Genomic DNA, 288,358 nt, shown 5'->3' with positions numbered 1-288,358 from the left:
GGGGTTTGAAAAATTTCCAGTATGGAGCCCTGAAATTTCTGATGGCAGACGATATCATGGTGAAAAGGCTGTGCTGCGGTAAATGAGTAGCCCTTTGTGTTTGAAAATGTTTTTTTATTGTCCCAACGCCTTTATCAAGGTAAAGAAAAAATATGCACAATACAGTAACAGCAGGATTTAAAAAGGTTGAAGACTAATGACGAACGTCCATAAAGAGGAAGGGAATGAAGACAGGAAAATATTTTTCCTGTTTTCATTCCCCTCCTATTTGTCACGGCAATAACTTGCACTCCTCCTCAGCGCTGCTGTACTCACCGTGGTCACCAAGCGGCTTCTGTTTGTGTCAGGCTGTCTACCTGAGTTTACAAAAAGCAAGAAACACACATATCCTGAACTAAAAAGTAAAAAATAAACTGCAAATAATGCATAAAGGTAATAATAAGGGTATTTAGTAAACATAATTTTGATCAAAATAATGTACAAGCCATCCCGCCACTTCACGGCAACCCTTGTGGGACAGTCCCTACTCTAGTATTTAAAACCTTTTCACTTGCCAAGTGACGTGAATGTGAACAAGGATCGAGCAGCTGAACCACTAGTAAAAGCTTAGGCAAGACAGGATGGATTTCCCAGCTCAGAATGAGGGCGGTCACACCCATATATGCACTGAATGCACAAAGAAATGAATAAAAAAACGAATCTGAACTGAGAAAGTAAGTTAATGTGTATGCACAATGTAAGTGCATATTAACACATGACCATTAATCAGAGAAAACAAAAAACACAAATATCCTGAACTAAAAAGTAAAAAATAAACTGCAAATAATGCATAAAGGCAATAATAATAATAATAAGGGTATTTAGTAAACATAATTTTGATCAAAATAATGTACTTTTTAGTTCAGGATATTTGTGTTTTTTGCTTTTTGTTTTCTCTGGTTAATGGTCATGTGTGAATATGCACTTACATTGTGCATACACATTAACTTACTTTTCTCAGTTCAGATTCGCTTTTTATTCATTTCATTGTGCATTCAGTGCATATATGGGTGTGACCGCCCTCTTTCTGAGCTGGGAAAACCATCCTGTCTGGCCTAAGCTTTTACTAGTGGTTCAGCTGCTCGATCCTTGTTCACATTCACATTCACGTCACTTGGCAAGTGAAAAGGTTTTAAATACTAGAGTAGGGACTGTCCCATAAGGGTTGCCGTGACGTGGCGGGATGGCTTGTACATTATTTTGATCAAAATTATGTTTACTAAATACCCTTATTATTATTATTATTACCTGTATGCATTATTTGCAGTTTATTTTTTACTTTTTAGTTCAGGATATTTGTGTTTTTTGCTTTTTGTTTTCTCTGATTAATGGTCATGTGTTAATATGCACTTACATTGTGCATACACATTAACTTACTTTCTCAGTTCAGATTCGTTTTTTATTTGTCTCCCTGAGTTTACCTATTGCACCATTCCTCAGCACTGCTGCATCTGCATGTCATCTCCATTTGGCTTTAGGTGGCACGATCGGTCTCTGCAGGAATTTAACCCTTTTGTGTCATGCAGAGATTAGATTCCCTGACCTATCCCATAGAAGCAGGGTCTATATTAGGCAGCTCCTCCCACAACTCATTGCCATATGTTGGTTTCCAGCCTACTAGCATCTGTCTATGAATATCTAGCCGAAGAATTAATCTTTTATAAGGTGATGCTTAAAACATACAACTCTACCATTCATATCTCCAAATAAACCTACTTCAACACCCTTATCACAGCACTATCAAACAATCCTAAACAACTCTTTGACACTTTTCATTGTTTCCTCAATCGTACAGTACAGGTCCCTACCACCGACCTCAGTGCTTTCCAAGAAAAAGTTGACCATATCAGACAGGAAATTTCCAAATCCCCTACTACCTTGCATTGTCCTATTTCCCGAACTGCATCTAGCTCGCTTTCTGTTTTTGAACCAGGTCACGGAAGAAAAAGTGATCGGGCTCCTTGCATCTTCTCGTCTTACTACCTGCACCAGTGACTCTATTCCCTCACATCTCCTCCAGTCCCTTTTCCTGGCTGTCACCACTCACCTAAATTAAATATTTAATCTCTCTCTCTCATCTGGTATATTTCCCTCCTCATTTAAACATGCCATCATACATCCATTACTTAAAAAAATCGATCAGAACTGTGCTGAGAACTACAGACCTGTCTCTAAACTTCCCTTCATTGGTAACCTGAACACTTTGTCCACTCCTGTCTAGTCTGCTATCTCTCAGTTCACACAATTCTTGACCCTTTACAATCTGGTTTCCGTTACTTATACTATACTGAAACTGCCCTTACTAAAGTCTCTAATGATCAACTAACAGCTAAATCTAATGGTCACTTCACCCTGCTAATTCTCCTGCACTCTCTGCAGCATTCAACACTGTTGATTACCAGCTCCTCCTCACTATGATCCTTACTATTGGCTTCAAACATAACGCTCCCTTTGTCCTCCTCAGGGCCGGACTAGGACCAAAAAGCAGTCCTGGCACAAAAAAAATTCACCAGCCCACATACAATGAATAACCTCACTGCACACACATTACACACTCACACACTACAGATACCGCACACACATTACACACACACACACACACACACACTCACTATAGATACCGCACACACATTACACACACACTATAGATACCGCACACACATTACACACACACTATAGATACCGCACACACATTACACACACACTATAGATACCGCACACACATTACACACTCACACACTACAGATACCGCACACACATTACACACTCACACACTACAGATACCGCACACACTCACACACACACTACAGATACCGCACACACATTACACACTCACACACACACTATAGATACCGCACACACATACTATAGATACCGCACACACATTACACACACACACACTATAGATACCGCACACACAATACACACTCACACACTACAGATACTGCACACATTACACACACAAACACACACACTATAGATACCGCACACACATTACACACACACTATAGATACCGCACACACATTACACACACACTATAGATACCGCACACACATTACACACACACTATAGATACCGCACACACATTACACACACACTATAGATACCGCACACACAATACACACTCACACACTACAGATACTGCACACATTATACACACACACACACTATAGATACCACACACACTATAGATACCGCACACAAGATATACACTCACACACTACAGATACTGCACACATTACACACACACACTACAAATACTGCACACACACACTATAGATACCGCACACACATTACACACACACATTGCACACTACAGATACCGTACACACATTACACACACACAAACTATAGATACCGCACACACATGTATTACACACTGACTACAGATAACACACACACTACAGATACCGCACACACATTACACATTCACACACTATAGATACCGCACACACACACTATAGATACCGCACACACATTACACACACACTATAGATACCGCACACACAATACACACTCACACACAACAGATACTGCACACATTACACACACACACACTACAGATACTGCACACACACACACACTATAGATACCGCACACACATTACACACACATTGCACACTACAGATACCGTACACACATTACACACACACACAAACTACAGATACTGCACACACATGTATTACACACTGACTACAGATCACACACACACTACAGATACCGCACACACATTACACATTCACACACTATAGATACCGCACACACACACTATAGATACACACTACAGATACTGCACACACTTTACACACTACAGATACTGCACACACATTACACACTACAGATACCATACACACATTACACACTCACACACTACAGATACCGCACACACATTACACACTCACACACTACAGATACCGCACATACATTACACACACACACACACACACACACTATAGATACCGCACACACATACTATAGATACCGAACACACATACACTATAGATACCGTACACACAATACACACTCACACACTACAGATACTGCACACATTACACACACACACTATAGATACCGTACACACAATACACACTCACACACTACAGATACTGCACACATTACACACACAAACACACACTATAGATACCGCACACACATTACACACACACACTATAGATACCGCACACACAATACACACTCACACACTACAGATACTGCACACATTACACACACAAACACACACACTATAGATACCGCACACACATTACACACACACTATAGATACCGCACACACTTTACACACACACACTATAGATACCGCACACACAATACACACTCACACACTACAGATACTGCACACATTATACACACACACTATAGATACCGCACACACATTACACACACACTATAGATACCGCACACAAGATATACACTCACACACTACAGATACTGCACACATTACACACACACTACAGATACTGCACACACACACACACACTATAGATACCGCACACACTATAGATACCGCACACACATTACACACACACATTGCACACTACAGATACCGTACACACATTACACACACAAACTACAGATACTGCACACACATGTATTACACACTGACTACAGATAACACACACACACTACAGATACCGCACACACATTACACATTCACACACTATAGATACCGCACACACACAATATAGATACCGCACACACATTACACACATTACACACTCACACACTACAGATACCGCACACACATATATTACACACTCAGACTACAGATAACACACACACACTACAGATACCACACACATTACACATTCACACACCACAGATACCGCACACACCAGTTATCAGGATCCTGACAGCGCCGGCATACAGCCTGCGCTGAGCAGGGACTCACCCGCACTGTAGGGAGCCCTGGGGACCAGGACAGCCAGAAAGTATAGGTGCACAGGACCTGAGTGATGAAGTTTAGCAAGCCGGCACGGGACCTATGGTCATGTGACTGCAAGGGGGCGGAGCTTAGCGTCCTGCTTTCAGAGAAGACAGAAAACTCAGTGTCGGGCAAAACGGAGGTCATTCACAGTACGGACAGCGAGGTACAGGAGGCATAAACAGACGGGAGGTCAGACAAAGCCAAAGGTTATACACAAGAGGGCGACACGGTACCGAGGGCGACGCGGTACCAAGGGGACGAGCAGAGAGAAGTCGGGTCACAAGCAGAGAGTCATACACGAGAGGTAGCGCAGTACAAGAGGGACAGGCAGAACTCGTAACAGGGACAGAACCGGATCAAAACCAAACAAGCAAGATATCAGGCACAAGGCACACGTACGCACAAGGTCAACTAACTCAGCCGAGGGCAGGAATATAACTGACACCGGACCTAGGTCCAGTGAGCATTAAATAGCCGCCCTCTGCCAGGGAGAGGCGGAACAATTAACCCCCAGTGTATACTATGAGTTATTTTTATATGGTTTCAATCAGTTTAATATAATATACACTGAGATGAGGTAAGCAAAAGGTCACTGAAACTTACTTAAGATAAAGGAATGTAAATTACTGGTCATTTGTTTATCTATCAACAAAGGACCATTGATATTTCAAGGCAACTACCCTAATTGGATTGGGTGTTTAAACATTCCCAAGGATGTTATCTTGTGCTTCGAAGCCCCTCCTCCAGCTTGCTGTATTTCTGCCATGTGGCACACATGAGGCCCCCTCCTCTAGTTTCCTGTATTATATACTGGTTAAAACAGGTATTGAGGGGATGTATTTATAGCCAATGGACAATAGACTTGTGACATCATTCCCCACATGGTGGGGCTGGACACACCTTTTAGCTGGACATTTAAAAAATTAGGACACTTGTGCTCACTCTCTTTTTTGGCTCCTGGAGGATGACTGGTCGATGTCTACCTGAATAATGTAAGGTATGACTAATGCTTGTTTCTGATTAATGCATATGTATTTGTAGTTTTATACTGTTTATTATTTGATCTTATCACGTATTAAGTAAATCAATTTAGTAAATTCAATTCTTGTGTGAGCATTTTTCTTATTCATCACAATCCATTATAACCCTTACAATACAAATTGGTGTCAGAAGAGGGATTGTTTTGAATAAAAATGTTTGCAAGATTGAATAAGTTTGTTAAGAGTAGGAAAGCAGTTGAGAGTAGTGTCAGATCTTTGCCAGAATGGGTGTTACCAGGAAAGTGGACCCCAATGGCACAGGAATGTAACATATATATGGAGGGACAGCGGTTATCAAATCCCTAGGATGTGGCTGGCAAATTTGATCTCTCAAAGTTTGATGCAAAAGAGCAGAAAGCTGCAGCAGCCGTTGGATGGATTTGTGTGCAAGTGTCTCAAATCTTACAGGAGGAGATAGATAATTTGTGTTTAGAGCTGCATACAGATATAGAGCAAAGGATTAGCTTGCAATCAGCCTTGAGAGACCAAATGAAACAGCATGACAATATGCAAAGGAATTTTGAAGCTTATGTAATGAAAAATGTGAATAAGAATAGGCGCAGGAGGAGTCAGTGGCCAGTGTCAGATATTCATACGGCACAGATTAGAACCATGATTGCACGTGAGAAATGGTCAGATTTGATAGAATGGGATGGCTGTGACAGTGAGACAGATGAGGAAGAAAAGCAAGCCAGACCAACTGTGACTACTAAAACTAGGAGAGAAGTCACACAGTGTAGTGGAGATAGGATGGATGCAGGAAACGCAGCTACAGGAGCAGAAGCTTCAATGACCGAGGAAACTAGGAATTATACAGCCGGAGAATTAACAGAATTAGCTACCAGGTACAGGCAGCAAGCAGGAGAACCTTTGTTAGCATGGATTCTCAGATTATGGGATCAGGGAGCCGATACTGTAATCTTGAACCATCTTGAGGCAATAGGACTTTGCAGTATTTGTATTGATCCTATGGTGCGTCTAAAAATGAGACGTGCAAGGGACACTACAGAGACTTTCTCTTTGTTGCATTTGGTGAGGGATTCTGTGGCACAAGTGTATGACTCTCCTATGGAAGTAATACCACAGACACGATGGGAGTCTCTTGCAGATGGAGTTCAGAGATTGAGAGAAATCGCAGGTATAGGTGGCATAACTCGCAATCCTTTGCCAGATCTGAATGATCACTTTGCTGTTGTAGAGGATTGGAAGGGACCAGATGCTGCAATATTGACAGTATTGATGAAGAATAAGCTCATAGAAGGTGCCCCAGCATCATACAAAGCCCCATTGTTCACTATGTTCAGTGCACTTATGGGAAATTCCACTACTGTATACACAGCATGCAATTTAATCTCCCAGCTATCTGCTCTAGAGAGCAAAAGTATCAAAAAATAGTACAGTAAAGAGAGTAGATCAAGAAAAGAGGATGATACCCAAATTAGAAAGAGCAGGACGGAGTTGTTTTGTGACCTGATAGCTAGTGGGGTTCCATTAAAGGAGATAGATGGGATCTCTACAAGTGACCTGTTGAGAAGATGGCAAGATCTGAGGAGAAAAGGTAAATTGCAACTCGCCAGACCCAAGAGGGTGGCGACAAATGAGATAGGGGGTTGGAAAGATAGAGGTGGGACACCTGATGGAGGCATGCAAAGCCCCCACTGTAACCACCCCTTGCACTCTTCCAATACCATGGCATACTACACCCCCTGCCAAGATTCCCTCATGGACTAATTATAAAAGTTGTGGAACATCCCTGAAAATTGTTGTTTGAACAGTTTTACCATTTTTTTTATGTCTAATGATGTTTGTTTTCGTTCTAGAGTTTCTTAGAGAAATATTCCTGTGAGCATACTATGAAGTATGCGCTGGCTGATATATGATGAATTGGGTTTGGTCTTGGTGATGCATAAATGTGCATTCCTCACCTGAGGGTTTGTAATAGACCTTGATGTTTTAAAAGGCAAAAGACCACAGCAGATGATTCTGTATGTGGGAGCCATGAGAGAAACATACAAGGAAAAGAGGGAGTGACAGTACAGACAATGAATTTAAGACTGACCTATAGTTAGATGACTGATAATATATTGGGGGGTTGACAAGATAAATAGATGACTTATTTGTACTAAGTGTTTGTCTTTGTCACTGTATGTGCTTTGTGTATTTGTCATGGATATCCCTTGATAAAATTGGTTCACAGCCAAAGAAAAAATCCATGTGGTATTATTTTTATTTTTACTTTTTATTTGGTATATTTTTATTTTTTATGAGCTCATTTTCTGAATTTTAATTGTACTGTGTTTAGCATTCTTGGCTTTTAAAGGAAATGTTTTTTTTTTCTCTTTTCAGTCCACTACATGTTGGATTGGGGGGTGGGGGGTGTAATTAACCTTTTGTTTGCAGGAGTAAAAGAAGAAACCTTGGCCATTTAATTAGCATGTAAATACAGTGCACAGTAAATGGTTCATTTCTACAGTAGTGAAAAAGGAGTCCATCTGCCTAATATTTTATGACTTATTTTTGAGTTTTAACATTTTTTATTTTTTGGGAGCTCCCATGCAAATTGGGTTTTGAAGAACATATATGTTAAATGATTTCAATGAATGCTAGTTTATTAATGTCAGTCTTTTGTTCTCGATATAGCTTTGTTCACCTACACCTGAGTCATGCAATGCAAATGTGTGGGTACCCAAAGTGTGTGTTTGTCTATATGTAAATGAGAATCTCTCCTGCTTACTGAATGAATGCATTGCTTAGGTGAAGCCAGAGTGTGTGTGTTGATGTAATGTGTATATTATTATGTAAAAATAATAATTTGCTAGAATTGGGTTAATAGCAAATTGGTTTGGGTTTTGTTATTCCTTAAAAATATAGAAACACGTAATTGCACTGATTCTAATTACAGTCATGGCCAAAAGTATTGACACCCCTGCAATTCTGTCAGATAATACTCAGTTTCTTCCTGAAAATGATTGCAAACACAAATTCTTTGGTATTATTATCTTCATTTAATTTGTCTTAAATGAAAAAACACAAAAAGAATTGTCCTAAAGCCAAATTGGATATAATTCCACACCAAACATAACAAAGAGGGTGGACAAAAGTATTGGCACTGTTCGAAAAATCATGTGATGCTTCTCTAATTTGTGCAATTAACAGCACCTGTAACTTACCTGTGGCACCTAACAGGTGTTGGCAATAACTAAATCACACTTGCAGCCAGGTGACATGGATTAAAGTTGACTCAACCTCTGTCCTGTGCCCTTGTGTGTACCACATTGAGCATGGAGAAAAGAAAGAAGACCAAAGAACTGTCTGAGGACTTGAGAAACCAAATTGTGAGGAAGCATGAGCAATCTCAAGGCTACAAGTCCATCTCCAAAGACCTGAATGTTCCTGTGTCTACCGTGCGCAGTGTCATCAAGAAGTTTAAAGCCCATGGCACTGTGGCTAACCTCACTAGATGTGGACGGAAAAGAAAAATTGACAAGAGATTTCAACGCAAGATTGTGCGGATGTTGCATAAAGAACCTCGACTAACATCCAAACAAGTTCAAGCTGCCCTGCAGTCCGAGGGTACAACGGTGTCAACCAGTACTATCCGTCGGCATCTGAATGAAAAAGGACTGTATGGTAGGAGATCCAGGAAGACTCCACTTCTTACCCCGAGACATAAAAAAGCCGGGCTGGAGTTTGCCAAAACTTACCTGAAAAAGCCTAAAACATTTTGGAAGAATGTTCTCTGGTCAGATGAGACAAAAGTAGAGCTTTTAGGGCAAAAGCATCAACATAGAGTTTACAGGAGAAAAAAGAGGCATTCAAAGAAAAGTACACGGTCCCTACAGTCAAACATGGCGGAGGTTCCCTGATGTTTTGGGGTTGCTTTGCTGCCTCTGGCACTGGACTGCTTGACCGTGTGCATGGCATTATGAAGTCAGAAGACTACCAACAAATTTTGCAGCATAATTTAGAGCCCAGTGTGAGAAAGCTGGGTCTACCTCAGAGGTCATGGGTCTTCCAGCAGGACAATAACCCAAAACACACTTCAAAAAGCACTAGAAAATGGTTTGAGAGAAAGCACTGGAGACTTCTAAGGTGGCCAGCAATGAGTCCAGACCTGAATCCCATAGAACACCTGTGGAGAGATCTAAAAATGGCAGTTTGGAGAAGGCACCCTTCAAATATCAGTGACCTGGAGCAGTTTGCCAAAGAAGAATGGTCTAAAATTCCAGCAGAGCTTGTAAGAAACTCATTGATGGTTACCGGAAGCGGTTGGTCGCAGTTATTTTGGCTAAAGGTTGTGCAATCAAGTATTAGGCTGAGGGTGCCAATACTTTTGTCTGGCCCATTTTTGGAGTTTTGTGTGAAATGATCCAAGTTTTTTCCTTTTTGCTTCATTCTCTTTTGTGTTTTTTCATTTAAGACAAATTAAATGAAGATAATAATACCAAAGAATTTGTGTTTGCAATCATTTTCAGGAAGAAACTGAATATTATCTGACAGAATTGCAGGGGTGTTAATACTTTTGGCCATGACTGTAGTAGTAACATTATTTTGTGATATCCATGAACATGATTGTACTGATAATTATGTTCATCGTTATTATGCAAATGTGATTGACATGAATTTGATGTGTTTTATAACTGGTATCTGATATTTTGATATTATGATTTATTTCAGTGTTTAAGTCCATACACATATGATATATTTTATGTAGTAGTTATTATCTAGAGTAGAAGTATTTGCTACAGTAGAAAATTTCAAAGGTCATTTTGGGCACAATTAATGTGGACCAACAAACCTACGGTAATTTTGTTTGATTCATTTGATCAAGGGGTGGAAAACAAGCCAACAGGACTGAGTTATATTGAACAAGTTATTCTATCTTGGACTGTGAATATATCATGGACTGAGTTATTTTGGACTGTTGCTTTGGACTGAGTTAGCTCTGCCAAGACTTTGGAACTTTCAAGTATGATTGTGAATTTCACTTTCCCACAGTGCAGGCTGTGTCTTGTGTGTAGACTGAAGATGTCCAATTGAGCGATGAGACTGAGCCCAGATGCTGCTAAAGCTTCACCAGGGTGAATAAGGCCCTGAACAGAGGCAGCAATAGAAGATAAAGGTACTCTTATGCTCAGCCATTGGATACCTGCACCGAGGGTTAATGTCATGAAGGGCAGGGACAGATTGCTCTTTAGAGTCTGTTCTTTTGCTAACCAGGGAGCGTAGTGAAGTCACTAAGGCCAAGTGATGAGGGCATAATACTCCCCGTGCTTCCCTGCAACAGACCCATTTAAAAATTGCGGTCAAGAAGATCCGAAGAAAGAAGATTTCTACAGACATTTGATATTTCAGCACCTGCTGGTCCAATGTTGTTTTTGTTTTGATTTTTTCCATTTTAAGCCCAGGATTTTGTTTTTTACCAAAGCGGTTTTCTATTGGTAGCAAATAAATAAATATTTATAGGAGCAATTCAAATAATGATAAATGGTATAGCTTAGTGGCAGGTTAATTAAAGTGATTGAAACCAGGGGTGGAATGTATACTATGAGTTATTTTTATATGGTTTCAATCAGTTTAATATAATATACACTGAGATAAGTAAGTTTCAGTGACCTTTTGCTTACCTCAAGATAAAGGAATGTAAATTACTGGTCATTTGTTTATCCATCAACAAAGGACCATTGATATTTCAAGGCAACTACCCTAATTAGATTAGGTGTTTAAACATTCCCAAGGATGTTATCTTGTGCTCCGAAGCCCCTCCTCCAGCTTGCTGTATTTCTGCCATGTGGCACACATGAAGCCCCTTCCTCTAGTTTCCTGTATTATATACTGGTTAAAACAGGTATTGAGGGGATGTGTTTATAGCCAATGGACAATAGACTTGTGACATCATTCCCCACATGGTGGGGCTGGACACACCTTTTAGCTGGACATTTAAAAGAACTAGGACACATGTGCTCACTCTCTTTTTTGGCTCCTGGAGGATGACTGGTTGACGTCTATCTGAATAATGTAACTTATGAATAATGCTTGTTTCTGATTAATGCATATGTATTTATAGTTTTATACTGTTTATTATTTGATCTTATCACTTATTAAGTAAATCAATTTAGTAAATTCAATTCTTGTGTGAGCATTTTTCTTATTCATCACAATCCATTGGAACCCTTACAATACACCCAGTCAGACCAGGACGGGCCAAAGCGAAACCCCGTCCTGGATCATGACAGTACCCTCCTCTCAATGGGGGACCACTGGACTCCCAGGTCTCTCAGGGTACTTGGCAAACGAGACACAGGAGGGACAAACAGATGGGTAGTCAGACAAAGCCAAAGGTCATACACAAGAGGGCGACGCGGTACCAAGGGGATGCGCAGACAGAAGTCGGGTCACAAGCAGAGAGTCATACACAAGAGGTAGCGCAGTACAAGAGGGGCAGGCAGAACTCATAACAGGGACAGAACCGGATCAAAACCAAACAAGCAAGCAAGATATCATGCACAAGGCACACATATGCACAAGGTCAACTAACTCAGCCGAGGGTAGGAATATAACTGACACTGGACCTAGGTCCAGTGAGCATTAAATAGCCGCCCTCTGCCAGAGAGAGGCGGAACAATTAACCCCCAGTCTGACCAGGACGAGCCAAAGTGAAACCCCGTCCTGGATCATGACAGTACCCTCCTCTCAATGGGGGGCCACCGGACCCCCAGGTCTCTCAGGGTACTTGGCGTGAAAGGCCCGGACCAACCGATCCGCATGAACCGATCGAGCAAGAACCCACGAGCATTCTTCAGGACTGTAGCCTTTCCAATGTACCAGATATTGAAGGGGACGACGGACCAACCTGGAGTCGACAATTCGTTCCACCTCGTACTCCGACTGCCCGTCTACCAAAACCGGTGTTGGGGAAGCTGATGATCCTTCCCGAGCGGACCTCACAGGTTTCAAAAGGGCCTTATGAAAAACATTTGGGATCCGCAGAGATGGCGGGAGCCGCAACCGAAAAGCCACCGGGTTAACTGCCTCGGTATTTTCATAAGGACCGATAAACTTGGGTCCAAGCTTCGCAGAGGGGACCTTGAGTCTTATATTCTTGGTGGACAACCATACCTAATCCGCAATCTGAAACACCGGTCCCGCAGATCGTTTTTTGTCCGCAAAAAAATGGGCCTTCGTAATGTTACTCTGGACCTCTCGCCATACCTCCCCCAACCGCTGGATCTTCTCATCCGCCCCAGGACACCCAGAATTCAAACGGGAAAATTCTCCAAAATGAGGATGAAACCCATAATTGCAGAAAAAGGGAGATGTACCCGTAGACTGGTTAACGCGGTTGATAAATGCAAACTCAGCCACCGGTAACACAGAACACCAATCATCTTGTCGGTCTGAGGTCAAGCAACGCAGAATTTACTCCAGCGACTGATTGGTCCACTCGGTCTGCCCATTAGTCTCTGGATGATAAGCGGATGAAAAGGACAGACCAATACCCAACCTTTTACAAAAAGCCCTCGAAAATCTGGAAACAAATTGCACTCCTCTATCAGACACCACATTCAAGGGTACCCTATGCAACCGCACCACATGCTCAACAAACAATCTGGACAATGTTTCCGCATTAGGTAGAGCTGCCAAAGGTACAAAATGTGCCTGCTTACTAAACCTGTCCACCACAACTCAGATGACGGTATTACCCTTGGAGGGGGGAAGGTTGGTGATGAAATCCATGGACAAATGCGTCCATGGTCTCTCAGGAATTGGCAGTGGTACCAATTCCCCGGCCGGCCGGTTATGGGGGGTTTTTGCACGGGCACAAACATCACATGCAGACACATATTCCCCAACATCAGAGGCTAAAGCAGACCACCAGAATACTCTAGAAATGGCCTTCCGGGTAGCTGAGATCCCTGGATGTCCACCCAGAACTGAGTCATGGAACTCCCGGAGGACCTTAAGGCGAAGCTGAGCTGGCACAAAAAGTTTGTCCACCGGCTTAGCCAGCGGTGCAAGAGACTGGGCTTCCCGAATCTCCCGTTCCAACATATTCGAAATACCTGCCACCACCACCCCAGGCTGAAGAATGGAGGATGGAGGTTCCGGGGGGACACCTGATCTAAACAGCCTTTTCCCATGCGCCGTTGTCTCCTTTCATTTTCTTTGAGGTCGATGGTTCCCATCTCCATGATCTCCAATATAGGACTGGCTCCCCTTCCTTGGGAGAATAACGGTCTTTCACTTTGCATCACTCCCTTCGCCGTAGCCGGCGATCCATTCGGACGGCCTGTGTCATAGCCTCCTCCAGGGAGTCAGGCGGAGGGTGGAGAGCCAAGGCATCTTTCAGATATTCAGACAGGCCTCTACGGAACAAACCCCAGAGAGCGGCATCATTCCAACAGACCTCAGCAGCCCAGCGTCTGAATTCTGAACAAAACCACTCGGCTGAGTGCTTCCCCTGGCACACACTCATCACCATGTCCTCAGCCATACGCATACGATCAGGCTCATCATTAATATGCCCCAGGGCCTCAAAAAACGCATCTACCGTCATACGCTCAGGGGCCGTGGTCGTAAGGGAGAAAGCCCAAGCTTGGGGGGCTCCCCTTAACAGAGACATAATGACCTCCACTCTCTGACTTTCATCCCCGCAAGAGAGTGGTCTTAAGGAAAAAAAAAAGCTTACAGCCCTCCTTGAAAACTCTGAACTCTTCTTTATCTCCAGAAAAGGTATCTGGTAACTTCACTGGAGACTCAGGAGAAACTAATGTAATATCCCGAGCCCTCGATGAAAAAAGCGATCAGCTGCTGAGACTGAGCCAGGACTCGTTGTTCTCCAAGGAGTTTCTGAGACATGTGGGTCAGGTGTTTAACCTGTATCAGAAAGAGCGTGCATAGGATCCATCACACACACAGGAGAAGGGGGCAGAGAAAAAAAAAATGGTATCGGTCAGTTATAATATCAGGATCCTGACAGCGCTGGCGTACAGCCTCCGCTGAGCAGGGACTCACCCACACTGTAGGGACCCCTGGGGACCAGGACAGCCAGAAAGTATAGGTGCACAGGACCTGAGTGATGAAGTTTAGCAAGCCGGCACGGGACTTACGGTCATGTGACTGCAAGGGGGCGGGGCCTAGCGTCCTGCTTTCAGAGAAGACAGAAAACTCAGAGTCGAGCAAAACGGAGGTCATTCACAGTACGGACAGCGAGGTACAGGAGGGATAAACAGACGGGAGGTCAGACAAAGCCAAAGGTCATACACAAGAGGGCAACGCGGTACCACGGGGACGAGCAGAGAGACGTCGGGTCACAAGCAGAGAGTCATACACGAGAGGTAGCGCAAAACAAGAGGGACAGGCAGAACTTGTAACAGGGACAGAACCGGATCAAAACCAAACAAGCAAGCAAGATATCAGGCACACGTACGCACAAGGTCAACTAACTCAGTCGAGGGCAGGAGTATAACTGACACCGGACCTAGGTACAGTGAGCATTAAAAAGCCGCCCTCTGCCAGGGAGAGGCGGAACAATTAACCCCCAGTCAGACCAGGACGGGCCAAAGCGAAACCCCGTCCTGGATCATGACACCAGTATTACATTCACAGACTACAGATACCGCACACACAAGCATTACACACACACACACTACAGATACCATACACACATGTATTACACTCACACACTACAGATACCGCACACACAAGTATTACATTCACAGACTACAGATACCGCACACACAAGTATTACATTCACAGACTACAGATACCGCACACACAAGCATTACACACACACACACACACACACACTACAGATACCATACACACAGGTATTACACTCACACACTAGATACCACACACACAAGTATTACACACACACACACACAAGTATTACTTACACATACACACACACGCTCTTCTGTGGTGCAGGGGAGGCTGATGTCCATGCGCAGCTCTTCAGGTTTTAGTGCTCACAGCAGCTCTGTCCCGGCACCTCCCCCGGTCTCTCACCTGCAGGGGAAGCAGATCAGAGCAGGAGACAATGCTTTCCTAGCTCACCCTGGAAGCACAGCACACACAGGCAGGTATTACCTTTCATGTTGCGTGCTCTCTCTACTTTTCTCTGATACTGGTACTTTCCAGCATCAGACAGAGAGGCAGGAGTCCCGTGCGTGCTGCGCGGTGGGGGCGGCGGCCGTTTCAAACTTCTGACAAGGTCCTGTGTGAGCGCTCTCCTGCTTGCCTGCACTGAGGAGGGCAGCAGCCACGTGCACACAATCATGGACGGGGAACGCACTGACGCCGGCCGACGCGGCCCTTGTCAGCGTGTGCAACGAGAGGGAGCGCGCACACAGGGCCTAGTAAAAGGTTTTAAAGGGCCGCCGGCCCATTTTGTAGTTCAGAGCCGCCGGCCCGGCTTGGCAGATTAGCAGTCCGGGCCTGGTCCTCCTCCTACCTCTCTGACCACTCCTTCACTGTATCTTTTGCTGGCTCCTCTGTAAAGTGCCCAAGAGAGGTAGTCGTGGGCGAGTTGCTTATTCCACTCACTTTGGCACTCTACAGATAATACGTGTCCCCGTCTTGGTGTGCTGTTGTGTGTGGAGTGCATCACACTTACTTCTGGTCTGCAGGCCTCCATTGGCTCAAAGCTTTCCTTTTCTGGAACCTTGACAGCAATCAATTCAGGGGACACAGGTTTGTATAAGCAATCAAACTTTTACTGGACAGTTGTCAGTCTTTACAATCAGGCATAAAGGATAAGGTCCAACATTTGTCGTCTTTCCCACAGGAACCGGACACAACTTCACCCCTGGTTCTCGGTATGGGTAGAGTGTCTCTCTTGCTATCCTCTATAGCACTCAGAGTTCTTCTCCACCACTAGCAGGGCACCCAGATTGCAATACTTTCTGGCCCATGTACTCCATACCTCCCAACTTTTGAAGAAGGGAAAGAGGGACAAAGGCTGCGGCGCGCTGAGCGGCCGTGGCAAACTTTAGGCCGAGCCCCAACCACACCCATTTCATAACTAGCCACACCCATGTCCATGCCCAAAACACACCCATTTAGCACTGCTGATTACACTGGTACTGAGGGCACATTGGCTGGCACTGTGGGCACAGTGACTGGTGCTGAGGAAAAGAAAGAACAGAGAGAGAAAAAAGAAAATGGAGAGAGAGAGGAAAGAAATAAAGAACAGAGAGAAAGAAAGAGGGGAATGAAATAAAGAACAGAGAGAGAGATGGGAAAGAAAGATGGTACAGAAAGAACAGAGAGAGAGAGAAATAAAAAGAAAGAGAACAGAGAGAGAGAAAGAACAGAGAGAAAGAAAGAAAGAACAGAAAGAGAAAGATAGGAAAGAACAGAGAGAGAGAAAGGAAGAACAGAGAGTGAAAGAAAGATTAGAGAGAGAAAGAAAGAGGGGAAAGAAAGAACACAGAAAGAAAGAACATAGCAAAAGAAAGAACAGAGAGAGAGATAAAGGAAGAGGGGAAAGAAAGAAAGAACAGAGAGAAAGAAAGAGAGGAAAGAAAGAACAGAGAGAAAAATTAGAGAGAAAAAGAGAGGGGAAAGAAAGAACAGAGAGAGAGAAAGGAAGAGGGGAAAGAAAGAACAGAGAGAAAGAAAGATACAGATGAAAGAAAGAAAGATTAGAGAGAAAGAAAGAAACAGTGAGAAAGAAAGATTATATAAAGATACTATAGCAGCCCGGCTCCCATTGTAATGCCCCCCTGAGCCTCCCAGTGCAGGACATATCATGATCCACTCACATGGCCGGCATCCCTGAGTCCAAGGTGATCCTGCTGTCCATGCTATCGGAGGAGGACATGGTGATGGATCTGAAGCATTCCCTAAAGTGCCTCCATGGTTCCGTCACAATCTCCTACCGAAATTACCTAATTTCCGGTCAGCTTCTAGCACGTCGCTTCCGGTGGAATGTCACGTGTGAATTTTAAAGTTCTCTTTGGGGCTCCGCCGTGTACTCCTGTGTCCATGGGAAAAGTAAGCTCCCAGCCGGGGCAGACTATCAAAATCAGGACTGTCCCGCTGGATCCGGGACACCTCATACACACACGGTTCCGCTTTGTATGCCTCATACACACACGGTTCCGCTGCATACACCTCGCACACACATGGCTTCACTCGGTAAACCTCATACGCATGCGGCTCTGCTCCGTAAACCTTGTACACACGCGGCCACGCTCTGTAAACCTTGTACACACATGGCTTCACTCCGTAAACCTTGTACACATGCAGCTTTGCTCCATACACTTCGTACACACGCGGTTCTGCTCCATACACCTCGTACACACGTGGCTCTGCTCCATAAACACGCGGCTCAGCTCTGTACACTTTGTACACACAGGGCTCCGTTCGGTACACCTCGTACAAACACGGCTCCGCTCCATACACCTCCTACACACGCGGTTGCCCTCCGTACACCTCGAATACACGCGGCTCCACTCCTTTTACATATGGCTCCACTCCGCACACCTCGTACATGTGCGGCTCTGCTCCGTACACCTCATACACACATGGCTCCACTCCGTACACCTCGTACATATGCGACTCTGCTCCGTCCACTTCATACAGACGTGGCTCTGCTCCGTACACCTCGTACTCGTGCGACTCTGCTCCGTACACCCCGTACACGTGCGACTCTGTGCCGTACACCCCGTACACATGTGGCTCTGCTCCGTCCACCTCATACACACGGCTCAGCTCTGTACACCTTGTACACGTGCGACTCTGCTCCGTACACATCGTACATGTGCGACTCTGCTCCGTACACCTCGTATACATGGCTCCGCTCCGTACACCTCGGACACGTGCGGCTCTGCTCCATACACCTCGTACACGTGCGGCTCTGCTCCGTACACCTTGTACACATGCGGCTCTGCTCCGTACTCCTCTTACACGTGCGACTCTGCTCCGTACACCTCGTACACGTGCGGCTCTGCTCCGCACACCTTGTACACGTGCGGCTCCGCTTCGTACAACTCGTACACACGTGGCTCTGCTATGTACACCTCGTACACACGGCTCCTCTCCGTACACCTTGTACACACACGGCTCTGCTCCGTACACCTCGTTCACGTGCGACTCTGCTCCATACACCTCGTACACGTGCGGCTCTGCTCCGTACAACTCGTACACACGTGGCTCTGCTCCGTACACCTCGTACACACTGCTCCGCTCCGTACACCTTGTACACACACAGCTCTGCTCCGTACACCTTGTTCACGTGCGACTCTGCTTCGTACACCTCGTACACGTGCGACTCTGCTTCGTACACCTCGTACACGTGCGGCTCCGCTCCGTACAACTCGTACACACGTGGCTCTGCTACGTACACCTTGTACACACGGCTCCGCTCCGTACACCTTGTACACACACGGCTCTGCTCCGTACACCTCGTACACGTGCGACTCTGCTCTGTACACCTCGTACACGTCCGACTCTGCTCCGTACACCTTGTACACGCGCAGCTCTGCTACATCCACACTGAAAACCCCTCCTGACCCCACACATAAACGTCATCTCATCCAGCACCATGACAACCAGGACAACAGAGTCCTGCAGGCACTCAGGGGTCAGGGCTGTGCTCACAGGACCTGTGATGAGGTCACAGGAGGGAAGTCCCTGATCATGTGACCCCTGACTCCTCCCCTCCTGTGACCTCATCACAGGTCCTGTGCGCACTGAAGAACCCAGCGATCGGCGCTGGGATACATCACTGTGGGGCTGCGGTGGCCGGTGGGTCTGTCTGGGGGGGGCGTGGCGGCTCAGTGAAATGTGGGAAAAATAAGCTACCGCCCGGGACAGTGGGACATGCAATCAAAAACGGGACTGTCCCGCCAAATCCGAGACACTTGGGCGCTATGATGTACTCTGAGTCCAACTGTACCTGTAGCTTCACAAGCTGAGTGCACCCAAAGACCCCAACGTCCCTCTCGAGGTTCCCCAGCCTGGAAGACGGAATCACATGGAAGGGTATTTTGGGCAATCCACTGCCCTGAGTATTAGGCCCACGTTGTCCCTACCAGCCGGCCCTATTACATGACTACTGCTGAAACTTTATGCTACTGTCCTTCACTAAACTGTCACTTCCTAAACTTGGCACTAACGCTCAGTTTCCTCTCCCCAAACTGGCCATTACAGTTAACCTTGCCTTGGATAGAGACTGCAGCCCCTGTGGTTGTTACCCTTAACAAGATGCTTGAATATAAAATACTTTTAACCCCTTAGAGTGTCAGGGAGCAGACCATAAGCTCCACCACTCCTACACCTCTTTTCCCCTTTCTGTTGGGGTTCCTCAAGGATCAGTCCTAGGCCTCCTCCTCTTCTCCTCATACACTGCCCCTATTAGACAAACAATCTGTAGATTCGGTTTTCAGTACCATCTCTATGCTGATGACACCCAATTATACACATCTTCTTCTGACATCACACCTGCATTATTACAAAATACCAGTGATAGTTTTTCCACTATCTCGAACATTATGTCCGCCCTCTATCTAAAACTGAATCTGTCATAAACTGAACTCCTTGTGTTTCCTCCCTCCACTTGTTCTGTCTCTGACATTTGACATTTAATTCATAATCCCTGATTATCTGATTGTTAATGTTTACAGTGTTTTCAGGTTCAATCTAGTGACCAGAGTCATAACCACAGTGTTGTTGTGTGTTTTACAGTGCATTCTAGTAAGGTTGCAATGCACCCTGGTAGCCTTTTGCAAAGGATTATGGTTAGTTCAGCCCCATTTTCCCTCCAGTCCACCATTTTCCTTCTGCCTGCATTCAGGAAACATCTCATTTCTCTTCTTCCTGATAAGAACGGCGGAACACACTAAATAAATAATAATAAGTGCGTTCGCCGCCCGGGGTCCACCGTGCAGTAGGTGTTACACCACTGCTAGATAATGGCAGACGTGCTATATGGCGGATAACGCACGCGGGTTGAATGTCACCCGTTGTGCGCGGAGCATACTCTGTTGAATCACAGAGATGCTTTAAACAGACATGAATACCGAACGTGTTGACCTCACAGGACTCGGCGGTGTGCACACATGGTAATCGGTCACATGACTAGGCCCTAGACTCTGGGTCAAAGTCCGTCTTGACCTACCGTGCGTGCGGCGTCGCTACCGCGAACGCCCCAACTGCTGCTAGCTGCAGTGCAGCAACTAAACTAGCCGCAATACGACAATGCCCGGACAGGCCCACTGTTGGACGCTAGCACTGTGAAGATGGAGACCGTGGCCTTTAACGTGCCACTGACTGGCGCTGACTCTAACACTAGTTCCCTGTCCACATACGTAATATCAGAGGGAGGGGAATCATAACACAGGTCAACGAAAAAAAATTTTTTTTCTGGTGTCCAAAATATTTTAATGAATTTGGGGTATTTTTGGGGTGCTGATTCTGAATATGTCATCAGTTTTGCCAGATTGGCTCAAGTTTTTGAGATTTTTGGTATCTTATTTATAGCACTTGTTGGTAAATGCGACGCATCATCTCATTAATTTCTTTGGATTAGTACTTGAACTGAGCAGTTCTCAATATAGTTTTGTGTTAATTAGTGTTCTAAAAGTTTGTTCATAGCTTGATTTTTGCACTAACTTTATGTTGTTGTCTGTTTTCCAGTGAAAAGCATGAACTCATCATGAAGAAGTTGTCTTAACGATCCAGACTCATTCTGTTACATTTGTGGTGAATATACACTGCCAAAACATAGAAGAAACATAACACACTTCGTAAAAAAAGTGTATTTTGCCTATTTTGGGGTTATGCTTGGGGACCAAGACAAGTTTTGGGCACCACACATAGTGTGCAAAGCATGTATCGAATTATTACGAAAATGGAGCAAAGGACAAAGAAAAAGCTTCAAATTTGGTGTTCCAATGGTGTGGAGAGAGCCAAAAAATCATCATGATGACTGTTATTTATGGTAAACACAGGTACAGGCACATCTTCACAATGAGGGACAGGCCTTCTTGCAGATTCCATGTTACTCCCATTTTCGTTTCTTATGCTTATTGAATCCTTGCACTTGCACTGCACAGAAATAACAGTCATCATGATGATTTTTTGGCTCTCTCCACACCATTGGAACACCAAATTTGAAGCTTTTTCTTTGTCCTTTGCTCCATTTTCGTAATAATTCGATACATGCTTTGCACACTATGTGTGGTGCCCAAAACTTGTCTTGGTCCCCAAGCATAACCCCAAAATAGGCAAAATACACTTTTTTTACGAAGTGTGTTATGTTTCTTCTATGTTTTGGCAGTGTATATTCACCACAAATGTAACAGAATGAGTCTGGATCGTTAAGACAACTTCTTCATGATGAGTTCATGCTTTTCACTGGAAAACAGACAACAACATAAAGTTAGTGCAAAAATCAAGCTATGAACAAACTTTTAGAACACTAATTAACACAAAACTATATTGAGAACTGCTCAGTTCAAGTACTAATCCAAAGAAATTAATGAGATGATGCGTCGCATTTACCAACAAGTGCTATAAATAAGATACCAAAAATCTCAAAAACTTGAGCCAATCTGGCAAAACTGATGACATATTCAGAATCAGCACCCCAAAAATACCCTAAATTCGATGAAATATCTTTGGCACCAAAAATGCTGTTGACCAGTGTAATGAGTCATTTGCAAGTCCATATGTAGGGAAGGTGACCTGACGGACGGACAGACTTGTCAGAATAGCGAAAGGAAGGTTTGCACAGTTTAGACAGGTGTCAGTTACTACAGTGGGGAAACAGCTGAGAAAGTGTAGTGGACGTGCAGTACCTTGGGTTGACCATTAGAGGGCAGGGAGGAGTGTGAGCAAAGGACTTTACATCAGCTTAGGGCTTCGGAAACCGTTGGTCATGGGGGGCGGAGTTGCAGGGAACCGGCAATGATATAAATTTGACAGGAGGGTTCCAGAAAGTTCCAGTCCCCAGGGGGAGCTCCAGTGACAGGAGGACTACGACAGTTTGTGCACTGTGAGGAAAACTAAACCAGGGGGACTGAGGAGAGAGAAAGTCAGGGGGGTGGTCCTGACACAAAAGTACTGCAGCATAGACGAGGTACTGAGGTAAAGCATACCGTACTGGGAGAGACGACTGATCAGTAAAAGTACTGTTGGTTTACGGGCCTAAGGCGGCCACAGTGACGGATCTGACAGGAGCGTCGAAGAGTGAAGAGGGGACGGTGCGTATATGTACGTCCCCGGTGTAAAGTACGGTGTGCGTGAAGCGGACCTGGAAACGGAGGGCCGATAAGTGAAGTAAAGTGAAGTGAATTGAAGTGTGGTGTACTTCGGAGGCCGTCAGGCGGACGGCAAGAGAATAAACTTGGACCTGTTGTACCCGACACTTGCCTCCATCGTGTCTCAGTTACATCTCTGCGCGGTAAGAGAGGCACCACCCCCCAGTCCGGCCCACCGACCCTACACATACATCCATCATAGCACACAGTTGGCCATGCGGGCCTTTTATAGCCGTGCGCTTCCGGGACCTTCCAGATCTCTGAGATGGACCAATCAGATCAGGAGCAGGACCTGAGCACGTGACTCCCGATCTCCACTGGGAGATCGTCTCGTGAGCATGCCCAGTAGTGTGGGGAGTGGCTTGCTGCAGAGCAGGCTGCGCTACTATTGCTGGTCCAGAGGTGGCAGCAACAACTAGACCCAGAGAACTGATCTGAGCAGGGCGTCTGGATCACCGAGATTGCTGGGCAGGTCCATGAGAGGTCGGAGGGGAATGGGAGACCGCTGGCTGCATGGCTCTGGATTCCTGCTGTGCAGCTGCAGGAACCCGACGCCTAACATTACCCCCCTTCCTAGGGCCCCCCCTCTGAGCCTCGCTACGCTCAAAGGGCACGATCAGGAGCGGAGCGTGGATGTTCTCCACTGGCTCCCAGGTCCGGGCCTCTGGACCATGACTGTGACGGACTCAGCTCCTGCTGAGCCCATTTTTTGAGTGGACCCTCTGGGTCATGGCACCCACCCACCGAGGGCGAGCTTACCTTGTGAGAATCCACCCCCTATACAGGGAGTGTCAGGGGCAAGACCAAGGGGGTGAGCCACCACGACTGCTGGGACCAGACGGCCGGCTCAGGGAACACTAGACGAGTGTCTGACAACAAGAACAAGCAGGAAGCAAGACGAGACAAGACGTAGGTGCAAGGTAACTTCATTAGGATAACTCAGGATCACATACAGTGTAAACAAGCAAAACGTGCAAGGTGCGCGCGTGGGCACGCCAAGGTCCATAGCATGGTACGTGCCAGGTGGCACGCCTAGGTACAGGTAACGGCACGATGGCATCGGACTCCGGACTGCTGGCAACGATCGACATAATAAAGGCATCAGGCTGCGGACATCAGCTCCGGACGTCAGGCCGCAGTCATCCAGCTTATGATCTCTGGCAGCGATCGGCAGGTTCCGGGCATCCGGCAGGCAAACCAGGTTCCAGGCAAGGAGGCACGACAGATATCCGGGCATGGTGCGTGATAGCGAACACGCCGAGGTCCAAGGCTAGGTGCAAGGCAAGGTGCGTGTGTAGGGGACACGCCAGGGTTCAAGGCTAGGTGCAAGGCAAGGTGCGTGTGTAGGGGACACGCCAGCGTTCAAGACTAGGTGCGTGTGTAGGGGACACGCTAGAGTTCACAGACGAGACAGGGTGCATGTGTGGAGACACGCCAAGGCATGAGACAGAGTGCGAGTGTAGACACACGCCAAGGCACAAGGTACGAGACAGAGTGCGTGTGTAGAGACACGCCAAGGCACAAGGTACGAGACAGAGTGCGTGTGTAGAGACACGCCAAGGCACAAGGTACGAGACAGAGTCCTGAGCGTGCAAAGGGCATGCCAGGGTCAGGCGAGGCAGAGTCCTGCGCGTGCAGAGAGGCACGCCAGGAACAGGGTTCAAGGACCAGGCAAGACAGGAATCAGAGCAAAGTTAACAAAGAGTTGTGCAAGAGTAGCATGAAAAGGCACAGTGCGAGAACCAGCGTGAGTGCAAGGGAGCACGGAGACCACGGCTAGGAGCGTCGGCAGGTGGTACTGACGATGGCAGTTGCAGGCGGGCACGACTAGAGGCGGCACCGCCGCGGGGCCACGCAGCCAGACCACTATAGCACTGGACGGGGTACGGCTGAGGCACACAGGCGAGCACGGCTAGAGGCGGCACGGCTGAGGCACAACAGGCAGGCACAGACGACCAGGCACGTGCAAGGAGGCACGGAGCCACAAGGCAGGGCTAGGCAAAGACAGAGGACAGAGACACGTACAGACAGTACGGCAAAGCCTAGTGCGAAAAGTGCAAGGGCGCACGAAACATCAGGGACAATACAAAGAACAAGGCAGAGACCTGCGCATGCAAAGAGCATGCCAGGGACAGGGACAGTCTAGCAGCGGAGCGTAGGCCGAAGCCCAGAGCCGGGCCAAGGCAGGACCTTGGGACTAGACAAGCACAGGCGAGGCAGAGTCCTGCGCGTGCAGAGAGGCACGCCAGGAACAGGCGAGGCAGAGTCCTGCGCGTGCAGAGAGGCACGCCAGGGACAGGCGAGGCAGAGTCCTGCGCGTGCAGAGAGGCACGCCAGGGGCAGACGAGGCAGAGTCCTGCGCGTGCAGAGAGGCACGCCAGGGACAGGCAAGGCAGAGTCCTGCACGTGCAGAGAGGCACGCCAGGGACAGGCGAGGCAGAGTCTTGCGCGTGCAGAGAGGCACGCCAGGCAGGCACAGACGACCAGGCATGTGCAAGGAGGCACGGAGCCACAAGGCAGGGCTAGGCAAAGACACAGGACAGAGACATGGAACAGAAGCAGACAAGGACTACAAGGCAAAGCAGAGCAGGGACAGAACATGGCACGAAGGACAACACAAGACATGGCACAAGACAAGAGACGGAATACGAGCACAGAGCGTGTGCAGAGATGCACGACAGAGCAGAGTGCAAGGGCACAGAATAGAGGGAGCGCCCTACAGACCAAGCAGCCATGCAGGGACACCACACAATACTCAGGCCCAGAGCATAGGTAGGGGCGGCCTGATATAGGGCATAGCACCTCCTCTTCCAGGTCAGGATCAGGGGAGCACTTCCGGGTTCAGATCCACAGGATAACAGGGCGTAGTCACATGATCGGAGATCCAGACATGACGAGACGACTGCAGAATCAGTGCTGAAACCTAGACAGGTCACAAGATCATAATTCTAGACATGACTGCAGAATCAGTGCTGAAACCTAGACAGGTCACATGATCAGAGTTCCAGACATGACGAGATGATTACTGAACCAGACAGTGCAGGATCTTTAGGAAACGTCACATGATCAGCGTTCCAGACATAACGAGGTGATTGCAGAACCAGACAGTGCAGGATCCAGGCAGGGACACATGATCAGGGACTCCAGACAAGACGAGAAGATCACAGAAGGCAGAGCAGAAACGCAGGCATCCCGCAGCTCAGACATGAGGTGAGTGTGCACACTGCTCTAGCAAACATGCAGGACAGCAGACAAGATATGCACATCGCTCCAGGAGTTCTTGAGACAAAACAGACATGGCAGACATGACAAACATGGCAGACATGACAATGACCCTTCCAGTCCATCAAATAAAATTTTTTGCCACGCACAATCCTGCGTCCCACAATGGCGTTAACCGCAAACTCATCCGAAGACAAGTCTGATGAGCCGGCAGATGACTCGGAGAACCGGGCCATGTGAACAGGTTTGAGAAGGGACACGTGGAAGACATCAGAGATGGCCAAATGTGGTGGAAGTGCCAGGCAGTAGACCACCGAGCTGATTCGCTCGAGAACCTTAAAAGGTCCGATGTATCGTGGCGCGAACTTGGTAGACTCAGCCCGCAGCTTGATATTTCGAGCAGAGAGCCACACCAAGTCGCCGGGGGAAAAGGTTGGAGCGGGACGCCGATGTGTGTCAGTGGACACCCTCATTCTTTCTTTAGAGGCTCGAATAGCATCCTGGGTGCGATCCCAAATGTCGCGAGCCTCCACTGCCCAGTCTGCCACCCTGGAATCAGTGGAGGACACTGGTATCGGGACAGGGACGCGTGGATGCTGGCTGTAATTAAGAAGGAACGACGTCTGACCAGTGGAATCAGCCACTGCATTATTCAGGGCAAATTCAGCCCATGGTAGCAAGGATGCCCAGTCATCCTGCCTGGCAGAGACAAAATGCTGCATGTACGTGACCAAGGTTTGGTTGGCTCTCTCAACCAACATGTTAGTCTCGGGGTGATAAGTGGAGGACAGGTTTAGCTCAATGCTGAGTAGACTGCAGAGCTCCCTCCAAAACCGGGACGCGAATTGGGGACCTCGATTACTGACAGTTTTGTCCGGCATGCCATGCAAATGGAATACATGTTTTATGAACAGTGTGGCAAGACCACGAGCGCAAGGCAACAGCGCGAGTGGCACCAGATGCACCATTTTAGAAAAATGGTCAGTGACTACCCAGATGACCATACTGCCACCAGACTTGGGCAGGCCAATCGCAAAATCCATGCCAACCATCTCCCAAGGTCTGTCTGCCACCGGCAGAGGATACAATAACCCAGCCGGCCTCTGTCTAGAGGACCTGTTCCGCGCACACGAGACGCATGCCTGTATGTATTCCTTCGTGTCTTGAGCCATGTGCGGCCACCAATAAGACCTTACCTGGAGTTCTGTGGTCCGCTTATTGCCGAAGTGACCACCCACCCTGGACGCGTGTGCCCACGCGAGAACCTCCGGCCGTAGCTGAGGAGGGACAAAGGTCTTGCCCGGCGGCACTGACTCGAGAGCAACTGGAGCCACGGTCCTAAAACTCTCAGTAGGGAGAATTAGCCGAGGCTCAGCCTCCTCTTCCTCCGCTGAAACCTCCGAGCGCGAAAGAGCATCCGCACGGACGTTCTTCTCTCCAGAGAGATAGTGCAAGGTGAAGCGGAAGCGGGAGAAGAAGAGCGACCACCTAGCTTCAAGAGAGTTCAAGCGCTGGTCCATTTGTAAGCAGACCAGATTTTTATGGTCCGTATACACCGGGAAGGGAAACCGGGCTCCCTTCAGGAGATGTCTCCACTCGGAAAAGGCCAACTTCATTGCCAGCAGCTCCCTGTCGCCGATGGAGTAGTTCTTCTCCGCCGGTGAGAAGGTTTTAGAGAAGAAGAAGCAGGGATGCTTCCAACCTTGAGCATCCTTCTGGAAAAGGACTGCTCCTGCACAGACGGAAGAAGCATCTACCTCTAGGATAAAAGGTTTATCCACATCGGGATGATGTAAGATGGGAGCGCCAGCAAAATGGGATTTTAGAGATGAGAAGGCCTTGGAGACTTGTTCAGACCAAGCCTTAGGATTAGCTCCTTTCTTTGTGAGAGCAACCAGAGGAGCTACCAGTGTGGAGAAGTGGGGGATGAACTGTCGATAATAGTTGACGAACCCCAAAAAGCGCTGCACCGCTTTGAGTGAATGTGGTTCCTGCCAGTCCATTACCGCTTGCAGTTTGGCCGGATCCATAGCAAACCCCTGGGCTGAGATGATGTAGCCCAAGAACAGCAAGGACTCCTGCTCAAACTGGCACTTCTCCAGCTTGGCGAAAAGCGAGTTCGCCCGCAGACGGTCGAAGACCCTGCAGACGTCTCTCCGGTGGGAGGTCAAATCTGGCAAAAAGATGTCATCCAGATAGACCACCACCGAGGTAGTGAGCATATCGCGGAAGACGTCATTAACAAAATCCTGGAAGACAGCAGGCGCATTACAAAGGCTGAAGGGCATGACCAGATATTCATAATGGCTGTCCCTGGTGTTAAATGCTGTCTTCCACTTGTCTCCTTCTCGAATGCGGATCAGGTTGTGCGCCCCCGTAGATCTAATTTTGTAAAGATCCGGGCCCCTCGCAACCTGTCAAATAACTCAGAGATCAACGGAAGAGGGTACTTATTTTTAACCGTTATGGCGTTGAGACCTCTGTAGTCAATGCAGGGACGTAACTCTCCGCTCTTCTGCACGAAGAAGAACCCTGCACCAGCCGGCGACACCGACTTTCTGATAAAACCTCTTGCCAGGTTTTCCAGGATTATTGAGACATAGCCTCTGTCTCGGGGAGTGATAACGGGTACACGAAGCCTCTAGGAGGTTCCGTGCCTGGCAATAGATCTATCGGACAATCATAAGGACGGTGCGGCGGAAGCGTCTCCGCAGATTTTTTAGAGAAGACGTCCGCGTACTGATGGTATGGTTTTGGAAGCGCGGAGAGATCCGCGGGTACTTTAGTGGAAGCTACCTGAACACTGCCCCTCAGGCACCTTCCCTCACAGTCCTTGCTCCAACCCAGTATATTCCCCAAAGCCCAATCAATATGAGGGGAATGGCAACGGAGCCAGGGAACTCCGAGAAGCACCTAGTCGATGCCATCAGGCAAAATGAACAAGGACAAAATCTCACGGTGGGACGGTGAGATTGAGAGACCGAGTGGTGCTGTCTGGTGGGTCACCTGAGATGGTAAAGGTGCACCAGTAACCACCCTGATGGTCAGGGGTTGAGGCAGTAACAACAGAGGACTAGCGTGCTTTAGGGCGAAGGTCGAGGACATAAAGTTCCCTTCTGCCCCAGAATCCACCGTGACCTCTACCTGCCAGGTGGAAGCCCCGCTATCTAAGGTCCCTTGGAATACTGGTTTGGGAAAAAAGGGTTTCATATTAATTAGCCCACCACCTACGACCACTGGACGTGATCGTTTTTTCAACCACAGAGGACACGTGTGTCATGATCCAGGTTTGATCTGACAGTTTTAAATGCACAAGTGAACTTTTTTTCCTTTGGCTGTGTGCCAAAGTGTGGTGTGATTACCCCCGGTGGCCATTAGGATTATTGCACTGTGGTGTCGTTTGTTCTAAGTTGCCCCGGTGGTGGTGAGCGGTAGTGCACTTTAGTTTCTTTGGTTAAGTGCACATAATTATAATGCAGGTGTGAATGCTCTATAAAAGAGTGTCAGGTGTATCAATCACTGTTGGTGCTAGGTCTTCAGTTACAAGTAAGCCTGGATGAAAGATGGAGCTGAACAAGAGTCCTGGGCAGCCCAGCCAGAGGGGACGAGTGGCAGCTATGGAGTCTGCAAGGAGTGCTGGCATGGATTGGTGGAGTCCAACGATGTGGTCTGCAAGAAGGGCTGGCATGGCGTGGTGGAGTCGCAGTTTATAGTGTCAGCAGGAAGTGCTTGCATGGCTTGGTGGAGTGGCGACTATGGTGAGAGTTGCACTCAGCATGCTGGACTTAGTTGCTGAAAGCTGGACTCAAGCATGCTGGACTTATTGGCAGAAAAGTTGGACTCAAGCATGCTGGACTTTTTGGCAGAAGCTGGACTCATCTTTGGGACTCTGTCTACTGGGCAGCTGCAACTGGTGGTGGACTCTGCTCCAAGGCTGCACTATGGTGATGGATCCGGTTATGGTGATGGATCTGGTTGAAGGAGAAGATGCACGCAGGTGGTGGGCTCTGTTGCGGGGAGCATAAGCAACAGAGCAAAGCCAAGTGGTGTCTGTTATGAATGGGTCACCGAGGAGGAAAAAAGCAACAAACGCTAAGTCTCAGAAAACCAATGAGGTTGGTAACTATGCAGACTGCAGAGCCCTGATCTTAACACACAACTAGAAAAAGTCGTGCAGCGTGCCTACGGTGGTCCTGGACGCCTCGTCACAACCGGAGAGCTAAATAAGCCTAAAGTAAGAAAAGAGGAAAACTAACTCCCCAGAGCAGACCCCAAAGGAAGACAGCCCCCCACATGTATTGACGGTGAAACAAGATGAAAACACAAACAAAGGCAGAAAAATAGGCTGAGCAAACGATGGGGCCAAACTAACTTGAAAGAACAGGAAAGGAAAGATACTGTCTGCAATCTGCCAAAAAACCCTACCAAAAATTATGTCCAACGCTTCTGATAACAAAATTAACCCTGAAGTCACTAGACTTCTCCCACTATATCAGCTCTCTGGAATATTCTGAGACAGCGCAAAAAGAGGCCAATCTAATAAAGGACCAAAAGGCAAATTGGCAAATACAGATAAATAAGAGTGGAAATTCAGCACAGCCCAGCCGGGCTGGCTGACCACAAAAAAACTGAGTTGACCAACAAGAGCAAGTGTGAACATTAGCAAAAAACAAACTTAACTAGAGATGACTGGAGCAGAGCTGAAGTCCAAGACCTGAGAATCAGACTGAATCACCAGCAACAGGATAGGGCGTTGGCTGTCTTATATCCAGTCTGATACTCCAGAGATCCAATCACTATCCTCCTTGTCAGGTGGCAGACCATTACCAATTAAACTAACCTCACTACCTCCTGTCACTACCAGAGGGAGAACGGAAGAACTCCCAGTTGGTGGAGCAGAAAATGAGTTCATAACAGGTGTCCCCCTGTATTGTCATTTTTCCTTGTGTGTGTTTAGTGCAGTGGTGGGATTAGTTTCTGCACCGACCAATTCCCTAGTGAGGGTTTAGGTGCAGGGTGAGTCAGGGTTTTGAGGTTCCTGTGCGTCGCCCGGTGCGGAATCGGCATAGGGAATGTTAGGAGTGTAGAGACACTGACTCAGGGGAGTGCAGGAGGTCTCCACGTCCCCATTCCCTATCGCAGGGACACCATTGTTATTGTTACACAGGTTTCCCCTTTATTGTTTAAATTCGCCTTACTGGAGGCGGGGTTTCCAGACTTACGTGTATTACCTAAATTCGCCTGTTGGAGGCGGCGTATCCAGCTGCACGTGTTATTATTTAAATTCGCCCAACTGGAGGTGGTGTATCCAGGGTCACGTGTGCCATATGGGTTCGCCTTGCGGTACTCGCTGCGTCCAGACACACGTGACCGTGACAACGTGCTAGCCGAGTGACCAAACTGCCGGCACTGGTAACAACGTGCGGAGCTTCGCACCGGACGTGGCTTGGGGCCAGCGCGAGACACCTCCATAGGTTCAGAAGGTGTAAGCTAACCCTCTCCAAAACACAGGGTCGAGTGCTTTATCAGGCCACTCCAGTTCGGAAGCCAATGTCCGGAATCGGACGGCATAATGGCTGACCGAGAGAGACCCCTGTGTTAGGGCCAATAATTGGAGAGAGGTGTCATTCGTGATCCGTGGTCCCAAAAAGACCTGCTTCAGGGCCGTGAGGAACTGAGCAGTGCCCTGAACCACGGGGTCATCACACTCCCACAATGGCGTAGCCCACTCTAACGCTCTGCCTGATAGGAGAGAAACAATAAACCCCACCTTAGCCCGCTCTGTAGGAAATCGCGTGGCCAGTAACTCAAGCTGGATTGAGCACTGACTCACGAAACCCCTGCAGGCGGTGCTGTCACCGGAAAACTTATCGGGCAATGGGAGGCGGGTTATTGTCGGCATAGGCGTGGGTGTGGACATGCGTGAGACAGCCTCTGGGACTGCCTGAGCAGCGGCCACTGTAGCATTCGCAGCTGAGGTGGAGCTCTCAATAGCCGCCAACCTGCTCTCCAGCTGCCGAATGTACCGCTGTAGCTGCTGCAGGTCCGCCATTACTAGCCAGACCCTGGCGCTATTATAATGATAAGGACGGCGGAACGCACTAAATAAATAAATAAATAATAATAAGTGCGTTCGCCGCCAGGGGTCCACCGTGCAGTAAGTGTTACACCGCTGCTAGCTCATGGCAGACGCGCTATATGGCGGTATAACGCACGCACGTTAATCGTCACCCGTTGTGCGCGGAGCGTACTTTGTTGAATCACAGAGGCGCTTTAAACATAGACATGAATACCGAGCCTGTTGACCTCACAGGACTCGGCGGTGTGCACACACGGTAATCGGTCACAGGACTAGGCCCTAGACTCTGGGTCAAAGTCGGTCTTGACCTACCGTGCGTGCGGCGTCGCTACCGCGAACGCCCCAACTGCTGCTGACTGCATCGCAGTGACTAAACTAGCCAATACGACAATGCCCGGACAGGCGCACCGTCAGACACTAGCACTGTGAAGATGGAGACCGTGGCCTTTAACGTGCCACTGACTGGCGCTGACTCTAACACTAGTTCCCTGTCCACATACATAATATCAGAGGAAGGGGAATCATAATGAGTCATTTATACATGCATCCATCAACATACACACAGTTAGCATCTAGTGTCTATACTAGCGCATGGCTGAGCGGCCATGCGGGCCTTTTATAGCCGTGCGCTTCCGGGACCTTCCAGATCTCTGAGATGGACCAATCAGATCAGGAGAAGGACCTGAGCACGTGACTCCCGATCTCCACTGGGAGATCGTCTCGTGAGCATGCCCAGTAGCGCGGCGAGAGGACTTAGCCTCTGGAGTGGCTTGCTGCAGAGCAGGCTGCGCTACTATTGCTGGTCCAGAGGAGGCAGCAACAACCAGACCCAGAGAACAGGTCTGAGCAGGGTGTCTGTATCGCCAAGATTGCTGTGCAGGTCCCTGAGAGGTCGGAGTGGAATGGGAGACCACTGGCTGCATGGCTCTGGATTCCTGCTGTGCAGCTGCAGGAACCCGATGCCTAACACTCCCCTTGTGACAGCATCGCTGGTATGTATTTATGTTTCCTGTATCCAATTCCTGTCTCATATTAGCCTGCTTATTTAGTTCCTCATGGTTAGCTATTAGTGCAGATGATGTATTATGTGTATTTGAATCCCTGATGAACCCAGTACTGATTGTATGCATATATGTTTTTGTTTGTAGTTTCACCGCATCAATATACCATCACGTTCAATAAAAGCACAGATTCAACCACAGTCTCCTTATTGGATCCCGGTATAGCGGTTTAGCTGCCTGTATAGCTACATGAATTCGGCTTCATTTAGTGAGAACAGAACAGTAATATTTAACCCCTTCACAACCTTGGACGTATCTGTACATCCAGGTTGGCAAGTACTTATCAACCTTGGGCATTTGGATATGATGAGTTGATTTTGCGCACACAGGAGCCGTGCAAGCACGATTGCCACCGGGTGTTGAGCTGACACTCTGCACCACTCCATGTTGTTTAACCCTCTAAATGCTGTGATCGATATCGATTGCAGCATTTAGAAGGCAGAGCCTCCCTCTTCTCTCCTATCAGCGCCCCCGTGACTGCATTGCGAGGGCCGATCCTTCCCATGGTGACCCGCTGTCGTAAAAACGACAACCGTGTCACGAGGCTCTAGCAAGTTAGCTGTCACGCTCGCGCCTTGGCTGAATGGCACGAGCCGGGGGTTGTGGCCCCACTGTGCCACAGACCAGACTACCCTGGAAGGGGCGTGACTGCGACAGATACCTTGGTCTTCACTGGAGCCTCTGATGGTGAGGTCAGGCTTGTGCGGCAGATAGCTGTCGGGTGCCACTCCAGGGTGGTGTCTGGCTGTGGCTGCTGATCCCACTTGGAGACAAGTCACTTGGACAGATGTGACTAACAGGCAGACTGAGACACAGGGCAAGAAGGTACGACAGATACAGGGCAAGCAGGCGTGGCTTGGCGACACTGGGCAGGCGGGCGCGGCTTGAGACACAGGACAGGCGGGCACGGCTTGAGACACAGGACAGGCGGGCACGGCTTGAGACACAGGCGGGCACGGCTTGAGACACAGGACAGGCGGGCACGGCTTGAGAAGGAACAGGTAGGGACCTGTTCACACAGCAGGTGCAGGTATGGAGGCAGGCAGGCAGGAGTGGAATATGAAGGAACGGGTTTGGACCTGTTCACACAGGAGGTGCAGGTATGGATGCAGGCAGGTGTGGAATATGAAGGAACAGGTCTGGACCTGTTCACACTGGAGGTGCAGGTATGGATGCAGGCAGGCAGGAGTGGAATATGAAGGAACAGGTTTGGACCTGTTCACACAGGAGGTGCAGGTATGGATGCAGGCAGGCAAGAGTTAAATAAGAAGGAACAGGTTTGGACCTGTTCACACAGGAGGTGCAGGTGAAGGCAGGAGTGGAGAGAGAAGCTGCAGAAAGAGGTTCTGCAGCAGGAGTGGAGCAAAGCTGAACCACAAGGTCTGTGGAGAGAAGCTGCATCAAGAGGTTCCGCAGCGGCAGCAGGAATGGAGCAAAGCAGAACCACAAGGTCTGTGGAGAGAAGCTGCAGCAAGAGGTTCTGCAGCGGCAGCAGGACTGGAGCAAAACAGAACCACAAGGTCTGTGGAGAGAAGTTGCAGCAAGGGGTTCTGCAGCAGCAGCAGGAATGGACCAAAGCTGAACCACAAGGTCTGTGGAGAGAAGCTGCAGCAAGAGGTTCTGCAGTGGCAGCAGGAATGGAGCAAGGCTGAACCACAAGGTCTGTGGAGAGAAGCTGCAGCAAGAGGTTCTGCAGCGGCAGCAGGAGCCGTGCAGACAGAGCGGCTAGAGTGCAGATGCACAGATAAAGCTGCGAGAGTGCAGATGTACAGACAGGGAGGACACAAGGAAAGACACAGCAAGGAAGGGAGCCACGGACAAGGAGAAAGGGAGACTGATAGACAAAGGTAAGACTGAGCTCAGACAGAGACACAGACAAAGACACAAGGACCAGGATATTCAGCCTCCTGGCAGGCGGACAGAGAACAGACAAGGCACTGGGAACAAGACTCAAGGGCCAGGATATTCTGCCTCCTGGCAGGCGGACAGAGAAATGCTAGGCAAGGTACCAAGACACAAGAGTACGCAGTAAGAGCCTTCAGAGAAGGCAAGACACAGAACAGGGCCTGGCTGGCTCAGCAGCAAGGAGCTAACTGAGTTTAGACATTGCACAGGCAATGTTTCAGTGGGAGTGGCGAAACTAAATAGTCAAGGGCTCCAGGTGATTGGTCAGGGACAGATTACACAGGTGCACCCAGACTGCATAAGAACCAGAGAGTTCAGGCGCCGCCCCACTATACACACAGTCTGGAAACATGGAGAGCAGAGGCACAGAGCTGGCAACAGACAGAATTCACAGCATGGCTTGAAGCCGAAAGTAAGTTGGTGTGCGGGGGATGGGAGACCATGCAGTGATGCCAGCAGGGTTGTGACATTAGCTAGACCATGCACAGTGTAACTAACTTGTGTCCGTGCAGCACTGACAGTTATAAAGCATAGCAATGCTCCAGCATTGATATGTGTTATAACTGCGATCAGCAATGTGAAGTCAGAGTCTCATAGTGGGATAAAGTAAAAAAAAAACAAAAAACACCAAAATAATATATTTATAATATATATTTGACCCCTTAGTGACCGGACCAAATTTTTCAAATCTGACCAGTGTCACTTTATGTGGTAATAACTTTAGAATGCTTCAACAGATCTCATTGATATTAAGATTGTTTCTTCATGACACATTGTACTTTACGATAATAGTAAATTTATGACGATATTTTCTGCACTTATTTATAGAAATATCAGAAATTTGTTAAAAAAATTTCTAAAAATTAGCAATTTTTAAACTTTGAATGATTATCTCTTTAATCCAGTCATACCACTGTCAGAGACACCGCACTACACTCGCTCACAGAGCCAGTGCGTGTGTCCTGAGTACAGAAACAGTACTAAAAGATACCTGTGGAGCGGGGTAGCAGTGGTGACAATGTGTGCTTCAAACTATTAGTGTCAGGGTCCAGTCAGCGCCGGAAAGTAAAGATGCACAGGACCTGCGCACACAGAAGTTAGCAAGCTGGCACAGGACCTATGGTCATGTGACTGCAAGGGGGCGGGGCTTAGCGTCCTGCTTTCAGATATGACAGGACACCATACAACAACTCAGAGTCAGGCAAAAAGGACATCACAACAGTATGGGCAAACGAGACACAGGAGGGACAAACAGATGGGTAGTCAGACAAAGCCAAAGGTCATACACAAGAGGGCGACGCGGTACCAAGGGGACGCGCAGAGAGAAGTCGGGTCACAAGCAGAGTGTCATACACGAGAGGTAGCGCAGTACAAGAGCGGCAGGCAGAACTCATAACAGGGACAGAACCGAATCAAAACCAAACAAGCAAGCAAGATATCAGGCACAAGGCACACATACGCACAAGGTCAACTAACTCAGCCGAGGGCAGGAATATAACTGACACCGGACCTAGGTCCAGTAAGCATTAAATAGTCGCCCTCTGCCAGAGAGAGGCGGAACAATTAACCCCCAGTCTGATCAGGACGGGCCAAAGTGAAACCCCGTCCTGGATCATGACAGTACCCTCCTCTCAATGGGGGGCCACCGGACCCCCAGGTCTCTCAGGGTACTTGACGTGAAAGGCCCGGACCAACCGATCCGCATGGACCGATCGAGCAGGAACCCACGACCGTTCTTCAGGACCGTAGCCTTTCCAATGTATCAGATATTGACGGGCACGCCGGACTAACCTAGAGTCTACGATTCGTTCCACCTCGTACTCCGACTGCCCGTCTACCAAAACCGGTGGTGGGGAAGCTGATGATCTATCCCAACCGGACCTCACAGGTTTCAAAAGGGCCTTATGGAAAACATTTGGGATCCGCAGAGATGGCGGGAGCCGCAACCGAAAAGCCACCGGGTTAACTGCTTCGGTAATTACATAGGGACCTATAAACTTGGGTCCAAGCTTCGCTGAGGGGACCTTGAGCCTTATATTCTGGGTGGACAACCATACCTTATCCCCAATCTGAAACACCGGTCCCATGGATCGTTTTTTGTCCGCAAAAAAATTAAATTTGTCCTGGGCCTTCGTAATGTTACTCTGGACCTCCCGCCATACCTCCCCCAACCGCTGGATCGTCTCATCTGCCCCAGGACACCCAGAATTCAAACGGGAAAATTCTCCAAAATGAGGATGAAACCCATAATTACAGAAAAAGGGAGATGTACCCGTAGACTGGTTAATGCGGTTGTTAAATGCAAACTCGGCCAACGGTAACACAGAACACCAATCATCCTGTCGGGCTGAGGTCAAGCAACGCAAAATTTGCTCCAGAGATTGATTGGTCTGCTCGGTCTGCCCATTAGTCTCAGGATGATAAGCGGATGAAAAGGACAGACCAATACCCAACCTCTTGCAAAAAGCCCTCGAAAGTCTGGAAACAAATTGCACTCCTCCATCAGACACCACATTCAAGGGTACCCCATGCAACCGCACCACATGCTCAACGAATAATCTGGACAATGTTTCTGCATTAGGTAGAGCTGCCAAAGGTACAAAATGTGCCTGATTACTAAACCTGCCCACCATAACCCAGACAACGGTATTACCCTTGGAGGGGGGGAAGGTTGGTGATGAAATCCATGGACAAATGGGTCCATGGTCTCTCAGGAATTGGCAGTGGTACAAAATTCCCAGGCCGGCCGGTTATGTGGGGTTTTTGCACGTGCACAAACATCACAAGCAGACACATATTCCCCAAAATCAGAGGCTAAAGCAGACCACCAGAATACTCTAGCAATGGCCTTCCGGGTAGCTGAGATCCCTGGATGTCCACCCAGAACTGAGTCATGGAACTCCTGGAGGACCTTGAGGCGAAACTGAGCTGGCACGAAAAGTTTATCCACCGGCTTAGTCGGAGGTGCCAGAGACTGAGCCTCCCGAATCTCCCGTTCCAACATATTAGAAATATCTGCCACCACCACCCCAGGCTGAAGAATGGAGGACGGAGGTTCCGGATCTAGACTGCGTGACAAGGCATCCGCTCTGACATTTTTAGATCCTGGCCGAAAAGTGATCGAGAAATTGAATCGGGAAAAAAAAAAGTGACCATCTAGCCTGTCTGGGAGTCAGCCTTTTAGCTGACTCAATGTAAGCTAGGTTTTTGTGGCCCGTAATTACTGTTATAGGATGGACAGCCCCTCCAAAAAATGCCTCCATTCTTCAAAGGCCAACTTTACGGCCAGAAGTTCTCGATTCCCCACATCATAGTTTCTTTCCGCAGGGGAGAACTTCTTTGAGAAAAAGGTGCAAGGTCTCAAATTGGTCAAAGTGGCGGGTCCCTGGGACAATACCGCCCCCACCCCCACCCCTGAGGCGTCTACCTCAACAATAAATGGTTCCGACGGGCCCGGTTGAATAAGAACCGGGGCAGACATGAAACATTTTTTTTAAAAACTGAAACGCTGCTATCGCTGCGGTTGACCAATTCTTGATATCGGCCCCCTTTTGAGTCATGTCTGTGAGGGGTTTAACCACCTGTGAGAACCCCCTTATAAATTTACGGTAATAATTGGCGAATCCTAGGAAACGCTGCAGAGCCTTCAAATCACAAGGCTGAACCCACTCGACAATGGCCTGCACCTTATTAGGATCCATGCGATACCCCTCAGCAGACACAATGAACCCCAGAAAAGACAGTTCCTGGACAAAAAATAAGCATTTTTCTAATTTAGCAAAGAGACAGTTCTCCCGGAGCCTTTGGAGAACTGCCCAAACATGACCAATGTGAGACTGTTTATCAGGAGAGTAGATCAATATGTCATCCAAATATACCACCATAAAACATCCAATGAAATCAGAGAACACATAATTAATGAAATTTAAGAAAACCGCTGGAGCATTGGTCAGACCGAAAGGCATGACCAAGTTTTCAAACAACCCTTCAGTAGTGAGAAAAGCAGTTTTCCACTCATCTCCGTCCCGGACTCGGATAAGGTTATACGCTCCCCGTAGATCTAACTTTGAAAACCACTTAGCTCCGGACAACTGATTGTATAAATCAGGAATAAGTGGAAGGGGATACGTATTCCTCACAGTTATCTTATTTAACTCACGAAAATCGAGGCATGGGCGTAAACCACGGTCTTTTTTCTTTACAAAAAAAAAGAACCCCGCCGCTACGGGAGAAACAGAAGGACGAATGTGTCCCTTACAGAGACTCTCGCAAATATATTCTTTCCTCGCGGCCCGTTCTGGACCCGAAAGGTTATACAAGCGGGCTTTGGGCAATTTAGCACCTGGAACCAGGTCAACGGCACAATCAAATGGGTGGTGTGGTGGTAAAACCTCAGCCTCTTTTTCGGAGAAAACGTCCGTATAGTCTTTCAGGCACTCCGGAATACCTTCCAGACCCACGGACGACACAGACACCGTAACAAGACATTTTTCAGAACAATAGGGACCCCATTTAACAATGTCCCGATATTCCCAATTAATTACAGGATTATGCAATTGTAACCAGGGGAACCCTAACACCAGTCCTGCAGGCAGGTTGTCCATAACAAAACATGAAATATGTTCCTGGTGTAAGGAACTCACTTTAAGGAGAAACTCTTCAGTGCGAAACATAACGTTATTCTTAACCAGTGGTGTTTTGTGAATGGCAACAATGTGAATAGGAGTCTCCAACCTAACTGTCCCTAACTTACACCTGGCCACCAAGTCAGAGTCAATAAAGTTCAATGATGAACCGCAATCCACGAAGGCAGAAGTGGATGTAGAGACACTCCCACAACAAAGTTCCACTTGTAACAACATTTTAGAGAAGGCAGAAAAGGGTACCTGAGAGCCTGGGTGACCTCCATGACAATCACCCGGGCTCAGTCGCTTGTTGGTCAGTGGACCGGAGGGGCAATCATTTTTCCAATGTCCAAAATCGCCACAGTGAAAACAGCATTTTCCCATGCGCCGTTGTCTCCTTTCATTTTCTTTGAGGTCGATGGTTCCCATCTCCGTGACTTCCAATGTATGACTGGCTCCCCTTCCTTGGGAGAATAACGGTCTCTCAATTTGCACCACTCCACTCGCCCGTAGCCTGCGATCCATTCGGATGGCCTGTGTCATAGCCTCTTCCAGGGAATCAGGCGGAGGGTGGAGAGCCAAGGCATCTTTCAGATGTTCAGACAGGCCTCTACGGAACAAACCCCAGAGGGCGGCGTCATTCCAGCAGACCTCAGCAGCCCAGCGTCTGAACTCTGAGCAAAACCACTCGGCTGAGTGCTTTCCCTGGCACATACTCATCACCATGTCCTCAGCCATACGCATCTGATCAGGCTCATCATAAATATGCCCCAGTTCTTCAAAAAATGCATCCACATTCATACGCTCAGGGGCCGTGATCGGAAGGGAGAAAGCCCAAGCTTGGGGGGCTCCCCTTAACAGAGACATAATGACCCCCACTCTCTGACCTTCATCCCCAGAAGAGTGTGGTCTCAATGAAAAAAAAAAGCTTACAGCCCTCCTTGAAAACTCTGAGTTTCCTTTTATCTTCAGAAAAGGTATCCAGTAACTTAACCGGAGACTCAGGGGAAACTAATGTAACATCCCGAACCCCCGATGAGAATACCCCCTGCACAGTGTCAGCGATCAGCTGCTGAGACTGAGCCAGGACTCGTTGTTCTCCAAGGAGTTTCTGAGACATCTGAGTCAGGTGCCTCACCTGCTCAGAAACAGCGTGCATAGGATCCATCACATACACAGGAGAATGGGAGCAGAGAAAAAAAAATGGTATGGGTCAGTTATAATGTCAGAGACACCGCACTACACTCGCTCACAGAGCCAGTGCGCGTGTCCTGAGTACAGAAACAGTGCTAAAAGATACCTGTGGAGCAGGGTAGCAGTGGTGACAATGCGTGCTTCAAACTATTAGTGTCAGGGTCCAGTCAGCGCCGGAAAGTAAAGATGCACATGACCTGCGGACACAGAAGTTAGCAAGCTGGCACAGGACCTATGGTCATGTGACTGCAAGGGGGCGGGGCTTAGCGTCCTGCTTTCAGATTTGACAGGACACCATACAACAGAGTCAGGCAAAACGGAGGTCACAACAGTATGGGCAAACGAGGCACAGGAGGGACAAACAGATGGGTAGTCAGACAAAGCCAAAGGTCATACACAAGAGGGCGACGCGGTACCAAGGGGACGCGCAGAGAGAAGTCGGGTCACAAGCAGAGAGTCATACACGAGAGGTAGCGCAGTACAAGAGGGGCAGGCAGAACTCATAACAGGGACAGAACCGGATCAAAACCAAACAAGCAAGCAAGATATCAGGCACAAGGCACACATACGCACAAGGTCAACTAACTCAGCCGAGGGCAGGAATATAACTGACCCCGGACCTAGGTCCAGTGAGCATTAATAGCCGCCCTCTGCCAGAGAGAGGCGGAACAATTAACCCCCAGTCTGATCAGGACGGGCCAAAGCGAAACCCCCTCCTGGATCATGACAACCACATAAAATAGTCATTAAATACCATTTCCTTCATGTCTGCTTTACATCAGCACCATTTTTAAAATATAATTTTATTTTGTTCATATTTTCAAATTTACAAAACTTACTTTTTCAGTCACTTATAGTGACCTATTCTGTTTTGAAGTGACTTTGGTGGACCTATATGTCGTAAAATCCCCCAAAAGTGTGACTGTTTTAAAAACAGCACCCCCTCAACGTTTTCAAAACTGTTGTTAGGTAGTTTATTAACCATTCTGGTTCTTTTCCGGAATTAATACAAAGTACTGTAACATAACAGGAAGGAAAAATGTTATTTTTACCACCTAAATGTCACTGGCTTTTGAACAGGTCACTATACCAGTCAGACTCTAAGGCAATTATTTGTCTGGGAATTACCATGGCAGGACTACACAGTCATGATCTCAGGGTGGCGATGGGGTTAAAGAGGGAGCCCCCACACTCTGTTAACCATTTAGATGCCGTAGTCACTATTGACAGCCGCATCTAAAGGGTTAAAAAGCCATGGTTGGTGCCATCACCAATTAAGGCTGATACAGCAAGGTGTCAGCTATAGTATACAGTCTCATTTTCACCAGTACGGGGATGCTATTGTCTGATATATGAGGTCTGTGAAAAGAAATATTGATGGTCACTAAGGGGATATTTCATACCAATAAATATTTTTATGAAAAAAATTAAAAAGTACACATATTTGGTATCACCGAGGCTGAAATGACCCAACCTATAAAACTGTCACCCTAATAATAATAATTTTTATTTATATAGCGCCAACATATTCCGCAGCACTTTACAATTAAGCGGGGACATGTACAGACAATAAATTCAATACCAGTTAAGACAATTTAAACAGTGACATTAGGAGTGAGGTCCCTGCTCGCAAGCTTACAATCTACAAGGAAATGGGGGGGGAACTCAGTAGGTGAAAAGTGCTTGTTATTTCAGGTCTGGCAATTATAATAAATAGGGATTTTCATATAAAGCTGCATGATCCGGTCATCAGCCCGTGTGTTTAAGTGCAATAGTCAAGTATCAAGTGCAGTTATCGTGTGCATGGAGGGTGTGGAGACAGATGAATAGTAGGGTGCAGATTCAGAATAATATTTGGAAGGAGGGAACAGGGCAGAGTTAGTTTACTGAGTAGTTGATGTGGTAGGCTTGTTTGAAAAGATGGGTTTTCAAAGCGCGCTTGAATAGGTCGGGACTAGGTATCAGTCTGATCGTCTGGAGAAGTGCATTCCAGAGAGCTGGCGCAGCACGAGAGAAGTCTTGGAGACGGAGGTGCGAGGTTCGGATTATGGGGGATGTTAGTCTTAGGTCATTTGTAGAACGGAGGGCACGTGTAGGGCGATAGACAGAGATGAGAGAGGAGATATAAGGCAGTGCAGAACTGTGAAGAGCTTTGTGGATGAGACAGATGAGTTTATACTGGACCCTGTAGCGAATAGGTAGCCAGTGTAATGACTGGCACAAGATGGAGGCATTGGTGAAGCGGATGGACAGAAATATGACCCTGGCTGCCGCATTCAAGATGGATTAGAGAGGAGAAAGTTTGGCAAGAGGGAGACCGATCAGAAGAGAGTTGCAGTAGTCCAGACGAGAATGAATAAGAGCAACAGTAAGAGCCTTAGCAGTTTCAAAGGTGAGAAAAGGCCGGATTCTGGAGATGTTTTTAAGATGCAGGTGACAAGAGTGAGTGAGTGATCGGATATAGGGAGTAAAGGAAAGTTTGGTGTCGAATATGACCCCAAGACAGCGGGCATGCTGCTTGGGAGTTATGGTTGAACCCACCAGGGTTATTTCGATGTTAGGTAGAGTGAGGTTAGTAGAGGGGAGAAACACAAGAAGTTCAGTTTTGGAGAGATTTAGTTTCAGATAGGAGGACATGATGTTAGAGACAGCAGACCGACAATCCTTGGTATTTTGAATTAGGGTAGGGGTGATGTCAGGGGAAGAAGTGTATAATTGGGTGTCATCAGCATAGAGATGATACTGGAACCCAGATCTGCTGATTGTTTGTCCAATAGGGGCAGTGTATAGAGAGAAGAGGAGGGGGTCTAGGACTGAGCCCTGCTGGACCCCGATAGCAAGGGGACGAGAAGAGGAAGAGGATCCGGCAAAAGATACAGTGAAGGAGCGGTCAGAGGAGAACCAGGAGAGGGCTGTGTCCTTGAGGCCTATAGAGCGGAGCATAGTGAGGAGGAGCTGGTGGTCCACAGTGTCAAATGCGGCAGAGATCTAGGAGAATCAGCAGGGAGCAATGACCTTTCGATTTAGCTGTTATTAGATCATTAGAGACTTTAGTGAGGGCAGTTTCAGTGGAGTGTAAATATCGGAAACCAGATTGTAAGGGGTCGAGAAGAGAGTTATCCGTGAGATAGCAGATTAGACGGGAGTGGACCAAGCATTCCAGGAGTTTAGAGATGAAGGAAAGGTTAGAGACAGGTCTGTAGTTAGCAGTGTAGTTCTGGTCCAGGGATGGCTTTTTATGTAAATGGATTATGATGGCATGCTTAAATGAGGAGGGAAATATACCTGAAGAGAGAGGTTAAATATTTTAGTCAGGTGAGTGGTGACCACTGGTGAGAGACTCCAGGAGATGTGAAGGAATGGGATCACTGTTGCAGGTTGTAGGCCGAGCAGAAGCGAGGAGCTTGGAAACTTCTTCTGAAACAGGCTCAAGATGTCTAGTGATCTTGAGGTGCGGCAGGGAAGGGGATCTAGGCACTGAGGAGATTGGGCTGAGATATCCTGATGGATGTGGTTGATTTTAATCAACCCCTTCAGTGAACACCATAAAAAGTAAATAAAAACAAGGCAAAAAGCTATACTTTTTCATCATACCGCCGAACAAAAAGTAGAATAAAATACGATAAAAAAGCAAATGTAAACAAAAATGGTATCACTGGAAACTTCATCTTCTCTAGTAAAAAACAACCTGACTATACAGCTCCATCAGCGGAAAAATGAAAACGTTATGGCTCTCAGAATAAAGCAATGAAAAAATAATTCTTTTTTTCTATAAAAAAGTTTTATTGTGTAAAAGCGCCAAAACATAAAAAAAAATAAATGTGGTATCGCTGTAATCAAACTGACCCGAAGAATAAAACTGCCTAATCAATTTTACCACACTCGGAACGACATAAAAAAAGCAAGAAAACAATTCCTGAATTGCTGTTTTTGTTGATTCTGCCTCCCAAAAATCAGAATAGAAAGTGATCAAAAAATTTTCATGTTTAGTGTGTGACAGCAGCCAAACATAAAAAACCTGATATAAATCTGGTATCGCTGTAATCGCACCGACCTGAAGAATAAAGTTGGGTAATCTTTATACCTCACGGCGTAAAAAATAAATAAAATAAATTTTTCACCTGCTGTTAATTTGTTCATTGTTTCTCCCAAAGATCACAGTAAGACTCGGCGCACATTTATCCTGTGCTCTGCGCTGTAAACAGTACTGTACAGCCACATGTGGGGTATTTCCACGTTCAGCAGAAATTGTAGGTCAAATTATTTTGGTGTCATTTTTACACATTTCTTCTTGTGAAAATGTAAAATCTGAGGCTTTAACAAAATGTTTGCGGTAAAAATGTAATTATTTTTTATTTACTGCCCAATTTTATTCATTCCCCCACCCCTTGGTGTCAATATGATCACTGCACCCTTTAATTGAGAGGTGTAGTTTGTAAAATGGAGTTGCTTATGGGGGGTTCTGCTGTTCTGGCACCTCATGGGCTCTCCCAGTAGGTCATGACACCCGCAAACCATAACAGTAAAATCTGCACTAAATTATGGTGCTACTTCCCTTCTAAGTTTTGCGCTGTGCCTCAAAAGTAGTTCCCGATTACATGTAGGGCATTGGCATACTCAGGTGAAATTGCACAACAAACTGTGAGGACCATTTTTTCCTTTTAGCCCTTATAAAAATGTAGGGCTAAAACAACATTTTAGCGGCAAAAATGTAAATTTCTGTGAGGGACATGTGGTGTCAGCATGCTCACTGTACCACTAGATGAATTCAATGAGAGGTGTAGCTTGCAAAATTACATCACTTATCGAGATGGGGAGGGAGTTCTGCTGTTGTGGCACCTCAGGGCTCCGACAATCTGACATGGCATCCTCAAATCATTCTAGCAAAATCTGAATCCAATATGGCGCTTCTACCCTTCTGAGCTTTACACTGTGCCTTAAAAATATTTTTCAACCACATATGGGGTATCGGTGTACTCAGGAAATTGCACAACAAATTGTGTGGTGCAATTTCTCCTTTTACCCTTGTGAGAATAAAAAATTAGGGATAAAAGAACATTTTTGTGGGAAAAATTGGATGTTTTTTTTTTTTATCTTCATGGCTCTACATTATAAACTTCTGTGAAACACCCAGGGGTTCAAGGTGCTCACAACACATCCAGATACATTCCTTGAGATGTCTAGTTTCCAAAATGGCATCACTTGTGGAGAGTTTCCATTGTTTAATCACATCACGGTCTCTCCAAATGTGATATGGCATCCCCTAATGATTCCAGCCAATTTTGCGTTCAAAAAGTCAAAAGGTGCTTCTGAACCCGGAAATGCAACCAAACAGTAGGCTTCCACCACATATGGGGTATTGTACTCAAAAGAAATTGCACAACAATTTTTGGGTTCCATTTTCTCCTGTTACCCTTGTGAGTGTAACCAATCTTGGGCTAAAAGAACATTTTTGTGGAAAAAAATTAATTTTTAATTTTCACGGCTCAACGTTATAAATTTCTCAGAAGCATCTTGGGGTTCAAGGTGCTCACCAGACATCTAGAAAAGTTCAAAGTTCCTTTAGGGGTTTAGTTTCCAAAAGGGGGTCACTTGTTTTTTCCATTGTTTAGGCACATCAGGGGCTCTCCAAATGCGACATGGCATCCGCTTTACATTCCATCCAATTTTGCGTTTAAAAAGTCAAGCAGTGCACCTTCTCTTCAGAGCACTGCGGTGTACAAAAACAGTAGTTTTCTCCCACACATGGGGTATCAGTGTACTCAGGGGAAATTGCACAATTTTTGGGGTCTATTTTCTTCTCCTACCCATTGCGAAAATAAAAAAAGGTAGCTATAAAGTAAATGTTCATTTGTGCCTTTCACATTGCATAAATTCCTGTGAAGCACCTGAAGGGTAAATAAACTTGTTGAATGTTGTTTTGAGGGGTGCAGCTTTTAGAATGGTGTCACTTTTGGGTATTCTCTGTCATATAAACCCCTCAAAGTCCCTTTACATGTGATGTGGTCATGTTTCAAAAATTGTGCTGATGTAAAGTAGACATGTGGGAAATGTTATCTATTACCGTAACTATTTTATGTGACATATCTCTCTGGTTTAAGGGCATAAAAATTTTAAGCGTGAAAATTGCAATATTTCTCTAATTTTTGCCTAATTTCCAATTTTTTCACAAATAAATATACCGTATATAGAACAAATTTTACTACTATCATGAATTACAGTGTCAAGAAAAAACAGAATAGGAATAAGTGGGATCTGTTCAAGCATTATAGAGTTATTACGACATAAAGTGACACTGGTCAGAATTGTCAAATTTTGCCTGGTCATGAAGGGGAAATCAGGCTTGGAGGGTGAAGGGGTTAAAAATGTAAAAGCAAGTTTTTTTGTCTTTCTCAGGAGAATATCTGCAGAATTACTATGCAACTAAATGAAAAACGTAAATTTTCCCATCTCAATTGTTTATTTTCACTTGTTAAAGTGTGAATCATAACCAAACAGCTCAAAAATGAAAAAAAATATATATATACTTGTACATTTTGTTACCTTACTTTCCAATAACAGACACCAGCAAATGGTGGTGGTATTGCTATTGGCTGGAATTATTAAACATGAGCGAATTGGCCATTTTGGGTTGAAGATGGACTCAAAATCATCTCCAAAACCTACTTCCAGTTTTTAGAATCCAGTTTTTTTAAGTTGTCAAAGTGTCTGCATCTTTCAAGAAAACCATGATTTTTACTGAAGATAATGCTACATCTCATACATCAAAGTCTACATTGCTTGGCTGCCAGTAAGGGCTTAAGATGATAGAATAACATGGCCTCTTCCTCAGCTTACCTGAAACCTATTGAGAACTTGTGGATCCTCCTTAACCCCTTCACCCCAAAGCCTGTTTTCCATCTACCTGACCAGGACAAATTTTACAATTCTGACAGGTGTCACTTTAGGTGATTATAACTCTGGAATGCTTCAACAGATCCCCACTGATTCTGAGACTGTTTCATCGTGACATTTTATTTCATGATAGTGAAAAAATTTGTTCGATAGGATTTGCATTTATATGTGAAAATATCAGAAATATGGCGAAAATTTTCCAATTTTCAACTTTTAATTTTCATGCCCTTAAATCAGAGATATGTCACACAAAATAGTTAATAAATAACAAGAAGTCCATTGCAGCCTGTAGATGTCTTCCTGCTGGAATCTCCAGTGATCAGTGGAATACGTGGAAACACATGGCCGTTAAAGTGCACGTCTGCAAGAGATAATACACTTTGGAATTTCCAAAGTGGTAAATTGTAGAAGAGAAGCGCACATAGGGTGAAACAGTATAGGGTAGAGGAAGTTAGTGGGAGGCGAGGGGGGTGCTCACCTGAGCAGGTTGTGCATGTCACAATCCCATTTTATGGCGTATACGGCTGCTGATAGAAAAGTAGTTGTTCCACGATCTAATACTAGTTTTATTATGCGTTACAGGTTTGTGAATAGACTTCATTCATACCGCATGTCGTGTATTATTGAAAGCGTTCGGTAAGAACTTGAAACGCGTAATAAAGCTGTTTAGTACTACCATAGCGTGGAACTACTTTTCCAGCAGCTGCTGGGTCAACCAGAAACGTCCATCTCCTTTTATGCCACAGTGGAAAATTGGCAGTGACAAAATCTGCACAAAATAGATTTAGATTAAGATAGATGTAGATTTTGCTGCAGAAATAAATGACGTAATGACCATTTGTATTAAACGCCTGTCTAATATAGTGCGCAACAGGTCAGGTCCGGTACCAGCACTATACAATATTCAGAATTTCCCAAGAAGGTAGATGAACATAGTTTTTCTAAACTTAGTAACACTTTTATTACCAGAATTAAAACACGGTAATTTTCTTTCCAAAACATAGCCTCACCCATGTACAGGTTGTGTAAGGTGCTGCAGCTCAGCCTTATTCAGTTCAATGGAGATATGCTGCAATACCACACACAATTTATAGACAGGTTTCTTTAGAAATCAGCCAATTCTTCAAATCCTGGACCACCCCCTTAAATTTTCCTAGTACTATAGGTTGTAAAAAAGGTGGCCTTTACTGCTCATTTAATGTTTGGCTGGTGAGATCGGAGCTGCCGCAGTGACTATACTGACACTAACACTATTTTAATTCTCTTACATATTAGGATTCAAATTATTTTCTTATTTTAGTAGATAGAAATGCAGCCTGCCAGCTGTGTATGTGAACATTGGTGTAGAAGGCGATTTGAAAATAATCAATTGTGAAGAATTACTAAGATTGGTATACCTGAAAGTTAGAATCCATGTTGGTATAATATAAAGGTGTGCATTGCCCAGCAGGGGATGTTGGTGATGCGTCTTAAAGCACTGAGGAATTCTGCTTGCTGAGCTGCACTCTTTGGTACTGTTCTTTTAAGCAGTCAGTGGAGGTCTCTGAACCCAGACCCCCCACGGATTTAATGCTGAAGGGTGTGTCATGCTTTATTTTTTATGTAATAAGTACACTTTAAGAAGAAACAATTAGGAAAATATATGTAAAAAATAAAAAAAATTGCAGACAAAAACAGGTACCGCTATTGCAGCCTTATTTTGTGGGTACAATAACGGTGTTGTGTTCTTATGCGCTAACTTCTTGTTGTTCTGAATGTGTACAATGCTTGTAACTTTGGGAAAACTTTGAGGCAAATCTATCAATCTGAACTCATTAAATCAAATCACTAAATAATATAGATGAGAATTTGGTGCAGCAGGGAGTGATCCACGTGTCAATGATAGGTGTGATAAATTGCTATGTAAAAACAACCCTCTCCAGAGCGCACTACTTGAGAGTAGCTGCACCCCTGCTGATCCAGAAAAAATGACAAATGCCCTATTTTCAAAAGCCTCTTAAAGGAGTTGTACAGGTATACTCACACCCAACCTGACAAAGGGCGTGGAGTCACCTCTGCTCATTGGGAAGTACATTTGCCAAAGCAACCATACGCTGCCAAGCAAGTTATTGGTGTGATCATATGCTAATACTAGCTACTAATTGGGGTTATCACATGAACAAAGTACAGAATTTGGAATAATAATAAGTTCCACAATTAGATGTGTTAAAAAAAAGTTCCTATGCTGAAATATTCGTATGAATGTGGCCTTGCAGATGTGGCAGAAACACTCACTCATGTGATAAAACAGGCTGGGAAAAGTTTTGTAGCTGCAAGCCACTATTATATAATCTGTATAAACTTATTCTTTCTCCCCTGTCTAGGAGATGTGGTATGATCAGACCATGTCCCTGTACGGACAGACACAGCCATTACACAGTACACAAGAGGGGCACATTTATAAGATTATCTCAGCACAGGAACATTTTATTTAAACACATGCGATTGTGGAACTTATTATTCTAAAATTTTTGATAGAGGGAAAACCCCTTTAAAAAGGTGCAATGCTAACTGGAATACCCAGAATGCTGTGTCATGTCTTCCTGGCCGTTACAAGATCCAGCAATATAGAATTCCTTCATGACCTTTTTCATTCTTTCAACTTTAGTTGTAGCAAACTCATAAATCTTTATTATGGCTCAACGCTAATGGTTCTCATGTACTGAGTAAGACCACCAAAATGCACTAGGATCATATAAGCCTTAATTTGCACCAGTGTTATTAATACCGAATAATGTTATTTTTGTCAACAACAGCACCTAGTTATTAAATTGTGGCCTGTTACACTGAAACTGTGTTAGCTAATACTACATTGGAAATATAGGATTAATGCAGCGAAAATGAGTATTTGCCAAGAGCTTTTCCTAGAAGTAACCCTTGATTAATGGGGGTTCGTCAGCTGGACAGCAATTCAATGAGCTGATGAAGGTGGAGTAACTTACATTTTATATATATAGAAGGGATCTCAAATGTGGCCACAAACAGCTTATTAAAATTTTCAGGAGGCTGCGAGGACAAGTCAGCAGAATAGGGTGTTATCCAGACAACAATGTGGTGAGTAAAGCAGTACTGTTCACCTGATGCGGTTGCGAGACAAAACACTAATAGGATGGTTGGAGGATACAACGTAATATTGAGGTAATAGGGGATGAGGGTATCCTGTGCTTCTGGTTGTAGAATCAAGAAAATCCACTCCACGACATGTGAGGTACAGTGCAGTTTAATCCCTTTGTTTTGCGAAGTACTCTGACTTCTTCAGAAGAACCACAAAGATTTTTGGTGGTTCTCCAGATGAAGGCGTCAGAGTACGGTACTTTGAAACACGCAGGGATTTTCTTGATTCTACAACCAGCAGCACAGGATAGCCGTATCTACTATTACCTCAGTTATTGGAGTTTGCTATTTGGGAAATGAAAAATTGCACCTAATATTGAACAAATACAACAAGAGTGTTTAGGTCCAGTGCTGGGGGAGGGGGGGGTAAGGCAAGTATGATCTGTCACTATTTTCAAAGGGCGACTCCCATAGCTACAAATAATATTTTCTTCTAATATATTACACCATAACAGTTTCCATCTTTTATTTTCATGTAAACGACTGCTTCACCCATCCTCATCACTACTACTCCAGGCATCTTGAAACGCAGGATGCAGATGTGCCTGTGACCTTAACTTTTCACTCTCATCACTGGGCAGCGGTTCTCTTACTCCTGGAACCCATGCTAAAATATTACAGTCTTTGCTGCCACTGTAAAGATCCTGGAAGTGAGGCTGAAACACACAACAGTTCACATCATTATAATGCCCCCTCAATACACTTATTTTTTCCCCAGAGAAGATGGTATACACACCAATTGTACTGTCATACGGTACAAACACAAATTCTGGGCTACAACCTAAAGAAACTGTAAACTTGACACCTTTTCTACTGTTATTTGAAACTTTGCCATAATTGACCAAAGTGTTTTCCCCAGTAGCGCTGTTCCAGAGGCGCATCCTGTCATCTGTACCAACAGTCAGGAGATGGAGACCATTACTTGTGAAGCATAACCCATTCACTCTTCCATTATGGGCAGTATTAGTAGCTTCTGATGAAGATTTAGACTTTTCACCATTGTGTTGGTCCAAGGTTATGAGGCAGCCAGTCGCCTTGCGGATATCCCATAGTTTAACTTTGCTGTCAGCACTTGCGGTGGCTAAGATATCATCATGTCGTGGGGACCAGCAGACAGACAGGACTTCCCCCCTATGACCCTGTAATATGTGTGTACTGGAGCCAGATTTCAAGTCACATAGCTGAACTTTGGGATTTTTGGTCCCAACTGCTATTAGACTATGCTTTGTTGCCAACGGGGACATGTGGTGGCTATAAACATTTCCGTCAAACTGAAAGACTTCTGCTAGTTGTAGAGAGTTTGTGTCCCATATTTTCAGCGTCTTGTCAAATGAACTAGATGTAAACATGCCAGTGTCATGTGGGTACCACTGAACTGTCTCCACACTGAACTTGTGAACATCAGGGTGGCCTTTGCCCACTTTACACAGCGCTTTACATGTATAGGAGCTCGTCTGACTCAAAGATTCCAGATCATAAAGGACAATGATGCCATCTGCTCCACCGGACAGCATATATCGTCCTTCCACCGGCTCAATGTCCAGACTGTTAACTCCATTTTCGTGCATTAGTTCCACATTTCGGTCTTTGTTTAACTCCAGGCTAAGTACCCTTCGTGTGGATTCTGCCCGTCTGAGACGAACCGGGCTGTCTAATCCACAAAGCCTAGACCAAAGGAAACCTATCATTGTCCAGAAAGATGCAATTAAATGATGTACGAATCAATGGAGGGCAGAAGACGGACACAAGACGATGGAGGATACGGTGCTCAGACAGGAGGGTCCCTGCAAGACAAGAAAACCATCAGTATAAGATGATATAGCGACAACACTACAAGACGAAGAAGACAGCAACGTCTCGTCAGTGACCCAGAGATGTGTACGGATTCGGGTTATTGTGGACCCCCGGCAACGAGGTCAGCGATCTGTGACCACTGGATAGGACCCCTGAGAACTACCTCTTACCTGACGGCATTCACGGCAGCTCTTTGACTTAGCTGGCCTGGTGTGAGGAACATATGATGTCACACCAGGCCACAGTCAGAGGAACAGCGCTCAGGGCTCCCCTCCAACAGTCACACACGAATGCCCTGGCTGCTCAGCCGCCTCCTGAGAATCAATTCGCACCAACTCCAGCACGGACTTCAAAACATCCGTTTAGCTGGCAGTAATAAGAGCAGCGGCTGCAGGAGACAGGGCGGGCCTACAGCTGCTCCGCACACCGCCTGCAGCGCCTGACAACAGAACTAGCCAAAAACTGCAGCACAACACACCGTCTCTCTCTAACCTCCGTTTCCGGCTCTCGCAGATGACGTCACTTTACCCTGCGACGAGACAGCACTAGTTGTTGCCGAGCGACTGACGTCATCCCGGCGCGCCCTCTCCTCTCAGCGCTTGTGTCTCTCCGCGAGCACCTTCCGCCAAGTGTGCGTGTGCCAGTCTATACTGCAGCCCCTACCGGAGCCGTGCAGACACGTGACCCATATCAGGTGACCCTTCACCCCAAGCTCCCCGGTAACGGCCACATTCACAGGGTGTAAGTATGTGTGCGCTGCCCATGATGTGTGTACATATGTCTCCCCGCACGGTGCATGGAGGTACCGGACCCGAGTGTGTGAGCCCCAGCCTGCGCCCGCCGGTGTGTTCTGTGTATCCCACGTATCTCTGCTGTGCTCCTCTGGATTCCCGGTTACATGTCTGAATTGTTTCTGTGTACATGGCACCAACATATTGTTCTTCCTGGCATTGCCCCCCCACACCGGCACATCGTTCTTCGTGGCATGGCCCCCCACGCTGGCACATTGTTCTTCCTGGCGGTGTCACCCCCACGCCGGCACATTGTTCTTCCTGGCAGCGTCACCCCCCACGCCGGCACATTGTTCTTCCTGGCAGCGTCACCCCCCACGCCGGCACATTGTTCTTCATGGCATGGCCCCCCACACCGGCACATTGTTCTTCCTGGCGGTGTCACCCCCCCCCCCCCACGCCGGCACATTGTTCTTCATGGCATGGCCCCCCACACCGGCACATTGTTCTTCATGGCATGGCCCCCCACACCGGCAGATTGTTCTTCATGGCATGGCCCCCCACACCGGCACATTGTTCTTCATGGCATGGCCCCCCACACCGGCACATTGTTCTTCCTGGCGGTGTCACCCCCCCCCCCCCCACGCCGGCACATTGTTCTTCATGGCATGGCCCCCCACACCGGCACATTGTTCTTCCTGGCGGTGTCACCCCCCACACGGCACATTGTTCTTCCTGGCGGCGTCACGTCCCACACCGGCACATTGTACTTCCTGGCGGCGTCACCCCCCCCCCCCCCACGCCGGCACATTGTTCTTCATGGCATGGCCCCCCACACCGGCACATTGTTCTTCCTGGCGGTGTCACCCCCCCCCCCCACGCCGGCACATTGTTCTTCATGGCATGGCCCCCCACACCGGCACATTGTTCTTCCTGGCGGTGTCACCCCCCACACGGCACATTGTTCTTCCTGGCGGCGTCACGTCCCACACGGCACATTGTTCTTCCTGGCGGTGTCACCCCCCCCCCCCACGCCGGCACATTGTTCTTCATGGCATGGCCCCCCACACCGGCACATTGTTCTTCCTGGCGGTGTCACCCCCCACACGGCACATTGTTCTTCCTGGCGGCGTCACGTCCCACACCGGCACATTGTACTTCCTGGCGGCGTCACCCCCCCCACACCTGCACATTGTTCTTCCTGACGGCGTCACGTCCCACACCGGCACATTGTAATTCCTGGCGGCATCGCCCCCACACCAGCACATTGTAATTCCTGGCGGCATCGCCCCCACACCGGCACATTGTAATTCCTGGCGGCGTCGCCCCCCACAGCGGCACATTGTTCTTCAAGGCAATGTCGCCCCCCACACCGGCACGTTGTTCTTCCTGGCATCGCCCTCTAGAAGACATTGTAATTTCTGTCATCTCCCCCCATATCGGCACATTGTTCTTCCTGCCGTTGCCCCCCATATCGGCACATTGTTCTTCCTGCCGTTGCCCCCCATATCGGCACATTGTTCTTCCTGGCGTCGCCCCCCCCATATTGGCACATTGTTCTTCCTGGCGTCGCCCCCCCATATTGGCACATTGTTCTTCCTGGCGTCGCCCCCCCCCCCCCCCCTACATCAGCACATTGTAATTCTTGGGATCGCCTCCTGCACCGGCACATTGTAGTTCTTGGGATCGCCTCCACACCGGCACATTGTAAATTCTGGCATCTTCTTCACACTGCCAATAGGGACATTTTGTAGAAATTGGACCACCAATGTGTCCATCGTTAGCCAATCGGGTGTAGAGCTGGCATTACACAGAAGTTTGGAGCTGTCCTGGTGACAGATGAAGAAGTTATGACTTCTCTATGTAGGTACTGAGTGTTCACTCCCTCATATGTCTGATCTTGTGAAACAGTGATCTGCAACCAGTGCCTCTCAACTGTCTGAAAACTACAAGTCCCAGAATGCTTGGGCTACATTGGACTATCAGTGCATTCTGGGAGTTGTGGTTTCCCTAACACCGCCTGTAGTGTCAATGCTGCAGTTCATTACTGTCTGATATGCTTACATGGTGGACACATTACGTGGCTTCGATTACACAATTCTGCAGTGGTTCATCTCCATAGCTAATAATCAGATCTCACCTTATGTTATTTCCAGTTGCTACTTTGATATTATATGTAACTAGAATTGTCACATTAAATATTATAGATGACTGATGACTGTGGAGAGCTGTTCTGCACTAAATGTACTACTGGCACTCATTCTCTGCTAGAATATGATCAGAGGCTTCCTATGGTGCAGGCTTGTAGACATCCATACACATACTGCAGACATTTCTGGAAAAAAAATATTGTATGGTGGCTTTTCTCTCACTAAAGTTGTCTTAGGCTTAGCTCTAGGGAGGGTTATTGTCAGGCACGGCTCAGTATATGAGTGTCAGTCTGTAAACGAAGCTGTTAAGTTACATAATTTATGATGACCATGAAAGGGTGGAACAGTGGATATTCTTGATGATGTCCATTTTGGTGCTTAACTGATCACAATAATAGTTATAAAAAATAATTTTGTGTCTTAAAGTATTTGTGGAGTTTGGTCTTTAATAGGTTTTTTTTTATTTTTTACATTTTTAGTAGATATCAGTATGGTTTATATACATGTATACGTTGTGCAGCATATGACCAAAAGGGTCTATTGTCTTCCAAAAGTCTTTAGCTCTGATTAATGAGGACTGTTTTTTGCACGCCAGCCTTAATAAAAGGGTTTCTGGCTTAAGGCCTCTTCCACACATCTGTGTCTCCGGTATGTGTGGTGACAGTGTTCACACGTACCGGAGACACTGACACACGTAGACCCATTCAAATGAATGGGTCTGTGCACATATCAGTGTGTTGCTACACGTGTGCCGGAAGTATTACACACACGGCCACGGATATCTCCGGTACCGTTTTTTCCCGTACCGGATCTAAACGGATGTGTGAAAGAGGCCTTAAGATGCACCAAATTAAAAAAAAAAAAGGAAGTGATAACACTGCTGGAATATGGTTCCGTGTCACTACTTTACGCTGTCCTCTGAAAGGACAGCATCAACATAGAAAAAGATCCCTTTACGATACACGGCATTTAAAAGATCTACAATGTTTAAATAAATTCATATTGTGCAGAAAATGATTGATTAGGCTAGTTTGTTTCTGACATTTTTACATTTGTACTATTTATCTGAATGGGGCTTGCGGTAATCCATACACTCACCTGCAATCCCATTAAGATCTTTTGAAAACACAGACTGTTCTTCATCAGTGGTTTGCATCCAGTTTTCATCAGTGTTTATTCAGTGTGTCTGTCTTTATCATTAGTGTTTAATTAGTGATTTTTCATTGATGTAAAAAAACACAAAAAACCTGCAGTTTCGAGTACCCGTTAAATTGTTAATAACAGACAGCATATAAATTGCACACAAATGGCATCCATGTTCTGTCCATGAATTTCATGGACCCATAGACTTGTACAGGAAATTTTGATTCATGACTTGGATTAAAAACTAACATGTCACCTGGATTTGTTTGCAAGTACACCTTCCACAAAAACAGCACAGAAATGTGAACAGCCCCATACCCTATATTGCGTACATGTTCTGTCTGTGAAAAACACACTGACAGAGCACATACATGATTCACTGGTGTATGAAAGAGGCCTAAGATTAATGTATTTTTAGCTACAGAAATTTTGGCAACATATTTTTCCCAATTTGTTCTGCTAACTAATTCCAATATGACATTTTTAGTTTACTCTGCAATATTAAAATTTTCACAATGGTGTTGGGACTTTGGGCGCTAACCAGCTCTCTAGAACTTTCCCTGTCCCCCGGATTACTCTTGAAGGTGGAGACGCTGGGTTCCCATGCCTTACTATGATCGTCCCCTCCCTCACCCAGGGTAGTGCGAAGCTGAAGTGTATAGAAGAACACTAACCAGACAAACAAGTTAAGACGGACAGGGATAAATGAAAATAACAATCATACAAAATACACTCACCAAGCAGAGTGGGATACAGGGGAGGTAAAGGAAAGAGAAATCAAATAGGAGAGGTTGAGGATGTGTGCGCAAACAAAAAAAACTCCAAGTAACAACGTCCAAATGCCAACTTCAACTACATCTCCAACTCCAGAACCAGACAGTAAGAACTAATATTGGCAATTCCTAAGTGTAAGAGGTGAGCATATATTACAGAGGGGGTGACCAACTGAACAGTTGAGACAATCCAGGTAGGAAAGCTCCAGGAGCTTCAACTGGACAAATTAACCCTTGCTCTGCCAGCAAGGAAAAAACCTGGACTAATAAGATGATGAAGTACTTCTAACCAGTGCAGGAGTGCATGAAACCAGATACCGCAGTGTTTTGGCCGCTCTGTTGCGGTATCCCCGTGACAAAAAATCTTCAGGATACCTGCTTCTGAATTACAACTAGTGAGCACAGTATTTTAGGCATTTAAGTGCATGCTTAGTTTTTGGCCGTGGACGTATATGCTTGACAGAGCCATAATCTAGATGGATCAACCCATCATAGGAAGCAAGTGCAAAAAAATTATACATAACACAAGTTATATGTTTTTTTTTTGCAGAGTCCCTCTGTAAATAGAAGTGCAGCTCTCTTCTATATAGTTAAATAGTGAAATGTAATATGCATATCTATGCATCTGTTAATATTGTGCTTTCAGTGTTCCTCTTTTCCATTTTACTTTAACAATCTGCGAGATCATTGCACGCTGTTCTAACAACAAAGTGAGGGCGATGTGGCCGTGTGATGGTGGCGGCTGATTCAGCAGCTTTTGTCCCTCAGTATGGGTAATGTATTATGTCTAACCTGGCTGTATGGCGCGGCGGCGCTGTGGGTTGTGGCAGGAAGTGAATTGCCGGCTGTAATAGGCAATGAAGTACACAAAGCCTTCAGCGCTGTCATGTTAGAGGTGATGATGTTACAGTCTGGTTATTCATGTTATGTAACGGCGCTTTGTAGCATTTGTGCTATGGGTGGTGATAGGTGCTGTAATTGATTTCTTGTTTTTGTTTTCTGTCCCGGTGCTCAGTTTAAGGTTGGTATCGATGCTCATCATGTGATAACACGGATGGAGTCAGCCACATCACCATCTGCTATGTCTCAGCAGAGACGTAACAATTATAAGATAATTATAGATGGCTCTCGTATCGGTAATTTGCTTCACATTTCTTTGTGTTTGTAGGCATTTGGGGTCATCAGAAATTATATGGAAAGTAAAAACATTAAAGCAGGCTGAGAACAATAATCCTCGCAGTTTCAAAAGGTGGGACCTATGCAAACAGCTGCCATTTGGAAGCCCCTTATTATTGGCTTCAGGATGCTTCATGAAATAAAAAAACAAACAAAATTAAACTATACTTACTTTGCCGACCAGCTCCATTTCTCTGATCTCAGCTCCGTGTGCGCCACAGGTCACCTGACATAATGTCATGTGACTTATGCAGCCAATCACCTGCCGCTCAGTCACCCGCAGCCTTCAGATTTGTCTCAGCAGACAGATGGGGCCCACTTCATCATTGCATTTCCACCAGTATTTTGGCTTGAAACCCTCTATTAGGGCGCAGTCAGACGGCCGTATACATCGGAACGCAATGTGCCGTCTGGCCGCAGCTCTCCCAACTCAAATGTGACCGCTTCATGTATTTCTATGTAGCTGTCACGCTCGACTAGGGAGATCCGCCTGTCAGTCTGTGCGCTGCGTTCCGATCTCGGTCCGATTTACATTGCCATCTGACATTGGATTTTTGATTTGAGACAAATTCATCAAACAATTGACGGCGTGACTTTTCAATATTCAATTTTTTTTTTTTTGTAGCACCCAAAGGTCATTAAGAAAAATGAGTCCAGTACTAGACAACCCCTTTAAGGCACACCACTTCTGGCAGTCTACTTGTTTAATTAGATCACCGACAATAGGCTTATTACAGAGTGCCCCCCTGCAGCTGTACTGTAGGGACATGCCCTTTACATAGCTGTTCACAAACTGTCCTTCCTCAGCTCCTTTTACATATGAATGCTCCACTCACCTGAGTGTACATGTCCTGAGAACTGACAGAGGGGAATAAGCCAACACTTGTAGAGTTAACTAGTGATGAGCGAACGTGCTCTGATAAGGTGTTATCTGAGCATGCTCCGGTGCTAACTCGGTATCTTTGGTGTGCTCGTAAAATATGTTTGAGTCCCCGCAGCTGTTGGACAGCCACAACACATGCGGGGATGGCCTGTTTGTTAGGTAATTCCTGCATGTGTTACAGCTGTCGAACAGTCATGAGACATGCAGCCGCGGGGACTCGAACATACTAGTCAAGCACACCAGAGATACTCAGTTAGTACCCGAGCATGCTCAGATAATACCTTATCAGAGCACGTTCACTCATCACTACAGATGATCCCAGAAAACAATTACTGGCACCATCAGATGGCAGGCAGGAACATAGAGAATAGATAAAAATAAAAAATAGAAACTGTAGTCCCAAGCATATACTGGGTAGCACAGTACTGACAAAAACATGCTTAACTGGTCACTCATAAGCTATCTATAGCAATTACATGCTCACTAAATATAGTCATCAAGCCTATGATATGGACCAAGTACAGTGCTGCAGTGTGAATAATTACCACTATTGTACTGCAGTTACATGGAATAACAATAATATAACCTACCAGACCTCATGCGATGTGTCACTTCCCCACCGTTGCATGAGCTCTCGTAGGTTAGATTATTGTTTTCTGGGATCATCAACATCCACTATTGGCACTTTTTTAATGTATCTTTATGTTTTTAATATATTAATAAATGATTGTAACTTTTGGTCAGAGTACTCTTTTTTTTTTTTTTTTTTTTTTTATACTGTATGTTCTCATATTCTCTGTGTAGAACAGTTGTTTATAGTCCCACCTGGATGCTATTAATATATGTATTTGGTATTATTTTTCTTTAGTAATATTCATTGGCATCATTTTCTGCTAGGGATATAGAATTTTGTGTCGTCTTTTGCGGCGTTTCTGCACTTATTGATTTCTATGGGTGAAAAACCTCTTAAAGAATTGACATCTGTAGTGCAGTGGTAGCACACTTATGCAGTGATGAGGCAGTGACCAAGCAAAGTTCCAACACAAAAGTCTCTATAATGTGTTTACTTCACTGCATTACATGTCCAACTCATATAAACCCAAGTGCATAGAGTTAATGTCTAATTCACAGCACTACATAGTACCCAGTATCCTCCGGATCACAGCCAGGTACATATCCTATGGATTACACAGTCACTAAACACGCCAATCCACCTTCATGACCTGTTGCTTTGGGTGACTGCACCTCTGTATTAATGTCTTACTCACAGCTGTCCACAGTACACGATATCCATCAGATTACTGTCACTAAACACGCTAGTCCTCCTTCGGGCACAGGACCGTCTACCTCCGGTTCACCGCCGGGGCACAAGACATCCACCTCCGAGACTGTTGCCGTGGGTGACTGCACCGCTATGGGTGCCAGGTGTCTTAGCTCTCCTGACTGTTTGGCTCCAGTGGTCTGTGTGGCCTCCATGCGCATCCTGGGGAGAATACACAGCAACCCCTACCTGTGACACCGGTCACTGCCTCACACATCCTATAGATAAAAAAAAACATTGCTATTCTCATATTCAGTTAGGAAAAAAAAGCATGAGATTTCTGAAAACGTGACTTTTGCTGGTTCTGTAAAACACAGCTTCTTTTCTACGTGAAAAAGAAAGCGCTGCAAAAAACCCGCTGCCAATATGCTGTATTTGAACATTGCCGGGTATAAGCACACAGCATATTTTTCAGGCAAATTCCCACTGGGAAAAAAGTGCTCAATAAACATTAGCTTATTTTTGGACCATTTTATGCTTTGCAAGGCATGAAGAGTCTGAAAACCGTGCCCTGACCATTCTTCAGGCGACTTCCATTTGGAAATTGTCACTATTTTATATGTAAAATTAAACAAAAAAACCCGACGGTGGCTGCAAAGCCATTGTAGAAACGTCTAGAAAGACGACGCTTCAGAAAAATACAGCTGTTGTTTTCCTGAACTGTCTTTTGCTTCAAAAACTGTGTGGGTACTGCAAAGTGTAAAAAGCGCCGTGTGCACGTGCCCTTAGCGGAATTGTCGTCAGTAATTACTGTGTGTTCCTATGAGCATCTATAAAACATACATTACGTTCCTGTAGTATTTACATCCGCCATGTCCTGTCTTTCTCTCCACAGATTCCAGATCCAGGTCACATTGGCTTTCAGATCGTGCACGTCTGTCTTCAGATTTAAGACTGTAAAGGCATGAAGGCTGTCACCGAGCAGTGCTAAACTGGATACGAGGGGTCTCTGAGTGATATCGCCCAGTTCTGTGATTTTAAAAGCTTCAGACTGGAATCCTGCAATAATCCATTAAGGTTTACAGGAGTCGTCATTCGACCAAACCATAAAGTGCCTGCAGCAGTGTAACCCTAAAGAAGCAAGCCCAGAAGCTGTGGTGATTTTTCCGAATACTGCCCCTGATTGTCTCCACTATGGATTTGTTATATTCGTCCTGACAGGAGCACTACTGAAAACTGCTTCTATCCAAAAGGGAATTGAGAGCTGTCAGCCGCTGCTCTCCACTTGGCTGTCTGCGCCAACAGGTGAGTTGTTCTCTATCACCCGAAAATCCAAACCTTTCCTTCCATTTTGCGTATGTATAAGCTTTTGCTGCATTTGTAGGGGTGTAATCGTGTTGTGTAGCTATTCCCCCGTTTGTCGGGAGGTCTTTCATTAGCTCCTTACTTATTACCAATTCTCATTATTTTGTTTCCACTTGCAGGATTTTGCAAAGTGTATAAAAATAAGTATTCTCTATTTTCTTGGTATTTGGTCATTCTCTGAGTGTAGTATATTAAAGGGGTTGTCCACTACTAGGACAACCCATTCTTGTTCAAAATGTTTAGCCCCATCAAACAATAAAGCATATACGCCCCTCCCATGTCGGTGCCATTCTCACGGTGTCGGCACTTGCTCCCTTGGGGGTCTCGTGCAGTTGTTGTGACACAAGGCCCTGGCGTCACTGTCTCCACCTTCGGACAAGTCGAACATGAAGAGAAGGTCCGGGCTGCAGCTGATCTCGGACTTCCTTTTCCTTCTCAGCTCGACAGGAGGAGGGGCCAGTGACGCCAGCGCTAATAGGGCACCGGCATCACGTTTCACAACAGCAGCACGGGAGAGCGAGTGCCAACATTGCGGGAATGGCGCAAGCACGGGAGGTGAGTATACGCTTTATTATTTTATGGGGGCCATGTGTGAGGTATGAGAAGAAGTTGTCTAAGTAGTGGGCAACTTCTTTGGGGTGGCATGCATGATGTTGTTTGGGATGACTATTAACCATTTTGATCAGTACAGTCTGTGGTGTTGTCCATGTCTACATGTAATGAGTAATTATTAAGTTTTATACAAAGTTTGGGATTGGGGTGTGTGATTTTTGTACTCCTGTGATTATAAACGTAACTTTTTACAATTCGTCAACATGTGTGTTCTTGGCACCATAAATTTAAAGGCTTAGGCCACTACTTTTTTATTGATGGTCTGTCAATAGAATAGACCATCAGTATCTGATTGGGGTTGCAATGGTATAGAGATGATGGGGCTGCTGTGTCGCACCTTAATTGATCAGGTATTGATGGTCTATCCTTATGTTGGGATCACATGACTGATTTTTTTATTTATTTTTTTATCTCGGTTTTTTTTTTTTTCTTGTCCAATGTACTCCAGATGTGGAGTAGAAAAGAAAGTACATTCAGACTCTGGAGTGGTGCTTTAAATCTGTATAATCTGCCTATAATCGGGCATTATTGGCGTCATGTCGTCTTTCTTCTGCAACCTGCGCCTACTAGTACATTTACATGGTTGTCATTACTTCACTAGTACTTGGAGTATAGTGGCCTCTTAGGTATCTTATACATGATGGTACTATGATGCAAGAAGGTGTAGGTTTTCTGGACAGGCAGCTGTAGAAGGTTATTTTTGTACCTTCTGTTGTAGCAATGATGTCCATCGGGAATCCCGCTCATCATCCTTCTATTCTGGTTGTATTAAATAAGCGGTCTGTTACCGAGCTATTCCAGGAGGATGTGAGAGGTTGTGTATGTGTGTGCCCAAGGGTGGCTGCTGTCAGGATGGATGTCGAGGCATCTGTTCTCTATAAGGTGCCGCTGTAAGTAAAGCTTTAATGGTTTCTGAATAGGAAAGCCCGGTCTGCTGAGATTTCCTTTACAGTACAACTAACAGTATGTAGATGCAAACCTGTCAGATGGAGGCTGAAAGAACACACTTCTGGTGTCCGTATGGTGAATGTGGGCCAATGGGAACAATTCACTTGGCATCATGAAAAGCTCCTGACATACAGTTAGGTCCAGAAATATTTGGACAGTGATTGAATCTTTGTGAATTGGTATCTGTATGGCACTATTTTGGACCTGAAATTAAGCAACTGAGATGCAATTGATGTGTAGACTTTCAGGTTTAATTAAAAGGGTTGAATCAAAATATCCTGTGAAACATTTAAGAATTGCAACCATGCAAGAACCAGGGGCTCAAAAGAAATTGGACAAATTATCTTTACCATAAAATGTTCATTTTTAACACGTTGTAGAGAATCCTATGCATGCAGTGATTTCCTGATGTCTGGAAGCCATGGATGTCACCAATCGCTGGGTTTGCTCCTCTGTGATAGTTTTACCAGACCTTTACTGCATCGGATTTCAGTTGTTGCTTGTTTATGGGTTTTTCTGCCTTAAGTTTTGTCTTAAGCTTGTGAAATGCTGCTCGATGGGGCTGAAATCTGGTGATTTACTCAGCCATTGCAGAATATTCCACTTCTCTGCCTTAAAAACTCTTGTGTGGCTTTCACAGTATGTTTTGGGCCATTATCAATCTGTGTATGCAACCTTGCTGCATTTGGATAGATCTGAGCAAAAAATCTGAGCAAAAAGTATCGCCCTGTACACCTCAGAGTTAAACCGGTTGCTTCTTTCTGTCTTCAGTGACATAATCCAATGAACGCTAGTAACTCAGCACCTTTGGAAGCCATGCATGCCCATGCCATTACACTGCCTCTACCATGGTATACAGAGGATGTGCTGTGCTTTGGATCATGAGCCGTTACCAGCCTTCTCACTTTCTTCTTTCCATCATACTGATACAGGTTGATCTTAGTTTCATCTGTCCAAAAATTGCTTTTCCAGAACAGGGCTGGCTTCTTTAGATGTTTTTTTGGCAATGTCTAACCTGGCCTTTCTATTTTTAAGGTTGATTAATGGTTTGCACATTGTGATGAACCCTTTGATGAAGTCTTCTCTTTATGGTAGACTTGGATACTCCCAAACCTACTTCCTGCAGAGTGTTCTTCACTTGATTGGATGTTATAAAGGTACCAAATTGTTACTTTGGCCACTCCTAATATTTCTGCTATCTCTCTGATCGATTTCAGTTTTCTTTCTGCCTAATCGTGGTTTGTTTAGTTTCCATTGCGAGCTCCTTTGACTGCATGTTGTGGGTTCACAGTAACAGCTTCCGAATTCAAATGCCATACCTGGAATCCGCTCCATATCTTTTACATGGGTGATTGATGAGGGATTAACGAGGGAATAGCCCATACAGCACATTAAAGAGCTTTTCCAATTACATTTGGTTCCTTTCAAAAAAGAGACAGCTACATACTATAGAGCTGTAATTCCTACATCCTTACTCCAATTAGGATGTGAATATCCTCAAATTAAGGCCGGGATCACACTACCGTGTGTGATGTGAGAAACGTGCACAAGTACCTTGCATCAACACCCGGCGCAGCTGCCAGCACTCAGGACCGGAGATGCGGCTGCATAGAAATACATGCAGCCGCAGCTCCAGTCCTGAGTGCCGGCGGCAGTGTCGGGTGTTGATGCGAGAAACTCGTGCTAGTTTCTTGGATCACACATGGTAGTGTAATCCCGGCCTCAGGCTGAGAGTCTGCACTTTCAGCCTGTATTGATTATAGAACTATAGCTTGAATATGTTTTGGTAAACCGCTAAATGACAAAACTTTCGTCACTGTCCAAATATATTTCAAGACCTAACTGTGTTCTGTAGGCTAAGTTCACAGACCTAGTGTATGCTTAGCCTTTGATATGTTAGTATTTAAAATCTGTAGAAGGTATCTCATAAAAGGATAGTTTATAACTAGCTCATACCAACACAATATCATCAGTGGGAATGCGGTCCATAGGACTCCTGAAAATGAAACAGGGCGCCCCGAATGGGATTTTATGCCGACTTCACACGTCTTTGAAACACGGTCCATACTCTCATTACCGTTTCTTGGTCGCTGCACTGTCAAAAAAAAAATGCAATTACGTTCTCCAAAAAATCAATTGCGCACCAAAAAGATAGCAATAATTATCACAGCACGACATGCAAAGAACAAGCCCTCAGACAGCTCAGTCGAAAGAACAATAAGAAAATTATGGGTGTCAGAAAATTGAGCTACAAACCAATTTTTTCATACAAATGTCTGAATTTTTATTGCTAACTAACGTAATGGAAAAAAAACCTTACAAGTTTGATAACGCTGTAATCACACTGACCTGAAGAATTGTTGCCTGGTCAGTTTTACCAAAAAATGAGCCCCTTAAAAAAACAAAATAAAAAAAAAAAAATGAGGCAGAATTGCTTTTTTTTTTTTTCTTTTCGTGATTTTGCTACACTTGGTATATTTCTCCCCAGTACATTGCATGGTAAAATGTACGGCGTCATTCAAAACAGCAGCTCGCTACACAAAAAACAAGACGAATAAATAGACTTATGTCACTTTGGAGAAAGAATGGGGTGGACAGAAGCTCAAAAATTAAAAATGGCTGTGCCTGGAAGGGGTTAATGAATTGGCTGTTTCTGGCCTTCAATATTAGGTATACTATCTAGTCATTCATTATTCTTCCTTCCTCCTACAATTCACCCTTTCATTTTTTTCCCTTTGCAGAGACTTTTAAGCACTGGGTAGAAACATACCGAGCGAGAGCCCTCTTAAGGGGTTTCTGGAGTTTCGTAATCCAACAAAAGGTTGCATTATTAGCTTTAATGAACAAATCTCTGTATTGACAAAGGCATAGTGGTGGCTTTGTAGGAGTTCTTCTTTCTATGGAGTATTGTGCTAGGAAGGGAAATGATGCTCATTGACCTTTTTAGTGCGCAGTATATGTTATTCTTTGTATTACTGAAGGATGAATGAAAAAGCAGGAGCCTCGTGTTACCATTGGGGAACAGCTGAAAACTGTTATTGATGAAGGTCTTGTGTCTTTTCGTGTGATTCCCACTGTCTTCCGTAACACTGGGCTTCTGCTGCCTCTCAGGACGTGATCTCCATAGTGCATTCACATTGGTTACATTGTACATGCACATAACACCTGCACCTCATACCGCATGTAGTGGACCTGACGAGGTTGTCCGGGAGAGGGGGAAGTGGGCCACTTCTTCCTCCAGCAACTGCAAGACTCTAATGCACTGCAGTAGCCACATCACAATGCAATTACAGTTTCTGCTGCATTTTTCTTTTATTGGTTGTGATCTTTTATGGTGCCTTCTGGCCTAGGTAGCCAAAATTCTGTTGTACAGTAGACTAACCCTTTGCTACAACGTGCAATATATTATGTTACACTCATGGGGTCCTGAACTGTGATAGGGGTCTTTATTTTCCTGTGAAACATTAAGGCTGTGTGCCCACGTTGCGTTGTTTTTAAGCGTTTTTGATGCGTTTTTCGGGTGTCAAACCGCATAAAAAAATGCTTAAAAGAAGCATCCCATTCATTTTAATGCATTTTGGCCTTTTTGTGCCAATGGATGTGTTTTTTACCACTAAGGAAACGCTTAGCGGTAAGAAACGCAGCATGTTCATTAATTTCCGCTTAGGTCTGCGTTTTTGGCTATTTCCTATAGTCCAAAAGACGCGCGGAAAAAAAAGCATCAAAAACACGCATTTTTTGTGCAAAAAAGCGCAAAAATCCCGGCAAAAAACGCACGGAAAAAAATGCGCGTTTTCTGGGAGGGAGACCCGTTTCCTGAGCATTTAAAAACGCTAACGTGGGCACATAGCCTATCTACTTTGGAATCTTCTGCAGGACATTCCTCTTGAAGTGCCATTCTCATATGCTTTGCTCCTTCACTTTTTGGGCTATTTTCTTTTGTGCCAGAAAAAATATTTCCTCCTGGAGAGGGGTCTAACTGGCTTCTAAGTCTAGACAAGACGAGTCCTTGAGGGGAGATATGTGTCATCGGGGCTATTAGCTGCGGTGATGTGTGATGTGAGCTCAGAGGTATGCTCCAGCACCTATAGTGCTGAGAGAGTTATTAGGCCATTCCAGAGATGGGTTTTACGAGTAGTCATAAGAGATGGGTGGGAATGACCACTCGCATATCCCAACCCCAGGGGCGTGGTTTGGCTAATAAAATGTTGGTGTCTCAATCAGTGTCTGTGGCAGTAGCTGTGGAGACCTCCAGTGTGTATTGCTAAAGACACTGACCTGAGCAGGCGGACCCGCAGAACTATATGGACTGTTTGTTTTCACTTTGTGTTGGGAGAGACTGTTCATTTTGTCTTTCTATCCAGATCTGTTTATGCCATTTTAATAAACTTGCTTTGACATTTCAGTAACACCGCTTCCTGCGGCTGCCTCAACCGCAGCCGAGTGAGTACAGATATCTAAAATATATATATATTCCCTGATTATTATTTTCCTGTGCTGCTTCATACCTGTAACAGATTATTTCATGTTTCTGTGTGTCTTCCTATTTTTGATAAATGTTTAAAAAATTAAACACAGAAAGTCATGTCATTCCCTGTTTAAACTGGTTTTGTCAACACTTTTTTTTTTTTTTTACTAAATAGATCCTATGGCTGATAAGGATTCTATGTTTACTTAAAAAATCAGAATGCCTGTATAATGGTTTGTGATAATCCTTTAAGTTTAACTCCATCTACACCCACCTAGCCTGATTGACAGCTCCTCAGTGTCCCTCCTTCCTGCTGCGTGTGGAGATCTCACACTGCTCAGTACAAGCTGCAGCTGTCACTCAGGCTGATTGGGCGGAGACTGAATACAGAGATAATTCGTTTTACAGCTGTACTAAAATGCTCATCTTAATAGCAGGATTATCCAGCCATCCAGACATGGATTTTCAAAGTAAGTATACCAGCCTCATCAGCTCTAAAAGGTCTAATGTATGCAGTTTGTATTGTGAAATCTGGTTGCAGATTTGTTTTACGATGCCCTTGATAAGGATGTACCATTAATATAAATATATATTCATTGTTTTCTGTAGCCTGTCATTTTTTCAGCTATTGTCGGCTTTCCTGAAACCTTCTCAGATTGAACCTAGTAAGTGAATAATTTAAGTCTAAAATTGCTCCATCAGTGGAATATTGCAGTGATCTGGCTATGGCCGCCCTCATTTTGCAGAGTGTTTTGCTGACTGATATTTTAGACGCTCATTGGGAATAAGAAAATGGATGGCGATATGTGAGGGGCACAGGAACAGGGGTCTGGCCCTGTGCCGTATTTACCATGTAACAGCTCCTGCGTCCGGTTTATGTTCTCCTAACAGCGACCTCTTTTTGTGCAAATTGATTATACATTCTGTCCTCCGTTGTTCATGTGTTCGTTTCCTTGTGATTCGCATCTTTCTTACTGACCAAGGGATCCCAGGTTTAGTGAGATTTGGGTCTTGGATCTTGTTACTTTTAGGGGTTTTCTGCTCAGCATAAATGATCACTTACCCATTTTTTGGTCACTTCATCCAGCCCCTTTTGTCCAGTTTTAGGGCTGCTGTCCTGGTGATTGGTGGAGGGACTGGTTTTATGGATTACACAGTGTGATGAACAATTTGCGGTGTAAAGCGCGTCTGCTAAGCCTTTGCCCTTTCTTGTGTGTGATCACAGCTAACCCTGCTTTCTCTGTGGATTTAGTATATAGAGACAGACGCCTGTGAGATTCCAGCCCAGCTGGCTCCATATAGTGTACGTGCATAACCGGATCTGTTATTGCTGTAGCACGGCCCATATTTATGGAATTTTCTCTAATAAATGGCAATTCATTGAGGAGTTTCTAATCTTATTCCCTGCTTTTTATACCCTTGTATGGAATTCTTCTTGTGGTCATTTATATCACTGAAAGTCGGTTATCATGGGCCTATCAAGTAAAATGCAGAACTTTCAATGCTATGTGTGCTGTAGACTTCTCATAGCCGTAATGTCATTACGTTTAAACCTTTTTGTCCCAACTACAGGAGATCATCCAGAAACTAGAAAAAGGCTGTTTGTATATTGAGCTATATTTTTCTAGGCATTTGGCATAGTGGTTGGAAGGCTCACCTGTTAGTCTAGCCAATATAGACTGCCCTCCAATGCAAATTTTTATACTTTCCATCCCTCCAAATGTTTTCAGATAGACATCACTATTACATGACCTCCGTCTGTTGGTTGCGAACCAAAAGCTGTTTGTGAAGGTGTCTTAGGGTACGTTCACATGATCAGTAATCGCTGTGGGTTGGACGCTGTGTACTTCCGCAGTGGCCAGATGTTACAGCATAGTGGATGGGATTTCAAGAAACCCCATGTGTAGGAGTCATCCAGCCTTTCTTCCAATGGCTGATCTGAGGTGAAAAGGATCAGGCATGTTGGTTTTCAGTATGCCCTATCCTGTGTCCCTTAAGGGGAAATGTCGCTTATTACGCACAGAATAAAGGGCATGCATCTCAATTGTTGCGTCGGTATAAACAAGGAATGGTTTTGTATGTGTATGCCAACTATAGGGTGTGTGTGTACATATGTGTTATATATATATGTATTTATATGTATTGCTGTTCAACGAATATTTTCATGGTTGTTATATAGGTAATATTACACTTAAAGGGGAATGTGTTACCAGTTGAAAAGTGACCAGTTTCTGCTCTTATTGTGCCTTGCTGCTCCCTATTCAGTCAGTGAATGCTCCTCAGATTAGGGGCAAGTGGAGCATTGCTAGCTGTAGATACAGGATTGATACAATGGCCTCATTTGCGTGACAATTGACAATCACTTCTCTGAGCCAGAAATGTGCTCCCAGCTTCTTCCTCCGCTCCTCATGTAAAGTGTGTGGATATTCGGGGGGTAGTGTGTGGTGGCGGGGGGCTGACTTGCATTATTTAGCTATTGATATAAATGATTTCTATGACATGTAGGTTACATCCTCGGCTATTGCGATGCTTAGATTGCACATACAGGGCTGTGTGGCCGATAAGATGACTTCCCACAACCGTGATCCCCTGTATTAGTGTTTGGGTATGTGAATCTGAATTGCGGATGTGTCTGGGAGCTGAACGATTCGTTATGTTACCCCTCCTCCCCCTTCTGTCCTTATGGGACCTCTTGAAGGATATCTGTATAATGCTAGTTGCATATACGGTATTTAGCTAGTTGACTTTTTACTTTTCATCTTTTTTGGGTAATCTCCACCTAATGATCATGTGAAGGGTGCATTAACCAGTGAATAGCTATCGGCAGCCTTTGTATTGGCAGCAGGAGACGCTCCGGTGTGCCGTATTCCCAGCATCTGTTCTAGCGAGGAGTGTGCATGGATATGTAAATAATCAGTCCTGTGGCAGCGCTTCTGCAGTCTGTGTGTGCGGCAGATAACACTTCACTGGCACTGACTCCGTACCCTAATTTGCATTAACAGACCTAACACTGCAGTGTGCATGGATTTATTCAGCCCCGTCTCCTTGATCTCATCAGCTATTCCAATAGTGTATGCAGTACAATCATGTATGCCGCCTTATAGCTGTTTTTCTAATTGGTATCATTGTTTGGGAGAGATGTACTGATGACGCCGGGAAATGTTGGGTTTTATCTCTGACTGTGATCGTCATTAATTCTGCAATGCCAAAACACCATGGGGGATAGTAACAGTAGAATTTGGACATAGGGGATTGGAGACATTTCCCATGGCAGCCAGTCTAATGTCTGTTTTAGTTTCCTTGGCAAATCAATAGGCACCGATCTGCAGTACCTGGCAGCGGGCACTAAACCGCGTGACAGTGCAGGGCTATTCCGCTCCATACATTGTGTACACCCATGTGCTGCCATGTCTTGTAACAGCCTATCGGCGAGACTGTCCGGTGCAGGACAGTAGGACACCCACTGATCCGGCATTGCTGACCTATACTGTGGGTAAGTCATCAATATCTTAGTAATGGTAAAGATAGGTAGTCACCAGAGGAGTCTGGTGTCACTTCCGCTGACGAAGCCGTCCATGTAACGGCGGCACGCGTTGGGTCCTTCCGCCTCTGTGATCTGTCTCTTTCATCTGGGCCCTCCAGCATGGAACCTTGGTGACTCGCTCCTTTACATGTGAGGTGTACTCCTCATGAGCCCCACACACTACCTCGCATCATCTCCATAAGCACTGCTGTGCTTTTACGTTCCATCTTTGTCTACCATATTACCCTTGATGCATGCGGGTTGTATCATGTCTTATATGTTCAGCACTTTTTTTTTTTCCTTGTGCTGTTGTCACCATGTTAGTATACTCTTGACATGGTATTACATGGGTATTATTAGCACTATTTAGTGCACATATTTTCTGTATACATGGCACTTCTTGCCACACTATGAGGCTGTGTTGGTTCTTTCAGGAGCGCTCAATTACTGCAGACAGCATGTGCGGTATATTGTATTCTTGGGTCTACTGCAATGTAATTAATTTTGCTTGACTATCGTACAGGGCTGTGGAGTCGGTAAGCCACAGTTGCGACTCCGACTCCTGGATTTTATCAGGCTCCTACTCCGACTCCTTCATAAATGGCCAATTCATAACAACAAATTTACTGTTGTAAGATATTAAACATCGTGCTTATTCAGTTTCTCACCATCATATAAGTAATCAGACCACTTAGAGCAAAAACTACATTTATTAGAATATAGCAAATAACTTTTATAAACTTTTCTAAACTGTAAGTAAATATGCAATAAACACTTTTATGCAGTTAATAAGAAGAAATCTATAAATTTGTCCTCAGAAAAAGTATTGCCTCTGTCAGATCCTCTTTAATGGATGCCCTCAAATCTGATCTAATTATTTTGAGAGCAGAGAACAACCTCTCTACACTAACTTGTGTTGGTGGCAAAGCAGTAACCACTCGGGCAACATCTCTGACAATGTCAGGATACAGAGGAATCGCTTGTTGCACTGTTATTTTTGATGAACGGTCAAATTTCTCAATTTCTGTTAGTGCACATGAAAAATTCTGCTGAAATGTACTGGCTGTGTTCCTTGATGGGGATGACTCTTCTTCTATGCGGGAACGCTTTGCACGGTCCTTGTGATCCAAATATTTTTCGAAATTAAATTCTTCATCAGTTGATGATGAGGGTGAAGATGTGGCAGGGCGACCAAATTCTTCTTGTTCCTCCTGACTGTTCTGCAACCCTTTCATCCTTACTGCTATTTCAAACAGAGCTTCTTTTCCTTTACTTAGCTGTTGATCATCTAGAAGAATCCGATGCATTGGGTCTACATAAACAGCTGCCAAAAGAATGTTATTTTGTAATAGTAGCTCCTCTCTCCGTTTCATTGATGTAGCAATGCCACTTGCAATTAACCCTCCTCTTTGGGACAGGCGAAACATCAGGTTCTTCCACTCCTTTAAGAAAATACCTGGAGTTAAGTCCTCTGCTTGAAATTTTTTAGTCACTGTAAATGGGTGCTCTAGCAATTTTTCCAGCTCAGTCACCTGATTCCACTGACTTTCATTTAGCGTCAGTTGAGGGTTAGCCATGTCTACAAGAAAGGTTTTCAGATCAACCAAGCGCTGAATCATTAAGTATGTACTGCCCATCGTGTGGCTTGATCAATAATTGCCCCTTTTCCAGCACGTCTCTTCAAAATTGAGTCAACTTTAGGGGTTCTGGCAACAGTAGCCAATTTTCTCACCTTGCCAATCAGTGCAGCAGCATGTCCTTCTTGCAGACTGTCTCTTATAGCCAGCTGTAGCGTATGCACAACACAGCGCATGTGATGAATGAAAGAACATATTGACAGTTTCAACAAGATCATCTAAACTATCATGTTGCTGTTCATCTGAAGCAACTTCAGTTTGCTCCTCAGTTACAATACTGTGTTCCTCTATTTCAAACATTTCTGTGTCTGTGGACCCAGAATGTTCTTCTAGCTGCTGGTCACCATCATTACTCTCATTCATTAGCTTAATAGTACTTATCATATTTGAAGCATTGTCAGTTACGACAGAAAGAACTTGATCTTTTTTAAGTTCATAGTCTTGCAGAACCTTTTCCACCAAGACCTGGAGAAACTCACTGGTGTGATGAACTTTGGTGTCTTTTACTGCCAATGTCTTGGTAACTATTTCATTTTTGTCACAAACAAATCGGACATTGATGGCAAAATAGTTCACTCTGTGACGTGTGCAGGCATCCATTTTAAGAAACAGAAAGCGTCCCTTGAGAGTTTTTTTAAGTTCTTCCTTTTGTTTAAAAGCTTCTTCGATTACTAATTTTCTAATACTCTCTCTCTCCAGAGAAACACCAAGCTTGCGGGCCATTTCCCCATTCAGACACATAAAAGCTGGTCGTGAAAATAATGAAATAGGCACACTATCCTTTACAACAAGCTCTATGATCTGTTTTTTAAATGTATCTACTGTCATTGTCACAGTAACTTTGTCACTGACAAAATATCTTGCAACTGATGGCTGCAGAGTTCTCTGCTCCTTTGTTTGGCTGGAAGAGCTGGGCATTGGTTCATTGGTTTTGATGCAGTCTTTCTCATCCACTGCTTTCAGTACTTCTGGATGAAAGCGCTGTAAATGTCTCTTTAGATTAGAAGCTCTGGTAGGAGCATTTTTATCTTTGCCTGAATATGCACTCATCTTGGCTTCACAGCATTTGTTTTCGTCTGGATCATTTGTCATACACTGACAGACATAATGTTTTCTATCTTGAGTGATGGTGAAATGTTCAAATACAGCTGATTTAATGTGATGCTTCTTTGACATTCTCAGGTTTTTAATTCTGCATTCACAATCCAAATGACAATTGTTTTTCCTAAAAACAATTGTACAAAATTATTGCCAGGTCGTACAACTGATATAGTGGTCAGTAATACTGTTATTATTCCTCATGTACTCACAGTTAACTGATGCAAAGTTTGTTGAAAGGATAATACTTCTTACAGTCTTCCTCTTCTGAGTAGCAGGCAGCTGTGAGATGCTTGGAAGACGCACACCTAGTATGATCTAGTCTAGAGGAGGAGCTTTACTACTAAGAATTTGCAACACATTTTCACTTTCAGTTTCATACATTGTAAGTAGGGGGGTTGGGGCAGCGTGAGGTTAACCAAGTATAAGATTAGATAAGGGCAGTGGAGAACTGTGACACACAAGAAGTAAGAAATGTCTCTATCTCCAGCAGAACTGCTTATCACTGTTGTTCATAGTTTGATAGAACATATATATTTGAGTAACATTTATAAAATTCATATGAAAGTTCAATTATGAAATATTAATACTTTTTTTTTAAAGCTGGAGTCGGTACATTTCTACAGACTCCGACCAAAACTAACTCCGACTCCGACTCCACAGCCCTGCTATCGTACTTATATATACAATTTTTTGTATATCCAGGTTATCACATGGTTTCTCTGATTTAGACCCTCTTCCTATTGTGGGTATATATATGAACTTCTAGCACATGTTGTTTTCTTGCAGGTTGCTGGTCCATACAGGGCTGTTGCATATTTTGTATATTATCTATTGTATATAGGAGCAGGGCACATGTGGTTTGTTCCTTACCACTGTTTTTAGATGTTTTTATGCAGTGTTGTCAATAAAGCTTTTTCTATCCACAAATTACAATTGTGGTGTGCATTCATCATAGTGGTCTTCTTTTTCCTTTTCTGGTTGTTACTACGTTTGACCATTGAATTGCACCCACGTAATTACTCTGTGTGACTAGCAGTGCGCCAGTTTAATATTTTCACATTGTTGGAGTCTGGCAGCGGCTTCTCGGCCACCAGCTTCTGATGGGGTGTTGCACTTTTATTAATAGTTGACCTAAACATACTTTTCGGGCTGCCTGGGTAGACCATCAGAGTGAATGAGAGTTGAGCTGCAGTATCTGAGAACGCCCATTACACAGTGCTGTCACAGTGTACATCGAGCTATCGAGGGAGCTGGGGTGCCAAGTGTCTTGTATTGATGAAAGGATGTACTGTCTAGATTGATATCTTGAACAACACCTTTAATTACTTATTCTTAAAGGGGTATTACCTTCTTAGACATTCATTTCAATTCTACATGGTATGTCATATGTGTCTGATAAATGTAGATTCTACCTCTTGGACACCCAGTTTGTATCCCACTGTCACATTTACAGCAGCCACCAGAATGTCTTTTATCAGAATAAGGAAAGGTATTGCTGGTGAAATCTTCTCCGGGAGTGTCCTAATGTGCATTGTGTTGGAGTCATTGTTGTATTTCCCTCCGTCCACCCCTACCTCATCACGTATTGCAAAATCTCCTATTGGATTACATAGAAGTTATTGTGTGTGACTTGTCACTGCATACCAGCGCGTATATCGCACCAGCTATCCGGGACTCCATCACTGGTACAAGATCACTGATTGTCTACCTTTATCTGAGTGCAACGCCAAGCTTAAAGAGTAACCGTCATTCTCATTTTACTTTCATAAATCTTTCATAAATCTATAGTATGCATGAAAATAAAGTCTGTAACAGATCTTATCAGAGACATCCTCTTCTTTCTCTGCCAAAATTGATCATTTATTATCAAAAATCTCAGTTCTTGGGTAAAATCTGTAGTCAGTGAGGACAGACCTTCCCATTGCTGAGATAGGAGATGGTGGTTGGTGCTGATGAGATTATATGTAGATAGGAGGGAGAGCTGTCTGTGGAATAGCATCCGTAGCGCCTGCCATCTCCTATCTCAGTAATGGGAAGGTCTGTCCTCACTGACTACAGATTTTACCTAAGAACTGAGATTTTTGATAAGGGATGAGCAGACCCGAACTTCTGGTGCAAACACTGACTTCCTCTGGACGTCCGTTGCAATGTTCGGAGTCACAACGGGTTTGGGCAAGGGAGAGAATATTTTGCGGATTATAAGTCCGTGTTTTCAATGGGGTTCAGGTTCTGCTTACCGAAACCAAACTTTGGAATAAAGTTAGGGTTGGGTACCAGAACGCGAACTTCCACAGGTCCACTCATCCCTAATAATGACTGATAAATTCTAGCAGAGAAAGACGCAGATTTCTCTGATATCTTACAAAGTTGCTTATTTTCATGTGAACGATAGATTTATGAAATAGAACTTAACACGACGGTTACTGTTTAAATGTAAGGGTTTTAAGTCCAAGAAATTTTTTTTATTATTTTGCTTTTTTTCCCCTTTATTCTTTTTCTTTTAGTGGAAAAGCAAATTTCTAGAGTGTGTCTGTGCTGCCCTCCAGGAAATCAAACAAGCTTTTGGGATGTCCGTGTTTTTAAACATGCTATTCTTGAGATAACCTCGACCACAATCCTCTCCTCCCATTTCCTAAGGTTTCCGCAATAAGCTGTAATGCCGATATGTGACGTGCATCCACCAGGAAGTCCCCACTTCTGTAGTTTGTTGACAATTGAGTGTACAGTCTGTCATCCATTACACCGTGACACCTGCTGAACGCACAGTAATTGTAGCACTATAATTGCAGTGAGGAAGGGAATTCTCAGTGGGCTTTTCCACTCTAAGCGCAGGTTCACACGAGCGTGAGAAAATTATCGCTCAGAGTTTCATCCAGAAAAGTGGAACGATTTTCTTTCTCTCTCGTCATCTGTATTCAATCCATTTTATTAAGTAGCAGCTAATAATCATTTACAGAACCATTTCCAGTTTCCTATGTTATATACAGAATTGCAATGTATCCATAAAAATCTGATGCTTTACTGTAGCTCCGTATGGCATCCGATTTTTTATTTTTTTTGTGTACACATAGACTTGAATTGGTGAGTCTTATCTGATTTATGTAAGAAATTATTGCATGCTGTGATTCCTTTTTTTTTTTAAACACACAAATTGGGTCACTAAAAAGCAATTGCTCATCTACACATCCCCATTGAATGACATTGGTCCGAGTACGGTCAGTTTTTTTCACAGGCAGCACTCGGACCGAAATTACGGTCGTGTGATCAAGACCTAAGAGAAGTGATCATCAAAGGATTGCATACTTATAAAGCCAAGTCCTTACCCTTCCCCTGTCCAGTTCACGGCCTCCGATCTACAGGTCATTTCACCCCTGCAGCCAATCGCTGCTCTTGGCAGTACAGGTGAGGACTGTGTTTTCCAAGTTTGAATCTACTTTTTCTAAAACCCATTTAAATCTGATTTGGCGAAGATTTACGCTCTGTAGTAGTGGCAGACCATGCTGGCCCCAGGTGCTCATTCTACAGCTGCCGGCTCCCAATTGTTGTCTGGGGGACACGTGTTTGATCAAGTTAGTTAGACTATTGGGACCCCCACCAATGTATCTGATTTGGTCTGTACCTGGCTGTGTTCTTGACACTCAGGACTGTGCAGTTAACATGTTATCCTTGCTAATCACTATAGAGGTGAAAGATCTTTTTTGGTTTCACTATGTTTTGCGAATAAGTACAAATAGTGCGTCTTAGTAATGAAGTACCGTAACTTTTAAACTTAAAAATATTAGAAATGTGTTTTACATTTAAGGTCCCAAAAAGTTGTCTAGGGGGTGGGCTTCTTGATGCAGATGGCCGACAGGAATGGGCTCATCAGGATCTTCTGCGGTTTTGACGCTGCGGAATGCGCCATTTCCCCACTTATTTTGCAAATTAGCGGACACATATTTATGTTTTTTACACATGTGGCTTTTCCTCCTTAATTCAAGTCTATAGGGAAAATCAGCATGCGTACACGCAAGAGAAATTGACATGCTGTGGATCTGAAAAAATGCGGCACATGTCCGTTTCCGCCGGTGATCCGCAGGTGTACACAGACACACAGTGGACATGGGACTTCTAGAAATCCTATCCCCTATGCTGTAACATCTGACTGCTGCGTTTTTGGCGCTGAATAAATATGCAAAGTCAAAACCGCAGCAAATCCTGAACACGGGAACATACCCTCACTGTGCAAAAAATGCAGTGTCTTACCAAAGTGATTGAAAGAAATCTCCTGCCCACTCTGCTTTTTCTTTACGCAACATAACTGACCTGCATTGTGATTTATTTAATGCTACAACATGTCGATTTAAAAACAAACAGCTTTATTTAAATCATGGCATACCAAAAAGAGGCAAAACTACAGCGTCAAAAATGCAATAAAAACACCATAAAAAAGTGCAAGTAACTTAATTTAGCGAATACCGCAGGTGCAGAAATGCTGCAGAAAATCAGAACCATCAAAAATTTGGGAACATACCGTATCTCTCTATTCTATGGAGCTAGTCATGTTTGCGTATTTTTTCAGTCCGCACAGAATCACAGAGAAGTGTCAAATCTTGATTTGAGTTGTAGATCAAAGTTTTCAGTGCATATCTAGGGGTCTGTGAAATAATCATTCTGCCCTTAGATGCCGTCCATACATGCAGGGCTGTGGAGTGGGAGTCGGTATAAAATGGACCGACTACTAAAATGTATAATAAATTGAGTTCAGTAGTTCAGTGCAGGATGTGCTGTAAATGTTTTCACAATATTTTGGAAAGTTATGAAATGTCCTATAAATTTCTGTTCGGTTCCCGGTCTAAGGATCTGGGCTTTTTAAGTGGAGAAGAATCTGTGCTGCACTTTATGTATATGCTCCGGAGTGACCATTGCTGTGGAGTTGCCGTCAGGGAAATCGAGGAGTCGGTGGTTTGGCTTGCTGACTTCACAGCCCTGCATACAATATCTGGTTTTCACTGACTGAAAGAAGCTAGAAGAAGCTAGAGAAACCTTCACGTATTTTTCTTTTTGCATAGGGAAAAAAAGGTGATAAAAAAGGCACTGTCCGGATGAAAATCTGATCAGATCACTGATGAAACGTGAACCTTTTCTTACAAGAAAAATCATGAATGAGCTACAGGGCTAGTGTGGTCAGCTGAAGGAGATGGTTTTTTGGAGGAGTTGCTACATATAAACCCTTGGTTATATGCAAATTAATCTGTCTGATTATCCATCCTGTAAACATTTTATTCATGAATGTATCAGCCCCTATATAATAGTTTGTGACAGACACCGTTCCTTCTGCTCAGTCTATTGAGCCTACTTGGGCTTTCCTTGTCGTCACGGGAAACAGTCTCTCTCAGCCAGGACGCGGGTGGATTATCATCATAATCATTAAAAAACAGATTGGAGATTGCAAATCTGTCTCTGATCAGTCCTGTGTGAGCAGTGCCGGAGGTGAGAACAAGGCATCAGAAGGTAGGACATCTTTCAGGAGGAAGTAGTAGTAAACAATCTCCGTAGTACATGGCGGGGCAGTGTGGGATTTCTGTGTTGTCTTTTTTCGTCCCTGACGTTATTCTGGTAGAATGTAAATTGTAGGTGCGTGAGTGAGCCCGTGTCCAGCAGGCTGCCTCTGTGACCCGCCAGCGGGTGAGCGTGCTGGCGTTTCCTGCTTGGTCAATAACCACTGTCTATAAATAAGTGCAGTTTACTGGAGCTATGCAAATGTTATTGCACCAAAGATTACAGAACAGATCTGTAACATCAGCACAATGTCCACACCATGGGAGACTCGTAAACACTTTGACTTTCCATTCTCCTTCAAGTGTGAAATATCTGCTCCAATATCTGTAGTTGTCTGATATATTCAACAGTATTATGCAGGTTATATTGCAAATTTGTAATGAATGGCCTATAGCTCAAGTTGAAAAACCTCCATGATTTTCCATGAAATCCACCGTGGGAATCTGCAGAAAGAATCGACATGCTGTGAACTTAAAAATCCGCCACGTTGGTTAGTTTTTCAATTTTACATACTGCAAGCTTTAGGAAAGTGACACAACCTGCAAAACTGGTAAAATCATAAGAAATTTACCTGTACAAGTTTTTTTTTTTTTTTGTAATTTGTATTAAAAATGTATAAAATGTTGGGTCAAACATATCTGCAAATTCTAGACATGGCTGCAATCTGATGTTCCTTGCAGCACCGACTCTCAATCCTGTAGACAGAAAGGCAAAGTGTCGGCGGCATTTCTTTAGTTCATCCAAAGTTGGCATTAGATCAGTTCCACACATCCGAGTTTTGGTCTGTGATGTACAAACAACCACTTTGCTCCTGGCCCGGTTTGTACAGCTTCATAGGCATACATGAAGCTGTCCAGTCCAGGTGATCTGCGGCCTTGCCTGTACTGGGAATGTGACACCCGGATGTGTGAATGCGGCATTAGGCCACATTCACACGTTCAGTATTTGGTCAGTATTTCACATCAGCATATTTGTATACCAAAACAAGGAGTGCAACAATCATAATAATAACATTATAATCTAATAATAAACAATCATAGGAAAAGTTTAATAGAAACTCGTCACCACTTCTGTATTTCTCACCCTCTCCTGGTTTTGGCTTACAAAGACTGATGTAAAATACTGAATGTGTGAACGTGACCTAAGGCTGAGTTTAGACAGCCGTACTTGAAGTCGCTGTGCCGTCTGTGTGCTCACCAGTCGGCACAATGATCCAGTAATACCCAGCGTACCTGTGCACACCTGCCATGGTCTGACAGTCCATGACCAACGTGGTGCATGTAAGTTCAGGCAGCTGTTAATCCTTCTCGCTTAGCGGACACGCACAGGGAGCTGCACACTGAGCCGGTCTCATCCATGACCCGTTTTTTAATCTATCAGTTTGCAGATGTGGAGACTAGGAGTCATCCGTCTGTTCATGGTTCACGTATAGGTTCTTACTGTTCTGTATGTTCTTGTGTTGCCCAGCAATAAATATTAATAAAGTAGTAATGAGAATTGGATCATTACTTCATGACCCATTCCTGTATATTGTTAAGCACGTCATACTTCTCTCTACATACATGCAGATATACCCATAGTCGTTTATTGTTTCTGCAGAAATGGCGTCTTCCGAGACCCGGGTCTTGGTCACACAGGCTCTCATGTATCTGGCACAGGTGTTGAATGTTGTGCACAGTTGAGCAGCTCTGCCGATGATTGATGGCTCACATTCTCGCTCACACCGTACGCCCCTGTGATCTGTCCTCAGTGTTAAATTGCTGAGGGTAGGGAAAGCTGTTCTTACGGTGTCACAGCAGAAGCCGCTTGTCTTGTAACATTCCCCATACGCTGCTGTCGTGGTTTTTTTTTTTTTTTTTTTTTACTACTCCTCAGCACCATTGATATTTTCAGGTTTTTTTTTAAATATGAAAATGTATCTGTCTGGGCTTATTAGTGATAAATAATGAGTAATTAAAGACATGGAGTCATCGTACAGAGGACCCTGGTAGTTGGGGGAAGGTAATACTTCCCACCTCTCAGGACCCCCTCAGCCCCAGTAGTTATTTATAAAGGCTTTGTATGGTCATGATCTCGTTCCTGGCAGCATCTATGGATGGAAGATTGCTGCTCTCTGGTGTGCGATGTTGTCCTTTAATTGACTTTCATGGTCTCCCACCACAGAAGGACAGTCTGTAAGGAGCCTACTAAGATCAGATGAAAATGAACCAACAAGCAAAACTTCATTCTTCAATGGCTCAAAACACATCTCAGAATACATCAGCCAAATTTGGATTTTTTTCACCCGATAATGCACTCAGTGCTTATGATCGGCCAGTCTAACAGTTTTGAATGATAACGAAATTTCGGCATTTGGTCATCAATTGATTAAAGTAACTGTCCATTTAATCGAAACGACCAATGATTGTTCGTTATGGTCGGAATTGGCAATTTTGGGCAACTTTTACCTAATGTTCATGAGCTTCTTTAGTGTAATGGCATCTGTTTTAACTAGATTCCCTTTAAGTTATGGGTGGCATTAAGCCTGCGACGGAGGACTTTCTAGGGCACAGGAAACATGGCATCACTTTAATGTTTCCCCCCTACATGGTATTGATTCCCATGATGTACATGGCATGCATTATAGCTTGTGTGATGGATACCACTCGTGAGCATCTATCTTCATATCCTTGGTTTAAGGTATTTGTCAGGACCAAGGTTCTGATGGAAAAACCTAGTGATTAGGATGATTTAGCCAGTGTGGTTGTCCTCCATACACTACCAGATTGCACCATTCAGTGTGTATTTGCATTTTAGAGACCCTGCACAAATGCAGCTTTTCCGGAATCTGAAAACACAACCTGTAGTTCATTCTGGTGGCCAAAGGAAAAAATAACTGTGTGATCCTAGAAAGGCACGTGAGCGCTGAAGAGCTTATTTCCCTGGAGGACCACGCTGCTGCACCTCACAGCATTAAAGCGGAGAGCTCATTCTCTTCTGCACTTTTACACGCCAGGAATATGGGATGAGGAATGGTCTCAGTACAAGCCTATACCCCCCCTTTTATTTTGCTTTCATATCTTTATTTGGGTAATTGCTTTTTTTGCCCATCCTTCATTGGGGTTAAAAACAAATGAAAACCTTTGCTTTTTTTTTTATATGGTTCATAGCTCTACCCATGTTGGCCGCCCCATGTGTGTTTTAGTGCTGGTGTGTCTTTCGCATGATACTGGACATAGTAGAAATAAATCAGAAATCCTGACCTGCTGAATTGCTGGCCCCCACGGGGTTCCTGGATTTATCACTTTTAGTTTTTTCTCTTAAGACTTTCCGTTGCACGTATCTCCGGTGTGTCTATCGTCAGCCCTATGTATATACATCCTCTTAATCAATATTACAATAAAGTAGCTGACACACAGAATCCTGGCTGTAAATAATTGATTACAGACTTTTGCTCTTCATATTTCCTTCCTGCTACAGCCATTTCTCCATGAGCAGTGTACCTTTTCAGCTAGCACATTTTAATGCTCAGTCTTTTTTTTTTTTTCCTGTGGCTGTTTTAAGGGAAAGTCCAGATCAGACAGAATAGCTGCAGATTCTACTTGTGGTATTATGGAATTTACAAGGGATTTCTTCCCTTGTTAGGGTGTGTGTACACAGTGTCCTTTTCATGGGGATTCCTCCTGAAAAAGCGTCTCATAAAATGAACATACTGCTCATCAGTGTCAAAACAATATTGTTGGGCACATGTCCCATCCTGTGTCACTACTTTTAAAGCTTCAGGGTTTGGAAATCACTCCAGCAGTAAAAGACGTGACATGCTGATTGTTTGACCAGCTTCCCTTACGAAGTTGCCCGTACTTTGTACTTATAGAGTGAAAGCCACCGAAAGAAAAATGGCAAAGCCGCGTCAGTGAAACGAGTGCTGCTGTTTTCCTGACCGGCTTTGCTTGGGAATACTCTGCTGCTGCGCCAGCGGTTAAAGGGATTGTCCACTTTTGGGGACACTTTTTTTTTTTCTTCCTTAAATGCATGCGATTGGGGCTAAAAAAAAAAAAAAAAAAAAAAATCATTTTAGTAAATGGGCAGCGTTTGCCTCCTATAACCACTGTATTACACGGTCTATTGCTGGCTGCAGGAGTTACCGGAGTTGGCCACTTTATCTTTATTTTCACTGACGTGTTGGGGGACATGATTTTGTGGCACTGACTATTATAAAGGTATGGCTGGGGTCACGCTGGGATATAACACAGCAGAGTGCTATGCGATGTCTTAGGGATAGCACTCTGCCCGGTATTCTACCATAGAGAAGTGCAGATCAGCATGAGAGCTCATCCCACTGCAGTCCAATATCCGCCGAGACAGGCAACGGAGGAGATGGAGAAATTACTTTCTCCGTCTCCTCCGCATCTGTGCTGCAATTTTCTCATGTGAGCGAATTGGAGCGCAGTAGCATGACACCCGGCACACGGTCACAGCAAAGCTGGACCCGAGGGTCATTAGCATATCACATCTGATGCTCTACGCTAATGTGGCCCCAGCCTATGACCGGTTCTCCTCCTGCTCTTGTTAGTGCACCTTTCCTCACAGGTTGCACAGCTCTCCGGTCTATACAATGGCTGCTGGCGGACACCACATGCACATACCTTCAGTTTTTTAGCACGGAGGAAGTCTGCGCTAAAATCCACAGCAAAATCTGCATCAACAAAATTTGCTACATCTTGCTCTACCCCTTAAAACTTTCTGAAAAAGTCAATTTGCAATTTTTTTCTTTTACACATGTTAAATGTCTATTTTCTTTTGCTGGCATTTTAATGTACATTCTCTCGTGACCCGGAGAGAGATGCCAGGTTTCACGGTCCGTATAATTAACCCAGTGTCCAAACTTATTGTGTATGTGTGATTGTAGGTCTCCTGACCTGAACTCACAGTCTCCTAGCCATACATGAGTTTTTAGGTGCAGGTGAGGAGACCCGCGGTGAGTCCGTATACAGATTTTGAAATGCATCAATCTGAATCCAACCTTACTGAAATATTACTACACACAGCAATTATAAAAGTGTTTTGCAAGCTTATAAGTACACGTGTCTGAATGATTACTAATTAATGCCACCATGGCACAGAAGTGGTTCCTTTTTTTTATTTTATCTTGCCCAGCTGTGTGAGGCAGCTTTTGTTTGATGCGGTCATGGCGAACTAGATGACATTATCAAAGTAAAGGTATGTTCACACTGCATCTTTTTCCTGTGTTTTTTGAGCAGCTTTGCTTTTTAAAAAAAGCTTTAAAAGCGCTTGCAAAGTGCTCGAAAGAATCTTCCTATTATTTTTTATAAATGAAAAAAGATCTTGCTGTCCATATATTCTGACTTTTGAGCGTCTTTTAAATGCTGCAGACTTCCAAATATTCCTGGCTGGAGAGTGGAAGGTGGATGTCACCTTTTTGAAGGGGCTCCTGATTGGAAATGCTCCAAATTTAACACTGTCCATTCAGGAAAGATTGCAAAATTGCTGGAAGGACATGTCAAAACCGCTGCAGGAAATGTTTGAAGAAAAGGAAAACTTCTCAGAAAACACAAAGAAGGAGAATTTCTTCAAGAGATTTTCACTTGAACATCCTGATTGGTGTTTTGTATGCCAAGGTGGGCAGGAGTTAAATATGCCAATTACATTAACACTGCAACGGAAAGGTATGTGTTTGGCACCTGCAGTAGAAAACTACTTTCAGTCATGGACTTCATTTCTGTGTTAATTTAGGTCACTTTTGTGGCGTGAATTGAGATGAATTTGTTGGGCCACACTCGGCCATGTCCTCCTGCCAAGCATCACGAACTTTTTGAAAAACTGCCAAAGTTGTAATTTTTTGCACAGCCATCAGTTGCATCAAAATTTTGCCAAATTTTCAACTGTTTTACAGTACATTTCTGTCTCAAACTATTTGATCAACTGTCTCCATAGTCTCTAATTACAGTTGTCTGCATGCTTCTCTAAACTTTGTAAATGCTGTTGTTACTCCGGTCTGTGCTGGTAGTCTTTTGTTCCTAGCAGGGCCGGAGTGGCCGTCTGGCAATTCTGGGAAATGCTAGAAGGGCCTGTCTGATTGTGGTCTCCCTTGTCTGCAACTTTGTTAACAGAATCAGTGTTCTCAAGATACCCATAGTGTTAAGAGTTGTAACAGAACGCAAAGTCGCTGACTCCGTCACTTACCCCAGCAGGCCACGGGTATCATTAGAAATCTTGGTCTTGTAGTAAATCTTGCTTTCCTCCATCCATGGTAATATTAGCAGTTTATCCCAGGGGACAGGGACAGCATGGGCCTGAGTGATTTCAAATGCCAGGGCTGAATTTCAGCCCCAGTCCGTAACTGGTTCCTAGACTACGTTTACTGCTGCCAAGCATGTGAAACACAATCCCTTATGAGACTGGAAACGTGAGGGGGAGCCAGGGAGTAGTGGAGGTAAGAGCCAACTGTTCTATTGGGAGGGAAATGGTCACATGTTTAGTGTAATGGATGTTGCAGAAGAAACCTAGTCAAGTGTCTTTATGAGAGACTTACCAAAGCTTTTTAGTTACAGACAATACGTTAGTAAGTTTGAGGTGATTGTATTTTTCCAGGGAACACTGTGGGCGTCAACAATATTTTTTGCTGCATATTAATTTGATAACCTGAATCTTGGGATCTGCCCAGCATTGTTTTATGTTTTGGCGTTGGCTGTCCCCACCCCAAGGGTATGTGCACACGTTGCGGATCCACAGCAGTTTCGCAGGCATTGTACAGTACAATGCAAAGCAATGGGATTTCAAAACCACAGTGCAGATGCTGCGGATTTTTCAGCGGTTTTAAATCCGCAGCATGTCAATTCTTCGGATTCCGCAGTGGTTTGACACCTGTTCCATTGTCCAGGTGTCAAACCGTAGTGGAAAACCGCAGGCAAATCCACAGATAAACTGCAGGTCACTTTACCTGCGGTTTTACCTACAAATACGTACGGAAAAATCCGCAGCTGAATCCGCACTGTGTGCACTCACCCTAATAGAAACTGTATGCTGGTACTAATACTAATAATTTTAGTATTTTTGGTTCTAGTCCATAAAACTAAATTATACTTATGTTATCTTCAGTACCGTAGAACCAAACTTGATTCTGGATATTGCTGCTGTATGTCTTTAAATTGACCAAGCGTATGAGGCTCATTGCTATATGGTAGAGTTGAGCAAAAAAAAAAATGCCGGATCCTGGCCCATAGGCCACATTGGTAGTCCATGACCTGCGAACCTCCTGCTGCCTGTACTATCCGTATCGCCCCCTTCTGTTTAGCAGGTCCTTGTGACGTCATGCATTTGTTTCGCTGCAATTTTCTGTCCTTGCCGTAAGATACTAATCAGAAGAGGCATGGGGCATCTTTCTAGCAGTCGGAGGTTCGCCGGGCTCAGAGCTGGTGGTGGTTGGACCTGAACCATGTAGTGTAGGTCGAGCAAAGCGTAACTCAGGAGGCTGAATGGGTGGTGTGTAGAATTGTAGTTGTGTCATGAAGTTCACCAGTATAATCACATTTCTACCTCTACTTATAGGTGTTTACAATGTTGTCACCTTTCTTTGTGTGTGGTGCCATGTGAGGACAACCTGACAATATGGCACGTTTGTTCTCTGTATTGCCATAATGTGCGGTGTGTCAGATAACAATGATCTGTGTGACCTTTGTGGTGGGTGATGAATGGATCTTTGTAGGAGCTGTGTTCTGGCACTTGTACACTTGTGCTTTCTGTATCACACGTAGGTTCTCCATGGCTCTTGGTCTGTATTCTCTCTCTAGCTTTTTCTGTTACTCGGAGATTAGCGTATATGGAAGTGGTCATGTTTGACCCATGGCCCTTGTCCTGTAATACACCACCTTTACATTGATTCTCATGGCTCCTGCCGCCAGATAGAAGGCAGCCCCATCTCTGCTCAGTAATGCAACGTGACCGTCATAAGCCTTTCCAAACAGAATAAAGCCAGCTGCTTCTCCTAAGAAGTTGGTTATCCGGCTCCTCATAGCGAAGTTATTTCACCTGGTATTACTTTAAATTTTCCACACAATCGGCACTTTTCCTGAGCAGCCCCTGTAGAAGCAGCTCAGGGAAGCGAGGGAGAGAAAAGCCAAGTCCTTGGCAAAAGCAGCTGAATTGCATCTGCAGATGAATGACGATTTAACATTCTGTGCAGCAGACAGTACCTCCGGCAGGCGAGTAAAAGGTTACTGCATTATTTTGCTTGTTTGCAACCAGAGTGCCAATTGCCGGAGTGCTTCAGTCCTTCATTACCTATGCCGGGCCTGGTTATAGCTCCTCTGAAGACAGAAATAAGCTCACATTTTAATAGCGAAAGGGCACAGCAAGGTGATAGAAGAGGGGGGGATTTTCTTGCAATTTGCTTGGATCAAATCATAATGGCCATTTATTTTGGCCGTGTACATTCCATTTTTTATTGTTCACTCTACTCTGGGTCATCTCATATGCAATGCGCAAATTCCTTTTTATGTGTAAATATTAAAGAGAGCTGCTGTTCAGGTCGTTGAGCCCGAGAGGATATACAGTGATGTAGACAAGCCATAAGACGTGCTCCTTTAAATAGCAGCTCTCCAGGTAAGGATTGTAGGCTTGACGGTGTAAGTGCTGGCTGCGTGCTTACATATTGCTACTGATGTATAGGAGATACTGAGGCCAAATCATTGCTGCTGATTGATGTGCACCTCGGTGAGGAGCCCAGGAACCTCTGTGTAATTGGCAGGTCCCTTTTCAGCACCGGTGTCAGGAAAGGTCAATTGCTGTGATTGGCAAGCAGATGAACACATTCTCTGGCTACAGAAGGCAGTGTAAGCAGCAGTCCAGGTATCGAGCGGCTCCCGAGCAGGGTACTTGGGGACATCGGAGAGGGGTGTGGCGTAGAGAGAACCATAACCAAAGGGGGAAACAGGTTGGATAGGTTGCAGAGCTGTGACATCTGAACAGGACAGCTCTCGTCTCAGGACTATGTGTACTATATACAGTACCTCCAGAGGAATTGTGAATAACTACAAAGAGCCTTACCTTCTCTGAGCCTTGATGCTTGGGTAACCCTGACACTGAAATGAGGATCATCTTCGTGCACGTTTGGAAACGCACTATAGTGATCGGCATCTCTTCCAACCAGCTCTAGTTGGTTGCTCTTTTTTTTTTTTCCCTTTTACATTTTTCCTTCTCCTATCTATCAGAGTTAATTTCAGCCAGGGAGCTACGTAATGAGGCAGCCAGTTATCTGTGAGTGCATGTGGGACAATAGCAGTGGTTATTTCCTTAGGAAAGGACTCGTCTCCTGAGCAAGTCAATGTGTGGCTGTGGCTGCAGCATCATTTCTTCTTTAATGAAGAGGCTGGGCCGCTCGACCTGCTGCTCCGACTTGCTTTCTTGCAGCTATCCATCAGACCCTTTGCAGAGGCTCTCCTTCGAATGCCTTAGCCAGCCAAAGGTAACCATCCACATTTCTTTACTGCTAAAGGTCCAAGTTGGAATAACTGTATGTGGTTGTATTGGCGTACGGGGGCAGATGTCATGACCTTGTAGAAAGTATCCAATATCACATAGCCATCGCCAGGCTGGTAGCTCAGATCTGCTCTGCAGTGATTGATTTTGTAATCAGATCCTTGATTTACTGGATGTCCAAAGATGTGGTAGGATGCTTGGGAAGAGTGCGCTCTCTAATGGATGCTTGCATTACTGTAGCTGGAGGAATTGATCCTCTGTGGGGCTGTGGAACTCTCAGTGCATAAAACATTTTTACTTTTCTTAAGAAGAATATTATTGTTACTTTCTCATTTTACCATTTTTGCATTGCACATTTTTACCTTGAAAGGCAGAACTCTTTTATAGCTTTTAGGCCTGCTAAAGTTGGAGGATATGTTGACGCTATATAAATACCAGCTAATACATCCTTGGTATACTTCTGTAGATTAAAGGGAATCTGTCAGCAGTTTTTGCAATGTAATCTGAAGACAGCAGCAGATAGAGGCTGAAACACAGAATTCAGGGATGTGTCACTTGTCAAAGTGCTTGATTTTGTTTCCTAACTGTGAAGAATTTATCATTAAGAGATTAACATTACTGGACTACACTAGTCTGGCAACGCCCCCTCATGTGATAAGCAGCTCACTGTCTATGGACTTTGTACACGGAGAGCCTGGTGTGGGCAGGGTTAGCGTTCTCAGCTCTGCTTCACACTAGGCGTTTTTGCGGCTTTTTTATGCTAATTTTCAGCTGCGTTTTACAGTGCCAGCAAAGCCTATGAGATTTCAGAAATCTCATGCACACACATTGTTTTTTTTTTGTCATCAGTATTTTGTGCTTTGCATGTATTTTTGGACATGAAGCTTGAATGTGTGGTGAAAAAACGCTCCAAAACACAGGTATCCTGTTTTGCTGCGTTTTTTTGAGCCACAACCTGATTCTATAGAATAGGACTTTTTTTTTTTTTTTTTTACCTTAAACTTTATCAGTGTGCACAGTAGACAAATCTAGCATGCTAAAACCGCTGCAAAGAAAAAAAAAAGAAACACTAAGGAAACCCTGCTTTTTTTTTCCTGCAGCCTCTTTCCTGCCAAGAGATCAGGCTTTGCCACAGAAAAAAAAAATCGCTGAAAAAACGCCGAGTGTGAACTTACCCTTACTCTAAGGGTATGTGCACACGTAGGGAATTCTGCTGCGTATCCGCAGCGGTTTTGGCTCTGCGGAAACGCAGCAGATTCTGCTGTGTTGTACAGTACCTTTATTTTCAATGGAAAAAAAAACCGCTGTGCACGTGCTGCGGATTTTTCAATCCGCAGCATGTCAATTGTTTGGTGCAGAAACGCTGCAGTTTTACACCTCATCCATTATGAGGTGTAAAACCGCAGGCAAAACCGCAGGACTTGCATCACCTGTGCAATACAAAGGAAATCCAGAAAACATGACCTGTTGGTGGGCCTTGAGGACTGGAGTTGGGGAACCCTGCTTTAGAGAAACTCACAAGCTGAGTACAGATATTTGCTAGACCTGCATTTCACAACAGCCACTTTAAGTGAAAGAACAAGGCGGTTGTATCAGCCCTCTGTGTGCTGGAAGTCAGGTAATGGAGTAGATTACAAAGACATAATTGCACTGACCGGTCAATAAGGAAAAAAATTGTTTAGTCAACCTTTAAATAAATCTTGGGCTATGTGCCCATGATCAGGATCTAGCAGCGTTATGGACGCAGTGTATTTTCGCTGCATCCAAAACACGCTGCGTTCTAATCACGCAGGTCAATAAGGTGATCCGTGCAGATTTTTCACACCTAGTGAATGGCTATGGGTGAGACTCGGGTCTCCGCTGCAGATAATTGACATGCTGCGGCTTGTAAACCTGCACCACGGATGAGTTTGTGCAGCGTCAATAGGAGCGCAGTTTGCATGGGATTTCTATAAATTCCACTGTGATTATAATCTAGAATACAGCGTTTTGGACGCAGCACAGGTGAGCTGCGGCCAAAATGCTGCTATATTCACTGCTATTCCTGTATAATATTCCCCACCTAATAGGCATTTAAAGATTCTAGTTTAATGGTTACACAGCAAGGAGTTTGTATGTTGTCCATGTTTGCGTGGGTTTCCTCCTGGTTCTCTGGTTTCCTCCCACACTCCACAGACAGACTGATAGGGAATTTAGATAGTGAGCCCCAATGGAGACAGCGAGAAAGTCTGTAAAGCGCTGTGGAATTAATGGCGCTATATAAGTGAGTAAAATGAAAAATAAAAATATTCTGAAATTGATTTGCAAAGTGAGTACATCAGCATCACCCAGTCCCACAGATCTGTTCACTAGTGTAGTTGGAGAAAATGAAGAAAAGTGATCTGCTACTTAAGCGCTGTAGCTTGGTATGCTGGTGTCGTCGCTGAATGGTGAAGATCAGTAGTAAGTAATGCCATGGCAGTGATCTGGAGTACCACCACTAGAATAAGAGTTTATTCTAAAAACCATTAAAAAATAGAAAACACCTAGGTGTTTCAGAGCTGCATCAGCTCCTTCCTCAGGTACATACCAAATTCTGTTCAATATTGTGTGCAGTTTGTACTCTGAAATCTGGTGACAGATCTGATTTAATTCCATTTGCCCACGGTGGAAATCTCCCTTGTGCTGCCAAAGCATCAGACTCATGGAAGCTTGGAGGCCACTAGACCTGAAGGTGTCCTGTTGGATATGGCACCTGGAAGTTAGCAGCTGATCTTTTATATCTAGTAAGTAGAGAATTTGGATCTTAGTGGATTGGACATGTATTCCAGAACATCCCACAGATGCTTGATTTGGTTTAATTGCAATAAATGTGACAACCTGCTGCCATCTCTTCCCCAGGTGAGTGGCCCTCGAGGCTGACAACATGATGCAAAAGAAAATGGAGTTTGTGACCAGCTCACCTTCATTGCTCCTTGGTTCAGTTCTGATGCTCCCGTGCCCAGTGTGAGAGCTTTTGGCAAAACATAATGGAGGTCAAAATAGGCATTGTGACCAGTCTGTGTTCTGACAACTTTCTGTCATCTCCAGCATCAATGAGGGGTTTTCGGAATGTTTTTTCACCCTTTTCCAGCTGTGGCTGATTTTCATTTTTTCTCCTCCCTTTTCTCCAAGAATCATATATTTTTTTTCCTTTGTTAGGCTGCTTTTACACTTGCCGTGTTTTTGCGGGCCGATTTTGAGACCCCAATAGATTCCTATGGGGCCGCAAAATCGGCCTGCAAAAATTAGTAGGAGGGCCGTGCTCCGTATGGCCGTGAGGGCCGTATTTGCGGCCGTGAAAAAATATCGAGCTTGCTTGATATTTTTCACAGCTTACGGACACGGCCACAATGCATTTCAGTGGTACCGCAAAAACAACGGTAGCTTGTTTTTGCAGTACCCCGTATTTGCGGAATACTGCAAAAATCACGGCCATATGGCCCGCAAAAAAGGACTGCAAAAACGGGCCGCAAAAAACACGGCAAGTGTAAAACCAGCCTTATAGCTTGTGTGAGGGCTTGATTCTTTTTTGGAGAGACAAGTTGTAGTTTTGAATGATACTATTAATTTTCCCATACAATATGCTGGAAAACAGGCATTTGGAATTGTGGGGGGAAAAAGAAAATTCTGACATTGTTTTCTTTGGTTTTGTTTTTATGGCATGCATTAGGCCGAAAGAGTGATCTGGCAATGCGATTCGTTAGGTCAGTATGATTACAATCACATGAAATGTGTTAAGTGTTCTTTTTAATTTTACTAATGAAAGAACAATTCTTAAATTAGTAATAAAAATAATTTTTTGTCACCCGTAACTTTTTTTTAAGACCACTTTGTGACACCCATGATGTTTTAATCAATTTTTAATACATTTTTTGGGGATGTTGTGGCGACTGAAAAAATGATTCGATGCTCTTGGTTTACGACCGTTACTGCATGAGTTAAATAATTTTAGATTTTGATTAGAGCTGGTGCAAATTTATTCATCCAGCCAATTTGACTAGCCACAAAAGTGAATTGTGGCCCTGAACGGACACTGGAGAATAGTGATGAGCGAACGTGCTTGGATCAGGTGTTATCCGAGCATGCTCTGGTGCCAACAGAGTGTCTTTGGTGTGCTCAACAAGCGCGGAGACTTGAACATATTTTTCTAGCATGCCGAAGACACTTGGTTAGCACACAACCATGCTCGGATAACACCTCTTCTGAGCATGTTTGCTCATCACTACTGGAGAAGTGCATCTTATCTGCTGGCGTCCGCTGCTCTTCTTTCGATTAGTCAGCCTGGTGCAGTGTCATCATTACAGCGTGACACATGATATTGCGCCAGGCTGATTAATCACAAGAGCGGCAGAGCAATAGTTGGTTCTCCAGCTCTCATGCAGCGGTCACAGACTCTAACTCCAACAAAATGGCCTCCGACTCCACAGCCCTGGTGGTCAATGAGATGAGACTTGTGAATCGATTCGCACCAACGCTAATATTGATAGATCTGACTCTTAAAATGTTATTTTTAATGTTTTATTTATAATGGAGACAAAGTGTTGATTTGAACGTGTATGTTTTTTTTCTTTACTTTTATAGGGGACTTGATCCTGTGGTCACTTGTTCTGTGAACTGTGTAGATCCATGGTCTCATGTAAAGCTCAGCCTGTGGCTAGACTTCACAGGGGCACCAACATGATGGCCATGGGTGGTCTTTAGCAGGCCCCTGGCTGCCATGACAACCAGGGCTGTGGAGTCAGAGTCGTGGAGTCAGTCGGTGCTCATTTTGGTGCAGTTGGAGTCGGTATAAAATGGACCGACTCCGACTCCTAAAATATATAATAAATTGGGTACAGTAGTTCACTGCAGAATGTGCTGAATATTTTTTCATAGGAATTTGGGAAAGTTATGAAATGTCCTATAAATGGCTGTTCTATTCCTGATCTAAGGCTACATTCACACACAGCGTTTTTCCTGCGTTTTTTGAGTATACGTTTTCCAGTTGCAAAAGCAGATCAGCTTTTTATAAAACGGCATCACCTGAAAGGTTTTTGAGCTCATAGATAATGTTTTCAATAGCAAAAGCAGATTAGAAATCTGCTCTATATATATATCCATTTATCCATATCTGTCTATCCATATCTTATCTGTACCAAAAAGAATGAAAGCCGGATAGCACACAGACTAACACTCCTTTTTTTTTTTTAGCACCAGTCAGGTACACCTCATAGCTGCCCAAAAGGACGCCCAGGACAGGCATTGCTCGTCCTTAGTAACACATCAACATCAACTGATAGTTGGAAAAAATAGACTGCATTCATCACCACATCTTCTTAAGGTGCAGGCTTTATTTTCAAGTGTAGGGCTGTGCAGTATGAGGTTCTGCAGCAGCTGAGGTGTGCAGTGTGAAATTCAGCAGAACAGTATGAGGTTCTGTCCCCCGACCTAGGTTTGATCCTGGCTACGCCCATAGTGTGAATGTAGCCTGAGGATCTAGGCTTTGTCTTAGCCGAGAAAAGTCATAGTGTATGTATATATATATATATATATATATATATATATATATATATATATATATACACACACACAGTACAGACCAAAAGTTTGGACACACCTTCTCAATCAAAGCGTTTTCTTTATTTTCATGACTATGAAAATTGTAGATTCACTCTGAAGGCATCAAAACTATGAATTAACACATGTGGAATTATATAATTAACAAAAAAGTGTGAAACAACTGAAAATACTGTATGTCTTATATTCTAGGTTCCTCAAAGTAGCCACCTTTTGCTTTGATTTCTGCTTTGCACACTCTTGGCATTCTCTTGATGAGCTTCAAGAGGTAGTCACCGGAAATGGTTTTCACTTCACAGGTGTGCCCTGTCAGGTTTAATAAGTGGGATTTCTTGCCTTATAAATGAGGTTGGGACCATCAGTTGTGTTGTGCAGAAGTCTGGTGGATACACAGGTGATAGTCCTACTGAATAGACTGTTAGCTACTTTTTTCCTGCCATAATACAAATTCTAAGTAAAGAAAACCGAGTGGCCATCATTACTTTAAGAAATGAAGGTCAGTCAGTCTGAAAAATTGGGAAAACTTTGAAAATGTCCCCAAGTGCAGTGGCAAAAAACATCAAGCGCTACAAAGAAACTGGCTCACATGAGGACCGCCCCAGGAAAGGAAGACCCAAGAGTCACCTCTGCTGCGGAGGATAAGTTCATCCGAGTCACCAGCCTCAGAAATCGCAGGTTAACTGCAGCTCAGATTAGAGACCAGCTCAATGCCACACAGAGTTCTAGCAGCAGACACATCTCTACAACAACTGTTAAGAGGAGACTTTGTGCAGCAGGCCTTCATGGTAAAATAGCTGCTAGGAAACCACTGCTAAGGACAGGCAACAAGCAGAAGAGACTTGTTTGGGCTAAAGAACACAAGGAATGGACATTAGACCAGTGGAAATCTGTGCTTTGGTCTGATGAGTCCAAATTTGAGATCTTTGGTTCCAACCACAGTGTCTTTGTGCGATGCAGAAAAGGTGAACGGTTGGACTCTACATGCCTGGTTCCCACCGTGAAGCATGGAGGAGGAGGTGTGGGGATGTTTTGCTGGTGACACTGTTGGGGATTTATTCAAAATTGAAGGCCTACTGAACCAGCATGGCTACCACAGCATCTTGCAGTGGCATGCTATTCCATCCGGTTTGCATTTAGTTGGACCATCATTTATTTTTCAACAGGACAATGACCCCAAACACACCTCCAGGCTGTGTAAGGGTTATTTGACCAAGAAGGAGAGTGATGGGGTGCTACGCCAGATGACCTGGCCTCCACAGTCACCAGACCGGAACCCAATCGAGATGGTTTGGGGTGAGCTTGACTGCAGAGTGAAGGCAAAAGGGCCAACAAGTGCTAAGCATCTCTGGGAACTCCTTCAAGACTGTTGGAAGACCATTTCCAGTGACTACCTCTTGAAGCTCATCAAGAGAATGCCAAGAGTGTGCAAAGCAGTAATCAAAGCAAAAGGTGGCTACTTTGAAGAACCTAGAATATAAGACATATTTTCAGTTGTTTCACACTTTTTTGTTAATTATATAATTTCACATGTTAATTCATAGTTTTGATGCCTTCAAAGTGAATCTACAATTTTCATAGTCCTGAAAATAAAGAAAACTCTTTGAATGAGGTGTGCCCAAACTTTGGTCTGTACCGTATGTATGTAATCGATATTATACAGTGTATGACATATTTACAATTTATTACAGTTTTTTGTGTTCTAAAGTTGTATTCCAATAAACAGATATTATGTTCTATCTAAATATCTTGATTATTGGATCATAGAAATGATTAAATGTCTGATGTTCACATTGTACTACAATAAATTTTTCACTTAAATATAAGCAATATATGTGGGAGTCGGAGTCGGTGTAAGGCTGAGTTCACACGTGGCGTTTTTTTCGCGTTTCCGCGGCGGTTTTAACCGCGCGATTTTGCCGTGAAAACTAAGCATGCTGTGCATTCCTATGGGATTCCGCAATGCTGTGCTAATGCTGCGGTTTTTACCGCGGCGGAATCGCTTCGCGGTAAAAACCGCAGCATGCTCATTAATTTGCGGAATCGCGGCGATCCCGCACCCATAGGAATGCATTGTTCCGCTTACTTCCCGCATGTGGCTGTGCCCACCATGCGGAAAGTAAGCAGAACAATTGTGGATGGTACCCACTGTCCTCCGGGCTTTGGGTACCATATCCCTGTAAAAAATAGAATAAAAAATATTGTTATTCTTACCTTCCGGCGTCCCGTGCAGCCTTCCCGCCTCTCTCCACGCTCCCGGTCCCAGTAAGCCTTTGCGAAAATGCCCGCGATGGCGTCCGTTCTCGTGGGATCTTGAAGTCTCGCGGTCATTCGCGCGACGTCATTGCAAATTACCGCGAGACGTCGCGATCCCGCGAGAACGGACGTCATCGCGGGCATTTTCGCAAAGGATTACTGGGAACGGCTGCGCGGGACGTCGGAAGGTAAGAATAACACCATTTTTTATTTTTTTTTTACATTCTATCTTTAACTACTGATGCCGCATAGGCAGCCTCAGTAGTAAAAAGTTGGTCACACTTGTCAAACACTATGTTTGACGAGTATGACCAACCTGTCAATCAGTTCTCCAAGCGATGCTACAGATCGCTTGGAAAACGTTAGCATTTTGCAAGCTAAATACGCTTGCAAAATGCTATTTTTTCCGCGGGAAAATCACGGGAATTTAAAATGCGATTTTCCCGCGGAATGGAATTCCGGAATTCTCGCGGTAATTTCCGCGAGAGTTCCGGTACGTGTGCACTTAGCCTAAGGGAAATTGAGGAGTCGGAGTCGCAGGTTTGGCTTACCGACACCACATCCCTGATGACTACCCATCAGCACCCTGCGACCACCTTGCTTGATTCTGTGCAATATTACCCGCACTCCGTGTGCGACGTATATGTACTTGGTGGGAAGTGCTTACAATTGATCCTATAGTAGGGAATGTTATAAAATAAAGCAATAACTTAATTTCTCCTTAAATCCACTGCCTGGTCTCTGTGAATTAGGTGGTCTTGTGCCGTACATGCACACCTCATGCTTGTTAGACAGCAGTGGGTCAGATCAGAGGGGAGCTGGCACGTGCCAGTTTACAGCATGACTGCACCCTATATATCGACATTATTCCGAAGCCACATTTTTCGATGTCTTGTGTCTCTTCAGACCTGCACACGTTTGTGCTTTTTGCTGTTTAACAATTTGTCTGTGGGTTTTGTCATGTTGAATATCTATCTAGTATTTCCACCCACAATGAAAGCTTTGGTGTTTGCTTATTTCCAGGCTTATCTTCTCTCATACGCACCTTCTTAGACCTGTGAACTGCGGCTATTATGCCGTCCCCGGGTAGCCTAAGAAAAGTGCAATTACTGCTCTTGTTCTGCCTGCTATTTGCACCAGAATGTCTAATTGTGTACCTATCCAGAGAAGTGCATCTGTGACACGCTGTAATTAGGGGATTGTGGAGCTCTCAGCAGTAGGCTTTCGGTATGCCTTTTCCTCAGCTGCCTTGGTTGATTCGCAGAAAACGCAAAAACTCACAAAAAAGAACTGTTAGACTCGTGAGGGGAAAAAATGAACTTGGCTAAGAGAAGGTTGTAGTACTTGGATATGAAGCTTCTCTGGTTGGTGAGTATGAGGGCTTCTCGGTGATCCCATGTCCAATAATAATTAGCATTTGGATCATTAGCAGATACAGTATGTTGGCAGCCAGAAGATAACCGCAGATGGCCTCTATCGGCCTGTGAGTCCAGACCCAACCATGGGGTCCTGTGGTGCGAAAAATAACTAATCTTCTGTAGTTGCCGGGCACTTTCTATGTTGTCATTGCCTGGATTGCACCTAACTAATAGCAGGCAGTAAACATGGTAATCTGGGCTTGTGGTGTTCACTGGTTCTTTACATTTTGATGGTGTAATCTAGAGCAATGAAGGTGTAAAGAGCTGTTTTTGCATCAGATATGACCGAGGAGGAGGCTGGCTTGGCTACTGGAATCAGCGGTCAGCCGACCCTTACATATCGGAAGAGGCACGCTGCTACATTAGAAGCGCTGTCCTAGCATTAGAGGTGCATAAGCATGTAATATGGAAAAACTGGTGCTACAAAGCAAGTACAGCAACACAATAAAAGACGAGCTATATAATGTGGGTCGTGCAGACTAAGGATAAGTTCACACTAGGCATTTTTTCAGGTTTTCCTTGCCTTTTTATGTGTCCTTTTTGATGCTTTTTTTGTGGCGGTTTTGGCATGCTAGATTTGTCTCTTATGCATGCTGATAAGGTTTAGCATTGAATAAAAAAGTCCTTTCCATAGAATCCGGTTTTGGCGCAAAAAATGCAGCAAAATGTGATTCCTGCATTTTTGGTATCTTTTCGCACCACCCAATTAAGTCAATGGGTGAAAAACGCAAAGCACAAAATGATGATGACCAAAAACAGTGTGTGTGCATGAGATTTCTGAAATCTCATAGGCTTTGCTGGTACTGTAAAAAGCAGCTGAAAATTAGCATAAAAAAGCATAAAAAACCGCCTTGTGTAAATGATGTGAATTGATATTTAGGCTATTGGGTGAAAATCATCCATGTGGCAAAAAGTGCCTGAAAATATTTAAAAAGCGTGTAACTGCATAAAACGAAACACAAGACCTAGCAAAACACCATGATAAAAGTTGGGGTCAAAATGCCCCTATATCACCTCATATAAGAACTAGCATGCAGTCTACTAGCGTAAAATGCGACTTATCAGATACTTTGTAACATGCAAAAAAAATCTTGTCAATGTATTAAGGTCCAAAATAATCAAATTATACCAATATATAATTATAAATATATACATTATAAATTTTAGGTGAAGACTACAAAAAAAGCCAAGGAGGGCAGCCAAAGAAGAATGAAGGGGATAACTCCTGCAAAACAAGAGCTCCTTGGACCCTAGTCTCATTAAAAACTGATAAAATCACTGAGTTATGTCTATAAGGCCGGGATCACACATGCAAGGAATATAGCCGAGTCTCGCATGTTAATAGCCGGCACTGCCGCCAGCACTCGGAAGCGGAGCCTGTGGCTCCTTATATTGCTATGCAGCCGCACACTCCGATCTGAGTGCCGAGTATTAACATGCGAGACTCGGCTGTATTCCTCGCATGTGCGATCCCGGGCTAACACAGATCCTGTACCAGGGTCTTCATCGCGTATAGAAGCTTCTACACTGGTTTGAAGTTACTGTAATTATGAGATCAGTGTATTAGTGATGGCTCAAAAGGGTTTAAGTATTTCCTCTTTTCTATGTAACATACGTTATTACTCATTGGAGCGCCTTTTCTCAGTTCTCTGTGCCTTTTCCCAAATGACATTGAATACTTGATGATTTGTACCCCTGCAGGCTGATGCCTACACCCTAAGGCTATGTGCACGCAGTCAAAAACTACTTGTTTTCTAGTAAATTTCTTTCTCTGGGGAGATTTTAGCCTATGTCCCCATGATGAGTATGAAGTTGATGCGTTTTTGATGATGCAGATTTGCTGCATCATTTCTGCACCAATTGTGTTAATGAGGTTACTTGCGTTTTTTACAATTCATGTTTGACTTTTTTTGTTTCTTTTTAGTATGTCATGTTCTAAATTATACTGCTGTGTTTTTGATGCTGCCTGATATTTGGCTTTGACTTCACTTTGTTGCTATAGTCATGTGCGGATTACGTGTGTTTTTAGCTTATTTCAACAGCGGAAAGGCACTGGAAAGGCATATTCATTTTTACCTGTGTATTTTCTGCATCAAATTCAATTCTGTTGGGAAAATTTGCACATAAAACACAACGTACCTGCAGGAAAAATTGACATGTTGCGAATTTCAAAAATGTTTGCGCAGGGTTAAAAAAAGAATCGCAGTGGGCATGAGATCTATATAAATTTTAATCACTATTTGCTGGATTTGTAAGATGCTGCATTGCTTTGCTCAGTGAAAATATACATTGTCAAAAATTACCAAAAACTCATTGTGGGAACATAGTCTTAAAGGGGTGGTCCGGTCTAAAACTAGAAGTCTGCAGTCACAGCACTATGCACTGCGCACTGTAGAATCATAGAATCGTAGAGTTGGAAGGGACTTCCTGGGCCATCTGGTCCTACCCCCTGCTCAAAGCAGGATTCGCTAAATCATCCCAGTCAGATGTCTGTTCAGCCTCTGTTTGTAGACTTCCATTGAAGGAGAACTCACCACTTCTCGTGGCAGCCTGTTCCACTCATTGATCACTCTGTCAAAAAGTTTTTTCTAATATCTAATCTGTGTCTCCTCCCATTCACTTTCCTCCCATTGCTTCTAGTCTTTCTTTGTGCAAATGAGAATAAAGATGATCCTTCTACAATGTGACAGCCCTTTAGATATTTGTAGACAGCTATGAAGTCTCCTCTCAGTCTTCTCTTTTGCAAACTAAACATTCCCAAATCCTGCAACCTTTCCTCATAAGACAGGGTTTGCAGACCGGTCATCATTCTGGTCGCTCTTTTCTGAACTTGCTCCAGTTTGATGATGTCTTTTTTAAAATGTGGTGCCCAAAACTGGACACAATATTCCAGATGAGGTCTGACCAAAGAGGAGTAGAGGGCAATAATGACTTCACGTGATCTAGACTGTATGCTTCTGTTAATACATCCTAGAATTACATTTGCCTTTTTTGCTGCTGCATCACACTGTTGACTCATATTCAGTCTGTGATCTATTAGTATACCCAAGTCCTTTTCACATGTGCTGTTGCTTAGCCCTATTCCTCCCATTCTGTATATGCTTTTTTCATTTTTATTGTCCAGATGTAGTACTTTGCATTTTTCCCTGTTAAAAACCATTCTGTTAGTTGCTGCCCACTGCTCCAGTTTATTTATATCTTTTTGAATCCTCTCTCTCTCTCTTCTCTAGTATTAGCTATCCCTCCTAGCTTTGTGTCATTAGCAAATTTAATCAGTTTACCCTCAATTCCTTCATCTAAATCGTTGATAAAGATGTTGAACAATACAGGGCCCAGGACAGAGCCCTGTGGTACCCCACTTGAGACATTCTTCCAACTGGATGTGCAGCCATTTACGACCACTCTTTGGGTCCGATCACTAAGCCAGTTATGAATCCACCTAACAGTTGCCTTGTCCATTCCATACTTAGTCATTTTTTCAATAAGGATTGTATGAGATACTTTGTCAAATGCTTTGCTGAAGTCAAGATGTACTATATCTACAGCATTTCCTTGATCCACCCAATCAGTGATTCCGTCATAAAAGGAAATTAAGTTAGTCTGACATGACTTATTAGTTACAAACCCATGCTGGCTCTGTTTAATCACTTCATTCTTATCCAGGTATTGACATACATGTTGTTTAATAATTTGTTCAAAGATCTTTCCTGGTATAGAAGTCAGACTCACCGGGCTATAGTTGCCTGGGTCCACCTTCTTCCCCTTTTTGAAGATAGGAGCAACATTTGCTCCTCTCCAGTCTTCAGGGACTTCTCCTGTTCTCCAAGAATTTTCAAAGATTATGGAGAGGGGTTCAAAAATTTCTTCTGCTATCTCCTTCAGCACTCTGGGGTGTAATTCATGTGGACCTGGAGACTTGAATTCATTTAGGTTAGCTAAGTGTTTCCTCACTATCTTTCTGTTTATAGATATCCTGGATTCTTCTATTCCGTTAATAGGACAGTGAAGAACAGTTGATGTTACATTTCCTTTCTGAGAGAAAACAGATGCAAAATAGGAATTTAAAAGTTCGGCCTTCTCAACATCCTGTCTTACCATTTCATCATTTTCATCCTGTAAAAATCCTATATCATCTTTGACTTTTCTTTTACTTTTGACATATCCCCAAAATCCTTTATTATTGCTTTTGACATCTCTTGCAAGCCTCAATTCATTGTCAGCTTTAAATTATCTGATTTGTGCCCTGCAGGTTCTGCAGACAGCATTATATTCTTCTTTAGATATGCCTCCCTCTTTACATTTTATAAACATTTCTTTCTTCCTTTTTAGCATGTGCTTAAGTTCTGTGTTCATCCATCCTGGTTTCCTTAAATGCTTCCTATTCTTCCCTCTTTTCAGAATTGTTAACAATTGTGCTTTGAGAATTTCATTTTTCAAGATTTCTCATCCTTCCTGGACATTTTTGTCTTTAAGGATATCCAGCCATTGGATCCCTCCAATTCTCTTTCTGAATCCCTTAAAATCTGCCTTTCTGAAATCTAACCTTGACGTCTGAGTCTTCACAGGTCTTCCTCCTCTAGTTATCCAAAATTCTAAACTAGCATGGTCGCTACCTCCTAGGGTCCCAGCCACTTTTACCTCCTCAACCATTTCCTCCCTGTTTATAAGGATTAGATCCAAGGTAGCAGTTCCCCTTGTTTTCTCCCCTACCTTTTGGAAGATAAAGTTGTCAGCAAGAGAGGATAAGAATTTCCTTGACCTGTTAGTTTTGCCTGAGAGAGATTCCCAACAAATGTCTGGATAGTTGAAATCTCCCATGACAACTATGTCATATTTTTTGGAGAACTTGGCCATTTGATGCATAAAGAATTCATCCATATCTTCAGCTTGCACAGGCGACCTGTAGTAAATGCCTACAATGGTGTCCTTTCCATTGTTCTGTCCTTGTTTTCTTAGGCCTGTTTCACACTTCAGTTTTTGTGTTCAGTCAAGATCCGCTAAAATGGCGGATAGCGGATCCGTTCCTGAACAGACCACAGCGTTTGTCACCGGACCGTTATTTTAACGGATCCGGGAAAGGAAGAATTTTAAAGGAACCGCTGCCAGAGAGAGAGAGATTTTCCAGCCGCCAGAACAGAGTTTAGGTTTAAATTTCCGGCTGAGTGAAGTCTTTCAGCCATGCGCAGTGAGAAGTGCGGATCCTGCCGTCCGAAAAAACGTTACATGCTCCGTTCGGGCATGTCGGTGGACGTCAAAGTTTTGGCGGATCCGCAAAAAAACGGATCCAACGGATGGCCATCCGTCAAGATCCGCCAGTAATGCAACTCAATGGGAAAAAAAACGGATCCGCCAAAAAAAATGGCGGATCCGTTTTTTTTGCAAAACGGCGGATTTTGACTGATGGACAAAAACTGATGTGTGAAACAGGCCTTACCCAAACAGTTTCCACAGAGCTCCCAGTCTTTACAGAACTCCCAGTCTCTGAAGCTTCAATCTCTGTGCAGATATACGCGTTTCTAACATACAATGCGACACCTCCTCCTCGTTTATCAAGTCTTTTTCTTGCAAATAAGTTGTATCCTACTAGTCTTGTATTCCAATCATGTGTATCGTCCCACCAAGTTTCAGTGATTCCAATGACATCATATTTCTTTTCCTGTGTTAGTAGTTCCAATTCTCCTTGTTTGTTGCCCATGCTTTGTGCATTAGTATAGAAACATTTTAGTTTGTGATTGGTTTCTCTTTCTCCAATATTTTTATTATTTAGATTCTTTTGTCTTTGTTCTTCCTTTCCACTTCTAATAGCAGAGTTCTCAATAGCATTTGTCAGGTGTGTGGCTTTTTCTGGTCTTTTGCTTCCCTTCCCACGTTGTTCTAGTTTAAAGCTCTCCTTACAAGTGTAGCAAGGCGACCTCCAAATACATGTTTTCCAGTCTTCGTAAGGTGCACCCCATCTCTAGCAAGTAGTCCATCATCTAGGTAATTCACTCCGTGATCCAGAAATCCAAATCCTTGCTGACGGCACCATCGACGTAGCCAGTTGTTCATCTGCAGAATCTTATTCCACCTCCTTGTTCCATGGCCATCCACTGGGAGGATGGAAGAGAAGACCACCTGCGCTCCCAGTTCTTTCACTTTCTTGCCTAAGTTTTCAAAGTCTCTGCAGATGGTTTCCAGGTCGGTTCTTGCGGTGTCATTTGTCCCCACATGTAATAGCAGGAATGGGTAGTCATCTGTAGGTCTGAAGAGTCCTGATATCCTGTCAGACACATCTTTAATTTTTGCACCTGGAAGACAGCACATTTCTCTTGAGGTTATAGCTGGTCTGCAGATAGCGGCCTCTGTTCCTCTCAGTGGGGAATCCCCCATGACCACCACTCTGTTTCTTCTTCACAACATTTTTCTTTCTCCATCCAGGAGGACTCTGAAGGTGTACAAGGTTGCTGTTTGTGGGCAAAGTCTTATCCTGATGTATTTCTTCATCGTTTTCCTGCGTGAGAGCCTGGTACTGGTTCCTGAGAAGTGTGGGTGCTGACTGCCTCCTGATCCTCCTGCTTCTCTGGGTCACATGTTTCCATTCCTCTGTTTCTTCAGGTGCACTTCGAATTTCTTCTCTTTCTGTAACATGAAGAGATAATTCTGCTCTGTCTAAGAACTCTTCACCTTCCTTAATGATCTTCAACGTTGCTAACCTCTCTTCAAGATTTTGCAACTTTTCCTCCCAACAGGGACACAAGCTTGCATTTGTGGCATGTGAAGTTTGGCTTTTCCACTGGTAAGTCTTTGAACATGTAGCAAGAAATGCAGCTCACCAAATGGTGAGGGTTCTTCAGTTGCCAGCGGCAAGAACAGCGGTCCTGTGACATACTCTTAGGCACATTCGGAATAGACCGTTTCTGGCCTCTCTCAGTACTCGTGAATTGAGGGAGGCTGCACCAATCTAGTCAAATTGTGGCTGGGAGTATACATATCACACATTTGTGGTCACATGACTGCCATCCCCGGCGCTGGCATCCTTGAATTCTCACAGCGCAATGTGTGCAGTGTCAGGATTCACAAGTCTACAGTAACGGAGAGACGGCAGACTTGTAGGTTTATACTGGACATCCCCTCTTAGGGTGCGTTCCCACCATCATTAAACGCTGCTATGTGTGCACTGTTGCCCACCGATCACCCGCGGAGACGGACATGCGGCATGTTTTTCCAGATTGCAGCACGTCAATTTATCTTGTATCTCCGCAAGATAAATTTCACCCGTACAATGTATTGAACATGGTGATTCCGCACGGTTCAATGAACACATGCGGAATCACCTGTGTTCAAAAGCCGGGAGCACTTTGGATGCAGCGGACATGTGCTGCATCCAAAGCGGTGCTGATTACTGACTGTGAGAAGAACGTAGCCTCAGGGTACATGCCCATGATCAGGAATTGCTGCAGGTTTGATATTGCGCTTTTATGCTGCTTTAACACCACAGCAGCCAGATGTGACCGCATAGTGGATGAGATTTCTAGAAAACTGCTGAGCTTTCCTAGCTGACCTATGCATTCTCCATTCAGAGAGAGACCCTGGCATGTCTCTTCCGGCTACAGCTCACATTTTGACAGACATACAGGTTTTACTCAAGAATATCCCTGTATTATGCACCATCCATGCTCCCCTCAACCTGCACCATTTTTTCTGTCCCTGTGTTCTTGGGGTGATAGTCTGTCATCCGACTCAGCAGTGTATCAGTCAGTGTCAGGACTACTCACAGTGTACTGAGCAGTGACTGAAGCTGTGAGTCTACGACTGCAAACAGAAGGCTGCTGGGAGGAATAAATTTAATTTCCTCCTTGTAGCCGGACTTCTAGTGCGGCTGACGCACGGCTTCAGAACCCTATTAACCTGCCAATTAACCTAATATCTGCAGGTTAATAGCATTTTTTCGCTTGACCGGTTCTTTTTAGTGCTGCCTGTGTTTTGGGCCAGGTTTCGTTTAAAGGTGGATTTGCGGCATTTTTATGTAAATAAGGATGTAAAAAGGGCAATCAAGAACAAGGCATTTAAGAAGCTAAAACAAGAAGGCAATGAAGAAGCATTAAAAAGTTATAGAGAAAAAAATAAAATGTGTAAAAAACAAATACATTTAGCAAAAGTGGAAACTGAGAGACTCATTGCTAAGGAAAGTAAAACAAACCCCAAACTATTCTTTAATTATATAAACAGTAAAATGATTAAAATTTATGGTGTTGGCCCTTTAAAGAACAATGAGGGTGAAATCATAGAGAGCGATGTGGGAAAAGCAAATGTTTTAAATACTTTTTTCTCAACAGTGTTCACACAGGTAAAGGATTTGCCAGGGGAAATGCAGAGTGATAATGTAAACTCTCCATTAAGTATTACCTGCCTAACCCAGGAAGAAGTGCAGAACCGCCTTAGTAAGATTAAAATTGATAAATCACCAGGCCCTGATGGCATTCACCCTCGGGTATTAAGGGAGTTAAGTAATGTGATAGACAGGCCTCTATTCCTTATATTGAAAGACTCTATAGAAACAGGGTCTGTTCTTTTTGATTGGCGGCAAGCAAATGTGGTACCAATATTCAAAAAGGGGTGTAAAAGGGAACCTGGAAACTATAGGCCGGTAAGCTTAACATCTGTTGTGGGTGAAATTTTTGAAGGGTTTCTAAGGGATACCATTATGGAATATCTCAATGTTAATAAATGTTTTTTTTTTTTTTTTTAATCAGATAAATTTTTATTTATGATAACAATTACATCATATACATGACATCAAGCAATTGTTCACATATAACCATGTTTTTATAAACAAAAACAAAAACAAAACTCCTCCCTCCCTTTTCCCCCCCTATCCCCCCTCCGAGATCCCTTCAGTGCCTTCCCCGTTCCTCATCCAGTACTCTTTCCAACATCCATATATAGTTATGTAATGTGAATATCTTCCATATCCCAATACGTCCCTCCCACCCCTCTAACTCCATTCTACCCATGGCTGCCATATCTTGTGCAACACCTCAAGTTTATTTCTCTTAGTGTAAATACTTTTTTCCTATGAAATTATATGCTCCGCCTGCGCAAGAAAGTCCCGTCTAGTCGGAGGCTCCTCTCTGATCCAAAACCGGGCAATCAATTTCCTTGCTATGAACAACAGTCTAGCAATCGCCAGTTTGACCATAGCCGCTGCTGCCAATTCTTCCACAAAGCCTAAAATACAGATCAAAGGGTCCCTGGGGATTACACATTTATATATCCATTCGATCAGATTCAGTACAACTGTCCAGTATGTAGACAATCTAGGGCAACACCACAACAACACCTCAAACCCATCTTGAACAATCTATCAGGAGTTCTGTAAGCTCTATGAATTACGTACAGCTGAGACATCCTCCCAGGTTCGCTCATAGAAATCTTAGGCACATATTCTAAAATAGATTCCCATCTATCATCACTTATTTCTCCCAATTCAGCCTCCCATTTCACTCTAGCCTTGATGGGATGACTGACTAGAAATGTAAATAATAAATCTCTATACACTTCTGAGATTGTCCCCTTCGTCTCGCTGTTCCCCAAAATGGAGGCCAGCGTGACATCAATCTGGACCTCAACAGGCCTCCTCCGACATTGCGACCGATACGCATGCTGAATTCTTTTATAATGATACATATTTGAGTGTGGAAGCTGGAACTCTGATTGTAGCTCCATGAATCATTTAAGTCTCCCCTGACCCACAAGCTGACCCATCCGTCTGATTCCTGCCTCTCTCCAAAGCCCAAATCCCTCCATTCGCTGGAATTCTTGTAAATTTATGTTATCCCACACTGGAGAGTATTTAGTAAGGCCCGTGACACCCCTAATCTGTTTAACTTTCTCCCATACCTTATGAATAAGGAGAACCGTAGGAAACCTAGAGCCAAATTTTAAAAACTGCCCCCCTTCCAGGCTCTCTCCCAAAGGCCATTTCCCAAACCGCTTTCTCAAACTACTGGGCGATTGTTCCTGTCCCGTCTCCTCCCCCATCCTCCCATATGTTGACATTGTGCTGCTAAAAATTATACCCAGGGATTAGGAAGTGCCACCCCCCCGTCCTCTTTCGGCCTCTGCAACGTTTCTTGTTTAAACTGTGGGCTTTCCCCCCCCCCCATATTAGGTCGCCGAACAGCGATTTAATTTTACAGAACCTACTCTGTGGGATCCAAACTGGAAAATTATGCAGTACATACAGCAGCTGCGGCATCACAATCATTTTTAAAAGATTTACCCTTCCAATCACCGAAAGATGTAATTTATTCCACGCCGAAATCTTGGAACAAACTTTTTGTAGCAGAGGGCTTAAATTAAGTTCTTCAAAACTACTCAAAGGGAGGGCGATCTGTATCCCCAGATATTTAAATCTCGAAACTACTCTCAATTTCGGTGATATTCCAACCTCCCCAATATCTCCATCTACTGTATCAATGGGCATGATGCACGATTTATCCCAGTTAATTTTGAGTCCAGAAAATTCTCAGAATTCCTCAATTAATGCCATCACATTATCCAAGTTCTCCCCCGAGTCCCCCAGGTATAGCAGAATATCATCAGCGTACAGAGACACCTTCTCCTCCTTCCTTCCATAAACAAATCCCTTTATCTCCTGTGTATCCCTTATTTTAATAGCTAGGGGTTCCACGGCGAGGGCAAACAGCAACGGAGATAATGGGCATCCCTGTCTCATACCCCTATGTAGTGAGAAACTATCAGATAATTTATTGTTTACTCTGATTTTTGCCGTCGGAGAGGAATACAGCAACCCCACCCAAGACATAAACCTAGGCCAGAACCCAAAGCCCAACAGGACCGACCACAAGTACTTCCATTCTACACAGTCAAAAGCCTTATGGGCATCCAAAGACACTACCACTCTTTTTCCAGCATTATCGGCCGAAATTTGCATATTTAAATATAATCTTCTTAGACTGATTGCTGTAGATTTATTGGGCATAAAACCCGATTGATCTGGGTGAATTATTTTAGCCACCACACGGGTCAACCTGTTGGCCAAGGCCTTTGCCAATATCTTAATATCTGTCGTAAGAAGTGAAATCGGTCTGTAGGACTCCGGATCCAAAGGGTCTCTATCGGCTTTAGGAATAACCACAACAATGGCCTCTCTCATAGAAGTAGGCAGCTGTCCCCTCTCCAACGACTCATCAAATACCTTCACCAATTTAGTTATTACTTCTTCATTTAGTATTTTATAGACCTCCGTTGGAATACCATCTGCCCCCTGGGCCTTATTACCCGCCATGGCCGCCAATGCCACCCTCAACTCCGCTGCCGTAAGCGGCCTATCCATCCACTCTCTATCTTCATCCCCCAATCTAGGAAGCTCAATCGTCCCCAAATAACTGTCCATCTCCTCTTGACCTTTATGTGTCTGTGAGGAGTATAACTCACTGTAAAACTGTTTAAATACTTCCAAAATTTGATCCCCCTGTGAAACCACGGTACCTTCCTTATTTTTAATTGCATATACATGGGAAGATTCCCGTTGTGCCGACGCCACCACTGAGAGCAGGTGCCCCACTTTTTCACCCTCCGCGTAGAATGCCTCATTCTGAAACGCCCGCCGTCTCTCCGCCTTACGGATATGAAGTTTATTAACTTACAATTGGGCCACTTTCATGTGGGTCTGCGTATCTGTATTACACTGCGCACCCAATGCCTCCTCCGCTGCCCTTAGTTCCTCCATCACTGCTTTGTCTTGATTTTGAGACTTAGTCTTATATCGAGATACTTCTCTGAATAAAATCCCTCTCAAAAAGGCCTTCATAGTATCCCAGACTATATGGCCCTCAGCACTGCCTTCATTTATCCTAAAAAATTCTCCCAATTCTTCTCCCACCTTTCCCATATCCAGCAACCGTAACCAAAAGGGGTGAATTTTCCATCCCATTCCTGTCAACCTCCCTTGCCCTCCCAATTGTAGAGACACCTCCAGTGGACAATGATCCGATAGGACCCTGGGCAGATATTCCACTTCCTGTACCAAGTCATCCATTCCCTCATTTCCTAAAGCCACATCAATACGAGATAAAGATGCGTATGTCGCCGAATAACATGAGTATATTTCTCCATATTCCGAACTCTCCACAAATCTATCCAACCAATCTCCCTCATGTAGTTTCCAAAAGGTGTCACCTTCCCCCCCTTCCCACCCCCCGTATGTTTACCTTTATCCCAATGATCATTTGCAATATTATTTACATCACCGATTACAAGCAGCGGGACTCCCATCCATTTCCCAGATAAGTCCAGAATTTCCTGTATCTTTTTTCTAGAGAATGGTGGAGGGATATACAAGGACACAATACATAATAATCTATTCAAAATTCTGCATACAATAAACACGTATTGCCCGTCCCTATCTATTATAGCCTCCACTTCTTCGTATGGAGTAGAATTGTGGATTAACACCGACACTCCCCTTGCATAGGCCGAATACGTCGAGTGATAAGCCTTCCTCACCCATCTTTTTTGTAGCATTGCGACTTTTTATCCTCTACCAGGTGTGTCTCTTGGAGGCAAATCACTGAGGGCCTCAGCTTCAGCAGATATTGTAAAATTACAACCCGTTTTGAAGCGTTAGCGAGACCCCTAACGTTCCAGCTTAGAATCTTAATTCTATCCCCCATAATATGTTGCAATCCCAAACATTAGACACGTTATAGGTAGAATCTCGATCCTGCCCCCCCTTCCCTCCCCCCCACCTCCCCACCTCTACCCCTTTCTCAACTTCCCAACTGGAATAAACTCCCCTCCCTCCCCCCCTCCCCCTCCCACTCCCCCTCCCAAAAAATTAGTTGTCTCCCACAGCCTTTAAGCTTTTAAGAATTCTCTCTCCCTCTCTATTTGAGAACCAGTAGGGCGTTTTAACAGCCTAACGATACAAGCTCTGTATTCCAACTACCCTCCCGTCCACATTAATCCAACTGCAATAAGCGTTGCGCCGCCGAACACAACCTTCTTAAACCAACATGGCATTGCTTCATCTCAAAGATGACCATTAACTTAGTAATTTCAAACTAAATCACAGTTAGTCACTGTTTCAACATCACTCAGAGTATGCTTCAACGGGTCCGTCCCGCTCTGATATTTTGTATATTAGAGTCAAGCCAGAGTGTCGCCTCCTCTGGGTTCTGAAAAAAGTGCACCCGGTCCAAAGCTGCGACTCTCAGTTTAGCTGGGTAGATCATCGAGTAGCGCAAATCTATGTCTCGTAGTCTTCTTTTAACTTCTCCAAACGTCATCTGGAGCTTCTGGACTGCTGCAGAATAATCTGGGTAAATGGAAATGCGATTGCCATCTATGGTAAGTTCCGCATGGGTCCTGGCTTTCCTCAGCAGAGTGTCTGTCTCTATAATTCAAAACTTTAGCCAAAATGACTCTTGGAGCTGATCCTGGGGGCAGGGGTCTGGTGGGCACCCGATGCGCTCTTTCAACAGAAAACATTTTGGTAAGGCTATCCCCTCCCACAGTATTCTTCAACCATGACTCAATGTACTCAGTGGGATTATTGCCCTCTGCTTTTTCTGGCACCCCCACAATCCTCAAGTTACTCCTGCGGGAGCGGTTCTCCAAATCATCAGTTTTAAATTCCAGCTCAGCTATACGTTGCATATACTTCTTTTCCCTTTTCAACAGTTCATTAACCTGGTCCTCCGCACTTCCCACACGTTCTTCCACCACCTCCACTCTCTGTTCAACTTTGCGCACTGCAGCGTTAATCGCAGCCATCTCCCCCTTTAAATCATCCACACGACCATTCAGAGCTGCAAGGGCAGATTTGTTGTACATTACCACAGAGAATATGTCCTTGAGCGTCGGCTCTGCTACATCCAGTGTGTCCGGCTGCTCAAGCTGGCCACTACATGCAGCCACCTCAGGGGATCTCCATTCCTCCCCACCACTCTGTGGCTGGCCCCCTCCTGCCTGCTGTGTCCCAGGGACATGTTCTGGGTTAGGTCTCTCCCCTTCAGCCTCTGACCGCTCATTAGCAGCCTCCTCTGACCTTGCAAAGCGTTCCAGCCGAGCGATCACCTCCATCTTCCTCTGATATGCCGCGCTCGCCCTTGCCGCCTCCTCTGCAGCCTCGGTGCCATCTTGGGCCTGAGCATTTCCAGACGCTGCCAGCTCCTTCTGTCTCATGCGCGTCATCCTGCTGCGGGGCTCTTCTCCACCCGACCGCACTCTACTCCTTGCTACTCCCCAGGTTTCTGCACACTCCGTGGGGGAATTTCAGCATTCGGCGGCGCTGCAAATAGCTATAATCAGGGAGATTGTGGCAGGAGAGCTCCTCTGCACGTCCTCTCACATCGTGCGCTAGGCCACGCCCCCAATGTTAATAAATGTTTAACTCCATATCAACATGGATTTATGAAGGATCGCTCCTGTCAAACTAACCTGATCAGCTTCTATGAGGATGTAAGCTCTCAAATGGACCAAGGAGAATCATTGGATGTCATTTATCTTGACTTCTCTAAAGCATTTGACACTGTCCCACATAAAAGATTGGTAAGTAAGATGAGAAAGCTTGGGCAAGGGGAAAATGTGTGTAGATGGGTAGGTAGCTGGCTTAGGCCTCTTTCACACTTCAGTTTTTTGCATCAGTCAAAATCCGCCAAAAGGACGGATGCTGGATCCGTTGTAGAACTGATGACAACGGATGCCACCCATCCGTTTTTTTTGACGGATCCGCAAAATGAAGAATTTTAAAGGAATCGCAGCCGAGAGAGAGAGAGAGAGAGAGAGAGAGAGAGATTTTTTTGTCCGGCACCCAGAAAGAGAGAGTGTGTGTGTTTTTTTTGTCCGGCACCCAGAAAGAATTTCGGGTTAAATGAGTGTCTGGAGGATCCGCCAGAAAAAAAAACGTTGCAAGCTCCGTTTTGAAATCTTTGACGATGGTGACGGACAGCAACTTTTGGCGGATCCACATAAAAAACGGATGCAACGGACCGCAATCCGTCACAATCCGCCATTAATGAAAGTCAATGGAGAAAAAAAAACGCATCTTCAAAAGAAAATTGAGGATCCTTTTTTTTTTCAAACCCTGGCGGATTGTGACTGATTGTAAAAAACTGAAGTGTGAAAGAGGCCTTAGTGATCGAAAACAAAGAGTGGTTATTAATGTGGCATACTCAGATTGGGCCAGGGTTACTAGTGGGGTACCACAGGGTTCTGTGTTGGGCCCCCTACTATTTAATATATTTATTAACGATCTAGTGGATGGCTAACACAGTAAAATATCAGTATTTGCAGATGATACAAAACTAGAGAATCGGGCTGAAAAATGGCAAATGAGGTTTAACACAGATAAGTGTAAGGTTATGCACATGAGAAGGAGAAACAGATGCTACAATTACTTACTAAGTGGGAAACTGCTGGGGAAAACAGACATGGAAAAAGACTTAGGCATCTTAGTCAATAAGAAGCTAAATTGGAGTGCCCAGTGTCAGGCAGCTGCCACCAAAGCAAATAGGATCATGGGATGCATTAGAATAGGTCTGGGGACACGAGATGAAAGCATAATTCTCCCTCTGTACAAATCACTCGTCAGACCACACTTGGAGTATTGTGTGCAATTTGGACGCCGGTGCTCAAGAAAGACATTACTGAACTTGAAAGGGTTCAAAGGCGGGCTACTAAAATGATAAATGGAGTTGGTTCACTACAATACCCAGAAAGGTTATAAAAATTAGGTCTATTTACTTTAGGAAAGAGAAGACTTAGGGGAGACCTAATATATATGTACCGTATATACTCGAGTATAAGCCGACCCCCCCTAATTTTGCCACAAAAAACTGGGAAAACTTATTGACTCGAGTATTAGCCTAGGGTGGGAAATGCTCCATAGATTATTCCCCCATATGGTGTCCCCAGAAAAAGCTCCATAGATTGTTCCCCCATATACTGCCCCATTAGAAGCTCCATAGATTATTCCCCCATATGCTGCCCCCATTAGAAGCTCCATATTGTTCCCCCATATACTGCCCCCATAAGCAGCTCCATAGATTATTCCCCCATATACTGCCCCCATAAGAAGCTCCATAGATTATTCCCCCATATACTGCCCCCATAAGAAGCTCCATAGATTATTCCCCCATATGCTGCCCCCATTAGAAGCTCCATAGATTATTCCCCCATATGCTGCCCCCATTAGAAGCTCCATATTGTTCCCCCATATACTGCCCCCATAAGCAGCTCCATAGATTATTCCCCCATATACTGCCCCCATAAGAAGCTCCATAGATTATTCCCCCATATACTGCCCCCATAAGAAGCTCCATAGATTATTCCCCCATATGCTGCCCCCATTAGAAGCTCCATAGATTATTCCCCCATATGCTGCCCCCATTAGAAGCTCCATATTGTTCCCCCATATACTGCCCCCATAAGCAGCTCCATAGATTGTTCCCCCATATACTGCCCCCATTAGAAGCTCCATAGATTATTCCCCCATATGCTGCCCCATTAGATGCTCCTTAAGATTATTCCCCCATGTGCTGCTGCAGCATGTAAAAATAAAAAAAATGACATACTCACCTCTCCATCGCTGGGTGTCAGATACTCACCTGTCCTGCGTCCATGGCTGCTCACCGCTATCTGCAACGTCATCAGTCAGTGACGTTTAGACTGCAGGGGGCGCGGCGCGCACTAATCACGTCACCGCACCCTCTGCTGTCTCAAGTCACTGACCGATGACAGACAGCAGCAAGCAGCCATGGACGCAGGACAGGTGAGTATCGCTATACTTACCCGTCCTGACGCTGTCTCTTGAGCCCCAAGCTTCTCCGCGCTCTCTCTTCCTGCGTTCAGCGGTCATGTGATACCGCTCATTAAAACTCATGAATATGCGCATATTCATGAGTTTTAATGAGCGGTACCACATGACCGCTGAAGGCAGGAACAGAGAGTGCGGAGAAGCTGGGGGCTCAAGAGACAGCGTCAGGATGGGTAAGTATGACCTGACCCCCCCGCCCCCTCTCCCCCTATGACCACCCGGTGTATATGACTCGAATATAAGCCGAGAGGGGGACTTTCAGCCCAAAAAAAGGGCTGAAAATCTCGGCTTATATTCGAGTATATACGGTACAAGTATATCAGAGGGCAATACCGAGATCTCTCCAATGAACTGTTTGTACCAAGGACTGTGACAAGAACAAGGGGGCATTCTCTTTGTTTGGAGGACAGACAATTTCTGCACCAGCATAGAAGATGGTTCTTCACAGTAAGAGCAGTGAGGCTCTGGAATTCTCTTCCTGAGGAAGTGGTGATGGCCAACTCACTGAATGAATTTAAGAAAGGAATGGATGCTTTTCTTGTGAGTAACAGTATAGAAGGTTACGAATAACATAATATTATAGGTAGATGATTGACCCAGCTTAGGGGAAGGATTTTTTTTTCCTATGGAGAAAATTGGCTTCTACTCTGTGGTTTTTTTGCCTTCCCCAGCATCAACAATGCAGAACAGCTGCACTAAAAATAGGCTGAACTAGATGGTCATAAGGTCTTCCTTCAGCCTTCAAAACTATGTTGCTATGTTACGCTCTTCGGGCAGTGATGTGTGTTATATACAGTTTCTCCTTCGCCTCATTGGGGGACACAGATACTGTGGGTGTATTCTTCTGCCGCTAGGAGGCTGACACTAAGTGAAAAAAAGAGGTTAGCTCCTCCTCCGCCATGTACACCCTCGCCCATATTGCGGGCGGAAATCAGTTTTTTGCTTAGTGTCCTTTGGAGGCACACACGGCTGGATGTCTCCAGACTATTTTTTTTTTTTTCTTTTCTTCTTTTCTTCCCATGAAGATGAGACAGGGGCGATGGATCCTATTGAAAGGGTCCGATCTCCCCAAACCATAAACGGGCGAGCACGCGTTGAGTATCGTCTCCGCGTATCCTTTCCCGCACCGTGGGACGTATCTGGGTCTTTTTCCCAAGGCTTCTATTTTTCTTTTTTATTTTATGAAGATAAGACAGGCGCAACGCATCCTATTGAAAGGATCCGATTTCCCCAAACCACCAACGGGCGAGCACGTGCGAGTATCCCTCCACGTAACTTCTCCCGCGACGTGGGACATAATGCCGGACTTAGCCCTGTCCACCCCTAGGTATTGAAACCATGAGCTTGCACAGAGGCACAAGACTAGTCTGTGCGGCCCCCACTGCTCCACCAACGCTAGATGGCGGTGCTGCATGGCGGCGGACGGTCCCTCTCCTCACCCCCTAAAGGGGTTAGATGGAGCTAAGGTGCCTGCACCGTCCTATTTTTATCGAGGCCCCCCTCACATACGTGCGCTCAGGCTGAAGAGGATCATCGGTGAGGAGAGGGTCTGGGAGGGCTCCTGCAAAGATCCGAGGGCTGGAGCCCCCAGCCGGCGGAAGCCACCGGCCATGCAAGGCGGGAGTGGGTGGATCCATCAGGCGGCGCCGCGCCGGTTAGTAGCGCATGTTTTGTCAGCGCCTTGGAACCGCCCCCCGGTCAGGTAGGGGAAAAATTGAGGCCGCGGCTTTAGCCGGAGCTAGGCTGCGGCTGGACGTCCCGCCTCCGGGCCGCGCGTCACTTCCGGCGGCCCGCCCCGCACTGGGCGTCGGTGAAGAAATTGGGCCCCGGCTAGGCCGCAGAACGGAAGTACCGCCCCTAGAGCGGTTTTTACATGCTGGTGACTCATTCCCACAGCTGGTGGCGCACGATTTCAAGGTGGAAGCGTCCGGGGGGGGGGGGCGCAGGACTGGGGTAAGTGCTGCCCAAGAGGCCACGCTATAGGGAAACAGAGGTGCTACCTCCTCCCCCCCTCCCCAGCGGCGGACAGATACAGCGTGTCTGAAAAAGAAAAGACGCACGGCATCTCTTGTTGGGCTGCGTTTCCGCAGGCGCAGAGCAAGCGATTTATGCGAAGCCTGCGAGTCCGAACGCTCCCAGGAGCCCTCCACTAAGACCATGACCAATGTGTCAGGGCCCACTCCGGGGGATTCATCTCTGTCACAGTCCATGGCATCGCTTAGAAGAGCAATAGAGTCCCTTCAAGCCCCAGATAGGGGCAGGGACAATGGTTCGCTGGCCTTAGAGGGAACCTCCACCTCACAAGAGCCTCTGGCCTGCAGAGGCCGCTCGCACTCCAGGCAGACCTGGAGGAAATTAATCCACACGGTGTCGCCCAGTCCATCCGGTGCCTTGGCATCCGTAAGTTCTGCTTCTCGCTCCCCGTCACCAGTGGTTGATAGCGAGCAGACCTCAGATTGCGACCCAGACGAGCCCCGTGACCTGGATACTCCAGGGTCACGTGAAACAGTGGACAGCCTCATAGAAGCCGTCAAGCAGACCCTGGGGATTGAGGATGATCCCCCAGCGGCAACGGGGCATAAAGTGGCATTTAAGCGAGTGAAGCGCCCGCACAGAATTTTTTCCTCTCACCCGGAGTATGAGGAGCATAGTGTAGCGGCACAGAGAACGTCCAGTTAGGAGTTTCTTGGGTCAAAAGGCACTCGAAACAAGGCATCCGTTTGCTCCGGACCTCCGTAAAAAATTGATAAAATCCCCGATGGTGGATCCTCCGGTTTCGCGCCACTAAGACCCTGCTATCTGTCCCTAGTGTTTCCTCAATTAAGGATCCCACGGATCGCCTTATAGAGAGCTTAGCTCGCTCAGTATATGAGGCGTCAAGGTCAGCGCTCGCTCCCACATTCGCAGCAACTTGGGTAGCCAAGGCTATGTTATTATGGTCAGAAACATTAACCCCTTCACCCCCAAGGGTGGTTTGCACGTTCATGACCGGGCCAATTTTTACAATTCTGACCACTGTACCTTTATGAGGTCATAACTCTGGAACGCTTCCATGGATCCCGGTGATTCTGACATTGTTTTCTCGTGACATATTGTACTTCATGGTAGTGGTAAAATTTCATTCAAATAACTTGCGTTTATTTGTGAGAAAAACGGAAATTTGGCGAAAATTTTGAAAATTTCGCAATTTTCCAACTTTGAATTTTTATGCCCTTAAATCACAGATATACGGCACACAAAAAACTTGATATCTAACATTTCCCACATGTTTACTTTACATCAGCACAATTTTGGAACCAAAATTTTTTTTTGTTAGGAAGTTATAAGGGTTAAAAGTTGACCAGCGATTTCTCATTTTTACAACACCATTTTATTTTTAGGACCACATCACATTTGAAGCCACTCTGAGGGGTCTATATGATAGAAAATACCCAAAAGTGACACCATTCTAAAAACTGCACCCCTTAAAGTGCTCAAAACCACATTCAATAAGTTTATTAACCCTTTAGGTGCGTCACAGGAATTTTTTTGAATATTTAAAAAAAAAATGAACATCTAACTTTTTTTCATAAAAAAAATACTTCAGGTTCAATTTTTTTTATTTTACCAAGGGTAACAGGAGAAATTGGACTGCAAAAGTTATTGTGCAATTTGTCCTGAGTACGCAGATACCTGATATGTGGGGGGGAACCACTGTTTCGGTACATGGCAGAGCTCAGAATGGAAGGAGCGCCGTTTGACTTTTTCAATGCAAAATTGGCTGGAATTCAGATTGGACGCCATGTCACGTTTGGAGAGTCCCTGATGTACCTAAACAGTGGAAACCCCCTACAAGTGACCCCATTTTGGAAACTAGACCCCCCAAGGAACTTATCTAGATATGTGGTGATAACTTTGAACCCACAAGGGCTTTACAGAAGTTTATAACGTACAGCGGTACAATTAAAAAATCATATTTTTTCCACAAAAATGATCTTTTCACCCCAATTTTTATTTTCCCAAGGGTAACAGGACCCTAAAAGTTATTGTGCAATTTGTCCTGAGTACGCTGATACCCCACATGTGGGGGTAAACCACTATTTGGGCGCATGGCAGAGCTCGGAAGGGAAGCAGCGCCATTTGACGTTTTTGGCTGGAATTGAGATCGGACACCATGTCGCGTTTGGAAAACCCCTGATGTACCAAAACAGTGGAAACCCCCCACAAATGACACCATTTTGGAAACTAGACCCCCTAAGGAACTTATCTAGATGTGTGGTGAGAACTTTGAACCCCCATGGGCTTCACAGAAGTTTATAACATAAAGCCATACAATTAAAAAATCATATTTTTTCCACAAAAATTATCTTTTCACCCTCAATTCTTATTTTTCCAAGGGTAACAGGACCCTAAAAGTTATTGTGCAATTTGTCCTGAGTACGCTGATACCCCACATGTGGGGGTAAACCACTATTTGGGCGCATGGCAGAGCTCGGAAGGGAAGCAGCGCCATTTGACGTTTTTGGCTGGAATTGAGATCGGACACCATGTCGCGTTTGGAAAACCCCTGATGTACCAAAACAGTGGAAACCCCCCACAAATGACACCATTTTGGAAACTAGACCCCCTAAGGAACTTATCTAGATGTGTGGTGAGCACTTTGACCCCCCCAGTGCTTCACAGAAGTTTATAATGCCCGGGCGTGAAAATAAATAATTCGTATTTTTTACACAAACATGATCTTTTAGTCACCATTTTTTTATTTTCCCAAGGGTAACAGGAGAAATTGGACCCCCAAAAGTTGTTGTCCAATTTGGCCTGAGTACGCTGACACCCCATATGTGGGAGAAAACTACTGTATGGATACACGTCGGGGCTCGGAAGGGAAGCAGTGACGTTTTGGAATGCAGACTTTGATGGAATGGTCTGCGGGTGTCATGTGCGTTTGGAGAGCCCCTGATGTACCTAAACTATTGAAACTCCCCACAAGTGACCCCATTTTGGACACTAGACCCCCCACGGAACTTATCTAGATGTGTGGTGAGCACTTTGAACCCCCAAGTGCTTCACAGAGGTTTATAACACTCGGACGTGAAAATAAAAAAATCATTTTTTTTTCCACAAAAATGATATTTTTGCCCCCAATTTTTTATTTTCCTAAGGGTAACAGGAGAAATTGGACCCCAAAAATTGTTTTGCAATTTGTCCTGAGTAGGCTGATACCCTACATGTGGGGGTAAAACACTGTTTGGGCGCATGGCAGAGCTTGGAAGGGAAGGAGCACCATTTGACTTTTTCAACTCAGAGTTGGCTGGAATTGAGATCAGACGCCATGTTGCATTTGGAGAGCCCCTGATGTGCCCAAACAGTGGAAACCCCCAATTATAACTCCAACCCTAACCCCAACACACCCCTAACCCTAATCTGAGCCCTAACCCTAGCCCTAACCCTAGCCCTAACCCTAACCCTAACCCTAGCCCTAACCCTAAGGCTGTGTGCACACGCTGCGGATTTTGCTGCAGTTCCGCAGCGGTTTTGGCTATGGGAATCAAAAACCGCAGTGCAGACGGTGCGGAATTTTCCGCGCGGATTATCTGCGGTTTTCAATCCGCAGAAAGAATTGACATGTCAATTCTTTCTGCGGATTCTCCTGCGGTTTGCCATCTCCTCTATTGAGGAGATGAAAAACCGCAGGACAAAACCGCAGAGCAATCCGCAGGTAAAACCGCAGGTCTTTTGACCTGCGGTTTCACCTGCGGATTTTACAAAATCCGCGCGGATGAATCCGCACCTAATCCGCAGCGTGTGCACACAGCCTTACCCTAACGGGAAAATGGAGATAAATACTTTTTTTTTAATTTTATTATTTTTACCTACCTAAGGGGGTGATATCGGGGGGTTTGATTTACTATTTATGGCGGTTTTTATATTTGGCAGCTGTCATACGCTAAAAGACGCTTTTTATTGTAAAATAGTTTTTGCATCACCACATATTGAGAGCTATAATTTTTCCGTATTTTGACCCACTGAGTCATGTGAGGTCTTATTTTTTGCGGGACGAGTTGACGTTTTTATTGGTACCATTTTCGGGCACGTGACATTTTTTGATCGCTTTTTATTCCTATTTTTGGGACGCAGAATGAACAAAAACCAGCGTTTCATGAATTTCTTTTGGGGGGGTGCGTTTACACCGTTCCGCGTGCGGTAAAATTGTTAAAGCGGTTTTATTCTTCGGGTCAGTACGGTTACAGCGATACCTCATTTAGGTCGTTTTTTTATGTTTTTGTCGGTTTTATGCAATGAAAACTATTTTATATAAAAAATAATTATTTTTGCATCGCTTTATTCTGCGAGCTATAACTTTTTATTTTTTCGCTGATGATGCTGTGTGGCGGCTCGTTTTTTGCGGGACAAGATGACGTTTTCAGCGGTACCATGGATATTTATATGCGTCTTTTTGATCGCGCGTCATTACACTTTTTGTTTGGCGGTATGATAATAAATCATTATTTTTTGCTTCGTTTTTTATTTCTCCTTCGTCTCATTGGGGGACACAGAGACTGTGGGTGTGTGCTTCTGCCGTCTGGAGGCCGACACTAAGTGTACAAAAAAAGAGTTAGCTCCTCCTCCGCCGCATACACCCTCGCCCCTAGGCCGGGCGTAACTCAGTTTTTGCTTAGTGTCTGATGGAGGCACACGCAGTCTGGAGTTCCAGACTAGATTTTTTTTTTTTTTTCCTCCCTTTTTTCTATGAAGATAAGATAGGGGCGACGGATCCTATAGAGAGGATCCGATCTCCCCAAATCACCAACGGGCGACCACGTGTGAGTAACCCTCCACGTGTCCTCTCCCGCACCGAGGGACACATCTGGGACTTTTTTCCAGACATCTATTTTTTAACGAAAGAGGGGCAACGCGTCCTGATTAGAGGACTCGGTTTCCCCACAACTTCATCAGGAGCACGTGCGAGCAGAACCAGGGGTCAGCCTCCGCGTTGCTACTCTCCTACAACAGCAGTGTATGGAGGACCCGTCCACCCCTTGGTAGTGAGTCCAGGGGGTTGAATCGGAGGCGCAGGGGGAAGAGGCCGCGAGTAAGACCGACAGAGCCCCCCCCCCCCCCCCCCCCCCCCCCCGCGCGCCTGCACGGCGGATGGCCCTGCTCACCTGTTTAGTATATGGGGGATCCGCTCCTGGAGCGCACCGCAAGTTGGCGCTGGTGGGTAGCGGTAGCCAGGGCGTTGCACCCGGGCTCCGCACGCCGCGTGTATCGCGGCCGGAAGCCCGCCGGCGGCCGCACTGCAGGAGGGCGCGAGTATCGCGCGAGGCCGCGCGCCGACTTCCGGTGGTAGCCGGAAGTCCCGCCCGCTGACTTCCGGTGGTAGCCGGAAGTCCCGCCCGCTGACGCGGCGGTGACAGCGGCGATGGTGGAGACGCGCGATATAGGGCAGGAGGTCAGAGGCGCAGATCCCGGAGAGACTTCCGCCCTAACACATCGCATCCACGCAAGGAGCCGGTGGGTGAGTGTAACTCCGTTTGGAGAATCCACGCTGCTTGTCAGGGAAGAGGTTACCCTCCTCCTCCTTCTACTCTGCCTTCAGCCTGTGCAAGTATGTCTGCAAAAGGAAAAGCTCACTCTTTCCTTTACGCGGTTTGCGTGTCCTGTGGGGTCAGGCTGCCAAAGGCACAGGCGGGTAAATATTGTGAAGCCTGTGAGTCGGAGCGCGCCCAGGAGCCCCCCACTGTTTCTGAACCAAGGGGTCAGGACCCCCCGGAATGGGCGGTGTCCTTATCGCAGTCTATGCTGTCCCTTACAAGGGCAATTGAATCCCTTCAGGGCCCGGGCGGGAGCAGGGAGGGGGGTCTGCCAGCGGAAGAGAGCTCGTCCTCGTCTCAGGACCCTCCAACCATTAGAGGTCGCTCCAGTACCAGGCAAGCTCATATCAAGAGGGTTCGTTCTCCGTCGGCCGGACCCTCCGGGGCTTCGGCGGCGGGTATTAGGGCATCCCGTTCCCCGTCACTGAGCTCTGGGAGCGATCAGGATGAAGGAGAGGAGGAAGGAGCCTGGAATCTAGAAAGTCTGGGGTTCCAGGATTCGGTGGACAGTCTCATTGAGGCAGTCAACCAGACATTAGAGATCGAGGACGATGTGCCCACAGCCTCAGGTCACAAGGTCTCTTTTAAGAAATCCAGGCGACCACATAGAAGATTTGCCACGCATCCGGAGTTTGAGGAGCTAGTCCAGAAACATAGAGATCACCCGGATAAGCGCTTTGCAATGCAAAAAGCGCTACAGGCAAAGTATCCGTTTCCTCCTGAGCTCCATAAGGCTTGGGTAGAGTCGCCAGTAGTGGACCCTCCCGTGTCACGTTTAGCATCTAGGTCGCTATTGTCAATACCCAGTGTTTCCTCTATTAAGGACCCAACTGATCGCCTCATGGACGGGCTTGCCCGCTCGGTATATGAGGCAGCAGGGTCGGCTCTGGCCCCCTCCTTTGCGGCGACTTGGGTGGCTAAAGCCATGGTTTCGTGGGGGGAAGCTCTGTATAAGGCCCTCCAGGACAGGGATCTGCCCGCGGAGGTCTTAGAGGTGGCAAATCAGATGTCAGGGGCAAGTGATTATCTTGTCAGCGCCTCACTGGACGCGGCCGAGTGTTCGGCGGTGGCAGCGGCGAATGCGATCGCCATTAGGCGTGCATTATGGCTGAGGCTGTGGAAAGCGGATTCTATCTCTAAAAAATCCTTGACCTCATTGCCTTTTCAGGGCAATCGATTGTTCGGTGAGAAGCTGGATAGGCTTATCTCAGAAGCCACAGGGGGGAAGAGTAGTTTCCTTCCGCAGCAGAGAAGTTGCCCGGCATTCAGGCAAACGCAAAGGCGTTTTCGACCCTTTCGTAGCCCCTGGGGGGGGACTCCGGCCAGGACATACTCCTCCGCAAACGATGGCCAGAGTAGGGAAAAACAAGTCTCTTACAGGGCCAATCCGCTGGGTAGAGGCCGAGGCCATTTACCCAGAGCGAAGGGGGCCAAGCCCCAAAAGCCTCCAGCTAAATGACTGGAGGCGCTCCGTACCTACGGACGACAGGGTGGGCGGACGCCTACTAAGGTTCAGCCACGTTTGGGTCGCAGTGACACGCGACACTTGGGTGGCAGAACTTGTATCGTCCGGGTACAAGATAGAGTTTGTCGGACGGCCACCACAGCGATTCTTCCGTTCGCGACTTTCCAAGACAGATTCGCAGGCGGAGAGTTTGTTACAGGCTGTAACGACGCTAGAGCACAAAGGGGTTATCGCCCCAGTGCCGCAGGGCGAAGAGTCGCAGGGGTTTTACTCCAATCTTTTTTCGGTCCCCAAAAAGGACGGGACTGTGAGGCCGGTTCTGGATCTAAAGATCCTAAACAGATTCATCAGGGTCAGGCGATTCCGGATGGAATCCCTCCGCTCGGTCATTGCAGCCATGGATCCAGGGGAATTCCTGGCCTCAATCGATGTGCAGGATGCATATCTGCATATTCCGATATTCCCCCCACACCAGAGGTTCCTGCGATTTGCGATCGGAGGACGTCACTTCCAATTCGTGGCTCTGCCCTTTGGTCTGGCCACTGCCCCCAGAGTCTTTACAAAGATAATGGCGGTGGTTATGGCCATCCTGCATGCACGGGGCATAACGGTGTTACCTTACCTGGACGACCTTTTGGTAAAGGGGCCGTCGTTTCAGGAGTGCCAGGACAATGTCAATATTACTCTGGATACCCTGGCCCGTCTGGGCTGGCTGATCAATTGGAGCAAGTCGTCCTTGATTCCAGCCCAAAAAATCGTGTTCCTGGGCATGATTTTCGACACCTCCCGGGGGCTGGTGATCCTCCCTCAGGACAAGGCGCGAAAAATCAAGCAAGGGATACGGAACCTTCTACAGCCGGGCTCCAGATCCATCCGGTATGGCATGAGTGTGTTGGGCAGAATGGTGGCGGCGATAGAAGCAATCCCGTTTGCCCAGTTCCATCTCCGTCCGCTTCAGCATGCGCTCTTGACAGCATGGGACCGGAGGCTGCTGTCTCTCAGTCATCGGTGCAAATTGTCTCCGCTAGTACGGGGTTCACTCCGGTGGTGGACTCGCGACTCGTCTCTGGTCCAGGGGAAGCCCTTTCCCCCGGAACAATGGTTGGTGGTGACGACCGATGCAAGCCTGCAGGGTTGGGGAGCAGTTTTCCAGAGTCACATAGCCCAGGGGCGATGGTCGGTTCAGGAGGTAATTCTCCCGATCAACATTCTGGAGATACGGGCAATACGATTGGCCCTACGACATTTCCAGTGTTTCCTGAGACACCGGCCGGTGCGCATCCAGACGGACAATGCTACAGCAGTAGCATATGTCAACCATCAAGGGGGCACGCGCAGCCAGGCAGCCATGCGCGAGGTCGGACTGGTACTACGTTGGGCGGAGAAGAACCGCGTGGTAATTTCAGCGGTGCACATTCCAGGAGTCGAAAACTGGGCGGCAGATTTTCTCAGCCGACAGGGGGTTGCGGCAGGGGAATGGTCCCTGCACCCCGAGATCTTTCAGCAGATCTGCCAACGGTGGGGGACACCAGACGTGGACCTTATGGCATCCAGAGAGAATGCCAAGGTACTAAGGTTTGTCGCTCGATCCCTCGATCCGCAGGCAATCGCAGCAGACGCACTGGTGCTCCCGTGGAGCCAGTTTCGTCTCCCGTACTTGTTCCCCCCGCTGCCGCTGCTTCCAAGAGTTATCAGGAAAATAAGGAGAGAGAAGGTTCCAGCAATTCTGCTGGCCCCAGACTGGCCCCGGCGGGCCTGGTACGCAGATCTGGTCCAACTAGTGGTGGACGTACCCTGGCGTCTTCCAGATCGGCCGGACTTACTGTCCCAAGGGCCGATCTGCCATCCGAACTTAGGGGCCCTGTGTTTGACGGCGTGGCCATTGAATCTTGGCTGTTAACACAGGCAGGATTCAGACGCGATGTGGCGGCCACGATGGTGAGTGCCCGAAAGCCTTCCTCGGCGAGGGTGTATCATCGGACTTGGGAAGTATTCTTCCGTTGGTGTAGGGATCGTGAAGTGGCTCCTCTGGTTTTTTCGATCCCCAACCTACTGGCTTTTCTACAGGCAGGGCTGGACGCAGGGTTGGCCCCGAGTTCCCTCAGAACGCAAATCTCGGCCCTGTCGGTACTTTTCCAACGAAAAGTCGCTTCCGTCTGGCAGGTTAGGACGTTTATGCAGGGGGTCGCACATTTAGTACCCCCCTATAAGGCGCCGACGGAATCATGGGACCTGAATTTGGTGCTCAGAGCCCTTCAGGAGGCCCCTTTCGAACCATTGCAAGAGGTCTCCTTACCTTACCTGTCCAGAAAGGTCGTTTTTCTAGTAGCCATAACGTCTATTAGGCGGGTTTCGGAATTGGCGGCCTTATCTTGTAAACCACCGTTCCTAACCTTTTATAAGGATAAGGTAGTTTTAAGGCCAGCTCCCCCCTTCTTGCCGAAGGTTGTGTCTGCATTTCATATCAACGAAGACATCGTCTTACCCTCGTTTTGCCCGGCACCGGTGCACAGGGTAGAGAAGGCTTTGCACACTCTGGATCTGGTAAGAGCTCTTAGGAGGTATGTGGCGAGGACGGCGCCATTCCGCCAGACAGACTCTCTATTCGTGGTTCCAGAGGGACGGCGGAAGGGGCTCGCTGCGTCCAGAGCGACTTTGGCCAGATGGGTTCGCCTGACGGTCCAAGAAGCTTATCAAATCAGTGGCACGCCAGTTCCGGCAGGGATCAAGGCTCACTCGGCACGGGCAGTGGGTGCCTCATGGGCACTACGACACCAGGCTTCAGCGGAGCAGGTATGCAAAGCAGCTACCTGGTCCAGTTTACATACGTTTGTCAAGCATTATAACGTACATACCCAGGCATCCTCGGATGCAAGCCTGGGAAGAAAGATTCTCCAGGCAGCAGTTGCGCACCTCTAATCAGGGGCGCAAATTAGCATGGATTGGGTGAGTTAAGATCCCGCCCAGAGGACTGCTTTAGGACGTCCCACAGTCTCTGTGTCCCCCAATGAGACGAAGGAGAAACATGGATTTTTGTGAGTACTCACCGTAAAATCCTTTTCTCCGAGACGCTCATTGGGGGACACAGCACCCACCCTATCAGCCAGTTGGCTTTTACTTATTTTGAGTTTTACAAATCCTTGTACAAGGTTTAGGGTGGCCCCTTTTTCAGACATATAGTTTCTTGCCTGAGTTTAAGGCGCGTTCTCCTACTGCTTATGCACTAAACTGAGTTACGCCCGGCCTAGGGGCGAGGGTGTATGCGGCGGAGGAGGAGCTAACTCTTTTTTTGTACACTTAGTGTCGGCCTCCAGACGGCAGAAGCACACACCCACAGTCTCTGTGTCCCCCAATGAGCGTCTCGGAGAAAAGGATTTTACGGTGAGTACTCACAAAAATCCATGTTTTTATTTTTTAAGGGGTTCGCTAAAGGGGTTAACTAATGGGACAGTTTTATAGGGCGGGTCGCTACGGACGCGGCATTACCTAATATGTGTACTATTTATTGTTTTTTTTTTTTTTTATTATTTCCAAAAAATGGATTTATTGGGGGAATATTTTTTTTTTTTTTTTTTTAATTTATTTGGCTATTTTTTTTTTAAATTATTTTAACACTTTTTTTTTTTTTTTTTTTACTTTATTAAATAGTCCCAGGTGGGACATCACTGTCCTGTGACAGATCGCTGATCTGTCACATCACAGATCACTGTGACAGATCAGCGATCTGACACAGGCACTGCAAAAGGCTTCCTCATGCCTGCGCTTTGCAGGCACTGAGGAAGCCAGCTTCCTCAGGCCCCCGAAGGCCCCCGTCGCCATCTTGGATTCGGGGGCCTGGAGGAAAGGAGCCCCCCGCAGCAGCGCTGCACATTGCGCTGCCGTGGGGGGCTCAGGGAAGCACGGAGGGAGCCCCCTCGCTGCCGATGCTTCCCTTTAACTCCCGGTACACCGCGATCATGTTTGATCGCGGTGTGCAAGGGGTTAACGTGTCGGGGGCGGTCCGTGACCGCCCCTGACACATTGTGCCGGGTGTCAGCTGTGATAATCAGCTGACACCCGGCCGTGATCAGCGGCGCTCACCACGTGGGCGCCGCTGATCGCGGTAGACGTACTATCCCGTCCACGGTCATACGGGCCCGGGTACCGTGGACGGGATAGTACGTCGGATGTCAGGAAGGGGTTAAACAAGGTCGCACATGAGCAGGATCTACCTGCAGAGATTTCGGAGGTCGCAGGTCAGATGGCGATGGCCGGATACTATGTAATCAGTGCGTCTTTGGATGCGGACAATTGCTCGGCACTTGCTGCCGCTAATGCAATTTCTATCAGAAGATCCCTATGGTTAAGGACATGACGAGCCGATTCTACCTCTAAGAAGTCCTTGACTTCCCTGCCTTATTAGTGCGGCCACATATTTGAGGAGAAGTTGGATCAACTTATCTCCAACTCCACAGGAGGAAAGAGCGGGTTTCTCCCTCAACAAAAGGTCAAAACGCTTTTTCGTCACCCATTTTCAGGCACTTTTTCGGGCCTTTTGCAACCCCGGGTGGACTACAGCGGCCAATTCCGCCGCCTCAGGCCGCCCTAACCACGATAGGGAGCGACAGGTCTCATATAGAGCCAACCCATTGGGGAGAATGCGTACTCAGCAGCCCAGATCGGGGGTATCCCGATCCCAATGATCGTCGGCCAAATGACTCGATGCCTTTACCAGACGACAGCGGAAAGGTGGGCGGCCGCCTTCGGGGTCAATGTCGCTCACGATGCATGGGTATAGGAATTGGTGGCCCCAGGTTACAAAATAGAATTTGTCAGATACCCTCCAAGACGGTTTTTTCTTTCCCGGCTTCCCAGGGTGAATACCCAGGCAAGGGCTCTATTGGGAGCCATCAAATCGCTCCAGCACAACGGAGTTATTGTTCCAGTGCCGGAACACGAAAGAGCTCAGGGGTTCTATTCCAACCTTTTTGCGGTTCCCAAAAAGGACGGGTCTGTCAGGCCTGTTTTGGACCTGAAGCTTCTGAATAAATTCATCAGGATCAGACATTTCCGGATGGAGTCTCTCTGTTTAGTCATATCGGCCATGGAGCAGTGAGAATACTTGGCCTCAATAGACATCCAGGACGCATATCTGCATATTCCCATTTTTCCTCCTCAGCAGAGATTTCTACGCTTCGCCATCAGTGATCAACATTTTCAGTTTCGTAGCGCTACCCTTCAGGCTAGCAACGGCTTCTGGAGTGTTCACAAAGGTTATGGCAGTTGTCATGGCCACACTGCATTCTCGAGGCATAGTCATCTTGCCTTATCTGGACGACCTCTTGGTCGAGGGCCCGTCAATACGGGCATGCAAGGAAAATGTCAACATCACGCTAGATACTCTTGCCCGCTTAGGATGGTTGGTCAATGCAAAGAAGTCATCCCTTGTGCCAGCTCAGAGGATCTCCTTCCTAGGAATGATCTTCGACACTTGCCAAGGGTTGGTAATTCTCCCTCAGGAAAAGGCGCTAGCTCTCTGGCAGGGAGTCCGGACACCCAGCCAGTCCCTCATACCATCCGATCCGGGATGAGGATTCTAGGGAAAATGGTGGCAGCAATGGAAGCGATACCTTTCGCCTAGTTCCATCTTTGCCCCCTGCAGCACGCCCTCTTTTCAGCCTGGGACAAGAATCCTGTCAAGCTCGACCGGCGGTGCCGACTGTCCTCTCAAGTCAGGCAGTCGCTCGGATGGTGGATAACCAGTTCCTCTCTGGCCCAGGGGAAAGCTTTCCCCCAGGTCGTTGGCTGGTAATGACAACCAACGCCAGTCTCCTCGGTTGGGGAGCGGTGTTTTTGCCACTACACAACCCAGGAACAGTGGTCGCCACAGGAGGCACGCCACCCGATCAATTTATTGGAGATACGAGCAATTCGGCTGGCTCTGCACAAGTTTCATCGCTTTCTAGCAGGCCGCCCCATCCGGATTCAATCGGACAACACCACAGTGGTGGCTTACATAAATCATCAAGGGGGCACCCGCAGCAGAGCAACCATGCGCGAGGTGGGGCACGTTCTTCAGTGGGCCGAAGCAAACCACTCGGTGATTTCGCCTGTCCACATCCCGGGCGTGGAAAATTGGGCGGCAGACTTTCTTAGCCGGCAGGGTCTTGCATCCGGAGAGTGGTCTCTACATCCCGAAGTTTTTCAGCAGATTTGTCAAGTCAACTGTGGGGAGCTCCAGATGTGGACCTGATGGCTTCCAGAGTGAATGCCAAGGTGCCCACATATGTCGCTCGGGCCAGGGACCCGCAGGCATTCGCGGTGGACGCGTTGGTTCTGCCATGAAACCCGTTTTGCCTCCCATATCTATTTCCCCCACTGCCACTACTTCCGAGAGTCATCAAAAAGATCAAGACGGAAGGGGTGCCAGCGATTCTGCTGGCACCAGACTGGCCCTGTCGAGCGTGGTACACAGATCTAATGCAGCTGCTCGCTGACGTTCCTTGGCGCCTGCCAGAGCGCCCAGATCTAATGTCTCAAGGGTTGATTTGCCACCTGAACTCAGGGACCCTGTGTTTGACGGCATGGCCGTTGAATCTTGGATTCTAACCCAGGCAGGGTTGGGGAGCGAGGTGGGCGCTACAATGATTAGCGCCCGGAAGCCTGCTTCAGCACGAATTTACCACCACACCTGGAAGGTGTTCTTTGCTTGGTGTCGAGGCCGCGGTATTTCTCCGCTGAGATTCTGGATCCCCAACATCTTGACTTTTCTCCAGTCGGGCTTAGACTCGGGCTTTGCCCTAAGTTCCCTCAGGAGACAAATATCGGCCTTATCCGTCCTGTTGCAGCGCAGAATTGCTACCAATTTGAAGGTGAAGACTTTTCATTCAGGGAGTCTCCCACTCGGTACCTCCCTATAAGGCGCCTATGGACGCCTGGGACCTTAACATGGTCCTAAGTGTTCTGCAGGAAGCTGCATTTGAACCGCTTCAGGATATCTCTTTGAGGTACCATTTTTCTTGGAAAGTGGTGTTCCTAGTGGCCATCACTTCCATCAGGCGGGTTTCAGAGCTGGCGGTTCTATCTTGCCGAGCTCCGTTCCTCACTTTCCATAAGGATAAGGTGGTCCTCAGACCAGCCCCTCCTTTTCTGCCGAAAGTCGTGTCCTCTTTTCACATTAATGAAGATGTTGTTTTGCCTTCATTTTTGTCCAGCACCGGTGCACCGTGTGGAAAAGACTCTTCACACGTTAGACCTGGTAAGAGCCCTCCGGAGGTACGTGTCGCGGACGGCACCCTTTTGTCAGACTGACACGCAGTTCGTGCTCCCCGAAGGGCGCAGGAAGAGACTCGCTGCCTCAGTCGACCATAGCCAGATGAATTCTTTTGTCTATTCGGGAGTCCTACCGCATTAGAGGCACGCCGATTCCAGCAGGGATCAGAGCGCACTCTACCCGGGCAGTGGGCGCCTCTTGGGCGCTTCGGCACCAGGCTTTGATGGAACAGGTTTGCAAGGCAGCAACCTGGTCCAGCCTGCACACATTTGCCAAACATTATAAAATCCATTCTTAGGCCTTGGCGGATGCGAGCCTGGGTAGAAGGAATCTCCAAGCAGCGGTGGCGCACTTTTAAGCAAGAGGTGCAGGTAGCTTGGATCGATGAGTCAATCTCCCACTCAGGGACTGCTTTAGGACGTCCCACAGTATCTGTGTCCCCCAATGAGGCGAAGGAGAAACATGGATTTTTGTGATAACTCACCGTAAAATCCTTTTCTCCGAGACGCTCATTGGGGGACACAGCACCCACCCTATTAGCCAGTTGGCTCTTGTTTGTTTAAATTTATATGCATTTACTAATTTGATATACAAGTGGTGTTTTTGGACATGTTGTACCTGTATTAAGGCTCATTTTGTTGTCCTCCTACTGCTTTGGCACCAAACTGATTTCCGCCTGCAATAGGGGCGATGGTGTCTACGGCGGAGGAGGAGCTAACCTTTTTTTTTTCACTTGATGTCAGCCTCCTAGCGGCAGAAGCATACACCCATAGTATCTGTGTCCCCCCAATGAGCGTCTCGGAGAAAAGGATTTACGGTGAGTTATCACAATAATCCATGTATCTCTTCTCAGTGCAGTGCGTTTTATGCAGAAATAACAAACAATGAGAAGATTACTTGCACAATTCACCTTCCAGCCTTGTCTTTGGATTGTTAGAAGATTGTTTTTATGTGATTAGTCACTTTGCATCTGCTTGTTTGTGGAGAGGGAGTATATTCGAAGTATAAATACGGTTTATGTGGTGTGGCACAATGTATGGCAATAGCTATTGTACCAGGCAGTGCATACTTCCTTAACATGCATTATGATATCAATAAGGTTTTTTTTGCGTTTTATTGTTTTTGTTTTTTTGTTCTCGCAATCAGAGCATCACACACAATTTTTTTCCCCCTTTTTTATGTCCTTAGACATTGGTGTGATTACAAACTGTATAGAAATAGAATATGGTGAAAGCAGAACTACCAGAAAACCTATATAGTGGAGGCTGAATTAATATGTTTAGGGTTTCCATATATCATTTTTGTCTGGCTATTTTATGCCTGAACAGGACACCACTGACAACTAGTTGTGCACTGTATGTACCAGTCCAACTTCCTTGGTTATATCTAAAAATGATATACGGTATTCAGTCTTCTTGAATCAGAAAATGATTTCTTTCTCCACTTATTCCCCACCTTCCAAACTCATCATTCACTCAGAAAAATAGCAGCTCAAATTGTCTTGGCACAGCAAGATGACCCGCCAACACAATTTGGGATCAGGTTATAACAAACTATTACAGCATATGTAAGGTGGAGTAAGAGTGAGGAGCAGAGGGAGAAAACAGGCAAAGGCAGAGAAAGGCAGATCGTGCTGCAGTAGTAAGGTAATTTTTCCCAGTGCTGAATTCGGAGCTACAGTGCTCATTACTTCCGTATTATGTCTTACTGGATGTCACTAATTCTGGATATGTTGTAAAAATCAGAGCAGGAATTCCTCTTTATGTCTTTGTGTGTATAGGAAACATCACAGCAATTGTTTTTCACTCACAAGTTCAGAGACGACTAAAAATTGGAGAAAAGAGAGGAAACTGGTAAAAAATGCAGGATACAAGTATTATAATGAATAAAAAACAAAAAACAAATCTGAACTGAGAAAAGTAAGTTAATGTGTATGCACAATGTAAGTGCATATTAACACATGACCATTAACCAGAGAAAACAAAAAGCAAAAAACACAAATATCCTGAACTAAAAAGTAAAAAATATACTGCAAATAATGCATAAAAGGTAATAATAATAATAATAATAAGGGTATTTAGTAAACATAATTTTGATCAAAAAAATGTACAAGCCATCCCGCCACGTCACGGCAACCCTTGTGGGACAGTCCCTACTCTAGTATTTAAAACCTTTTCACTTGCCAAGTGGCGTGAATGTGAACAAGGGTCGAGCGGCTGAACCACTAGTAACAGATTAGGCCAGACTGGATGGCTTTCCCAGCTCAGAAAGAGGGCGGTCACACCCATATATGCACTGAATGCACAATGAAATGAATAAAAAAACAAATCTGAACTGAGAAAAGTAAGTTAATGTGTATGCACAATGTAAGTGCATATTAACACATGACCATTAACCAGAGAAAACAAAAAGCAAAAAACACAAATATCCTGAACTAAAAAGTAAAAAATATACTGCAAATAATAATTGTGCATACACATTAACTTACTTTTCTCAGTTCAGATTTGTTTTTTTATTCATTTCATTGTGCATTCAGTGCATATATGGGTGTGACTGCCCTCTTTCTGAGCTGGGAAAGCCATCCAGTCTGGCCTAATCTGTTACTAGTGGTTCAGCCGCTCGACCCTTGTTCACATTCACGCCACTTGGCAAGTGAAAAGGTTTTAAATACTAGAGTAGGAACTGTCCCACAAGGGTTGCCGTGACGTGGCGGGATGGCTTGTACATTTTTTTGATCAAAATTATGTTTACTAAATACCCTTATTATTATTATTATTATTACCTTTTATGCATTATTTGCAGTATATTTTTTACTTTTTAGTTCAGGATATTTGTGTTTTTTGCTTTTTGTTTTCTCTGGTTAATGGTCATGTGTTAATATGCACTTACTTTGTGCATACACATTAACTTACTTTTCTCAGTTCAGATTTGTTTTTTTATTCATTTCATTGTGCATTCAGTGCATATATGGGTGTGACCGCCCTCTTTCTGAGCTGGGAAAGCCATCCAGTCTGGCCTAATCTGTTACTAGTGGTTCAGCCGCTCGACCCTTGTTCACATTCACGCCACTTGGCAAGTGAAAAGGTTTTAAATACTAGAGTAGGGACTGTCCCACAAGGGTTGCCGTGACGTGGCGGGATGGCTTGTACATTTTTTTGATCAAAATTATGTTTACTAAATACCCTTATTATTATTATTATTATTATTATTATTATTATTACCTTTTATGCATTATTTGCAGTATATTTTTTACTTTTTAGTTCAGGATATTTGTGTTTTTTGCTTTTTGTTTTCTCAAGTATTATAATGATCAGAAATGTGTTTATTCTCATGTACACAAAAGCAACTTAGGCACCGATTGATCAAGATTGGCATTTTTCACCCTAGTCTTGACAAGAGCAGTGGGGGGGGGTGTGAGGCGCCCAATTAATTAAGCGGCGCATGCCTGAATTGTGTGAAGTGGCGCACACCTTTGTGGAGGTGCGCTTCTCGCCCCAGATCTTAGTAAGAGAATGGAGTAAGATTTGTGGTGTTAGGTACGCTACCGCTAGTCATGAATGTGATGAGCGGGGCTCATCATGCCCTCTTCACACCCCATCTCTGTCCACTTTGTCAGTGGCCATAAATGACATGAAAACTTCAAAATTCGCAAAAAGTTTGCGCAGCCTAATGTTGCACAAAGGTTTTGTGTCTTCTCAAAGCTTTTTACAACAGTTTTCTGACCTAACAACTTTGATGAATTGGGGGTCTTTTCTGTAAAGTAACTGGAGGTGACAGTCAGACGTTAATATCAGCTCAGTCCCAGGCCGGCAATTGATTACCACCGCTTTTCTTTTATTGTAGATAGCTCATGATATTCAGCTGCTTTTTTTTTTTTTGTTTAACGCTTGTGTTGTCATAGCTGCAGAAATTCGTCTGATGGTTGAACGTGCTTGCCTACAATAAAGATATTTATATAATGCCCCTGGTTCCCTCGCTTAGGATCCCCAAATCTGCCTTGATCTTGAATTTTTATAGAATAAACCTATTAAGAATCTGTTTCCTGATCTAAAATCACTGGTCCTTTTAAAGTAAACCAAAAAGAAGGATATCACATAAAGTAAACTAATTGCATAATAAAAGGTGGATGTGTGTGCTACAAACTGAAGGAACAACTGCTTCTAATTAAATGGCCTTTGCTTACGACGAGCAGCGTATTACTCACATATAACGTTTCCTTTCCTTCTCTTTGTTTCTTATAGAATTGTACATCTGTAGCTCGTAAACATTTTTCCAGGTCACCACCTGACAGCACACTGGAGGACGTCCTTCTTATCCGCTGTGGGACAGGAAACCATGAGAGCTTAAAAGGACCCTCCCCTTACCACCCTTCAGTGTTTTTCTTGTCCCACTGCGGATAGGAACAACGAGAGAAGATCCGACCGTTCAACACAGATGGTTAGGATCGGGGGGCCCAGCCTTTTCCCTTCCTGCCTCAAGAATTCTGCTGCTGACACCCGGCAGAGGGTCCCTCAGCTCACCCAGTGTAGCGCTGCTCCTGGAGATGGGGTCACTTCCTCCTGCTTGGGGGCTCTCGTCCCCGGCCGCCGCCGATGTCCCTGAAGCCCGGGCCGCCTCTGTGGAGTTCCGTGGGCCCCACAAGTGGACCCCGGCATTGGATCACCGCAGACCCCCCGTGGGACGCGGACGGGAGAGGGGCACATCCCTACAGGGAACGCAGCCCCCCCGTGGGACGCGGACGGGAGAGGGGCACATCCCTACAGGGAACGCGGCCGCGTCACTTCCGGCCGCGTCGTCAGGGCCGGGGCGTGTCACTTCCGGCAGCGTCAGCCGAGGTGCGGCACTTCCGGGTCGTGCGCGGCTTCCGGATTGCGAACGCCCGGTGTCAGGCCGCAGCCCGTATAGGATCACTGAAAAGGGGGCAGGCGTCTTCTCCTCTGGAGCGGATCGGCAGCGCAGCAGAAACAGGCGCAGTCACAGCCACGCAGTAGTGCTACCCTTGGACCAATATCCTTTGGTACTACTCCAGTGTGTTGTCAGGTGGTGACCTGGAAAACGGTAATTAGACCTACCGGTAATTGTGTTTCCAAGAATCCATCCTGACAGCACTATTAGTTCCCTCCCTATGAAACACTTTCCATATGACTGTGATGTAACATGTGTATGAGGAATGTTGGTTAAATAAAAATCTATGTTTTGGCATCAATCCAGATGTGTTACTTTGTGAAATCACTGAAGGGTGGTAAGGGGAGGGTCCTTTTAAGCTCTCATGGTTTCCTGTCCCACAGCGGATAAGAAGGACATCCTCCAGTGTGCTGTCAGGATGGATTCCTGGAAACACAATTACCAGTAGGTCTAATTACCGTTTTTTTTGTTCATAAAGGGTTATTAAAAGGGTTGATCCACTTAGTAGATGACGCGCTGGAAAAGGCATTGGAGCATCCTCAAATTGCCCATAACATCAGGACATTGTCCTAGCTTGGCAAACTCTAAAATCAGTATCTAAATATTTCTATTTATCTTGGTGGTTTCCCTTGTGTAAATTACACAACTGGCTAGATGTTGTATCTTCATCTTGATGAGAAAGGTCTCATGTCGGAAGTGTACTTCTAATTTTCTGAGTGTCTATAGTTAGGTCCATATATATTTGGACAGAGACAACATTTTTCCAATTTTGGTTCTAGATAGACATTACCACAATGAATTTTAAACAAAACAATTCAGATGCAGTTGAAGTTCAGACTTTCAGCTTTCATTTGAGGGTATCCACATTAAAATTGGATGAAGGGTTTAGGAGTTTCAGCTCCTTAACATGTGCCACCCTGTTTTTAAAGGGACCAAAAATAATTGGACAGATTAAATAATTGTAAATAAAATGTTCATTTCTAGTACTTGGTTGAAAACCCATTGTTGGCAATGACTGCCTGAAGTCTTGAACTCATGGTCATCACCAGACGCTGTGTTTCCTCCTTTTTGATGCTCTGCCAGGCCTTCACTGCGGTGGTTTTCAGTTGCTGTTTGTGCGCCTTTCTGTCTGAAGTTTAGTCTTTAACAAGTGAAATGCATGCTCAATTGGGTTGAGATCTGGTGACTGACTTGGCCATTCAAGAATATTCCACTTCTTTGCTTTAATAAACTCCTGGGTTGCTTTGGCTTTATGTTTTGGGTCATTGTCCATCTGTAGTGTGAAACGACGACCAATCAGTTTGGCTGCATTTGGCTGGATCTGAGCACACAGTATTGCTCTGAATACCTCAGAATTCATTCGGCTGCTTCTGTCCTGTGTCACATCATCAATAAACACTAGTGACACAGTGCCACTGGCATCCATGCATGCCCAAGCCATCACACTGCCTCCGCTGTGTTTTACAGATGACGTGGTATGCTTTGGATCATGAGCTGTACCACGCCTTCGCCACACTTTTCTCTTTCCATCATTCTGGTAGAGAAAACCGAAAAAAATGTCCAAAAATAAAATACTTTATTTTATTAGAATATAGTTAAAATTAATGATAATCAGGGGAGGCCAATGCCAAAATAAAGGCACACTCTGGGGACAACAGTAATTACTTAATATCAATATATCACAAAGAATATCTCACAATGTTAAATAAAAAAAAAAAAAAATAAAAAAAATAAAAAATAGAAAATACTAGTGTCAATACAATATCTGTGTAAAACAGCCAAAATAAATCATATAAAGTGCAGTCAGAAGACTGTGCAAAAGACTAAATATAAATATATATATATATATATATATATATATATATATATATATATATATATAGCCACAATAAAGTGCATAGCAGATTGAACAGTAAATAAATTGCCACAAAAGCAGCTGAAAGGTATCCACATTGTGCTTGCAATTTTTCCACTTTATTATCGGCAATTTATTTATTGTTCAATCTGCTATGCACTTTATTGTGGCTATATATATATATTTATTATTTATTATTTTTTATTTTAGATATTTATTTTTTATTTATTTAACATTGTGAGATATTCTTTGTGATATATTGATATTAAGTAATTACTGTTGTCCCCAGGGTGTGCCTTTATTTTGGCATTGGCCTCCCCTGATTATCATTAATTTTAACTATATTCTAATAAAATAAAGTATTTTATTATTGGACATTTTTTCGGTTTTCTCGTTTGTTTTATCCTATTATCCGAGTTGTCCTTTATATTTCCATGGGTGCATTATTATGATTTTAGGTTAATTTATTATATATTGCACTTTCCTTGAGTCATCTATTTTAATCATTCTGGTAGAGGTTGATCTTGGTTTCATCTGTCCAAAGAATGTTTTTCCAGAACTGTGCTGGCTTTTTAGATTTTTTTTTTTTTAGCAAAGTCCACTCTAGCCTTTTTATTCTTGATGCTTATGAGTGGCTTGCACCGTGCAGTGAACCCTCTGTATTTACTTTCATGCAGTCTTCTCTTTATGGTAGATTTGGATATTGATACGCCTACCTCCTGGAGAGTGTTGTTCACTTGGTTGGCTGTTGTGAAGGGGTTTCTCTTCACCATGGAGATTATTCTGCGATCATCCACCACTGTTGTCTTCCATGGGCGCCAAGGTCTTTTTGCATTGATGAGTTCACCAGTGCTTTCTTTCTTTCTCAGGATTTACCAAACTGTAGATTTTGCCACTCCTAATGTAGCAATTTCTCGGATGGGTCTTTTCTGTTTTTGCAGCTTAAGGATGGCTTGTTTCACCTGCATGGAGAGCTCCTTTGAGCTTATGTTTCCTTCACAGCAAAGCCTTGGAAATGCAAGCACCACACCTCAAATCAACTCCAGGCCTTTTATCTGCTTAATTGAGAATGACATAACGAAGAGATTGCCCACACCTGTCCATGAAATATCCTTGGAGTCAATTGTCCAATTACTTTTGGTCCCTTTAAAAACAGGGTGGCACATGTTAAGGAGATGAAACTCCTAAACCCTACATCCAATTTTAATGTGGATACCCTCAAATGAAAGCTGAAAGTCTGAACTTCAACTGCATCTGAATTGTTTTGTTTAAAATTCATTGTGGTAATGTCTAGAACCAAAATAAGAAAAATGTCTCTGTCCAAATATTCATGGACCTAAAGGGGGTTTTACACATAGCGATATCGCTAGCAATATCGCTAAAGCATCACCGATTTGGTGACGCAGCAGCGATATCGCTATGTGTGATACTTACCTCCGACCGGCTCCCCCGCTGTCTGTCGCTGATCGCGCAGCTCCATTTCTCGTCGGGCGTTTCCTGCTGGCGCCAATGAGCGACGCGTGGACGCGGACGGGAGGACGTCAGGATCGCTGCATGTGAAAGGTAAGTAACGACTGCTGTATCGCTGCTGCATTGCTGTGAGATCTGCCTGTTTGGCAGCTCACTAGCGACCATTTAGCGATGCACCAGCGATCCTGACCGGGTCGTATCGTGGTCAGGATCGTTGGTGCATCGCTAAATGTAAAGGGGCCTTAACTGTATGTTCACAAGATGTGAATCCACCTGAAAAACTTATCAAAGGAATAAACATAAGCAATTCTATGTAAAAGTGACTCGTTGTGCATATGGTAAGGCTTTTGAAAATCACAAATTCAAGTTTCAGCGGTATAAAGAAGTAAGGCTGTGCTCACACACATTGCTGCTTTGAATTGCAGGTTTTCTGCCTTTTTTGGTGCGGGTTACATCTGTGATTTGTCTATACTGCATGTTTAATAAAGTTTAATTTTATTCACTGAAACACAGCAAAAAACACTGCAAAACTTGTTGGCTGCATTTTTGCAGTCTTTTTGGTACTTCTTCATCGCTTTTTTTCAATTAAAAATGCTGCAAGAATTGACATGCTGCAGATTTCAAAAGCTAACAAGCATCAGACCTGAAATCTTTGCTGGAGCTGTACAACACAGCAAAAAAATGCTGCGTGAGAACATAGCCCGATGGTTCTGTTCTACGGGAGTTTTCCGCTCAGAAGACTCTCTCTACCTTGTACTACAAGTCATTGGTAAAGCTCAAAAGGCGACCGGAAAACGACTGGACATTTTTTTTGGAGTGAAGAAAAAAAATGATCGAAAATTGACAGTATAAAAAGACTAATCAAAAACCACGGTAAAATCATCTAAGAATAAAAAAAAATCTAAAAAATGCCAATGAAAAGAAAAAACAACACAAAAGATGCTTCATTCAAAAATTGACTCTGGAGCTTCCCGAAGAGTCTCCTACTTAAAAAACTTGTACGGTTCGCACATAACCAGTAGGTGACACTTGGTGTAGGCTTCAGAGGTGCATGTTGATGGTTTTGAAAATAAATCTTTGTATCATTTCTTCATTGAGTTGTGTAGACGGCTTTTACTGTAGCTCATTATATAGTTTCAATTTTATGTCTAAAATAGACAAATTTTAGCACAAATGAAAAATGCAAAGATTCCTAATTTGTAAGACAGCTGTGCAATTCATTCCTGATTACTAATTTCTGCTCTCATGCACAGCTGTTTTTTTTTTTGTATACGGTAATTTTTTTTTTTGTCAACCCCCCCCCCCCCCCCGCTGTCAGATATTGCCTGGAAGTCAGTGGAACATTCTAAAATTAACTGCATTCTCTAGGCTGTGATCCGATGCATAAATGCAGCACTTTTTTTCTCTTGCTTTATATCCCCCTATTTTCTGCAGGTGTCCGTTCCAAAATGTGCAATAAAAGTCCGCTCTGATTGCATTTTCCCACTCATATTTGACACATTTTTGGTGCAGATTTGAAGCCGTGGTTTTGGAAAGCGTCACTGCAGCGTTTTTTTGTTTCGCCACTTGATTGGTATCACAACTGCATGTTCCCTGCCCCTAGTATTCTACTCGCCATCTGCTGTCTTCTTCTGTTATTGACACTGCTCTGGTCGGCCTCCTACAGGTTGTGACCTGCCGGATCTCTCCAGTGTTTGCTGGGCGACCCAGAAGTCACAGCTCAATGCAAGTCTATGAGAGCCAGAACGAGACCCTCAGAGACTTACATTGATGCTTGTGACTGATGCCTCTAGATAAACAAATGATAAACCTTCTCCTAACTTTTCCAGTGTTAAATACGGACGGCTCACGAATGGCACACTGATGCCACCTATTTGCGCTACGTGTTTAAGGACCCATAGACTTGTATGTGCTCTTGGCATCTGTGCTGCCGGAAAAAAATCGGACATATCTGTGAGTTTTGCATGAATGCACGGTCCTTGAAAAAACTCAGACAAATGAATAGTACCATAAATTTTGTATCTGTGAAAAAAAACAAAAAAAAACAGATACAACATGTACATGCAACACGGATTTGTGAATGAGGCCTAAATGTGACTTCCAGTATTATGTTACTCTTTATCTTGTATGATTCTAATAGAAATCTTGGAATCACATGGTCATTTATTCACGTGACTTGCAATGTTTGAAAATAATTTATGAAAATACAACACCGAAACTAAACTAGGAAAAGCTTGATTATAAATTCTGGTGTTTTTGTAAGAAAGGTGTGGGTGACTGCACCATTCCTCCCTCTTTAGGAAGTGTTCAGACTTAGACCTCATCCTGATGTCCTTTTTTCCCTCATATATTTCAATCCAAGTGCTGGATCAGGTTTTCACCATTAAGTCCGTGTCTCCATTTTTACTATCATTGTTTCAGGTTTTTTTTCTCACATGCAAAAAAATGTACAAACTTCCAAGGTTTCCTACCCATTAAATAGTAAATAACGGACGTCGCTCATGTAGTCCGTGTGTTGTCTGTTTTCTCACAGACCCATTGATCTGAATGGGGGAGTTTGATCCATGACTTAATGAAAACCAGGGATGGAACACTTATATGAAATATGGTCGTCTGAATGAGGCCTCAGCAAGAGGTAGTTTCTTTCCTGTAACATTGTATAGGAGATCTTGCATGTTCAGCTGGAGATTCATCTGTAAACTGCTGCCTTCTTACATGTTATTATTGAATAAAACAGAAGAATAGAACAAATTCTATATAATAATACCACAATGTGTAAAAGGCAAAAGGAATACTCAGAACAATACAGTTGTGGCCAAAAGTATTGACACCCCTGCAATTTTGTCAGATAATACTCAGTTTCTTCCTGAAAATTATTGCAAACACAAATTCTTTGTTATTGTTATCTTCATTTAATTTGTCTTAAATGAAAAAACACATAAAGAATTGTCCTAAAGCCAAATTGGATATAATTCCACACCAAATATAAAAAAGCGGGTGGACAAAAGTATTGGCACTGTTCGAAAAATCATGTGATGCTTCTCTAATTTGTGTAATTAACAGCACCTGTAGCTTACCTGTGGCACCTAACAGGTGTTGGCAATAACTAAATCACACTTGCAGCCAGTTGACATGGATTAAAGTTGGCTCAACCTCTGTCCTGTGTCCTTGTGTGTACCACATTGAGCATGGAGAAAAGAATGAAGACCAAAGAACTGTCTGAGGACTTGAGAAACCAAATTGTGAGGAACCATGTGCAATCTCAAGGCTACAAGTCCATCTCCAAAGACCTGAATGTTCCTGTGTCTACTGTGCGCAGTGTCATCAAGAAGTTTAAAGCCCATGGCACTGTGGCTAACCTCCCTAGATGTGGACGGAAAAGAAAAATTGACAAGAGATTTCAACGCAAGATTGTGCGGATGTTGGATAAAGAACCTCGACTAACATCCAAACAAGTTCAAGCTGCCCAGCAGTCCGAGGGTACAACAGTGTCAACCCGTACTATCCGTCGGCGTCTGAATGAAAAAGGACTGTATGGAAGGAGACCCAGGAAGACCCCACTTCTTACCCCGAGACATAAAAAAGCCAGGCTGGAGTTTGCCAAAACTTACCTGAAAAAGCCTAAAACGTTTTGGAAGAATGTTCTCTGGTCAGATGAGACAAAAGTAGAGCTTTTTGGGCAAAGGCATCAACATAGAGTTTACAGAAGAAAAAAAGAGGCATTCAAAGAAAAGAACACGGTCCCTACAGTCAAACATGGAGGAGGTTCCCTGATGTTTTGGGGTTGCTTTGCTGCCTCTGGCACTGGACTGCTTGACCGTGTGTATGGCATTATGAAGTCTGAAGACTACCAACAAATTTTGCAGCATAATGTAGGGCCCAGTGTGAGAAAGCTGGGTCTCCCTCAGAGGTTATGGGTCTTCCAGCAGGACAATGACCCAAAACACACTTCAAGAAGCACTAGAAAATGGTTTGAGAGAAAGCACTGGTGACTTCTAAGGTGGCCAGCAATGAGTCCAGACCTGAATCCCATAGAACACCTGTGGAGAGATCTAAAAATGGCAGTTTGGAGAAGGCACCCTTCTAATATCAGGGACCTGGAGCAGTTTGCCAGAGAAGAATGGTCTAAAATTCCAGCAGAGCATTGTAAGAAACTCATTGATGGTTATCAGAAGCGGTTGGTCGCAGTTATTTTGGCTAAAGGTTGTGCAACCAAGTATTAAGCTGAGGGTGCCAATACTTTTGTCTGGCCCATTTTTGGAGTTTTGTGTGAAATGATCAATGTTTTTTGCTTTTTGCTTCATTCTCTTTTGTGTTTTTTCATTTAAGACAAATTAAATGAAGATAATACCAAAGAATTTGTGTTTGCAATCATTTTCAGGAAGAAACTGAGTATTATCTGACAGAATTGCAGGGGTGTCAATACTTTTGGCCACAACTGTATAGCATACCACAGAAAAAAAGAGTACAAAAACCTGTTTATAGGTTCATAAAAAGTTTGAATTTCTTAATCATATACATAATTATAAAATTAATATGGACCAAAAATGTTCAAAACTGAAAGAAACGAACAGTATGAAGTGGATAGCGCACAAAATATATATATATGGACTGGGTATTTCAAACCCCAATAAAAAAGCACAAAAAGTAAATACCGTATTGCACTAAATTGTCCCAATATAATTATGGCAACTCATTCTAAGGAGTTTTCCACCAATTAGATATATCATATTAGGCTAGAGTCATCATTGGAAAAATTACCCTATATAGACAGCGTAAATAACTCCAAATCAATAAAGTGCCATAGTGCTATCAAAAAGGAGTGATCTTACCCATATAAGTCCAGGTACGCCAAACACAGTGCAGCCCCGACGCTTGTTTCGCTTGGGCTTCCTCATGGGGCTCCTTATAATAAGTTGCCATAATTCTATTGGGACAATTTAGTGCAATATTTACGTTTTGTTTTTTATTGGTGTTTGAAATACCCAGTCCATATTTTGTGCGCCATCCACTTCATACTGTTAGTGTCTTTCAGTTTTGAACATTTTTGGTCCATATTAATTTTATAATTATGTATATGATTAATAAATTCTAACTTTTTATTATATGTTATTATTGCATGGCTACACTTAGCTTTGTTAGTGGCCATCAGTGTACTCTACAGCTCTTACAGCTCAGTCAGACGTCCGTGCACATTAGCTGAGATCGGACCGCAGTTCACGGACTGGCTGCGGCTCTCTAGAGATAAACTTGGGACAGGAGACCTACAGCCAGTCCATGCATTTGCAGGCCCATCTTCGTTTTACCCCGTCCATAGTTCCACTTTGCATGTTGCATTTTGAATATTTGCTTGCACCCCGGTGGTCATATATCTATATATATATATACGGTATATATTGCAGTTATGTAATTTTATAGTCTCCTCTTTTTACTGCCATTATATGCTAAGCTGAAATGAGCGCTACGTCTCCAGTGCAAGCAGTGGTCCTAAAATCTAGATCTCTAAACATAGATCATAAAATGCTAAATGAAAACATTCTGGGCTAGTCTTATAAAGCTTTTATTGTATTGCCGATGCTCCCTAGTATTTATTATTTATTTTTCTTATTCTGCTGTTTGGTTCCAGAGATATGGGCCTTTTATTTAGTGTCTTTACTATGGCCTTTGCCAAGGGGGAATGTCTCACAGGGTTCTCTGGGGATGTGTCTTTAGGCTGCCCTGCATATTATTACCCTGTGAGCCACATTCCCTTGGTTAAGACCATAAAAATTAGCACTAAAAAAAGATATCTCTGGAACCGTATGGTGGATTTAAGAAGAGAAAACAATAAATAAATCATTCAGCGGAGCAGCGGGAATTAAATAAGAGCAAGAGGCGCACACCTATGATTTGGTGGCAGCTGCTCTCTCTATTTGTCACACCATCACCGGTGCCAGACCATCTACCAAAGTGATACACTGTGTCTTCTCTCCTGAATATGCTTTGCAGAATGGTGCCGTGGATTTCCGACACAATAGCATGTCATCCATACTGCTGTGAGAGGCGGCGTACTGACCATGAAAATGGCAATGTCTGCTATGGTGGCGCGTCAGAACTGTGAAATAACCATTTTATCTCTTTGGAAGCCCCCTGAAATCACAGTCGTGTAGATGGCTCCATTAATATAATTTATGCTCTTTTCAATAGAGGATGAATTTGGATTTGGACTTTTTCTGCAACATCCTACAGTAACCTGCAGAAAGCGTGACTGCGATGTGGTAGATCGGTGGAAAGGGCAGATGGAGGAGTGTGAAATTCCCGTTTGGCAGGAACTCTTACTCCCGTCACCAGAAATGATTTGTGATGCAGTTTCCTAAAGTGTCTGTAAGGATGGATGGTGCTGGAACTTTTTATTTCCTGTATTACTAACATGAGTAGTGTTATTAATACTTTTTTATACATTACTGCTGCTTTCTCTTATTCATACCATGTGCTCTGTGCCGTTTGTGTTCTTGCTCTCGGTGATGCTCCTGAATAAGTTGTGTCCCGGACCCGGTCACATATTGTGCTTTTGCTGGTTTGTAGATGATCCTATCCGTCATACTTAGGTACAATAGTCTGTAATGCTGAGGGGAGAATTCTAGGAATGTGCTCGGCCTTACTGCAGTTTTCCCAGATTTTTCAGCGAGCGGAGGAAGGACGTCAGACATGTTACTATTTTAGGTAGTAAATGATTCAAATATTTTACTTAACTGAACCCCTGGCAGGATATGGCGATTTCCATAAAAAAGGGTCAGTTAAGCAATGCCATATGTGGCCATTTACAGCACGCTGTTTATTTGCAGAATTGTAGGTATAAAGCCGGCCAAGATATTTGTGCATTCTCACTATTGTCCGCTGTGGACATTCCCCCGGTGCCTCACTTTATAAACTGCTGCTTGTCCCTCAGTATTTTTCCTACGAAACTTCATTTTAAGGTCTAATTGCAAATATATTGCACTTGTAGCAAATGTTAATAGATAATTACCAGTCCTATCGTAATACACTGGTTACTAGATGTTACAGTTCCATTGTGCTGATCTATAGGGCCTCATCGCCAGGTTATATCCGGCTTTATGGAATGCGGCCCAGTACATTTCCTTTACTCCATTAAGGGAGTCAATTCCTAAATAACATCAGTGAGGAAGTTTTCCCCCAATATTTTAAGAAAAATGGCTCTCCAGTTGGAGCTTCCCTTTAACCCCTTCACGACCTTTGACGCCACATAGGCGTCATGAAAAGTCGTGCCAAAACGACCCATGACGCCTATGTAGCGCCATGACTTTAAAGTCCCCCTGCGGGTCGGGTGACCGGGGTCACTGAAAGGTCACACGACCCGCAGATACAGGGGGCTTTGTTCTTCGCTACAGGGGGCGTGGTTTCGCCCCCACGTGGCTACGATTGCTCTGATTGGCTGTTTCACTTTTAACAGCCAATCAGAGCGATAGTAATATTTCATCAATGAAAATTGATGAAATATTACAATCCAGCCATGGCCGATGCTGCAGTAGTATCGGACATGGCTGGAGACCGTGATCCGACCCCCCCCACCCCACTACTCACGGGGCCGACCGGCCCCCGATACCGACTGACGGCGACAATGTGCCGCAGCTGTTATCATCTGCTCCCCTTCTCCAGGCTCCCCCCACCTTCCGACCCCCCCCCCCGGTACCTCCGATGTCCCTCTCCTGCTCCCGGTGTCCCGCGGTCTTGCTTCATGGGTGCCGCCATCTTGGAAAATGGAGGGCACATGCGCAGTGCGCCCGCCGGCTGCAGATTCATTCATTCTATTTTGATCACTGTGAGAGTTTATCACAGTGATCCAAATAGAATGAAAAGTAAATAAACCGTGTATCACCCCCATAGGCAGGAACAACTAATAAAATGAAGAAATTCTTTTTATTTTTCCATTAAGGTTAGGGTTAAAAAGAGGGTTTGGGCTATCGTTGGAAATAGGGTTAGGGTTAGGGCTAGGGTTGGAATTAGGGTTAGGGTTGGAATTAGGGTTAGGGTTGGAATTAGGGTTAGGGTTGGAATTAGGGTTAGGGTTGGAATTAGGGTTAGGGTTGGCATTAGGGTTAGGGTTGGAATTAGGGTTAGGGTTGGAATTAGGGTTAGGGTTAGAACTAGGTTTAGGTTGGGGTTAGGGTTGGGATTAGGGTTAGGGATGTGTTGAGGTTAGGGCTGTGTTTAGGGGTGGAGTTAGATTTGAGTCTCCAGGCTCCTCTCCTCTTCTCGTCCGACTACATGCACAACCGACCCCATTCCCTCACATCTCCTCCAGTCTCTCTCTCCAGTCGTCACAACTCACCTAACTACAATCTTTAATCTCTCCCTCTCCTCTTGCATTTTCCCCTCCTCCTTCAAATGCTCTATCATTACTCCATTACTAAAGAAACTCGCCCTCGACCCATCCTGCACAAACAACTACAGACCAGCCTCCAATCTCCCCTTCATCTCTAAACTCTTGGAGCACCTGATACTCCCTCCTTACCCGTTACCTCTCCACTCACTCCCTCCTAGACCCTTCACAGTCCGGTTTCAGCCCCCTATATTCGACAGAAACTGCACTCATCAAAGTGACCAATGACCTTCTGACAGCAAAACGTAACGGTGACCACTCTCTGCTCATTCTTCTCGACCTTTCTGCAGCTTTCGACACTGTTGACCACCCTCTCCTACTCTCTAGGCTCCAGTCACTAGGCATTAAGGACACTGCTCTCTCCTGGTTCTCTTCCTATCTTTCTGACCGCTCCATCAGTCTTCTGTTCTCTGGCTCCACTTCATCTCCTTTTCCTCTCACTGTCGGGGTACCTCAGGGCTCAGTCCTTGGCCCCCTTCTCTTCTCTCTCTACACAGCCCCAATTGGACAGACCATCAGCAGATTTGGCTTTCAGTACCATCTTTATGCTGATGACACACAACTATATTGCTCTGGAATGCTCTACCCCAAGATATTAGGACCATCCACAATTTGCATAGTTTTAGGCGCTCGCTCAAAACACATTTGTTCAGAGCGGCCTATCACATTCAGTAATCAGTCATTTTATGCTTGTGTGTGTGTGTAGCCCATTCACTATCTCCATCTATCCCCCACCCCCTGAAGACGGCTGGACCATCTTTGTAAATACATCATTGTAAATACAAACCTGTGCTTTGTATCGTCCTCACCTCATTGTAGATTGTAAGCTCCCAAGAGCAGGGTCGTCTTATTTCGCTTTAATTATTGTATTGTTAACGTTATTACTTATGACTGTTGTGTTTGAAACTGTTCAACTGTAAAGCGCTGCAGAATATGTTGGCGCTATATAAATAAAGATTATTATTATTATTATTGAGGGGTTTCCACTGTTTAGGCACATCAAGGGGTCTTCAAACGCGACATGGTGCAACCATTGATTCCAGCCAATTTTGCGTTCAAAAAGTCAAACGGTGCTCCCTCCCTTCCAAGCCCCGACGTGTGCCCAAACAGTGGTTTACCCCAACATATGGGGTATCAGCGTACTCAGGAAAAATTGCACAACAACTTTGGTGGTCCAATTTCTCCTGTTAACCTTGGGAAAAAAAAAAATTGGAGGCTAAAAAATTATTTTTTTATTTTCACGTCTCTGCGTTATAAACTTCTGTGAAGCACTTGGGGGTTCAAAGTGCTCACCAGACATCTAGATAAGTTCCCCGGAAGGTCTAGTTTCCAAAATGGGGTCACTTGTGGGGAGTTTCTACTGTTTAGGCACATCAGGGGCTCTGCAAACGTAATGACGACCGCAGACCTTTCCATCAAAGTCTGCATTTCAAAACGTCACTACTTCCATTCTCAGCCCTTACGTGCGCCCAAACAATGGTTCCCCCCCACATATGGGGTATCAGCGTACTCAGGACAAACTGGACAACAACTTTTGGGGTCCAATTTCTCCTGTTATTCCTTGTGAAAATAAAAATTTGCGAGCTACAAAATCATTTTTTGAGGAAAAAAAATGATTTTTTATTTTCACAACTTTGCGTTATAAACTTCTTTGAAGCACTTGGGGGTTCAAAGTGCTCACCACACATCTAGATAAGTTCCTTGGGGGGGGGTCTAGTTTCCAAAATGGGGTCACTTGTGGGGGGTTTCCACAGTTTAGGTACATCAGGGGCTCTGCAAATGTAACATGACACCCACAGACCATTCCATCAAAGTCAGCATTTCATAATGTCACTACTTCCCTTCCGAGCCCCAACGTGTGCCCAAACAGTGGTTCCCCCCCACATATGGCATACCAGTGTACTCAGGACAAACTGGACAACAACTTTTGGGGTCCAGTTTCTCCTGGTACCCTTGTGAAAATAAAAGATTTAGGAAAAAAAATGATTTTTTATTTTCACTGCTCTGCGATATAAACTTCTGTGAAGCACCTGGGGGTTCAAAGTGCTCACCACACATCTAGATAAGTTCCATAAGGGGTCTAGTTTCCAAAATGGTGTTACTTGTGGGGGGATATCACTGTTTAGTTACAGGGGCTCTCCAAACGTGACATGGTGTCCGATAACGATTGGAGCTAATTTTCCATTCAAAAAGTCAAATAGCGCTCCTTCCCTTCCGGACCCTGCCGTGTGCCCAAACAGTAGTTTATGACCACATATGAGGTATCGGTGTACTCAGGAGAAATTGCCCAACAAATTTTAGCATCCATTTTATCCTGTTGCCCATGTGAAAATGAAAAAATTGATGCTAAAAGAAAATTTTTGTGAAAATAAAGTCCTTTTTTTTTTTTTTTTTTTTTTTTTTTTACCGATCAATTTGTAATAAGCACCTGGGGGGTTCAAAGTGATCATTATGCATGCAGGTAAGTTCCTTGCGGGGTCTAGTTTCCAAAATGGGGTCACTTGTGGGGGAGCTCCAATGTTTAGGCACACAGGGCCTCTCCAAACGTGACATGGCAACCGCTAAATATTCCAGCATGGTTTCCATTCAAAAAGTCAAATGGCGCTCCTTCCCTTCTGAGCCCTTCCATGTACCCAAACAGTGGTTTATGACACATATGAGGTATCGGTGTACTCAGGAGAAATTGCCCAACAAAATTTAGGATCCATATTATCCTGTTGCCCATGTGAAAATGAAAAAATTGATGCTAAAAGAAAATTTTTGTTGTAAAAATTAAAATGTCCATTTTTTCTTTCCAAGTTGCTTTAGTTCCTGTGAAACACCTGAAGGGTTAATAATCTTGAATGTAGTTTTGAGTAGCTTGAGGGGTGCAGTTTTTAGAATGGTGTCACTTTTGGGTATTTTCTGCCATATAGACCCCTCAAAGTGACTTCAAATGTGAGGTGGTCCCTAAAAAAAAAATGGTTTTGTAAATTTTGTTGTAAAAATGAGAAATCGCTGGTCAAATTTTAACCCTTATAACTTCCTAACAAAAAAAAATTTGTTTCCAAAATTGTGTTGATGTAAAGTAGACATGTGGGAAATGTTATTTAGTAACCACTTTGTGTCACATAACTCTCTTGTTTAACAGAATAAAAATTCAAAATTTGAAAATTGCGGAATTTTCTAAATTTTGCCAAATTTCTGATTTTTTTCACAAATGCAAAAATTTACGACCTAAATTTACCACTAACATGAAGCCCAATATGTCACGAAAAAACACCCTCAGAATCGCTAGGATCCGTTGAAGCGTTCCTGAGTTATTACCTCATAAAGGGACACTGGTCAGAATTGCAAAAAATGGCCAGGTCATTAAGGACAAAATAGGCTGGGTCATAAAGGGGTTAAGTTACTCTTTTTTCTTCAATTTAATTATATAAATGTGTCCAAGTACTTTTACTGTTTTTATTATTTTGTGCTACAGAGAAGGAAAAAAACCTTAATATTGACTTTTTTGTTTTGTTTTGCAGAATGTGAAGTCATTTGCCTCTTCACACAGTCTAGCCAATGTCCATGAAGTAGCAAGCTGGCTTTTGGAAATGAATCAGGAACTGCTGTCTGTGGGCAGCAAGAGGCGACGTACTGGCAGTTCTGTGCGAGGTAATGCTTCCTCTAGCCAAGCAGATGAGGAGCAGATGAACCGAGTAGAAGAGGAGGAGGAACAGCAGCATCCTAGACAGCAGGGAGACGAGCACATAGTGGTGAATGGGGAGGTGGATGGTCCTGGAAGTGTGGAGAGGAGTAACCTCCACCCGGAGCATTTGGAAGAAAACAACAACAGCTGTATAGTAGCACATCATGAGTCCGAAGACCAACCCGAGGATGGTGAGCAACAGGAGGATGAGGAGGAGGATGAGCCACATGTTTGTGATGTGGAAGATGAGGATGAGGAGGAAATGGACCAGGACAGTGATGACTTTGATCAGTCTGATGACAGCAGCAGGGAGGGTGAACATAGAAACTCCAGCGATATTCCCAATTCCAATAGTATAATGGACATTTCTCTTTCACAAAAGCCCAGCCCTTTCCAAACAAAAACAAAGGTGAGTCTCCAGATCCTGCACAATGGGACATTACACGCTAGTCACATGTGCATTTTCATTTTATTAACTGATGTGGTTTTTCTGTAGCTTGTCCGTTCCAAAGGTAGGCTGATGTAGTTTTCACCGAGAAATATGTAGAAACTTTTCTGCTCTTTTTTGTTGTTGTTTTTGGAAGGATTAGGCTGTGTGCACACGTCCGACATTCCCGCGGATTTAATGCGTTTTTGACACTTTTTTTTTTTCGCGGCAAAAACGCATAAAATAAGCAGCCCATTGATTTAAATGGCATTCCTCATATGCTGTGCTAATGCTGCATATTTTTCCGCGTCAAAATCGCATCGCGGAAAAATACACAGCATGCCTATTCTTTTTGCGGAATCCTGGGATTTCCGCACACAGAGGAATGCATTGTTCTGCTTACTTTCCGCATGTGGCAATGCCCTCCATGCGCAAAGTAAGCGGAAAATGTGCAGATGGTACCCAGGGTCTGGAGGAGAGGAGATTCTCCTCGAGGCCCTGGGTACCATATCCCTGTAGAAAATAGAATTAAAATTAAAAATGGTGTTCTTTTCACCTTCCGGCGTCCCACGCAGCGTCCCCAGGCCTCAGTGATGCTCCCGACAACTCCCGTTCCCAGTGATGCCTTGCAACAATGACCTTTGATGAAGTCGCAGTCTCGCGATACCGCTACATCGTCAAAGGTCATTGTCGCAAGGCATCGCTGGGAACGGGACTTGCCGGGAGCATCGCTGAGGCCTGGGAACGCTGCGCGGGAAGCAGGAAGGTGAGAAAAACACAATTTTTTTAAAATGTTTATTTTATATATTATTATGTTATTTATATATTTTTGCTACTGATGCTGCATAGGCAGCCTCAATAGTAAAAAGTTGGTCACACTCGTCAAACACTATGTTTGACGAATGTGACCAACCTGTCAATCAGTTTTCTAAGTGATGCTCCAGATCGCTTGGAAAACGCTAGCATTCTGCAAACTAATTACGCTTGCAAAACATTAGTTAAAACGCGGGAAATACACGGGAATTACGCTTCTGGAATTCTAGCGTATTTCTCGCGGCAGTGAGTTGCGGAATTCCCACGGAAATTTCCTTGGCAATTCCGCAACGTGTGCACATAGCCTTATGCTAGATTGTGGATATAGAATTCAGGTCCATTTAAATGAAGTGAGGGGTAATTACGTTATCTTAATTGTAGGTCGTTTTCCTGGGTGTGTTCATGATTTGAATGGTTATTGAAGTCTTTGGTTCCTTCTCTTTCTCTCATTGTAAGCCATCTCGCCTCTGGAGAAAATGCTACAGTATTAGATCCTCTGCATGGGGGATCATGAGAAACCACATGCAGCGTGGATTATGTACCCAGCTGGTTGTATGGGCACTGGGAAATCCATGCTGCTCCATCTCTAAAACACAGTATATTCAGTCCTGGCACTGAAAATCTACTAGGTCGTACTAGTCTAGTCTATTAACTCCTGTCCTACAACTTCCCAACTTCACTGTGAACAGGGTGGTCTGACTTCTTTACATCAATGAGCTGATGCCTATAATTAAATGTTGGCACAGTTCGAGGAAATGGAGGAGGCAGTCCCTCATCACCTGGAAAAGAATAATTACACACCATAAAACTGAGGTACAGCAAGTCACAGCTATAACCTAACTAACAATGGAGCACCGGAGACACTACAAGTCCCAGCATAGCTTAATTATCAATAAATATACTGGTAATTCTAAATATATGGAAACACCAAGGTACTACAAGTCACAGCATAGCCTAGCAAAGAGTGGAGCACCGGAGACACTACAAGTCCTAGCATAACCTAATTGTCAATAGCTATAATTCTAAATATATGGAAACACCAAGGTACTACCAAGTCACAGCATAGCCTAGCTAACTAACAATGGCGCATTGGGGACACTAATAGTCCTAGCATAACCTAATTATCAATAATAATGCTAAATAATTATGAAACACCAAGGTACTACAAGTCACAGCATAATCTAGGGTTACGTTCACAGTGGACAATAAGGCACTAAAAATCCCTGCTTAACCTGGTAATTAATAACTGTAAAGTGGAATATTTAGAAACTAAAAGTCCCAGCATAACTTGGTAATGCATTTTTAAAGGGAACCTGTCAGTAGGATTGTTCCCAGTAACCTACACACAGTGTCAAGTGGGCGCCGTTATACTGATTGCAATTTTTCCTGGGTAGATGAAATCCGTCTTGTGGTTGTTTAATCTTTATTTTTGTAGTTTTCATTGAATGAGATTCTGGCGCTTCAGTGCTGTCTGTGGGCGGGGCTTTGTGGGGTTCTGCTTAGGTATTCATCTGCTTCCTGTTTTACATACTGCATAGAATTATGGTTTGGGAAAAAAAATCACAGCCATCAGGCAGACGTTTTACAAAGACAAGTCCAGCAATACCTTTACATGGCCATTTCGTTTATCTATTTCTAAGAAATCAGAAATTGAATTGATATGCAAATGAGGCTAAAGATCTGAAGCCCCTGCCACTCCAGCTCTATTCTCCATCCAGTGCCGCCGCCTCCTGCTTGAGTGATGGCTTCCAGCCTTTTTTTCCCTTCAGCATATTCAAGGTTAATGTGATCTGTGGTCATAAATCGGCTGAGATGAGCTCACAAAAAGAAATATAAAAGTAATGAGCACTCCTGTCAGTCAGTCATTGTGGGCCCACTGACATATTCTCAGAAACGGCGGGGTAAATAAGTATTTGATACACTGCCAATGTTCACATTTACAAAGAATGGAGACATCTGTAATTTTTATCATAGGTACACTTCAACCTGTGAGACAGAAACTAAAAATGAAAACCAGAAAATCACATTGTATGATTTCTACATAATTAAATTGCATTTTATTACATGAAATAAGTATTTGATCACCTAACAAGTAGCAAGAATTCTGGCTTTCACAGACCTTTTAATTTTTCTTTAGGAAGCCCTCCTACTCTGCACTCATTACCTGTATTAATTGCACCTGTTTGAACTTGTTACCTGTATAAAAGACACCTGTCCACACACTGACGCTCTAACCTTTCCACCATGGCCAAGAGCAAAGAGCTGTCTAAGGACACTAGGGACAAAACACTAGACCTGCGGAAGGCTGGGATGAGCTAAAGGGACAATAGGCAAGCAGCTTGGTGAGAAGGCAATAACTGTAGGCACAATTATTGGAAAATGGAAGAAACACAAGATCACTGTCAATCTTCCTCGGTCTGGGGCTCCATGCAACATCTCGCCTCGAGGTGCAAGGATGATTCTGAAAAAGGTCAGGAATCGGCCCTGAATTACACGGGAGGACTTGGTCAATGACCTAAAGAGAGCGGAGACCACAGTCTCAAGCATTACCGTTAGTAACACACTACGCCATCATGGATTAAAATCCTGCAGGGCATGCAAAGTCCCCCTACTCACGCCAGCACATGGCCAGGCCTATTTGAAGTTCGCCAATGATCTGGATGATCCAGACGAGGCATGGGTGAAGGTTATGTGTTCAGATGAGACCAAAATAGAACATTTTGGTAACAACTCCACTCGCTATATTTAGTGGATGAAGGATGAGTGCAACCCCAAGAACACGGTCCTAACCATGAAGCATGGTGGGAGAAACATCATACTTTGGTGGTGCTTTTCTGCACAGGGGTCAGGACGACTGCACCATATTAAAGGGAGCATGGATGGGGTCATGTATCATGAAATTTTGGCCAAACACCACCTTCCCTCAGTAAGCGCATTGAAGATGGGTTGTGGCTGGGTCTTCCAGGATGACAACCCAAAAGACACAGTCAGGGAAACTAAGAAGAAGCATTGCCAGGTCCTGGAGTGCTCTAGCCAGACTCCAGACGTGAACGCAATAGAAAATCTTTGATGGACCTGAAACTCAATATTACCCTGGCACAGCATCGAAACCTGAAACATCTGGAGAAGATTCTGTATGGAGGAGGGGGCCAAAGTCCCTGCTGCAGTGTGTGCAAACTTGGTCAAGAACTACAGGAAACATCTGACCTTTGAAATTGCAAACAAAGAGCTCTGTTTTTCTATTGTATCAAATGCTTATTTCATGCAATATAATGTAGATTAATTATGTAAAAATCATGCAATGTGATTTTCTGTTTTTTATTTTTAGATTCTCTCACAGTTGCAGTGTACCTGCAATAATAATTACAGACCTCTCTATTCTTTGTAGGTGGGAAAACGTGCAAAATCGTCAGTGTATCAAATACTTATTTTCCCCACTGTAACACATTCTGTAGCCAACAGTTGTCAGTACAAACTAGAGGCTATAGAAGGCAAACTGCAAAATTTTTAATGGAACCCAATTGCAATTTTTTTTTTATTTATTTTTTTGGTTGCCTTGATTACATGCATTTCAGTAAAGGAAAAAAATATTCTCCCGAAAGGTAGACAACCCCTTAGTGCCTGCAAGACAATATTAATCACTGAGCCAGTGTACATAACGTCTTTGTTTTACATTTGTCCATAGGATGCTCTAGTTAAGTCAAGTCCTCTGGCAAATAGTATTGCAACACATTCATGTCCAGAGACATGTATCTCTGTAAAGCAGCGTGCCTAGACAGGACTTATGACCAGTAATCTAAATGTGAGCTTGTTACCTGTTTAAAAGTCTCCTTTCTGCACAGAAGCCAGTGCTGTTAAGTCATGCAGCACTAAGATGACGCTGAGGTTTTCAGATCTTTTTATGTGGTTTTGGGGCCACTATTACCTTGTGTGATGCACATCTGAAGCTGACAAACTCTTCCATGTCCTCCATTGAGCTCGATGGAAGTTGCAGACAGCTGAGTGACTAGAAACTGTCCCTTACGCTACAATTCTTAAGAGGAATCCGTCAGCAGGTTTTTGCTACCTCATCTGAGGTCGGCATGATGTAGGCAAAGAGATGCTGAATCCAACAATGTATCACTTAGATTACTGGATGCAGCCGTTGTGACACAATCAGAGGTTTTAGCATGTAGCAGAGCTCAAGAAAGCTTCCCTGCCCGCACCAGTCTCTCTACATTGTCTATTGACAGTGAGCAGCTTAAGAGAGGAGGGGGTGGAGTCGGACCAGTTGGCACAAGGGATGCTAGGCAGAGGGCTATGATAATCTCTTGCTGATAAAAACTTAATTGTATGGAAACAGCACGCAGCCTAGTAAGTGACACATCCCTGAAATCTGTGTCCCAGTCCCAACTCATGCTGTCTGGAGATTACATAGCAAAAACCGGCTGACAGATTCTCCTTAATACATCTCTTGGTCCCCCTATACACATTATTGCAAAGGCGATCATCTAATGCGTACGAGGGAATCCTGTTTCCCGAGCGAAGGCTTGAAATGTTGTACTTCATTGCCTGATCCTTTTTGCGGCATGCTTTCGCGTGGGAGTGATGGTTCTTGCTGGTGTGTGGGCACCTTTCCACCCGACCTATAATATTGCCGTAATAACACCAATACACTGGATACATAGGAGCTGCCCGTGATGAATAGCTGAACAGCGGGAAGTGCTTCTCTTATGAAAGTAAATCTCCCAGGGTTTAAGTGAAATGTCCCCGCTCATCAGGATGAGAGAGCATGACCGGACTGCTGTGTGAGAATGGAAAGGTCACTGCGGGCCACATGGTTCACATTCATACATGTGTTCTCGGGCTGCTATTGTGAAGCCATTAATCCATTGTATGCACATAGTGTGAGTGTAAGAATCTCTCTGTGTCCTGATAATCACATGCACATATTTTACCGTCAGTGGAGCCTGGCACTTCCCTGGTCACTCAGCCGGACTGGTTTCCCTCTGGTCTCCAGTGACCCGTTTGCTTTCTCTCATCCTGACGTTATTCTGACTACAGGGCTCAGTAAATCCCAGTTTGAGCTCGGCTGGATTTTCTCTGTCATGCCTATAACACATTTTAATATTCTGCTTGGCGTCTCCTATTCATGGCCACGTGTGACTGACCGCTCACGGCTTGTGCTAGGTAGCTCCCCACATAGCAGACATCATAACGGGGAAAATGGGAACTTTACTTATTGGAGTTCATTTATCTATGTGCCTATTTTTTAGCATGCTTATTTGGAAAATACTGGCCATCAGCCTAAGTGAATTGAAAAACTATATTTGAGTGTAATTAGTTATATGAAGGCTCATGAACAACGAAAAGCTAATAAATTAAAACATACTTTATTCTTCAATAATTAAAAAACATTCGCTTTAGAAAAAACAGGCAGCTAAACGCTGATCATATGACAAAATAGTAAAATATCTTAACACAAGGTAGGGGATAGTCTAGTCGAAAGTCTACAGTTCCCTCCAAGACCCTGTGTATCACCCCTGCCTAAAAGCGGAGATTGGCACCCTCTTGGAACGCAAATGGCGTCCCCGCTCCACGGCGGCTGTCCCTTCTCACCCTGTTTAATCCTACTCTCAGGATGGCCAATGTAAAGGAACACAAAAAAAGCCTCACTGGTTTGGGTGTCCATGTCAAGCAGTCTAGATAAGGCACCCATCACCACTAGAGTTGAGCGACTTTGGTCAGATCGGGTTTCGTGAAACCCGAATGAAACAAAATTTGAGTCAGATGAAACTGGTCCGACTAGGGCAAAAAAAGTCGGAGTTCTGTCCGAAACCTGACCCCAATGCAAGTCAGTGGGTAATAAAAGTCGGCATTGATTGGATGAATGTCATCCGCTCAATGCCGAATTTTATTCCCCATTGACTTGTATTGGGGTCGGGTTTCGGACGAAACTGACTTTTTTTTTGCCCTAGTCGGACCAGTTTCCTCCGGGTTTCATGAAACCTGATCCGACCAAAGTCACTCAACTCTAAAATTCACCACAAAACCACCAAAAAAAATTATAATTAAAGGGGATACAACCAGTAACCAGAAAACAAAATTACTTACTTGGGAATGAAAGGGAGGTGGGATCTAAAAATCCCTAATTAAAAGCGTCCCTACCTGACAACGGAGCTTTTTCACCCTAATGTATACTGGTGCCCCCGCTCCGCGTCGGCTGTCCCTTACTGACCCTTATAGTACCTGCCTAACTTCAAATGCAAATCTAAAGGTACAGGACAGGGTCTATAGGACAAAAAAAAATTGAAAAAGGGGACTGCTACTAAATAACCCCCCCCCCCCCCCCCCCCATAGACCCAAAATAAAAACACAGGGTTAAGGCAAATGGGGATTCATGGGTGAGCTAGATATTATCAATAATCACTAGTACACACAAATAGTGACCCACTCATGGTATTGTAATGATAGATACAAAATTTACCGGCTTTAAAAGGTCACTTAATTAATTCTTAACATATTCGCTTCCATATGATTCAACAGATATCACCACAATTTATATTGCTTATTGCCTTCATATTCCCTCATATTGCACTATGCCCAGTAGAAAAAATAGACCAGCCAATATATAACAGATTAGGAAAAACTTATCTCAATGCTGATATCTTGCCTCGACGCGTTTCTCTCCCATAATAGGAGTTCCTCAGGAGGCCCATGATACTGTTGTATGCTCCGTCAGAGCATCAGATATAGCGCCTGGTTGCAGGCCTGGTTTTGACACCTGGTCTATTTTTTCTACTGGGCATAGTGCAATATGAGGGAATATGACGGCAATAAGCAATATAAATTGTGGTGATATCTGTTGAATCATATGGAAGCGGATATGTTAAGAATTAAGTGACCTTTTAAAGCCGCTAAATTTTGTTGTATCTACCATTACAATACCATGAGTGGGTCACTATTTGTGTGTACTAGTGATTATTGATAATATCTAGCTCACCCATGAATCCCCATTTGCCTTAACCCTGTGTTTTTGTTTTGGGTCTTTGGGGGGGTTTATTTAATAGCAGTCCCCTTTTTCAATTTTTTTTTTATTTGTCCTATAGACCCTGTCCTGTCCCTTTAGATTTGCATTTGAAGTTAGGCAGGTACCATAAGGGTCAGTAAGGGACAGCCGGAGCGGAGGCACCAGTATAAATTAGGGTGAAAAAGCTCCGTTGTCAGGTAGGGACGCTTTCAATTAGGGATTTTTAGATCCCACCTCCCTTTCATTTCCAATTAAGTAATTTTGTTTTCCGGTCACTGGTTGTATGCCCTTTAATTATAATTTTTTTTGGTGGTTTTGTGGTGATGGGTGCCTTATCTGGACTGCTTCATTTAGTGACATAGACACCCAAACCAGTGAGGCTTTTTTTGTGTTCCTTTACATTGGCCATCCTGAGAGTAGGATTAAACAGGGTCAGAAGGGACAGCCGCCGTGGAGCGGGGACGCCATTTGCGTTTCAAGAGGGTGCCAACCTCCACTTTTAGGCAGGGGTGATACACAGGGTCCTGGAGGGAACTGTAGACTATCCATGACCTACCTTGTGTTAAGATATTTTACTATTTTGTCATATGATCAGCGTTTAGCTGCCTGTTTTTTCTAAAGCGAATGTTTTTTAATTATTGATAAAGTATCTTTTAATTAATTAGTTTTTCTTTGTTCATGAGCCATCAGCCTAAGTGCCACCTTGATCATTTTCCCGCTTTTGTTAATGTATCAGTCACTCTAAAAACTATGGACCATTTGCAGTTCTGTACACTCTTCCACCTTGCAGCACAATACTGGAAATTAATGCCTTTAAGGGCTCCTACCCATCACCGTAATAAAAAACCTGTCCGATATCGGTCCAGTAAACTGGGACGAGTGTCATGCAAGTGTTTCTTGCGAGTACAATGCGATCCAAGTGACATCCGATTTACCTGCAATCCGATTGCATTGCTTGCTATTTTATTCTTCTCCCTCTCCCTGTATGTGTGCCTTTTATGCGCGCGCGTGTGTGTGTGTATATATATATATATATATATATATATATATATATATATATACACACACACACACACATACAGTATATCTCTGGTCCTCTACCAGAGGCCTGGGAGTTTGAGGGTTCTGGGCAGGATCTTAGTTGTTCCCAGTATTGCGCTTTTCTGGACAGAGAGCTCAGATGTTGCTCCTGGGATCTGTTGTAGCCATTCTTCCAACTTGGGGGTCACTGCTCCAAGTGCTCCTATCACCACTGGAATCACTGTTGCCTTCACCTTCCACATCTTCTCCAGTTGTCCTTTGAGTCTCTGGTATTTCTCCAGCTTCTCATATTGCTTCTTTCTGATGTTGCTGTCACTTGGCACTGCCACATCTATTATCATTGCTGTCTTCTGATCCTTGTCTACTATCATAATGTATAGGTTGGTTAGCCAACACCTGCTTATCTAGCTGGATCTTGCAGTCCCACAGGATTTTAGCCCTTTCATTCACCACTTTATCTGGGGTCTCCCACCTGGACTTAGGGGGGCTTAGCAGATGGTCCTGTATACAATTCCCGTTACTTGGCTGTGGCATTCAGTATACCCTGTTCCTGCTTGCATTTTGCATCCTGCCATTATGTGTTGGACTGTTTCTGAGATTCTTTTGCATAGTCTGCACCTTTTGTGGTAGATTCCTGCTTCTATGGATCTGGTACTTAGAGCTTGCTCTTGTGCCACTATGATTAGTCCTTCTGTATATATACACAGTATATGTACAAAGTGTGTGTGTATATATAAATATATTGACAATCAATTTCAAATGCTTTTGTGCAAATGGAATAGACAACAGATGGAAGTTATTGGCAATTATCAAGACACCCTCAATAAAGGAGTGGTTCTGCAGGTGGGGACCACAGACCACATCTCAGTACCAATGCTTTTTGGCTGATTTTTTTTTGTCACTTTTGAGTGTTGATTGTGCTTTCACACTTGTGGTAGCATGAGACGGACTCTACAACCCACAGAAGTGGCTCAGGTAGTGCAGCTCTTCCAGGATGGCACATCAATGCGAGCTGTGGCAAGAAGGGTTTACTGTGTCTGTCAGCATAGTATCCAGAGGCTGGAGGCGTTACCAGGAGATGTAGAGGGGGCCATAGGAGGGCAACAACCCAGCTGCAGGACTGCTACCTCCGCCTTTGTGTAAGGAGGAACAGGAGGAGCACTGCCAGAACCCTACAAAATGACCTCCAGCAGGCCACAAATGTGCATGTGTCTGCACAAACGGTTAGAAACCGACACCATGAGGATTGTCTGAGTGCCCGACGTCCACAGATGGGGGTTGTGCTCACAGCCCAACACTGTGTGGCCCTCCAAAGAAATGCCACCCCATACCATTACTGACCCACTGCCAAACCGGTCATGCTGAAGGATGATGCAGGCAGCAGATCGCTCTCCACGGCGTCTCCAGACTCTTTCACGTCTGCTCAGTGTGAACCTGCTTTCATCTGTGAAGAGCACAGGGTGCCAGTGGCAAATTTCCCAATCCGGGTGTTCTGTGGCAAATGCCAAGCGTCCTGCACGGTGTTTGGCTCTTTTCTTGCTGAAGGGAGCAAGTTTACCTTTCAAATGGTGTATCATTTGTGTGTGTGGCAAAGTAATCAGCGAAAAAGCAGTGTATGTGTTATGAACAGGTCACCGAGGAGGATGGCAGGAATAGGCTAGGCCACCAGAAAACCAGAAAGCTTGGTCACTTAGCGAATTGCAGATCCCTAATCCTAACAACACAACTAACAGTAGCCGTGAACCGTACCTACTATGCGCTAGACGCCTCGACACAGCCGGAGAACTAATTAGGCCTAAAGCAAGAAAGGTGAAATCTAAACTGCCCCGGAGTAGAACCCCAAAGAAATAACCCCCAAACATATATTGTCGGTGAGACCAGATGAGGGACAAACACAGGCAGAAAATAGACTGAGCAAATGATGGGGCCCAAACTGTCTAGATAGGATAGGAAAGGAAAGACACTGTCTGCAATCACGCAAAAACCCTAAAAAAATCCCAAAAAGTCTGATGTACACAAAAAACACTGAGGTCTCACGACCTCTCCCCCGCTATTTCAGCATCAGGGGACTGAACAAACTGACACAAGCTGTAAAATGTGGAACAGGGTCCAGCACAGCCCCAGCAGGGAGCACGCTGAACTCGAACAGCAAAGCAGAAAGAGGCAAATACAGATCAGATGCAAAGGATTAGCAAATATACAACTGAAAAATGCAGGATCAGGCAGGAGACAGCAGACCTCAAGTTGCACAGGAAGAACTAATCATCAGCAACAATTGAGGGAAGCCTGCTCACTTAAATCCTCCCAATCCGTAACCCCAGATTTCCAATCATCATCGTCAGGTGGCAGACCTCTGTCAATCTGGCCATCTCCACTACCCACAGTAAACACCAGAGGGAGCCCCAACTCTGAAGTAAGAGAATGCACAACAGTATGTTTACAAATATGTTTCATATGTGTCTCACCATTTGTGAGTGGGGCGAAGTAATCACCGAAAAAGCAGTGCATGTATACAAATGTGTTTGCATATGTGACTCACCTGCAGTGAAGTGTGCAATCCTCCAATGTGCCTGAACTAGGCTGGGCAAGCACTTGAGCAAACTGGAGAGACCCTAAGGCAAATGTTTAGATTTGTTTGTGAAGTCTGTAAGCAGCATTGTGGTAGTGTGTGTTGGGGTAGTGTGCTGCCACCTGCAGGTCATTTGACCTTTCAAATGGTGTATCATTTGTTTGTGTGGGTGGAGTATGAACAGAGCAAGTGTGCAATTCAATAGGCAGTGCATGTAGACAAATGTGTTTGCATATGTGCCTCACCTGCAGTGAAGTTTGCAATCTTCCAATTTGGCTAAAATAGGCTGGGAAAGCAGTTCGGCAAGCTGCATAGACCCCAAGGCAAATGTTTGGATTTGTTTGTGATGTCTGTAAGCAGCTTTGTGGTAGTGTGCTTTGAGGTACTGTGGTGCCACCTGCAGGTCATTTTTCTTTACTGCAGGTTTATGAAAATGAATGTTTAAACTGTATTTTGTGATCAAATCGTGGATGTGTGGTTTGTTTGGCTATCTTCTTGCTGAAGGGGGCAAGTTTACCTTTCAAATGGTGTATCATTTGTGTGTGTGGGTGTAGTATGAGTGGGGATACAAAGGAATCACCGAAAAACAGTGTTTAGAAATAGAATAGATTCTTTGTTTATGGGACTACCGCTTAAATGCTAGTGTCACATCATACAGAAGATAATGTTTTTTTTCTTTAATAGAAAGTGATGTAACATTCAATTTAACCCCCCGAACTACTGTCTCCTTTCCCACCATCCTGTAGCATGTAAGCCCGAAAGGGCAGGGTCCTCTCCCCTCTGTATCAGTCTGTGGTTGTAAGTTTGTTTACTGTAAGTGATATCTGTAATTTGTATGTAACCCCTTCTTATGTACAGCACCATGGAATCAATGGTGCTATATAAATAAATAATAATAATAATTTATCGCTGCCTTAAATAAGAAAACAATAGGATCCCACTCTATAGATATCATGTTGCATTTTTATGTTTTGCAGTATTATTTTTTTGCCGCTTACTTCTTGAATGAAAAAGACCGGATGTAAGCTTTTAGCCTAATGAATATATTTTTCTCCCAGAACATTCAGCATTGCTCCACTAGGTGGCGCCAGTCCCTTGCATTTGCTTGCAGTGCTGTCTCCTGGTGTATTGCAGACATCTGTGTTTTCTTGCTCTTGCTATGTCACCGCACATTTCCGTCAGATGGAGAGAACAAATGGCATCTTCCCAGTCGCTGCAGAAATGCTTTTGTATTTTGTGATTCAACAGCTCAAATGGGACATTCTGCTGTAACAGGAGCTCAAATTCTGCAGAATATGGCAAATGCATTGAGCTTTTCCTTAACACATTTCTGTTTAACAAAAAATACTATGTAAAATGGTTTAATTGTGATTGTGCTAGAGGGGTTGTCAGTGAAAACGCAAAACGAAAAAAAATGTGGAAAAAATGCATTGCCTTTTCACTGATCATGGACAATCCCTTTAATTCTTAGCTGGCTACAGCGAGCATTTACTATTGGTAATGAGAGTTAACTGGTTTAGGGCTCAAAATGTCTATTACTTGCAATCAAAAATTTAACCTGATAGTATTTTCTTTTGCCATGGTCGCCTTCCTTTAGGTTTTGGTTGTAACATGAATCGATCCATGTAATCTCACAATGCCCCTCCGCCATGTGTCCCCAGTAAAATCCACCTTATCTTAGGGTACTGTTACACTTAGCGATGCACCAGCGATCCCGACCAGCGATATGACGCGGTCAGGATCGCTGGTGCATCGCTAAGTGGTCGCTAGTGAGCTGCCACACAGGCAGATCTCACTAGCGACATAGCAGGGGACGGGGGTCGCTACTTACCTGTCAGACGAGGCGATCCTGACGTCCTCCCGCCCACGTCCACGCGTCGCTCGTCGGCGCCACAGGAAGCCCAGCAGGAAGCTGACGACGAGAAACGGCCCACGACGTTCTCACGCGATCAGCGATAACCAGCGGGGGAGCGGTCGGAGGTAAGTATCACACATAGCAATATCGCTGCTGCGTCACAAAACCCGTGATGTTATAGCGATATTGCTATGTGTAACGGGCCCGTACTTGCCAATGCACCAACTTGTTTATTTTTTTATATAATGGGCAAGACAATTGTACTAGACTACCTAGAGGAAACCTGCGGAAACGGTGTCAGTACTTCAGAGTGTCAGTATTAGCCACAAGCTCCGGCCTTTCCCCCATGGTTTACAAAGCCGCAAGCACTAAGGCCTCTTTCACCCATCAGTTTTTTGCCTTCAGGCGCGATCCGGCTTTTTTTTGTAAAACCGGATCCGGCAAAATGCAATGCCGGATCCGGTTTTTCCCCATTGACTTGCATTAGCGCCGGATCGTGCCGGATGGCATTGCGTTTCATCCGTTTTTTGCCGGATCCGCCAACTTGTCTCATTCCGGCGTCTGGAAAAAATGGCTACTGTAACGTTTTTTGTCTCCGGCGAAAAAGCCGGAAGCGCCGGATCCGGCGCTTCCAGCTTTTTGCTACAATGAAAGTCTATGGGCGCCGGAATGCGCCGGATCCAGAAAAAGATGGATCCAGCCACCGGATCCGGTTTTTTTAAGTCTGCGCATGCTCAGATCCAATTGGCCAGCCTCCAGGAACAGAGACGGATCCAGCAAAAAAACGGATCCGTTTCTACAGTTCTCCAAAATTTATGCCGGATCCGTTTTTTCTAAAAAAAAAAAAAGCCGGATCCTGCCTGATGGCAAAAAACTGATGTGTGAAAGTAGCCTAATAGACATTGTAGCCCCCTTACTGGGGTGATCACTCATTTTCCTCATAGTCCTGAATCTACCATGTTGTTTAGAAGTACAGTGCAGGGGGTGTATGTCTGTACATGTAAAATTGTCATTTAGGAACCTAGGAAAGCTGTGGGACTATTTAACCATTAATAGGGTTGTCACACGAACAAAGTACCACAGCTCCTGGCCCGGGGAGAAGGCAAAGGAGAGTATACAGACAGGACAGAATGGGTCACAAGCTGATACTTTCAGGGAAGTAAAGCATCTGCTGCTAGATGTTGTGGTTCAGTATATTGGCATTTGCGGCTAGATTTTATACATGTTTTACCGCCTAGAAAGCAGCAGCTGTGATGCCGTGCTGTAATGTCTGTATCCTCTCTTTGGCTTGCCCTGCCCAGGAGATGTGGTATGATCACAGTCAGCCATTACACCGTACACAGCAAAATGTATTTTGTTGGTGGGACAACCCTTTTACAGATGTGACCTCCCTGTTTGCCCCCTTTGCATGCACCCCGAGCGTCCTATTCTCTCCAGCTGTTACACACTGTCCAACTATTTTATACTTAATTACGGTAATTCTCTTTTAGTTTTTTTTTTATAGAAAAAAATGAATGTCTGACTTTCCTTTGCACATTAGGATGTTTTTTTTTTTCCCTTGACATCTATTCAGTAGACATGAAATGCTGATTTCTCCGCACAGCGTGCCTGCCTTGTTCTGCCTTTTCAGGTAATGGCAGAGATCAGACCCTGTAATCTCACCTAAAAATTGTGATGTGTCTGCTGCAGGATGGCCACATCAAAGGCTGGCTTCATGATGCTGAGCTTTCATGGCGTGCCAGCAGTAACTTTTCTTGGCCGAGCATTAAACCATTTCAAGTGCGAATGAATCCAAATATTTCACTTCTTGCCTGGCGTTACAGGCGGTGTTTGCAATGGCAGTCAGAATGAGGGGTTATGACAGAAGTGTTGCTGTTCTCTTCCTTGGCTCTGGACGTCCTCCAGCCGGTGTGTTTCTTGCTGAGCCGTAGCTGCATAACACATTGTGTCTTCTCGATCAGTGTCCTTGAATGTGACATCTTAAAGGAAATTTCAAAAAGACGTTTGATGCTTCTTTTCTGATCTTGGAGCATTGTTCCCAATTCTTGATACTCATGACTGTAACCCTGGCCTATTAGGGGCCAACACAACGAAGGACCTCATCTACATAAAGTTTCCATGTGCCTCTCCTTTTTCTCCTAAGCATTCTAATATGTTAAATGCGTTCTTTTAATATCGGCCTTGATATGTATGTCTGACATGAAGATATTAGATTGTGAGTCCCCAGCTCTGAGGAATGTGTTATGCCAACATCTGAGATTCCTGTAGCCCTCTGTTGTCCTGTCAGGGCTATAGCGGTATGTGTGGAGGAGTTTAAGTAACTCGCTAACACTACATCGCTGCCTATGCTAAATGATGCAGGACCAGAACAGTGAGTCTTCTCTTCTCCCCAGACTTCTCCTGCCCTTGGATCCTGAAATCACGCCTCGGCCGGTGTGATGGACAGGAAGCCTGAAATCAAACCCTGATATGGTAGGACCATTATGCAGGCTGTCAGTCGTGCCTAGGGATGTGTGATTAGAAGGTCCCAGGCGGGGACTAATCCATGGGAATTGTCACCTGGCTGGACATAATACTAAATTAGTGTCAAGGGATAGTTAGGGTGTCTGACTAGTTCCCTTCAAAGGGGTTTTCCCATGAACTAAAGTTAATGTTAGTCAATAGATGTTGGAATAATAATAATTTCCATATTTGGATGTGATTAAAAATAATGTCCCTGTGCTGAGATAATAATATAAATGTGCCCCTGCTGTGTACTGTGTAATGGCGGTGTCTGACCGTACAGGGACATGGTCTGATCATACCACAGCTTCAATCAGTAACACAGGACCCCCCGGTCACAATAGGTGATGTGACGTCTCCCCTCCCTTCGCATTGGCCTTTGCACACGCTCAGTAGATGCTTTACTACAACAGATTGGACAGGAACAGGAAGTTAGAGCCTAGAAGCCCTAGTGGCCAGTGTGAAAATTGCAAGATTTATCATTTATTCTTTTAATACAGACTGTGATTTGGGGGAAATTTTTTTTTATAAAATTAAAAAAAAAAAACACTTAAGCACAAGGCCCTAACTAAAACAGTAGCACATTTTTTTTTGATAACACATTCCCTTTAACTGTTCACACTATCAACATAGCGCCTTTAAAAAGGAAAAGAAAAAAACTCTTTGGAAACCCTGGGAGCATTGGCAGCCATGCCATTGTGGGTCTGTCACTGACTCTGGGGACGTTCTTACTAATGGGTGCAGTGTGACACTCTTACTAGGCCTTGGGAGCCTTTTGTGGCCCTAACGTGCGGCCATGTGCTTCGTAGCCACATTGTTAGTAAACTGCCGCATGTTTCCCAGGACGCGTTCTCTGTGACCAGAGTGTGGCATTTGGGGAATGACTCCTCTACCTGGCGTCCTGTCATTCCTGGCATACTCTAGTGTGAAGGTGCTGCTATACCATAAGCGTCTAATGATCGGCCACATTCCTCAGGGAGCAGCTGACCTCTTCCTGCCTTTCCCTTCCTATCTACAACAGCTGCTCCATTCTACCCGGCCTCTGCTGATCCGTGCACAGACACCCCATATAGAAGAGCCGAGCATGTCAGAAATGTCCCCAAATGCCAGTGTCTGACCAGCTACAGCATAGCAGGAATAATTTCAGCCCCTTTTAATGAGCAGTATGGTTATCAGATGTGTGATGACACTCTCCAAGTAGCCGTGCAGCAGCGTCTATAATGTACGGGAAATGGGGTATATATATATATAGCGGCAGCGCCTCATCTTAGAGGTCTCATGCTATATAAGGCGCATTGTCTGGGTGCCCCTATGGCGTATTTGATATAATGGTGTACAAGCTACTTAGATTCCCATAATTAGCTTACCGTTATGTAGTTTTCATTGATTTGTATATAATTACTTAGGTTTGCTGCTTTGAAGTATAGAAGTGTTTTTCTGTATGTTACAATATGAAGTAACTAATTAGGAAGCTTTACAGATAATGAATGCTGGCGTCATTAGTTGTATACACCACATGATGATTATTAAAACATAGTAAGACCCGTATGGTGATGGCAGGAGACTTATTCTGGGGACAGTTACCAGATACAGCTGTAGTCTGCATGATCAATGGTGGTTTTGGATTCAGATTTCCTGTAATATATACCGTAAGTATTTTTTCAGTATTTCAATATTTGGAATCTTTGCCAAGTTTGACCACAGGAGGGCAGCAGTAGCCAAGTTTTCCACTGTATCTCTGCCCCATCTAGCAGCATTTTCTATCATTTGTCAGAATCTCTATTTACTATGCAAACAAATTCCCAATTTTTAGGACGTATATGCATGTCACACACACACACCAATGCCCAGATATTCCTCCAAAAGAAAAAAAGGAAAGAAATAAAAATTGGGAAATAATGGCTTACTGCATAGATATCATGACTTTATGATAGAAAAAGCTGGATGGAGCAGGGATGCAGTGCAAGTCAGTTATATAATGTGTGTGTGTGTATATATGTGTGTGTGTGTGTGTGTGTGCGTGTGTGTGTGTGTGTGTGTGTGTGTGTGTGTATATATATATATTAAATAAAATACAAAATCAATTTACTGGACAAGTTCTCCCAATAAATAAAAAAAAAAAAAAAGGCAAAATAACAATCTCTCCATTCTTGGCTTTGAATACATAATGTCATGTAGTAATGATAATATTCTAATATAATTCGTATTTCTGAAGAGTTCTACCCTTTTCCCCTCCAGTACATAGAGGCTGATTCTTCCTGCTAAGTGCTGCAGTATTAGGAATGAAGGTGGGCACGGTATGGCACTGTCCAGTAATTGCTCCCTCTTGGCTTGGGAGGGGCTCTCCGCTGTGTGAGTGACAGGAGCCGTCTGCTCGGGGTTTGGGGGTCTAATTCCTGGCTATACTAGGATAGCATGCTCTTCAGCGAGCTTCACATAGGTCAGGGCTTCACAGGGACAACTTGAAAGGCAGAAGTGAAGGCCTTGGTATTTCGAGACCCTCTTGAGGCTTTTCCGATCATCAGTCAGATGACGAGTGTTATGGTTTCTGTATGTTAGTACCTGCAGTTTATGGTCAAGGATGTCCAGGTCTGATAAAGCTGCCCTGAATTATGATTTGCTGCCCATTGATCTTCCAAGTACTAAAGAAACGTTGCCTCCCCAAACTGTGATGAAGACTTTTTGCATTAGTATCATCGCCCACGGCCTGCCTTTCTGCCGCAGACGGGTAAGTGACACATTTGCTTTTTTAGCATGATCTCACACCAATAGTTTTCCGCCCCATTATGCCACGGATTGTGCTGATTATACTCCCCCAGTGTGATCCTATACACCAGGGACTTTATACAGTTAGAGTTTTAATTTTGATAACAATCTTTGTAAACTTTTTTTTTCTCACTAATATTCCGGTTGGTATTTTTTATTCTGATACAAGTTTTGGGTTTGTGTTTCTTTGTTACTTTGACCATAACATGTTGTCCTGTGAGTATTTCGGGTTACCAGGCTCGCCTCTTAACCTCTTTCATTCCGTAAAAATATAAATGGGGAGTCTGCGCAGCGCTTGCAATATGGTATAAACATAGATAATCCCGAGCCCTTCGCCTGTGACTTTGTACTATCAGTCCCAGTACTGTACAAAAGGACATTCCTGTGGAAACAGGGCTCAGCGGGTGGACGCTTATTCTTTGTTTTTTCCTTATCTTGCCATTCGTCAGTGGTTTTTTTACCATCTATTATGTACATGTATGTAGAGTAAAAGCTTAATGCTACATATACAGATATTACTGTCGTGTTCCTCCTCTCTGGGCCCAGGACGGGGCTTGTATGATTGCCACGTCGGCCCTGGCTCCTCCATTCTCCCAGCATACTGTAGGTGCAGCGTCACAATCCCAAAAGGAGCAAGTGTGTTCAGTACGGAAACTAAAAGTAGATTCACTTTGAAGGTCAAGGCAAATTTTGACGTAAAGTTATTTAGTGGGACATTTCACCATTGCTTGTCCCATTATTGCAGGCGTATGGAAGTAATGAAAGATGTATCGTCTTATCCATATATCGTCTAAGAGCTTAACACATATAGGGTTTGGGCCTGCTGTTGCCGCAGCTTGTCCTGGTACAGCCGGTATTTCCATCTTTTGTACCGTGTGGTATGAAGCACGTGTGAGCGGTCGGGTCTTCTTTTGGGGTATTTTTGTTATTGCTGGTGCTTTAGGATTTTGATGATCTCTAAAATCCAGTACAACGTTTAATTTCTGACTTGTATGCACGTTTTTGTCTCCTTTTATCTACAGATATTGATCACTAATGTAACGTGGTGTAGAGACCACCACTTGTTTCTGAATTGTTGTTTCTAGGAAGACGCAGAAATTGAAGGTTGCCCTGAAATGTTTCGAAAATGTCTGCGTGTTCACGAGGAGTAAAAATACTTCCGCCATTGGGTCCGCCTGTGCAGCCCTCGGTCATGTATCAGTTATATTGAGCGTCCGTCAGGCTGATGACTATACATGGTCACAGGACACCAGGCCTGCCATGTGAATTTGTAGGTCACGAAAGTGAAGTAATAAGGTGGTGTCAAAGGGGGCACTGCTATTGTAGATATCAAAGTCTTCTACATGGGCACAAAGCTCTTCAGCAATCACTTTTGTATTTCATGGGTGGATTGACTCTATTTTTAGGGACATTTTAAGGTTAAATACATTTCCCCAATCTATATCCTTTTGTAGTTCAGTTTGTAAATTTTATCATAATATTTTTTCTTTTGGAATACGGTATGTGAAAGTAGTAAAAAACATCCTAAAAGAGAGAGAAGTCGTACGCCACTGTATATGAAAGGGACTGTCATGTTATGAGCTAAAAATTGCAAGCCATATGCTAAAAATGATTATGTACTACCGTAATTATATTTTTCAGATGTTGCTTCTTGATTTTTTTTTTTTTTAGTTCATTTCCACTAGGGCAGAGCAGTGATGAGTGACATTTTATCTAGAGTGCGTACAGGGAGAGTGGGGTAATCTAAGACACACCTCCTATATCCTCATTGGCTTAGGCTGCTCCTTTGTCCCTCCCCTGCAGATCGATCTTCCGTGATAAGCTACTGTATATAACACGAGGTTATAGCAGTCCTGGCAGCAAGTCTGTGCCTGGAGATATCATGTCTACTACTGCGAGGACTAAATAATTACACAATGCATAATACTAATTCACCATGAATAATGAAATGGTCACGTAATTTCTGCTCTTACACGAAGGCTTAGGCCTCATTCAGACTTCCATGAGTCACGTTTGTGTTGTGTGCTTTCACAGCTAGATAATGTACCATTGGGGTCTATGGAACTGTGGTTTTTTTTTTTGCCGTCAGAGGGTTCCTGTCAGTGATGGTAATGTGTACATATGGCTTAAGAAATACTGGGTGATTTCACCTACGTGGAGGTTTAATGACCCCGACTTTATTCTGCTGATAAAATACTACTTGTGCTGTTTTGTTGTGACACTGAAGGCTATTTTTCAGTACCTGTAAAAATTTAAATAAAAACAACCTATTGATCTACTTTTTTATAGGAGTAGTGTTTAAACAAAATTAAAAACATTTGTAGATTAAGCTCAATGAATGTATTATTATGGGTCCCCATGTTGTTTTTGGGTACATAATATGTCTTGTCCTGTGTGATTGGGTGGCTCTGACTATAGATGTTTGATGCTGACACATGCTTTCTTGCGTAAAATATCACTTTACATATGGCACCCGGGGTCCATGCAGGTCCTTGCTGAGGAACCATATGGCCTCCTGTAGAGTAGTCTCCACGCACATGTTCTGAGAAGTACGTATGTCAGGGTTACTTAGATGAATTTTCCTGGGTAACAAAAGGCGTTAACATTACTGTTTTATGCTTTCTTTGCTCAGCAGCCATATCAATGTGGCCAGAAAGCACCTTGTAATACTCAGACTTGCCTTTTGCTTTGTTGAAAAATTGAGAAACACAAGGTTTGATTTTGCTGTACCCCAGTGGGGCACGCTGCCAATGTCTGTTCCTTTTTAATGTGTTAATGGTGGTGGTTGGCTGAGGACTGCACACAAACACAGGCAGACCACCCAGTCTGTGCATATATAGCCTGGCCTTGGGCCCACAGCGCCACATTCATGTTCTTCCATTACAGTAAAAGAAACTGCTCACCTATCGACATGATCTGAATACTTAACGCTTCATTCAGGCATCAATTTATTTATAATTTTTTTTACCATATGAGAAAAGATGGCCCGTGCTATGGCTCTAATTTGGATCCATGTTTGTTTTAATCATCATTGTGGCATCTTCCATGCTTCCCCCAGCCTTTAAATAGTAAAAAATGGACAGTACTCGCATGTCACAGAGATGGACTTTGGGTTGCCTGGTTTTTGTCCTCATTGACCCCTTTACATGAAAGGACGAGTTCAATCTAGAAATCTGATAACAAAAAAATGGATGTCTCTATTTTTTCAGTATAGACTATAATGGGCATATGTTCTTTCCGTGACAAAAATGGGGCCTGAATGGGGTTGTCCTGGATTTAGCTTTTTCAAAAATAAAGACTTGGAGTTTCCAGCAATGCTTTGTGTTCTCCATGACACTATGTCCCTCGCTGCCCACCGTCCGCTGTTATGAGCAGCCATAGACATGTTTTGTTCTAAGTGACATTGTCCCGATGGAGCCATGTGACATTGACGTCACTGTCTGAAGCGTCTTGCAGATTTTGGACAGGGACCGAATTGCTTTAAATCCTATAAAACTATAATCGCAATGAGTTCCTGAGTTCCCTTTTTTCAGTGCAGAGTTGACTATTTCCATGCGTTAAATGGGTGCACAGCCTCTATATGTCAGGGAGCCCGTCTCTGGGCCCTTTAGGCACGAGCTGCACATGTCGTAAGTGATACCACAGCATTACGACTAATTATAGTGTTAGCGGTGACTTTGCAGCATGGAAGGTGCTGTAGCCCACCCGTCAGTTTTGAGCCAGCCCTGCTGGGTTTCTGCACAACTATCGTACATCAGTAGATGCGACATTTGCAATCTTGTCATTGTGCTGACAGTCGCATCTCCAAATTTGCAGTGAAGCTGCCGTATAGTTTCCAGTGTTCTCAGGCAGGGTGATTGCAGAATGTTACTCTCTCATCAGATGTACATCCTCCTCTTTTTGTGCCGACATACCATACTGCCTTTCCACCTGATTTAACAGCTAATAGAAAAGCAAAACACAACTTACATTTCCACCCATAATGCTCCGAAAAGCCATTATTTAGCGCAGAGTTGTCAGCGCCCCATATGGGTACATGAGCATTGTCATTAGGCATGTGTTGTGTTCATGGTTGGAAGAACGGCCAGATCTGTAATGTTGATGGCTTATTGACATACTGTGCCGGATTTGCATTTTCCACTCTTTCAGCTGTCGATCTGACTTTTCCTCTGTTTAAAAATAATTTACAGATGGCCATCTGATCGCTTCTTGTTTCTATGTACAGACAATACCTTCGGAATAACTGCCCTCCTACGTTGGCACAATTGGCACCCAAGATGCTTTCTCTGAGCAGTGGATCACCTATTCACTGTAGTTTATTCCAGGGCTGTGGAGTCGGTAAGCCAAACCTGCGACTCCTCATTTTCCCTTCCACCGACTCCGACATATATTGCTTTTATTTAAGTGAAAAATTCATTGTAGTACAATGTGAACATCAGACATTTAATCATTTTTATGATACAATAATCAAGACATTTAGATAGAACATAATATATATTTATTGGAATACAACTTTAGAGCACAAAAAACTGTAATAAATTGTAAATATGTAATACACTAAGTAATATCGATTTATATATATATATATATATATATATATATATATATATATATATATATATATATATATATATATATATATATATACACTCACTGGCCACTTTATTAGGTACACCTGTCCAACTGTGTGTTAAGACTTAATTTCTAATCAGCCAATCACATGGCGGCAACTCAGTGCATTTAGGCATGTAGACATGGTCAAGACAATCTCCTGCAGTTCAAACCGAGCATCAGTATGGGGAAGAAAGGTGATTTGAGTGCCTTTGAACGTGGCATGATTGTTGGTGCCAGAAGGGCTGGTCTGAGAATTTCAGAAACTGCTGATCTACTGGGATTTTCACGCACAACCATCTCTAGGGTTTACAGAGAATGGTCCGAAAAAGAAAAAAAATCCAGTGAGCGGCAGTTCTGTGGCCGGAAATGCCATGTTGATGCCAGAGGTCAGAGGAGAATGGGCAGACTGGTTCGAGCTGATAGAAAGGCAACAGTGACTCAAATTGCCACCCGTTACAACCAAGGTAGGCAGAAGAGCATCTCTGAACGCACAGTGCGTCGAACTTTGAGGCAGATGGGCTACAGCAGCAGAAGACCACACTGGGTACCACTCCTCTCAGCTAAGAACAGGAAACTGAGGCTACAATTTGCACAAGCTCATCGAAATTGGACAGTAGAAGATTGGAAAAACGTTGCCTGGTCTGATGAGTCTCGATTTCTGCTGCGACATTCGGATGGTAGGGTCAGAATTTGGCGTAAACAACATGAAAGCATGGATCCATCCTGCCTTGTATCAACGGTTCAGGCTGGTGGTGGTGGTGTCATGGTGTGGGGAATTTTTTCTGGGCACTCTTTGGGCCCCTTGGTACAAATTGAGCATCGTTGCAACGCCACAGCCTACCTGAGTATTGTTGCTGACCATGTCCATCCCTTTATGACCACAATGTACCCAACATCTGATGGCTACTTTCAGCAGGATAATGCGCCATGTCATAAAGCTCGAATCATCTCAGATTGGTTTCTTGAACATGACAATGAGTTTACTGTACTCAAATGGCCTCCTCAGTCACCAGATCTCAATCCAATAGAGCATCTTTGGGATGTGGTGGAACGGGAGATTCGCATCAGGGATGTGCAGCCGACAAATCTGCGCCAACTGTGTGATGCCATCATGTCAATATGGTCCAAAATCTCTGAGGAATGCTTCCAGCACCTTGTTGAATCTCTGCCACGAAGAATTGAGGCAGTTCTGAAGGCAAAAGGGGGTCCAACCCCTTACTAGCATGGTGTACCTAATAAAGTGGCCAGTGAGTGTATATATATATATATATATCACTGTGTAATAAACTATGTAAGTGGCAAAAAACAGTTTTCAACAAAAACATACTGAATAACATTTGTGCAGTCTATGTATTCGTTCTAAGAATTAGAATTGCCTCTATCAGATCCTCCTTCATAGATGACCTAAAATAAAATCTGACCTAATAATTTTAAGGCCAGAGAACAACCTCTCTACACTAACTTGGGTTGGAGGCAAAGCCGTAACCACATGGGCAACATCTCTAACAATAAAGGAATTGCCTCATGCACTGTCAGTTTTGATGAACGGTTGAATTTTTCTTTTTCTTTGAGAGCAAGTGAAACATTTTGCTGAAATATGTTCAGTCTGCTTGCTATAGGAGACGGAGTGAAATCTTTTTTCCTTGCAGCAACGCTTTGCCTGCTCCATATCATCCAAATACTTGTCAAAGTCAAACTCCTCATCTGATGAGGATGAAGATATGGCAGCAGTAGCACTGTCAGGACCCAAGTCCTCTTGCGCCTGGCAGTTCTCTTGTAGGCCACTCATTCTAACTGCTACCTCAGTCAGAGCTTCTTTTCCTTTAGTAAGCTGTTGATCATCAAGCAATATACGATGACTTGGGTCCACATAAACAGCTGCCAGAAAATTTTTATTTTCCAATAGCTGTGTCTCTCTCCATTTCATTGAAGCAGAAATGCCTTCTGCAATTAAATCTCCTCTTTGGGACAGGCAAAATAGCAAGTTCTTCCACTCCCTTATGAAAATGCCAGGAGTTAAATCCTCAGCTTGTAATTTTTTAGTCAGGATAAATAGGTGATTAAGCAATTCCTTCAATTCAGCCACCTGTGTCCATTGACCTTCATTTAGGGTTGCCTGAGGGTTCGCCATATCTATAAGAAACGTTTTTAGCCAGGATCAAAACTAGGGGGGGGGGGGCAGAACCTCAAACTGTTCTGCAGAATCTCATACTGCACACCTCAGCTGCTGCAGAACCTTTTACTGGACACCCCTACGCTTGAAAATAAAGCCTGCACCTTAAGATGTGGTGAATGCAGTCTATTTATTCCAACTATCAATTGATGTTGATGTGTTACTGAAGATGAGCAATGCCTGTCTTGGGCGTCCATTTGGGCAGAGATGAGGTGTACCTGACTGGTGCTAAAAAAAAGGAGTGTTAGTCTGTGTGCTACCCGGCTTTCATTCTTTTTGGTACAGATAAGATATGGATAGACAGATATGGATAAATGGATAGATAGAGCAGATTTCTAATCTGCTTTTGCTATTGAAAACATTATCTATGAGCTCAAAAACCTTTCAGGTGATGCGGTTTTTTAAAAAGATGATCTGCTTTTGCAGCTGAAAAACGTATCCTCAAAAAACGCAGGAAAAACTCTGTGTGTGAATGTAGCCTTAGATCAGGAATAGAACAGCCATTTATAGGACATTTCATAACTTTCCCAAATTCCTATGAAAAAATATTCAGCACATTCTGCATTGAACTACTGTACCCAATTTATTATATATTTTAGGAGTCGAAGTCGGTCCATTTTATTCCGACTCCACCAAAATGAGCTCCGACTCCGACTCCACAGCCCTGGTTTATTCGGCCAAGTGTGTGGCTGCCGGCTCTGCTGAGACATGGATGATGGCAGTGTCTCCCCAGACCTTACACAGGCCTTCTCCTTCTTATTGCTCTTCACTTCCACTAAAGTAGTAGATTTTGCTTTGGTAAAATAGACTTGCTCTGCTGTGTCCTTGGGTGAGGACAGGGATACTTTGTGACGAACTCCCAGCTGTAAGGTAACAAAACTTTACTTCCCAGGGCAGATCTCCATCACCCATTGTCACCAAGGCACTTGGGGGGTCCCTTGTAGATGAAATCTATGTACCCCTAGACTGTGTAACTACAGAATACGCTGACCGTATTCTTCTTCTGCCAGCGTGTAGGACTTGGCACCATGATGAGTCTTTACCAGCAATGTTTAATCACTTTCTATTGTCCGTATCCTCATTATTCCCATAATTCACATTAGCCTTTTTGCCCCATGGGTGTTCTGCATTACCAACATGACCTTTTGTTAAGCAAGTGAAACCTATAAAATGCTGAGCAGCATAATTAGAGAATAAACCCTGCGGTGCTTACAGTGGCCGCAATGTGGAGGCTCTCCACATTTGTGTCGTCTTGAGATTTTGTTATGTGCAACGTAACATAAAACGTAAAATACGACCACGAAATAGAAAGTCAGCAAGAGCGTCCTCTATTTCTGGAGAAGTCTTAAATAATCTCCTCATTGGGACGCTATAGGTTGTTACAATGGCAGTGGAAGCGGCACAAGTACAATGGCACTAGGCACAGCTGGGAAGCTTGTGGCTTTACACGCCGAGCACCTGGGAAGGCCTCACAGTAGAGGAGTGATTTATTACGTCTAGGGCTAATAATACTGATTGCAATAAGTGTATTTATATGGTGCTACTAGGTCCCATAGTGCTCATACCTAGGCTTGTGCTGCTACATCTGCTCTTAGTTCACATTCATACATAGGCTTGAGCCGCTACATCTGCTCTTAGTTCATATTCATACCTAGTCTTGAGCTGCTACATCTGCTCTTAGTTCACATTCATACCTAGGTTGAGCTGCTACATCTGCTCTTAGTTCACATTCATACCTAGTCTTGAGCTGCTACATCTGCTCTTAGTTCACATTCATACCTAGGTTGAGCTGCTACATCTGCTCTTAGTACACATTCATACCTAGGCTTGAGCTGCTACATCTGCTCTTAGTTCACATTCATACCTAGGCTTGAGCTGCTACATCTGCTCTTAGTTCACATTCATACCTAGTCTTGAGCTGCTACATCTGCTCTTAGTTCACATTCATACCTAGGCTTGAGCTGCTACATCTGCTCTTAGTTCACATTCATACCTAGGCTTGAGCTGCTACATCTGCTCTTAGTTCACATTCATACCTAGGCTTGAGCTGCTACATCTGCTCTTAGTTCACATTAAAAAAAGGGGGAGACAGAAGCGCACAATAGGGTCTTATCCAATGATATAAACGTTTCACAGATATGGATCCACTCACCTGTTTCAGTTGTGTGGAACACAACAACCATAAGCACAAATGGGTAGGATCCGATGAACTGCAGCAATCAGTCGGTCACTAGAATTGCATATATAGGAAGGAGAGAAGTCCGGCTTTCAGGATCGCGCTGTTCCAGTCCAAAGTTCACAAGGAGTTAATCCAAGTCTTGGATTAACTCCTTGTGAACTTTGGAGTGGAACAGCGCGATCCTGAAAGCCGGACTTCTCTCCTTCCTATATACTTAGTTCACATTAATACCTAGGCTTGAGCTGCTACATCTGCTCTTAGTTCACATTCATACCTAGGCTTGAGCTGCTACATCTGCTCTTAGTTCACATTCATACCTAGGCTTGAGCTACTACATCTGCTCTTAGTTCACATTCATACCTAGGCTTGAGCTACTACATCTGCTCTTAGTTCACATTCATACCTAGGCTTGAGCTGCTACTTCTGCTCTTCACATTCATACCTAGGCTTGAGCTGCTACATCTGCTCTTAGTTCACATTCATACCTAGGCTTGAGCTGCTACATCTGCTCTTAGTTCACATTCATACCTAGGCTTGAGCTGCTACATCTGCTCTTAGTTCACATTCATACCTAGGCTTGAGCTGCTACATCTGCTCTTAGTTCACATTAATACCTAGGCTTGAGCTGCTACATCTGCTCTTAGTTCACATTCATACCTAGGCTTAAGCTGCTACATCTGCCCTTAGTTCACATTCATGCCTAGGCTTGAGCTGCTACATCTGCCCTTAGTTCACATTCATACCTAGGCTTAAGCAGCTACATCTGCCCTTAGTTCACATTCATACCTAGGCTTGAGCTACTACTGCCCTTAGTTCACATTCATGCCTAGGCTTGAGCTGCTATATCTGCCCTTAGTTCACATTCATACCTAGGCTTAAGCTGCTACATCTGCCCTTAGTTCACATTCATACCTAGGCTTGAGCTGTTACATCTGCCCTTAGTTCACATTCATACCTAGGCTTGAGCTGCTACATCTGCCCTTAGTTCACATTCATACCTAGGCTTGAGCTGTTACATCTGCACTTAGTCCACATTCATACCTAGGCTTGAGCTGTTACATCTGCACTTAGTCCATATTCATACCTAGGCTTGAGCCGCTACATCTGCTCTTAGTTCACATTCATACCTAGGCTTGAGCTGCTACATCTGCCCTTAGTTCACATTCATACCTAGGCTTGAGCTGTTATATCTGCACTTAGTCCACATTCATACCTAGGCTTGACCTGTTACATCTGCCCTTAGTTCACATTCATACCTAGGCTTGAGCTGCTACATCTGCACTTAGTCCACATTCATACCTAGGCTTGACCTGTTACATCTGCTCTTAGTTCACATTCATACCTAGGCTTGAGCTGCTACATCTGCCCTTAGTTCACATTCATACCTAGGCTTGAGCTGTTACATCTGCACTTAGTTCATATTCATACCTAGGCTTGAGCTGCTACATCTGCTCTTAGTTCACATTCATACCTAGGCTTGAGCTGCTACATCTGCCCTTAGTTCACATTCATACCTAGGCTTGCGCTGTTACATCTGCACTTAGTTCATATTCATACCTAAGCTTTAGCTGCTACATCTGCTCTTAGTCCACATTCATAACTAGGCTTGAGCCGCTACATCTCTTTGTTCACCTTTACACGGGTTGTCCCGTCAATTATTTCATTCCAAAAGTCCTAAAAGTAAAATCTTCATTTTTTGCTGCCCTTCTAACCCCTTAATGTGCACCTAATGTGTGGTGCTGGATTCTAACGCAAGATAAAATCAGGCTGCTTTCTCCTGTGGCATCCGAAACCTACAAGTAGGAAAAAAAGGATCAAGAAATAGTAAAGCTGTATATTGCTGTAGCATCCAATAAAAATCTCAAAATAGAATCATAGAATCATAGAATCGTAGAGTTGGAAGGGACCTCCTGGGCCATCTGGTCCAACCCCCTGCTCAAAGCAGGATTCGCTAAATCATCCCAGTCAGATGTCTGTCCATCCTCTGTTTGAAGACTTCCATTGAAGGAGAACTCACCACTTCTCGTGGCAGCTTGTTCCACTCATTGATCACTCTAACTGTCAAAAAGTTTTTTCTAATATCTAATCTGTGTCTCCTCCCATTCAGTTTCATCCCATTGCTTCTAGTCTTTCCTTGTGCAAATGAGAATAAAGTTGATCCTTCTACAATGTGACAGCCCTTTAGATATTTGTAGACAGCTATTAAGTCTCCTCTCAGTCTTCTCTTTTGCAAACTAAACATTCCCAAATCCTGCAACCTTTCCTCATAAGACAGGGTTTGCAGACCAGTCACCATTCTGGTCGCTCTTTTCTGAACCTGCTCCAGTTTGTTGATGTCTTTTTTAAAATGTGGTGCCCAAAACTGGACACAATATTCCAGATGAGGTCTGACCAAAGAGGAGTAGAGGGCAATAATGACTTCACGTGATCTAGACTGTATGCTTCTGTTAATACATCCTAGAATTGCATTTGCCTTTTTTGCTGCTGCATCACACTGTTGACTCATATTCAGTCTGTGATCTATTAGTATACCCAAGTCTTTTTCACATGTGCTGTTGCTTAGCCCTATTCCTCCCATTCTGTATATGCTTTTTTCATTTTTATTGCCCAGATGTAGTACTTTGCATTTTTCCCTGTTAAAAACCATTCTGTTAGTTGCTGCCCACTTCTCCAGTGTATTTATATCTTTTTGAATCCTCTCTCTCTCTTCTCTAGTATTAGCTATCCCTCCTAGCTTTGTGTCATCAGCAAATTTAATCAGTGTACCCTCAATTCCTTCATCTAAATCGTTGATAAAGATGTTGAACAATACAGGGCCCAGGACAGAGCTCTGTAGTACCCCACTTGAGACATTCTTCCAACTGGATGTGCAGCCATTTATGACCACTCTTTGGGTCCGATCACTAAGCCAGTTATGAATCCACCTAACAGTTGCCTTGTCCATTCCATACTTAGTCATTTTTTCAATAAGGATTGTATGAGATACTTTGTCAAATGCTTTGCTGAAGTCAAGATATACTATATCTACAGCATTTCCTTGATCCACCCAATCAGTGATTCCGTCATAGAAGGAAATTAAGTTAGTCTGACATGACTTATTAGTTACAAACCCATGCTGACTCTGTTTAATCACTTCATTCTTATCCAGGTACTGACATACATGTTGTTTAATAATTTGTTCAAAGATCTTTCCTGGTATAGAAGTCAGACTCACCGGCCTATAGTTGCCTGGGTCCACCTTCTTCCCCTTTTTGAAGATAGGAACAACATTTGCTCTTCTCCAGTCTTCTGGGACTTCTCCTGTTCTCCAAGAATTTTCAAAGATTATGGAGAGGGGTTCAAAAATTTCTTCTGCTATCTCCTTCAGTACTCTGGGGTGTAATTCATCTGGACCTGGAGACTTGAATTCATTTAGGTTAGCTAAGTGTTTCCTCACTATCTTTCTGTTTATAGATATCCTGGATTCTTCTATTCCCTTAATAGGACAGTGAAGAACAGTTGATGTTACATTTCCTTTCTGAGAGAAAACAGATGCAAAATAGGAATTTAAAAGTTCGGCCTTCTCAACATCCTGTCTTACCATTTCATCATTTTCATCCTGTAAAAATCCTATAGCATCTTTGACTTTTCTTTTACTTTTGACATATCTCCAAAATCCTTTATTGCTTTTGACATCTCTTGCAAGCCTCAATTCATTTTCAGCTTTAGATAATCTGATTTGTGCCCTGCAGGTTCTGCAGACAGCATTATATTCTTCTTTAGATATGCCTCCCTCTTTCCATTTTATAAACATTTTTTTCTTCCTTTTTAGCATGTGCTTAAGTTCTGTGTTCATCCATCCTGGTTTCCTTAAATGCTTCCTATTCTTCCCTCTTTTCGGAATTGTTAACAATTGTGCTGTGAGAATTTCATTTTTCAAGATTTCCCATCCTTCCTGGACATTTTTGTCCTTAAGGATATCCAGCCATTGGATCCCTCCAATTCTCTTTCTGAATCCCTTAAAATCTGCCTTTCTGAAATCTAACCTTGACGTCTGATTCTTCACAGGTCTTCCTCCTCTAGTTATCCAAAATTCTAAACTAGCATGGTCGCTACCTCCTAGGGTCCCAGCCACTTTTACCTCCTCAACCATTTCCTCCCTGTTTATAAGGATTAGATCCAAGGTAGCAGTTCCCCTTGTTTTCTCCCCTACCTTTTGGAAGATAAAGTTGTCAGCAAGAGAGGATAAGAATTTCCTTGACCTGTTAGTTTTGCCTGAGAGAGATTCCCAACAAATGTCTGGATAGTTGAAATCTCCCATGAAAATTATGTCATATTTTTTGGAGAACTTGGCCATTTGATGCATAAAGAGTTCATCCATATCTTCAACTTGCACAGGCGGCCTGTAGTAAATGCCTACAATGGCGTCCTTTCCATTGTTCTGTCCTTGTATTCTTACCCAAACAGTTTCCACAGAACTCCCAGTCTCTGAAGCTTCAATCTCTGTGCAGATATACGCGTTTCTAACATACAATGCGACACCCCCTCCTCGTTTATCAAGTCTGTTTCTTGCAAATAAGTTGTATCCTTCTAGTCTTGTATTCCAATCATGTGTATCGTCCCACCAAGTTTCAGTGATTCCAATGGCATCATATTTCTTTTCCTGTGTTAGTAGTTCCAATTCTCCTTGTTTGTTGCCCATGCTTTGTGCATTAGTATAGAAACATTTTAGTTTGTGATTGATTTCTTTTTCTCCAATTTTTTTATTAATTAGATTATTTTGTCTTTGTTCTTCCTTTCCACTTCTAATAGCAGACTTCTCAATAGCATTTGTCAGGTGTATGGCTTTTTCTGGTCTTTTGCTTCCCTTCCCATGTTGTTCTAGTTTAAAGCTCTCCTTACAAGTGTAGCAAGGCGACTTCCAAATACATGCTTACCAGTCTTCGTAAGGTGCACCCCATCTCTAGCAAGTAGTCCATCGTAAAAGTAATTCACTCCGTGATCCATAAATCCAAATCGTTGCTGACAGAACCATCGACGTAGCCAGTTGTTCACCTGCAGAATCTTATTCCACCTCCTTGTTCCATGGCCATCCACTGGGAGGATGGAAGAGAAGACCACCTGCGCTCCCAGTTCTTTCACTTTCTTGCCTAAGTCTTCAAAGTCTCTGCAGATGGTTTCTTAGCATGCATGTCCACCCGGGGCCATTAGGTGGACCTGCACATTGAAATACACTTTGAACACCAGATGGCACATACAGTGTGGATCGTCTGTTCACAGCAGGAAAAGAGCAAGCCATTCTTGCTGTATGATCGTTGCAGTGTACCTGATATATAAAGCGGAGACCACCCCCATTTTACATAAGAGGATTTAAAAAAAAAAAAAATTCCCTTGTGTATCCACATTGTCCAATTATTGTTACGATTGCGGTTTCTCAGCGGTCAATCGCATGAGCTGTCCGCCTGCAGTAACCGAGTTTACGGCCAATGGATGTTATTACAGTCAATGAAAACTATATGGGAGAAGGGTCGCTGAGGATTTGGAGCTCTGTACCAGGACAGCGTCATCCCAGTCCTTATAAAGAAAATCAAATATGAACAGAATTTCAGTCCTCAAACCCCAAATCTTGTTCAGGCTGATCAATGGCTATCCGTATAAATGTGGTAGTACATACAGACCTGTTGGTGGAGGCCGCACTCAGATCATTGGAAATGGGAAGGAAGAGCAGATCTAGTAAGGAGTTCCATGCATACAAGCTCGTTGCTGATAGGTCTACGTTTTTCAGGTTTTATTACATGGTAACGTTTTGGGGGCCTGTCTTCTTCAGGCCTATAAGGGGATACTGCTAGAATTAAGATTTTGATTGAATATTTTTTTTTTCTCCATAGGGCATTCACCTTAATAGCAAGTGTAACCCTGCGGGGCTGGACAGTAAGACTGTTTAATGTACTCCAAAGTAATGTTTCCAGTCTTTCAGCCCTATAATAGAGATCAATAGGAGCTTAAGGGCATGTTATTCTAAATTCTCTGTCAAACTACTTGTCCCATCCAATAGTTCTGTAAAGTTCTTTTCATTATAGTTTAAAAAAATATTAACCTAAGGACATGGCTGCATGCGTTATTTTACTTACCTCCTCACATGTATGATGATGATGTGGTCTTTGAGTGATATCTCAGGTAGACACAAGATGGCGATGTTGCCATTAATTCTGAAATACCTGATTCTTCTCTTGTTCTCCATCCCTATATGTTGCAGTTCTTATAGCTGAGTGGATAATTTACAGAAATCTCTGATTAGTGCATAAGCGGTATGGTGTGATTTAGAACGTGCAGGTTAATATTTGCCTGTTAATCATTTTTTTTTGTTTAGCTTGTATAGTTTTTGTTGCATGTGTGTTTGTACCGTAATTCTGATCCCTAACAGTTTCTGGCATGAGATCTGTGAATACCTGGTGGTGAAGAGCATAAAGGTGGAAACCTTGGCTTGACGCGTTTAACCAGGGAGTAAAATACTGCACAGACGTCTCCCGAGAGTCGGCCTTCTTGTAATGGCTGTGATGGGAGAAGGATGAGTAGCAGCAAGCTGTTTCTGCAGTTGTCACAATGTCAGTTGTCATTGGATGCCAGATAACCTGAATGAAAAGCTTTTAGAGCATTTCTTTTGATTAAAGCTTTTCAGGTTTCTGGTTTTCTGAGCTGTCTTGGATAGATTACTCCTTAAGATGAGAGCTTCTCATGTATATCAGGACTGATCTTACAGCTGCAGGGCAACATGACATCCTTAGTTCTAAAACACAATTATCGCACACATCTGAAGGACTTCTGCCACTATCTGCTCACAAGTTGAGCCATTTTTAAACATATGCACATATTTTATTAATCAGTTTCTACAATGCTTTGCCAGATATGATCACTTATCTATGCACTGGATATATTATTTAGACATATAGTAAATAACTAGCATCCATCACACAAAAAATGGCTTCTAAGAATGCAGTATGTAATGGGAGTAGTGGAACCACTGTGCCGTGGTCCGAGGAGAGCCTGGATTGGCATGACTAGTTGAGCACCTGATTCTTCACTAGAGCTCCTGATGGTGGAGTTAGGCTTGGTTCCCGATGGACACCAGGTGCTGCTCAAGAACAGATCGGATGCATGCCAGCTGACCCCCATGCAACAGGTAGCTTGAACTGCCCTGTAGGAGAGTACAGCTGGTACAGGCAGGCATTCCAGGAACACAGGAACCACAGATGCTTATGGGTATGGCTGTTATGCAGTTAGGCACTGGCAGATGAAGGCTGGTATGCAGATAGACACTGGCAGGTGTGGGCTGGTATGCAGATAGGCGCTGGCAGGTGTGGGCTGGTATGCGGATAGGCACTGGCAGGTGCGGGCTGGTATACGGATAGGCACTGGCAGGTGCGGCCTGGTATGCAGATAGGCGCTGGCAGGTGCGGCCTGGTATGCAGATAGGCGCTGGCAGGTGCGGCCTGGTATGCAGATAGGCGCTGGCAGGTGCGGCCTGGTATGCAGATAGGCGCTGGCAGGTGCGGCCTGGTATGCAGATAGGCGCTGGCAGGTGCGGCCTGGTATGCAGATAGGCGCTGGCAGGTGCGGCCTGGTATGCAGATAGGCGCTGGCAGGTGCGGCCTGGTATGCAGATAGGCGCTGGCAGGTGCGGCCTGGTATGCAGATAGGCGCTGGCAGGTGCGGCCTGGTATGCAGATAGGCGCTGGCAGGTGCGGCCTGGTATGCGGATAGGCGCTGGCAGGTGCGGCCTGGTATGCGGATAGGCGCTGGCAGGTGCGGCCTGGTATGCGGATAGGCACTGGCAGGTGCGGCCTGGTATGCGGATAGGCGCTGGCAGGTGCGGCCTGGTATGCGGATAGGGGCTGGCAGGTGCGGCCTGGTATGCGGATAGGGGCTGGCAGGTGCGGCCTGGTATGCGGATAAGGGCTGGCAGGTGCGGCCTGGTATGCGGATAGGGGCTGGCAGGTGCGGCCTGGTATGCGGATAGGCGCTGGCAGGTGCAGGTGGTTCCGGCTGAAATGCAGACTGACAAGGCAGATGCTCCCAAGGACTAACGGGAACAAGGCAAGAATCAGCAAGTAGGGTTAGGGATTTTTTTCACTAGTATTACAATTTATACAGAGAAATATATAGAGAATTGTTTTGTATCCTGCTAGTGGCTGTAAGACAACTAGCTACACTGGGAACACTTCTCAGCCCTGACTGCAATAGGGCACAAATGTTAATCCCTTCCTCCTAGGCTTACCCCAACCATTAGCCTTCACGTAACAAAGAATGAGGCTGACTAGCAGTAGATTAAAGGTGTTTTCTAGGACATAGTAACATAGTTAGTAAGGCTGAAAAAAGACATTAGTCCATCCTGTTCAGCCTATAAAATTCTGTCAGAATAAATCCCCAGATCTATGTCCTTCTAAAGAACCTAACAATAACAGTAAGATACAATATTGCTACGCTCCAGGAAGACATCCAGGCCTCTCTTGAACCCCTTGACTGAGTTCGCCATCACCACCTCCTCATGCAGGGAATTCCAGATTCTCACTGCCCTAACAGTAAAGAATCCTCTTCTATGTTGGTGGAAAAACCTTTTCTCCTCCAGACGCAGAGAATGCCCCCTTGTGACCGTCACCTTCCTTGGTATAAACAGATCCTTGGAGAGATATTTGTTTTGTCCCCTTATATACTTATACATGGTTATTGGATCGCCCCTCAGTTGTCTTTTTTCTAGACTAAATAATCCTAATTTTGCTAATCTCTCTGGGTATTGTAGTTCCGCCATCCCCTTTATTAATTTTGTTGCCCTCCTTTGTACTCGCTCTAGTTCCATTATATCCTTCCTGAGCACCGGTGCCCAAAACTGTACTGTACACAGTACTCCATGTGCGGTCTATCCAGGGATTTGATATTGATTGTCTATTCATAAGATAGTACATTGACATCAGAACATTTGTGGTCTGACAGTTGTCAACCCTAACAATCAGTTTACAGCTTCTATGTTAGACGGATGTATGTAATGTAAGGAGCTAGAATAGCACCACTCTGTACACTGCGTACTGACAGCCTGATTCCAGTGATGTCACTTAGGCTTTATGTTGCTGTTAGAATAAAATCCATGTTCTATCAGCAGGAGATTTTCACTACAGGACTTGTGCCTCCTAGTCCTCGTGTTCTGTGTAGCCTGACCCCACCATGGACTAGCAGCTTTCTGTCACACAGAAAGCAGTCACAGTGGTGGGGGAGGCGTTATACAGAGCTGTACATTCAGAGACCTGCTAGATCTGCAGTAGAGAAAGCAGAGATTGTGTCATAATGACAGCATTGAGTCCAGCAAGTGACACACCAGTGGAATCATTGTTTCTGTCTCTTTACATCATACTGTCCTTAGATTGCACAGGAAAAACCTGATGACAGATTCCATTTATAGTGCATCTGACTACTTTCTTTCACCACATGTGTTGGGAGACATGATTTTGTGGCACTTGTGAATATATAAAAATTAAAGGTTAAAGGTTTATCATATTACTACATACAGTGGAATGTACAGTTGGGGCACCCCTGGTCAAAATTACGCAAGTTGAAGATGACATGATCTCTAAAAGGCCTAAAGTTAAAGATGATACATTTCGTTTCTATTTTAGGCAAACAAAATATTGTAATGACCATGTTCGGACTTATATATCAGTTGTCGAATGAAGAGATCCAGAAAATAAATAAAAATTCAAATTCTTTAGCGATCAAAATTGAGTTAAGGTAGAAAAAAGGTACGACTATAAAACAGTATAAAAAGATAGAATCCCAGAGCGCCCTAACCAAGGGGGACGCTGAGCTATAACCTATAATAAGCTCATGTATGAGACAGGCATATATAACATCCAGTACTTTGACCAAAGAAGTAATAAATAGGCAAATACCATATCCATGCTAACAGATTAAATAAGAACTGACCAAGCATATGCACAAATTAAAAGTAAATAATACGTATTACCAGAAATAGCTGCCCAATAGAGATTACAGCGTCCCTCTAGGGGTGAGGAGAAGGCTATAAGAAAGCAAAGCGTTTTCAAGTTGCCCTTTCCTCAGATCGAAATGTAGTTAAGAAATTGCAGATAACAGGAAAAATGGAGGTCAAAATAAGGTCTGGAAGACCAACCAAAATTTCAGTGAGACCTGCTTGTAGGATTGCTAGAGAGGCAAACCAGAACCCTTTCTTGACCTCAAAAGACCTTCAGAAAGATTTAGCATATTCTGGAGTTGTGGTACATTGTTCTGCTGTTCAGGGACATCAGCACAATTATGGCCTTCATGGAAAAATCACAACCCCGATGTATTTTGGAAACAAGTCCTGTTGTGTGGATGGATGAGTTTAAAATAGAACTCTTTGGCCACAATGATCAAAGGTATTTGAGGAGAGAGAAAAGGGCACAATTTCAGGAAAAGAACAACTCGACAACCATTAAGCTTGGAGGGTGGGTCAATCATGCTTTGGGGTTGTGTTGCAGTCAGCGGCACAGGGAACATTTCACGGGTAGATGGAAGAAAGGATTCAATGAAATTTCAACTAATTCTTGATTCTTCATAACACCATCTTTTAAAAAAGCTGAAGTTGAAAAGAGGATGGCTTCTACAATTGGAATATGATCCTAAACACGTCAAAACCCACAATAGATGACCTCAGAAGGCGCAAGCTCAAGGTTTTACAATGACCCTCACAATCCCCTGATCTGAATATCGTTGAAAATTTGTATCTAGACCTCAAAATAGCAGTGCATGCAAGACCGACCCAGGTATCTCACAGAACTGGATGCATTTTCTAAACATGAATGGATGAAAAGCCCTCAAACATGAATTGAAAGACTCTTGGCTGGCTTCAAAAAGCGTTTACAAGCTGTGATACTTTCAAAAGGGGGTGCAACTAGGTACTAACTACATAGAAGTAGCAGAATGAGGAGTACTCAGGTAAATCAGAATAAAAACTGCAATTTTAATTAGAAAAAAAGTGTATCTCTACTTTTTAGCAATGTAATATGACATAGTCCAGGAATCAACAAACATCAGGATCACCACTGCCTATTACAGAAGCATTGCACATGTCCCATGCATTCGGCAATCAGATGTCTAAGGTGATAATATAACAGTAAATGAGCCGTGGCAAGAACATATCAAAAAAGGTACCATATAATGTAATAAAGTAATAGTTATAGATGCCATATTAGGATGGTGTTTACCAGGATAAGGGGAGTGAGACCCTGGGCCAGGTGGCGATACCCCGACGTGCGTTTCGCATGTTTACAACACCGCTTTATCAAGGGGATGCCCACCCATCGCCAACATTCTTCCAACTTAGGGGTCACTGCTCCCTATCACCATTGGAATCACTTTCACTTTTGCCTTCACCTTCCACGTCTTCTCCAGTTCTCCTTTGAGGCCCTGGTATTTCTCCAGCTTCTCATATTCCTTCTTTCTGATGTTGCTGTCACTAGGCACTGCCACATCTATTATCATTGCTGTCTTCTGATCCTTGTCTACTATCACAATGTCTGATTGGTTAGCCAACACCTGCTTATCCGTCTGGATCTTGAAGTCCAACAGGATTTTATCCCTTTCATTCTCCACCACTTTCTCTGGGGTCTCCCACCTGGACTTAGGGGGACTTAACCCATATGCTGTGCAGATGTTCCTGTATACAATTCCCACTACAATTCCCATTTTGCATCCTGCCACTATGTGTTGGACTGTTTCTGAGGTTCCTTTGCATAGTCTGCACCTTGGGTCTTGTCTTGTGTGGTAGATTCCTGCTTCTATGGATCTTGAAATTGGTGCTTGCTCTTGTGCCGCTATATTTAGTGCCTCTGTGCTGTCTCGGAATCCAGGTTTCTCCAGCCATTGGTAGGATTTCTCCATGTCAGCCACTTCCATTATCTGTCGGGTGTACATCCCAAGCAGCAGCTTGTATTGCCATGGTGCTTCATGTACCTGTTGTTCCTTCCAGATCTGTTGTTGCTGCCTTTTTCCCATTGAGCTGGCTCTTCAGAACCTGTCATACCCTTTGATGGTATTTGGATGTTGCTGCCTTCCTTGAGAGAGAATATATATATATATATATATATATATATATATATATATATATATATATATATATATATATATATATATATATATATATATATACACACATACATACAGGGGTTGGACAAAGTAATGGAAACACCTAACATCTAACATTTTGGCATCATAATCTTCGAACATGTGATAAACATGCAAACCGTGACATATTGTAATGTTTTGTAGTTGATTATTATTTGTGTTATGTGATATGTGTATGTAAATTAACTGTTTGTTTTGCAGTATTGTAAGAACATTGATGAAAACCTGATACCAATGGCAGACCTCTCTGATTTTCAAAGAGGCCAAATTGTTGGTGCTCGTATGGCAGGTGCTAGTGTAACAGAAAGTGCCCGAATGCTTGGCGTGACAAGAGGTACTGTCTCCAAAGTAATGACTGCATTTGAAAGAGAAGGAAAAACGTCCGCAGCAAAGCACAGGTCCGGCTGAAAGTCGAAGTTGACTGAGAGAGACTGTCGGACTCTAAAGCGAATTGTGAGAGAAGATCGCAAGACCACGGCTCCTAAAATCACTGCTGAGCTCAATGAACACCTACAGAACCCAGTTTCCACGAAAACTGTTGTCGGGAGCTGCACAAATCTGGATTCCAAGGAAGAGCTGCAATTAGAAAACCGCTGCTCTCAATGACAAATGTTTCCAAGCGTTTAGAGTGGTGTAGAAACCTCCAGAATTGGTCCCTCGAGCAGTGGAAACATGTGATTTTCTCAAACGAATCATCCGGCCGAGTGTACGTTTGGAGACAGCCGAAAGAAGCATTCTATCCAGACTGCCTTCTCCCAACCGTAAAACACGGCGGAGGTTCTGTGATGATCTGGGGTGCTATTTCGTGGAGATCCGCCGGGCCGATGATATCCCTTCATGGAAGAATTATCAGCCGCGGTTATTTAGACATTTTGGGCGACCAAGTGCATTCTATGGTTCAAGCACTGTTCCTGGAGGGGAACGCCATCTTTCAGGATGATAATGCGCCAATTCATACAGCTAGAATCGTTAAAGCATGGCACGAGGAACATTCTAATGAAGTTGAGCATCTCATCTGGCCCCCACAATCCCCAGATCTCAACATTATTGAGCATTTATGGTCGATTTTAGAGATTCAAGTTAGACGTCGATTTCCGCCGCCATCGTCGCTCAAAGAACTGGAGGGTGTTTTAACTGAAGAATGGGCTACAATTCCTTTGGAAGCAATTCACACCTTGTATGAATCCATACCTTGGAGAATTGAGGCTGTAGTCGCCGTAAAAGGTGGATCTACACCATATTAAACCAACTTTTGTTGATGTTTCCAGGTGTTTCCATTATTTTGTCCAACCCCTGTATGTATGTATGTATGTATGTATGTATGTATGTATGTGAGTGTGTGTGTATGTATGTATGTATATATATATATATATATATATTATACACATACATACAGTATATTCATATTCTGCTCAAAAAAATAAAGGGAACACTAATTTTTGAGCAGTATATATATATATATATGATGTATATTATGTTACACATACCAACTCTTAAGTGCCGAGTAATGCGGGCCATGCTCGCTGGAGTCTGTGTTAAACAAACCCAGTGATGTTCTAGACTTGCTGGCGCCGCACTGCTGACGGCCGGGCGTGGTCGCGAAGCATAGTAGCACCGAGCACATGCACACTGGCTACTATTTTTATTAAGTCTTGTGGACGCGGCCATTTTGGAAGGGAGTAGAGAGCGATAACGGGAGGAAGGTGAGGAAAGGGTAAAGAGAAAAGAAGCGGAGGGAATACAAGTGGATAAGAATAAGAGGAAAAGTAAGAAAAAGAAAAAAGAGGCATGGAGATAAAAAGAAGATAACACAATAAGCAGAAGAAACTGCAAAGAGCAAACAAGGAAATAGTATGTGAACATTTTGTTGAGGCAATAGAGATTATGCCAGCAAAAAAAATGCAAAAACAGTGCCATAGTAAATGAACAACAATTGAGAATGCACAGGAAAAACTAATAAAGTGCAAAATAATGAACATATATGCATTGCATAATAGGAAAATAGAAAAGAAAAAGTCTAAATATATATTGAATATTAAATCTGGTCCGATATCGGTCTAGAAAAGTTGGTCGAGTGTTGTACAAGTGTCTTGTGATTTTCCTGCAAGCACTTTGCGATTTTTAGCACCTAACACCTAGCATCTGAATGACATCTGATTTACATGCAAATGCGATCCGATTGCAATGTGATTTTTAATGAGTTTTTACATAGAGTAATTCTTAATATTATTTACACACAGTTTTCAATAGCAATGTATATACATAATAGATATAGCCCCAGTCTGGTACGGCGAGGTGTTCGGCGCCGACATTTTGTGAAACCCCGGAGCCCCGCACTTTTCATACTCTTGTATGCCGTGGTCTCCTGGGAAAATGGCCAATTCACAAATTGAGATCTCGGCACCAAGATCTCTTCACCCGAGACCTCAATTGTTTATGCACCTCTTCTGGCGGTCATTTTCTTGGAGTCCACTGCATTACAAAGTGTGGAAGGTGTGGGGCTCCGGGCTATCACAGAATGTCGGCGGAGCCCCCACTCCACTGAACACTTTATTGTACCAGCCTCAGACCCGCAGCCATGGCCCAACTTCTGCCACCGCCGAACATCTTGTCCTACCTGCCTGGAGTCCGCAGAATCTCCTGGCTACGCCAGCAGGGACTCCTGGGACCCCACTCCACCAACGCTGCGCCCCAGGTAAGCTACCGCAAAATCGGATTATAACACCCATCATTTTAATTAAAAAAAAAACTTCTATTTTCCACTCCAAAATTTGGGGTGCACTTTTTAAACCGGTGCATTTTATAATCCACAAAATAGGGTAATCAGTGTTCTGCCCATGTAGCTTACTGTACTTGTATTTTATTAATAAATAAGGGGCCATGTATATAGGCCCCCTCCCAGACTAAAAAAAATCAGCTCTCAGCCACCTCAGCAATGGCACATCCATAAGATGCGCCAAATCTGGCACTTTCTCTTGCCACTTGCCCTGGTCCGGTGGCAAGTGAGGTTAATGTCACTGTATTGTGAGGTGACATCAAGCCCAGTGCTTAATAATGGAGAGGTGTCTATAAGACGCCCCCATTACTAACCCAAGTAGTCAAAAAATTTACACACAGAATAAAATCCTATATTTGAACAAATTACACACTCCTTTATTGACTCTAAATTAACGAAAAACCGTTGTACTCACCTTACAACCAATGCACTGAAGCCAATGCCTCCTATAAAAGAATTAAAATAATAAACAGCCATATTCCTGGCCTGTCCAACCAGAAGATAATAATCCAATTGCCCCACGACGCGTCTAGCTCTGCTATATCTAGATGGCAGGCAGTATTGTTGCATGATACGACTGCACAGCCTGCCATCCAGCAGAAACACTGAGCTCTGCATGCTTGCTCAGTGCCTCACGGTGATGTGCTTAAAGTTGAGCGGAGTTCACATCCAGTAAACTTGTTTCACCTCACTGACATCGCTGCGAGCATGAAAAAGTTCCCGAAAAGTCACTGGATTATTAGATATATGGGGACCCTACTTCATTTTTTTTTTTTCTTGGGGGGGGGGGGGGGGGTTCCAACATTTTAATAACCAGTAAAGTCTAAGTATACAGCTGTGAGCTGATACCAATGTAGCTTCTCAGGCTATTAATATTATCTCCTTCCCAGCCCCCAGCTGTCCTCTTTCCCTCTGCTGGTTAATAAAATTTTGGGGAATCCCACGCCATTTTTTTCAGAAAATAATTTATTCAGTAATAAAATACATGTACAGTAAGCTATACAAGCAGGTTTTCGAGGACATGGGTATGTAAAAATCGGATGGCGCTCTCATGGTCCTAGTGCCGCGTTATTTTGTCTCACACCCATTGACTTGCATTGGCGATTCTTGTCCGAGATACGAGGACAATCGCAGCATGCTTCAATTTATTTTCTCTGTCCGATTTCAGCTTATAAGCTGTAATGCATAGATTAACATTGGTCAGAGCGCAATCTGATTTTTTTTTTTTATCGGATTGCACTCATCCATTTTTCTCGCAGATGAGTATGAGTCCGTACAGGTTCTTTTCTTGCTTGTTATTGCTGTCTTTGTCTCAGATCTGTCCATCAGCCTCCTCCAATTAAAAACACAAGACGGGCAAGCTGTTACAGTTGGATAAGGGTGATGGACAGGTCTTGCCACCCATTTCTCCACCGGCTATGCATTCTGTGAGGAGGGTGGCACTAACAAGTGAAGGAGGAGAACCTGGAATATTTTGTATATTAGTAAGTTCAACAAAATCATGTCCCTCAACACATCTGATGAAATAAAGTTCCCATTCCCTTTAATGATCCTTTGTAACTTGTATGCAAAACATCACACGACATCTCCACTACGTAATAGTGGAGTAATGAAGCCTACGTATGGATTGGCATGGTCTTTTCTGGTTTTGCGTTCAAATTGTGGAACTTGTATCTGTACATGATTACTGGACAGCCATCTTGATTGAGCTACTGATAAATGAATTTAGAGATGTCCTTTGTAGCAGCCACATGAACCATAGGAAACTTTAGACTGGAGATGTCTCCATGGGAAAGTTTTCAAGAAATGCCTTGTGACCTTTGTCATTGTGTAGGGAGGGGGAGTAGGTGAGCTGTAGCATCACCTATTGTGAATGGTGGATCCTGTATTATCTGCTGCATAGATGCATTATCTGACAGTGTTATGGTGTCTGTGATGATAATGAGACTGCTGAAAAGTGGTCAATACAGATCGTTAAATATGTGTCTAGTTTGATCCTGGGATTAAACAGAATGGTAAATCTCAGATTTTTCTGGTTGCTAAAATGCCAAAAAGTTATATATAATGGAGAGGACCTTGAAAGCAAGCAGCACGCTTGATGAAGGAAGGGTTGATAGCCCCTGATCCTGGAGAGGTCTGCAGAGAATAGATTATATAGAACATCTCAATCATAAGTGTTGTGTTATCTGCAGATAGACCCTAAACCATCCCCTGGGTGGTCTCTTGGCAGTGACTGAGGGGCTGCGCGGAGATTACTTGAAGGAGATGGCATTTCCTGCAGTTCTGGCAGATGCTTCACATAGAAGGAATATTTCACAGCGTTGTACACTGTAAGCAGCCATTGCTCGTTCTCCGCATTGGCAGTTCATGACCGTGTCAAATAGGTGGGTGAATATTTACAGCTGAATCCTGTCCAGGTCTGTTTCAAGGATTCACATACCAATTAATGTTGAGACGTGCCGTCTGCGGAAGTGCTGCCAAGGCTTGACTAGCTTCAGGTGTTGCTTTTCTCAAGCTGAAATGTTAGTCATTGGTCTTCATGCACAGTTCTATTCTCTACATTTATAGATTATATATACAGCGCATTACCAGAGATCTCCACCGTGGGGCAGTATTGCTGCATGAAGTACATTATTACATGTAAAGACGCAGAGAGCCCTAGTGCAGCGGTACGTGCATTACAAAGTATGACCACTAGAGGTCACCTGGATATACTTATATAGAGCTTTACTTCATAGCCACTACATCCCAGCTGAAGGTTTGGGTAAAGTCTTCGCTGCAAATCTAGGACGGATATTGCATTAAACATGAATTTGCTGTAGTCATTCTGCAGGAAATGTCACTGGCTTGTGCATTAAGACATCAATGGGAGATCCAGACTTCACCAATTATATACTGTATGTATACAGTGCTGGAAACCCCCTTGTTCATTAGTAGACCTGTTTAAGGCTTAGATCACGTCCATCTGTGCTAGCTGGTCATGTAATAATGACATTCATTCTTGGTGTAGAGGATGCGATTTGTGCAGTGGCGCTGCCATTCACCTTGAGGGCACACACCGCTCTCTTCAGGTTGATGCCTTGATGCAGTATATAGTGCCCTTCTTAATTTCGAGAAATCAAGAGCATCAAAGCTGTGATTAGTCTCCGCCATCACTGATCGTGCGGCTCCATCACAAGGACATTGTGGAGAATGGCATCTCTCGTCAAGTGTTTACAGCACGCGGAGACTGTGCTGCCCACGCAGGAGATGTGCACAGAATGTTCATACTTACAGCCTCGGCTGTTTGATGTCAGCTGCTCGCTTCTACCAGCGCTTAAATTCAGCTCCTCACCAGACAGTTACAACCTGGGCGAGCATTCGTTCAGGGCACACTTCATTATTGGTAGGCGGCTAAGGAAACATAGGGGTTAATTAAAGTCTGAAGAGATGAAGGCCCATGCAAAATACTGTATTCCAGGAAATAATAAAAAAAGTTTGTTGGCGTACGTGTCGGGTCTGATTTCCCAAGCCTGTCGATGTTCACACTTTCATGTAGTAAAGAAGCCGGCACTCTAGAATCCATTAATGCAGATAAATTCTTGGTCCAATATGTAGTGTATAAGTAGTAATACTGTCCCAGCGACAGGGGCCTCATTTCTCATTACGCTGCTTGTCCAGCCTCTTCCTGGTGGTCCTCTTTCACCGGCGTGTATGTTTTATAAAGTTGGTTTTGAGGGAAACGTTACAATATGTAGTGTATAAGTAATGTATCCTAAGACCACAGAATGTATCTATATTATCAAGAGGATTCCTTACTACATGAATATTTACCGGGTTTATATCTGTGGAGTGCCGGATTCCAGAATTTGTGTTCACCCTGTCGTACGGACCTTCCGTTTGTTTAGTTTCCAGGAACGGACAAACGGAATAATGTCAGAAAAGGATTTTGTGCAGAACTGTTGTAAACAGAAGGAAAGGGTCCCCATTAATTAACACGGGGTCCGTCTGGGTTAAGTTGTGGCAATTTTTAGAACAGGTGAAAAACCTTAGCTTTATTTTTCTTCTAAAACTGGATACATAATGAATACCAGAAAGACCCCATAAGTATCAAAGGGGGCCCTCTGCTACCATTGGTATCAGCAATGCAGCATATCGAGCTTCACTTTCACAGAGCACAAACCTGGGCTAGCCAAATGCATCATATTGCCTCTTGGAGTTTGATAAATGTGCCACATCCTTAGGATGGATAGTCTAGCCTTATACCAATTTGTTAGTTGCCTTACTTTGCTTCACAAGGTTTCTACAAGGTTTGGCCCAATTTTAGAACCTGCAATAAAATTCCACTTTCGGATAGGGCATGCCCCCTGCAGAGCTTGTCAGACATGTGCCTAGAGTATATCTAAAAGTCATAGTAAATGGAAAAGGCTGAAATACATTTTTTTTTGCCACAAATTAATCCACATTTCAGTCCAAAATTACTTAGTCTTACTCCTATTGGTGTCCTGAATTGCAGTAATATTTCTGGGTTCATAAGTGACCTCACGACACATTTCCTTGTGACCTGATTAATACTCTATGGAAAGTCAGGTGAGGTGTGCATCCCAATACCGAGAAAGCGCTGGCAGAACAGAACAAGACTTCTTGAAGGGTATTATTTATTAAAAGATTTTGTGTTATCTGTTAATTTTATCCCTATAAAGTATATTTTTATCATCTCCATTACGTATACTAGATCCATGAGAGCACTGGGTGATACACGTGAGCTGACATAGAAATGTGAGGTTCGCTGGTTTACATCTGCCTACACAGAGAAGTGAAGTCATTTAACCAGAATGACTTTACAACTTCATGCCAAACGTGGAAACTGTGACCATCTGCTCCCACAGTGATGCGTTGTGGCTCCTGCCTAGTTGATCTAGTGATGCCCCTTTATTAAATGCGTGTACATCAGATGCCTAGTATAGATCTGACAACACTTTCTCTGTCTAATACTTCATTGCTTTTTCAGATAAGCTTTCCCCTGAGTCAGGTAAGGATCATATGAGAATTAACTCTCAAGGTGCAAATAATCGTATAAAATGAATTTTAGGTTAAAAATATTAACATCACTAATAGTTAAAATTGCGTAAAGACAAGCAATATATCTTTTATTAAAAGTGTTTAAAAGAAGAGTGGGAGGTTTAATTTTACTGTTTAATGTTCGTTGTGTAGGTTACCGTCCACCTCTGCAGTATATCAGCATGTACAGTGCTAACAAGCTCTTTTTGAAGGCTTGTGAGATCTGATCTGAAGCATGCCGGATCACTGGAGAGCCTGGTGCATGGCAGTGGTGCAACCATGTCACTGGTCCAAACTGTCCATCCACAGGAATACATCAGCCCAGGAAAACAGGAGTCTAATGTTTGAGAATAACCCTTTCATGTTGAATTTGTCGTATTTGCTTCTAGGTTAATAATATAAATAAGGAATATCAATAAAGATTATCTGCTGTATAACGAACAGCGTGGCCCTTTAATACTTACATACTATTAATGCTCATTACCACACAGTAGAGATGAGTAGTTCGATTTGCGAGACTCTGGTCCAGCGTCCAGGTCACTGATACCTAGCGATTACATGGGAGTCATCCTAGGCAAGGCATTTGATTTGTCAGGGCTGGCGTGACATCATCTGTGCAATGTGACGCACAGATGACGTCACGCCAATCCTGGCTAATCCAAAGCTGCACTGTGGAAGCTGGAAGGTAAGAATGTTGCGGGCCTCCTATCTAATCACCAGGTACCACCAACCTGAGCACTGGACCACGAATCGATCTGCTCATCTCTACTGTGCAGACATATAAATAGTCTGATTTAGAAAGTAGCCAATGTGACAGTTGGCTGATCGCTGCCGGTTCTTCTCTCAGCATCCCCCAGCAAACCGCTGATTTTTCCTAGAAAATCCAGAAGAAGCGTCTCAAATAAAAGGATGGCTCAAATCTCCATTCAGGTTCCTAGCTGAAAGTCTTTCGTACAGGACCCTTTTTCTATGATATGTGTGGAGACGTGGGTGGTGGGGTGGTTCAGAGGATGCTCTCGTCCACTGGCCCAAGACCGCATGGACCAGGGCTCATCCCACTGAACGCCCGCTTTCCTTTCCTGTGGGCACAATACTACTCAGGCAACATAGGGTGAGGGTAAAACAGTGTGGCAATAGTTTATTGAACCACGAACCAGACAATAACATATGGAACAGTCCCAGCAAACACACAAGATGGTGCAAATTACACAGTCTCACCCTTCCTCTGACTCACCGGGATTAGAGCAGCTACGACTATGGGGCTTCCATGGCAGACTACTCCCACCAGTGGCACCCCGCTTTTGGCGGACACCCACAGAGAGTAGGTAACGACAATCTTAGGATGCTGACAGTTCATTGAGGCACTTGACCCGATTGTCTTAAGCCCCCATTACACACTGCGATATCGCTAGCAATATCGCTGTAAAGTCACCGATTTTGTGACGTTGCAGCGATATTGCTAGCGATATCGCTGCATGTGATACTTACCTCCGACCGTCTCCCCCGCTGGTAATCGCTGATCGCGCGAGAAGCTCCTGGACCATTCCTCGTCGGTCAGTTCCTGCGGCGCTTCCTGCTGTGACGACGAGCGACGCGTGGAGCCGGGCGGGAGGACGCAGGATCGCCGCGTCTGACAGGTAAATACCGACCCCAGCAATGTCGCTAGTGAGATCTGCCTGTGTGGCAGCTCACTAGCGACCACTTAGCGATGCACCAGCGATCCTGACTGCGTCATATCGCTAGTCGGGATCGCTGGTGCATCGCTAGGTGTAACGGTACCCTTAACCTGGATTCTCCAAACATCTTTGAGGGTTCATTGATGGTTAATGGAGCAGATCTGTATTTTTCCAGCCAGGGCAGAGCTGTGGTTCTTTAAGCTGGCATCCTGTGGAAAGTCAAATCTGTGTCACTCTTCATGGTGCTATATTGCCCTGGCTGTGGTTTTTGTAGTCTCTCTCTGATTCTTCTTGCAGAATAATAGAAATCCCTTTTTATACCCATATCTGTGGTACAGGTCATCATCCAGAGGTCAAAGAGAAGGTGTGATGAGATTAACTTGCATTGTTTGAGTATTTAATCAGTCTGCCTAGTTTGTCCCCCTTAGTTTTGCAGTTCAACAAACTAGCTGTCCCGGTACAATGTGTAATCAGCATATTAACAAGCATCTATTGTTCAATTAACCTACATCCCTGTCATCCAAGATATCAACACAATATACTGCAACAAACATCAACTCAAAAGTCAATTTTAAAGGCTCAACAATAGTCTGTGTTTCTTCACCAACCAAAGGAAAACGCATAAGTTCAAAAGTCAACTTAAAGATAATAGTCTACGCCTCCTGGCTTACTGAAAATAGACGTTTGGATAATTTTAGATTAAATGCTGTGTTGTGACAATATGAATATGCCTTAATATCACACATAAGGGTTTGGCGTCAGAAAATCTCTTTAACTAGGGTTGGCCACATCACAGAAGCAAGGTTGCCAGTGCTTGTAGTAATATGCCTGCTGGAGTCTGATTAGGTGGTATTCTTTTGGTTTAGGCTGTTGTTGCTTATCCCTGTGATTATTCTCTTCTTTACCTTGGCGATGCCTTCTCTTCCTGGAAATCACCTACAACTATCCAATGATTATTGTAGAACATTAAGGAGACACCGACCCGGCCACTAAAAAGTCAAATTCTTTCTTGTAGTGATGTATTTTAGTGTATGGTGATGTGTTGTAGTAGTTTGGTACTAACTCGTAACATTTGGACTTACATACATGCTAGCCGACATTATCCTGAGAGTGCTAAATTGAGACTCAGAAAAGCAATAACAGATCCATAACCAACAGCTTGTTGATGGTTTCCATATTGCAACAGGAAATGTTTACATTGCAGCCAGATGACACAGATTAATTCCTAAAACAGCAAAAAGGGAGGCGGATATTTGTAAAGATAGTGCTTGTAAAATTTGTTGTCTCTAGTGCCACTGGTATTTGAAGACGGAGTTTTACTTTTAATCCTTTTGTGATATGAAAGAAAAGTGGTCACAATATATCTAACAATGGTGCTCAGGAAAAAGTCTCTGTACAAAGTTTCTGCATTGTTCTATGTTTCCAGGCTCTTCAAGACCCAGCATCCCCGACCATTGGTGTCTGTGCCCTCATTCTTCCTAATGTCATTTCATTTTTCCTCTGGGTTTTCTTGTTCCTAATTCCTTGGAGCTCTGATCTGTAACTAAACAGTGTGTGGAGCACTCAAGGTAATTCAGCTCATTATGTTCCCCGGGCCATACTCAGAATAGAAACAAGAGCACTTGATAGGTCTGTCTGCCTGGGTAAAATCCTAGCTAATAACAGGTTATCATTTATCTATAGAATCCACAATGTTTTGTATGGCAAGGTGACATTGAACGGACTGAGCCCACGTGGACAACTTCACAACACTTGTTTCATTACTCATCTTTATCACCTTGAAGCATTTCAGCAAGAAGGCTTTAAAGTGTTTAGTTATTCAGCAGAAAACTATTTTTTCCAGTGAGAATCTTTACATATTTAGCAGGCAGCCAGTTCATCATTTATAGTGTTAAACGGCCAGTATTGATGAATGCATCGAAACCCCAACATCTCTCCCTCTCTCTGTCACTATATTTCGCTCTTTGTCGCACTTTCTTTTGCTTTATTTCTTGTCACTCTCTTACCATCTGTTGTCATTCTCTTCATCTCTTGTTATCTATCCCCCCTTGTTCCTATCCTTCTCTCTTGTCACTGTTCTTCTCTGTTTTCACTGGCCTTTTTCCCTTTTCACTCTCTTTCCCCTCTTGTCACTCTTTTACCATCTATTGCCATTCTCTTCCCCTCTCTTGTCGCTCTCCTTCCCCTTTCTAGTAGCTCTTCTTCCCCTCTCTTGTCACTCTCCTTCCCCTGTCTAGTAGCTCTCCTTCCCCTCTCTAGTAGCTCTCCTTCCCCTCTCTAGTAGCTCTCCTTCCCCTCTCTAGTAGCTCTCCTTCCCCTCTCTAGTAGCTCTCCTTCCCCTCTCTAGTAGCTCTCCTTCCCCTCTCTAGTATCTCTTTCCTCTCTCTAGTAGCTCTCCTTCCCCTTTCTAGTAGCTCTCCTTCCCCTTTCTAGTAGCTCTCCTTCCCCTTTCTAGTAGCTCTTCTTCCCCTTTCTAGTAGCTCTTCTTCCCCTTTCTAGTAGCTCTTCTTCCCCTTTCTAGTAGCTCTCCTTCCCCCCTCTAGTAGCTCTCCTTCCCCTCGCTAGTAGCTCTCCTTCCCCTCGCTAGTAGCTCTCCTTCCCCTCGCTAGTAGCTCTCCTTCCCCTCGCTAGTAGCTCTCCTTCCCCTCTCTAGTAGCTCTCCTTCCCCTCGCTAGTAGCTCTCCTTCCCCTCTCTAGTAGCTCTCCTTCCCGTCTCTAGTAGCTCTCCTTCCCCTCTCTAGTATCTTTCCTCTCTCTAGTAGCTCTCCTTCCCCTTTCTAGTAGCTCTCCTTCCCCTTTCCAGTAGCTCTCCTTCCCCTTTCTAGTAGCTCTCCTTCCCCTTTCTAGTAGCTCTTCTTCCCCTTTCTAGTAGCTCTCCTTCCCCCCTCTAGTAGCTCTCCTTCCCCTCTCTAGTAGCTCTCCTTCCCCTCTCTAGTAGCTCTCCTTCCCGTCTCTAGTAGCTCTCCTTCCCCTCTCTAGTATCTCTTTCCTCTCTCTAGTAGCTCTCCTTCCCCTTTCTAGTAGCTCTCCTTCCCCTTTCTAGTTGCTCTCCTTCCCCTTTCCAGTAGCTCTCCTTCCCCTTTCTAGTAGCTCTCCTTCCCCTTTCTAGTAGCTCTCCTTCCCCTTTCTAGTAGCTCTTCTTCCCCTTTCTAGTAGCTCTCCTTCCCCCCTCTAGTAGCTCTCCTTCCCCTCGCTAGTAGCTCTCCTTCCCCTCGCTAGTAGCTCTCCTTCCCCTCTCTAGTAGCTCTCCTTCCCCTCTCTAGTAGCTCTCCTTCCCCTCTCTAGTAGCTCTCCTTCCCCTCTCTAGTAGCTCTCCTTCCCCTCTCTTGTAGCTCTCCTTCCCCTCTCTAGTAGCTCTCCTTCCCCTCGCTTGTCGCCCTCCTTCCCCTCGCTTGTCGCCCTCCTTCCCCTCGCTTGTCGCCCTTCTTCCCCTGGCTTGTCGCTTGCCTTCCTTTTTTTTCCCTCCTCTACCCCCTCTCTCCCACTCGCTCTCTCTCTTTTCTGTCACTCGCTCGCTCCTTTTTCTGTCACTCGCTCGCTCCTTTTTCTGTCGCTCGCTTCCTTTTCTGTCACTCACTCGCTTCCTTTTCTGTCACTCGCTCGCTTCCTTTTCTGCCACTCGCTCTCTCCCTTTTCTTTCACTCGCTCCCTTTTCTGTCACTCGCTCGCTCCCTTTTCTGTCACTCGCTCGCTCCCTTTTCTGTCACTCGCTCTCTCTCTTTTCTGTCACTCGCTCTCTCTCTTTTCTGTCACTCGATCGCTCCCTTTTCTGTCACTCGCTCGCTCCCTTTTCTGTCACTCGCTCGCTCCCTTTTCTGTCACTCGCTCGCTCCCTTTTCTGTCACTCGCTCGCTCCCTTTTCTGTCACTCGCTCCCTCCCTTTATTGTCACTCGCTCCCTCCCTTTATTGTCACTCGCTCTCTCCCTTTGTCACTCGCTCTCTCCCTTTGTCACTCGCTCTCTCCCTTTATTGTCACTCGCTCTCTCCCTTTATTGTCACTCGCTCTCTCCCTTTATTGTCACTCGCTCTCTCCCTTTATTGTCACTCGCTCTCTCCCTTTATTGTCACTCGCTCTCTCCCTTTATTGTCACTCGCTCTCTCCCTTTATTGTCACTCGCTCTCTCCCTTTATTGTCACTCGCTCTCTCCCTTTTCTGTCACTCGCTCTCTCCCTTTTCTGTCACTCTCTTACCATCTCACTCTGCATCCAGCTTCTGCGTAGACTCACAGTACATTGGATTCTATGTTGGCACACATAAGCTTGGCATCTTTCTATGGCACACCTCATTGTTTACACTAGATTATAATTTCTTTGCACCTAATGTCTCGGTTGCTAGATGTAGTAATCTTGGAAAGCATTTTACTGTTTGGCTTGAAGCATGTATGGAATAGAAACCAATCATTATACTCAGAGGGCAGTTACACATGTTATTTTTGAATTTGTAGAATGTGACTTTTCATACGAAGTTGAGGTGATTGATATGGAAGCATCCATAGTCACAAAAGCTGATAATCCTTCTTTTTGCCAGAGGGTGGGTAATTAGATATTTGCTTCTCTTAGACCGAAACTGCCCATGGGCCAGGTATTCATTTACCTCTGCAGAGTTCTATGCAGTCACACGTGTTTCTTTTGTACAGAATTTGCTTTATTCTGTTTCCTTGTTATTTTTTGTAGATAACCTGGATAATAAGAATTGCTAAAATATTTGACAATAAGACATCTGATCTGTCCCGTACATACTGTAGATTCTATCTATAGAATTGCCAGGCCTGTCCTCATTCACACAGGATTTTATTGGGAATCTTGAGCTCTATTCTCCCTTTTAGTTCTAAATGTTATACCTTACCAGTATTCAAAATCTAGTACTTTACATCCAGATCATTTCATATGCTGCATTGGCTCAGAATAAGAATAAGGCTGTGCAGTGGCTTTGGCTGCGGCACTCCAAAGATCGCACTACGCCACTGCTACATCATATCACAATACTACTGAATGAGACAACTTGTGACCAGCTGGTGTCTGCCCATGAGATGCAAGTTTTTTTTTATATGTATTTGGTGCAGATTTTTCCCCTCTCATTAGTACGGGTGAAATCTGCAGCAAAAAATGCTGAGATAATTGTTGTGCTTCAGGTTTTAATCTGTGCAATGTGTGCACAGGCCCTTAAAGTCTCTTGAAACCAATTGAGATGTTTCTTACTTTGTAGAATGTCAGCCTCTTTTTCTTGTGTATCAGTCTGAATTTAGTAGGATTTAGCTTTCTGTGTGTTTCTTTTATGTCTCAAGTAATGTACTTTTAGAGATCCTGTTAGCACCTATCACTTATCATAAGGTGATGCCTTATCCTAACGCTTGGATGTGATAAGATGGAAATACCCCTGTAGGGTAGCTGTAGGACATGCTGAGGTTAGTGTGCTTTCAGGGACCAAGATGGATTCATTGTCTCCATGAATGTTACAAGCACTAACTGTTTCTCCACACTTCCTCCAAGCTTTATAGTAAATCGTGTACAAGACTAATTAGTAGTGATCGGGCAGTGATTCTGTGCAGAAAGGCGGAGCGTAATTTTAATTTTTTTTAGTGTTACCGCATATTAATTTAAAGAGAAACAAATCCTTGATTTTTAGCCTTGGATCTCATCACTGCACAATGCAAACAGGATGAACATTTCTGTAACGTATGGGCTGCCTTCAAGACTTTGGCGACTGCGGGGAATTGTTGGCGGCCTCGTTCCTTCATACCCAATGAGGGCTCATTTTTATCATTAGCGAAACAGACCTCACAGCTGTGCTCCCTGTTTCATCTCACTTCCCTTCCATTGGCTTCCATCACAGGACTCCTACTCTCTAATGTAGGCAGCTCTTGTGCCTTCCCAAGCTGCATCTTCTGCCACACACTGCTCGCTGCCAAGCGCTGACTTTGTCATAAGGTTTTCAGATGAGATGGCAGCGTGCAAGGTGTAACCTCAGACTGCACAGGCACAAAGCAAGCAATCAGCCCCCTAATTCTTACTAGAAGGCATTTTGTGGCTCAGTGTTTCATGATGCAAAATACAGTCACTGTTGCCAAAGTAACTAATAAATCTGGCAAAAATCTTAGGCTTTTCATTTCTATTTATAAGCGTGCATTCTGTGCGCTGGGTTCCACACTTTCTTGCCATGTGAGATACTACACTAGAATTCCTCTTACTACCGACCACCTACAAGTCAGACTGTCGCTTAGCTTTTACCGCCTGCTGCTGTTTGCACGTGACTGGTGAAGTGCTGTCATTGCTGCCCCAAAACTTACTAATCACACGCTCCTCACAATTGAAATTGCAACACCGAGAAGAAAAAGTGTTGTAATAATTATGGAAATAACTGGATGGATAGAAATGTTATTGATATTCAAATTATGAAAAAATGGAAACAACATTTTCAAATCATATCAATGTATTCAGTATCAATTTATACGAGTGCCATGTGCAGAAATTCATGCACTTAGACACCTTGTCATGCTATCGTTTATATTATCAATATCTGTCTGTGGAATGTTCAGCCACTAGGAATCATAGAATCGTAGAGTTGGAAGGGACCTTCTGGGCCATCTGGTCCAACCCCCTGCTCAAAGCAGGATTCGCTAAATCATCCCAGTCAGATGTCTGTCCAGCCTCTGTTTGAAGACTTCCATTGAAGGAGAACTCACCACTTCTCGTGGCAGCCTGTTCCACTCATTGATCACTCTGTCAAAAAAATTTTTCTAATATCTAATCTGTGTCTCCTCCCATTCAGTTTCATCCCATTGCTTCTAGTCTTTCCTTGTGCAAATGAGAATAAAGATGATCCTTCTACAATGTGACAGCCCTTTAGACATTTGTAGACAGCTATTAAGTCTCCTCTCAGTATGAATGCACTTAGGCATGCACATCATCAAGATCCACTGCTGGCAGCTTGCTGTCCAAGCAGGTACCAGATGTGCATGATGGCAAACAAGTCTGAAACTCTGCAGGCCGTAGTAGCACATTTGGGCCAGGCAAGCTGCTCATAATAGCAAGAGCAGTGAGCTGCCTGGCATTGTCTTGTTGAAAAATGGCTTCAGGGAGTAGGAAGTGTGTGACATTCCCTCTTTAAGACCTCTTCATTGCATTTCCTATGTGGTCGCTAGACTAATTTCTAGCTATCATTGCATCCAAGACAAAAGCAGCATTCATCGTTGAATATGATGGACCTCCATTGCCCTCTTGTCATGCACCATGATAGCTTTTGAGAGCGGTGGTGTGAGGACAGTTATACACCTGTGTTGTAGCCAGTGTCTTGCAAATACATACTGATGGTTAGTGTAGACACGATTTGATGCCTTAGGTTTGGTATGACATTCAGTTTCACGTGCAGTGAAATTAATCAAGTGTGAAACCAGTGCTATCACCATTTCTCCAACGTGCCCCATTAGCCAGTTTACAACAACGCAACACCAGGCAACATGTTTCTTGTTCGACTTTAGGCAGCCTGTGTGGCCTAAACGTGCTACCATAATCTGCGGTGTCTCCGGACTTGTATACCAACGAGCACATCTGGGACGTCATTATTGGGCAATTGCAAAGAGAGCTGCCAAAAGTGGATCTTGATTATTTGGTAACATGCGTTCAATGTGGCAGCACATTCCTCAGAGAACCATTAACCTCATTGATAGCATGCCACGGTGTGTAAGTGCTTGTGTTTCTGAGCATGGCGGTCATACTGTATACTCAATAAATTGTTTGAAAATGTTGTTTCCCTTTTTTCATAATTTGCATCTCATTAACATGTCTATCCACCCTCTGATTTCCTTAATTCCATGACTTACCATAATTTTCCTGACAATAGCTTCAACTAATTAGTGGTCATTCTGTCCCCATCATTCTTCATTGGCCCGTGCAAACAGGCAGATAAGAGAGCACCAAACGACTTGCACAGTCAGCACTTGTTAGTGGTGCTTCGATGGACCCAAATTGTCGTGTCTATATGCACCAGACAAGAACTTTAGTTCTGCGTTAATATAGGACCAAAAACTGGGAAATTTTTACCCAAATATATGTTTCAAGAGATGGTACCTGTGTTCAATATCAGCTGAACTAGAAGCATTATAAATCAATGATTTCCAATAATAATGAAGCTAATGTCCACAAAAGTAAGTGTCTAAAAAAAGTTTTTATTAATATAATAAAAGACAGGCTGACAAACAATCTGGCAATTAAAAATAGGTCTATAGCGAATAAGCAGAGTTGTTTAGTAGCAGAGATCCACCACAAGTAACGCTAGAGTACACCATCTCACGACTGTAAAAATCACATATATAGTGTGAAAAATCACACACATAGCTAACACCCAGTATCTAGGCCAAGGATATGTTAGGAAAAATATATAAAGTGCCAGTGCATGAACATATTCCCACTATAAAGATAATCCTATGTAGTCAGAGTAATCTTGCCCATATTTTGCCTGTGCGGACTAACTCTGCCTGCAACCCCAACTTGCGTTTCGCGTGGGCTTCCTCAGGGGGCTGTTTGAGACATTAACATGTCTTTCCAGCCACGCGCCCCCCCCCCCTGAGAAAGCCCACGAGGAATGCTGCAAGTTTTAGCTGCAAATTTTCATTCCAGAGTCTCCAGTGGATGACCCGCAGTGGAATACAGTACAGGCAATGAGCAGGTCTCACTCACACTCTGCAGAAATTTTCTGCACAGAAATTCAACTATGTATGGATTGTTTAATTCTGCAGAATGTGAGGTTATTTTGCATTTTTTTAAGTTCAATTAGGAATCAAAATCCACAACAAATAATAACTATTTCACATTTTAATGTGATTTACCACTGAATGAGCAGGAAATTCTGCAGGTCTATAATAATAATTAGAATAAAATAACTTAGTTTTAATACTAATAAACCTTTGCCTCCCGTGGCGCTCCCATAGCACTGCTTCTCAAGTGCCTTGTCAGCCTCTGCACATCCGACCTCCAGCGATGACGTGCCATAAATGATCGCTGCAGACAATCATTGGAGATCAGTTACAAAGAGACTGGAGGGGCACTATACTCTCCTTACCATCAGAGTGCAAAACGAATGTAGGGACAAATCCAGGTGTAAGCCCATGTATGAAAGCGCTGCTCTGATGCTTGTGTTTTTGTAAGCGTTTATTTTGGGTGCATATTTGTCACAGTGTTTTTAATGCATATTTTAGTTCAGAATCCCTGACATTGTGGACTTAAATTCTGTGTATTTCCTTGTTTAACATTATCTTTAAATGTACGTAGAGTAGGAGTTTTCATGAACTCATGTCCACTTCGTTTGCACTGTTAAAGGGGTTGCCCCCTGGCGGTAGCTCAGATCAGTCAATGACTGCTGCTGCCAGCAATTCAGCTGCTCCATGTCAACACAGCGGCTCCTCTACCGGCCTGCTTTGCCAATGGGGCGTGACTGCTGACGTCATGCTAAATGACATCTGTCTTCCTGCCGTTAGAGGGGAGCCAGCTGTCAATCAGCATGATGTCGTAGTCTCGACCCATCAATAGAGCAGAGCAGAAGAGAAGCCACTGACCTGTCGACGTGACGTCAGCGGAAGCTGCTGAATCGCTGGCAGGAGCCGTCTATGACCGCTCTGTGCTGACAGAGATCTGCGCTGGGCAAAACAGGCAGATAGCAACTACCGGCCAGTTACTTCTTAAAATGCATCAGATTTTCAACACAAAAAAAAACAATGTTTATGTTGTGTGGGAACATGACCTCAATTTGCACCAAAGCTGCACGATTTGGTGTGGATTTTTCTTCAGCTTCCTCTCTGCTGTGAAACTTTTCTGCACCAATTCTGCTGTGTATGAACCAGAGCTACAGTGAGCGGTAGGGTGTGAAGGAAGACAAATCAGGGTAAGTTACTTGATGGCCCCTGTGGACACACTGAAATGCCTGCCATTAGTGTCACCCACAGGTAACTTGTTGAATAACTTACATAGGAAATCTACAGGTCACCCCCTATGGGCATTCTAAAATTGATGCAATTAGTAGTTGCTGCTCGAAGCAAGAGGCCAGGACAACTCTGAAAATGATGGAGGTGAGCTTCCGAATCCTTCACATAAGAGAACTTTTTTGGGCAATTTTCGCATAGTTTTGCTAGCTCAGCGAATGCTGCAGTATGTCTGACATGCTCTAGATTGCTATCGGTGCACACATGGCGCTCAGTAGCTTTTTGCTGTGTAAATGGATACAGGTAGGATTCCGGCTTTTGTCCCTGACTTTCCATATTTAGGGCATGATTCAGTGTTTCTCCTGGCTCGGGCCTCTGCACGCCTCTAGACTGTGTTTTGAAAGCCAGGTGTATGAGAAATGACTACACGTGCCTACTCTTTTACAGTCCTCCTACCCATTGTCATCTAAGAAAAGAATTAATGCTGAAATGTATATTTATAAAAACATGGCGCACTCCCACACAGATCTGATGCATCGGATAGTCATGGCAACAGAAGGAATAAGCTTGGAAGAAGCCATTTGTCTGCTTGTCGTGTGTAAGACACTGGTAAGAGTCCTTTCACGTGTCACACCTGACGTGGATTTCAGCAAGGAATCCACATCCCATGTCTGTAAATGGGGTCTTGGAACCTGTTCACATTCAGCAGAAAAAAATCTTGACAAACTTTATAAGCATGCAAAATACACCCTGAGGACTAGCCTCAGTGAATTACTATGGGGCTAATCCTCTTGTGGTGCTGACGCCCACCCATCTCCTAACCACATCAGAACATACCTTGGCAACACGGTGCAGCCCCAAATATGGAGGATCTATGGATTCAGGCCGACATTTAACTATTGCAATACATTTCTTACTCCCCAAATATCTATATAATCAACTTTATAGTGGGTCGTTTTGTAAAAGCAAGAAAAACATTTTTTTTTTTTTCTGGGGGTAGGGGGGGGAGTGTAATGTCACAATGTAACACAACCCAGATAGAAAGTCTTTGCATGCACAAGTCTGTCTGTCTATCTGTCTATCTATCTTTGTATGTATTTGTTATTTTCAATTCACCAGCCATTTGATAGTAGCAGTTACGGCCTGGCATAATATTTCATGTGTGCGCATATGTTCGGCAGTGGGCAGAAAAGGTCATTTCAGACTTGAAACTTTCTTCCGCCATCTCCTCCGTGCACTAATTACATGTTCACTAATGAGCAGCATGGCTCCATATCTCGCTTTACTTACTTTATGAAACTGACATTTGCTGGTGGCCTTTTAAGATGCTGGTATATCACACTAGTCACTGTGAGTCACACATTAGATTCAGCCCCCATTTTTTCCCACTGTTTTATATTGAGAAACCATCAGGAATTGAGACTGTTGGTGATATACCTCGTTATTGTCTATCCTTCTATATTTCTCTGGTTTATTACAAGAAATGCGTGTACAGAAGTTATTGCCAGCTTGGCTATGCCTATGGAATTACTGCGTGGCATGCAGAGCCGAGGCCAGGTCATAGGCAACATTGGAGTTCTGTACTCCTACCTTCCCTCCGACTTGTCCTATAAGATAGAGAAGCAATAGACGCGTAAAGTTATAGCCAAAAGATGATACTTTATTAGACAGTAAATAGAATAAAAAAAGCATTAAAAACTGGGAGTAAAAAGAGTACACACAGCACTAAGTTAATCAAATGATTATAGCCACATATTCCATGATTTATAGTGGCAAACAAATTACAAAACCAATATACAGTAGGGGGCACTCATAAAGTGCTACATGCTTAAGGGCAGACATACGGTCTAACAAGAACTCCCAGATATAGATAGTACTATGGGTAACAGTAGTGCATCTTAAATCAGATAGTGGGAAAGTTCCCAGAGTATAGCAGCATGCCGATCATAGTAAACAATGTAGAGTCCAGAGACCAATGCACCCTCTCATGGTAGCTCTGACAAATGTAAGGTCCCAAGAGGGGAGCAGAGTACTGAGAAAAGTGATGGGATTTACCTGATGCTGGGAGGTGACAGACCCCAACGTGCGTTTTGCGTCAGCTTCTTCGAGGAGGGAGGGGTGTGTGTAGGGGTATTCAAAGAAGCTCCTTAAGCACTGAGGATCCCTCATTGATATGCGTGGATCACGCACTATTTAGTATTGGAAGTGCGTAGCACAGTTGACCACTTGTATTGGGTTACTTCCCTCCGACTATACAAGGCCATATCAGCCACTGACAGACTGACATCTGCCCATCCTGAGATCTTCAGCATCATCTGCACAAATGTCCGACCTTGCCCTCCGCTGTTCTCCAAGAACATCGGAATTTCACAATGTATGTTAAGTTTTTCTGATTACAAGAGCTCAATATGGGACTTATGTTGGTCAGTGTCGCTGGTGCATCGCTAAATGTAAAAGGGCCTTAAGCCTAGAGCTAGGTGTCAATGACAGCTGTTGACACCGAGCCTTAATCCCTTTACCTTGATGCCACTGCATCAGCATGAAAAAGGTGGTGTTGAACCAAGAAATTACATCACAATTTTTTTTAAAATATCTTTCTTTAGCACAAAAAAGCATTCATTGCTGTACAAAAATGCATGCAAAAACGTGCATTTGTTCCGCAGCATTTTTCCTGCTAAGAGATGCAGAAACCTTGAAGAAATTTCTGCAAATACTCAATGTGCCCACATAGCCTTATACGTTTTTTTGATACAGTGCTTGAGAAAATTGCTTTCTATTCAAGTACAAATGAGTGGGCTTCCGTGCACCCTCAACGTGGCCAAGGGCTTAGTGCACTGTTACACCTCAATATTGATTTTACGGACTTTTCCTGCACCCATAGATTGGAATGGGCGATTGCGATCCTAAGGCTGGGATCACACCACCGTGTGTAATGTGAGAAACTTGCCCGAGTCACCGGCACTTAGGACCGGACCTGCAGCTACATAGAAATACATGCAGCCGCAGCTCCGGTCCTGAGTGCCGGCGGCAGCGCCAGGTGTTGATGCGAGAGACTCGTGCGAGATTCTCGCATCAGAAACTGTAGTGTGACCCTGGCCTAAAAGTGAGCATACCAATACTTCGTGTAAAAGTAGACTAAAAAAAGTGTTTAAAAGATGTGCAACATTTACTAATGTAACAAGGCACTGATATGTTTAGAGCATTTTAATATTGTCTATAGTCTAATGGCCCCCACTGTTTAAAGTCGGCCGATTCCTGCAATTTCAACAAGCCAATGATCTAACCTACAAAGAAGGTAGTGGAAAAAGGTATATATGTTATGTGGGACAATATAGTAAATGTCATATCAGGCACAATTGTAATATATATACCACCACAATAAATACCATGGACTGTAAATGACCGGTTGTCAAAATTCACATGAAAAGAGAGTGAGATGAATCCAAAAACAACAACCCTTGGTCATAATATAAAATTGCTTTATTAAATGGCAGGGCACGAACCAAATAAAACATGTTAAAGTGCTGGTTAATCATTGCCAAAAATAGGGACACAATGGATCATGTTTGCCAATTATAAAGAAGTATCGTCATGTAAAGACATATGCCACATAAAAGGTATATGATCAGGACCTAATAAGCAGGTGTATATAACAATAGAGGTGTCCAAAGGCCATTCTTCACACAAGCCGATCCATGAAAAGATCAAAAAATCAAAAGCGACTAGCACATTTACATTACCTGAAAACTGCAAGTGCAGGCAAACAGAGAATCCACGTGTCCGTCCTAATGCGCGTTTCGGAACACCTTCATCAGGGGACTTCCCGACTCACCATGGCTGATGATAATGAATTACAATGGCTGATCCTCTGGTTTCCCCAGGAGATACAGAAATGTCTGCCAGTGGTTTACCCCACTGAAAACACTTGCATGCTCAGCGGAGCAGAGAGTGTATGTGTATATTAGACAGGATTAGTAAATCTACCCAGTGGGGTAAGAAGCGAAACAAAAAGGAGAACATACACATTGTACATACTTAGAAAACAATGCTTTTGAACCATATTGGGGTAGCGGCTCTTCAAGTATTCACAAAGCAATGGAGAATGTGAGAAATAATGGGGGAAAAGCATCTTGGTATTCAGCAGAATATTTAAGCCCTACGATGATAAAATCAGACCTGTTCACTCTCAGAGCCAGCAGGTCATGAACTACTTAACTTCTGTCACTTTAAAGGAAAACTATTATTAGCAGAGTCCTGGAGACCCTTGAAGCTTCATGCTTGTGGACTTGCCCTACGCCGCTTTAATGCTTCCTCTGTTACGCTCTTATGATTAGAAGTCAAGGATTTAAAAGGAAAACTTTTTCATCCCATAACAAGCCCTAGATCTGAATGACACAATGTAAAATGAACATAACTGGGGAAAGATCAAACCTAAACCCCACTCTATGTTCTCTTACACCCTTCAGTATAGACTTAAATTTGAATGAATTTTTCTTACTAAAAATCAGAGAATAGATAAACATTGACAAACCAGAAACCTAATGAATCAGTGGCAAAACTAAAAGCAAAGTACAAGGGATTGTCCTTGATGTGGCAAAGGCAGCTAATGCTGTAAAATAACAGTAGAACAGAATAGTTCTGGCTCTCCACGGTCCCTCGCCAGCAGTAGTGTCATCCTGTTCACTACACGTGAATTCTACAGCTAATTCATCACAGGCATCAGCGGACTTGCACTGTCAACCTAAGGATCCTGCTGAACGCAGTGATTGGCTGCAGTGTTTACATGTTATAGACACGACATCACCAGTGCAGCCCTGCACCAAGATCAGCTGACAGCAGTGAAGCAGCGGTGCGTGCAGAAAGGGCTCCAACAGGTAAGTAATGCTTAGTTTGATATTTTATAGCACTATCTGTATTTGCTCCAATTATTACGATATGGAACAATCACTTAAAATTTTCCCACTTATATCATTTCCCCGGTCAGGATCGCTGGTGCATCACTAAATGATCGCTAGTGAGCTGTCACACAGGCAGACCTCACAGCGATGCAGCAGCGACGCAGCGCACGATACTCACCTTTCACACACAGCGATCCTGACGTCCTCCCGCCCGCCTCCACGCGTCGCTCGTCGTCACAGCAGGAAGCTGACAACGAGAAATGGAGCCGGACATTCTCGCGCGATCAGCGATGGACAGCGGGGGAGCCGGTCGGAGGTAAGTATCACACATAGTGATATCGCTAGCGATATCGCTATAACGTCAGAAAATCGGTGACGTTATAGCGATATCGCTATGTGTAAAAACCCCTTTAGTTATGAAAAGGTGTCAGCCCGACACCCTCATTACTAAGCCGATAAGTAAACACAAGCACACACATTGTCACCAGCCTATGTAGGAGTGTTAACAGAATGAACATACATGGGCTGTAACCAGACAGCAACTGTTAATTTTAAAGAAAAAAAATATTGCGTGGGCTCCCGTGTAATTTTCATAACCAACAGAGGGAAAGCTGAGGGCTGTTGTTAATATTCTGGGAAGTAGCCAATAGCCATGAAGGTTCCCAGGCTATTAATATCAGCTCGCAGCGTTTTACTTACTTTACTGGCTGGTTTACAGTGGGACCCCAGAAAAAAAATTCACATAGGGTCCCACTATAAAATCTAACCAGCAAAGGCTAGGCAGACAGCTGGGGGCTGATATTAATAGCCTAGGAAGGAGCCATGGATATTGGCCCCTCCCTGACTAAAAACATCAGCTCTCAGCCGCCCCAGAAAAGGCGCATCAATAAGATACACCAAATCTGGCGCGTAGCCTCACGCTTCTCACTTGCCCTGTAGTGATTGCAAGTGGGGTTGATGTCACCTTTGTATTGTCCAGTGACATCAAGCCCACAGGTTAGTAATGGAGAAGCATCTATAAGATACCTATCCATTACTAACCCCATAGTGATATTTTATAAAAACACAGACACCCAGAATAAAGTCCTTTATTTGAAATAATGACATATTCCTTTAATAATCTTAATTAAACATACTTGCCGAATGCCTAATCCACCGAAGCCAACGTCTCCTGCAACAAAAATAGAATAATAAACCACAATATTATTCACCTGTCTGCAGAGAAGGTAATCCAAAGTGTCCCACAATGATCCGGATCACTTTGAGAGCAGTCACATCAGTGATGTGACTTCTATCAGACACCCTGATTCAACAAAGCGGGGCGAACGGGGACACCAAGGTTACCTTTATCTCATGGCAGTAAGTCTATTTCTCCTTATTTATGTGCAGTCCTGCGGTTAGATATTACGTATATCACCGCTGATTTATTATGCTGTATTTTCATCAGTGATCTAAGTACAAACACATTGTACTTTGTATAGCCCATTATCTATGTTGTAGAATAGGTCATTCATATCTGTCTATATTTATTTTCATCTTGGCTAATTTCCTTTTTACTACCTGTTGGTCCCTCTAATCACATTTGCTTGGTGAATCGGGGTGTATTGCGTATTGCACTCTGTTTCAGCCTGAAATGCTGTGCACTGGCACTTTTTATTTATCGTAAAAATGATTTTCGCTGTCACTTTGAGCTATACTATTAGTGATTATATTTATGGGATTTACTTATGTATTTCTCTTTGTGATGCATACATAGATTAGTTGCTACATTAGTACTTGCCTGTTGAGTATTCTGTTAAAGCTTTTTTGCACTTTGTGGTAACTCTGGCCCCTGCAATCTGGTATCTAGCAGACTTTTATCTATTTCTATAATGTAGTATATGTTTAAATAAAGATTGATTTTTTTGGATTATACTCTGAGGTGGTGGTCCATCCCCCCCCTATGTCCAGTGTTATCTTTATAATTGAGTTCTCTTGTCCATATCTAACTCCTGTTTGGACGTCTTTGTGTTAAATACTCATGTGTGATCTGTGAGCGCCTGTGCTGTACGGCTGAGTAGGGGATGCTGCACAATAGTCCTTATTTCCCCAGAAACCAGTAGCTTGTCTTCGCTAATATATGCACACCCACTTAACACCACATATGGCTGCAGTGTCGCCTTATTGACCCCAGTAACATCTGCTATATACGCCACATTAAATGGAAGCATTTTAGGGAGGAGGGATGCTAAAAGAGGCCATAACTGATGCTTCATTTTTACTAATCTTGTGCAAGTATAAGCAATCATCGCACTTTGATAAAGAAAAGCTGCGCCACTTTCCACAACATATTGGATGCAACGTGAAATCTGGCACTCAAGTAAATCCTAAATTACTTCTTATAGCCCCGGCTTGTGCAAGAAAATATTTCTTGGAAGCTTCTCGGTACACACAAAGCTCCACGAACACTCCCAATGACAAGCGTGTTGCAGTATTCAGAGCTGGACGCTGCGGTCACGCATCATTAGAGAGTCGTCCTTGCCGAGCTACAGACCGAATATTTATCCGCTCAGGGTTACTTGCCGATTCTCAGACATTTTAGAAATCGCTCCTGATTTACCTTTTAGATCAGCACCGCCTGGTATTGGCAAAGTGTGCTTGATGTTTATCCTTTCGTTTCCGTTTTTTCCCCTTCCTTTTAAACAATGCTTGTCATCCTTTTAATTATTAAACTTGGAAACAGCCAAAAATAATAATAATCTAGTGTAATTAAACTTGCACATGTCTGCCCTGGTCCTCAGCGGTGCCCAGCTGTTACGTGCTAATGCTGGATACGTGAAATGTACTTGGGCTAAAGCTGATGGAGTAGGCTGAAGGCATCATTTTATTTTCAGTCATTTCTTACTGCGGTGTCCTGAGGAGTGTAAAATGTATGAAATAAAACCTTGTTGCATCATTGTAGAAAAGTAGCAGTAGCTTTGGCCATCTGCCAACGTCTATTGTAGTGTACATGAATAGGAGATGGAATACGACAGCTGTCATTGAGAAGTTCACACGTTCAGTATTTGGTCAGTATTTTACCTCTGTATTTGTAAGCCAAAACCAGGAGTGGGTGATAAATACCGAAGCGGTGATGTGTTTCTATTATATTTTTCCTCTGATTGTTCCACTCCTGATTTTGGCTTACAAATACTGATGTGAAATACTGACCAAATACTGATCGTGTGAACGTGGCCTTAGGCTCCTTTACACTGGCAGTTAGTCTGCTCATGACGAGCGCCGATCAGTGATATAGCAGACCGGTCACCTCTTGTTTAAATACACTTGCATTCTACAATTCGTGAGGGTTACGTACGAGCTATTGTCAGTATTGTCGGCAGCACATTCTTCCTTACATGAGGGTATATGCTGCCAATACATGATTCTTTAGTCTTTTGACAAATAATTTTTCTAGGTTTTTCTGTCTTTCCACTTCTGAGCAACGATCGGCAGCAAGCATTCATAAAAAAGGGGACTGGGTCAACCACTTAGGGCCTATAGTTCATGTTGGTCTTAATGAGGACATGGGCTAGAGTCAGATGTTCCCGTTTCATGAAGAGGCATACACCTCTTCACGATTCAGGAGCACCGGGCCAGTGGCGTGCACCACTGCATTGACCTTGCCACAAATCGTACTCCAGTCCCTGCTGGAGTAAGATTTGTGGCATAGCAACTCATGAATTTGACGAGCAGCAGTCACCTCAGCACTGTCCCATCCACTTTGCTGAAAATCGCGTGCGAACGTCAAAAGTCCCATTTTAGTGCAGCCACTAGTTGCACCAAAATGATGCAACTTTTCAAACCTTTTTACGACAGAATACTTGTGTGAAAGCGTTGATGAATCGGGCCCTTAACTTTGAGTAATTGAGAGAAATGATACATTTCATGGAGTTCATTTAAAAATGGTTAGTCCACAACTAAAAATTTTTTCTTAGTGTAGGTGAAAAAATAGGAAAGAAAGGATCAGCGCCAGCGTGGTAACATATCAGTGCTGTTCTTCGGCCTTGACAGCGCCAATTCTTGGAGGAAGTCTTCAGTGTTGATGCCTTGGTGCTTCTCACAAAGGCTTTTTGAGCTCACTTCACTGGACTAGGAATCTCCCAACATGGTATCCTGTAACCACCAGCAGAGGTACGTGACACCAGCGGTGGTTCTTGAGAGCAGCAGACCCATTCCCAGGGAGTGTCTACAACTGAAATGGGTTAAAAATGACTTTAAAACCAGGTGCCCACAATCCGGAAGAAGGAGCGCTCTGGATGCAGTGCATGTTCGCTGTGTGCAAAGCGCTGCCGTCTATTGAGTGCAGGTGAATCCGCATGTGATCACTGAAGCCTGCGGATTCACTGCATTCAATACATCCTATTGGTGAAATTTCTCTTGCGGAGACTAGCGCCACATGTCAGTCTCTGCCGGTGATCCGCGTCTTGAAATCCCATCCACTATGCTGTAATATCTGGCCACTGCAGGCTTGTTGCTGCATAAGTACGCACCGTCAAACGCGCAGCAACTCCGGATTGTTTGCACACACCCTGAAAATGGCAATTATCTATTCTTGCACTTGATGGTCACTATTTGGAAATGTTCCATACAAGCACTCCGCTACCAAGTATAGAAAAAACTCTGAGCACCCCCTCCCCCAAATAAAAATAAATCTCATAATTTTTTTTTTTTTATACTGATTGCTTTTATAATGACTTTTAATACCACAGATTTTTATTAGATTATTTGATGAAGTGGCTCTATACATGTGGGAGACTACTGTGACTTTAAGCAGCTATGCTCCTAGACCTGCTCCCTGGGGGGGATGCACTATAGTATTGTCTTGTGTTAAGATCAGACTGTGGTGATCTCCATCATCACCTTTGTAATTTCCATAATGACTAGAGCATCCTCTGGGAATGGAATTGCCAGGAAATATTGGACTTCACGTGTAAACCAAGGTTCAAGATAAATCTATAGTTATTAAGTAGTGACGAGCGAGCGTGATCACGTTATCAGAGCATGCTCGGGTATTATGCGAGTATCTCGGGCATGCTCAGGTAATATGTTCGAGTACCTGCGGCTGCATTCTTCGTGGCTATTAGGGGATGTTGTGGCTGTCTAACAGCCGAGAATCATGCAGCTGCGGGGACCTCAGCATGCCCGATCATGCTCACTCATCACTTTTATTAAGTTTTATATTATATATATTTTTATTAATAATATAAATACCTTGCAATTTTCCCACTGGCCATACTTCCTGTTCTATGAAGATCACTTTGTATTCATGCGCTCATTAGGACAAATGCGATTATGAAGGGAGGAGGGCCATTACATCACTTAGGCTGTGTTCTCACACAGCGTTTTTTTAGCGGTATTTTTAGCAGATTTTCCTATAAAACCGCTAAAAATAAGCTTCTAATTCATTTCTATGCATTTTGCACTTTTTTGCATACTGATGCGTTTTTTACCGCAAAAAAAAACCCCGCTTCGCGGTAAAAAAAAACGCAGCATGCTCATTAATTTCACGGATTTTTCCACGTTTCTGGCTATTTCTATGCGTCTTGAAAACGCGCGAAAAAAACGCATAAAAAAGGCGGGGTTTCTGGGAAGGAAGTCAGGTTTTTCAGCAGAAATTTTCTGCTACGTGTGCACATAGCCTTATTGTGAATACTGTATATAGAGGAACTGTAATCCTGGCAGCGATGATATTGAGACTGCTGAAAAGTCATTTATACAGATCAGTAAAGTTGAGTCTAGTACCAGGCTTAGAGGCCAGTATGAAAATTGCAAGGTTTATATTTTTTTATATATTGACATCAAAAATGTAATAAAAAAATGCTTTATTGAAAATGTTTAGAAATTTAAATTAACATAAAAATCTGTCTTACATATTAGGTTATTTTCTGATTACACATTTCATTTTAAAGGGGTTGTCCATGCTAGTAAGCAAATTTTCATATGAGCAAATTCCACATAAATAGTGGTTGCTTTGCTGTACAGCTGGAGGACCTTTCTGTCCTGTATTACACAGACCACCCATTGATATGTGTAATGCTGACCTTCTCCTGTGGTGTCACTGTAGAGAAATTCAACACTTACTGCCAGGTTTCCCCACTGATTAGAGCTGATCATTGAGAATCCCATGACGGGGACACTTTGTGATTTAGCTTTTAGACAAGAGATCATTCCATCAAGTAGGGATTGTCCAAAGCGGAGAACCCCTTTAATGTATATTGTAGGTTACTAATCAGTCTGATTCTGAATTATAGTTGATAAAATTAAGAACAAGAGTGTAATAATTAATGGGAGCTCTCTGATTTATTCCAGAGTATCTGTTTGGCTTTGCTGCTGCCTCGTCAGTGTCTTTATCCAGACTTTTGTAATTTGCCGTTTCTAAAGTGACAGATATTCTCAGTCGCCATGTAGAAGTGTTTAGGAATGACAATAAAATGGAGGCAGGTTGACAAATTCAAAGATCCGTTTTCATGGGAGAAATAATATGTAGCTGTCTATAAGATAGGCTTGGCAGACCATTTATGAAGACTAGGAAGGGCATGAAATCCTTGAAGGTGAAGACGAGTGTTCGTTCATGCGCTTGCAGTGTTTCGCAGTGACTCACTTCTCTGGATTACATTTCCAGCAGTGCCTAGGATAGGACAGCCGTATATTAACACTTTTTAGTTGACAATTTTAATTCCTATTATAAGTGTGAAATGTACGGTATTCTATTTTTGATTTATCTAATTAATTTCACTTTATAGACCTGCTGTCCCCGATGGGGCTCACAATCAAATTCCCTATCCGTATGTCTTTGGAGTATACCCATGCAAACATATGGAGAATATACAAACCCCTTACAGCCTGCATGGCGCTCTGATGCCAATGCCGCAGCTCACATGACGTAACAGGCAGCAGCAGCTAATAGTCCCCTTTGCTCTTACGTCATTCAGACATAACTGACGCCTAGAGTTAGTCAGGAGCAGAGGCTGCTCTCACTGATTGATAAGCTACAGGTTGAACTCATTGGATTTATGTCTACCTTCAACCTGAAAAAAACCTTTTTCTCGATGCCAGTTTCATCCAAAGGGAGTGAGAGTGAAGCTTCCCATTAGTGGCTGCTAACTGGCTGCAGGGCTCACGTAATATAATGTCACGGTGACCCAGCACCGGAGGTGGGTACTGATTTTATTGTTTTACATGGGGGAATATGCTGATAGAGAAGGGGTTTTCCAAGTAGTGGACACTAGAGTTGAGCGACTTTGGTCGGATCATGATTCGTGAAACCCGAATGAAACAAAATTTGAGTAGGATGAAACTGGTCCGACTAGGGCAAAAAAAAGTCGGAGTTTCGTCCGAAACCCGACCCCAATTCAAGTCAATTTCCTATTGACTTGCATTGGGGTCGGGTTTCGGACGAAACTCCGACTTTTTTTGCCCTAGTCGGACCAGTTTCATCCGACTCAAATTTTGTTTCCTTCGGGTTTCACGAAACCTGATCCAACCAAAGTCGCTCAACTCTAGTGGACACCCCTTTAAATCTGGTATCTCAAATTGGGTCCCATGTTTAGACTAGGGCTACAAGGTCACATTGAACGTTTCAAACAAGTATCTGCGACTTGCTGCCTCTACTATTTTAGAACTTAAGTTGGTTGTAATGAAGTCATGTCACAATCAAACGCACCTCACAAGTCTGATGCAACTTGCTACCAAAATGCCAACAGGTTTGGAAGATGGTGATTTCTGTTGTGTGGTAAATTGTTCATTGCTTATTAAGCCTCCATCAATCTTGTACGCCTTTAAATGCCAGGTTATTGGAGGATGGTGTTCACGGCTGTTGCACTCTATACCATGTTTACCGCGCCTGCCCGGCCCTTACCGCGCCTGCCCGGCCCTTACCGCGCCTGCCCGGCCCTTACCCTGCTTGTTCATGCAGTCCTACACCCTTCTGTTTGTTGCCTAATCTGGAAGGTTTTCAGTGCTTTGATTAAAGGCGTTCTGTCCGTTTCACCCCAGCTTTCTTACTGTGCACTATTTTTCAGCTTCTTAGGCTCATTACCATACAGCTGCCCAGTGGAATAGAGAGGGAAGCCGGCACAAGCTGCACTGTCTGCAACTGTAAGAAACTGTCTTGCAAAAGGGACACTGGCAGATGTACTTGAGCTGTTTTTTTTCTTCCCTTTCCTTATAACCGTCTGCATTAAAAATCATCCTGGAAAAGTCTTGAGTCACTCGATGGATTCAAGCTGAAGAGGTATTCAGCATACGGAAACCCTGCATAGAATATTAATTAACCTATTTAGAGGGAACCACAGTGATGCCCTCTGAAAGGTCCATCGCACTCAAAACTACATTTTTATGCCATCTTTTAATAGGGCAGCACTTGTTGCTTTCCTAGAACTCTATAGGAGCTATTGATGAGAATATGCCTTCCAATCTACAATGACTGGACTGGATTATGAAATCTTCTGGATTGTGGCCGGTCAGGATGTATAGCATCAGAGGTGTTTCTATGTTTCCTCCATGTGTGGTATTAGCATTACCTTGCTGGTGTTGTATTATTGTTTGGCCTACTGGAGGAGACACATTCATTCTTTTTGTGAAGTTCTTGTCTCCGCGGTGATTGATCGATCTCAGTAGATCAGTGTCAGTAGCAGAACTGTCTAAAACTACACATGCTGCTCTGTGTTAATATTTACAATGCTTGCTTCACATGCTACCATTTTATTTAAAGGGGTGAAGCTCCATTCATAAACTTTGCGCTTGGCTGGCTTCCCTCTCATAAAATATTGAGGCATTTCCTCTCTTTGAAGATCTTGGGTCATTGAAGTTTTATGGTGTAACAGGAATAGTATGCAGAATATTTCACTGAAAGCTCTTTTTGCTTGCAGACATTTCCACAGCGATCATGTACGAGTGATGTTGACAGCGCTTGAGATTAGTGTTTGCTATGGGTTTTTAACCACCAATTAGACTCTCTGCAGCCTGAACTGTCGTAGGAGTGCGCACAGACCGCTGCTGGACGATCTCCCGTCTGCCTCGCCTGGAAGTTTACTAAATGTTATGATGAGTTGCTTGAGATTGAAATATCAAGCGCTGCTGAAAAAAAGCCTTCTGTGTTTTCTGCCCTTACTCCCATGTCGGTGACTCTTGCCAAGCTTTGATGAGGTCATTGAACAAACACATCAGGTTTTTCCATCCTAAATTTCGGCACTGATCCCCTTTTATGTCAAAGCACTCTGATGTAGAATCCGTAAGCCACCTGCTTAAAAATTCATGAGGAAGGTCTTATATAAACCGCATTACATGTTCTTTTTATTAATGTATCTGTAATATGACCTTAGAAATAAAACTTCTTATTTCTTATGACAGGTGTGGCTAAAATATTAATCAAAAGCACAAAACTAAGCATCCAATGGCGGCATGTTTTTGCAGTTTGCTACATTAAACATCCTACAGTGGTGCCTCTGATGGTTGGCCATACACAAGATGGTCATCTTCCGGGCAAGCTTGTATATCAAACACCTATCCAACCCACCACCCTACCCAATAAACTGCATGACACAAAACTGCTCACAATAAGTATGATTACCGTAGTTCAAAAGAAGGTGGTGCAGTGGGCAAATTAGGACATGGAAGATTTAACAGTTACCCGTTGATTTGCCACATTAAGCCATAGCCAGGACATTGTTCCAATCCTTTACATGCTTTTGTATCACTTATTAAAAGCCACAGAGTGAAAAAAAAAAATAATGATCCTGCAGCACAACTATTCATAGGAAGGGATGCCTACTTGACTACTGGAAGCTTATTAAAATATTAAACGTAGAGATTAAAAGTCTTTTTATTTTTATAGTCTGCATGTTTTGGAAAGTTTATATAAAATCATATTTGTAAAGCTGTGATGTGGTGGGGTCAGTGTAGAGTTGCAGATAGAATGACTGTTGGGCCAGAAAAAAGTTTTTGACTTGATAAGTGTTTGGATCTACGGTCGCTAACTCAGAGTGTCATCAGCAGCCGCTTTTCCAACTAAAATCAAGAGAGGAGTGCAGGAACGGTAATATTCGGTGGGTGTTGATAGGTTACTATCAATTCTATTGGAGTGTAATTTGTGGCTGTTGTAGTCTTCAGAGCATCATGGCGGTCTTCTAGGTAGGTTTAGCCATATGCGTGAGAAAACTGTCAACTGAATGTGTGATGGAGAGTCATCTATCGCTCTCGCCGGTGAGAAAGAAGAACGTCTCTGCCAGACACCTCTAGCAGCTGCTTATCTGCCATGAAAACAAAAGTATTGACCGTTTAAAATTCAAGTGTCCGATCCTTTTCTTCCTCGATATCTTGTCAGGGGGAGTCCGGACTCACCCATAAACATCAGGTTGTCAGCCATTTTGAACAACTCGCGTAATGTTCATGAGTGCCTTTACAATGACTAGCATATTTGGACCATGTTTTTGCAAAACAGGTCATGGAGTATTTTTTATCCTGTAAGGAATGCACCTGACTCCTAATTGCAATGGGAAATGTGTTTATCCAGGTTTCCCCTTATTAATACCCTATGGTACTGTGTTGCCCTAAGTAGCTCCAATAATTGCCTTCCGTTTGGTGAGTTATTAATAACTTGCATATCACATGGAAGTAAGTAATGGCTTCCAGAACAGTTTCCTGACCGATGACTAAATATCCGCTGTCATTGTTTTCTGTCCAGCAGGGAGTGCAGCAGTATATGTATATATAAAGTATATGACCTATTGACTTGCTCAGCTCTCTGGCTGTGCAGCCGTATACAAAACTCCAGGTATTTAGGACAAACAATGGTATCGTTAGCTTTAGGATGAAAACTCCTGTGTGTTTTACACTTGAGCTTGAAATTTGGTTATTATTAATTCTTAAGTGTGATCATACGGGTGTAACAAATATATCTTAATATAGAGGTACAACCATGAGAATTCTGCTGCCTTCTGAGCGGAAACCTCCCAGCAAATCTTGTTTGTTTTCCTTAAAATGCTAATATAATGCACTGCAGCTCCAGGCACAAAATTATAGGCGGTTGACTATAAACTAGTCAGTTTTACTTGTTATCATCCTGCATCCCAAGATTACTTCTACCCAGACTATCTCTAAGACTTGTTCACACATCAGTATTTTTTATCATTTTTTCTTCAGAATTTGCATGATTCACTCCCCACATCCGATCACTGCTCATCATGTCACCTACACCTCAAAAACATCTCTAGAATTTAACCTTTTCTTACCTTTTAACTCTGCAAAAATCTCTTAGGCTGGTTTCCCCTGATCTGATTGTGAGCCCCATCGGGCACAGTGATGAAATGTGTGCGAACTGTAAAGCGCTGCGGAATATGTTAGCGCTATATAAAAATAAAGATTATTATTATCAGAGCTTTGGATGCGCATCGTATGTTCACTGTATCCAAAATGCTGCCTTCTATTGAACGTAGGTAAAAGCACATGTGATCCCTGAACCATGCGGATTTTCCGCATCCAATACATTCTATTGATGTAATTGACATGCTGCGTTCTGGAAAGACACGCCTCATGTCAGTGTGCGCGGGTGATCCGCAGGCATGTGTGGACATGGGATTTCTGGCCGCTGCTAGTTTGACGCGGCATAAATATGCAGCATCAAACCCGCAGCAGTTCCTGATCGTGGCAAATACCCTTACTGTGGCTCTTACTTATTCTTGTCTGTACTATTGTAACTTTTTACTAATTGGTCTCTCGCTTACTAAACTATCTCCTCTGCAATCTGTCCTGAATGCAGCAGCCAGGAACATATTCCTTTCCAACCACTACACCGATGCCTCTACCCTGTGTCAGCCATTGCACTGGTTGCCCATCTGATAGAGTCCAATATAAACTTTCACTCTCACCTACAATGCACTCCATGGTTCAGCACTACCATACATCTCGTCTTTCCTCAGTATACCACACTACATGTGCCCTACGTTCCGCTAATGACCCAAGACTAACATCCTCAATAATCGAAACCTCCCACTTCCGTCTGCAAGACTTCTTGTGAGCTGTGCCATTTCTCTGGAATGCAGCAACTAGGACAATTTGATTCATTCCCAATACCCAGTTTTAAGTGTGCCCTATAAACTGTGTTCCAAATTATTATGCAAAAAGAGTTTAGGAGTGATAAGGTTAGAATTTTTTTGTTTGTCATTTAAACTCTTTGATGGTGATGTGTGTCAGGACTCTTTATATCACTGAAAGCAATTGCAGATACCTGTTTAAATTAGTTTGGCAGGTGTGTCCAAATAAAGGCAAGACTACATAAGAAGGCTGTTCCACATTATTAAGCAGCCTACATTTTTTGCCAAAATGGGAAAGAAAAAGGATGTGTCGGCTGCTGAGAAGCAACAAATTGTGGAGTATTTAGGTCAAGGCATGACTACAATCAACATTGCCAAGACACTTCATCTCGATCAATGCACAATCAGGAAGTATGTAGCTGATTCCCAGCACACACGTGTGCGTGCTGATAAGGAAAAATTGAGGACTCTTTCCAACAGGCAATTGCGTCAGGTTAAAAGAGCAGCTGCAAAAATGCCTTGTCATAGCAGCAGGCAAGTTTTTGAAGCTGCTGGTGTCTCCAACGTCCCCCGCACAACAAGATGCAGGGTCCTTCAGAGGTTTGCAGCTGTGCGTAAGCCATCCTGTCGACCACCTCTATCCACTGCACACAAGCAGAAACGGCTCCAGTGGGCCAAACGATACATGAAGACTGACTTCCAAACTGTTTTGTTCACCGATGAGTGCCGTGCAACGCTCGATGGTCCAGATGAATGGAGTGGAGGATGGCTGGTTGATGGACACCCCATGAAAACACGGCTAAGGCACCAACAAGGAGGAGGTGGAGTAATGTTTTGGGCTGGAATCATAGGGAGAGAGATTGTCGGCCCCTTTAGGATCCCTGAAGGGGTAAAGATGAACTCCATAATCTATGTGGAGTTTCTAAAACAGCACTTCCTGCCATGGTTCAAGAGGAAGAACCGTGCTTTCCGCAGCAAGATCATTTTCATGCATGATAATGCACCGTCTCATGCTGCAAATAACACATCTGCATCTCTGGCTGCTATGGGCATAAAAGAGGACAAACTTATGGTGTGGCCACCATCTTCCCCTGACCTCAACCCCATTGAGAACCTCTGGAGCATCATCAAAGCAGTGTCTATGATGGCGGGAGGCAGTTCACATCTAAGCAACAGCTCTGGGAGGGTATTCTGTCCACATGCAAAACAATTGAAGCACAAACCATCCAAAAACTGACAAATTCAATGGACGAGAGAGTTCAGACGCTTCTTTCCAACAAGGGGTCCTATGTGCAAATGTAACATCACCTAGAATAAAGTTTTGACTTGAAAACTGTTTGATTTCATTTTGTAATAAGCTGATAATGCTTCTAATTTCACAATTGACCATTTTTTTGTTCAAAATAAAAAGGTTGAAAACTCTGCTGTGCATAATAATTTGGAGCATGCATTTTGAGTCTTATTTTTAAAAATATACTGTTTTCATAGGCAGTTTGTTCAAAGACATTGCAATTATACTAGAATATTAGATGACTGGAAAATAACAATGACTGCAATTCATATAGGTAATTTAGAGAAAATAGGAGGAAATATTTTTTGCATAATAATTTGGAACAGTGTACATTTCTTTACACTGACTTATTGCCTCACCTGACCTATGTACGGTAACTATTCCAGTTTGGTCCTTCCAAATTTTTCCTCCAGGACCCTCATAGCATCTGATCACACCCTCCATGCACTGAATAGCCCTCTGTGTCTGTACTGCACACATACTGGCTGGTGACCTGTCATGAAGTGTAGTGTGAATACCCTAGATGTTATATTTATGGGTGGACCATACAACACAAGCACTTTTTTACCACTTCCTAATAGCCTGTAAGCTTGCCCCCTCGGCCTTCTCTCCTTTTAGTATCTGAGTTATGTGTTACTCAGTAATGTCTTTGTCTGTACAAGTCCCCGCTGTAATGTAAAGTGCTGCGGAATATATTGGCGCTATAGAAATAAAATTATTATTATTATAGTATGCCAAAGCCAGGAGTGTCTTTAAAACCAAACAGGTTTCAATCTTTTAATTGCAGTTTTTCTCTGTAAGTTCCACTCCTGGTTCTGACATCCAAACACTGACTTGTGTGTGAAGCTTAATATGCTTTCCCCAAGTTTGGCTGCCATAGGTACAGCCTGGCTTCTCGGAGGATCTGATTACAGGTATGCTTATGAACCTGGGTGTGATATGTGACGAGCATACCAGGAATCTTCTCGGTCTAGTCTTGCAATCATCATTTACATAACATGTAACCATTACTATCACTCCCTTATGTTTAATTCATTGAGGCGCTTATTGTAGAAAGCGCGCTTCCAGGGACGTTCAATCATCTGTTTTATTTCAGGGTATTTAAATGGATGCTTTTCTCCCGTTTTGCCTGCAAGTGATAAGGATAGTCTACAAAATAGCTGGCGGATGAGAAAAGTAAAGTGCTTTTCTAAGGCTCAGCCTTCTACTGTTCGCCCCTTTTCCATATCTTGTAGAGAGGCTGTACTCCAGCTGTGATACACATCACACTATGTGACACGGCGCGGGGAGATTCCTGCACTTTACATTGTGCCCCAGTGCCATCTGCTGTGACAGCAGTTAACCTGAAGATAAACATTATTCTAGCTCCACCAAGGGAGGGAATGACACATTTGAAAGCAATCTGCACATTTAAGAGTTCACATGTAATGGATATGCTATTTTTGCTATGACCTGGTTGTACGTTTTGCTTTTCTATGACTACAGTTTTCTCTCTAGTTTTGAAAAACCAACACTTATTTTGAGGAGAGGGATACAAACTAACTACTTCTGGTTATCGGAATGTCATGGCTAATGTGCTGAAAAAATGGATACCGTTCTGTAAAAATTAGTATCTGATCCACAGGAAAGATGTAGTAGAGCAGGAGACGCAGATCAGATTGATAGAAAATTTTGTTGGAAACGTTTCATTTTATTCATTTATGCATACGAGTCCAGTGGGCGGTCCTATTCTCTAATTGACAGTCTACCCTGTGTGACTGTGCATGCAGATAGCTGTCAATCACTACTAGGACCGCCCACTGGACTCCTATTAATACAAACAGCAGGGATTTCAATGAATACCTTCTAAGTTATACTGAATCCATTCCCACAGACCTATGTATTCTTTTTCTCAGCTTCTCCCTTGTACCGTGCTTTCCGCAGGTCAGACTCCATGTACAGCGTAACAGGATCCTTTTAAGAATTCCACAGACTACAGGATTATTATTAAACTGCTTTTCATGCAAGGAATAATAGAAAATACCATGTGCCTCCCCATAGATAAATGGTGCATAAAAGTGAACTAATCTTTTCATTCATTATAATGGCACATTTCCATGGAGTCCTCGGCTTATTTTTTTGACATTGCTGTATGTGCTGATGAACAGGGTGGGCCATTTATATGGATCCACCTAATTAAAATGGGAATGGTTGGTGATATCAACTTCCTGTTTGTGGCACATTAGTATATGGGAGGGGGAAACTTTTCAAGATGGGTGGTGACCATTTTGAAGTCGGCCATTTTGGATCCAACTTTATTTTTTTCAATGGGAATAGAGTCATGTGACACATCAAACTTATTGAGAATTTCACAAGAAAAACATTGGTGTGCTTGGTTTTAACGCAACTTTATTCTTTCATGAGTTATTTCAAAGTTTCTCTTTGTTTACAGCCATTGACATGTCACAGAGGTTAACACGTGAGGAGCGGATAGAAATTGTGTTGATGTCTGGTGAACGCAGTACCCGGGTCATTGTAGCAGATTTCAATGCAAGACGCCCTACGCAAGAAAACTGCCACCATTCCCATTTTATTTAGGTGTAACCTTATAAATGGTCCACCCAAAAAAGTTTGCCTCATCACTGAACATAATGTTCTGTGTAAACTGAGGGTCCTGTTCCAATTTTTGTGTTGCCCATTCTGCAAATTCAGCGCGCCGATCTGGGTCACCAACCATTCCCATTTTATTTAGGTGTATCCATATAAATGGCCCACCCTGTACTTTTCTTAGGATGGATGTACGTGCACTTCATTCTTGTTAGTGGTGTGGGAATATTTGGGTTCACTTATCAGCCACATGGTCCTATTCCTAAATCAATAGCCGAGCTGAGTAATATCCAGCCGCAGCGTTTGGATGCCCCCTAATAAGCCTCTTTGAGCGCTTACAAAATGACATCCATATTCTGACGAAAGCCGAACGTGCGACGTTTCTGTTTGATAGAAAGTCTGAGCTTGTCGCTCTTCCCTGAAGGTAGCACAGTCCTGTACGGTAGTAGTGATCTAATTAACTGCGGCTGCAATCCACATCTGAACTAGAATAAAAGGACCGGATACAAGCCTCCCTCTTTGTGCTTCCAGTGTATTTGATCTGGATCTCCTAGGAAGTCTTACTCTTCTGTGTTTTATATTGCCTGGCTCGTACGTGAGAAGAGAAATGCCCTTCATGTAACTTTCCGCACCTTTTCTAATTTAGCAAATGCTCTTTCAGACAATTTATGAGTTGATTTTTCTGTTCAGTACATCTTAAAGCAGAACTCTCACAATTTTTTTCCCCAATGTATTGCAGCATTAAGAATAGCGTAAAGGCTTTTGTTTATTCCTGTTTCTGGGTTATTTGCCACCCCGATTCCTTCTTCCTTTCGGCTATAGCTCCCACAATACAGTAAACTGCAAAAAGGATGTGGATTTTTGTCCACGTTGCCCAAATAATACATTTCCAAGATGTAGTAGAAGTTCAATAATGGTTTAATCGACGCGTTTCAGGGTGAATATCCAAGATTCACAAAAATAGGCGCCAAGCAGTCAGATGACACATGTCAAAGTTACTCAATGGTTAATAAAACTTTGACGTGTCATCTGACGGCTTGGCGCCTATTTTTTTGAATCTTGGATGTATTTAAACAACGTAGTGTTAGAACTTATGAAAGCTATATGTGGTATTTCCTGAGGAAGGGGTGGTATTCACCTGAAACGCGTCAATTAAACCACTATTGAACTTCTACTACATCTTGGAAATTTATTATTTGGGCAGCACGGACAAAAATCCACATCCTTTCTGCAGTGTACTGTATTGTCTGGTCGGTGACCGACCTGTGATTCTGCGGCAGCCTAACCTCACTACATGTGCTTTGACCACCTATTGCCAGGTGTGCAGTTTTGTACGAAAAAGTGCTTACTTATTGTTGGATAAGACCCTATTTGCGTTTTGTGTCTCCCTTGCCTTATCTAATAGCTCCCACAATACCATTCCTTTACCATGATGTTTCTGGATTTGAAGAGGGGCAGACTCTCATCATTGCTTTCTTGCCTGTCTGATGGGGGCCCGCGATAGATCAGTGATGTCGAACTGCAGTAACCCGATGTATACCGTCTCAGTCTGTTATGGGTTGCAGCGTCTATATATCACTGGGCTCATAAACCAGAGTTCTTCAGTTGCTTGGGGGGACATGCACCACATGGTGGGCAGAGCTGGGAGCATAGGGGGTCTAAGAACAAATAGGAGGGATTTGCCCGCTGTCTTGGGGTCATATTCGACACTGAACTTTCCTTTACTCCCTACATCCGATCACTCAGTCGCTCTTGTCACCTGCATCTTAAAAACATCTCCAGAATCCGACCTTTTCTCACCTTTGAAACTGCTAAGACTCTTACTGTCGCTCTTATTCATTCTCGTCTGGACTACTGCAACTCTCTTCTGATCGGTCTCCCTCTTACCAAACTTTCTCCTCTCCAATCCATCTTGAACGCGGCAGCCAGGGTCATATTTCTGTCCAGCCGCTTCACCGATGCCTCCATCTTGTGCCAGTCATTACACTGGCTACCTATTTGCTACAGGGTCCAGTATAAACTCATCTCTCTCACCCACAAAGCTCTCCACTGTTCTGCACCACCTTATATCTCCCCTCTCATCTCTGTCTATCGCCCTTCACGTGCCGTCCGTTCTACAAATGACCTAAGACTAACATCCCCCGTAATCCGAACCTCGCACCTCCGTCTCCAAGACTTCTCTCGTGCTGCTCCAGCTCTCTGGAATGCACTTCCCCAGACGATCAGACTGATACCTAGCCCTGACCTATTCAAGCGTGCTTTGAAAACCCATCTCTTCAAACAAGCCTACCACATCAACTACTCAGCAAACTAACTTTGCCCTGTTCCCTCCTTCCAAATATTATTCTGAATCTGCACCCTACTATTCATCTGTCTCCACACCCTCCATGCACATGATAACTGCACTTGATACTTGTCTATTGCACTTAAACACACGGGCTGATGACCGGATCATGCAGCTTTATATGAAAATCCCTATTTATTATAATTGCCAGACCTGAAATAACAAGCACTTCTCACCTACTGTGTCCCCCCATTTCCTTGTAGATTGTAAGCTTGCGAGCAGGGACCTCACTCCTAATGTCACTGTTTGAATTGTCTTAACTTGTATTTAACTTGTATTGAATTTATAGTCTGTACATGTCCCCGCTTAATTGTAAAGTGCTGCGGAATATGTTGGCGCTATATAAATAAAAATTATTATTATTATTATGTTATCAGGTAGTTCATAGGAAGTAAGAGCCTGACCTCCCGTGTACACTACAGCATGTACTGGACTGGTGATCACATACACTGCTGCCTATAATGAAGGAGGTAAAATGTATGACTGCAACTGAGCTTGGATGAGTTACACAGCTAAAATGTTGTTCAGATACCTTCTCTTTTCCATTAGGACTGTGACATCAAGTGATTAAAAGCGGACTAACTGAATCCTTCTAAACTCTATGTAGAAACAGGAGGTCAATTTTCGCGAATCACTGCAAAAGTGCCTGGCAGTGGAGGAGCAAAGCAGCTAGGTCAGGAGTTGAAGAGAGGAATAATAGATGCAGGGACTATTTGGGCGCATGGCAGAGCTCGGAAGGGAAGCTGCACCATTTGACTTTTTTGGCTGGAATTGAGATCGGACACCAAGTCGCGTTTGGAAAGCCCCTGATGTACCTAAACAGTAGAAACCCCCCACAAATGACACCATTTTGGAAACTAGACCCCCCACGGAACTTATCTAGATGTGTGGTGAGCACTTTGAACCCCCAAATGCTTCACAAAAGTTTATAACGCCCGGGCGTGAAAATAAAAAAATCATATTTTTTTTTCCACAAAAATGATATTTTTGCCCCCAATTTTTTTTCCTAATGGTAACAGGAGAAATTGGACTCCAAAAGTTGATTTGCAATTAGTCCTGAGTAGGCTGATACCCCATATGTGAGGGTAAAACACTGTTTGGGCACATGGCAGAGCTTGGAAGTGAAGGAGCTCCATTTGACTTTTTCAACGTAGAATTGGCTGGAATTGAGATCAGACGCAATGTTGCGTTTAGAGAGCACCTGATGTGCCCAAGCTGTGGAAACTCCAACCCTAACCCCAACACATCCCTAACCCTAGCCCATCCCTAACCCTAGCCCTAATGGGAAAATGGAAATAAATACATTTTTTTAATTTTATTATTTTACCATAACTAAGGGGGTGAGATAAAGGGGGGATTGATTTACTATTTATAGCGGGTTTTTATGTTTGGCAGCTGTCATACGCTAAAAAAAGCTTTTTATTGTAAAAATAGTTTTTGCATCACCACATTTTGAGAGCTATAATTTTTCCATATTGTGACCCACCGAGTCATGTGAGGTCTTGTTTTTTGCGGGACGAGTTGACGCTTTTATTGGTATCATGTTCGGGCACGTGACATCTTTTGATCGCTTTTTATTCCAATTTTTGGGACTCAGAATGAATAAAAACCAGCATTTCAAGAATTTCTTTTGGGTGTGCGTTTACACCGTTCCGCGTTCGGTAAAATTGATAAGGCGGTTTTATTCTTTGGGTCAGTACGGTTACAGCGATACCTCATTTATGTCTTTTTTATGTTTTGTCGGTTTTATGCAATGAAAACCATTTTATATAAAAAATTATTTTTGCATCGCTTTATTCTGCGAGCTATAACTTTTTTATTTTTTCGCTGATGACGCTGTGTGGCGGCTTGTTTTTTGCGGGACAAGATGACGTTTTTAGCAGTACCATGGTTATTTATATGCGTCTTTTTGATCGCGCGTTATTGCACTTTTTGTTCGGCGGTATGATGATAAAGCTTTATTTTTTGTTTTTTTATTTTTTAAGGGGTTCGCTAAGGTGGTTAACTAATGGGACAGTTTTATAGGGCGGGTCGTTACAGACGCGGCGATACCAAATATGTGTACTTTTATTGTTTTGTTTTTTTTTATTTCCAAAAAATGAATTTATTAGGGAATTTTTTTAGCGATTTTTTTTTTTTTTTTATATAAGTTATTTTTACTTTTTTTTTTTTTAACTTTATTACAATGTCCCCGGGGGGACGTAACTGTCATGTGAGAGATCGCTGATCTGTCACATCACAGATCGCTGTGACAGATCAGCGATCTGTCACAGGCAGTGCAGAAGGTTTCCTCGTGCCTGCGCTTTGCAGGCACTGAGGAAGCCAGCTCCCTGCCGCCATTTTGGATCCGGGGAACTGCAGGGAAGGAGACCCCCGCAGCAGCGCTGCATATTGTGCTGCTGTCGGGGTCTCAGAGAAGCACGGAGGGAGGCCCCTCCCGATGCTTCCCTAAACCCCCGGAACATTGCGATCGTGTTTGATCGGTGTGCCAGGGGTTAACGTGTCGGGGGGCGGTCCGTGACCGCCCCTGACTTATAGTGCCGGGTGTCAGCTGTGATAATCAGCTGACACCCGGCCGTGATCAGCGGCGCTCACCACGTGGGCACCGCTGATCGCTATGACGTACTATCCCGTCCCTGGGAATTAAGTCCCAGGGCACATGGACGGGATAGTACGTCATATGGCAGAAAGGGGTTAAGAGGATAAAAACTTAAGGGAGTGCTTCTTTAATTTATCTGGAAAGAATGGAGTTGTCCTATAAGTTGCCTAATTTAGTGGTTTTATGAAACAATGTTAAGGAGACAAATAATAGAATTCTTCTGTAAAGATTTAGTATTTCCAATCTTTTTTGAATTAACAAACAATAAATCTAGCTTGGCTATTTGTAGCTTACCAGTATGACTTGAGTTGCTTTGGCTTTTGAACTTCATTGGTGTGCGAGTACTAGAGGTTTGGACAGATACACATGTGGTCAAAATTGTTGGTACCCCTCGTTTAATGTCAGGAAAACCCACAATGGTCACAGAAATAGCTTGAATCTGACAAATTTAATAATAAATCAAAAATCTATAAAAATGAACAAATGAAAGTCAGACATTGCTTTTCAGCCATGCTTCCACAGAAACTTTTAAAATACAAAACTCATGAAGTAGGCCTGGACAGAAATGATGGTACCCTTAACTTAATATTTTGTTGCACAACCTATTAAGGCAATCACTGTAATCAAATGATTCCTGTAACTGTCAATGAGACTTCTGCACCTCTCGACAGGTATTTTGGCCGACTCCTCTAGAGCAAACTGCTCCAGTTGTCTCGTGTTTGAAGGTTGCCTTTTCCAGATGGCATGTTTCAGCTCTTTCCAAAGATGCTCAATAGGATTTAGGTCAGGGCTCATAGAAGGCCTCTTCAGAATAGTCCAAAGTTTTCCTCTTAGCCATTCTTGGGTGTTTTTAGCTGTGTATTTTGGGTCATCCTGTTGGAAGACCCATGACTCCTGCGACTGAGACCAACCTTTCTGACACTAGGCAGCACATTTCTCTCTAGAATCCCTTGATAGTCTTGAGATTTCATTGTACCCTGAACAGATTCTAGACACCCTCTACTAGATGCAGCAAAGCAGCCCCAGAACATGAGCCTCCTCCATGTTTCACAGTAGGTTCAGTGTTCTTTTCTTGATATGCTTCATTTTTCCATCTGTGAACATAGAGCTGATGAACCTTGCCAAAAAGTTCCATCTTTGTCTCATCTGTCCATAGGACATTCCCCCAGAAGCTTTTTGGCTTGTCATGTAGTATGGCAAATTCCAGTCTGTCTTTTTTATAATTTTTTTCAACAATGGTGTCCTCCTTGGTCATCTCCCATGAAGTCCATTTTGGCTCATACAACGACGGATGTTGCGATCTGACACTGATGTTCCTTGAGCTTGAAGTTCACCTTTAATCTGTTTAGAAATTTTTCTGGGCTCTTTTTTTTTTTTTTTTTTTTACCATTCGTTATCTGTCTCTGATTTGTCATCAATTTTCCTCCTGCGGCCACGACCAGGGAGGTTGACTTACAGTCCCATGGAGCTTACATTTCAGAATATGTGCAACTGTAGTCACAGGAACATCAAGCTGCTTGGAGATGGTCTTTTACCTTTTTACCTTTAACATGTTTGTCTATAATTTTCTTTCTAATCTCCTGAGACAACGCTTTCCTTCGCCTCCTTTGGTCCATGTTGAGTGTGATACACACCATGTCACCAAACAGCACAGTGAGTATCTGTAGCCCTGTGTACAGGCCCACTCACTGATTCCAAGATTGTAGACACCTGTGATGCTAATTAGTGGACACACCTTGATTTAACATGTCCCTTTTGTCACATTATCTTCAGGGGTGCCATCATTTCTGTCTCGGTCTATTTCATGAGTTTTAGTTTTTTTTAAATTGTGTGGCAGCATGGTTGAAAAGCAATGTCTGACTTTCATTTGTTCATTTTCATAGATTTTTGACTTATTATTACTTTTGGTAGATTCAAGTTATTTCTGTGACCATTGTGGGTTTTTCTGTCATTAAATGAGGGGTACCAACAATTTTGACCAGGTGTGTATATTCTTGCAGTAGGACGTTTAGTTGTGTTCTCTTGGCAATGTTGTGACGGTTACCCTTGTGCCCATCTGGATATGATGTCTCATACTGACGGAGCAGAAAGCTGTCACATTAGACATTTTGGTGTAGATTCGTGTCACATCTCCATGAATCTTAAAATAACTTTGTTTGCTCATTAACGAAAGCAGGCCAGCCTGACGAGGTAATGTTTAACACTTGGCGCAGACCATTGCTGCTTTTCATGCGTGAATCATTCTGGTTGTATGAGAGCAGAAAACTAGCTCTTCTCTTGTTTTCTGATTGCAGGAAATGTCTTAAATTTCTAATATTGACGAGGACCTACCCCCATTCTTGACATGTCTGTTTAACTAAATACTTGTATTCTCCATGTCTAGAGCCATTCTTCTGTTACTCCTTTCAGGAATTTCTAAACCATTCTCCTAAAACGAGCAAGTCTCGGAGTCTGGCACTGCCAACATTGATTGGACAGTGTCAATGGATGCTGGACGTTCCTCAAACTGGTAACACCCAGTTGCAAAAAAAAATAAATCATACATTTCTAGGAGGAATAGGAAAAGAAGGGCACAACTTTTTTTTATTTTATAGAGAAATACACAATTTGCTAAAAGGATAAATCAGGATTGTGGACTGGTCCTTATTAAAATGATGTAGCTATAATGCATTCTAATTGGACACCTATACTATAATATTAAGGTATATGAACATGAGCCCACAAACCTTTCAGCAGCTGTCACACATTGTAATGCATTTTAGTAGTGCATTTTATTCTAGAGTTTGTGGACTAACGAAAAAAATTGCGTAAAGGGAATCTATCAGTAGAATCAACCACCTCGAAATTGCATATATGTTCTGGTCTTTGAATTGTAAATCCATCAACATCTTTATATCTTCTATCTGTAGCTGCATTCCCAAGTAATTATCATTTTCATGCATATGCAAATGAGGTGTTAAGTGCTCTGGATTTGACACAGCACTCTGGGAGCCCCTGCCTCTAGAGCTTGTCTCAATCCCCAGAACCAACCTCTTGAGCTTGATTGATAGCTTACTGTCCGATTTCCTTGTCTGGCGCTTGATGTCATACAGACAGTGAGCTATCAAACAAGCTAGAGAGCCAGTAGTTCTCAAGTGCTTTGTCACACCCATAGCACTTATTGCCTCATTTATATGAATTAAAATGTTGATTTCTCAGGAATGCAGCAACAGACAGAAGAAATACACATGTCCTGTTCTGATGAATCGCACATATGTTTTGGCAGAACTAAAACTCATTTCTTCTAATATTTTCACTGATCAGTTTTGCGTCTTCAAGACTCTTTATTTTACTGATTTTATTTTATTGAGGTAGGAAGCCAGATGAGAGACACATCATTGCAAAGCCAATGGCGCTTTATGTCTAAACATGAATGCCATAAATCATTGCTTGCCTAGCCGCTGACTCTCCACAACCTCCATATGGCTCCCCAACACTTCCAGTGTACATTATTATTTTCTAATACCTCTTCTTTAAAGATGCTCTGAGATTGCTGAAACAAAAACCCCGGAGAGGCATCTGTGTCATGATCCAGGTTGGATATGACAGGTTTTGAATAAGTAACCTTTTTTTTCCTTTGAGCTGGTTGCTGGGAGTTGGTTTTGCCCCCGGTGGCCATTGGGGTTATTGCACAGTGATGTCTTTTGTTCTAGTTTGCCCCCGGTGGTGGTGAGCGTTATTGCACGGGAATCTCTAACAGGTGTGAGACTCTGGCTCCTAACTATAAAGGTGTGTCAGGTGTTCTCACTGGCTGTTGGTGATATTGGTCTTTTCCAACCATCCTTGGTGAAGGAAGGAACTTGAGAAGAGTCCCGGGCAGCTCAGTCAGAATCCTGGAGTGGCAGCTATGGTGTCAGCGAGGAGTTCCTGAAAAGCTTGGAGGAGTGGCAGCTATGGTGTCAGTGTGGAGTTCTTGCAAAGCTTGGTGGAGTCGAGGAGTTCTTGCAAAGCTTGGAGGAGTGGCAGCTATGGTGTCAGTGTGGAGTTTTTGCAAAGCTTGGTGGAGTGGCAGCTATGGTGTCAGTGTGGAGTTTTTGCAAAGCTTGGTGGAGTGGCAGCTATGGTGTCAGTGTGGAGTTCTTGCAAAGCTTGGTGGAGTAGAGGAGTTCTTGCAAAGCTTGGAGGAGTGGCAGCTATGGTGTCAGTGTGTTCTTGCAAAGCTTGGTGGAGTTGAGGAGTTCTTGCAAAGCTTGGAGGAGTGGCAGCTATGGTGTCAGTGTGGAGTTCTTGCAAAGCTTGGAGGAGTGGCAGCTATGGTGTCAGTGTGGAGTTCTTGCAAAGCTTGGAGGAGTGGCAGCTATGGTGTCAGTGTGGAGTTCTTGCAAAGCTTGGTGGAGTGGCAGCTATGGTATCAGCGAGTTCTTGCAAAGCTTGGTGGAGTGGCAGCTATTGTGAAAGCTGCACTCAGATGCTGGACTCTGTTGCTGGAAGAGAGCAGCTGTCAGATGCTGGACTCTGTTGCTGGAAGAGAGCAGCTGTCAGATGCTGGTCTCTGTTGCTGGAAGAGAGCGGCACTCAGATGCTGGACTCTGTTGCTATAAAGTTGCACTCAGATGCGGGACTCTGTTGCTGGAAAGCTGCACTCAGGTGTTGGATTCGGTTGGAGGAAAAGGTGCACTCAGGTGTCGGACTCTGTTGCTGGGAGCATTAGCAACAGAGCAAAGCTAAGTGGTGTTTCCCTGTTTGTCACTTTCCTCAATGTGTGTTTTAGTGCAGTGGTGGGATTAGTTTCTGCACCGTCCACTTCACTAGTAAGAGATTGGTTCAGGGCAAGCTAGGGATTTCAGGTATCCTGATCGGCGCCCAATGCGGAACCGGCCTAGGGATCGTTAGGAGTGTAGAGACACTGACTCAGGGGAGTGCAGGAGGTCTCCACGTCCCCGTTCCCTATCTCAGGGCCACCATTGTAATTGTTTTCCTCCTTTATTCTGAAATTCGCCCTGCTGGAGGCGGTGTATCCAGACATACGTGTACTACTGAAATTCACCTGCTGGAGGCGGTGTATCCGGCTGCACATTCTATTATTTAAATTCGCCCTGCTGGAGGCGGTGTATCCAGGGTCACGCGTGTCATATAAATTCACCCTGCTGGAGGCGGTGTGTCCAGTCACACGTGACCATGACAATCTGTAGATATACTCAGGCTTACACGTTATGGACCCTTCATTACTATATGTGCCAACAAAATACATTGATTTGCACTTTTTTCCAAACCATTCTACACCTCATGTAATTGTGCACTTTATGCTGATGTTAGGTTTATAAGATGCCTGTGTGAAACTCCTTGCCCTGTTGACACCTGTTTAGGGTTAGACTAGAGGAGAGGAGAAGAAGACCTCACTGGTTGGGAAGTGTACACCACAAGGTTAATGATAATGGGTTACCTAGGCTTCAAAGAACATGGCATGACCCCTGCATGCCGGACATTCCTTCCAGATCTGTGCGGGTGTTCAGCATCCCTAGGGCAGAAATGAGCTGTACGTGCTAGCCAACACATCCTTGTGAGTGATGAAGAGGGATAGGTTCAGGACCATTTCATTTAAGAGAGATAATATTGTCAGAATGTATACATCCCCTATATGTGGGCTGCAGCGCAGGCCAAGGTTAGCCCAGCACAGCGGTATTTGTATATTTCTAGACTAAGGCTTTGTCTAGATTCGCAGTGACATTTTGTCAGCATTAGGTAGCTATATGATATTAACCAAAAGGCCGTGTTTACTAGCCCAAAGCCATCGCCACCTCAGATTTCACCCGGAATGGAGCTGCGTTGTGTTTCTCTTGTTCAGATATCATCTTGTAGATATTATCTGCAACAAATGGGAGAAACAAAGACCCTTGTGCAGATTATTTTATACAGGGTGTTGGGACGTGCGTAACCTGATCTAGCCTTTTACTTGGTAGTACGGTTTAACTATCGTAAATCTGAGAAACTGTGATGGGTACTAGAAGAAGATTGCCGGTTTCCAAAAATGATACAAAGCCGCAGCATTTTTGCCTTACTTTCCCAAAATTGCTGCTTATGTCAAATGATCTCTGTGGCCAATTAGCGGCCACTTTACTACTTTCACCTCCTTCAGACAAATCAGTCATCCAGAGGAAGTGACAGCAGCCTCAGCTCTCCCTTCTTTCAGATGTCAGTTACATTGTAATGAGGGGACAGTGAATTGGGATGGTGTGACATAATAATGTAACGCAAACCCTGGGAGAGCCGCTGTCCACACCGCTGGAATGGTGGCCTCTCTGAAGGTGATTCTAGATGTTATTATTTTCTTAGAGGGAATCGTGGTGATTGAGAAGGGTTTGTCTGAGTAGTGGACAACCCCTTTCTTAATAGCATTAACCCATCAGCACAGACATTACCACTGCTTGGCAATGGCCACCTAGTTACAGTGATGTAGTAGAGGGTTGCACATTTTAGCAGTCTGTTAGTATTTAGCTTTAAATTAAAAGAACTGCAAATAATTTAGCTTCTAAGTAATGATTTGTAAACTGTGGAGTGCATGGAAGGCAGATGTCATCCACCGTGAGAATCACTGAGATTTATTGATGGAATAATTAAGCTGGTAAATGCAATTATTTTGCTTAATGATGCTCTGGCCTTGTTCACCATAAGCCAGATCATATTCTTCAACACCAAAGGAAATCTATTATCCTGTGCCCTTCACCCCTCAGTTCTTGTCATACATGTTGAGCAAAATGCTACTCTTGATGGGCATGGGTAACGATATGTACAGTCTGGGTGGTCTACAGACCACATGTGGGGGCACAATCTGCTTTTGAGATGGTTTCATGTGAAGAATTTTGCTAGGAATCGCAGGAACAAGAACAACCATGGTGGCTCTTGTGAATTGTAACTAGTAAAGCCAGCAATGCACAGTAACATCTGTCGTGTGACACAGGACCTACCCTTTGGTACGCTAACTGGTGCATCCCCCCTACCCTTTGGAGTGATAATAGGTGCAGCCCCCTACCCTTTGGCACGCTAACTGGTGCAGCCCCACTACCCTTTGGCACGCTAACTGGTGCAGCCCCCTACCCTTTGGTGTGATAACAGGTGCATCCCCCCTACCCTTTGGCACGCTAACTGGTGCGGCCCCCCCTACCCTTTGGCAGGCTAACTGGTGCGGCCCCACTACCCTTTGGCACGCTAACTGGTGCGGCCCCACTACCCTTTGGCACGCTAACTGGTGTGGCCCCACTACCCTTGGGCACGCTAACCGGTGTGGCCCCACTACCCTTGGGCACGCTAACCGGTGCGGCCTCCCTACCCTTGGGCACGCTAACTGGTGCGGCCCCACTACCTTTTGGCGTGATAACTGGTGCGGCCCCACTACCTTTTGGCGTGATAACTGGTGCGGCCCCACTACCTTTTGGCGTGATAACTGGTGCGGCCCCCCTACCCTTTGGCACGCTAACTGGTGCGGCCCCCCTACCCTTTGGCGCGATAACTGGTGCGGCCCCCCCTACCCTTTGGCACGCTAACTGGTGCGGTCCCCCCTACCCTTTGGCGTGATAACTGGTGCAGCCCCCCTACCCTTTGGCACGCTAACTGGTGCGGCCCCCCTACCCTTTGGCGCGATAACTGGTGCGGCCCCCCCTACCCTTTGGCACGCTAACTGGTGCGGTCCCCCCTACCCTTTGGCGTGATAACTGGTGCGGCCCCCCCTACCCTTTGGCACGCTAACTGGTGCGGCCCCCCCTACCCTTTGGCACGCTAACTGGTGCGGCCCCCCTACCCTTTGGCACGCTAACTGGTGCGGCCCCCCCTACCCTTTGGCACGCTAACTGGTGCGGCCCCCCCTACCCTTTGGCACGCTAACTGGTGCGGCCCCCCTACCCTTTGGCGTGATAACTGGTGCGGCCCCCCCTACCCTTTGGCACGCTAACTGGTGCGGCCCCCCCTACCCTTTGGCACGCTAACTGGTGCGGCCCCCCTACCCTTTGGCGTGATAACTGGTGCAGCCCCTCTACACTTTGGCACCCTAACCGGTGCAGCCCCCCTATCACGGTGCCTTGGCTACTGCAGCCCTCTATTCGTGCCCCACATAAGTCAGTGCCTTGCCCAGCATTGCCCCCCGCAGTGTGGACCACCCCCGGGACACACACGTGCTACCTGTGGCTACCACGGTCCCTAGCCTGGTGGCTGCTGTCAGTCACGGGGGTCGCCCGGGGCCGGTGCAGCGGTCCCTCCCTCCCCGCGCTGTGCTGCTGCCAGGCTCCGTGATTCTCCGTGTAATTGATGTGTGGGCTGTGCAGCAGCAGCCTGGACTGTACCATCGCAGCTCTGCGCACAGGGGAGGCGCAGCCCGGTGTCTCCTCCGTGACGCGTGTAGAGATGAGTGCGTGTGCACGGCTCCCCCTGTGTGCCCGCCGTGGTCCGCTCCTCCCGTGTTGAGTCTCTGGAGTTGCTGTCAGCAGGGATACTGGCTGTGTGCTGTGCGGAGCTGCCGCCGCCTCTTCTCCTGACGTGTCCGAGCATGTCCACGGCACACACTGCGCTCACACACTCTCCGGGATCCGGGCTCTGCTCTGCTCCAGGCGTCAGGCGCGCCGGCCGGCCACTCGGGATCTAGTGCGGACACGCCGCCCCACCAGCCGGGACCATGGGCTTCTACGGCACTCTAAAAATGATCTTCTACAAAGTAAGTAGTGGTGGGTGCGCGCCGGGGGATGCAGAGGAAGGTGATTAGACAGCATCCTCCCCTCCTGCCTCTGCAGATGGCACACTCGCTGGCATAGGAGCGCCCGGCCACCGTCTGCCCACCTTCATCTGCATCCCACCTCCCGGCCGTGGACCATGCCCTCTGCGGCGTTACAGTACTGTAAACTTCCAGGATGGGAGCGCTTCTCCAGCTACCTGCCCACCAGCCTGGTAAGATCCGTGCCAAGGTTACCCTGTGTGCCCTCTGCCCACACACTGCTACAGGAGGTGTGTGATCGAGGACGGGAGAAGTTTCAGACAAGGTTATCCGGCGGAGCGTGGTGCTGAATATTAATCCTGCCCTATGGCAACTTTACCGGACAGTTGGCGTTATGGCGTTGTGAATGCTGTTGTCTGGGCTCATCATGCACCAGTCGCCACCCATACGCTTGGCCCTTGCCGCTGTGGACTCCCTATGGCTCCATGGTGGCCGCCTGGGCAGGTGGATCATGGACGGTGTCTGCTCGTCCTCCTCGTTGGAGATCTGAGCCGCGGTTTTGTGATCCTGTAGGATTGCAGGTCCCTGGAGTTGCCCAGAACAAATCTATCTTTTAATGACTTGCAGCATTAATTACACTGGAGACCTTTCGCGGCGCTCGATCTATCCCACTCGGTGAGATGAGCCAGAAGTAACTCGCTGATTTGTAAATTGAAATGAAAGCTGCGGCTCCTGTATTGTGGAAGGAGCGCCCCATGTTGGCAGAGCAGGCGTCCTCACAGCGCTCTCATTATGGCAGGGCACATTCCTGTAAATGGCGGGCAGCCCGGTATTGTATTTTTTTTTCTTGTAAACTCAATTGATATGCAAATCCTAAATCATTTGGAAGTGTGGTTGTTTCCTCGCCTGTCCTTCTGTATGCCGATAGGGCCGAGCGACACCTGCCATAAGTTGTAGAGCTCCTAGACTCTCGTCTCGGTGAGAAAACGCAACAGGTTCCCTTCTCGTGGATGCTTGTTACTCCAGTAGTGTGTAGAGGGACATGTGTCGCTGCTTCTAATAAACCATCCTAAGGAGCCCTCCGGGCAGAATACCGTGTGGCGTGTAGGATTGTATTTGGGATCTTTTCCCATGTCGCCATCTTCGGGTATTATTTCTCTTTTATATGTTTGGCTATTGGGGGGGTTGTTAATAGTTTCCATGTAAATATAGAGATTCCTATAAATCTTCCTGGGTGAATTTGCATTTTGTTTTCTATTTCCATGTTTGACACCTCATTTGTTACACGAGACTTTGATACATTGTTTGCACTGCTGCACAGTTTTATACATTTAGTCTTTTTTTTTCCCCCCCTTTGATTTCAGATGAAGAGAAAGTTGGACCATGGATCCGAGGTCCGTTCTTTCTCTTTGGGAAAGAAACCCTGCAAAGGCTCGGAGTACACAAGGTAATTAAGTGCAATAATAGCCGCTTTGGTCATGACTGGAGTGAACATCCTGTCTCACCAGCTGCTGAGCTGCCTCTTTAATTTGGACACAGCTTTGCTTTCATTACTACTCCAGAGGGAAGTCTCCGGTTGTGAATAACAGCAGATTAATTGGTGGCTGCATGGAAAATCCAAGTTTGGGAGATTGAAGCAAAATCATTATCATGGTGGGGGGAGATCACAAACTACAGTTTCCTATTCAGCAGCATGAGGGTCTCATATTTCTAGTGGAAGAAATTGTTTAGATTTTATTTTTTTTAAATCAGCGTTCAGTCCAATATTAAGGTTTTAACCGGGCTTGTTATATCAAGCAAATAACGAAGAGGTTTTAAATTGGAGCAGTGAGAAGATTAAGTAGCAAAAAAGCTTCCTTTTGAAGCAATATCCCCTTCATCTCCTACCATATCACCCAAGATCTGATTAAAAAGAACACTATCATTACTTGTAAGCCAAAACCAGGAGTGACTCCAAATGATGGAAGAGGTCCCAATCTTACCATTACACCTGTTCTCCATAGGGTATCTTCTTGGTCTTGGATTACAAATACTGATACAGAATTGTGAGCAAAATACTGTGAATGTGGCCTAAGTTCTGTTCAGGTTCCACCTAACAGATCACTAATGAACCTCCTGCTCTGATAAAGCTTCTCATATGTTCTATCAATAATTTCCACGTTGTGTGGAGATCCATGTGCCCCAACAGTCAGCCTCAGGTTATAATTTAGCTTTTGCCATTTAAGATGCCCATTGTACCCTAGTACCAGTTAGCAGGTTCTGATGCTAGATGCTTTATTATTGCCTTTGCACTAGGCGCAGTGTTCCTTAACGCCAATCCTCAAGAGCCACCAGCAGGGCATGTTTTCGGATTTCCTTAGTATTGCCCAGAAGATAAATCCTTCACTTGTTCAATACTACGGAAATCCTGAAAACATGATCTGCTGGTGGCTCTTGTTGGAGAACACCGAGCTAGGGTCTCCAGATAACTTAAGAATGAGCCTTAGGTTACGTTGAAGTTTTCCCATGCCATTTCAGTTCACCTTAGATTCTGTTGGGCCTGAGGGTCTAGTGAAGCTCCTCGGTGTCTGCCTAGTAGACCTCAGGTCCTGGTACGACTTCCCATGTGCTCTAAGAAGGCATCTGTGAAGCATTCTTCAGATCTGTCTATAATCCTGCCGGTATATTTTTAAGAACCTGTAGGAGCAGACAGCACTGTATGATGGAGACTAGCTAGTCTTTGAAGCATTTTGCCCTGCCTGCTTCCTACTGTCACTGGCACTTCACACAGTCCTCCTCTCCAGTCACCGTTAATCTCTTCACTCTGAGATTTGCATGACCTCATGGTTCCCTGCAGTGGCAAGTTATAATACAATCACAGACATGGTTCATTTAACCGTCAGAATGCCATTGGCGTTCTCTAAGCAGGGCTGGATATACATGTTCTCCTTCCTTGTAGATTTCTTTCCACCATTGCTCCTATAGTTTCCCCTGAATTGTCTTCATGTCAATTCTCAAATGTACATTTGTCGCATTGCTATTTGTTTTCCAAATGAAACATTACATAATTTCTGCATGCTGCTTTATTTCTGGGCTTGCAAGAATGTGACCACTTGATACCCCCAGAGGAGCAATCAGTTTAGCGTAATTCATTAACGCTTTCACACTGCGATTACAACCAGAAGTCTTTTATATAACTCTTAGTAGACCCAAGAGTATTCCTCTTCTGTGAAAGGTAGCGAAACACAAAAGCTTTTATTGTAATAAAAGCCTTACATAAGAAATGTCAGACGGGATTCCCTGCTTTTAAGAGCCCCCACCAGTGTTAATCACCGGAAAGTGGAACGACCACAGAGACGTCCTAAGACTTGAAGACCTTGAAGGAGAATCCTGATATCCGTCATCTGTGAGATACAAATACCTGCCATGTGTAAATGTGACGTCTACACCCTTCGTTTCTCTATGTGAAATCAATCACACAAGGGCTCGCAGAAATAAACCCGAATCATTATCTGAATTGGCACTACCATTAACCCCTTAAGAGTCTGCAGCAGGGTAGACGAGATGAGAATCTGTGAAGGGCAGTGTGTTAGATTAGTAAGGGGTAGAGTACATGCCCAGTGGGAATGTTGGCTGTAAATGAACGTGCCTGAGAAATTGATTATATGCTTGACTAGCATGACATCCGCACCCCCGACTTCGAGTGACAGCTTGAACTGCCTCTCTATCAAGTCATCGCTTTATGCTATGGCCAGTTAATAGATCAAACTCATGCGTAGCTTCAGCATGTTAAGATATCAATATATACACTCACTGGCCACTTTATTAGGTACACCATGCTAGTAAGGGGTTGGACCCCCTTTTGCCTTCAGAACTGCCTCAATTCTTCGTGGCAGAGATTCAACAAGGTGCTGGAAGCATTCCTCAGAGATTTTGGACCATATTGACATGATGGCATCACACAGTTGGCGCAGATTTGTCGGCTGCACATCCCTGATGCGAATCTCCCGTTCCACCACATCCCAAAGATGCTCTATTGGATTGAGATCTGGTGACTGAGGAGGCCATTTGAGTACAGTAAACTCATTGTCATGTTCAAGAAACCAATCTGAGATGATTCAAGCTTTATGACATGGCGCATTATCCTGCTGAAAGTAGCCATCAGATGTTGGGTACATTGTGGTCATAAAGGGATGGACATGGTCAGCAACAATACTCAGGTAGGCTGTGGCGTTGCAACGATGCTCAATTGGTACCAAGGGGCCCAAAGAGTGCCCAGAAAAAATTCCCCACACCATGACACCACCACCACCAGCCTGAACCGTTGATACAAGGCAGGATGGATCCATGCTTTCATGTTGTTTACGCCAAATTCTGACCCTACCATACGAATGTCGCAGCAGAAATCGAGACTCATCAGACCAGGCAACGTTTTTCCAATCTTCTACTGTCCAATTTCGATGAGCTTGTGCAAATTGTAGCCTCAGTTTCCTGTTCTTAGCTGAGAGGAGTGGTACCCAGTGTGGTCTTCTGCTGCTGTAGCCCATCTGCCTCAAAGTTCGATGCACTGTGCGTTCAGAGATGCTCTTCTGCCTACCTTGGTTGTAACGGGTGGCAATTTGAGTCACTGTTGCCTTTCTATCAGCTCGAACCAGTCTGCCCATTCTCCTCTGACCTCTGGCATGAACATGGCATTTCCGGCCACAGAACTGCCGCTCACTGGATTTTTTTTCTTTTTCGGACCATTCTCTGTAAACCCTAGAGATGGTTGTGCGTGAAAATCCCAGTAGATCAGCAGTTTCTGAAATTCTCAGACCAGCCCTTCTGGCACCAACAATCATGCCACGTTCAAAGGCACTCAAATCACCTTTCTTCCCCATACTGATGCTCGGTTTGAACTGCAGGAGATTGTCTTGACCATGTCTACATGCCTAAATGCACTGAGTTGCCGCCATGTGATTGGCTGATTAGAAATTAAGTCTTAACACACAGTTGGACAGGTGTACCTAATAAAGTGGCCAGTGAGTGTATATGTGTATACCTCAAATATGGGTCAAAAACTGCTGACATAGGTGGACTAAAATGCGGACTGGTCGTCATACAACGTGAGTTGCGGAGGAGAACCAAAATCGACCAAAAAGTCCATAACAATTAAAATATAACAACTTTATTAAATATTCCGTATTCAAAATTACAGGTATGGGGAAAACAATTAACAAATACACATGAAACCAAAGTGCACAAAGATGCAAGGGACGCACAGAAACGGGGGAGCCAAAAGGTCTCAAAACACAGATATTTGGTTGAATTAACAGTGTACTAGCAATAAATGTAAGTGGAAAAGCCTGCCCAGTGCTAAACAAGATACAGTAAGGTCCATATATATTTGGACAGAGACAACATTTTTGTAATTTTGGTTCTAGACATTAGCACAATGAATTTTAAACAAAACAATTCAGATGCAGTGTAAGTTCAGACTTTCAGCTTTCATTTGAGGATATCCACATTAAAATTGGATGAAGGGTTTAGGAGTTTCAGCTCCTTAACATGTGCCACCCTGTTTTTAAAGGGACCAAAAGTAATTCGACAATTCACTCCAAGGCTATTTCATGGACTGGTGTGGGCAATCCCTTCGTTATGTCATTGTCAATTAAGCAGATAAAAGGCCTGGAGTTGATTTGAGGTGTGGTGCTTGCATTTGGAAGGTTTTGCTTTGAAGGAAATGTGGTCAAAGGAGCTCTCCATGCAGGTGAAACAAGCCATCCTTAAGCTGCAAAAACAGAAAAAAACCAATCCGAGAAATTGCTACAACATTAGGAGTGGCAAAATCTACAGTTTGGTACATCCTGAGAAAGAAAGAAAGCACTGGTGAACTCATCAATGCAAAAAGACCTGGGCGCCCACGGAAGACAACAGTGGTGGATGATCGCAGAATAATCTCCATGGTGAAGAGAAACCCCTTCACAACAGCCAACCAAGTGAACAACACTCTCCAGGAGGTAGGCGTATCAATATCCAAATCTACCATAAAGAGAAGACTGCATGAAATTAAATACAGAGGGTTCACTGCACGGTGCAAGCCACTCATAAGCATCAAGAATAAAAAGGCTAGACTGGACTTTGCTAAAAAACATCTAAAAAAGCCAGCACAGTTCTGGAAGAACATTCTTTGGACAGATGAAACCAAGATCAACCTCTACCAGAATGATAGAAAGAGAAAAGTATGACGAAGGCGTGGTACAGCTCATGGTCCAAAGCATACCACATCATCTGTAAAACACGGCGGAGGCAGTGTGATGGCTTGGGCATGCATGGCTGCCAGTGGCACTGGGTCACTAGTGTTTATTGATGATGTGACACAGGACAGAAGCAGCCAAATGAATTGAAGTATTCAGAGCCATACTGTGTGCTCAGATCCAGCCAAATGCAGACAAACTGATTGGTCGTCGTTTCATACTACAGATGGACAACGACCCAAAACATAAAGCCAAAGCAACCCAGGAGTTTATTAAAGCAAAGAAGTGGAATATTCGTGAATGGCCAAGTCAGTCGCCTGATCTCAACCCAATTGAGCATGCATTTCACTTGTTAAAGACTAAACTTCAGACAGGCCCACAAACAAACAGCAACTGAAAACCACCGCAGTGAAGGCCTGGCAGAGCATCAAAAAGGAGGAAACACAGCGTCAGGTGATGTCCATGAGTTCAAGACTTCAGGCAGTCATTGCCAACAAAGGGTTTTCAACCAAGTACTAGAAATGAACATTTTATTTACAATTATTTAATCTGTCCAATTACTTTTGGTCCCCTTTAAAAACAGGGTGGCACAAGTTAAGGAGCTGAAACTCCTAAACCCTTCATCTAATTTTAATGTGGATACCCTCAAATGAAAGCTGAAAGTCTGAACTTCAACTGCATCTGAATTGTTTTGTTTAAAATTAATTGTGGTAATGTCTAGAACCAAAATTAGAAAAATGTTGTCTCTGTCCAAATATATATGGACCTAACTGTATATATGTAATACAATTATATGGATCTGGTGAGTCCCCGCTTGTATCCCTTACCCAGCTACAATGACACGGCCTCTGACACCTGCTATGTAAAAAGCGATTTTCCTCTAAGGGGTCAGTATAGACCATATAATTGTATTATACCTATATCTTCTTTAGCACTGGGCAGGCTTTCCCAATTACTAGTACACTGTTAATTCAACCATATATCTGTGTTGTGGGACCTTTTGGCTCCCTTGTTTCCGTGCGTCCCTTGCATCTTTGTGCGCTTTGGTTGCATGTGTATTTGTCCACTGTTTTCCCCATACCTGTAATTTTGAATACTGAATATTTAATAAAGTTGTTATATTTTAATTGATATGGACTTCTTGGTCATTTTTGGTTCTCCTCTCCTATGGCCAGTTAATGTAGATCATTAAAATAATAAAACCAGACAAAAAAACAAAGAAAATACTATGTACAAATACCTAATTTCTATGTTCCTATGAGCACAGCCTTTCCTACTTGTCACAAAGCCTCACTTAGTGCATTAGACAATCCATCATCATCATATAGTTCCAGCATATCATGCATTATCTTTGGGTTTGGGGATAGAAGATTCCTGGTAATGTCATATTTGGAAACGCAAATTTTCTCGGATTCTTACCCATTACTTTTTCTACAGTACAACAGGTCTTGTGCCATGTTCAGCAACACCTACAACATTTGGTGATCTACGGGCAGCAAATGGGCAAGGTCAGCAACGACGTCGGATTACATCCGTGCAGCCACCCTCAGGCCTTCAAGAATGGCTGAAAATGTTCCAGGTATGCTTTGTGTGGGTGTGTGTGTTTTAAAGAGATTATTACCAAAATAACAAGTTCTAGAGCCCCAATCTACAGATTGCTTGGGGTCATCATTAGCAATAGCAGATAACTTACGTTTTGGGTCTAACCCTTGAATTCAGATGCTCACTACTTCGATGTATTTCTGATCAAGACACAGTGGTTTATGTTTATACATATTTTCACACTCAGATTTTATCTAGTATATTCATAGAGAATACATTCTGGTCAGATGTAATTAAATAAAGAGTTAACATATTTTAGTATTTTTGCTCTATGGTTGATATTAGTTGACAATTCCTTGTATGTATAAAATATGATGTGTAGGCCCTTGAAACAGTATGGGGTGAGATGTGTATGTTTAAATGATTATGGAACAAGAATTCTTAGTTTTGTAGAGATAGTCGACTTTTTGGATTGGTGCACAGAGCCCTGTGAGAGGGGGTTAAATGGACTGATTGTTCCTGCTGCAAGTTCCCTTGGTTTTCTGCCTCATTAGTTCCTATGTCCATATTTTGAGCCAGCCAGGCAGTTCTCCTTTTGTAAACTGAATGAGAGCAAACATCCCTGTACTTTTGACAGAGAGTACATTCAGGTCACCAGAAAATTGCTTACTACAGGGATAATATTTGCCACGACAGAGAAGCTTTTTGGATCCTGCTGTACTAGTTCTGCAATGAAAGTCTGCTCCGTTGTGTTGGGTTACAGAATAGAGAAGGTGAAGCCAACAGTTCCAGCTTCTGTGAGATGAGCAGCTTGAAGCATTGGTCTGAAAACCTTGCTGTAATCATGGGAATAAGGGCTGTAAAACATTTGGTGAGTAAGAGCACCAAATGGGGGACTGTCCTGACCTGTCCTAGGACATCAGTGCTGAACATCTACAGCTTGAAGGCATGAGTGCTGAAAACTAGGTGAACCAGGTCATTTGGGAGGTTTCCACTCATGTTACAATTAAGGATGGCTTCTTTTATCTATGATAATTGTTTCCCCCCCTGGGAAAATAAGAGCCTTTCATGATTGGAAAAGCAAATGGGAAGCTATGCTCTAGATGAATGGTTTAGTAGTTTATCAAGCCCCAACATGTTATCTGAAAGCTGGGATGTGCAGGTAATTATCCAAGGCATCTGGGCTCCATGCCAGGTGTTCCTCCAGTCTGTCCTGGAGGAAGCCTGAGGTCTGTCGCTTAGCACCATCCACCAAAATACTACTGTTTTTATTTGTCCCTAACAGTTACTCTACAGTAGATGAGAAAGGCCCCGCTTATCTTTCTCCTCCACGCCCGCACTCTCAAGCTATAATTGCTGGTTCCCATTCATTCAGGTCATTTGGTGGAACCCTGGTATGCAAATGTACATTACAGCAGATAATCAACCACTACATTTGCGGATTAGAGAGGCATTCATGTCCAAACTGGGGCACTGTTCCCATGAAAAATACAGTAACCAAAAAACTGATCTATTGTTCTGATGATTATCGAGTCCAACATATCTCCACGCTGTCACAGTCCAACTAAAACTGGAGAGGTGTAGTTGTATAATGTCTTCTGACAGGCCAAATCAACTGCGAATACCACTTAGCGGGGTGCAGGGTTTCTGTATGAATTAAATATGTTCCAGCTTGGAACTAGGTCTTCCTTCGAGTGACATGGGAACGTTCTGAAGAGATGTCTATAGGCACAAGTATGTAGAGTTTTGTTGTCCTAATGTAGTTAGTTTGATCCATTTTTTCGAGAATTTTTTTTTTGTACAGTAGTGGGGACCATTAAGCAAAGTATCACTAAAAGGAACTTTTCAGTCTGTTAATTTTGCCCAAATCGGGGACATCATGAATCAGAGCTTGGCTGCACGATTGCAGTTTGATATGTTTTTCTCTGAAACGCAGCATGGTTTCAGAGAAAATATGGACCTGATTTAATAAAGTGTTTATGCAAAACACCTTAGGGCTAGTAGCGGAGACCGCCACTGATTGCTAAAGCTAGCCATACACATGATGGAGGTTGGCTAAATGTTTGTTTGGCACACCATTTTCTCGCCCAACAACTCCATATGTATAAGTACTTGGATGAGCCTTGATGTCTTTTCAGTGGAGTGAGAGGAGGAAGCTGCCTCTTGAAACCTCTCGTAGTGGCTTATATTGCATGAAAATAGAGGAATAGGGCGTTGAAATTACCAGATCCTTGTCTCCCTCAACATCTGTCAGGGAGGAGTTGGACAGGCTCTATAAAGATTGAATGATTGACCCGTCTTGCCATCTAAGGGAATCTGTCACCCCATTTTTGGCCTATAAGCTGCGGCCACCGCCATCAGGGGCTTATCTACAGCATTCTGTAATGCTGTAGGTAAGCCCCCGATGTAACCTGAAAGAGAAGAAAAAAAGGGTTGAATTATACTCACCCTGGCGTCCCGCCCGGCGCCTCCCATCTTATAGAGATGGTGTCCTCCTCCTTGCTTCATGCTGCGCTCCTGCGCAGGCGTACTTTCTCTGCCCTGTTGAAGGCAGAGTAAAGTACCGCGGTGCGCAAGCGCCGGAGCTCTCTGACCTTTCCCGTACGCCTGCGCAGGAGCGCAGCATGAAGCAAGGAGGAGGATGCCATCTTTAGAAGATGGGCGGTGCCGGACCGCGACACCCACCGCACCCGACCACGTCCCCCAGTGAGTATAATATAACTTGTTTTTCTTATCTTTCAGGTAACATGCTGTAGATAAACCCCTGATGGCGGTGGCCTCATCTTATAGGCCGAAAATGGGGTGACAGATTCCCTTTAGAGAACTTTAAGACTTTAAAGGAACCTGTCACATCAGATAACGTTATTGACCTGCAGATGTAATCTGAACCTGTAGGTTAGTATTACAAAGTGGCTGGCTCCTTAGCTGAAAGTGCAGCTACCTGGCGAAAAATAACTTTATTTCTACCTGGAGCTGTCAGCTTTAAGTCCTAAAGGGCATTCCTACAGCCGTGGCTCACAGTCCTTTTCTGTGGTGACTGAAGCCATGCCTGTATTAGTGAAAGCCGGCAGCTGCACTTTCAGTGAAGTGGCCAGTTACCTTTCTAACCTGCAGTTTAACTGCGTTATCAGACGTGACAAGTTCCCTTTAAGTGCTGTGCCACGCATGTGTTTCTCTTTGGTATGGTTTTGCTCTCGTATAGGAGTAAAGTGAGCCTCATAAAGAATCTTAAGTCCATACACCTTTCTGAGCTGATCACAGCTGCCCCATGCCTCCTCATTACAAAATGACCGGTATACTTTAAGGCCAAGGTCACATGGATTTGCACTTCTGATTCTGACTCTAAAATCTGTGGTCAAACCAAGGAAATGTAACACACTCCTGTTGAGTTGTGGATCTTGTAAAAAAATTTTGTCTGTGCCTTTTCAATCTTAGTCAAATTTTGGGTTTGTAGCATATTTTTGCCATTAACACCAATATATTTGTAACTTCGTAATTGAAAACTGCACAATGTGGATTTAATCCATAGTTGGTGAACTTGGCCTAAGGGTTTGGTCTCCAATAAATAACCACTCTCCACCTAAAATAGCTCCTCCACCCATGTTCTCATGTTATGTCTCTCTTGTGTCTGTGTTGGGATAGCATAGTATTGAAACCCTTGGAGATCCACGCTCGGTGAAGATGTGGAATATTTTCAGTTTTTTTCTTTGTAGTCTATTAGCTGTGCAGAGACCAGAGTCCATCCTGACAGAGCTGTGTTAGGCCCTTTCTAATATGTGGCCAGAGAGTTCACCTTTCTATTATTGTGTTTTAAAAATAAAAAAGGAAATTGCGCTAGTGATACCCACATAAATGAATGTTCTCACCTCTTAAAACAGACAAATGTAAATGATCACTCTCCCTAAGGAAAGCAAAGTAATTGCCAAGAAATTAAATATACATCCGTATAAAACAATAGTATTGACACCCTTTATTGTCTGTGAGGGTGTGTTATAAATATATATCTCACTACAAAAAGTAGAGAGATATACTAACCGTCCAGGTTACTGTTCATACCATACGCGGTGTTGGCAGTCTTAGATTCAGCACGTGGCGGCTCCTCTCCTGATAGACTTTAGTATATTCCAGTGGTGGTATATTTCTCAGTACCAAAAATAATGTGGACGATGAAAAGTTGCAGGCTAATAGTGGGTAAAATCCAAAATAATCACCTCTACCGCGTCTCCCGCTGCATGTCCCACCATTAACGGGCAGCATAGCATCGGGTGAACAGGGCGATTGCTAACGGCCGGAGCATCGCCCGCTACTACAGTAGAGGTGATTATTTTGGATTTTACACACTATTAGCCTGCAACTTTTCATCGTCCACATTATTTTTGGTACTGAGAAATATACCACCACTGGAATATTTTAAAGTCTATCAGGAGAGGAGCCGCCACGTGCTGAATCTAAGACTGCCAACACCGCGTATGTTATGAACAGAAACCTGGACGGTTAGTATGACTCTCTCCCTTCAGTGAGAGACGCACTTATGTATATTTATTTTTGCAAATACCTTTAGGAGAAAGATTGGGTGCACTTTTTAGATGGTTACTCACTTTTTGTAGTGAGATATATATTTATAACACACCCTCACAGACACTAAGGGGTGCCAATACTATTGTTTTATACGGATGTATATTTAATTTCTTGGCAATTACTTTGCTTTCCTTAGGGAGAGTAATCATTTACTTTTGTCTGTTTTAAGAGGCGAGAACATTCATTTATGTGGGTATCACTAGAGCAATTTCCTTTTTTATTTTTAATTGTTTTAACATTCAGACAAAAGGTGGCATTGTCTGCTAATTTGCGGCTGTTATACCCCCACGCAGTGCCATTGGTTGTCAAAAATATTTTTTATTACTGTGTTTTGTTTTACATTTCATTGATGCATTCTTGATGCAGTTTTTTCTCTTTTAGGTTTTGTTAATTTTACATTGCTCACTACATTCAGCAAGTGTTAACAGTTGTATCCAAAAATATATGCCCCAGACATATATATAGCTGTATATAGTTAAATACTGTACCAGCTATGTGTATGAAAGGGCACATGATGTGAACAGAGCCCTTGAGCATGTGGTCTATTCTCATGATTTCAGGATGTCCTGTGCGTTAGCTTTACCTGCCACATAAGATACATGGGTGCACTTCAGCTGTCTGGATTTCATGATCTCAGAGGGTCCCTTTCGGTTGCTGTAGTGGTGCCTTTCAGGCCTTACTCATCACTGTTTTCTTTTTTTCCTCCTTATTAAATAGTTCCTTTACTAATGGTCACCATACACAGTGTGAATAGGGTGTACTGGCTATTATTCCACATTTCAGATGTCAAGTGGTCGGTGGGGAAAAGGATTGGACATGATGGATATCAGTCAGTATGACCAACCCTTAGTTCTCACAGGAGATAAGCCACTTCTAGTAGAGCTGCCAGTGGCATATTCCCGTTTTCAATGAAACGCTTGGCTGAGCCGACAGCTAAAACCTGAGATAAAAGCAAAATGAGCAAATACCCTGCAATAAATAAATAGAAATAGTGCATGAAAATTAATATAGGGTACGTAGCATAATTTTGATTAAAAAACATAATAGCCATTCTGACCCGATTCGGGACGGTCCTAACCTCTAGTATTAAAATCTTACTGTGTTTGTTAAATGACGTAAACGTGAATAAAGGCCGAGCAGGACCGAGACCCCGACTAGTGGACACTCAGCCGTGGGGAGCTCTATAAGCATAATGTCCAGCTCAAAGAACATCAAGGCCACGGCCTTATCTGCTGTCTAAGGTATATGGCCACCTTAAGATTATTCTAAAGTAAAAAAGTGTTGGGGATTTCGGTTCACGCTACTGAACGTCAGGTTGTATTTGCCTGCGGTTCCACATTGAAGAGGTTGTGGACTACTTTTATATTGATGAATATGTTGGCAATATCAGATCTATGGGGGTGAAATACCCAGGGGCCAGATGTGATCAGTTGCAAAGGGGAACAGCACAGCACCGTCAGCTGTATAGTGGCATTTCCGAATTATTGGAGTGAATGTGAGAGGATATGCAGTACCCCACAATGGTCGCTGTATAGTTGACAGCTACTCTGTGTCTGATCAGCTGTTCCTGGGGCTGGATAGGTGTGGTCGGTGGGGTTGCCGAATGTCGCATCCCCACTAATCTGATATTGATGCGCAATCCTGAGGATTCATCATCAATATAAAAGTAGTGAACAATCCCTTGTATGTGTACCAGAGGGGAGAGGGAGGTTACAGCATGAGTTTCTCCGGTTCTCCAGACCACCATAAGGCTCCATGTTTCTGAACTAGTATGAGCCCTGTCCATTTGAATTATTGACTTGCCATAAGTCATGTTGGTCACAGCCAGGATTTCTGTGCTTGTTTGTTATTTTACTTTACGAGTTCTAGTGGAAGGATATGATCATGTCATTAGTCCCACTTAGTGAACGTGGTGTTCTGGAGAGTGAACTGATTGTTCCCAATGATCCTGTTTCATAGTGGGCAGTGCTATGCCTATGGTTTACATGATCCGAGTGACACTATTGACAGGCATATTCACGTTCAGTCACATATTTAATACACCTCGTCATTCATTGCTTTTTATGATAATGGTCCGTGGTCCCTGATGTGAGACTGCAGGCGCTGGTTGTTACTGCTGCTGTACAATGTTGTTGTTCCTGAGCTGACATTTGAGAAGTGCACCCGTCCTGCTTGTGGGTGCAGCACCAGCAAAGTGCGGCTTTTATTATACAGCTTTAAATGGTTTTCATTTCCTAAGCTGCACTTATTACAAAAGCAATAAAAAGGCTTCCAAGAATCTCCAATTTGTTTTTTCACTTTATTGTTTTGGCTTTATGAAGAAATACTTCTGGGACCGTTTGACAATAAAGTGGCCTCTGGGGCAATCTATTGACTTTCAATGTTTATTACTAGGTGTGTGCTTTAAATGGCACCGGCTGAGAAAAGCAGAAGGCAGAAAATCCATAAACTTAGCATGTGTCTATCTGCTTTAGTAAGCCACCTTCTAAATGTATCAGATTGACCTTTCTCTGTATACGATGTAATTTGGTAAGGCCAAGGTGTATTTGGCTACTTCTGTAAGGATATCAACAGGTTTTTGCCACCTAATCCGAGAGCAGCATATTGTAGAGGCATAGACCCTGATTCCAGTTATGTGTCACCTTATTGGGCTGTTTGCTGTGATTTTGATAATCTCTTGCTGATTATACCAGTAATTTTATCACTAGAGAACTAGTACAACTGCTGCCATATGCGAACTCCATATTCCTGAGCTTGGTATAGCCCTGCCCTCCCCCACCACTGATTGGCAGTTTTCTGCTTATGCACAATGTACACAGAAAGCTGTCAATCAGTGGTGTGGGCAAGGATATACAGAGCTCAGCATTCAGAGAGCTGCGTGATCAGCCCAGTAATTGACAAATTGCTGGAATCGAAGTCTCTGCCCCTACATCATGCTGCTCTTAGCAAAAACCTGGTGACAGATTCATTTAAGCTTAATGAGAGCTGTATGCACCTTAATGATAACAAATCAAAGTACCTCAAAATTTGCAGCAGTCAGGGTAGTGCCAAAAGCCTTTCCCAGCCCTGCAGACATCCACGCCTGTCCTGTCTTTCTGGTGTGGAAGTCACCATGGAGTGAATATAAGGTATCTGTATGCCTTAGGTGTCTATAATAGATGACCACTTCATGCAGTGCCCCTGATCCTAGCATCACCGAATTGTAAGATGATAATAGTGGCCATTGCGTGAGAATTTTTATAGGGAACTTTAAAATCTTCCTCCTTCTTTGTTTTCCATGATTCCTTGAGAATCAAGACTCGGTGACAAGACAATGAGTCATATATATGTATTTTTTTGTGTTTTTCTGCAGAGTTGGAGCGGACCGGAAAAGCTTCTCGCCCTGGATGAGCTCATCGACAGTTGTGAACCCACCCAAGTGAAGCATATGATGCAAGTTATTGAGCCTCAGTTTCAACGGGACTTCATTTCTTTACTGCCTAAGGAGGTGAGGTCGGTCAGGAGGTAGCGGGCACTGCCACCTGTTTACCCTCATCTGCCCCTTTTACTCGCTAATTACATTCTGCTACTTGTGTTTTGTTAATTGAAGTTTAAGGGGAGGTGAGCGGACACATTTGTGCCTGTGCAGTCATTCTAGCATTAACTACCCTCTATCTATACCATGTGTTGCTGGCCGTGTCCTCCTGCTTAGCTGCGTCCAGGGGGGGTGGGGGGGGGGCTTGCTGCTCAGGAGCTGGGATTTGTTTGGTGCACGTAGTACGGTTGCTGTTTTCCAGCATTGCTGCATTGTGGAGCTGTGATTCATGCTATGTATCGTCTGCTCTCTACAACACATTGATCCACACTGCATTGCAGGCTCCTCGTTCAGCAGCGCAGCTTGTTGTCTCCCCATATTGCATCCATTACTGAGTAAGGGACGGTGCACAAGTGGAAGCCGGCATCCGTCCATGGTTCTGCAGACGCCGGACAGTGTTTTGGTGCAGTGACAGATAAACATATGAAGGCTGTGTGACAGATGATGCCCTCCTGAAAGAGAATTATTCATGTTGTGAGCAGATCTTTGATCTTCCTAATGCAGCGATGTTCATCCTCAGGACTTCATCTTGGTATCATTTACGTTCTGTCAGAAGGATGACTGTGAAATCGCATTACGTGCGTGTCATTATTTGTGGATTTTTAATCTTGGAGCTATAAATGTAGATGACATAATGATTATGGTTCTATAATGCAGAGGAACTAACTCCATTTACAGAGAGGTTCCACCTGCGTCTAAGCGTATGTCCTTGAGTTGCTTCTGTTCTCCCAAGGTTTTTATATACTCTGTTTAGTGATTTCGACTGACTCGTTCACATGGCCACATTGCTGGCTTATGGGGTCTTAAAAGGGCTTTTCACTTTCAGAAAGTGCTGTCCAGAGGGATCTGGATAACTCCCCTGAAACAGACAGGACTCGCCCTTCTCTAGTCCATCACCGATTCTCCACCGCCTCTTGGACTGTTGACTACAGCGAACATCACTGCCAACCAATGAGCCGAGCCGTTCTGCAGAAATATATGGCATGTCGCTGGCTGCAGTGGTGATGTGAACTGTAATCCTGTCGTCGGCGCTGCAGCCAATATACAGAGACCAGAGCAGATGTGTGTGTGTGTGTGTGTGTGTATGTGTATATATATATATATATATATATATATATATATATATATATATATATATATATATAAAACACATGTACACAAGACTGCAGATACCATTGGTGGTCTCAGAACAGCAATCAACAAGCATGAAATTGAATTGTTGTGGCCAAGAGGGAATCAATATTACATATACGATATGTGTATAGTATCTGCAGTCTCCATGCTTTGCCGTATACATGGGGCCTATGTTCTATTGGGTTCTTGCTATTCTTTATTGTATTTGTCACATTTCTATCTACAAATTTATGTTGCAGTACACTAATGGCTAATATAGTCTGAGCAAATTTGCTCTTTATGAGCCTAGATGGCTTTTCCTTTCGGGGGGCTGTAATGGCAACCACATGGGCTATCACACTGCTCACATAAAATAAAACTACTAAATAGAATTTTCAGTTTAATGTTCGCTATTTGACAATTGCCCTTGTTTTGCCTCCTATGAGCAGTGTGTTCCCCTTGGCTAGGTCATCGCAGGTTTATGACCCAGGTATTAAGTATTTGCAGCAGTTATTTCTGCACCCAAAACGTCTCTTGGCAAAAAAAGCAATGCGTAAAATAAGTGCAAATTTTTTCTTTCATTTGAATGGATGAAAAATGCAGCAAAAAGAATTATCCTGCTGCAGATATAAAAGGGATTCATATGTGCATGGGGAAAAATGATGAACATGCATGAGACTTCAGAAATCTTTATTTTGCGGCTCTTGTAAACTGCAGCGTTTTCTGCCCTTGAATGAATGTGCAGTAAAATGTGTGTGAACAAGCCTAATAGCCTAGCAATATCTCCCCCAGTTCTTCCCATGTGTTTCATTCCTGAATGTCCTTGTAGCCCCAGCTGTCCAATGTCTGCCTCATTTCTGACTACTATATGGGGTTAGTGACCCCAAACAAGGATGTGCCCCAGGGTGTCTGTGGTGACCTCTTTCTCCATACAGCTTCACCTCACATGACATGTCTTTAACTCTTCAATGATTTTTTTTTCTCCCCTCTTATGTGAAAGTAATTATAGTCCAAGTGAAATCCCCCCTGTGGCTTCCATTCCATGTCTATTGTTTCAGGACTAGTGCTAAAACCACCAATGCTCAGCTGTAATTATGTGCAAATGTACTTCTAGTTGCCTTCACAGATTTTTTTTTTTTTTTCTTTTGCTTAATTTTAACCCCCTGCACCCCAGGTTTTCATGTCCATGTAAAACGATTACTGTTTAGTGGTTGGCATGTTTAAGAGGATTTTCCAGCCGCAGTTTAATTTAATCCATTGGAAGATTGTGTCTTTAGAGGAGTACACTTAGAAATAAGTCATTTCCTTCCTGATTTGATGTGTCTCATTTACTAGAGCCAGCTGTTAGTTGCAATCTGGCATTACACCATTGCTGCAATACGGAAAGTCATGTACCTACAACTTGGTCGGGTTTGACTAATTAGAGCGGATGGAGAAGGGAGGGATGCAAGTAGACACGGCCATGTTAAAAATGTCTCCATGGGTTATAACATAACGAAGGAGGTCCAGAAGAAATATTTGCACCCTATGCTAAATGCCCTATGCTGCAGTTTTCTTCTGTCTATATCAAATGGATTTTTAAAGAAATTGTCGCCCTTACTTTTCTTTTAACAGATATATTCCACTCCTCATACTGATTTCCACCTCTTCTAATGTTGTTTGGATCCTCAACTAATCTCCGTGTGTTTTCGTCTTGCCATGATGGTCATGTGACCGCTGCAGCCAGTGACCAAAGCATCATCGCTGCAGCCAGTGATTGACTGTGGCGGTCACATGTCTGTGTGACTGTTAATAAGTGATACAGACCCAGACAGTGTACATCTTGTTCTGCACACATTACGGGAGAAACAGCAGGGATCCATAAGGTGTGATAATTATTATCCCCCCCCCCCCCCCAAGGGTAGACAGCCCCTTAAAGGTAAAGAGAGATGTAATGTAATTAAAGGGAATCTGTCACCTATTTTTTGCTATATATGATGCGGCCACTGCCATCAGGGTCTTATCTACAGCATTACAGAATGCTGTAGATAAGCCCCCGAAGTAACCTGAAAGAGAAGAAAAACTAGTTAGATTATACTCACCCAGGGGCGGTTCAGGACCGGAGGGTGTCGCGGTCCGGTCCAGCGCCTCCAATCTTCTAGCAATGACGTCCTCTTCTTTGCTTCCCGTTGCGGCGTCGGTGCAGGCGCACTGCTCTGCCCTGTTGAGGGCAGAGCAGAGTACTTCAGTGCGCAGGCGCCGTAAGAGGTCTAGCGCCTGCGCACTGCAGTACTCTGCTCTGCCCTCAACAGGGCAGAGCAGTGCGCGGGAGGCAGAGAAGAGGACGTCATCGCTAGAACATGGGAGGCGCCGGACCACCCCTGTGTGAATATAATTTAACTTGTTTTTCTTCTCTTTCAGGTTACATCGGGGGCTTATCTACAGCATTTTGTAATGCTGTAGATAAGCCCCTGATGACGGTGGCCGCATCTTATATAGCAAAAAATAGGTGACCGATTTCCTTTTAAAGGGTATATCCAGAACTTTACAAAAAAAAAAGTGCCTAAGCACTAACAGCAGGTAATTGCAGCTTACCTGCCTGTTGTGTCTGGTGCCGTTCTTCCCAGCACAGAGTGGTTCCATACCGTTCCTTCCAGGGATTCAGAAGCCTCTGTTAATGTTACGTCTACAAAGTGGAAGCTTCTTTTCCGCACTGCTCTGTCGACGAGGACTATATATAATCTACTGTATTTTGCCCTTATGATGCACTTTTTTATGTTGCGTTTTTCTTGAACATACATTGATATTACTCTACAAACTTCGTTTCTTTTTCCAGTTGGCGTTATACGTTCTTTCATTTCTTGAACCCAAGGATCTTCTCCAAGCAGCTCAGACTTGTCGGTACTGGCGAATACTAGCCGAAGACAACCTCTTGTGGAGGGAAAAATGTAAAGAAGATGGTAGGGGAATTTCCTTTTTTTGGATGGTTGGTGGTGGGGGGATTGCGAGAGTTCTGCCTTTACACATTTATGCATTATGTTCCACACCTTTTTTCTTTAGGTATTGATGAACCATTGCATATAAAGAGAAGAAAAGTATTAAAACCCGGTTTCACACACAGTCCATGGAAAAGCGCTTATATTAGACAACACAGAATTGATACCAACTGGAGACGAGGCGACCTTAAATCCCCAAAAGTTAGTACAAAAAAAATATATATATATGATTGCAAATAAGAAAAGTGGTTGTGGTGGCGTCTCTGTTGCTAAGTATCATTTTTAATCTTGTATTACAGCTTCAAGCTGAGTACTTGTCACCACCTAAAGGGCAACCTGGATTAATGGGGTTGTCCACTGCTTTGACAACCTCTTCCTAAATACTATACTCCCCATTGTATAATAAAAACAATAAATTCTCACCTCTCACACCTATGCCAATCTAGGGATGTCAGCGCTTGGATGCCATTGCCTGCTGTGCTCACGTAGCATAACAATCAGCAGCTGCTAATGGACGGCAGCTCTCACACTTCCCTTGGATGTCCGAGATTCATCCGTAAGCGCGTGAGCAAAGCAGCGCAATAATAGACACTGCTTTGTCTACTTCGCTCGCGTGGCATAACAATAGCACATGACCGCTGGGAGACCCTTTCTTGACATCACTGGATTGGCGCTGGTGTGAGAGGTGAATATCTGCTATCTTCATTTTGCACTGAGTAAGTAGTAAAAAGGGGTTTCCCAAGTAATTGACAATCTTTCTGAAGAAAATTTGGCACTAGCCTGACATATGGTACCATTTTGATTCCAAATTTAAAATGTCTTATCTCTGAAACAAACTAAAATACGGTGGTCTTCATGGTTACGATTATACCCCTGAATAAGCTAATGGAAGCATTCAATTTTTGATTTATTTCATCTTTTTTTCCTAGGTGCTCAAAGGTCACGATGATCATGTGATTACGTGTCTCCAATTCTGCGGTAACCGAATAGTTAGTGGCTCTGATGATAACACTTTAAAAGTGTGGTCAGCAGTTACTGGAAAGGTAGGTTACATTGCTGGACACCTTGTTTTTAGCACTGTCTGGGGAGCTCTGCTATTGATGCAGAGGCACTGGGCTTTGAGTCTTCCTATGGTTGTTTTTCATTCATGTCTGTCTTGGCTTGGGTGCTTCTAGTTATTTGTGCTAGTAACGTTAATCTAAATGTGTTCAGCGTTCCCACTGTTTGCCGCAATAGCTGTGGCAGACTTTGGGGAGGTTTGTGCAGAACATCATTTTTATTCAGTATTTTCAGGGCAGTAAAAAGATATAAATATCTATTGCTCCGATACCATAAAGTACCTTGTTCTTCCACCACCTGAGTGTATATGCAAAATATACAGGTCCTCTTTCTTCCTCCTTCACTGTAGTAGTTGTCTGAATATGAACCGTATTACTTTTTCGCTTTCATGAAGCCTTTTTATTTGTATATCATCTACATTTGCAGCTGATTGCTCAGGCTCGAGGAGGCGGGTGTACTTTTGTGCTTACAGCTTGTAGCTCCATGTTTTACGGCGGCTTGGTTTCCTTGTAAGAAGTGCCCTCAGGAGGTACGGTGTGCCGCCACTCCCTGTCTGTCCACATTCTTCAGCACAAACTTTCCCAAGGAACAGGGTCTAGATGCCTTTGTTGGGTGATGTCTCCACATTTTAATGCTGCATGAGTTTGTCTCAATGTTCCTCCCATAAAATCAATAATGAAAACCTCGGTTAAGTAAAGTAATGTGTTAATAATACACCGTGTCCTATAATCTGTAGTGGATACTCATGTCTTGCTTCTTAAGATGTAGCTGTGTGGCATTCTGTATAACAGGGGCATCTGAATAAATATGGCACGTGTAGCAGCTTCCTTCTTATATGACCCAACCGACCATTAATGAGCCACAGTAATGATGGTTATTCTAGCAATGATTCCGTTATCAAATAATTTCTCAGTTGTTACTTTCAGTATATGTCCAGTTTTCTGGGAAGATTCTCATTTACGATAAATCTTAAACCTTTCAGCATACAGTTTCTCAAGTTTATCATGGGCTCAGAATTGTGAACACAAGTCCTGGCCTGACCAAGAATCTAAGGACCCGGACAGATAGACTCTCTGTAATCTCTATGACGCTATTGGTCATTGGGGTCATTCGACTTCTGGTGGGGCAAAAACTCACATGAAGCTGGTCTTATCCTTGGAAAGTCTAAGGAAGTTTTAAGTCATTGTAAAAGTCCACAGCTGGCACCTATCTTTTGGTGGTTCTTAGTGTGACGAGGCTACTAAAAAGCAAAATGGATTCCTAAAGTCTAGTGGAATAGTGTCTTTGTAGAAATACTTGGTTGTAGAAGTCAGATTAGACCAACATCTGCTGATATAGACTGGTTTGGCCGACAATCTCATGTGTATGGGGGCCCTCAACAGATATCCTATTTCGGACTGCTGATCCTTTTGTTTTCACTGAGATAAGCAGTCACCATAGGTGGCTTGCAGCAGCACCCTGCCAAGTGTGCGCTTTGCCAAGTGTGCGCTGCTTTGTATGGGAGAGATAGCCAAGATACCCAATAGATGGTTTGGTTGACAGCTAACTTAAAAAAAAACAAATATGGAAAATGAGGCAGCCAAGTGATTGAACCTTGAGTTGTGACAGCAATCTAAAGTGTTAAGCCCCCGTCACACACACAGCGATCTTTCTAGCGAGATCGCTGCTGAGTCACAAGTTTTGTGACGCAACAGCGATCTCACCAGCGAGATCGCTTGTGTGACACTTATCAGCGAACGGCCCCCCCCGGCCGGGTATCACTGATCGTCCTCGAATGGCCTGGACATTTTTTTGATCGCTGGTCTCCCGCTGGCCAGCACACATCACTGCGTGTGACAGGCAGGAGACCAGCGATCTGTGAGCTGGAGCGGGTAACCAAGGTAAACATCGGGTTTCTAAGCACCGCGCGGCTGTGTACCTTGGTTACCAGCTCCCGGCACCAGCGCGCTGGTATCTTAACGTACACTGTGGGTAACTAAGCGACGTGCGTCGCTTGTTACCTGCGTGTTGCTGTCCTGATCACTGGTGAAGCTGTCTGTTTGGCAGCTCACCAGCGATCATGTAGCGACACACCAGCGATCCTGACAAGTTCATATCGTTGTCGGGATCGCTGGTGAGTCGCTATGTGTGACGGGGCCGTTGGGGAGGGATTTAGTCTGTTCACCATGTGGGTTCTGCTATATAACATTTAGTATTCCTATATTGGTATAAGATATGCTTAATTAAACCTGCCAAAATCATCCAATACAAAAATGCATGCCTTGGGCAGTTGGCAAGTCCAACTTTTAATGCATGTAACAAGACTATGAATCATTGGCGTCTTTACCTTGTCTGGTACATGTAGGGGTGGTACAAATCACCATAAGAGGCTTCACAAGCGAAAGGAACAAAGGACGGCTAGGAGATCATATCTTGTGGTTTCTGAGAATAATATCTGTGTGAGTCACCAGCTGCTTATAAATATATTTGATAATGTGGTAATAGAGACGTGTGCGCAAGTGGCAAGGCTTTATACCAGAGCTCACCACCCCGGTATATGTCAAGTGGGCTTCTGAGGCAGAATGTACTCTCTCATAATGATAGAAAATGGCTTAGTTCAGAGCCAGATGTAATGCCTTCTTTATTTGGTGCACACTAAATATTATTAAAAGTAACAGGCCTTAGCAGCTTTTGCTAGACATGTAGCTTCAGAGCCATCGAATGAGAGAGGTTGTTGAATATAGAATGAGCACAATGTATAGACTATCAAAAATGTACCCATGCGTTTCTCTTCTCTTATCAGCTAACTAGAAAATTATATCGCCCCTAAAGTACGTTTGTCTTTTTTGTGCATAAACATGTTTATATACATAATGTCTAAAATGGTTACACAAAATATTTTTGCTTTACAAATACAAAAGAGGAAATGCATGGGAAGGCTGTAACAATCTGCATGTCCATCGTGATATTTTGGTTCTATATCAAATCTGGAGATGAAAAATAAAGGAACAAGACCAAGATATACACCCCGAAATTGAAAAGAACAATGTAAAAGCAATATACCAATATAAATTTGAGGAAAATGGGGGAAAAACAAAGTAATTTCAGTTAATCAAGTCAACAACCCTATATATTTGTGCCTCCTTCCAGAGAATTAAAGTTTCATAGTCTCATTATATAGGGAATGAATACCAGGGCTGTGGAGTCGGTAAACCAAACCTCTAACTCCAGCTCCGACTCCTCAGTTTCCATGACTTCAACTCCAACTCCCTCATACCAGGGGTGTGGAGTCGGTAAGTCAAAACTCCCGACTCACCAAAATGGGTTCCGACTCCACCAAAATGGGCTCCGACTCGGTCTACGACTCCACATCCCTGATACTAGTACAGAAAGGACCATGTACTGATGGGAAAACTCCCAATCTTGAAGAATAAAGCTATATTTTCTTTGATTTTGTTAAGCAGGAGACTTATAACTTGACTAAGTTAGTACTGGCTGTCGCATCCATGAGCTGACAATAGAAATTTAATTGGAGAGCCATCTGTGGGTGGTCTGTGACACCCCAGGAGAACATCCATAGACATCTACGTAGAATGATGCTAGAGGTCATATACCTGTGAAAATATGCCTGAACCCCAACAAAAGCTACAATTTTGAGCACTTCCACCTAACTCCTCCCCTGCTCTTTCCCTAATGCAACCTCTACAATAAGTGCTTGAGGTTACTGGGTACATGTGGGAATGTCTGTGGCGTGAAACGCCACAACCTTAGAACCTTGATGAGACCTTTATTGATAGGAATCTAATGAGCCAATTCTGCAGTGACTCTTCCCCTTCAGTTCACATCCCATTTCCACATATAGGACAATTCACCAGCTGATTAAACCTAGTGTTTAATTACAAAGGATGTATTATCTACATTAGGCAGTGAACGAAAGGTCAATCAGTCGCCCTGAATTGTCTCTATTATTGTGTGTATGACCATTGCGCTGAGTGTGGCATCTCCTGACTCGTTTTCTACATCTTCCACAAGATGCATATTGTATTATGTTACATGCTGTGTGTAGTAATTGACTGTGGACCATATTCTGGATGCCTGATTTCTCGAATTCGAAATCTTCTTCCAAATGTTGACTTTTTTTTTTTGTCTGGGCCCAGTGGGGATCATAGTCATTCTTGCGCTGGTTTTTATTTACAGATTTTTGGTGCATTGGCTTTCCTTTGTAAGTTCTAGCAGTCTAGTCTGACTTCGTATCACGTTTCTGATGTTTTCTAACAAAAATGATCTCGTTCCAGTGTCTTCGAACACTTGTTGGTCATACGGGTGGAGTCTGGTCATCTCAGATGAGAGATAACATAATCATCAGTGGTTCCACAGACAGGACGTTAAAAGTGTGGAATGCAGAGACTGGGGAATGTATACACACTCTTTATGGACATACCTCCACTGTGCGCTGCATGCATCTACATGAAAAAAGGTCAGAACTCCGTACACTTTGTATCACAAGAATCCTAAATGCATGTATTATCTAGTTTGTCTCCCTTGTGGTCCCTATTAACCTTTACCAAAGCAGTGTAGTTAAAACCATGAAAGTTTCCTTGTTTAACATTTTGCAAATGACTGAATTGCGCTGGAAAGTCTTGGCTCATCATAGACATTGGTTTTATATCCTAGGATATGCCATTGATGATCAACACGTGTCTGATGTCAGACCACTATCATTGCTGGAAAGCGTTGAGCCGTTTAGTTTTTAACAGCCATTGACTAGTTTTGGAAACCATTCTTGGAATTTCCATAAAACGTCTTAAATAAAGAAGTGACCTATATAGGCATCTAAAGCCTTATCTTATGTATGTAGGTCTTCTGCAGATGTGTCTGTCTCCTTGGATACAATTTTAATACCTGATTAGTTGATTTGACTTGGTAATCTATATTAGATAATGAGTGGCCAATTAAATGTTATGCACGACTTTCATACCTATGGCATTTAATAATTACGTTTTTTCCAATGCTATCAACAGGGTTGTAAGTGGGTCGCGAGATGCCACCCTTCGCGTGTGGGATATAGAGACTGGACAGTGCTTGCATGTTCTCATGGGGCATGTAGCAGCTGTCCGCTGTGTTCAGTATGATGGACGGAGAGTGGTTAGCGGGGCTTATGATTTCATGGTGAAAGTCTGGGATCCAGAGACCGAAACCTGTTTACACACACTGCAAGGCCATACAAACAGAGTTTATTCGTTACAGGTAAGAACATCCTTTACTGGAAAAAAATTTTTTAAAATTTTATTTCTGCTTTTGCATTTTGTAAAAAGAAGAATTGGCTTTATTATATCAGGAATTGTCTCTGCAAAACACAAAAAAAGAGATTTTGGGTCTGTTTTATAATGTATGTAGGTCAAATGCCATTCCAATTTCTATTTACTTTGCTCATAGCTCATTACTGCGTGCCCTTACCATCAGACTCTGCTGTCTTCGTTCTGTCTGCAGAGATGCCCTCTGGTTACATGGAACATCTGATTTCTCCAAGTGATTGGCTGTACCATTGTAGGTCACTGATTATCTGCCTTATTTCCATTGCATTACTGTACAATGAGTACTTGTGACCTAATTTAGTTTTACATTTTAGAGATCTACGGAGCATCCCTTTTTGCGTCATGGGTCATGTTGTTTTTGATTTGTGTTTTGTAACCAGGGAATATATTAGTATAATTACAAGATGAGCGGCCCTGTGTGTCATGTAAGGTAAATAAACTCGAACCGGGACGATAAGATTGTATGGCTAGTTTTGCATATGCTACTCATTCTTGACGTATGGGAAAACTTGTAGATTTGTAATTTTTTTTTTTTTATTATACATGTTTCTGCTCCTAAAATATTGGTGACTGTCCAGGCAGCAATTTCCTGCACTACTGTTCTACCAGCTTAGACTAATCCTTCCTGTTTCATTTCCATTATAAATGGCTTCTTTCAGAATTGAAAGGTAGAAAAAAAAATGTTCTCTTTTTCTCCATTGGAAGTAAATTTACTGATGTCAGAGACCGGTCAAATTGAAAGCCTACTTGTAAGCACTCTGCAAGCCTTCAACCATCCTGGAGAGCCGGTGCCTTAATTGAAGCTCCGGTACTAGATCAGCTTGGATAGGGAGAAATGCAGGATTTCTGTCCGAGAGAGGTTCTGGATGAAGTGTATTAAGAGCTCCCACTGATTTTGGAAACTTTTGGATTCCAGCCCGGGGTCCTCCACCAACGTCTACTACTTACTTAGATTTTCCTACTGTTCGCCCAACTTATGAATTACAGGTCTGCTAGTTGAAGCGCTTGCGTTTCATACCATGATGTGATGTCCATATTGTCTAACACACTCATTTTTTTTCCTGACAGTTTGATGGCATCCATGTTGTCAGTGGATCTTTGGATACCTCAATCAGAGTCTGGGATGTGGAGACTGGGAATTGTATCCACACTCTTACTGGGCACCAGTCATTAACCAGTGGAATGGAACTGAAGGACAATATCCTTGTGTCTGGAAATGCAGATTCTACTGTTAAAATCTGGGACATTAAGACAGGACAGTGTTTACAGACATTGCAAGGTACTAAGTGCTCCATCACTGGCTAAACCATGTCCTTGTGTTATGAAGTAAGCCAGGACACTAGGCCCAGAATGTAATGACCATTAATGGCTGATCTTTTTGTGTCTTTCACTGTTTTAGTACAGAAATCCACTATATGGAGCAGCTTTCTGCCTGTATGTAGCTTATACAAGGTGTTACTTGTAGTTCACAAAGCCCAAACTGATTAATACTAAGTCTATAAAATAACAATTTGCGTTTGGAGATGTCAAATCTGTTCACGCTCTAGAAATCTCGGTGATAAGTGTCTGCTGTGATCTTGCATTAACATAGTTTAGAATTTAGATTTAATACCAGATGCTTTGAAATAAAGTGCCATAAAAATAGTTCATTTTGGTTCAAAAGGAAAATATTTGCAGGGAAATAAAAATCTCCGTTGTCCTCGGCATCTAATCTGTAGGAGAGAAAATCCTCCCTGTTCCAGTCTCTTGATTTATTTGACTAGACAGCTTATGCTGCTTCCCAGTCTAATTAAGTCATTGGGTCTAATAAGGTGCTAGTAAGCCCTGAGTAATGGAAGAGACTTTATTTTTTATGTCATTCTTGAGATTTTTTTCATGGTCTGCTAGATAAAGTTATCATTATTGTAAAGGGGCATTTATTTTCTGTTGCAGTGCTGAATTGTTTTCATATTTTTACTTTTTAAAGCTTAAAACTTATTTTATGTTAATTAAATCAAATGTTCTTTTCCCATTCATTGTTTGGGATTAACGGGGCAAATCTTAATTCTGTTTAGACATTGTACTATTCCACTAGACTGTCTTAACCTTTGTCACATGTATTGCATTGACTTGTTCTAGATAATAAATTTGGTACACTCAAGAAAGTTATGAAACCTAGAATATAAACCTAATGTGTAGTACATTGCAGTAAGTATTCAGCTGACCCCTTTTTTAATTCTTATCAAAAAAGCATAAGCTCATCCCACTGCGACAAGGTGTACCCAATCGGGATAGTCCCTAACTCTAGTAATTTGCCTCACTTTGTGTCAGCTGGCCCCTAAATAGATGGTGTCAGATCAGGACCTGGGCATGACTGTTTCACTCCTGTCTGTAAGTAGATAAGCTGCATAACCCAAGGGGGCAGCCACAATCCCAAATGCAGAGAGTACAATAAACTAGTAGAAAACCAAAAAGAAGGGCCCGCACACTTGTTACTACTATGTCTAGGTGCACATATACATTGTGGCCATTTATAGACAGATCTAACCTACAATAAAAACAATCATAACTTTGTCATATCCAAGACCCTTATCTACACTACCTGTTGGTTGACTTTTTTTTTACATCAAAGTATTGACGCAATTTTAATGTGCTTAGTCACATTTTATGCCACTCCGTCTTCCCGCTAGGGCAGGTCTCCTTGTTTAGTGAGGCGCAGAAAATGTCAAAAACAAAGTTGACACAAGATGGGTATGGTAATTTGGGGGGCCTAATTATCCTATTATTGTGGTAGGTTTATATTTCTTTATCTTTCCCAATGTGGTTTCTTTTTATAAAGTTGTTTTCGTAATCCAAGTGTCTGAAATGGCATTAGATTGAGTTGATGAACCGTGTGAAGGCCAGCAGTAGACTTGCATCATTTCAAGTCTCCAAAAAATGGAGTTGGTCATAATGGACTCCCCTTATGTCACCTTCTGATTTGGCTGCATAATGTGTGCAGATGTAGAATTCAGCATTGGTTTTTTTTGTAACTTTTGTTTTATACAGTGACCCACTAAATTTTATTTATTTTTTTAAATTATTTCTATAGGTCCCAACAAACATCAAAGTGCTGTGACTTGTTTACAGTTCAACAAGAATTTTGTAATAACCAGCTCAGATGACGGGACTGTAAAACTATGGGACTTGAAAACAGGTGAATTTATTCGGAACCTGGTCACATTAGAAAGTGGAGGAAGTGGAGGTGTTGTGTGGCGAATTCGGGCCTCCAACACGAAGCTTGTATGTGCTGTCGGAAGCAGAAATGGGACTGAGGAGACAAAGCTGCTGGTGCTGGACTTTGATGTGGACATGAAGTGAAGGCTCGGGAAATTAATTTGTCCAAATTTCTAGACTGCATAATTTCCGTATTTTTTTTTCTGCCTCCCACTTCTTACCCAGCCCTTCCCTCCAAAAATATCCATTGGCCTTGGCAAAACAGGATCTAGGCTTGGGACAACATACGGCAAAGACCTACACGTGGTGTATGAAAAGACATCTTGTCACATAATGACTTCCCATTTTGATGTGGACTACCTTTTTTTTCTTTTGCAAAAAGTAGGACTCTCCAAATAAAACCAGGTGCATTTATTTCTAGCAGTCTCCAATTGGTCATGGGGCAGCCTAAGTAGCTGGGCTGTCCTAAAAGCTAGACCCTAACTAAACGCTTCACAAATTACTGGTTGACTTCAGAAGAGAGCGGTTGCAACAAAGTCATTTTCTTGTTTTTCAAATGCTGAAAACAAAAAAAACTGTGAATTTTTTTTTTTTTTTTTGTACAGCTTCATCACTTTTTTTTTTTGTGGACTATTGCCAATCAATCACAGTATTAGCCTCTGTTTCTCTACTTCTTGTTGCTTTCATCTACATGTTTCCATGTATATGTTGCTCTGGGGTGACAAGCTTGTCCTTACGTTCTCAGATGGATATAAAATCTTGATGCTGGTGCTAGCAAGTAGGTCTTTTCTAAATGGGATTGTTGTCCCACAGCTGTACTGTATTCCCAGTGGCCAAACATATTTATGCTGCTAAATGAAAGGAGAGGAAAAAAAATAGCAAGTTTTTTTTTTTTTTTTAATTATTATTATTTTACTGCTGTGACGTTTTAGTCCCAGACTGAATTGCAAATTTCTTCTAGTTTGGATACAGAAAAAAGACTTTTGCCACTGAAAATTGAATCCACTGTGCCTCTAAGAGGCCGAATGTGGGCCAGTTTCAGATAATTAAGAGTGAAGTTTGCTTGCAAAGAAAAAAATGAAAAAAGATTTGAGTGTGTAAAGCTTATTTTTCTTTTTCTGTTTTTTTTTTTTTTTTTTTTTTTTTTTGAGCAAAATGTAAACACATTCCTTAGAACAGAGGAGTTGTAGCCTGTTCTTTTGGGAACTTTTTGTTGTGAGGCTGTGGTGAATGTTAAACTATATATTTAAAAAAAAACAAAAAAAACCAACATAACACAACTGACAAAAACAAAACTGATCGGACTCCATAGATGACAGTATTTGGGGGGAAAAACAGCTGTTACAGTCCAACAGGGCATGTTGACAAATGAAGCAGAAGGCAAGAGTGTTTTTTTTTTTCTTTTTAGTTTTTTTTTTGCAGTGCGAGCTTCACGTGCAAATATAATACAAATTACAAATGTCATATAAGTTGCCTCATGTTCCAAGAGTCACAACTCAAGCCGAACTGTGAAAAGTGGTTTAACACTGTATCCTATGCGACTTTCTTTTTCTTTCTTTTTTTTGTTCCTCCTCTTCTTTTTTTTTTTTTCTTTTTTTTTCTTTTTTTTTTTTGTTCATTATTTATAGTCTGGTTTTAAAATAATCAGATTCCATTTGGTTAATTTTCCAGTTCTGTAACAACATGTGATGGAGGAAAACAATGTTTTAAAGGGATTGTGTCTATGGTTTGATTCACTTAGAAATTTTATTTTCTTATAACTTAAGTGCAATAAAATGTGTTTGTTTTTTTTCATGTTACAGACTTTTATTGGTGCCTTTTTAACAACTTATGAAACATTACACATTATGTAAAAAGCCATTGGAGATTGCACATTAAATTTTGTGTTTACAAAAGGCGGCACTCTACAAAAGAGATCACTACACGTGTTTTTGGTTTTGTCTGGTATTGCAGCTGAATTTTATTGGAGGGAGTTGGGCTGAGCTGCAATATCACATACAACTCGCTGCCATGTGAAGTTGTTTTGTTAATCTTGTACACCCTATTTAAAGGGGTATTCCAGTAAGAATGTATCGCCTATTCACTGACCAGGGCACTTCTGTCCCCCTTTCAATGGAGCACCAGAACACATGATCAACCATTGCTTCATTAGTTCTTTATTGGACTGCCGGAGATGGCCGAGTACAGCACCAGAATATCCTGTAAAACTTGACGTGCTTTAAATAGTCAAGCTATTAAAATAAATGGTAAGTTATTATTCTGGAGCTAAAAAAGGACATGCTAAACTAGACATAAGGAATAGTGATGAGTGAGTATACTCGTGCTTAGGTTTCCCCGAACGTGCTCAGGTGGTCTCCGTATTTTGGCGTGCTCGGAGATTTAGTTTTCGTCGTCTCAGCTGCATGATTTGCAAATTGCTAGACAGCCTGAATACAGGTGAGGAATGCCTGTTTGTTAAGGAATTCCCACATGTATTCAGACGGTCTAGCAGTTGCAAATCATGCAGCTGAGACCTCGAAAACAAAATCTCAGAGCACGCCCAAATACCCTGAGATCACCCGAGCAACGAGTATACTCGCTCATCACTAATAAGGAACAATCTCATCCTATTAACTCATATTGTTCCGTCATGGCAATTTTTCTGTTTTTGCGTTTTCTTCTTTCCTCCTTTTCCTTCAGAGAGCCCTAACTTTTTTTTTTTTTCTTCATTTTTCTGGCCACCTAGCCATAAGAGGGCATGGTTTTTTTTTTTTTTTTATATATAGAACCAGCAGCTTTGCATCCCTACATTTTGTTTTATTACCATTCAACGTTCTCAAAAATAGGGGGGAAAAAATCATTTCCCAGTGCGGTGGAAAGAAAGAGAAAAACAATCAAAGAAAACATTCCAAAATAGTTTTTTGGATTTTGTTTTCAAGGCCTTCATTGTGCAGCTAAAATGAGCTTAGCAACATGATTTTTTTTTTTTTTTAAATGGTAAGAGCTCTGTGAGGTCTTGTTTTCGCACTCTGAGCTGAAATTTTTACTCGGATCATGTTAGTTTAGGTACGACATTTTGATTTTTATATTTTTATTCTTATGTCAATTTCATATTTTGAAAGGCTGGAGATATAGTATTTAATTTTTTTTTTACTGGCAATCTAGGAGACATGACTCACAGTACCACATACCCCCAGTGTTATTGAGTAGCAGTGTATCCCTATAGCAATGGACGAATACTAGTATTGATAGAACACTAGTAGCCAAGTAACTATTTCCCTTGGTTTTAAATGCCTACTGCTAATTTATGGTAACTTATCAACCTGTATTTATATTAATTCCGTTACACATGACAACTACATTTAATCAGTTAATGTTAGGATCCATTTAGGCCAATAGTTGTGAGCAAGTCCTCCAAAGGAGCTCTTGTTTCTTAGTTATCAGCCTGTTTAAATAGGCAATCGCCCATCAAATTAGCAAGCATAAAATGCCATGTATAAAATCATTCACCTGTGTAAAAATGTCATGTGCTAATAATACGATGATCCCTGCACACCAAACAATTAACGATTGTTCTGTGCACATGGAAGTGTTAGGCCAGTCTAAACAGGACATTAGTCTTGGCCAATAGTAGTGTTTAGCCATCACTGTAACTGTGTTTATTGAGAGGATTTTACCCTAACGCTCAGCTGCAGCGTCCAACACCATGGTGGAGCTACCAGATAAGAAGTCTACTGATTACTTCTGTCATATGGACCATTAGGATGTAATGCACTACTTGTGCACCATGATTTATAGACACTCCTCAACAATGAAATTGCAACACAAAGAAGAATGGAAAAGTTTTGAGATTTTGGAAAAAATAAATGGATAGACAGGGTAATTCATAGGCAAATGATCAGAAAATGGAAACTAATTGTTCAATACAACTTGATTTATTCAATGCAAAGTATTAGCACCGCATACAGAAATCCCCACACTTGCACGCAGGGCTGTGGAGTCGGTAAGCCAAACCTGCGACTCCGACTCCTCAATTTCCCTTACACCGACTCCATGACTCCGACTCCCACATATATTGCTTATATTTAAGTGAAAAATTTATTGTAGTACAATGTGAACATCAGACATTGAATCATTTTTATGATACAATAATCAAGATATTTAGAATATAATATATATTGGAATACAACTTTAGAACACAAAAAAACTAATAAATTGTAAATATGTAATATACTATGTAATATCGATTACATATATATTGTATGTATATATGTGTGTGTATATATATTGCATATATATATAACACTGTGTAATAAACTATGTACAGTGCCTACAAGTAGTATTCAACCCCCTGCAGATTTAGCAGGTTTACACATTCGGAATTAACTTGGCATTGTGACATTTGGACTGTAGATCAGCCTGGAAGTGTGAAATGCACTGCAGCAAAAAAGAATGTTATTTCTTTAATTTTTTTTTAAATTGTGAAAAGTTTATTCAGAGGGTCATTTATTATTCAACCCCTCAAACCACCAGAATTCTGTTTGGTTCCCCTAAAGTATTAAGAAGTATTTCAGGCACAAAGAACAATGAGCTTCACATGTTTTGATTAATTATCTCTTTTTCCAGCCTTTTCTGACTATTTAAGACCCTCCCCAAACTTGTGAACAGCACTCATACATGGTCAACATGGGAAAGACAAAGGAGCATTCCAAGGCCATCAGAGACAAGATTGTGGAGGGTCACAAGGCTGGCAAGGGGTACAAAACCCTTTCCAAGGAGTTGGGCCTACCTGTCTCCACTGTTGGGAGCATCATCCGGAAGTGGAAGGCTTATGGAACTACTGTTAGCCTTCCACGGCCTGGACAGCCTTTGAAAGTTTCCTCCCGTGCCGAGGCCAGGCTTGTCCGAAGAGTCAAGGCTAACCCAAGGACAACAAGGAAGGAGCTCCGGGAAGATCTCATGGCAGTGGGGACATTGGTTTCAGTCAATACCATAAGTAACGTACTCCACCGCAATGGTCTCCGTTCCAGACGAGCCAGTAAGGTACCTTTACTTTCAAAGCGTCATCTCAAGGCTCGTCTACAGTTTGCTCATGATCACTTGGAGGACTCTGAGACAGACTGGTTCAAGGTTCTCTGGTCTGATGAGACCAAGATCGAGATCTTTGGTGTCAACCACACACGTGACGTTTGGAGACTGGATGGCACTGCATATGACCCCAAGAATACCATCCCTACAGTCAAGCATGGTGGTGGCAGCATCATGCTGTGGGGCTGTTTCTCAGCCAAGGGGCCTGGCCATCTGGTCCGCATCCATGGGAAGATGGATAGCACGGCCTACCTGGAGATTTTGGCCAAGAACCTCCGCTCCTCCATCAAGGATCTTAAGAAGGGTCGTCATTTCATCTTCCAACAAGACAACGACCCAAAGCACACAGCCAAGAAAACCAAGGCCTGGTTCAAGAGGCAAAAAATCAAGGTGTTGGAGTGGCCTAGTCAGTCTCCTGACCTTAACCCAATTGAAAACTTGTGGAAGGAGCTCAAGATTAAAGTCCACATGAGACACCCAAAGAACCTAGATAACTTGGAGAAGATCTGCATGGAGGAGTGGGCCAAGATAACTCCAGAGACCTGTGCCGGCCTGATCAGGTCTTATAAAAGACGATTATTAGCTGTAATTGCAAACAAGGGTTATTCCACAAAATATTAAACCTAGGGGTTGAATAATAATTGACCCACACTTGTATGTTTAAAATTTATTAAAATTTAACTGAGCAACATAACTATTTGGTTTGTAAGATTTATGCATCTGTTAATAAATCCTGCTCTTGTGTGAAGTTTGAAGGCTCTAACTTATTTGCATCTTATCAAACCTGCTAAATCTGCAGGGGGTTGAATACTACTTGTAGGCACTGTAAGTGGCAAAAAACAGTTTTCAACAAAAACATACTAAATAACATTTGTGCAGTCTATGAATTTGTTCTAAGAAATAGAATTGCCTCCATCAGATCCTCCTTCATAGATGACATCAAATCTGACCTAATAATTTTAAGGCTAGAGAACAACCTCTACACTAACTTGGGTTGGAGGCAAAGCCGTAACCACATGGGCAACATCTCTAACAATTTCCGGGTATAAAGGAATTGCCTCATGCACAGTCAGTTTTGATGGATGGTTGAATTTTATTTCTTTGAAAGCAAGTGAAACATTTTGCTGAAAATATGATCAATCTGCTTGCTATAGGAGACTGAGTGAAATCTTTTTCCTTGCGGCAACACTTTGCCTGCTCAATGTCATCCAAATACTTGTCAAAGTCAAACTCCTCATTTAATGAGGATGAAGATATGGCAGCAGTAGCACTGTCAGGACCCAAGTTCTCTTGCGCCTGGCAGTTCTCCTGTGGGCCACTCATTCTAACTGCTACCTCAGTCAGAGCTTATTTTCCTTTAGTAAGCTGTTGATCATCAAGCAGTATACGATGACTTGGGTCCACATAAACAACTGCGAGAAAAATTTTATTTTCCAATAGCTGTGTCTCCATTTCAATGAAGCAGAAATGCCATCTGCAATTAAACCTCTTTCGTACAGGCAAAATAGCAAGTTCTTCCACTCCGTTATGAAAATGCCAGGAGTTAAATCCTCAGCTTGTAATTTTTAGTCACGGTAAATGGGTGATTAAGCAATTCCTTCAATTCAGCCACCTGTGTCCATTGCCCTTTATTTAGGGTTACCTGAGGGTTCGCCATATCTACAAGAAACTGTTTTAGTTCAAGCAATCGCTCAATCATTAAAAAAGTGCTGCCCCACCGAGTGGCTTGATCGACAATTGCCCCTTTTCAAGCACGTCTCTTCAAGATGGAATCAATTTTAGGGGTTCTGGCAGCAATAACCAATTTCCTCACTTTTCCAATCAGATTTCCAGCATGTCCCTCTTGCAGACTGTGGAGGGACAGGACCCGTTCCTCCCACATCACCAATGTGACGTAACTACACAGGCACAGCTCTCCGGCGCCCCCTTTGTCTCAGGTCAGTAAGGGAACTGCACCTAGAGCAAATGGTCGCCGGGGAGGATGTCCTGTTACCTGCTGGGTATTCTAAGATTCGTAATCAGAGTAAAAGCATCAGTCCAAGATTAATTTTATGGGGCTAATTGCCTTAAGGGCGCACTAGATAATTACAGAAATATACAGTAAGCTATACAATGGAATTACAGTGGAATTGCAGAGTAAAATAAAACAATAAGGGTACAAGACTTAGAGATATTAAGCTGGAGGTCAATTTACCAGATTGTAGGTTGCATGTGGGTGCCGGGAGCTCTGCAGTCCACAGGTACAAGAATCTTAGTTGCTCCCCTTGGCAGATCTGTCCCCAGTTCCTTCTTAGATCATCATCGTCTGCTTCTGTGAGAGAGACACTCTCTGCCATGGGCTGCTAGTTTTTAAGCACGCTAGGTCCCTCCCCCTGTGTCAAAGGGTGGGCTAATCACCCTGTAGCTCCCTGCAGAACTTATTCCCAATATCTAAGAAAGGGGGTAACTTTCAACAGCATGTTCGGATCAGGACATGAGGTACCAGTGAATGCGGTTTGTTTTGCCTGTCGTGTGGAGAGCAAACATGGCCCCATTGGGTCGCCGTGGAGGGCCAATCTATGTATCTCGGGTCCCAGAACACTCACCGCCTCAGGAGTCGCACTGCCAGATGCGCGATTTCCTCAGGGTCACTCGGATATTTTCATAAGTCCATAACTCGAAAGATGTGCTCATAATCCATGATCCTAGGATGGAGTCGGGGCGGCTGGGAGAGACAATGGATGTGTATTTCTGTGTCTTGCTGACAGGTATATTCTAATTGAAGCCGCCAGGCGCTTTCCTGTCCCATGCTGACGTGGCTCCTAGTCAAGCTTTGAAGCTCTGTTTTGGGCCTTATCTCATTATCATACTAAGACCTTGCTATTCAACATTGGAGCCCTAAATCCTGCTTTGTTCATCACACCTCCCTGCTTTAGAGGGCGCTAGGGGGTATCACATTCCTGTGTTTCCCCATGCACCCTTCCGCATCCTCTCCTTGCCGGGACAACCCATCGGCGTTACCATGGTCCCTGCCTCTTGTGGCGAATGAAGTGATACTGCTGGAGAGCGAGGCTCCAGCGTAGCAACCTCCCATTCGTCCCAGAGACCGTGTGTAACCAGCTGAGGGGGTTGTGGTCTGTTTCCACAGTGAATTGGCGTCCGTACAAGTATGGCTGCAGGGCCCACACAATTGCCAGACATTCCTTCTCCATCGTGGAATAGGCCACTTCCCTCGGCAGGAGCTTCCGGCTCAGGTACAGAACGGGGTGTTCATGGCCCGTAGTGTCGACCTGGCTGAGCACAGCACCGAGGCCGAAGTCGCTGGCGTCGGTCTGCTCTACGAACGGCCGCGTGAAGTCGGCTGCCTGTAGTACAGGAGAGCTAGAAAGGGCAGTCTTGAGCACCTGGAAAGCTGTCTCGCAGGCAACTGTCCAGTCAACTGTGACAGGCAGCTTCTTGGGGAGGTCCGTCAGGGGTTTGGCCAGGGCACTATAGTGTGGAACAAACCTATAGTACCCGGCAGTCCCCAAGAAAGACATCACCTGCTTCTTGGTCCTGGGGGTGGGCCAGGATGCGATGGCATCCATCTTCCCAGGCTCTGGCTTCAGAGCTCCCCCACCTACCCGGTGTCCCAGGTAGTGGACTTCAGTCATACTCAGCTGGCATTTTTCCGGCTTAATGGTCAAGCCTGCTCGCTGGATCCGCCCAAGCACCTGCACCAGGTGCTCTAGGTGATCCTCCCAGGTGGGACTGAAGATGGTGATGTCATATAGGTACACGGTCGCATACCCTTCCAGTCCCTTGAGCAGTGTGTTGACCATCCTCTGAAAAGTGGCAGGGGCATTCTTCAAGCCGAATGGCATCACCGTGGACTCGTACAGTCCGAATGGGGTGATAAAGGCAGAGCGTTCCCGTGCCCCAGGAGTCAGGGGAATCTGCCAATACCCCCTGCTCTGATCCATGATGGTCAGGTACTTGGCCTCGGCCAGCTGATCGAGCAGGTCATCAATGCGCGGCATTGGGTACACATCGGTGACCCTCACAGCGTTGAGCACCCGGTAGTCCACGCAGAACCGCATAGTTCGGTCCTTTTTAGGGACGAGGACTACAGGCTAAGCCCACGTGCTTTTGGACACTTGGATCACCCCCAGCTTCAGCATCTCGTCTATCTCTTGGCGCATGTGCTGCTGCACCTCAAGAGAGACCCGATATGCTGAACGCCGGATCATGGGGTGATTGCCGGTGTCCACGTCATAGACGGCTGTCTCAGTCCTTCCGGGCAGGCTGCTGAACAGCTCCTGAAAGGGGTGTAGGTTGTCGCCCAGCTGGGAACGTTGGTCCTCCGAGAGCTGGTGGCCAACCCCCACATCCTCGATGGATCCACCCGCCTTGGCTTGGGTGAGCAGATCCAGGAGGGTTTCTACCTCTCCTTTCTCAGGAAGGTTGCACACTGGGTGGGCACAAGCCTCCCGCTCATGATGGGCCTTCATCATGTTCACGTGGAAGGCCTTCCTCCTTCCACGGGTGTGGTCCAGGGTGACCAGATAGATGACAGCGTTGAGCCGCTCATGCACGAGGTATGGACCCTCCCAGGCCGCCTGAAGCTTGTTTTTAGGTACGGGGACCAGTACCCAAACCTTTTGACCCACCTGGTAGGTCCGCTCACAAGCATTCTGGTCAGCCTGGGCTTGGGCCATATTGTCATGCACCAGCCCTGTCAAGGCCATCCTGTCCTGGAAGCGCACAACATACTCAATGACCGACACTCCAGGGGTGGCCAAATCCCCTTCCCATGCTTCTTTCACCAGAGCAAGGGGCCCCCGTACACGTCACCCATACAGGAGCTCAAAGGGGGAGAACCCCTTTGAGGCCCGTGGGACTTCCCGGTATGCAAACAGCAGGTGTGGGAGATACCGCTCCCAGTCTCTCTCATGGGAGTCTACTAACATCTTCAGCATCTGCTTTAAGGTGCCATTGAACTGCTCACACAGGCCATTGGTCTGTGGGTGGTACGGGCTGGCTACCAGATGTTGCACCTGTACCTGCTTACAGAGACTCCATCAGCTGCGACATGAACTGGGTCCCTCGGTCGGTGAGCATTTCCTGGGGGAACCCCACTCTGGAGAAAATCTACAGTAAGGCAGTGGCCACTTTGTCAGCCCAAATGGACAACAAAGCTACCGCCTCCGGGTACCGGGTGGCATAGTCCACTACCGTTAGTATGAAGCATTTCCCGGAGCGGCTGGGAGTGGACAGAGGTCCAATGAGATCCACAGCCACCCTCGAGAAAGGCTCTTCGATGATGGGCAGTTACCAGTGGGGCTTTGGGGCGCCGCCCCGCCTTCCCCACCCTCTGACAGGTGTCACACGAATGGCAGTAGGCAATCACCTCGGTCCTCATTCCCAGCCAGTAGAAATGCTGAGCTAGCCTGGCCCTGGTTTTAGTGATCCCTAGGTGTCCGGCCATGGGAATCTCGTGTGCGATCCGCAAAAATTCTGCCCTGAACGGATAGGGTTCCACTAACTGTCAGTCCCTGGGCCACGCCTCCGGTGAACCCTGCTGGACCGTTACCCGATACAGCCGTCCCTGGTCCCAGACCATTCGCTCGCAGTTGGACCCCAGGGGAGGCTGTGCCACCTGCTCCTTGAGAGCTTTCAGGCTAGCATCCGCTTCCAACGCTGCCTGAAATCCCTAACTCGATGTGGCAAGAATTGACGAAACTACCACATCCTCTGTCAGCTCTTTGGGATCTGTCTCCTGGCCGCTGTCTGATTCGGCAGTCACTTGGTCGGAGAGGGGGAAACCGTCGGACCTCCGCGAGGCTCCTTGGGCTCCGGCGCTCCTACTCCTGGTAACAGCGGCCATGATCGCTGAGACCACAGGTAGCGCCTGCTTCCCCTCGGCCCCCGACTAAGTGTCTGGGTCAGGCAGACTTCCCTGGCCTCCTGACATCCCGGATGCGGGGAACTCCTTCCCTGGGGTCTTACCTGGTGGCTCCTCTCCCGGGACGCCCCCTCCCCCCATGGCCTGTTCCTCTTTCTGCAGAGGCCCTAGACTCAGCAGGCTGGATTCACTTAGGGGCCCTACACTGCCCATAGCATCCCCTCCCTCCACCTCTGAGCTCTCCCCTGCAGTCTTCTCACCTGTCCGCACTGTGAGCCCTGTGTGTGTAATGTCAGTGCATGGCTTACCATCAGGTTTCACTCCCTCCTCCACTGTTGGAGGCACATTCAACACATTAACATTAGCATTCACAGTAGAGTCATGACATTCTTGGGGAGCCGGACTTGGGGGTTCAGTGGCCACATACTGAGACACTAGCCGCCCCAAATCTGTCCCAAACAACACATTGGCAGGAATATTTGGCGTTACTCCCACCTCCCGCATTCCCCTCCCGGCGCCCCAGTCCAAATACACCTTGGTGACGGGCAGCGCCGGTTCAACACCTCCAATTCTGGAGATGGAAAGGGTTTTCCCAGGCACCAAGTCTTGAGGGGACACCATCCTCAGGACGTACCAGGTATCGTTCAGCGCCTGTGTCCCGCAGTCCAATGATCGCTGAGCGGCCGATGGTGACGGGTTGGTAATTGTCCATGGACCTCCCACCACCCCCTCACACACACACAAAACAGTGGATGGTTTCTGGGACAGGGAAGGGGCCTTCTGGCGCTGGGGACACGCAGCCTTAAAGTGTCCCGGCTGGTTGCAATGATGACGTCTGGGTTCTGCTCCTGGCCTGGAGAGGGCAGCAGAGGGGTACACCCCTTGCACGCTGGGGGGACAGGGGCAGGATTGGGCTTACTCTCTCTCCAGGTGCTGCTGGCAGGCTTCTTTGGCTCGGACGCCCTGTTGTTGGCATACTCATCTGCCAGGGAGGCTGTAGCAGAAGCCCCCTTTGGTTTCCGGTCACGGAGGAACTGCTGGAGGTGCTCTGGGCTGTTCCACAAGAACTGCTCCGTGACGAACAGTTCCTGGACCTCCTGGTGGTTGGTGAGCTCTAGACCCGAGGTCCAGTGCTCCGCAGCTCTCAGCAGTGCCCGCATGTGGTCGGTCCAGGTGCCCTTTGAGCCCCGGTACGACTCCGGTGTCCTTTGAGCCTACGGTACGACTCCGGGGTGAGGTTGTATTGCTGGATCAGGGCCCACTTGATGCTGTTGTAGTCCT

General features: G+C 44.1%; 2 protein-coding genes across 9 annotated transcripts; one reads left to right on the top strand and one right to left on the bottom strand.

The window, feature by feature from the left end:
- Positions 1–51,866: 51,866 nt before the first annotated feature.
- ERCC8 (ERCC excision repair 8, CSA ubiquitin ligase complex subunit) lies at positions 51,867–53,852 on the bottom strand. Of its 3 annotated transcripts, none has more exons than XM_073576358.1 (2): positions 53,712–53,852; positions 51,867–53,209 (listed from the first exon to the last, which is right to left on the bottom strand). In XM_073576358.1, the coding sequence occupies exon 2, from the start codon at positions 53,111–53,113 to the stop codon at positions 51,914–51,916; it is 1,200 nt and encodes a 399-aa protein (XP_073432459.1). In that variant the 5' UTR covers positions 53,114–53,209; positions 53,712–53,852; the 3' UTR covers positions 51,867–51,913. The 3 variants fall into 3 exon arrangements, with proteins under 3 accessions (XP_073432459.1, XP_073432452.1, XP_073432445.1); XM_073576351.1 differs by having other exon boundaries at positions 53,698–53,828; XM_073576344.1 differs by lacking the exon at positions 53,712–53,852 and adding an exon at positions 53,390–53,682.
- FBXW7 (F-box and WD repeat domain containing 7) lies at positions 53,779–277,941 on the top strand. Of its 6 annotated transcripts, none has more exons than XM_073576296.1 (13): positions 53,779–53,913; positions 62,232–62,641; positions 152,489–153,061; positions 247,967–248,049; positions 254,255–254,396; positions 262,290–262,424; positions 266,440–266,563; positions 266,664–266,800; positions 267,529–267,642; positions 271,933–272,114; positions 272,659–272,884; positions 274,021–274,231; positions 276,023–277,941. In XM_073576296.1, the coding sequence occupies exons 3-13, from the start codon at positions 152,558–152,560 to the stop codon at positions 276,289–276,291; spliced, it is 2,127 nt and encodes a 708-aa protein (XP_073432397.1). In that variant the 5' UTR covers positions 53,779–53,913; positions 62,232–62,641; positions 152,489–152,557; the 3' UTR covers positions 276,292–277,941. The 6 variants fall into 6 exon arrangements, with proteins under 6 accessions (XP_073432397.1, XP_073432389.1, XP_073432425.1 ...); XM_073576288.1 differs by having other exon boundaries at positions 53,822–53,960; XM_073576305.1 differs by lacking the exons at positions 53,779–53,913; positions 62,232–62,641; positions 152,489–153,061 and adding exons at positions 246,357–246,605; positions 246,682–246,835.
- The last annotated feature ends 10,417 nt before the right edge of the window (positions 277,942–288,358 follow it).

This window comes from Dendrobates tinctorius, unplaced genomic scaffold, assembly GCF_039654945.1.
Source record: "Dendrobates tinctorius isolate UK_male_01 unplaced genomic scaffold, ASM3965494v1 ptg000008l, whole genome shotgun sequence".
Classification (NCBI taxonomy): domain Eukaryota; kingdom Metazoa; phylum Chordata; class Amphibia; order Anura; family Dendrobatidae; genus Dendrobates; species Dendrobates tinctorius.
The sequence above is the reverse complement of the archived record's forward strand: the minus strand, read 5'-3'. Positions and strand labels throughout refer to the sequence as shown.

Bases quoted from the DNA above. Each gene is read 5' to 3' on its own strand.
- ERCC8 (XM_073576358.1), bottom strand. From the start codon at position 53,113: ATGATAGGTTTCCTTTGGTCTAGGCTTTGTGGATTAGACAGCCCGGTT.
- FBXW7 (XM_073576296.1), top strand. From the start codon at position 152,558: ATGAATCAGGAACTGCTGTCTGTGGGCAGCAAGAGGCGACGTACTGGC. The intron at 267,643-271,932 runs GTAGGTTACATT...ATCTCGTTCCAG, and splicing joins GGTCAGCAGTTACTGGAAAG to TGTCTTCGAACACTTGTTGG. The intron at 272,115-272,658 runs GTCAGAACTCCG...TGCTATCAACAG, and splicing joins ATGCATCTACATGAAAAAAG to GGTTGTAAGTGGGTCGCGAG.